Source organism: Colletotrichum spaethianum, assembly GCF_022836535.1.
Source record: "Colletotrichum spaethianum MAFF 239500 DNA, contig05, whole genome shotgun sequence".
Classification (NCBI taxonomy): Eukaryota; Fungi; Ascomycota; class Sordariomycetes; order Glomerellales; family Glomerellaceae; genus Colletotrichum; species Colletotrichum spaethianum.
The window spans coordinates 1,560,318-1,835,338 of record NW_026054775.1 but is presented as its reverse complement, the minus strand read 5'-3'; the positions used below and the strand labels follow the sequence as shown (position 1 = coordinate 1,835,338).

Here is a 275,021-nt window from a genome sequence, read left to right as displayed (position 1 = left end):
TTAGCCTAGGTTTTTAAGGGGAGATTATGCTTTATATATAAGTTACTTAAGCGTATAGAAGTATACTAGAGCTAGAAACTGCTCTAAGTAATCTTAAAGTATATTATATATATAAGTAATTCTTTTTTAGCCTAAGAGTATTACTACAAGTCGCTTTAGATAAGAAGTCTATGTTACACAATATTAACTTTGTAGATAAAAGATACTCTAATAACAAGAGTTATCTATAACTATTATATAATAGACCATTAAACAACAGAGGATCTTTTTAATAACCTTGGAAAAGTTAACTTTTATTATAACCTAGGTTTAATTATGTAATATCTAAGAAAAGATGTTTTGTATATAAGAAGAAGGGTTATTAGTCTATAAATTATTTAGATAAAGAACATAATTGTGTAAAAGATTAATACCTTTAGGTATATAGTATACTTAAATAAGAACTATAGAGAGATTTTACTTTATATCTTCTTGACTTTAAAAGAGAAAACCTAGTAGATAAATTATGTAATAAAGAGGGAGAATTTATAGGAGATAAAGAGATATTAGCTTTCTTAATGTCTTTTTTATTTTTCTATTATATAATAAGGAAAGATATCTTTTTATTATTAAAGATGTTAAAGGTTTATTAATTTTTGTTATATAATCCTTATATCTTATTATACTAAGAGGAACTATAAAATATAGGAGTAGTAAAGTTCTTTACTGTAAGGAAACCTTAAGTCCTTATATACTTATAAAAGAACTTTTATATAGTAATATCCTAGGAACCAGGATTAATAAATGTATAATTTAAAGTAAATAACTTAATTATATTAGTTAGTACTATAGAAATAGAGAATTAGCTTAGAAAGGTTATATATTATATCCTTAATACTTTTACTTTATTCCTGTTTTTATTATATAATATAGATAAGTTAAGTATATATTTTAATAATATTAATAATGTAATTATATAGTAAAATAAAAAACTTATCTTAGTTATATAGAAATAAGGTTACTTATTCTTTAACTTTAGTTATATAGAGGCTAGTATATTCTTTATAGAAGAATAACTTTAAAGGCTTTATAGATAATTTAAATATCTTTATATAAACCATCTTTATTACCTTTTAAAGAAGGCTAGGTATTATAATATTAATATTAATATTTTAGAAAAGGTCTAGAAGTTTTGTTATTATTATTAATTATATAACTTAATACTAAAAAGGTTTAAGTTTATACTTAAAGACAAAAGCTATTTTAATTATAAGATAGTTATAGATATTGTATAACTAAGAGATAAGAACGCCTTATATATTATTAATATAGAGATAAACTTCTAAGGAGCTACCTTCCTAAAGTCCTTATCTATATAAGATATATAGAATACATTTTATAAGTACTAGATTAGTATATATGTTAGTCTACTAGACTATATTATATATAACCTAGGTATAAACTTTGTATTAGTAGAATTTAAGAACTATGTTAATATTATAGGCATATTATGTAAAGAAATACTAGTAGAAGCTTACTAGGCAATAGGTAAGATAGAAAGAGCTTATGCTTTTCTAAGGCGTATATATAATATCTTGTATATTAAGCTTAGGTATAACATAGACAAGGAAATCATTCTCTAGATAGCTATAAAGGCATTAAACAACATAGTTAGTCTATATAGTATTATATTTATACTACTTATCTTTAGTATATATCTAAGGATTAATAAGGACTTACCTCTATTACTTAAAATTACTTAAAAGGCAAAAGTAATCCAGAAGGCAATAAAAATACTTTAAAGTATTTATATAAAAATAGAAATTAATTATGTAATTAATACTAGAAATAGCCTTAACCTCTAAAGTATATTATTACTACTAATCTAAAGTAAAGTTCTAGTATAGAGAGAAAACAAGGGATAGACTAGACTGTATAAAGTCTAGGCTATAAAAGGCTATATAGTAATAGTCAAGATAGTTAATAGTCTTACACAGTTTTATACAACACATATCAAACCATACTATTAAGATATAACATAGTTAGAGTTAAATATTATATAACTTATTCCTTAGAAATAGCTAAATAAGAGAGAAAGACTAAAGAAAGGCTAAAAAAGGGCTATATAATAATTACTATATACTAATTAAGTATTTCTATTTTAGAAAAAAAAAGACTATAAGGAGTTAATAGAAAAGTTATAGCTTAATAATATAATTATAATATTAGGTGTTTTATATAAAGAGTTAAACTAAATAAAGATAAATAACCTTATTAACTAGAGAGTTTTTACCTTTATACTATATAATTTAAAAGAGTATAATTACTTTTATATTTATAAGATATAAATAGTATAAGAGATTAAGAACTTATTATTTAAGTTATATAAGAAGTTAAGATTTATTATATAAAGGTATAAGGACTAAGAGAAAGAAGAACTCTTAACTTAGGTATCTATTATCTAATAAATAAACTAAAGGCTTATACTTATAATTAGACTTACTTTTATATAAGACTATAAATACAAAGAGGAACTTAGAGATATAACTTAGGTATATATACAGTTAAATAATTATCTAACTAGAACAATTATTACATAACTACCTAAGGAGTTAAAAGATAAATACTTTAAGAATATACTTCTTTATATCTTAAAACTACTATATAGCTTAGTAAAGTTAGGCTTATACTAGTATAAAACCTATTCTAAGTATTATAAGAAAGATCTAAAAATAATAAAGTTAATGTATAATTTATGTTTACTATATATAATAGAAGGACTAAATACCTTTAGGATTATAGCTATATAGATAAATAATATACTTAGCTTTACTATACTTGTTTTCTTTTAGAGAGAAGAAGAAGAGCTAAGAAGAAAAAGACTTTATGTAAAACTAAAGACTACTTTATTACTTAATAGTGAAATTAATTTTAATAAAAAAAAGATTTAATTATATAATAACTATATTACTTTTACTTAAAAAGGCTAAATAAAGTACCTAAAACTTGTTAATCCTAATATATATAATACATATTAGTAGTATGTTTCTTAAAGGGTAAGAGGAGTATACCTTATATCTATTTGTTAATTAGAGGCATTATATAACCTATTAACTACAGCTTAAACTAAGGAACCTAATAAAAAAGATATTAAAGCTTTAAATATATAACTTTAGTAGTAAATCAATAACCTTATACAAGGCCTTACATATATTCCTTTTAATCTCTATTGTGTAAAGATATATATTTTTATAGATAAATTATTTATAAATAACTTAGATTTATTGTTATAACTTGGATTTATTATTGTATTAGCTAAGAAAATAGCTTATATAACAACAAACTTCTAGATTAAAGGAAACATTATATACTAGAGTTTAACAAAGTGTAAGAGAGTTATATGAAGTGTGCTTGTAAGCAAGTTGTATAGGATGACTACAGGATTTAATAGTAGAATATCTTTTAGTATAATACTTACTAAGATCCTTTATATATTATAACTCTTAAGGATTTTAGTTATTATTTATTTAGACTTATAATCTCTATATAAGTGCCTTATATAACTAAGTATAATAAATAAAAAGAGGCTTATAGTTAATATTATAAGTCTATATAAGTTATATAAAAAAAAAAAGATCTTAGAAGTAAAATAGATTAATAAGAAAAATAACCCTATTAATACTTTTACTAAGAAATTACTAAATTTAGTATTTAGATAATTAATTATAATAAATATATTAAAGATTTAAATTAAGGTATATATTAAAAGATTAGAAGAAAACACTTAATAATTAATTTATATAACCTTACTATTATATATTACTAATTATCTAAAAATAAAATATAACTTTAAAAAGGTATTTAATATACTTAACTATTACTAATACTAATCTTAATATTAGATTATACTTTTATTATATTTATAATCTTCTTAAATTATTATATTATATGATTTATTTAATTATTATATAAGATTTTAAGGAAAAGAAGTTATATAATTACTTTTTATTAATAACTATAAGGCTAGCAAAAGTGCTAAGGAAATAACTACCCTTGTTAATATTCTTACTAAGCTTACTACTAAGCGTATAAGGCTTATAAGCATTAGTGATATTAAGAGCCTTATAGTTACTAAGGCTACTATTATTATTATTATTATTATTACCTAGGTTATTAGACAAATCAACATCTTGATTGCAGTAAGTGCAGTAAGCGCTATACAACTGCTAGACGCACTTAGCGTAGACGCTACCCTAAAAGGTGAAAATGTAGGTGTATTAGTAGAAGCGCAGAGAGTTAGTAGTTACGTATTTATTACTATAAGTAATAGCTATATAACTACAAAACTAAACTAAGACTATAAGGAAGTAGCCTTAGTAATAAATAATACTAGTAATAAACTACTAGATAAAAGTATTACTAGTAACATAGATCTTAATATTACATAATAATATATTAATAATAAAATACTTCTTATCCTATAGTTAAGGTTAATATATAAAGACAAGGTAAGAACAAAAGTAATGTATATTAATAGCTAAACCTAATAGAAGAGTGTAATTATTAGTATTACTAGTTAAAAGATAAAGCTAATAATTACTAGACATATTAATATATATATTAATATTACTAAAGATTAAATTACTAAGGGTAATAAAAGACATAATAAATTAATTATATAAAGTACTATTAATAAATTAGTAAAAAGAAATATATAAAAAGAAATCTTATATATAAGTAGTTATTATTAAAGTTAATTAAAAAAAAAAAAAGAAAATTATTATTAATTAATTATATAAGAAAGTAATATATATAAAAAGTAAAAAAGAAAAAAAAAAAGAAAAAGAAAAATAAATAAAAAGGGTTTTAAATAGTTAAAGTTATTATATAAAGAAAAGAAAGTATATTAATAATAGGAGTAGAAGTAAAGTTAATAAGAAAAAAAGGAACTTCACTAACATATAACTTATCTACTTAACTAGGTAAGAAGAAAATAGATAGTTACCTAGAGTTTTAATATTAGTGATTTATTATATAACACAAATAGCTTAACCTATAAGGTTATATAATAAGGTTATTAATATTATAATTAGTATAACCTAATTAGATACTATAAAGAGTTATATAGTTATAAAAGAAAAAGTTATAAGTATTAGAATAATAGCACTAGCTAGTTATATAACATACATAACTTAAGAACATACATTATAATAGAAAGCATAGACTGGATATTTGGCTCTTAGTTATCTATTAAGGGGATTAAAAGTATATTTATACTGAACTAACTTAGGGACATATAAGATTATATATCTTATATATAAAAGCCAAGTCTTATAGTTAAAAAGATAATCACAGAAAATATATCTTTAGTTCACCCTAACTTTAACCCAAGTATAATCATACAAACAGGTTCTCTTAGGAAGAAAGAATCTATTTAACAATAAAGATATTAGTTATTAAATTACTTTTTAAGTTAATTTAAATAAAAACTTTTATATAAAACTAAATAATATTTTATTTAATACTTAAGATTCTTAAGTAATAATATATTTAAATAACTTATTTAATTAAATTATTATTTAAAAAGAATATATTATTTTATTAAATTAAATAGCTTTAAGTATTAACTTATTTATTTAGCTAATAGAATAATAAAACTTATACCTTTATATAAAAATCCTAGACTTACTAGAAATCTAAAGTACTTTTGCTTTAAGAACCTTTTTAAGAATAGTATTATATAGAATTACTTTATCTTAGGTAACTTAAAAATTTACAGAAATTATCTAAAATAAGATAATAGGCCTTTTAGTTAAAAACCTAGATAATTATATAATAATTCTAATTAGCGTTTTATAAAAAGACTTATTAGTAATAAAGTATTATAAAAAAAGGCCTAGTGTTTATATAACCTTAGTAAGTTATTTTGTTATATTAACTAAAAATAATATATATTACTTTTTACTAAAGAACTTAAATAAAGTATATATTTATAGCTATTTATACTACTAGCCTCTACTTAAATATACTTATATAAAGAAAGCTTTTACTAGCTATTTACTTAGACTGGCCTTAATTACTAATAATAATATATAATAAATCTATAATTAAATTAATAACCCTTAGAATATAGACCTTTAAGCTAAACTTATTTAGAAAAGGTAGCTCTAAGTAATTCTTTTGTCTTAGAGAAAAGATCTTAAGAGATATAATAATAAGGTTAATAATAATAAAAATAATAATAATAGATTTAGTAATAATTTACTATTAAAGGTTATTATATATATTATTAACCTTATTTTACTTTAACTAAACCTAAATAAAGCTATTTAAAAAAAGGAAATTTATAGTATCTTTGTTACTTTATACTTTAGCCTATATATCCTTTTATGTAATACTATATTAAATAACTATAAAGCTATTTACCTAGTAAATAATGTATTTCTCTTAGAGCTAAGCATAGTCTAAGCAGTTAAGGAGAGTAATTAACAGGTTAACTTAGGTATTACTTTATATCTTATTTATGTAAAAGGTAAATATATAATTAAAAGGATTCTTAGAAGTTAAAATAGAGTAAACTAGGACTTTATGTTTAAGAATATAGTATATATAAAGAACTTTTATATAAATGTTATATTAGAAGCTTTATTTTATATAATAGGTATTTAGTACTTAAGGCTAGATTATACCCTTTAATACAAAGGGTATTTAAATAGCTTTATAGTTAAATAACTTATATAGAAAGTAAATATTACTTTTTTTAAATATAAGCCTCTTTTTAATTACTCTTCTTATACATAAATCCCAGTAAATAATATATCTATAGTTAATATTAATATAATAAGGCTACCTTACTATAATACTTCTATATAACCTTTATACTACAAAAAGAGTACTTACTTAGACCTTACTTAGCTCTAGTATCTACAAGGTAACCACCTAGGACCCTAAGCGCTTAAGTAATTAGTCTTAAATGTTTAGGGGGTAAAGATTAAGGCCTACAAGAGATTAAAATACTTTTATTACTAAATAGCCTATATAAAGAAAATAATCTTAAAATAAAGATTAAAATAAAGATTATTTTATTTATATTATAGAATTACTTAAGACCTCTTTAATTACTTTAAAGGGTATAATAAGAACTTATGGCTTATAGTAATTAAGGATAAATATATTAGTTAACTTTTTAGATTTCTAAGAGTATTAAAAACTTATAAGAGTATATTTAGAGTTCTATATATCTTTAAGTAATAAATAGTAAAATAATATAGCCTTATTTTATATAAAATAAGGTAAAATATAGACTATTTTGTTATAATAATTAATAGTAATATAGAGTTTTAATAATAAGTAGAAGAAGAAAAAATTAAGGTTAAGACTACTTTTCTATATATAAAGGAACTAAATAGTAAAGCTAAGAGGGCTAGCTAGAAAATAATAACTAGAGGTATTAAACTACTTTTTAGAATAGGCTTTTTATATAAACTATAGGTTAAAGTAGTAATAGCTAGTATATACCTTTATAATATTAGCCTTTTTTAGTATAATATTTAGCTTTACTTAATTAAAAAAAAAGAAAAATAATTTAAATAATATTTTTATTAGTAGTAACTTTAATAATATTAAGTAACTTTTAGCTAGGACTTATGTTTATAATAGGAATAGCTTTATATATATAGCTACTAAGTATACCTTATTTAAAGGGACTAAGAGAAAGATATAGGAAAATAATACTTTAAGGTGAAACTAAGGGGCTATATTAGTGTTACGACCTAAATCTAGTTAGTGACTAGTGTAGCCTAAAGTAAACCCTTGGAGTAACTAATAGGGCAGCTAGACATTTAAGTATATAGGCTAATAGTATAAACTAGGCTTGGAACGAAAAAACTAGGGAAGGTTATATGATAGATTAGTTAGATTACTAGTGATCTAATGTGATCCTTTAGCAAGGATCACTAACTAGTAAAACTAATCCCTTACCTAGGATTATAAGTAATAAGAATAATCTAAGAAAGAAGACTAAGATATAAGGATACTTATTTTAAGAAAATAGAAACCTTTTATAGTTCTTTAGTAATTAACTTTATAACTTACTTTCTTATAAATAACTTTTAGATTATTCTTTTATTATGAAGCTATATAGCTATTTATACCTAGATATACTTAACTAATTATTAGATACTAATAGACTAGTAAGATTATTAATAAGACTTACCTTACTGTTACTAAGTATTAACTTTAGTTACCTATTAGTAGAAAATACTATTATTAAATATCTAATTATAATACTTTGATTACTTCTATTTAGTAAGTTAACCTTAATACTTACTAAATAATAACGATGTCCTCTAAAGCCACCTTAACTTTATCTTCTAGTAGATCTAAAGGAAAGGCAGTTATACCCCTTAAACCTATAAGTTTAGACTAAGAAATAAAGAGCACTAAGTCCTTTAGTAACAAGGACAATAATACTAAAATGGCCAAATAACTCAAGAAAGCCTACAAAGACATCATAGATATATAATAGATATTTAATAATAACATAGTACTCCTTAACTAACTTTAAGCTAAAGTCTAGTAAACTAATAACCTCAAAGAAGAAGTTTACACTTTTTAAGCTACTACCAATATCATCTTAACCCTAGTAAATAAGCAGAAGAAACTTAAGCTTAACTCTTTTACCACTTATAACAAGACCCCTAGAACACTTAAGGGATTCTTAATACAGGTCAAGACCTACTAAACGTTTTATTTTAGTAACTTCTATATAGAAACAAAGAGAATTATCTATATAAGCACCTTCTTTAAAGGACAAGTCCTCTCTTAGTTTAAACCTTACCTAGAAGACTACTTAGATAATAAAACATTAAAGTACTATAACTTAAAGACCTAATAAATCTTTAGAAGCTTTATAGGATTTAAGTATACCTTAAAATCCTTATTCTAGGATCTAAATAAAAAGCAATAAGCTAAACAAGATTTATTAAACCTTAAGTAAACTAAGTTAATTACTAATTATACTATAAAATTCTAAAGAATCTATATATAACTTAACTACACTAATAACACTAAGATATTTATGTTTTACTAAGGACTTAAAGAAGACATAAAAGACAAGCTATTTAAGCTTAACTAACCTAATAACTTCCTATAATATATAGAAATTATAATTAAAATTAATACTAGGCTATATAAATAGTAAAAGAAAAAAGGAGAAATATGTTACCCTTAGCTAAATATTAGTAAAAAGTATATACTATAAGGACTTAAGAACTTATAACTTAACTTATACTAGTAAAACAACTAATAACATAATAAGCTAAGTACTTCTTATAAGTAATATAATAGATTTATAGATATTAGTACTATAACTAGAAAGCTTTATTAGAACTACTAAGACCTAAAGGACTTTAAATGTTATAACTATAAAAAGCTTAGCTATATAGCTAAAGACTATAAGTAGCTTAAATAACTTTAAAACTAACTTATACTTAAAGGTACTAAGAAAGCTAATATAGTAAGAAGAGAAGTTTCTTATAAATAAAAAAACTAGATTATTTATTTTAATAATAACTGCTTAGTTTATTAAGAACTAAAAGAGTAAGTTAGATAGTACTTATAATAGCCTAAACCTAGAACTATAGTAATCTCTTAATAAACCTAAAAAGGAGGTTACCTAAAATAAACTATAGTTTAATAATTAAAGTAATAAAATTAATAGCTAATTACTAAGCTTATCTAAGCTAAGAAAGCTATATAGAGCAAAGAAGATAACCTTTGTATACCTAATACTTTAAAAGTTATTAAGGAATAACTTTAATTATATATATAAGCTTAAGAGAATTTCTAGAAATAATAAGTACTTAAAGAGAACTTTAAGAATACTTTTAAGGAAAAAAGGAGTATTAAACCTAGAAAGCCTATTAAGATAGTAGCTATAAAATAAAAGTAATTATAATAACCTAGATTTTTTTTTCTAAGACTTAGGTTTAAAGAACTTATATCTTAAGAGTTAATTAAAGTACTTAGTAAAAAAATAAGCTCTAAAGAAGAATACAAGGAATTATGTAATAAGTTTAAACCTTTAAGTAAGCTTAAAAGAAAAGCTACTAAGTAACTTATAGATTTTAAAAGATTAAGCTAAACCTTTACATAATTAATATCTTATAAAGATATTAAAAAGAAAACTAAGATAATTATATTTATATTATTTTTAGAAAAAAAAGAATCCTTTAACGAATTAGATACTAGATAAGAAGTCTTTTATAAAAAAGAAGTATAGCTCTATAAAGCTAACTAAAGCCTAACTTATTATAACTTAGATAAACTAATAGCTATATAAGTAAGTGTTAACTTTAGTAATAACCTAATAGTTAAAAAGGCTTAGTTTACTAAAAAGGACTACTTTAAGTACTAATTATAGTATAAAAAGGATAAAGATAATTAAGAAGTCTGGTTCTATAGAACAGATAATACCAGAATCAACAGGAAACCAGTAGTATTTATCCTAGAAAAACCTATATTTAGAGACTATAAGTACTTTAACTAAAAACATACACATTATACTAAAGTATTCTAGGCTAATTATATCTATAATAAATACTAGTTTTACCTCTAGGACAAGGAACTTAACGACTTTTTTCCTTAATAAAGGAAACAGCAGCTGATTTCTATGATCTACCTTTAATATTAACTTAGTATATAGATAGTTAAGGAATTTAAAGTAAATTAGTTATATATATAACCTAGTCTGGAATACCTGGTGCTATACTATAATAAACTAATTAAACACTAGTCTAAATATATATATAATAAGTATATAATATATTATATAGATAAAGCTAAAGTATAAAGAACCTAGATTAAGGAGTAGATACCTCTTGAAGTAAAACCGGTAAATATAAAAAGAAAATCAAACTACTAATACTACTTAAAAAACTAGGGACACTAACTACACTAGGATAGTAAGTAGTAACACTAAAGAAGTCCTTATGTTTAGCTATAACAACAGACGCTTTACACCTTGTTCTAAGCGTCTATATTAAAGAATAACCTACTTAGGTTATAATTAATAATAGAGTATAAGTAAACCTAATATTACCTAGGTTAGTAAATCAATAAGGAATCTAATAGAGATTTAAGGATGAATCCTATACCCTATAAAACGTGGAAGGAGAAATAGTTAAGTATAGTAGAAGCACTATTAACAGAGAAACTATGTAACTCTCTATAGTTACCTATAACTATTAAGAACATCTGATCTTTAATATAATATAAATAAGAGATATAGATATTATTCTTAGAATCTTATAGTTATAATAATATAACCTAAGTATAGATTAGAGAATAAGTTAACTTTAATAAAGAGATTTAATTATAAGGTAGTATTATAGGCTGTAACCTCTAAGTGAATTAAAGCAATATAGATATGTTATATACGTTAGAAGAATTAAACCTATAAAGGATAAACAATTCAAACGATTCATTAATAATTAACAGGAAGAGAAACGTCTCTCCCTAATCCTAGAGTAATACTATAAGTATACTAAACTCTTTGCTAAGGAATTAAAAACTAGCTTACCTAAACATAGCTTATACAACTACGAGATCCTGCTTAAAGAAGAAGTATACCTAAAGTTCTATAAAATCTATGGACTAAATAAAATAGAACATAAAACACTTAATAAATACCTTAAAAAAAACCTATATAAAGGTTATATTTAACTATTAATATTTCCTATAAAATACCTTATCTTATTTGTACTAAAGAAAAATAGTAAACTATGACTTTGTATTAACTATTAATAACTTAATAATATTATTATTAGGAACTACTACCTACTACCCCTTATTTCAGAATTATAAGACTAGCTATACTACGTGAAATGGTTTATAGCTATTAACCTTAAAGAGGCTTATAACCTAATTAGGATAAAGAAAGGTAAGGAATAGAAAACTTGCTTTTGTACTAAGAAAAGTAACTTTAAATATCTAGTTATACCTTTTAGACTTACTAATACACCTATTACCTTCTAGATAATAATTAACTATATCCTAAGAGAATTTCTAGATGTATTTATTATTATCTACTTAAATAATATACTTATCTACTCTTATATTCCTAAGGAACACAAGAAGCATGTTTATACTATACTTTAATAACTATAAGAAGCTAAACTACTAGTTAAACCTAAAAAGAGTATATTTTATAGTTAATAAGTTAACTTCTTAGGATTTACTATTACACTAAGAGAAATCTAAATAAAAAATGGAAAAATTATAGCTATTAAGGACTAGCCTTAACCTTAGAATATTAAAAATATATAATCCTTTTTAAGATTTATTAACTTTTATTAATAATTCTTTAAAAGATATTCTAGTAAAATTAACCCCCTTATTAAGCTTATTAGAAAAAATATATTCTTTAAATAAACCAAAGAATAAAAAAAAGCCTTTAAAGAAGTTAAGTAATAAGTTTATTTTAAACTAGTTCTAATAATCTTAGACCTAAAAAAACCTTTTAAACTAAAAACTAATGCTTTAGACTATACTATTAGTAAACAACTTAGCTAATATAACAAAGAAAGAAAGCTATACTTTTATGCTTTCTTCTCTTAAAAGCTTAATAAAGCTAAGCTTAATTACTAAATCTATAATAAGGAACTTATAGTAATTATTAAAGCTTTCTAAGAATAGAAACCTTAGTTATTTAAAACTAGATATAAAGTTAAGGTCTATACTAACTATAAGAACTTTACTTATTTCACTACCTCTAAAGTCCTTAATAAACAATAGATTAAATAGTCTGAATTCTTGTTAGAATTTAACTTTAGAATTATTTATATTAAAGGATTTAAGAATAGAAGAGCTAATACCTTAAGCTAAAGACTAGACTATAAAACCTTAGTACTAAAAAAAACCTAAGTTATCTTTAAAAAGAATAAGAACAATAACCTTATCCTAGCACAAAAACTCATTATAATTAGTACCTATATTAATACTAGTACAACTAGCAGGATAACACCTAAATAGATTATAGAGATTTATAGTACTAAGGCCTATAAACACTAAGAAGTTACTAAGACATTTAAACAAATTTAATAACATTATAATATATAAGTTACTTAAATAAAAGTAGCTTTAGTAATTAAGGATTATAATATATATAAAAAAAGCAAAAATAATCTATATAAACTATATAGATAATTATAACTACTACTAATACTACTAGAAGCCTAGTACTTAATCTCTTTAGACTTTATTATTAAACTTCTTAAGTTAAAAAAACTACTTATAAAAACCTACTATAATAGTATATTAGTTATTATTAACTAACTTACGAAATACATATACTTTATCTTATACTTAGAGTTAAGTATAGTAAAAGACTTAGTGTACACGTTTTTAAAATATATTATTAGTAACTATAAATTACCTAAGGAAATTATATCTAATAAAGATAAACTATTGACGTCTAAATTTTAGAAATCCCTGATTTTACAACTAAGAGCTAATCACAAGCTATCAACTACTTTTTACCCACAAACTAATAAACAAACCAAACAAATTAACCAAATACTAAAACAATATCTATAATATTATATTAATTATAACTAAAACAATTAAGTACTACTACTACCAATAACTTAATTTACTTATAATAGTATTATAAAAGAAAATATACTAAACTTCTTATTTTACCTAAATTATAAATTTAAGCCTATAGTATATAAAGAACCTTGATAAGGACTATAAGCACTAAAGGCTATAGTAGATTATAACAAATTATAAGAAATCTAAAAAAATACTATTAAAGATCTTAAATTTATTAAAGTATAAATAAAGAAATATACTAATATATTAAAAGTTAAGGGACTAACCTTTAAAGAAGAAGATAATATATATCTTTTATAATATAATATTAAAATAAAATAACTAAGTAATAAATTAAACTATAAAAAACTTAGACTTTTTAAAATTATTTAAAAAATCTCAGATATTAACTTTAAACTTAACTTACTAGATATAATAAAGATCTACCTAGTCTTTTATATTGTTTTACTTAAACTAGTATTATAAGGATTAAATACTAATAACTGTATTATTATAGAAATAAATAAACTAGAGTTTAAAGTTAAATAAATTATTAATAAGTAAAAAGAAAATAGAGAAATATAATATTTTATTAAATAAAAAGGATATAGACATAAAGATAATTCATAAGAACTAGTTAAGAACCTTTAACATTACTAAGGGATAATCTAGTAATACTACAAGAAGGACTTAGAGGCCTTAAATTAGTAAACTCTAGACCAACTCTTAGTGAGCTCTAGTCCAGGATGTTGCCTGTACCCTAGGAGACAAGGTCACGTTTAACCTTAGCCTTTATCTCAGCTACCTCCTGATCCTTTGCCTTTAACTTATTTAGAGACTATATACCTTATTGAATTAATTTAGAACCATAATCTTTTAAGAAACGCTTTTGTTTTTATAGATAAGAAAAATAACTTAAAGCAGTAGCTAATTAAGTTTAAAGAATTTTTATCTTCTTTTTAGCTTTTTGCTTATCCTCTTTAATTTTCTGTTGTTTTATTAAATAATAGTTTACTATGGAATTAGCGTTAACCTTATGTATAATAAACTAAGGAACTTATAAGTAGTTGTGATATTATTCCTATTATACTAGGTGCGACTGGTATAAATGTACTTGCTACAACGTAATAACTCTTTAGCTATTTTATAGACCTTATTAGACTTAAAATAATAAGTGTAAGGTATTATATTAACTTTGTAGCACTTAACTACTTCAACAAGGAAATAACGTTTACAGGTTTTTTAAGAAATTTTAGAATCTGTTTTTTGTTTACTTATATAACTAGATATAGTGTTAGTATTATTAAAGGAAGTATAATTAATACTCCTTAACCTAGAAAAAGTAATATACTTATAATAGTCTTAAGGATAAGACCTTTAAAGGAAAGACCTAGTGTTATAACCTAAATCCGGTTAGTGACTAGTGTAGCTTGAAGTGAACCCTTAGAGCAACTAATAGGGCAGCTAGACATTCAAGTATATAGGCTAATAGTATAAACTAGGCTTAGAATAGAAGAACTAGGGAAGGTTATATAACAGATTAGTTAGATTACTAGTAATCTAATATAATCTTTTAGTAAAAATTATTAACTAGTAAAACTAATCTTTTACCTAGGATTATAAGTAGTAAGAATAATCTAAAAAAGAAGACTAAGATATAAAAATACTTATTTTAAGAAGATAAAAACCTTCTATAGCTCTTTAGTAATTAACTTTATAACTTACTCTCTTATAAGTGACTCTTAGATTATTCTTCTGTTATGAAGCTATATAGCTATCTATACCTAGATGTACTTAACTGATCACTAGACACTAATAGACTAGTAAGATTACTAATAAAACTTACCTTACTGTTACTAAGTATTAACCTTAGCTACCTATTAGCAGAAAACACTACTGTTAAATATTTAACTATAACAATTAGATACTTAGTAGGCTATATTTAAAATACTTATAACTTATACTAAATATAGATTTTTTTATTTTAATAAGTTATAATTATATAGAATATAATATTTAATAAGAGCTAATTTTATAAGAAAAATAATATAAAAATAGTAATCTTAGCTAAGAAAGTATAAGTAATTATAAATAATATATAATACTTAAGTATAACTTATAACCTAGAATTCTATGTTCTAGGTATTATAAAGGAGGCTAATATTACTTTAATTCTGTAAAAAGAATACCTTTTATAATAGCTTTTATTATTTACTTTTATACTAAGAATAGTGTTTTTAGATAAAAAAAAATAAAGTAACTATAAAATAAATTGTATTTAGTAAAGAAAGTAACTATTAACCCTTAAACCTTTACTTAAACCAGGAAATATCTTAGATTAAGAGATTAGAATAATAATAACTATTAAGGACTAAGCTATAGTAAATAAAAATATATTAGAATTTAAAAAAGTTAATTATTTAACTAAAGTAATTAAAAATAAGATTATTATTTATACTAATTTATTTTTAAATAAGAAGAGTAAGATAAAAAAAAAACTAATAATATATTTAGGATTAGTATCTATAAGCTATACTAACTAAAGGTAAGGATTAAGTACTAGTAATTAAAATAGCTTAAACTATAATACCTTAACTTAGTAAAGCTAATATTAATAAGGCCTATTACTAAAACTAGTAGTAATAAGCTAATCTAATAAAACAAAGAATATTAACTACTTTTTTATATTCTTATATTTAAAATAAAGCTAAAATATATTTTTTAATACTTTTTTACTAAAAAGATAGAAAGTATTAAATAAAAAGGCTACTAGACACTAAATAATCTATAGTTATATTTATATATTAATTATTTAAATAAAATATACTTAAAAAATACTAAAACTATATAATAAAAAAAAATAAAAGAGCTATTACTTTTATTAAAGAACTAAAAAAAGCTTTTAAACCTTCTTTAGCTATATTAAGACTTTTTTTTATAAATAATAATAACTAAGATTTAAAAGCTTAAGTAGATAAGTACTTAAAAGGTAATAAACTAAAGTAAAGTTACTTAGAAACTAATTTTCTTAAAGTAAATCTTTTTATGTAAAATAAACTAGAATAGTCTTTTTAACTATTATAAAGTATGAATTTATATAAAAGGTAATATATAAGAAAAGTATTCTTTTAAATAAATATATATAGTAATACTTATAATATAAACTTTTTATATTATAATAGCTATTATAATTAAATTTAACCTTAAAATATACTAATTTAATATAATTAATATGTTTCTAAATACTAAAAGAAAACTAAATAAACTACTTATTATATACTTCCTCTTAGACGGCTTTAAGATATTAAATAAAATTATTAAATTATAGTATATACTCTATAGTCTTAGAAACATACTTCTCTTTTAGTATAAAAGACTTTTAAGTACCTTATATTATCTTAGAATAAAGGCTATAAGTAAAGACTTATATCTCTTTTAAACCTTGAATAAGAAAATACTTTTTTTTTTATATTAATAATATCTTTATACTTTATTATAAGTCTTATATAAAAAATATAAAGAAAATTATAGAAAGAATCTAAATAATATATAAAGTAAAAGACTAAGGCTTAACTAAATAGTATCTAGGTATATAGATCTTATGTAACTAGCTAAAGCAAAAGATCTATTTAACCTATAACTAATATATTAAGTAAATTACTAAAAGATTTAACCTTATTAACTTAAAAGTATTAATTACCTTATTACTAATAGTTACACTTAAAAAAAATAACCTTTAAGTAACCCTAGTTAATATAAAGCGTTTCTAAGAGAAAGTTAGATTAATCCTTTATACTATAATAATAATTTAACTTAATATTATATTTATATATACTTTGCTTTTATAATTCCTAATAAACCTCTTATATATTTACTAATAAGTAATAAACTAAGTTATTAAATACTTATATTATACTTAGTATTTAGTAATATACTTTAATATCTTAAGAGATATATAGGTACTACTAATTATAAGTAATACTTTATTTATAAATAATAATAAAATATAAAGATTATTCTAAAGATATATTATTTTACTTTTTAAAGGTCTAATTTAATAAAAAGCTACTTAATAAAATACTATTATAATATTAATAACTAAAACTAAGCTTTTTAGCCTTAAGTATATTATAAAAAAAACTATTACTTTTAAGCGTTTTTTTTAAGACATATAACTTAAGCTTAGTAATATATAGAAAATTAATTATAACAATAATTAAATTATTTATTTTTTTATAAATAAAAGTAACTAAATTTTAATTTACTTATAGTATATTAATATTTAAAATATATAGCTTTAATAAGAATATAATAAATATTTATTTAATATTATATATATACTAATAAACAATATACTAATAAATAGTCTTACTAAGAACTTTATTAAAACAAAATTTAAGTACTTTAAAGTATTTTTTAACTTATAAAATATATAAATAAAGATTATATATACTAAAAAAAAGGTATTAGTAAAAGAAGAATACTTATAAGCTATTTAAAATTACTATTTATAGCTTATAAGCCTTTACTCTTAGTAAAAGCCTAAAAAAAAAGTTTTTTTAGTACTACTAACCTTTTAAAAGTACTATATACTAGTTTATAAAAAGCTAATATATAAGTATAGTTAATACAAGTATTAACTAACTAATAAGGCTATTAATTATAGCCTAAATAACGTTTACTTAACCCTTATTTATAATAATAATAGCTATACTAAAGGTAAGACTACTAGATAAAGCTAAATTAATTAGTATATTTTTATTAAGTAGTATTAGTACTATTTTACTATACTTCTATATATTATATTAAATATTTCCTTAAAAAAGGGTTTACTTAAATATAATATAGCTTTATAATATACTAATTACTTAACTAAAGATTTATAAAAATAATTAAAACTAAATAAATAAATATTATATATAAAAATATATACTTAGAGCTATATTATTATACTTTATAACTAAGAACTCTTAGGCTAAATAGTAAAACTTAGAACCTTTAATAATTATAATATAAAAGGTCTTATTAAGTATATAATGTTAATACTTAAGGGTCTAGCTACTACTTACTAGTATATACTAACCTAAAGAGTTATTATATAGTATACTCTAAATGTACTATAGATACTTAAAGTCTCTTTAAAGGACAGGCTCTAAGGTCCTAGCGTATACCTCCTTCTTCTCCTTATTCTTCTTCTTCTTCTTTACCTCTTCCCTTAACATAAACCTAAGAGTAGCTATCTCTGTTTAATAGAATTAGTAAGAAGTTTAAGTTAAATAAAGAGAGTATAATGTATTAGCTAACTATTAATTATAAAAGGCCTTTAGGACTATATTAAAGTAAGCTTAGGCACTAAAAAAAAGAAGTAACTTTAAATTATCTTTATTTTTACTTATAGTACCTATAAAGAGGTTAGCTAAAAGAAGAGGCTATAAGCTATCCTTTTTAGTATTAACCTTTTTACTACTATAACCTTTAGTAAAAAAAGTCTACTCTTATATATTAATACTACTTAAGATATAAAGGACTTAGATAAAGAATAAATATATAAGAAAAGAAAAGACTATAAGCTAGTTACTAAGGGGATTAAAGGAGCTACTACTTTTCCTATTACTCTTATATACTTTATTATACTTTTTAAGTTAAGCTATATATATTATAGTAATATAAGTATATATAGTAGTCTTTTTATTAGATTTTAAAGGTATTTATTTTTAAATATTAATATTATATAAAAAGCTTATAATATAAATAAATATATATATATATAATAAAAGATAATAGTATTTTAAATATATAGTTATTATTATTATAAATAAATAAATAAAAAAGGCTTTTTTATTAAATTAAAAAAAAGTAATATTATTAAAAAAAATAAGTATTTAACTTAATAATTAATTAGTTAATTAAAAGCTATTAATCTAATTAAATTATTTAAAAATAATAAGAAGAAAAAAAGTAGTTTTTTTATTATTAATAACTAAATATAGTATTATATAACTATTTCTTTTATATTTATTACTTTAAAAGTAAATATTTATATTTTTATTTATTTTTTTAAAATAATTCTTTTATATATAGCTATTATTAGATATATAATAGTTAAAATCTGTTAATTTACTTAGGGGGGTATATTATAATGCCCTTATGCGTATCGCATAGCCTTGTGAGATTTGCGCTAGGCCTGGATTAACTATTAGTCTGGTCCCTTTGTGTAGATCCACCACGCAGGATACGTATTTATTTGTTTTGGACAAGGCAATCCTGCATATAGAAATCTAAGCCGTTTTCCTTATGTCTTTTCTACCCTAAGTGGTGACTCTACGACAATATGAAAAGTCGATATGAGAAAGGGTCTTTGTTCATCTCTAACCTCCCTATCCCTCTTAGGAATAAGGAAGTCCTTATATAAGGATCTCTGGTGCTACATTAATTGTCGTAGGGTTCTCAGCCCTGGATCCAAGCTCTGAGTTGTCTGTGATTCCAGGGAAAGTCTGCTTGCCTCATGGTGCTGCCCTTAAACAAACTTCATAGTGGCTATGGCTCTAGGGCATCTGTGTTGGCTTCGTAATATGGACCATGAGTGCAGCCATCTTCTTTCAAAGTGACTCACACCTCAAGGTTTCAACAGCCTTGCTTGAAGGGTCAACAAACCCCTTCCTGGTATGCCAAGCACGACCCAGCGACAACTCTAGACATTCGCATCTTTTAGACTTTCTGTTTCCGTGGTGACTCATCTCCACTAATCTGTCTGATGCTTTCACTGGCTACCATTGAAGTCGAGCATGGGTCGGCAGTCTCCTTACGCAATTGAATACTTTATACTGCGTTGGTATATTGAGACCTAGCACAGGCCATATTTGCTATGTTATTGGGCTATGTGGGCTGTGATTTACTTTCCGTGCAGGGCAAATTGATAGGTACCTTGTGTTTGCGGTTTGAAGGCATCGTCCAAAATGAATGCCAATCAAAGCAAAAGTCAAGGATGGACAATCTAGGAATCGAAGCTATTAGCCCGTCCAGATCTCTCCAGATTATGAAGGTCTCTTCGGCTCGTCAAGGTCTCTTCTGTCTACACCTTGGGTGTCGGGTTGTTGATTCTCTGTTGGTGTTGGTCTCACAGGCGGAAATACTCGTACGAGTGGGTAGCGACGATCACGTCAAAGATGGTGATATTGCTGGTTGTTGTTATTGAGAAGTGAAAGGTGAAGCTGAAGGTGGCCGTCAAGAGGATATTGATGGGTGGGCAATCAGATCCTCAATATCTGATTGGCCGACGAAGAAGGTCACCTGACCTCTGCCATCCTTCAGCCACTTGAGGTTGGGGATATCCCAACAGTTGGCTTTGCTGTCCATGATGCTATATCGCTGGAGCTGATCTTCTGTTCTGACATTTCTTCTCTTTGCGGTCTGAATACATTGGTTTACTCGAATACCGTATAGGTTAGCCCCGACGCAGACGGTCGGTTATCTCTAGCGAGTTGAGAGCGCTCTGGCTCTGTGTTGGCTTATGATTCAAGCTAGAAGAAGGCCAGTAAAAAACACCTGTCCGGTCAGATACAAATGGCTGAATGCTGCCTTGTTGACTCATTCAAGAAAATATGTGATACCAGATTACTTTTCCCTGTCCCGTAAAACCATGTTGGACTTGTACTGTTAGTATCTTGAATAGAAAATATGAGGCTTGATAAGCCGTGACAGTTGCCAGCTACCGAAGCGGTATTTTTACAATAACCGACGAGCACCATTTTACAGAAAGTGGAAGCGTGCTCGCGTGTGCTCGGAGAGCGGCCGCCTCAGTCAGCTAAATCAGGACCGCCTGGCTATCCAGAGGCTGCAACATCACCTGCAGAGGAAGATCGTTGAAACCCATACCCAGACCAATCAATGGCCCATGGTCTACTCCGGCTGTCGAGAGGCGACTTGAACAAGACATTCAGGGCAAAAGAGTCCCCAAGCAAGGAACTCCCACCCGGGCCTTGCTTTGATCCTTGGTTTCCCCACAAACCAAGGCTGATTAAGCTTCACGCGATGCATCTGCACGGTCTTGGTCCATCCACTCCGAATGTGACCCAGGTCAAGGAGCACGTAGAGGAGTCTCTGAGTAAATGCGTCCATTCAACGTCGTTCCTCAACATGAGCACCCAACTGTGCAAGAAGCTGTGTAAGCTTCCGTGTTTCAGAGACGTGCACAATCCATCTCTCTAGCCAACCGAGCACCGTAGACTTCGATCATGACCGTGACTTTACCACAGCATTGGGCGGGCAAGCCACAACGTCAACGGCCCTCCCTAGCTTCCCCCAATCGTCACATCCGCCGTTAGAAGTCGAACCGTCTCAGACCCCGGCGCCAGTACCACTGCCAGCTCACCACAACCGCCGAGCACACGACCACCAGAACGCCATCGAGACGCGAGTGGTCCCTCCGCCCTCTCATCATCACGAAGCACCCCTTGCATGTTAGCACAGCCTCCGTTCGGCGCCTACCTAATCTCTCGTTTTCCAGAAATGCACGATGTCATAACCCCCATTCTCCCCTGTCACTCGAGCATCCGTCAAGCCAGACAAGGTCTCGGAGGGTGGAAGGGCAAGACAATTCCCGAACCAGGACCCTGCAGGGCCCGAACCAGCTCGAGAGGTAAACCCGGCGCAAAGAATCTAGGGGTCCTTCCCCAAGAGGCTAGCTTGCCGTCATCAACATCCTCCAATTGGCCAGCTCACCGCGCTTGCGACCCCTGTCCACCACGCTTCCATCGGCTGCCCTTGACGTCACCGACGACGGCGATCTTCGTCCGCCGATCGCCAACAAACAGGTTTGGCTAGCACAGCACCATCCCCGAATCATTCCCAAGCACCGTCGCCATCGAGGGGGATTTGGACTCTTTGGTTGCCAGGCCGGGAATGGGTGACACGGCGCAGAGGTTTGGGAGTGACGACCTTGGCATCATTGTGCATCAATGGCCATGCCAGCCTGCCAACAAACGACCGCTGGCAGGGTCTCGGCACGGGCGCCCGCCATGCGCCGTTCCTTGTGGTGCACTGGACAGGTCACAACAGCGACGCGAGGCATAATGTCATGGTTGGGAATGGGGAATGTCAGGCAGAGGAAATGAGATTCGGGTGCATGTGGACGGGCGAGATAGATATAACCTGTACCCGTCCCCGCCGAGAGTATTCTCTTCCGTCTTATCCAGCATCCCAAGGCTTCACCTCGTCAGAGTCCACGCAATCACCATCCACCATCACCGTTACCAAGGCCTCCAAATCAAGCCTTACCAAGGGAAAACCCTAGTCCATTTTACTACCTCCCTCGTTCTCACGTCACCAAACCACCTTCCCCACAAAATCAAAATGCCATTCTTCGGAGGCGGCCGCCGCGAACCCTCGCCCGAACCCGTCCGAGAACCGACCCCACCGCCCCCGGAACCCCGCCGCCACGGCCTCTTTGGCTCGCGCCGCGACCCCTCCCCGGAGCCCGTCCACCACCAGCCCGTCGCTGAGCCTACGCCCCGTAAACACAGCCTCTTCAGCTCCCGCCGCGACCCCTCTCCCTCCCCTACCACTCGCACGTCCGCAACCTCCCACTCTTCCCTGTCGTCTACGACTTACCACACCTCCCCCGACGGCCACCACAACGGCACCGGCGGCGGCGGCGTGTTCCGCCGCTCCACGGATGCGTCATCCGGCCGCCGCGGCATCCTGCACAAGTTTGGCGGCGCCGGCGGAGCCGTGGAGATGGACCCCAGCATCGTCCAGGCCCGCGAGCGCGTCATGGGCGCCGAGGCCGCCGAGAAGGAGGCCGACCGCGCCCTGCTCGCCGCCCGGGAGAGCGTTGCCGCCGCGCGAGCCGAGGTGCGTAGGCTCGAAGAGGAGGCCAGAGAGGAGGCGAGGCGGGCCAAGATCAAGCAGTACCATGCCCGCGAGGTCTCCAAGCGCGGCAAGGCTCTGGGCCGTACGTCTCATCCCAGCCACCCGTGGCACAACATTGTGAAGCTAACATTTCTCTAGGCCACGGCGACTAAACATCTACTACCGTCGTACACATCAGGCGGAAACGAAAACACATCTTGTCTTACAGAATTTCCTTTGTTACTCACGAGATCATGATCCACGTCATGGTTTACAGACAACGAGACGGGAGTTGGAATTGAGCGGGATTCCAATACCTTTTCACATGCGTGTATTACTATCTATCATTATGTGCATATCACCAGCGACGATGCTTTTTCGGGGAGTTTGAAATGAGAATGCTGTACTAGTAGTAAAAAAAAAAAAGAAATGGCTGGCCAAAATCTCCCATCACCCTCACTCACATCGATCGTGAATGTATCCTGCTAGTATAAACAGCCTGAACACGTGGCTGATCGCTCGACAATCTTTTGCATAAACATCCATATATTGCTTGTCTACCAGGCTGGAATGGTGGTTCAAGCATCTCGTTACCGACTTGATTCTTTCCTAGCGCGCGTTTCAGCATGCGACATGGTCTTCGCGATGATTTCCATCTGGAGCGCCCACGACGCAGGACACTAGGTATTGTTAGGCAGCAGCACGACCGAATGCAAAAGGCGGGAAAGGGCGGCGGTGAAACCAGGGCCCTGTTCCGACATGGACGTGGCTGATATGCTGACTACCATCTACGATGTCGAGTGATCACCCTGTTCCCCAGTTCGACTGCAACAGGCCATCGGCTGAGCTCCCAACGTCAGCAGCTGATCGGGGGTGTCCCCAGAAGCCCCTCGTAAAGCCTCAGCCTGGACACCCAGCAAACACCACTCATTTCATGCTCAATCCTCTGGCCCAGACTCGAGCGAACAAGAAGAATCCGCCGTCTGTTTCCTAATCGTGTCACTATTTCAGTTACCGTAAACCTGTCGCAGAGTCATGTCGAAAGCCTTGCCTGTCCCTCGAACCCGGCTGTCAAGGTGAAACCAGCGTGCTCAATTCAAAGCTCTCAAATCATCGAGCAAGTACCTTGGGATTTTGTGTGGACGATTGAGTTCATTAAACATCATCTAAAGACAACTTTTTCTGCTTGTAAGGGCCAATGAAGGATTCTGAAGACGGGCTGAATGCTTCAGCCATCCCCCATCTGAGAAATCTAGTAGCCAGAACACATGCGTGTGCCATCCACCTGCCAACTGCCAAGCACGCCGTTCCTCCGCGGCCATGCTGCCCGTCTGTATACGCGATTAAGACCAAAGCGACGAGAAGAAAAGAAGGGTGGCCCCCAACCCCATATGTGCATCGAGAAGCGAAACGGGTATTTACAATTTTGCTCAAATGTGGCCGGTGCCCAGAGGTATCGAGAAAGTCGTGTCGACCACAGGTCCGTAGAGTGGCCGACAAGGGAAAGAAAAAGGTCGCGTCTGCCCAAGGAGCTGGGCGGGCTGCAATAAAAAAGACATAGTCGGGTAATGCGAGGGGTGCAAATTCGAGGTTGAAAGGTCCAATCCGTGGGAACGCCGACGCCTTTCCGAGTGCAACACTGAAAATGGTATTCCGATCCCGTCCGCAACAAGGTCCGCCAGTTCGACCGTGGTCGTGAGAAAGTGATGAATGCCGAAAGCGCGAAGCGCATGCCTTCCTGTGCTACTTCGCTCACATGACGACGCACTGGGACTCTTCGCGGTCCTTCTTGACGCTGAGGGCGACGCGGGCAGCCTCGGTGAAGGCCTCGTTGACGCCACGGTTGCGCATGGCGGAGCACTCGAGGTAGCGGAGGGCGTTGATGCGACGTGCGACCTCAAGACCTTGCTCATAGTTGATCATGGGGCGCTTCTCGCGCTGCTGACCCTCGGTGCCCTCCTCCTCCTCGTTGTCGGCCTCGCGGAGATCGCACTTGAGGGCGACCAGGACGAGCTTGACGCCGGGGCAGTTGTCGGCGATCTCGCCAACCCATTTGCTCTCGACGTTCTCGAGGGAGTCCTTGCTGTCGACGCTGTAGCAGAGCATGATAAGGTCGGTATCGTCTGCGCCCAGTTAGTCAATGTGGCTTGACCCACCCATGTCGATGGTCCTACCGTAAGACAAGCTGCGGAGGCGGTCGAATTCCTCCTGGCCAGCGGTATCCCAGAGCGAAAGCTCGATGTGGACATTGTCAACGAAGATGTCTAGCCGGTTCGGCGTCAGCAGGCAGTTTGGCGAAAAGAGGGTTGCGAAAATCGCAACGGGCAACAATGCGCCATTCGCGGATATTGGGAATAGGATCGCGTACCGTGGACATAGTTCTCGAAGACGGTGGGCTCGTAAACAGTCGGGAAGTAGCTAGGTCGAGTCAGCAACGGGAGCGCAATCGAAAGGTTTGCAACCCCAGCCGCTGGTGGGCCAGGAAGAGAAGCCAAACTTACCCTCTGGTAAAGACGTTCAACAGCGATGTCTTGCCGCACGCGCCATCGCCGCTGGAGGAAGCAAATCAATCAGCCAGAGTCCACAGGTCGCACCCAAGCGACACACAAAGATTGGGGGGAGCAGGTCTCACAGAAGAACCAGCTTGCGCTGGACGGTCTTGGATCCTCCGCACAAAGGCATGGTAGGCAGTTCGTGGTTATCGGGTGAAGAATCGGGCTGCGAGAAGGTGGGTTTAGGGGGGAGATGAGGGTGAGTCGACGGGATACGACGAGGTTTGCTTGTTCGAGGAAAGCAAAAAAAAAAGTCGGCGGGCAGCAAGCCGAGATCGGTTGCAGGTTGTGGTTCGTCGGTCGATCAGCAAGGGGAAGTTGCCAAAGAGGTGATTGTTGTTTGCGGCTGGATCTGGATCTGGAACGGTGGTGTGCGACGACGACAAAAGGAGGCGTAACAAAGAGAGGCTGAAGGGCGCCTCAGGGAAGGACCTAAGAGGGTAGTAACTTGGATGGATGGCAACGCCAGAGGGAAGGTACGGCCGGTTTCCTTTGGGGGGGAGGCAGAGGAATGGCGGGGGGACAAAAGAAGTAAGGAAGGTACGCAGTTTGACAGTGCAACAGTGCCTTTTCTGGAGAGGAAGGGCCAGAACAAACCGGAGCGACGCTGGATGTGAAGCAAAAGTGAGGTAAAAGTGAGTAGTTGCAAGTTGCAGTTGCAGTGAAATGGGGGATTGAGAGATGCAGGAGCGGGAAATTGGGCTGGGGAATGATACGCTGCTCAATTGGCGGAGATGAAGTCAGAAGGGCCGCAGAAAAAGACCAAGAACGGACAGGGTCAAGCACTCTGTTGCTGGGGTCCGCCTGGGAGGAAATGCGAGGGAAGGGGCGCTGGGACCGAAAGTGGACTGGACTAGACTAGGCTGGACTGGACTGGGAGGGAAGGGGAGGGAAGGAAGGAGCCCACTGCAACAGCTGGATGGGGAACGACTGGAAGGGGCAAGCAGCCAGCCAGGAGGTGGGACACATGGAATTAGACACTGAACTACGGGGTACCTAGGTACGGGAGGTACGGGAGGCACATACCAGAGGAGGTACCTATTCGCACTCTTGTCTCTCTCCGTCTCCCAGCACACAACACAAGCGCCGACGGCGGCAGGGAAAAGGGACCAGGGGCAGCGTTGATTGAACCCACACTCCAGGGAAACAAACGAGGCCAGATGGGGACGAGACACTCAATTGATGAATGTCACTGGCACTGACTGAGCGCCTCCGCTCCTCGCAACTTTGACCACCTTACATAGGTACCGCACTGCGCTCTCTACCCACTTGCCTAGCCTCTCTCTCTCGCAGAGTCGCCCAATCCGAGGGCCCTCCTGACCCTGAGCTGAGCGCAGCACATCATCATCACGGTTCATCCAGCTGCACAAGGGGTAGAGTAGAGGATTCCCCGCCACACAACAGCACGCGCGCGGGCTCGCCTGCATGCACTATCGGATTGCAGACATCCGGCAGAGAAAAAAAAAAGAAACAGAAGGCATCATCATCACCTCCCATCCTATATCCATGTAGGAGAGAAATCTCTCACCCGCCAATCCCCCCTGCCGATAAGCCAATCATGACCCGCTTGAGCCTCAGGGCAAGGACCTCCAGGTCTTCTTCACTTTGAGCTTCTTGACTACTCGACTGAAGAAAGCGCCATCTCACCAATAGGGATTGGGCGTTTGTCCCCCCCCTCTCTCTCTGTCTCCCTTCCACAACAATGGCCACGACATGGCCGTAGTGCGGTGGCGCTCGAGGGATCCCCGAAGCCCCTCAGCCCGAGTCCGTGAAAGCCGCTCTGGTGCCTGTATGAGACATCCTGCAAGAGGGGCATCTGCATCTGTCCCTCCATCATGTACCGTCACACACAAGAACCCAAGCAGAGGTACCTGCAAAGCCCGCAGTAAGCCACCACTCAGCTGGGTACGGTCCTTCGGGGTCCGGCTGCGTTGGCGTTCGAATACTATGGGGATGGTTGCCTCGCTTCCGGCCTTTTCGCCCGGCTTGGTGCAACTTGTCAGATCGCAGACTCAGATTATCGTCGAAATCCCCCGACCTCTATGTCTAAACCTTACCAAAAAACACTCGGTCCAGCTCTCGCTCTCACCCACATATGCAACTCGAAATGTTTGCTCATGTCCTCGTTCTATTTTCGACCTCGTCTCATCTCAACACATCCGCCTAGAAATCCGACTTGCAGTCCTCCCCCGTTTTGCGTCCTTCAACAACCTCCTGCCAACCCTCCCTGTCGTTTAAACCGCTCAACTCCATAAAGGACTGCCTGTACGACTCATTCGCCGCCCCCGATATCGTCATTGCCCGTCTCCAAATACCAAGGAATATCCACCTCTGTCCTGTCAAAACAAACAAACTTCACTGCTTTAACTGAAAAACTCCGTTGTGAGCCCAGGGATCACCACCATCTAGAACAGGCATATCCCGGCCGCACTGCCGCCGCAAAGCGCCGAAGCTCGACGCGAAAGAAGCCCCGAGAGCGGCGATTCGGACAGACAGAGACCGCAACTTACTACGCAGCACATAGTTGTAGGCCCAGCCAGTCAGCCAGGCCGCCCAGGCCCACGCCATCCAACCTGGCCTGGCCCTCCGACCTCCACCGTTTGCGTCCGTTTCCTGCCATCCAGAGTGCGATGGGGATGCCGTTGACTTCATCGTTGGAAAGCATTCCAAAATCTCCTTCTGCACCACCCCCTCACCACCCCTCATTACCCCTCCTCACTCAGCCTCGTTCCGAGGACTAGTTCCAAGGACTCGTTTCGAGGAAGCCATTCGACCAAGAGCTTCCTCGCCAGTTAGGGCAGGTGTCATGGTCAGCCTCCCTGGAGACGCAACGCTGCGCATTGAACCGTGAGGCACAGCCGAGTGTTGCGACGCTCGTCGCCCTGCGCCAAGCGCCGTCTTGCCACTCTGTCTCACGATTGAATCCCCCATCTTTCCGCCAAGGTCTTACCCTCTTGCGACTGTGCTCAATGGATTCCCCTGACGAGCGCCGCTCGTTGCCTGGGATGGCCTGCCATTAGACTTCACAAACTGCGCAACAGAACATCCTCCTGCCATGATGTAATCAACGAGACTGGAATGCGGTCATTCTTTTGTCCCCCGGGGATCGGTCACTGTCATTCCACTGGGTATTCGATTCCTATGCTAATTCACCCACCATCTCTCTCTCTCTCTCTTTGTAAGGCGCATGTCGTCGACATTCTAGAAGCACGCTCGGTGACGTGCTGCTGGAAAAACACAGGTCCCCCGACTTGTTATGCGGAGGATCGTATCCCAAAAACCCCTCGTCGCCAGAGTCCTATTTCAGCCACCTTCCCGTCGGGCCATGCATAGGCGATCAGTTGGCCAGTGCTGCCAAGGCCCGTCCCCTCGTTCCCGGCGCCCGCTATTCTGCGTTCGAGCTAGACAAGTAGACCCCACACTCTGGTTCACATCTTCCGTTGTATGCTCCGCAAAAGCATCGTCTTTCTCTGGCCAAGTGGGTTGCAAGGTGATCCGCGCGTCAGCCAGCCTCTCAGTCGTCGTCCTTCTGTAAGCCTTGCCTGCCCCGCCCCATCCTCTCGCCCAAGCTCATGTTGCCGGCCTGGCGATGGAGACCGTTGACGAACTCTCTGTCGCCGTACTTGGACGACCGCTCTCGTGCTTGGTTGTCGGCTTCCCGCGCGGCCTTCTCTCGTTCCTCCAGCGCCGCCAAACGGCGTACTCGGTCGGTGTCCAGATCAGAAGCTGCAGCCTGCATAGCCGCCAGCTTCCGTGCCCTTTCCTCGTCTGCAGCCTGATCATCCGCCTCTTTACCACCGTTGGCACGGCCATCGGGTTGTCTGTCTCGGTCTTGCCGCCGATTGTCGTAGTTTCTGGGACCCCGAGACCTTGACGCGTCTCCGTTTCGATCGTCTCGCCTGTCGTTGCGTCGGGGTGACCTCTCTCGTCTTCTAATGGCGCGATCTTCGTCGGAAACCGACGCAGGCCGTTGTCGTTCGCGGTCCTCCCGGCGGTCGCGACGGTCTCGTCTGTCATAGTCGTCCTTGTCGCCAGAATCGCGTCTGCGTGGCGACCTCGATCTCGAAACCCGTCTGCGGCGGTGGCTATGTCTGTTCTCGGAGTCGCTGCGACGCCGCTGTCTCTCGTGGCGGTCTCCATCTTCAGGGTCGTCCCTCCGACGGCGCGGACTTCTGGACCTGGAGTATGACCGCCGCCTCTTCCGGTGCCTGTCTCTATCGTCGTCGCCGTCGCGATGTCTGTGATGATGCCTCCTCTTGTGCCTCTCTTCCTTGTCCTTGGACCTTGACTTTGACTTGTCATCCGCCATACCCATAGACGCCAGCAGTTGTCGACGCTTGATGGGGTCATTCATCATCGCCTCGTAGGCAGCTTGCTCTTGTCTCTTGATGGCGAGCAGGGGGTCTTCCCGGACCTTGGCTGCTGTGTCCCTTGCTGTGTTGGCCGTCTGCAATGCCATGAAACTCTCCTGGCCAGCCTGCTTCTCCAGGTTCTTGTGCTCCGTGCCTTTCAGCAGGTTGTCGATGCGGCGCTTGCCAAGGAGGTAGCTCTCACGCTCCTCCGTCGTGCCGGTCTGTCCATCGGTAGGGCCGCTGTAGAGAAACTCGACGCGATCGACTCGTTTGGTGTGCCCGGCGGCCTCAAGCTTCTTTTGGAGCTCTTCGCGCTCGCGCTCCTCCTTTAGCTCGTTGATTCTCTGCTGCGTCTTCTTGCGCTCATCGAGGGCCTTCCGTTCCTCCTCCCAGACCTTGGCCTGGTTCTTGATGAGGGAAGGGTGGAAACTCTTCTTCAGGTTGAGATCGCCACCCATGTTGCCGACTGTTCTCGCAGGGTGTCGTAATGTGGTTCGGCAGGCTTATGGGGATGCGCGACGTGGAAAAGCGTTGCTGATGGGTGTCGTTGATTGAAATTCGAGTTGTCGGTAGATGAAAGGCTGGTGCGGCTGGGTACGACTAGATGGTCGGGAACATGGAAAAGTTGCCTCCCGCCTGACTGGCCAGTGCGCAATCGGACGCGCTTGGTGGGTCCGCCAATCGATAAGCTCCCCCGCCTCCAACGTCCCACGCCCAGCTGCACCTGCCTGGCACTTCAATCGATTAGCCTTACAATTCAATTCCAACAACAAACCGAGCATCGTCAACTTCTCTCCCCTCGCGATCCTGCGTCAAGGATTCCTCCAGTCAACTCACAGCCGTAATCTAACTCCTCGTCTTGCGCCAACTCATCAGCATCTGCCAACATGTCTGACGACGAAGACTTCATGCAGGAGTCGGATGAGGAGCAGTGAGCTTTCCTCAACTGGGACCTCAGCGCCCCGTAACCATCGTGGGAATCGCCGGAGCTAACCACAGATTAGGTACGACTTCGAGTACGAGGAAGACGACGACGAGGATTCCGGAGATGTCGGCATCGAGAACAAATACTACAATGCGAAGCAGCTGAAAGTCACCGATCCCGAGGATGCCATTGTCGAATTTCTGGGCATACCACCATTAGAAGAGGAAAAGGGCGAATGGGGCTTCAAAGGACTGAAGCAAGCCATAAAACTTGAGTTCAAGCTGGGACAATATGAAAAGGTAAGGCCGGGACTTCGGAGCGAAATCTCTCAATAGACAGCAAATGCTGACCCTGAGACCAGGCGACAGAGCACTATGCCGAGCTACTGACGTATGTCAAGTCGGCCGTGACGAGGAACTACTCCGAAAAGTCGATCAACAACATGCTGGATTACATTGAAAAGGGGTCAGATGGGCCCAAGGCAGTGGCGTGTGTCGAGAAGTTCTACTCGCTCACGCTCGAGAGCTTCCAAAGCACGAACAACGAGAGGTTGTGGCTCAAGACGAACATCAAACTCGCCAAACTCCTGCTCGACCGAAAGGATTATAATACGGTCACCAAGAAGCTGCGGGATCTGCACAGAGCTTGTCAGAAAGAAGACGGCAGCGACGATCCCAGCAAGGGCACGTATTCTATGGAGATATATGCCCTCGAGATCCAGATGCACGCCGAGACCAAGAACAACAAGCAGCTCAAACGTCTCTACCAGCGTGCCCTGAAGGTCAGATCGGCTGTTCCTCATCCTAAAATCATGGGCATCATTCGTGAGTGCGGTGGCAAAATGCACATGAGCGAGGAGAACTGGGCCGAGGCGCAGACAGACTTCTTCGAGTCCTTCCGCAACTACGACGAGGCCGGTTCGCTCCAGCGCATCCAGGTGCTGAAGTACCTGCTTCTCACGACCATGCTGGTTAAGTCGACCATCAACCCCTTTGACTCGCAGGAGACGAAGCCATACAAGCAGGACCCCGGATTACTGCCATGACGGAACTAGTGGACGCCTACCAGCGCGACGACGTCCATGCCTACGAGAACGTCCTCCAAAAGAACCAAGACATCCTCGCCGACCCCTTCATCGCCGAGAACATTGACGAGGTGACGCGCAACATGCGCACCAAGGGCGTCGTCAAGCTCATTGCACCCTACACGCGAATGAAGCTCGCCTGGATCGCAAAGCAGCTTAAGATCTCGGAGCCCGAGGTCCAGGACATCCTTGGCTTCCTGATCGTCGACGGCAAGATCGACGGCAAAATTGACCAGCAGGCCGGCACACTCGAGATCCAGTCGGACGCGGATAGCGACCGCACCAAAGCGTTGTACGAGCTTACACAGTCCGTCTCGAGCCTCTACACGACTGTGTTCAAGGAGGGTGATGGCTTCCGGTCAACCGACTTCCCCACCGATGAGCAAACTATGGAGATGATGGGTGGCGGCATGACGCCCAGAAGCAGCGGCCCGCGGGGTCACCCGCGTGGACCCGGACGAAAAGGCAAGGGCGTGATGCCGTTGTGGACATGATGAGCATGAGCATGAGCACAAGTATGAGCATGGGCCGGTGTGTATGGGCAGATGGAGCGGATAGACTTGCTTGGTAAATGCTGGCTTCCATCTGTTTACTCGACACGGCAGGCGACGGAAATACACATGAGGCCCTTTTTGAGGTTAATCGCGGCAAAGCGCCGGTGAGAAAGAGAGCGTGAGAAAGCAGAATCAAGGATTTTAGAAGATACCAAAACACCGGCCCCCAAACAAACAAAATCATATTTCCCGCCATTGCATCCACGGATAGCCACAGCATCTGTGCCGGTCAGTGGACGAGGTGGGGGCGCCAATTCTCCTTTTCTTGAGCAGGGAAGGGGTTAGAAGCATCTTGCCGCTGCAACTTGCCTGATCCGTCAAGACTTTTCTGGACCTCGTGGAACCCCGGAAGTGGAGGGCATGAGAGAGAACCAAAAGAAGGGAGGCTGGGGCGGGAGAGAGAGTAAGGGATCATGGTTGACGACAGCCCGCGGGGACTTTTGAGAGATGGCTTCCGCAGCGGGTCGGCCTTGCAGGTTTGCGTTGCTCGCATAGAATAATCAAACGATTTTCTCGGGTCTCCATCCCTCCCTCTCCCTCCCTCCGTACAGCTGTGCAGACTTGTGTGTAGGGAACCACGACGAACAATACAAAGACACAAAGCCTCTGACACACTGGGTAACTCGAATAGTATGTGCTATATTTGCCCCCAGCACTCGACGATCCAGACGCAAGCCGAACAACCCCGCTCTTATTCTCTCTCTCTCATCTCGGTTCGAACGTCAAGGTCTTCCTCACCTGCTCTGATGCATACCGGAATACGACGTCCTCGTCTCCGCCAGGAGCATTGAAGGTCAGAGTAGGAAAAAGAGAGTTCCAACGCGCAGACAATAGAGCAGAGATTAAGTTTTGGCCCCCCCCGGCCGCCTCGCCGGCAGGGTCGCAGCCGATGAGCACAACGGCTAGGCGGGACGCGATGGCGGCTGTCCCAGCTCGCTCAGGCGGACTTGGCAGGTCGTGAAAAAAATTACCACCTCCTCAGTTTGATCTCTCACCGTCTAATACTGCAGCCGTCTTACCGTCCGGTCTTCGTTTCGTGTGAGCTGCGCCAGCGGACGGTGGGCGTCGCGAGCAAGCAACATCGGAGGAACAGACTCTGCACATCATCAGGCAGGGTAGTAAAGAGTGCCCGCGGCTCGCTCGCCCGCCGATGCAAACGCGGGATGGTGCCGATGGTTCCTGGCAGCGTAGCATCAAGACCCAGAACTTTACTCACCCTTGCCCTGGTCGTGCTGCCGGTCTGGAGAGTGGTGCCGACCGACTTTGTTGCGCCTCTTCCCCCCTTCCAACGTTAGCCGTCATTGTCCACCGCAGATCGTCTCGGCGGTGTCGTGAGGTCAACTCTGTTTCTTTTCCGCTGTTCACACAGGAGCTTAGCATGCAGGATACGTCTGGTCGAACCCCAGCCGGAGGTTTTGCTTTGGCACCTGTCACCTCGCACCGCATGACGTATGTCTTTGTTTTTGTCCAACCGTTGTTATCCAAAGACACCACCGCATTCTACTCTGGAAGCAGATGTTGGCCATGGCATGCCCATGAGGTAACTTCGCCTCCGTTATGACCTTCCCCGTGTAACCACTTCAGTTGCAGTGTCAAGGATGCGATCGGAGAGAGAGACTCGCTCGCCCACTCAAACGCCTGCACTGGAAGCGGAATGGGCGAACTTGTTTAGTACAATGCAGTGGTGGGCAGACTGCAGCAGGGGTGTGGGCACGTCGTCTGCTCTTCATGACCTAGTGGCCCCCCTCTCTCGGCCGATTGCAAGGCGAATGCAGACTCAACGCCGTGACGAGGTGAGCGGCGAGTCTGGCCTGGGGCGGTCGCGACGACGGCTCTGCATCGTGACGAAGTTTGGCAGCTCGATGATTGGACGATGTAGCCGAGTTGCACAGCACACGAAGCGAGAAGGACGAAGAAGAGGAGGAGCAGGAGGAGGCAAGCGGCCAGAGCCAGCTGCCCGCGGAACTAACGTGGTCCGTGGTCGGAGGCGAGTAAGTATTTGCTGCGATATGTTTGGACGAGCGGGTGTTTGTCTGCATGAAGGACGCTTGCATACAGCAATTTCGTGGTAGGATGGTTGGAACGAAAGAAGAACGCCACGCCGGTGGCTTTCTCCGTTGAGGGGGTTCTGCGGGTGGTTTTGTGTCACCCGCGAGGCGGTATACGACCAATCCCGACGACTGTCAACCTGATGATGGTTGTTTTAATAGTTTCTCTCATATTTGAAAAGGACGCCGGTCGCGTGGTGCCTTTGAAGACCTTGCAGCTTGTGAAACTACGCGGGTGTCCTTACTGACGTTGACTGAGACTTTCGCAGCTTGCGGCCAAGGTCCCGAAGGGTTTCCCGTGAGTAACTAGCATTTTATGCAGTGGCAACTGGGCCGTTCAACTTAGCAACTTCAAAGTACCGACAGCTGCGTGTTGTTGTTGGTATTGCGCTGGTGCTCGTAGGACTGAAGAGGCCCAACTCGTTGCTTTTCGCAGCCCCGGGCTTCGACGGCTGATCCACGCAGGCATAGCTGGCTCGCCTACGCAGGAGACAATGAGTAGGATACAAGGTTAGCGGCATCGTTTGGCCTCTAGATCCACACCGATGAGAATTCGGGGCTTGAAGTTCCTTCGTCGCGGTCTAGAAAAAGCGAGAGGCAAAAGTTGCGGACCCAAGGAGAGAGGCAGGCCAAACGATCATCCTCAATATGCGCGCACAGGGGTCAAGTGCGCCAAAGCATAAGGTGTCATACCGCCAAGATCCGTATTTAATTTGGAAGCCCTTTCATCAGGAGAGGGCAAAGGGATATTTCGTGCAGCCCAGCTGTGCACCTGCATGGTAGATGCTTCACAAGGTGAGAAGGAAGTGACGGTCTACGGTAGAGATGGGCCTGTCAGCTCCGGCCGAATCTGCCCTCTTCGTCCCTCCGTTACTCATAACTCAAGGTACTGGCAGGCTGTGCGTGCATCATGCAAGCAATGGAGAGGACTGGCAGCGCGGGTGAACCTCACGCGGATGTCTGAGCGGGATAACGGAAGGCCGCTGACGCAACGCTGTTGACGAGCTGATAACTTTAGAAATCCCATGTAGCTCATCGTACTTGATCTTTCCAGCCTCAGCAGAATCCATAAACTCGATCCTGATCTCTAAAGAGATAAGCGTCAGGGACTTTGGTATGCAAATACTTCTTTCAAGAGACACGATTGGTCTTCTCGGGCTGGCGGACTTGAAAATGCTCGGGTTCGCATGCTAGCCTTGTCCTTCACATGTCTTCCTTCCCCTTCATGCCAAGTTGGTATTACTTGGGCAATTGAGGATGGTGCACTTGTAGCTTGTAGGTGTAGGTAAACACTAGGATCCCGCCTTAGGACGGATCTGCGATAGCGTGGACGGGGTACCAGGGGCATAGGGCTTGGGGTTGGCCTCTCTCGACTTCTGAGCTCGACATGAACGCGGCCAACAGCAAACACCCTGTCCGCCCTCCGACGAGAGGCGTGACCATTGGTGTCTATTGTTTGAAGTGCAGTACAGACTTGTGCTTTTTGAAGTGCCAGCAGGCTACATGTTTCCGACTCGCGTTGTCGTTGGTTCTCGACCGGTTCATTTCCACCCAAGCATGCGACCGTCGACTACTCTATGGGTAAAACGGCGACTAGGTGCCTTCAGGGCGGGTGTGTCGCCTGGGGCGGTTGATGCCTTGTTCGCAGCTAAGCCTTGATCGCCGTCTCTCCCAGTTGTATGAGGTTTGTGATGGTTCAATGTTGGGCTGGACACTATTGCATCTCGTTCTTGCTCTTATCTGGTTTGGGATTGGTGTGCCTGACGCAGCTTGTATCACAAGCCTAATGAAGCCTCCTTTAAGTAACGAGACTGGCCAGACGAGATCCAGTGGGCATGTAGGGTCCTTCCCCCCATGCTCGATTTGTTACGTGGTTGTGTCGTGTGCCAAGAGTCTTAGTGCCATTTCTCCCTGACCCGTCCTGCAGAGCTCTTGTGCGGACAAGTAAGAAGGCCGTTCGAGATAATGAAGTGTCTGGATCGCCTCCGCGCTCGCTGGAATCGTCGTCTTGGTAGCCAGCTCATACCACGTTGGAGGTTGCCAAGCTTCCCAGGGCCGTCACAATCTCGATGAGAAATGACAGTTGCAGTTGATGCTGGTCTGACTCGACGAACAGCAACCAGTGGTTGTTCACGAACCCAGATTTTGTTCTAGCGTTAACCGTTGGGTAGCAGTCCAGGACGGACGGCGGGCGCAGATCCTGAGGCGTCTCCATGTTTTCACGGTACCGCAAAGACCGCATTTGCAAAATGCACAATGTCGAATTGGATTTCCCTTTGTAAAAACCCCCATGTTGCAGGTCTCACGGACAATCGTGCGCGGAACAGGCCGTCCAGCAACTCCACAGCCCCAGTTAGCCGCATGGAAGGAATATGACTTGAGACTCTTGGACTCACGCCGCTTGGGCTTGCCAGATTCTGACAAGGAAGTCCGCAAAACTGGTAAAGAGCGTCTGCCGAGTGGTTCTGTCGTACTGGATTTCAGTTATCCCGATGGGTCGCGGTTTTCAAACCCTTTGGCGCCCATCAGGTGTTGACTACGCCTTGGATATGCCTCTGATGGGGATAATTGATGTTTTTCGGGTCTGGCTTAAGTTGGACAGCCATTGAAATTATTGATGAGTTGGTCATTTATGCTGCTGGATTTTATTTTTATTCTTCTTTTGCGCTTGCGGCGCAAAACTTTCGACCCGTGCTGATATGAGGATACGGTGAAGATGGGTCCTGAGTGACAGAGTATCCGTAACTCTGCACTATCAACCGCCCATGGTGGCGTTTGGTTCGAGCGTCTTGGCCAAGAATGCAATATCAGATTCGCGATGGGGACCTCGATGGACCTCGATGGGCACTCCACCCGCGAGCAGGAACCGCCTTGACAATCTCGAGTGCGTTACAGACTTTAGCCTTGATTGACCTTCGTGTGGGTTGCTGTACAGCTCAGGCGACCCGTGAAACGCTTCGCATCGTACCCAGTCACGCACTTTTGTAGAGGCCAACCATGATGACCAGGTCGCGCGCCATTGGCCACGCCATGTTGGTACACTCCGCTGGCCATTCTGGGCTGATCGGGGCCGAAGCAAGTGTCGGACGCGAAGCACACCACGGCTCCTCTAATAAAGTGGTATCCGGTGGTACTCCGGTGAGCTAGGGTGTGACTCGCTGGGGTACACGTGTAGGCCAAGTAACGAAATACCCAAAATTGAGTGCTTAGATTGCATCGAACTCGACTTAGCTGTCGCCATTTTCGAAAATGGTTTTCCAGTCTGTACCTTGCCTATTGACCTCCGCCCCCTTGAGACAGACTCCATTGTCATGAATCTGGTATACAGTAGGATTTGCTGCTGGATGATGAAGTATAGTGATCGACGGTGGGAGACGTCGTCTTCAAGGTATGCACCGGCATGGAGCTGGTGGAGATGATTTTTCAGGGAGGAGGGAAAACTCGATCAAGGCCTATACTCCTGCGCCGATGCCTCGCGTCAAGGCCAATATTTCCTGTTTCTGGGCTGTCCTCATCGCCTTGTGTGCAGCCAGATTTTGCCGAAACGGCTGAGCTAGTGTTTGCGTTCAGGGACGCCGCCCAATTTCGCCAAACGGCAATTCATGTCGCCGATCTCCACCTCAACTTACATGGCCTTCTTCCACCGTAGCTGGGTCCGTGAGAAAAAACGTGGCGACGCACGCTTGCCCCTGGATGCTGGGAAGTACCGGGCTTGGCCATGTCCGGTTGCTCCCAAAGTGTGAAGTGTGAAGAGCTGCATGTTAGTAGCCTCCAAACGGACAGTTGTCAAGGTTGCAGCCAACGGCGGGAGCGTTGCATTGAGAAGCATTCCGTATACCGTCGAGCATCCTAGGACGCTAGTCCCTCCAGTCAGAGGTGAAAGCTAAGTGGTGGACGCGGCTGGCATATCAAAAAGTTGTCCGTGGAGAACATCAGTCCGTTGCAGCCGAAGTACGGCAGCGGCCGCCATCAGCCGGCCGCCAGTGACGGGTGTGTTCCCATGTCAAAGTGAGCGCGGCAGAGCGCGCCCGGCTAATTTTTTTTAGTGTAAACCGGTTCTCGTGAGAACGTTAGTCCAGCTAGGTTGAAGCAGAACGGCAGGCTAACGCGACCATTGGCGGCCCTAGGTTTGTTGGGGGACGACGCCGGACGCTGAGCGGTCAGAACATGGAGTCGAGGTGAGAGCCGGCCACTGGCGGTTCTCGGTAAGGACAGCAAGAAAAAAGAAGAAGAAAAAAGAAAGAAAGAAAGAAAGAAAAGGCCAGAGAGGATGGGGATTGTGCCTTCTCTGAGGCTACAAGCTCAGTGGAAATCGGTAGCCCACATTGACTTTGTCGTCGCCGTGGCTGTCCCGCTTCCTGCGTGTCTCTTCACCCTTGCCCACTTTTTATCACATTTTTGACGGACAAGAGGTTACAAGGGGCTGGCGAGAGAACAAGCGAAGGCCTAGGTAGTGATCTCTCCCGCGGAGACTGCTTCAGTACTTGTGGCGACAGGACATAGCCGCAACATCTACCCTGATGCGCTGTCAATGACCATGGTTGTCGTTTGACGGCTCCAACGATTGGTTTTCCGTCCGTGACTGAAGATGCTGCTTTGCTTAGAACCAGTGGCCTCGCAAAGTAATATCTGACGTTTTGTGGAGCAGAGATACATTTCCAGGACCAAGAGATGGAGATAGAGAACCAAACAAGTCGGAGATTGTGCTGGACACCGTAACCAGTAGTGCTGCAGGACAAGTTCGAGGATCACGATGAAAGGACGTGGATCAGCGCGACGGCTAGGTACAACATGGGCAACCAGTTACCCACAGCAGCACAGCGGGTGTGTGCGTGCGTACGCCCTGTACGTACCGTGAGAGTGGTGAATGCCATCGTATCTTGGGCAAGTACGGATAAGGTGCTCGGATGCCGAGGGGTACCACGGTTCTCAGGGTGGTCTTGTATGGCACTGGCACTGCGCCTTGAACGATGGACGGTGCATCGTGCTGATGCCAAAGGCTTGTGCCATCCCTGCGATTTCTCATCGACGACCACGGATGGCGGGCTGGCGGGCGTGAGCGGACGAGTAGCGAGCCCCTTCAACCTAGTCCCTTGCTAGTTTGAACGGTGAAATACAGGGCCCTCCCCCGGCTCGGTGTTTACCTAGAATGCCACCCTTGCATCACTGTCGAGGAGCTCGGCTCTCTTGTGTGTATTCGTTCTCCAACATGCTAGCTGGCGCCAGGCAAGTAATGCAACATGCTCGCTCGTACGAAGCCTTGTGCCGGGGGACTGCTTCACAGAGGCCGGGCGCTGGGAGGGATTGTATCGTTTATTCATCAGGTGGTTTGGGGGTTGCTGCATGCTGCGCATGGTTGTGGGTTCGCTCTCTGGTGTTCCTGATGGACAGGGGGGCTCCGAGGTGATAACGATGCGGTTGTCGGTCGAAAGGCCTCATGCTGAAGGGACCGAAGAGACAGAGAAGAGAGAAAGAGACCTGGAGCCTCGAGAGCCGATAGGCGTCTTCCGAGCTGGGCAGGGCATGTTCGCGAGTGGGAGAGGATGGATGATGGACGAAGCGGGAATCCCCTAGGTTGGTGGTCGGATGTCAGTGATACCTAACCGCGCTTTCCTCTTCAACGATTGATTGTTGCTCTTGCCCCCAAGTTCTGGATGTTTTGGCCTTTGTCGGTTCTTTCCTCGACTTATCCCTGTACCCAAGTACAAAGATAAAAAAATAGATAAAAACGGCGAGGAAGGGGCTGCTGTCTTTGCCTCTTGCCCTTTGGCAGACAGGTCCCGTCTGACGGTGTGTCTCCACAAATCGAATAAACCTGGGTAAGCCTCCGCCCACGACGGGAAAGGCTCCTGAGGTTTCAATTTTTGAACCACAACGACCCATTCTCACTCTGCCTTCGTTCATCCACCCATCGAGATTACAAACCGGCAGCAAGCCACTACGATGGCCTCGGGACACTTCCAAGGCGACGCAACACATTAGACCCATGTTCTTTGCGTATCACAGACGGATATGAGGAGGGGCCGCAGATATGGCAGCAGCCAAGCGCTCCGACAACATCCAGCATCCCCCCCTACGCGATATCACGATGTCTTTGTTGTAACTTGCCGCTGCATTCCGCCCGATGGAATCCCCCTGCCTTTCCCGCCGCTCATCTTGCCCCCTTGGCTTGACTGAGGGATTGTCGACGAGACGAGCATACGGGCCAATCGACGACTTGCAGGAAAGCATGATGCAGACCCGGCCACGCCAGACCGGGCCAGGCCCGACCCCGAACCAGGGTCATCAGGCTCATTCGTCTCATTCCTCGTTTCCATTTGACTCTCCCCGTCTTTTTTCTTCTTCTCCAGCACACTCGTCATGTCCACGAGGGTTTTGCTGCTCCACGATGTTCGTTTGATGCCCGCTCATGGGTCATCTGTTGTTTTCGCTGGCTGGGGCCGGCAAATGATCTGAGGGTACCTTGAAGAGAGACGGTGGATATGTCATCTCGTGGCTCGTGGCACGGACTGGATGCATCCCAGACCCGGACCCAAATCCAAACCCATCACCCCATCCCCTCCCCTCCTCACCATCCCGTCTCCGTCCGCTCCATCAGAAAGCCGACGCGCCTTGCTGCGCGCCGCTGTCACTGCTACCTAGTCTATGCCCTGGGCGTACCGTTGTCGGCATCATAGCCCCCAACGCCACGGACTGCCGTGCCATACTGCGATGGTGTTATATGCCAGACTATGCAGGCTTGGGTCAGGAACGCGACCAACCATCTGACTTGGACGGCTTCCCCATCATGCCCGTGATATTATGCACTGGCCATCCGTCACATTAACGGTACAACGGCCGTCGTCACTGGGCCCTTGCCCCCCTTTCTTTGCTTCTCTCTTTGTCTCTCTCTCCCCGTCTCTGTATCTCTGATGTCCATACCAGGCCTATCATCCCCTGCATCTCCCTGCCTTACATGAGATATACGTACCTGGTCTCAACTTGCCACGGACATGGACGGAGGCACGGTACCGGTACGGCACTTGACGTACTTTTTGTGGTGCAAGCGTGCTACTGGCCCACCCCCAGTCGATGCCGCTTCTCCTCATCTCGCTGTCGTTCTGATGTTACGGCTGCTTGAGCCCATCACTATTGCTCCATCTAATTATTCCCTGCACATGCGGCTGGTGGTGCTGTTGTCCTCAGCGTTGTGTCATGCTGGCTCCCATTGCCTGTTCTTGGTGCAACCATTCGTTATCCTAGAGCAACATCGGCTTCCTCGCATTTTGTCTGCCGTCCTCGTCAACCTATCTTACATGGGCAACATCTAGGTTGGCAGTCATAAGCGGCCCCTGTGTTTCCTCGACCAGCGCTTACTTACACCTCTTCCTCTCCCTCTTTTCCTCATAACTCGACCTGATCCCCTTCTTCTTCTTCTTCCTTATCATCATCATCTCTAAACTTGCCGCCCCGATTCCTTTCTACTCCTGCCGCTCGGTAGGCTGTACTTGGTTCGACCCCGTGTTCTCAGTGTCGGCCTACATCGGCCCATCCATCCACCCATCATTGTCAACGGCAGCATTGGCAGCGTCCTTGACCGCGATACTGGGCTCCTCTGCCCTACTGTACCTTGTCGCCCCGATCACTAGCTGCGGCACGGCACTGCACATTCACATCGCATCACATCAGGTCCATCCACATCATCCGTCATTCGTCCAAAACGGTTCAGCTCGGGTCGTCTAGCAGCCGTCTCGAAAGAGCGAAATCAGATCCAGCTGATCCAGGACACCCATTCGAACAGGATTCAGCACGGCTGAGAACACCGCCAGAGACGCCAATTTCCAGAACAAGCGAAGAGAAGGTGGCAGATCCGAAGGGAAGAGGCCATTGCAGCGGAATCCTGCCCGTCTGCCAGACACACCGCATCGGACCACCCTCGCGGCAGCGACCAAGGCCGGACCCCAGAGACGATCCAACAAATCGGCTGACTCTCGAGACTCCAACAGTCGGCACTAATCGAAAAGACTTGACGGCGCGGAAACTGCAGGAGGGAAGTGAATGGGCAGACGCACCCCGGAAAACCACTGGTCACATTTCTGTTCCTTTTTAGCCCTTGGAGGGCCGTCGAATTTCTGCACCATCGCGCCCCCCCTGCACTCTATCTGTTCATTCGCCGCCGGCAGCCAAGGTGCATACAGCAGCTAGGTGGGATATTAGTTGGGTTGCTTTGGCTGGCCTTACTTGACCCTCGACCTGTGAGAGAAAGAGAGACCCGTTTGTTTCTCTCCCCCCGTGTTGGACTGGAATCTGAGCGGCTTGTTGCTGAGGGCGGCCATCTTATTTGTTGCTCGTGTCTTTGTTACACATACGTACCCTGGCTCTGGATCGGGATTGAATTTGTTGGTGCATCGGACCGCACGCATCGCATCGTCCGGCCAGACTCGCCCAGGTTTTTTTTTTTATCTGGCTTCCTGCCATCCCTTTTCTCTCGCCGTCGAAACGATCGTCCCGTCACTGTTTCTTTTTCCCCCCCTGGTTATTCCTCTCCATTCACCTTGTTGCCTTGCTGCCAATCACTGCGCATCGGCCCAGCGCTGGAGACTCGGCATAAGACAAGTTGCATGAGTCGTCAGCAATAGCGCCAGCTTCGCGCATCCATCTTACCGCACTTTCACGCTGATTGCGGGCGAGAATTGAGACATCAACAGTGAGGCTTCGGACGCAGAGCCAAGCATACAGACAAGAAGCCAACGCAACGCAAGGGAAGAGCAGCTACGGCGTCAGTGAGGCCATGTTCCAGCCTCAACCAACGCCTTTTGCGTTTCACGCCTCCCCTCACTCGTACACCCACTCCAACACGCAGTCATACAACCAGTCCCATGGCCCTCGGTCTCAAGATCAATCCTCTCATGACCATGGAGGATACGGCATGGCTCTGGGAGGAGGCGGGCTTGGAGGGGCGATGATGGCAGGCGAAGACGGAGGGATGGACGTGAGGATGGGGATGATGGGCGATGGAGGAGGAGGAGGAGGAGGAGGAGAAGGCGCAGAGCACCACGGTGTCGGCGTCGGCGCGGACATGGGCGACTACAGCTTCTCACCGACGTCGCTGGGAGCCGGAGCAGCTGGAGCTATGCGCGCTCAAGCTCGATCTGGAGCTGTAGCTGGTGTGGGTTCGGCGACGAGCATGGCAATGGGCATGAGACCAGCAACAGGGCAAGGCCACGGCATGGGTGGCCCACTGTTGATGGGCGGTGATGGAAGTGGTGGTGGTGGTGGTGGTGGTGGAGGTGGCTTTCGACTAGGGATGGACGTCGACATGGACATGGGGCTGGGTCTGGGCTCCGGCGCGCTGCAGTCGCCGTTGCAGTCGCAACCGCGGTCACAGTCGCTATCTTTGGGCGGGGAAGCTGCAGGCCCCCCCAGCAGCAGGCCGCTGTCGCTGACAGCACAGGCACAAGCACAGGCACAGGCACAGGCGCAACAGGCACGGGTACAAGTCCAGCGACAGGTCCAGCACCGGCCACAGGGACATGCCCAACACCAACAGGCGCCTCCAACGGCAACGACAGCGGCAGCGGGAGCGGCTACAACACCAGGCCGCGGTCGCGGACCCGGGCTTGGCTCCGGTCCTCACCACCCTGGACCTGGACCTGGACATGGACTTGTATTTGGGCCTGGGTCTGGGTCTGGGTCTATGTCTGGACAGGGTCCTGCACCCGCACCTCATCCTCCTCCTCATCCTCCCCGTCGTCTTCCTCCTCCTCTCTCGTCCTCTGGCCCCGGTTGTACCACTACTACTCCTGCATCTCGCACAGCAGCAGCAGCGTATTCTGCGCCGCCGCCGCCGCAGCAGCAGCAAGAAGCGGTAGCACAACCAGGAGCAGAACGAGCCGGCGCCTTTCAACTCGTCGCTGGGAACGGCCTCTATTCTTCTTCCTCGTCCTCTTCTACTCCCCCTCCTCCCCATTCTTCTTCTTCCCCGTCGTCCGTTGTTGCTGTTTCCGCTGCCGCCTCTGGCACTCCCGTCCCCGCCGTCACAGCCCGCTTCCATCACAACCATAACCATAACCACAACCGCAACAGCCCCGGTGCATCCTCTTCCACCACGTCCTCCTCCCGCTCCCATTCCCACTCCAACTCGTCTTATTCCCACTCTTACTCCAACCACCACCACCACCTCCCCCCGTACCCCGGAGCTGCATCTTCTGCAACTGCGTCTCCTGCCTTTTACAACTCCAACAACAACACCAACAACAACGCCAGCATCGCCCACTCCGCGAGTACTCGTCTGTCCACCATGGAACCTGGCGACCCCTCCGACCTCGCCGCCCAGGAAGCTGCGGCGAGGGACTACCAACCACAGCTGGAGGTGAGTTTGCCGCCGCCCCGACCGCGCGCCGGGAAGCCTAAGCTCCGCGCGGAACGAAGCTCCTTGTGCTCGCTTCCCCCTTCGTCTTCAACCGTCCCCCCCGCCCTTCAGCTCTGCGCCACCTCTCAGACACCCCGATTCGCATTCCTCGCCCGCCTCTATTGTGGCCCTGAGCTGTCGCAAGCTTGGTTTGGAATGTATGCTGACATGAGTTGCGCCGCTTTTTTAGGGTCCATTGGTGGGCGACAAGATCACGAGCGACGCCATCACCGACGAGTATGCCAAGGCCGACGACGTTTACGTTGCGAAAACCATTGTGAGTCCTCCGCTGCCCATCTCTTCCCGGCAGCTTCCTCACGAGCCTATTCGTGGCTAACCCGCGCCCTCGTCTCCCCGCGGCAGAATCTCCCGCAGACCTACTCGCACTACCGACCCATCCAAGGCGACGGCAACTGCGGCTGGCGAGGTGAGTTTACCTTTCTAGATCCCGCTGTTTCGTGCGCCACCACCACCACCACCACCCACTACCCCGCATTCCCGCCCTTCGAGAAGTGGCATGGTCTCGGACCGATCAAGCACGCCGTTTTCCGTGGAATGTTGGCACTGCTCATTCCATGGGCAGCCAGCCTCGGATCACGGCAATGTCTCTCTTTGTGGCGCGTGGATTGCTGGCTAACATCTGGCCTTAGCAATTGGCTTTTCCTACTTCGAGCACCTCGTCAACAATGGCGACCAGCACCAGATACTCGGCGAGGCTGCGCGCATCCAGAGCCTGGACCAGTACCTTTTGCGTGTCGGCGGCTACGACCGGATGCTGTTCGAAGACATGGTGGAAGAGACAATCACTCTGCTGAAAGACCTGGCCCAGAACATTGTCAATCCTCAACTGGCTACGCACGTTTTGGTCCAGCGCTTCAACGACCAGGACGCCTCCAATGCCATCATCTATCATCTTCGTCTGCTGGCGAGCTCATGGCTGAAGGGCAACCCCGAGTCCTACGAGCCCTTCATCCCCGCCGAGACGGGTATTGCCGGCTACTGCGCAGAGCTCGAGCGTCCCAACAGAGAAATTGAGCATCTGGGCATCACGCTTCTTGTCCAGGTATTGCTGAAGCCCGTCAACTTCGTGCTGGAGATTGCCTATCTCGACCGGAGCCCCGGGAGCCAGGTCAATATCTACCGCTTCCCCGAGGAGGCCAACGGCCAAGATCCCGCCAGCTTGGGCCCCATCATTTACCTGCTATACCGACCCGATCACTACGATATCCTCTACAAGTCGCCCTTGAACCCTGCACCCTTGGACCTGCAGGTCAACCGGGCCACTTCGTTTTCTCACCGACACGAGATTGCGAGCGTAGCGCCGTCACTCCACAGCTATGCGAATCTCGACTACGGCCCATTGGCCATGCTTCCCGGCTTTGGCGGCCCGGCTTCCGGTCTGTCGTCGGGCTTGTCCTCACTAGGCTCTCCTACCGCAACCTCGCCTTTGCCGGACGCTTTTGACCCGCCGTCGCACTCTCCTTGGCTCGCCACGTCGTATTCCGATCACATGCAGCAGCAGCAACCTGTGTCAGCTCGCCGTCCGCAGCCCCAGACGGCACCTCAGCCCCAGCCACCAACGCCTGCTCCTGTGAAGGCGGCACAACCTGTCGACTATCAGCTGAGGTTTAGTCACCAGTGCTGGCATCTCAATAACACCAGCTCGGCGCAACCGTCGATTCTCTCTGCCCCGTCGGGGTTCCAGGAACCTAGTTTCACGACGGCCATGTTCAAGAACAGCCATTTCAACAAGGCTCATTACAACAATCCTCATTTCCACCCCGAAGAATGGACGCCTGACGATGACGGCCACCACGAGAGGGCTCCGAGCGCCAAGAAGAAGGGCAAGCTCAGGTCGGATCACTAGAGAATGATGGCCATGGGACAACAGCACCATCGGACAGTGACATAGTGGCGATTCGGTAGCAAAACGGGCTCCGTGGCATGGGTACCCTTTGGGCGGAAAGCTTGCAAACTGCAAACAATGCATTGGATCGCGGCCGTTTTCAAGGGTTGGGAAACCACCGTATACATTCCATGGGGCTCCGCAACCTTTTTCCTTTTTCTTGACGACTGCTTTTGAGGGACTGGGGGGTGGGTTTTGCATTCTTGGGTTTGGGGGGGAGGGAACCAAAACTGAACCGATAAGGCTTGTCGTTATATTTTTGACGTTAGTCGTTTGCGCAGAGGCAAAGGAATCATCATGACTTATGATGGAGAGGGGTTTTTCGTCTTTACGGCTTTCTTGGCAGGGAGGGCCCGTCCCTCGGGGTTGGTACTCATCATAGCATCGGCGTTTGACTCTGCTTGCACGAATTATGCATTAATCACTATTCTCTTGTTTGGCATTTCCCCCGTTGCCCTCTCCCGCACCGGGGATGTTCAACAAGACGGCATGTCAAGCGGTGGTGCTCGCCCACTCCCCCCCCCCCCCCCCCCCTTCCGTGCAGGTGAGGATCGGTGTTGGGATTCGCTTGGATGCAGGCGGGCTGGGAGCTGATTGCCTGCCGCGACAAGGCCCTACCAAGAACCCGGGCATCTCCGGCTACGTCCTCGACCGAGCGATTCTTCCCCCTCGCCCTCGCCCTCGCCCCGCTCCCCAGTCAAACAGTTGACGTTGTCGTCTTGGTTTCCATGTGCGCGTGCGTGCGTTGGCCATGTCAGGCCGTGGCGTGTAGCCTTATCTTGTCGTTGGTTGGAGGGGGGGGGGGGTTGAATAAACCATTCCACGTGCCGCAGTTCACTCTCCTACGCGGCTTCCACCCCCCCCCCCCCCCCCCCTCTCCCCAGGCTCCCGGGACGTCTTATCGCGAGAGCAATGGCGTGCTGCCTCCCGTGGCGCGCTGCCAAGAACCCGCAAGGCCAGCAGGGTCGAGATCGCCGTGTTGGGAGGCCTATCCCCGGGCCCCCCGCTCGGGGGGCGAGCAGACCCCGATGTGCCCGTCCCCCTACCACACCTCCCCCCCTTCTCGCCCCGTCTTGTCTTTGAGGGCGTTTGCCACTCTTACACCGAACGTCACACGTCTTCACTGATTGCGCTTGGGAGGAGGCGGATGCGGGGCGCGTTTGCGGTCTGGTAAAACACGGGGTATCATTATGCTTGCGATGTATGTGCGGGTTATATATACGCGTCCCGTCGTCGGGAATAGAGTGATAGCCCGCCCACATAAAACGGGCTGGGGCGAGTCTCGCGCCCCCTTGCGTCCTTCGGGAATAGTGACCAAACGTCCAGAGGACCGAGAATAAGTCGGCTTCTTCCATCCCGGGGTCGTTGGCCAAGCAGTCAGTATGCTGCACCTTCCCCGGCATTCACGCCGGGGAGGGGGCTACGTTCGAGACGTGCAGGGCAGCCTTGGACGTGGTGCTCGCCAGGCATCAACTGCCGTGAGGCTCACGTACCCGGGCCATTGCTTGTGTCGCAGGGGGCGCTTGGCGCGCACCCATGTCCGGCGGGCCTTGGGCGACAGGTCACCCGAGCCGGTGGTGAACCGTGGTCGGCGCAATGCCGACGCCCAGCCGACGCGCCAGCTCCTCGGCCCATCGCCGCGCGTACCGGTTCCTCCTCGCCCTGCCGTCGCCGGCGATGCTCCATTGCTTCCAGGAGTCTTCGCCGACCTCGGCCCTGACGCTGGTCGCCGTCTTGCCTTGGAGCCCGCATGGCACGAACCTCGCCCAGGGGTTCGACGCCTCGTCCCCGTCGACGACAACGTCCACGTTGAGCGCCGTGCCCAGTCCCGAGATGTGGCGGCGGAGGTGGACACCCATGGCGGCGATCTTGCGCTCCTGGCCTCCTGCCCGGTGCCTCGCGGCTTCGGCCCATACGCCGGGGTCTTCTTCTGAGAGGTATGTCTGGATGGAGGGTCCGTCGGCGAGGATGGCCTGCGTCGTCTCCTCGAGGAGTCTAGCGTAGGAACGGACTGTCAGGTGAGGGTAGTATGTGCTGTGCAGGTCCAATATGGGCCAGAGAACGACTTGGCCCGGTCCGTGATATGTCGTCAATCCTCCGCGGTCCGTCTCGATGACTTTGGGTGTGAACTGCCGCACTTGCAGCCCTGTGCCTCCCGCGTCGTTGTTCCTCTTATCGACTGGGTCTTCATCGACGGCCACATCCAATGGGTGTTGGAGTCGGCCCAGCTGTTCTGGCGTCAGAGACTTTTGCCGTCGGCCGAGGGTGTACGTCGGCGCGGGAGTGAACGAGACGACGAGCGGGGACGGAGCGCGGGGGGTGGGAGCGGATTTCCAGTCGAGGAACGCCTGGCGGAGGGAGGCTTGGAAGTCGGACGCCGAGGTATACGACGGGAATGTGCCCAAAGAGGCATCGAGGTGAATGTGTCGCAGCGCGCTCGGTTCAGCGTCGTCACCTTCGGGGAAGACAAGCTTGGAAATGGGCAGCGAGGAGCTCCATCGTGCCTGATGCTGGGCGTGTCCTGACGGCCTACCCGTTTGGCATGAGAGGCTTCGTATGGACGAGGTGCAGATGCGTTGGAGAGATCGAGGAGGCCCCATTGGCGTGCAGGTATTGGCGAGGGATTGGTTTGGATGAAATATTGCTGGGTCAACGGTAAGGCTGTCGGAGAGAGAGCTTGAACAGAGTTTGGCGGAACGAGCCGGCTGGAACTGTGGATTCCCCGACGTCGGCATCTTATCGATAAGTCTGGGTCGCTGACAGCGCACGAGCCAAGGCGGGACGAGGCCCAGGGTCACCAAGGCATCCTTCCGAAGCTTTTCCCCATCAACAGCCTCCGTCCCCCTCTGTTAACGGGCCTGAGGTCCGGCTCCGAAATGGGATCAAAGGGCCGGATAGCTGTCGAAACAGCTCCGGCGTGGATATCGGCCTTCCCGGATGACTTGTGGAGTGCACCGACGCTTCTTGAATGACGACTCAATTTTCCTCCACTAGTCAGACATCAAGTTCAAAGCGGACAGCCCACAAACACTAGCCGCCTGCCCAGAGACGGTGTGTCGTATCTGCTAAGGAGGTGGTGAGACATTGACGTTTACATTACTGACTCAGCTGGGTGTATCACTCGCTCTCAAGTTGATTACGCAGAAAGTGCTGGCCGACGCTTCAGTGTTGGGACAGCTGACCACCAGACGGGCTGCTCATCATGATGACATGTAGACAGCTCGACGCACCGGAGAGGGTGTGTCAATCAAGGCTCGTAGTGTGCCGAGCCGACGACGGCGTACCGCCAAGTGGGGGAGCCGTATGTGCCGAGTCGATCTGGCGCCGATGCTCAGGAGACGTCGAAGCCATCCATCGGGACAGCACGGCGGGGCCGATGTGTTTTATTTGTCACTCGTAGACGGACCCAAATCTGGTTTGCTGTCAACATGATGGCGGGAGGCAGTTGGAGTCGAGGCCGCGATGCGCCTGTCAAGCTGCAAGGGAGAAGTCAGAGTACCCGCAACATCCGAGAGGTGACGCGAGTAGCACGGGCTAAGCCTCAGTGTGCGAGCTGATTCGCGGTGGGTTGGATTGGGTTGGGTTGGGGGGTTGCTCATTGCACCGCATCTGAGCCACAGTAGTACACATCATCTTTGGCGGCAGGCCGCGCAAGGAGTGGGAGAGCACGAGAAAGCCGTCGGGGCATTGGTGTCGTCGAACGCTGTGGGAATGAGGCCGAAAGAGGAGAAGGCCCTCCCAGACGAGGATCGTCTCCAATGAGGGCGAGGGTCGCGCAAGCTGCCGCGAAGTCTTCATGGGGCTTTCAACGCTGGACACGCAGATGGTGCGGCAGGACAGACAAAGGCCCTGCGTCGACACCCGGGATAAGGAAAAACCCTCGACTCAGGGACGGATTCCGGTGTTTCGTCCCTAGGTCTGCCAGACGACAAGAGGTGGCCTCCTCCTCGGTACGGAGGTTGAGCAGCCCTCGGTACCAGCCGTCCGCTTTAGGACATGTGGCTGCGAGGTCTATCGGATGGAGGGTTGGCTTGTGCAGAATGGAGGTGAAGCAACAGACGAAGGGGGAACAGACCATGCCCATCCGAACCGCAACGAACCTTGCTACCTATCGAGGCCGAGGCCAACCTTGTTTCGACGAAGCTCCCGAGCGGAAGATCGCCAACCTTGTGGGAGCCCAGGAGGGGTTTAGTGCCGTGATAGTCACGAGCGAGAACGGTTGAAAGCGGCCAACAATGGGCCGGGCCAGCTGAGGGACTGAGTCGCGGGAGGTGGTGCGGACTGGTGGTTGGCCCGGCGTGGGAAGAAAAAGCGACGGGGGAAAGAAAAAGAAGGAAAAAAAAGACGACTCTAAACTACATAGTACCTACCTAGATGACGTCGTGGCAGGGTGGAGGCTGGGCCGAGGAAGGTCCCTGCGCTGGCAGTCGACAGCTTCCGTTTTGCGAGGTGCGCGACGAATCAGAGTGGCTCAGGAACCAGGCCGCTAGAGGGAGGGTCCGGTCTGTTGCCCAGCACACTGCGGGCTGGGCCTTGACGACCTTACGGTGTGCGACCGACTTGTGACTGTGCTGTTCTAGCCAACAGGGGTGCGCCGGTACAGTGCGCGATCCTACCAACATACCGCCATGTGGAGCCCGGCAGTGGCTCGGTGGTGTCGTCATGGCCCACGATGCGCTGTCCAACCAGGCGGGAAACAACCAACACCCCAGCTCCATCCATCCAGTGCCCACGAGCTAGGTAAGTCTGCTCGTCTCCAAAGACTCTGCGTGCGCTGGAGCTATCCTCAGTCAGGCCTCACTCGAGGCCGGGGTGCTTTCTTTCTCCCCCGCTAGTTTGGCCTCCCCCCCCCTGGCACACACGCAAACCCGGTTTGCATCATCTGATTGCTCGCCCGTCATCCAATTCTTTCTTCCCTCTCTTCTCATTTTTATCCTCACCCTCCAGACCACTCTCCGAGCGTCCTGCGCTTTCCGTCAGCCTTTCCATCCCGGCACATCTCCAAGCATCCTCTGCAGAACCAACCGGCCGGTCAGACGAATCAGTCCCGAGGACAAGGACATATCAAGCCCCGGGTTCCTCACCACGAGCTCACCCAACCGTCCATCCGCTCATCCATCCACCCACCCTGTACCCATATAATTGCCTAGCTATTGCTCGGCCGAGAACAAGGGTCAGAAGCAAACAGAAACAAACTCGGAAACATAAACCAGAGACACTTCCCCCCCTGGCCTGGCATAACTCCCCCATCCGACTGAAACACATCTGCGAACCTGGTGAGTTAACCCATTGCTTGTCACCATCGCCTCACACACATATCTTGACCCTATTGCCCGTCAGTGACGAGTGTAAATTACTCGGGTGCACGCTGTACGCCGTACGCCGCCTCGTTCCTCAGCTTCGTCGCAATTCCCTGCATTCCTGCGCAACCCCATCATCACCCAAGCTCCGCCGTCTTCTAAACAAACATTTGCTGAGTACAAATCCCTACAGGTTTCCCGTCCCGCCATTAGGTTCCCCCCAGCCATCTCGAGGAATCGCAAACACACCTCGCAAATCAAACATTGATACCCCCAAACAACCGGCAAAATGGTTAAACGTGAGTCGTCTTTCCTCCTCGTCCTCCTCCACCAGCGAGCGAAACATGATCCAGCTTTCCAGACTAACACCGGCATTCCAGACGCCCCCTTGGGTACCGCCGCCATCGTCTTCCTCTCGGGCTCCATCGTCCTCCTCCTCTTCGTCATCCTCTCGGCCGTCCGCGACTCGTCGCCTCTGAACAAGACTTACTTCCTCGAGGCCGACACCTCGGGCATCACCGGTGCCCGCGAGGGCCTCACGCGATGGACCTACTTCTACTACTGCAACGACCAGAACACTGAGTGCTGGGGCGCATGGCCCGCCCCGGCCTTTGGCTGGGCCTGGGGCCGCGACGCCGCCAACGTCCCCTCCGGCCTCGCCGGCAGCCACGGCGGCGGCACCACCAGCACCCAGTACTTTTACCTGTGGCGCTTCGGCTGGGTTATGTACCTGATTGCCCTCTTCTTCATGGCCATGGCCTGGTTCGCCAGCTTCCTCGCCTGCTGCGGCCGCCTCGGCGCCGCCGTCGCCGGCCTGGTCTCCGCCTCGGCCCTCTTCTTCCTGACCGTGGCCGCCGCCCTGATGACGTACGTTGCAGATCTCTCCCCTTCGAACATGCGTAGACTAACAAAATCACAGCGCAACCTTTGTCAAGGCGCGCAACGCATTCCTGTCCGCCGGCCGCGAGGCCCACATCGGCACCTACGCCTTCGGCTTCACCTGGGGCGCCTGGGCCGCCCTCCTCATCGCCACGGTCCTCTTCTGCATCGGCATCCGCGGCGACAAGGGCTACACCGGCGGCAGCCGCTTCGGCCGCAACCGCAGCGTCCGCAGCCGCCGGTCCCTCGACGTCAACAGCGGCCGCCGCGTCAAGGAGGACTATGCATAAAGCGGGGGCCACAACGACGCAACCGCACCCGGTCTGGGATTTTTTTTGGTTTTTTTTTTAAAAAATGGAGTTTTTAACTTGTCTTAATGCGGAGGAGGATATAATGTCGTGTCATGACCCCGAGCGGCGTGTGATGTATTTACGCTTGCGCTTTATCTATTCTCTGCATTTCCGCCGGCGTTGTTTCTAAAGCGTCGTCTTCAGCGGAGGGGGGGGTTTCCTCTTCCGAGGGACTTGGAAGATTGGAAACGATGGAGGGGTGGGAAACCGTTGCCACGGTCCTGGAGTTTTGCGCGTTTCGAGTACCCCGGCTTTGACATGTGCCACTCGTTAAGGAAGTCTACCTAGTTAATAGACTAATCTCACATAATTCACCACGCAATCTCGCCGATGACTTTTTGACACCTTTATGCAAGCGGGAGGCATGATGAGCGGGAGACAGCTCACGTCTGATTGCAGCTTCATATACGGGCTTTCTTTTCGTGTTGTGATTTTTTTTGTGTATTTGAGAAATGGGCCATGATCCGTCTCCGTCCAAGCCGACTATCTGAATAACTCCATCACCGACCCTCCCCCTTCCATCCCACGCACGCGCATCCGATTCGTCGCTTAAAGGCGTGGCGTTTCTTTCCCTTCAGAGTTCACAGGCGCGCGACAATGGAAGGGGCCGAAGCACGTCGTCGCCAGGTTCAATTAGCTTCTTTTTCTTTCTTGTAATCTCAGTTGCCTTTGAATCTTTTATCTTTCTTTCTTTCTGTCCCCCGTACTGATCCTGCTCCATGCTGATTTGTCGTCGTGTATGTTCCTATTCGTCATGAAACTCCCAGCCCACGCAGTACTCCTTCCGTCATGTTTCCCCCGTCGATCAGGATTCAATGAAAAAGTAACATGGAAACATTCGTGCCAAGTCCTTGAGGGAACGCCATCCGCGTCGTATGCTTGGACGGCCCTGACGGCCGCGAGTGTTGCCACTCGAGATACAGAAAAAGAAAACCATGGAAGAGAGGGAAAAACTCCTCCGTTAAGAACACTCCTTCCCATCCAAAGATGTTTGCTGACGATGCAACGTAGAAATACTTGTGAGGGTATGGGACAATTAAGGGAAAAAAAGGCGGCAGGAGCCAGAAAAAGAGGCCAACTGAGACCAGCTCGGTCAGCATGGGAATTTTTCTGAAATCATAATCCTCCCCACCAACCCGCATGGTTTTTGGCTTTTCTCGCAACGACTCTCACTGCAACGGACCGCCCGCCCCAACCAGAGGGCTCACGCTCGGGCTGACGCTGTCCAGCGGTGCGGCGTGGAGTGCCGGCCGTGATGCTGGGGCGACGAGACCCGACCGCTTGCGCTCCAGCACCGACTTGACCCACTCCGCAACTTCCTCATCGTCGGTGCCGGATGATAGCGAGAGTTTGCCAACGGTCTCTGCCACGGCTTCGGCCTCATCTCCCTCCTCAGCCTCCTCGGCGATCGTTTCGATTTTGGAGAAGGGTGCCATCCAGGGGTGTTGAAGCAGCGCGGCGTACGTCGGGCGGTCCTTGGGAATCTTGTTGAGACACTTGTGGACGAAATCGTGCGCCGTGCTGGAGTATCCCTCCTCGGGCAGACCTGGGGGTTCGCCCTCAACAATAGCCTGGAATCTTTGATCAGTTTACATCTTGGAGGGCAGGTTGATAGACTCACGCTCAGTTGGCTGAAAATCGTCGACGATACCTCTGGCGGGTAGGGGTACCGTCCCAAAGCACACTCAATGACCGTCAAGCCCAAGCTCCAGATGTCGCTCTGCACACTGTAGGTGCCATCGGCGCCAGCTGCCATTCCACCTCCCGATATTCTTTCAGGGGCCATGTAACTTTGGCAGCCAATGTTGGTCTTGGCGATACTTGCGACGAGGTTTCCGCTGACACCGAAATCGCAGATCTTGACCTGACCTCTGGAGTTGGCCAAGATGTTTGTGGGTTTGACATCTCTGTGGATGATGTTATGCTCGTCCTTCAAAGACTTGAGGCCCATCACTGTCGAGTAGGTAATCTTCCGTAGCACGCCCTCGGGGATACCGCCATCGTACAGCTTGTCAATAGAACCGCCGTCCATGTACTCAATGCACATGTAAACCGCGCCCTCTTGGAAGAAGGCTCCGTAGAAATCGATGATGTAGGGTGATATACACTCGTGCAAGATGACAAGCTCCTTCAGGATCGTTGTGAACTTGGCCTCCTCCAGCTCCAGTCGGATCTCCTTCATGGCCATCACTCTCCCTGACGTGCCCTCCGGCGCCGCCGACACTGGCGACGAGTCTGCGGACCCGTCGGCTTTCCTAATGGGTGAGGGGTCCGAATGCGCCGTGCCCAGGCTCGCGTGCTTGAACCCACCCAGCCCAGACCCGAAACGAGGTACTTTCGGCTTCGTGTGCTTGACTTTGTAGACGGTACCGTAGTTTCCCTTGCCCAGCTCGTCCATGACCTCGACCTCGTCCAGAGAAATAGTGAAGGCGGTGCCATTGGCAAAGTTGACACCAGTCTTGGTGATGGTCGCGGCGCCGTCAAACGTGATCCAGCCCTTCTCTGAATCAATGTACTTTTTGAAATCGTCCATCTTAGACCCCGTCGTTCCGTTGGGCGCGCCTCCGTTGTTGTCGGAGCCGTGGATATCGGAGAGTTTTGGCGTCGAAGACCCAGGTGAAGAACCGCTCATATCTGACAACTTCATCATAGGCCCACGCCTGGCGGCGAGCGATGGCTTCGTCTGGATGACGGGGGCAGAGCGGGGCATGCCACCGGCAGTCGGTCGGGACATGCCACCCGGTAGCTTAAGATTGCCCGGGATCCCTCCAGGCAAACCGCCGGGTGAGCCTTGGCGAGGCACCGGCGATACCGGCGAGCTCGCCATGGAGTTGGGCGACGGTTGTGACCCCGCAGGCTTGCCCATGCGCTGAGCGTGGAGCGCTCGCGCCCTCGCCATGACTTCGTTCATTGGGCCGCTGCCCATGCTCATCATGGAGGCGGTAGGAGGTGGCCGGCGAGCGTTGCTCAACAGGCCAAGAGGCGTCGAAGAAGGTGTCATATTTTGAGGATCGGAGACGGTTCGCAGTGAAGGTACGCGTTTGGGAAATTCTGGAGCGCTGTCGAGGGGCCCTTCGAGCGGGGTGCTGGCCTCGGAAGAGTCGGCGGAGCCAGGCGACGCGGGGCTGCTCAGTCCATCTCTATCGACTAAGCCATCAGGCGTGACTGGGAAAGAGTCGGGGGTGTTGAGATCCGTCATTGCGAAATACGGCGTGTCCTCGTGGCGGTGACGCAGTTCACGATGAAGGTAGAGGGCGGGGGAAGGAGTCGGGTGTGGTGAAGGGTGTCTCGAATGACCCTAAAGCGTGAGCGGCATGTGGTAGTTCCAAGACAGTAGTAGAACAGCGGGCGATAGTCGAGCACGCAGTAGATATCGAAATGTCGTCGAGTCCAGTCGCACAGAATCGGGGATTGGTAATGGCAACAGCCGATCGCTCAATGGTGAGCGGTGACTGAAGGATCGAAAACTCGGGGGTTGTCGTGAGGAGCTTGCCGCGGGGTCTAGGCACGGCGGTTTGGGTAGTGTGGCCTGCTGCGTAGTCGGGGGGTCGGGCTTGCGACCGGGGCGGTGGCAAGGGCAAACTCTAAGTCGGGGCGAAAATGGAACTGGGCGCGGGCGCGCTAGACCGGCCAGACCGAATTTTTGTTGGGGCTGTTTCTTTTGTCCCCTCTATTTCGATCGTCTGACAGTCTTTCGTGAGCTTTGGGAATCGTGCGGAATGAAGACGAAGAAGAGTTGAGAGAGATGGGATGTGTGGGAGAGGTGTAGGCGCAGGCGCGTCAAAAGAAAAGAGAGGCGAGGACGAGGTGAGGTGAGAGGGGAAGAAGAGGACGGTGATTCGACATGAGGTAAAAAAAGGTAAAGCGGGACAAGGTAGAGAAAGCGTCGCCGGGCAGATAATGTCCCTGCTGAGCTCTACTGGCTCTACTCAGGAGCTAAAAGAGGATGGCGGCGGCCGGGGCAGGAATTGGACGAGGGGGAGGGAAGATGGGTTCAAAATGGCAACGCAATTTTGGTGCAAACGTCACAAAAGGCAGGCAAGGTAAAAGAAGAGGTACCTTGGCCATGTTGGCCCATCTGGATCACGATGCCAGCAGGGGGAGGGGGAAGGTACTTGGAAGTAGCCGAGACGACTTGAAGAAAGTGGGCAACGCCTTCCACAATGGTCAATCCGACCAACCAGACACCACACACAAGCCGGACCAGACATCCGGGCAAGTACCTTGACGTACCTGCCCGGGCTATTGGAAGTGGGCAGGCGACGGAGCAGAGAGATGAAGGCACATAGTTTCCCTATCCTTCCACATGTATCTCCTTGGCGGGGATCCCGTAATGCACTCTGCCACTCTGATAGGTACACTTGCACTTGTTGCGAGGAAGATTCAGGGTTGCCGTTGCCTGCCGCAGCTGATCGGGCAGGGAAAGGAAAGTGGGATATGAATTGGGGGCAGGAAGGAGGAGGCAATGAAGAGAGGGTCGAGATGGAGAAATGAATGCTGCGACAGCAACAGAAACCGGGAAACAGAGATCACCAACGCAGGTAACAGAGACGAGGAAAAATGCGGCTCACTCACCAGTAGTGTGTATATGGGGCGGGTCTAGACCGCTACTGGCCGTTGAGTTGTCGGTTTCTGTGCTCGGCAGGATGAGGCAAAGGCGCGCGCGCGCGCGCGTGTGTGTGTGTGTGTGTGTGTGTGTGTGTGTGTGTGTGTGTGTGTGTGTGTGTGCGTGTGTGGTTGTCCGTGGGCGTGTTGAAGCACTTCAGATGGGACGGGGAGGGGCGGCGGGCGGCGAGCTAGCAGGGCATATATATCGAATCAACTCGGAAGGTCCCCTGAGGTCCCTGAGAAATCAGAGTTGCGCCTTGCAGGAAGGGCGGCAATGATGGAAAGATGCGGTACGTGTGGCCGGTTGAGAGAGACACTCGGGCGCCAATGTTTGGTTTTGGGATGGTTTAATCTGGGAAAGTCAAAGGGAAGATCGAGGCCGCCCTTGTACAGCACAGGTGATGATTCAATGATACCCAATTTGCACCTGGGCAGAGTACATGCCCAAAACACTAGCTCCTGGAACGTTGCCTGTTTGCTCACTAACACCAATACTCACTAGGAACTCCCCCTCAGCCTCTCAGTTCATCCACATTCGGGTATCAAGAACCGTTCCATGTTATTCTTTTTCGGTGGAACCTGACCGGCACTGACCCAACAATGGCAATTCAACATGTTTAATGATGAGGTCAAAGTCGGCACCGCCTTGGAAATCCTGCTTCGAGGCCAGGCACGAAGGTAATGTCAGGGAAGGAACCTCGGGCAGATACACCACGGAAGAAGCAAAAAATGGGGAGGATAAAAAAAACCGATATGTCAGGCCCGGTATCGTAAACGACCTGGAGGCATGTGCAACTCCCGCCGCCGTTGCACCGCCACCTGCATCACCGCCCAGTTTTGTCCCGAGTCTAAACGTCCAAGCTCATCCCGGCGAGCAAGGGTTTCGTCAGTCAGATATCAACATTGCGACAACTCGACAACCAAACGACGGTCAGCTTCATGGCCTTGCCCCCCTTAGCTGTGTCGTCTCCCCTGCGCCAGTCTTTGTCCAGTAAAGACGCGCGCAAGATTTGCTGGGCACAAGCGACGACGGACCCCGTATCAGGCTTCTTCAGTGATCACAGATCACGGCAGGGGGGGGCCGTTGGCAAGATTTTCCACAGGTTACGCATCGACGCGCATGCGCATACTCCCAAATGCTTCCCATGTGGGAAGTGAGCTGCACTGAGCTGCACCGAGCTACCCCTCCACGCTTCTCAAAATAGCAGACGAACCGCTCGAGGGTTTCCTTCCCCAGGAATGATGTAACGCAGGACCGGGTATCGTCCAGCTCCTGGGCGACGAGGCGACGATAGAGAGAGCAGAAAACCAAGCAACAACTATGACACCAGGCTTTTCCCTGCGTGTCTTGTCTTGGATGATGTGACGGAGAAGACTGGGCACACCGCAACAGACATTGCATATCCAAGGCCCTGCCTCTCCACAGTCGAGACATATCGCACGCGAAATATGGCGCCGGAGGATGCTTGCCTCTTGGAGGCAAGCCCAACGATTGGAGGAGACGACGGCGCCCATTGGGCAATTATTCATCTCTTCTCGCCGGGAAGAAGAGATGAAAGTGTCCCCCGCCCCTTGGGACCACCCCGTTGACGCTACGAGCTCTCTAGTGCGTAGAGTACCGTGCCGAAGTAGCCAGTCGTGCATGGCATACTCATCATGGTGGAAGCAACGTCGACCAGTAATCGGACACTCGAGACGTCGAAAGGGGCGACACTAGGCTCCATCAAGGAAAGCTCTGATGGAGGACACCAGGACGTCTCCCTCGTCCCCTCCTTCTCCAAACCGAGCAACCCTGTCACAGGTCCCAGTGCTTCCGCACGCTCGAATGCTGGGTGAGCTACCGGTAGGGGTGCTGGTAAGGAGTGATGACGTTGTTCAGCAGTTTAGCGAGTTGGAGAAGCGGGAGAGAGAGAGAAGAAAGAAAGGACCAAAAAAAAAAGTACTTGTGGCTTGACGGACAAGAGGCGCTAGATTTTTTTCTCTCGTGGGAACATCCACGGCCGCGCTAAGGTACCGGACGTCAGACAGACGCTAGGGGTGAACCCCACTGACGTTGTCCCTCCACCTCCATCGTCCCCAGGACGTTCCATCGATGGGTAGGCATGATTGCCTGCCCGCTAGCCTCGAGGGGGAAAAAATGCCAACGACCTCTGCTCACATCAGACGATATTCAAAGGAGGCACACCGATATTGGATTTGCATCATTGCTCATGCGCCAGAGATTGGAAGAAGCCGGCGCTGGTGAAGAAGCACGACAGTCAGTTGACTTTGCTGCTCGACGTAGTAGCCGTCACAGTCCTTATCTTATCGCCAATAACCACGACCCCGGACGTTTAGCTCCGCCTGTCTGACATCATCCCCAGCGGCCTGTTTGCCAGGTCCAATAACAGGCCGCACGGCGCCCTTTCCGCGCCTCTCGTCAGATTCGTCGTTGCTCTTTTGGCGACTCTGTGGCCGGTCGAGAGCAATTGCGCCATTGTAACTGTCGCGGGGTCTTGGCGTCCACCAATCCGGTGTTGGCCAAGCCAAATTGGCGAAAAGGACACAAATCGACCTTTTTTTTGTGCGGAATCGCCATGGCGCTCGCCCAGCAAGGGAAAATCCCATTCCTGATCTACAGCCCAGCGTCTCTCGCATTGTCTTTCTCCATCCCCCCCATTCTGCCCGCCACCCGGCTTCCTACCCGCGATCCATCGTCGCCTTGCGGCCCATGATACTATGTATATATGCAAACCCAAAGTCAAACAAACCAAAACCAAGGGTCTTCGGCGCCCGATCTTGTCGGCGACTCGTTTGCCATCCAGTCTTGGTACAGATCAAAGTGCTGCGTCCCGCCAGATCGTCCGTGGCGAAATGCCGTTGAAACAGAGTAATCCGATACGGGCATCCCGCCAGGGAACGCCCTGCGCTGCCGGGCGGAGTCCCTGCTGGCCTGCAACCGCACAAAAAACAAAAAGTCAATGGGAAATCCAGCGCGGTCCCTTCTCACGCGTCCCACAAAACCCATCTTTTTTTTCTGTTTCCTGGTTTTTTTTCTCCCATGCGCGTGTTGTCAATGTTATGGATTTCGTGGACAGAAAATGTCATTGGCGCACAATCTCGATAGCTCGGCCTCTGGCGTCATCAGCCACACACACACACACACGCACCCTTTTCGCCGCCCGGATTACACTCCGGCCGCCGCCGCCGCCGCGGATCGTCACCGATCTCGCCCTCCCTCCGTTCCCCACATCTGTCATCTTGTTTCACCCTGAGTCGAGTGACTCTCCCCTCCCCCACGCGCGCCGATCCCGTTGGCAAGGCTTACAGCATCGTGATTGAGGGCGGCCACAATTGCATGTTCTTTTCGAGCGCAGGTTGGGGGCGCGGGTTGATATCATGGAACCCCGTGCACCTTTTGCATATGCTTGTGATTCTCCCAGCGTCAATCGGTGCCGCCTCGGATATTCCAAGATAAGGAAATCGGGACATGAAGTAGATGACGGGCGTAACCACTTTTTCCCCCTCGTGATGCATCTCGCGCTCATTACGTCAGGTCTCATATTTCAACACGTGATACAATGTTATGACGACGGGTTGTGCTTGTGGTGGTGAGATATCACGAAGGATTCCGAGAATGCAAATCCGTTCACGGAACTCGGGTTGTTTCTAGTGCCGGGGTCAGTCAAGCCGGCCAACAGCTCTTTTAGACTAGGTAGAGACAGTCGTATCTATCAGGAGCATGGGACTGTGTTGGACATGGCAGATCATGGCACATTACTCTGTGGATGTTGCTGCTCATCTATAACCACATTTGGTGGGGTGAGCAACGGCTTGATGGCGGACAAGCAGGCTGACGGGCGACATTGCTCAAACGAGCAATGAGGTTCGGTGTAGAGTGCACGATACTGCATGTTGGCGAAGGGAACAGCGTGAATTGCCATTTGAGCTACTGCTCTCATGATCTACTCTCAGTGCCGTAGTGGTATCCAAGTAGCCTCACTTCGACGCGAATTATCTACAGAGCCATGTTGTTTGGTGCATTCCCATCCATACACTTGGACCGGACAACGTGACCCAGGAAATCTCATTGCTTCTGTAACTGCCGGGACATCTTAGATGAGATATGCCAATGGCGGCAAGCAAACATGACGACTGATCATCGTTATCTCAAATCGGAAGGTATGCCCTGGCAAGGGTCATAAAGGCGCACATCATGTTGGGGAGAGTGTATTGACGACTTTGAGGGGTATCTCTGGTGGCGAATTGGGGTATTTCAAAAAGCTGGGTGAAAAATGATGCGTGTCCGGAGGGGTCTTAATCCTCAGTGTATCCATCGCCTGCGTATTTACTCATTAATATGACCATCTAAGAGACGGGGAAGCTCCAGGGAGACTCACAACCTGACGAGGCGGCTCAGGCTCAGAACTCGGTTCAGCCCTGCCAGCGACGTTTGTGAAGTGCCGATAGCCTCGGCTGGCTTCTATCCCCCTTTTCGTCCTGCCGTCGTAATCCTGCAACTCAACGACCCGAAGCCGGTTTCTTGACACTGACCCAGTCATTGTCAACGACCTTGTCCGTGGGACGCGGATCCTCGTACTCGGGAAGCCAGCAGTCATCGTAGTTGTCATCGTCTGTGGTGTCGAGAAGGGTCGCATGCTGAGGACGAGGGCGAAGGTCACGGCGCGCCTTCTTGTGTTGCGCGGCAGCCGTGGTCGCGGTCTTCCCGGTGACAGAGGCCTTGCCAATGGTTTTGTCTGCGGCCTTGCTGGGCTTGGCAGCCTCGATGGCCTCGGGGTTCTTTACCTCCTCTACGAAGGGCATCTGCGTTATGCTGAGCTTCATCTTGAAAGTAAGTGCAGGCTGGTGAGTTTGTATAGCAATTATGGGTTGAGCAGGGTGTTGCAGAGCTGTTTCCTCTCTTGTGAGCTGTTTGTTCTTTTGAGCTTGTCCTCTCCAAGATGGGAAGGATGGTTTTCATTTTGAGACTAGAAGGATGATGTTTATCATCGTGGGCCGAGGGTCTGCGCTCCTGCCTCTACGTTGTTTCGTTATGGTGAATGATATCGTGGTGGTGACTGTTGTGGTGACTGACGATGCGGGCAGGGACACCCGGGTGGCCCTGAGAACAATCGCAGCTGTTCATCCAGCAGTGTAGTTATCACAGCCTGAGACCTGCCAAGGATTCCTGGAGCCGGTGTTCACGGGCCAGCTCGTTATTACTGAACAAGAGCGCAATGTGCTTTGAGGTTTCTCTTGAGTTCACCACCGACAGAGTAACAAGATGCCAGCCAAGGAAAAGGCACCGTCCATTTGGAGCCGTGAACGAACAAACACTCGTTTGCTGCATTAGGCGACTGAGAATATGGCCAAGGTCGGACCTCAGATTTCCTCAAAGAAGAACTTGGGAACTATGAAAGTGAGGCCTGGTATGGTGATCGGGTTCGATGCTGTGGTATGTGTTATGTGATGGCATTCGAAATCATCACAACATCTGCCAAGCAGAGAAGACTTCCTCTCTGAAACAATGATCCGTTGAAAGGCGTGGGAGATGGTGTACCTAGGCATGAAACTGGCATAGATGCCAGCCGTGCGATGGCTGGTCGAGAAGAAACGAGCATCTCGCACAGATGTCGAAGATCTGATAACGAGTCATCCCAAGTGAGGCCAAGTCGCCTCCGCATAGCCTCGCGTAATGCTGCTTGTGCTGAGAGCAGACTTGGCGAGGTGGAAGACCATCATTCCGGCAAGAGATGGCAATCTCGTCCTACATCTGACACGATTCCAGAGTGGACTATGAGCTGTGGTCAAAAAGCGGTAGCTGTAGTCGAAGAGTGGAAGGCATGTACCCTGATGGGATATCTGTGCGTATGTTCAGCGAAACTCAGAGTTACGGTGACAGCCATGGGCCAAGTTGCATGTGAGCAGCGGGGTAAGGGGACTGTCACAGCCTCACTTCGGATGCGCATTGCAACTTGGCAGACAGCAGGGCAAACGGAGCCGAAATTTGACTCCCTGAGTTCGCTGCGGACCGTGGCCAAGAAGCTTAAGTTGCTGGCAAGACCCTTGCGTCTCGGGAGCAGAACTGAGGGTGGTGGGCGATGTCGGAGCTTATTCTAGAAGACGCACAGCGCCACGCCCGAGACTTGGAAGAATAACCGCGGGGACAAGCAGGGTGAAGCAGGTAAGCTTTCGCCACGGTGCCTGGGCAGTGTGTCTGGTATCCCCCATTCGCTCATTCGAAAACGTACCGGGAGATATGAGCAGGCAGGATGGGCATCAGTTGGAATCATGAATTGGGCCCCGATGGATCATCGGTTAGCGGGGCTGCTAACAGGATTCGTGAGGAGTGTGTGTGTTTGCGCTCCGGGCGCTGCGATCCGACCAACTGACGTACGGCGTGCCTTGCGGGAGATGGTCTGATGGTGCGCGCGGATGCAATCGTGTGTGTGCGGTTGTCTCTCGGAGAAGAGTGGTTGGATGTGGCATCCCATATGGACGAGGTTGTATCAGACTATTAGTGTTGTTGCGCCGGTTAATGGCCGTGTGCACGGTGTACTTGCTTTTTGCAACGATATCAGACAACGGATGAATCAAGAAAAGATGGAGGCAGTGGAAAACCGGGAACGCAGACACAAACGGCAGGGTATCGACACGGCGCGTACAGGGAAAAGAAGCAAGGGCGGGCGGGAAACGGTGGAAGGACTGGAGGAACGGGCTTGTTTCTCCAGCTGGGAGTCTGGCGGCGGTGCAGGCCCAACGACGAGGGGCCACGTCCGTCATGGGCATCGACGTCAGGGTAATCTCATTTTGGGATGTCGGTCGTGTGCCAAGGCAATGGCAGCACACTGGCTGCGGCGACGGTGGTGCCAAGAGCCAGGCAGTCGGTCAGCCAGCGTTGCGCTTGCTGCGTTCGTGGCGCATTTTGTTGGACAGTCCGTTCCGTTGGCAGTGTTAGCAGCGTCGTATGCGACCTGTCGAGAATGAACGGTTTTGGTTGGGTTGGATGTGTTGCCACCAGCCAGCGGGAGGATGGAAGGCCGCAAGCGCAGCGTGGTTGCCGCCGAGAAACAAACATTCGAACCGTCGAAAATACCAACTTGGGTTTGATGGGCATGGGGAAATGGCAGTGCGACGAAATGGAAGGGGAGGAAAGCTTGAGAGTCTTGGGGGATTGGAGACGCGTCCAGGCTCGTCGAGGCAGTGGAGGTTCAAGGTACATCGTGGCAGGAGGGCGGAAACAGAGCAGGAATAGCCGGGTGTGCCTTGCATGTAGAGTTTTGGTGGTTGGGGAGGGATCCATGACATGCACTGGAGCCTCCCGGCATGAGTTGCTGAGACGTATCGCTCGGCGTCATCGTGCTCCGGTCCGCACGTCTGATAGGGCGCCAAGCGGGCTCCCTACAGGGTACACTGTACATAACCGGGGGGGGTTGTCCGTTGGGCTGTTCCACCCGCACTGCACGGGAGAGCAAGTGAAGACGGAGAGACGTGTGTGAGGTGTTCCACCAAACCGAGGTGTCAAGACCGCTGAAGCGTCAAGGTGGTGGGTGCTCGCGCGGCTGATACGGTTTCTTTCTCTAGTCGGGTCTGGTCTCGTCTCGAAATGCATACACTAGAAACGGGAGTCTGGTTCCTCCTCCTCCTCCTCCTCCTCCTCCTCCCCCCCCCCCCCCCCCCCCCCCCCCCCCCCCCCCCCCCTGCTCCGACGGTCCTGCTAGCCCACCGGTTCAGCACAGAGTAGGTAGCGTACACCGCAGGTGGTGCTCCCCCTCCCCAATGAAGCAAGACGGTGGTGGAACCGCTGTGAGTGGGTGGGTGGACTGTGTGCTAGGTATCTGTAAAGTGACGGAACCCGTCCCCAGCTGTGAGCTGTCGCTGGAGTGGCACACTGTGAGCCACCTTGATCCCTGGAGCGGCAACCCAGTGCGCGCCATCGCCATTTTGCGCCTTGATTGCCTTTTTGCCTTTTTTAGCTCTGGGCACTCGGCTTTTTTCTCGCCTCGTCCTTTATCAATCAATCCACCTCATATCATCGTGCCTTCCCTCCCGTGGCTGGCTTACTTTCTGCTCGGTCCCTCTGGTGTCGTCTTTACTTTACCTGGCTCCTTCCACTCAACACTGTCTTCACCATCATCGAATACTTTCTCCCTCCCATCTTTCCCGTCTGTTTCGATCCATTAACCATTCTTCTCCATACCTCGCCCGAACCACCCACGACGACCTTCCTCCAAATGTCTCTCTCTGCCAGAGAATGAGAGCTTTGTCGCACACTTCTGGAAAAGGCCGAACTCTACTTTGGAGGCCCGATTCCTACCACCGATAATCTCGTCATCACCGCGTCTTTGCCGTGAAACCACCCAATACCGTCTCCCAAGAGTACAATTGCGAACATAACCTCGCAATCGTCCTATCGCGACCCTTCCGAAACCCCAAACCTGCATCTTCTTGCCTGCTTGGGCTTCCTCTGGCGTCAACGCGCTGCGCCAAGCCCCTCCCGAGAACCTTCCATCAGCTTTGGCCGCCTTGCATCGCCGCCCTCAGCCCCAGCTACATCTATCTCTGTTATCCGTACAGTCTTCGTCCAACGTCTTCCGTCGTTGCGCACTCCTTTGGACTACGCCAGAACAAAACATCACCACCCACAAAATGGACCAGCAGTACTTGACGCCTCCGACGTCGTATCGTCTGGCCGATATGGCTCAAGGCGCCTACGACATGCCACTCATGGCCATGCAGAAGCCGCACGACTCTCACCCCTCCATGGGTAACCTGGTACTCCTTGTCTTCGAGGCTGTCCTTGAGGTTGTTTGTGTCAGCTTGCCCGGCTACATCGTCGCCCGCATGGGCCATTTCGACGCCGACAAGCAGAAGTTCTTGGCCAACCTCAACGTCATGCTCTTTACGCCATGCCTAAGTACGTCTCTGCCAGCCCCTCAAGAACGCAATGATCTTGCTAACGATTTTGCCCAGTCTTCACCAAGCTCGCCTCCCAGCTCAACGCCGACAAGCTCCTCGATCTCGCCGTTATCCCCATCATCTTCGTCATCCAGACCCTCGTCTCGTGGCTCGTCTCTGTTGGCGTCTCGCGCCTCTTTGGCTTTAACCGCCGCGCCTCCAACTTTGTTACGGCCATGGGAGTATTTGGCAACTCCAACTCGCTGCCCATTTCTTTGATCTTGTCTCTCTCACAGACAATCAAGGGGCTGCACTGGGACAAGATTCCCGGGGATAATGACGATGAGGTCGGTGCCCGTGGCATCCTGTACCTATTGATCTTCCAGCAGCTCGGTCAGCTGGTGCGTTGGAGTTGGGGCTACCACGTGCTGCTCGCTCCCAAGGACAAGTACCCCGAGTACCAGGACGAGCGCGTCGAGGAGGGACAGTACGTCAGTGACCGGGAGTCGGCCCCTCTGTTGAACGAGTACGACGACGGCACCGCCTCCTCCCGCAGATCATCTAGTGACGACCTGTCCAACTATGAACCCGCCGGTCGCACTCCTGTTGCTAGCAGATCCAGGGCTTCGCCCGCCGACACCGAAGACGAGGACGACGACTATCCCAAGAAGGCGAAGAAGGCCAATGGCCTCGCCCCCCTCAACGGCAACCATCCCGTTTTCGACGGAACTGGCGATGAGATATCGTCTTTCCCCCGCATTCGTAACACGGATGAACCCGACGTCCCCGAGGGTGTTAAGGGCTATCCTTCCCGCGTTAACAACGCCATTGCATCTGCTAAGCGCTCCACGTCCAACTTCTTCAAGGGCCAGTACGCACGCCTCCCGGTTCCCATCAAGAGGGTCCTCTCGGCACTGAGCCGCGTCGCCGGCAAGTTCTATAATTTCCTCTGGGAGTTCATGAACCCGCCTCTGTGGGCCATGCTTACCGCCGTGGTTGTTGCTTCCGTTCCGGCTCTGCAAAAGATCTTCTTCGAGGAGGGGTCGTTCGTCAAGAACAGTTTCACCGATGCCGTCCAATCAAGCGCTGGAGTCGCCGTTCCTCTGATTCTGGTTGTTCTCGGTGCCAACCTCGCTCGCAACACTCAGAAGAGCGAGAAGCAGCGCGACGCCGAGGAGGAACAAATCGGAACAAAGCTCCTCGTGGCTTCCCTCGTGTGCCGTATGCTTCTGCCGACTCTCATCATGACCCCTGTCCTGGCCATCTTCGCCAAGTATGTGCCAGTCAGCATTCTGGACGACCCCATCTTCGTCATCGTCTGCTTCCTGTTGACCGGTGCGCCGAGCGCCCTTCAACTGGCTCAAATCTGCCAGATCAACGAGGTCTATGAGAGCGTCATGTCAAGGATCCTGTTCCAGAGCTACGTCATATGGTATGTGACCCCCCTTCCTCACCTTTGCATTTGTACCGTCTGCTAACGCCAATCTTAGGATTCTCCCATCTACATTGATTCTTGTCATGTGCGCCCTGGAGGTCGTAGAGTGGGCTGCTTGAACGGCCAAAGCCTTTCTTTTGTTGCAGAGGACTCGTAGTATAGAGCGGAATAATGGTGCTGCTGATTTTCCGGGGGTTTGTCATGGCGTTCAGGTTATCCTCAAGGCACACGACGTGGCCAGGGGCAAAAGCAGAACATAGGTTGGCCCTTCGCCGTGTATTATCACACGACAAGCGAATCGGAGGTATTGGTTTTCAAGCATAGCGACGAAATTTACCATGGTCGATGCTACCACTTGGCGTCGTCGGTTTTGAGCAGTCGCTAGCGATTGTATGTATATCTGTACTAATAAGAACCTGGGCATGGGCTCTGGATCCAAAGTCCCAAAATTCGTGTGCTTTACAACGCATCTTGCCGTAATTCAATACCGATGACTTAGAAAGGGCCAAGACGAACAAATGAGTATGCTTCTTCCCCCGAATGAAATACTTGGGCTTTCCCGTCTACTTTGAGCTTTGAACCTTGGAAGTTTTTGGCCAGCTATTCGTGGCTTCCGTCGCATTCCGTCTCCCTAGGCTGACACGTGGAGACCAACGGCGTCGTTGCATGTTGACCCTTAACCGAGCCCCTTGACAGGGAAGCTTTCCCATCGTTTCGGTGAGAAGCTCCACTATCACGTGACCACACGTCAATCCAAGCCACGGCAGGAAAGAGGGTCGCGGTTTGCGACGCCTGCCACTTCCCTGTATCCCAGTCTCCAGTGTTCAGGCCAATTCGAAAACCCGAACCTGAACCTCAACCCAACATCATCACGTACGAAAATGGCGTCCAGATCAAGATCACCTTCGCGCGACCGCTATCGCTCCCGCACTCGGTCTCCGACGCCGCTGTCCGACCGGTCGCACTCGCCAGTCCGCCGTCGCTCATACGATTCGCGCTCCCCGTCGCGTTCCAGATCGCCCACCCCACGACGAAATGGCAGACACAGGAGCGAGAGTCGCAGCCGCAGCAGAGGGCGCACCGCTAGTCCCGCGGTCAGAAGCACCAAAGTAAGACGCCCTGTGGACGCGAGTTCTATTGCAGTCTCTTTTTTTTTTAATGTGTGAGAAGCTAACTGGATATCCTCCAACAGATAGTCGTCGAACGGCTGACCAAGAATATCAACGAAGACCACTTGGAGGAGATCTTTGGTCAATACGGACGTATCAAAGATCTCGACCTTCCCATTAACAGAACTCGTAAGCCGTCATTGTTATTTCTGCCTGGAGCCCCTTTCCGGCCAAACAAGCCCATTCAATCAGGCTGACACTCCTTCTCCAGATGGCACTAACCGCGGCACTGCCTACATCCTCTATGAAACCGAAGGCGATGCTGAGGAAGCCATTGCCCATATGCATGAGGCGCAGCTTGATGGCGCCGTGATCAACGTCTCAATTGTCCTCCCGCGACGCAAAATCTCCCCAGCACCTCCCCTGGCCCGTCGTGGCGGAGGGTTTGACCCCAGGGGTCCTCCCCCGGAGGTCGTGGCGGCAGAGGCTTAGGCGGACCTCACGGTGGCGGTGGAGGACCTGGCTCCTTCGGTCCAAACGGACCCCGGCGAGGTGCATCGCCTCCGCCTGCTCGGTTCGGCCCCCGTTCAGACACCTACCGGCCTCGTTCGGTGTCGCGTTCCCCGACACGATCCCTGGAGTTGCTCCGCCATCCAGAGGTGGTGGTAGCAGATACAGGAGCCGCTCGAGATCCTACTCCAGATCTGATTCGCCGCCCCAAGGCGTGGAGGCGGTGGCCGAAGCAATGACCGCAATCGCCGGAGAAGGAGCCCGAGTCGAGACAGCTACGATAGCTACGACAGCCGTCGATCCCGGTCTCCAAGCCGAACCCGCGAGCGCGGTGGCCGCGGAGGCGGCCGCGGATACCGATGAGCGAAACATTGAGCGTCACTTGGCAAACGATTAGGTTTCTGATATTTCAAGGCGTTTGGGCGGAACGAGGAAAAGTCGGCTGGGATACCCACCAGGCATACGGCGGCGGGCATGGGCACCTCAGTTGACCCGTAAGACCTGATCATGCCTATACGCATTCTCAACTAATAACGCATAGATGAATGCTTAAACTACCGCTTCTTGACATATGACCTCTCGCCCCCTCGACTCGTGACGCCAATCTGTAGAATCGAACCTGCCTCAATCTCTGGGCTTCGGCGTGCATCCTCGGCTCAGGGATTGTTTAATGATCAAACGAGCCCCAGCAGTGTCAAATGACCAGCAGCGTACCCGCTACTGGGTACCAGATTACGTGACGACTGGGCTTGCGACACATTGGGACATGACAACCTCGTTAGTCGAGCCCTCCTTAGCCCGCTCATTGGACTGCGTTACAACGAATAGGAGGGTTTGGCTCGTTTACCGGACAGTCGTGCTTCGGTGCTTGTTACCCACGCCGCAATCCTTCGGCATATGAAACCAACCCGATGAGCAAAATTCCTTGAATTCTTCCTGTCCGCTCCCGCGATACCTCCAAGTTGTCCCTGTGCCTCTAGCCGAGGATTTTACCAAGTCCCGAAGTCCAAGCCCATTCGAGAGAGATTAGGGCGGATCCTGCTTCGGCGACAGCGATAGAGTGAGACGCCGGGCGAATGAATGGATGATTTATCAGGTGAGCTTACACCGCACCCATCATCTACCCGGGCGCGCCTAACTATACCCCTTTCCCAGGTGGATGGTCAAACGGCTTGTGCTGATGACATATGCGGACATTTTTACTCGGGGTGCTTGCAGCTTTTCATAGTTTAGTAAGCTTCCAGGCTTGGTAATTGTCATTCTCTTGCCAAACGAATCGAAGCCGAGGCACCAGGCAGCAGGTGGCTATTTTGTCCTCCCTCTGACAAAGCCTTGTCATTGCTTACGTCTACAAGGAGGCAGCGACGGCGCTGCCTCCAATGCCATTGTCCCCGGTGTCACCATCATCCAAGGTACGGATATGCACAGTACCCGGAGGGGCGCCACAACTACACGACGACCGATGGAGTCTTCTCATCTTCGAGGTTACACGAATCCTCAAACAGCTTGGGTTCGGCCGCCCTGACAACTGATCTAAACGCGCAACCCCATTTGGCGTATACTATGACCTCCAAGATATGTCCATCGTCATGGGCAGCCACGGACCCAATCATGCTGATCAAGCTGACCCCAAGGCTGGGATGAGCGGCAACGGGCCCTGAGGGCCGATTCACTCACCCACGCAACACACCAGCAGCTCCGCACTCATCGCTGGCCAAGTTTAGCACAGTTGAATGGCCGACGCTCTCAGCAGAAGGGCGGCAACGGCAGCGCCAGAACCGGCAGCCGGGGACAAGATGACATAGTCTCGGCTGTTGGTTAACCCTTGCCCCATTTCCCATTGTTACATTGGGCTTCGACAAAAGGGCTGCATGAGTATGCAACAGGGGTTTTAAGGCCGGAGCGGCCGACAATGACCTCGAATGACCCTTGCGTTGCTCGCGTTCTGGAGGTGCGAAACTCCCGTTCTGACTCAAAAAACTTGCTTTGGAGAATCTTACGGCAGGTAGGCCTTTTGTTAACTAACCCACAGCTAGACGATGCTGGGCCAAAGTTTGGCTGCAGCACAGGAGGAACTCCGCCGGCTTGGTTCTTGGGGTCCGCCTCTTTACCCCAGTCGAATCCCCCACACTGTCCTTTTGGGAGATTTGAGCTGAGCTAGCCAGACAAAACGAGACCAAATGAACTCATCTCACCTTGATCGGCTGCCTTGTAATACTGGGGCTCGATACCCATCCAGGCCGAGCAAAAATGAAACGCCGCGACTGCGGAACGTTCTCGGCCAAACACCAGCATTCCACAAAGTTTGTGGAACGTCGTTGACGCTTGACAAAGCCTCGCAATCCTTCAGCCCTATGGACTTACACCCTCGTCCTGCCCCAACCTGCTGGGTGTAAAGCGTGGGATGTGGCATGCGGGTGTGGTCGAATCCGCCCCATCGGCTCTGCGCTAAACCGCAAATTGCACTCGCCATGCCCTTCGCATCGACTACTTGCTGACATCTTGGGTCCTCTTGGACCTCTTGCCTCCCCACTGATGCTCACTGGGTCTGGGTGTCAGCGTGGCCGCGTCTCATTTTGTCATCCCTCCTTTTTGAGGAGCACTTCTCCGGCTCGAGATTGGACAAGAAGCGTCGAGCCACACCATCCCGGACTCAGTCGTCCCTAGTCCGTTGTCTCTCTGTCTCCAAGCCTCCCAGTTGGGGGGGCCGTCCCGGAACCTCGCCCTACTTTGCAACGGCTTCTGCTCTTTCTCAAATTACGTGTCCCCATCAATCCATTCGGCCGGCCCCGACATGCTCGCGATCCGGATCTAAACATCGACAGGCATACTTGCTCACATGACGGACCATGCCGGCTGGACTCTTACCACCCTCCCATGGTAACCGGGTGAGAGCCAAGGCAGCAAACCTATTAGCATTGCTACCGCCAGCCTGCTTACGGCTGGCTTGTGGAGCAAACGCTCTTCAGTCCCCTCAAAGGCCGGTTGGGTCAGGACCGGGCACTCGGTTCGATTGGTTACACCACAGCGGCTTTCAACGAGGCATATTTCCTCCCCACGTCGGAGTCTGTCAACATCCCGCGCCCTTTCCATGGCTTGCAGGTGCCGTCAGACCTGACCCCGGCCTTTACACCGTTACTATCCATCTCGGGAGTAGGATGTCTTTCCCCTCCCCTACCATGTTTACCCATTCCTGGTGGCGGGGACACACTTCCTATCCGGGCTATTGGGAGTCCTCCCAGCCGTCTGGTTGGCTGTCCCCAGTTCCCGGGTGCCTGGCTGACGTGCTGTATGTGCCTTGACATACCTTTCCTGACGTGGTTTATGTACAGGGAGCAGAATGGGTGTCCCATATAGCAAAACCCCCCCGTTTGCGCGATTCTTGGCGAGGAGCCATTGTAGTTGTCGTGTCGTACAAGGCAGTACCCTTCGCGCTAAGCGCCATGTCAATCGCCGCTTGAAGTCTTGCGAGGGGCGAGGTAGAATGCAGTCGGTGGGCTTGGGGACATGTTGACAAAAGTCTCCGTTTCTGAGTGAGATTAGACACCCTGCCTGGAAGTGACCATCCATCTTGTGTGTGGGTATATGTGTGTGCGTGTGTGTGTGCGTGTCTAAATGGTGAGCCTCACGGACGATCTGTCGACGGAGTATATAGGAGTCCCGTCGTCTTCTATCCGTATGTCTCAGATGGCAGAACTATCACCATAGTCTTCAACCACTCGGAGTTACCATCACTGAGTAACTCATCTCTCAACCCCTTCATTCACCAGCATTGCCTTCGGACTTTGAACCACCTACATCGTCCATACCACCACGCCCCTTATAAAAAACGCCCAACTCGGAAGAGGACTAGAAGCCAAGATGCTGTCCCCCACATACGCGAGCCTCTGTAATAGGGACTACGTCCCAGCCTACGTTTCACACGACGAGGAACAGCACGAACTGAAATCGGAAGACCAAGAACACACTCCCCAAGACGACCCCTTACGTCCCATCGACGTCTTCTCACGCATCAACCTCCTCCCCTCGGCCCCGCCTACCCCGCCGCCCCGTCCGCGTCCCGGCCCGCTAGGGCCCCGCCCGGACGTCCCGACGCCGCCGCCAAGCCCGTGAATGGCTTCGGGTCGCTGAAGGGGGTCCTATATAATGTCTCCCGTATATGGTGACCGAGCTGGGACTGCGGATGATGCCCCCACCAGCACAACTGAGGACACCGTCCATGGCAACCACCCTGACCTTGTGGAGCTTCCCGTGACGCCGGTCAGAGACCCGGCTGACGGGCGCGGTTCTCCGATGGAGCAGCCGTCGAGGCCTCGGAACCCCGTTGATACGCCGAGCAAGGTCTGACATCGACTAGACCCCGGTCGGAATCAGGTCGACGAGAAACCTTTCTTCGGAAATGCGACTTGCACCTTTTACCTTTAGATTTCCTGTTTTTTCTCTCGCTGTTTTCCTTTCCATATATCCTCTGTACTCCTCACTATTTTAGAATCGTTTCCTTTGTTTCTTTGCTTCGGCACAAGACGCAGACGGGGCAAGACGGCACACGCACGCACGAATACGCAGGACATCATCACACTAGACTTGCATTTCTCAGCGAAGGGAAGGGTAGCATATTTCTTTTCTCGGGCGCGGCATGCATTGCGGGGGATAACGAGTTTCACGACCTCGGGGGATCATTCGTTTTCGACTTGTTATTGTCAAAGTAGATCTTGGTGCTCACGTAGAGAATACACATTCACGACCTATTGTGTTTGTTGCTTGAAACCAATGATATTCGTACAATACCGACGGTCCGGTGTCTATGAGGAACTAGAGAATTGCAAATGCTTCCTGGAATGATACCACAACTTACTGGAGTTTCTCATATTGCGAGGGACACTATCAAATCAGGAGTAGAGATGACCCCTGGAGTATGTTGAATCTTCAGGTTTGTTGTTATGTACAATACATCGTCACGTTCCTGGTACGTTCGATTGTTGGGCTAATTCTAATTGCATTCAAATCGGCCACGAAGTCCCATACTACCCACTGAATATACTCATCGTTACAAGAGTCTACAAGACACGCCCAAAGGCATGTGACACCATAGAAGGATCAGGCATTAGTTGAACAGGAAAAAAGCTTGCTGAGAGCTCTCCCGAAACTCACGTTTTACCATGTCAAAATGATTCTATGCTTCCCAACTAGCTCTTTACCCATGCGTCGTTTGCCAACTCTCGTCATTGAGCAGGTGCAGGCAGGCGCCCACTGACGTTGACGTTCTTGGGCCACGAGATGGAACTTTTCTTTGGTTTAGACTCTTTCCATATCTTTTCAAATACCGATCATCTCTTATCGTCATGTTCGTGGCGTTTGGGTTCCGTCTCCATCACCCGACGTTACCGGCGAGGCGCATCCGCAACAGCCTGACCTATTCGTTTACCTAACTTCGATGATTGAATCCCAGTAGTACAATCCTGTTCTTGAGTTGGACGGCTGTTACGGGGCGAATGTGCATCATTCAGTACCTCGAAAATCCAACGTATGAGCCGTCGCGGCCTGCCTTCCATGTCAACAAACGTTATCTGTTGATCGAGTCAAGTCAGCATGCAACCAACTTGAATTGCTATTCACCAAACGGTTGCTAGGGCGCTCTCTGGTTAGCATGACACGAATATCAAAACCCTCACTTCTTCCCATAAGGACCGGCAGCTCCCAAGATCCACGAAACGTCAATGAAAGGCTCATTGAACTCTACGACTCACGAGAGCTGGTAGCGTCTCTCTGAACCCCGTACTCATCCGTCAGGCCAAGGCTAATCGTCCCGAACATCATTGACGCAAGGAAATTCTTCAACCAACGCAAGACCGGCTGTACGTGGAAGAATCTCATTCATTTGGTCTTCACTATCATCCTTCACATCAGCAAACTGACCCTTATGCTATCACAGTCTAGCTAAGTTGTAGATGTGAGCACCATGAAATTATAGAGGCTGATCCAGATACCCATAGAGATCTGGCGTGCGGGCACCCTAAATACCAGCATCTTCCGGCATCAAGTAAACCTGGCATTTGGTTACCATCTGCTGGAAAGGCACCCATACGTTAAGCCTTTCTTACAAGGTACTCCGGGCCAGGACCCTGCGGCAGATTCACATGTAAGAAAACATCTTCACGCCTGAAGAGTTCTGAGAAACTCAACATGACTTTCCACGCCATGGCCCTTTGTACATGTAACTTTGACCTGTGCGGGGAAAGACTTATCCAGTGTCGTTGCAGGACATTCGTCGAGAGTCGTTTACATATTCTTTGAAGTAGTACCTACCCTTGCTGCCTACTTGGCACACCTGGTTTGCGAGAAAACGTCTGAATTATGTGGCTATAGGTTTACAGACCATCCAGATTGAGGAAACATGGTCCAGCGCAGTGAGAGAGGCTTCCCACCCAATCAGTCACTGCTTGCTGTGGGAATCTGCCGGAAAATGCCGAGGCTCATAGTATTATCGTATTCTGACTGAAATGATTGAGAAAAATCGTCATGAAAGCCCTTATTCTGGCGGGCTTGTTCGAGAGAGCTTGTGCCTAAGCACGTCAAGAGAGTCGTGGCCCTGGAGGGGATTTGACGGGCATTCACTTGGAGAGCGGTTTACAGCAGACAGCCATAATGGGAACCTATGCGGCAATTGAAATGTTCTCACATGAACCAGTCTTGAGGATTGAGACGACGAGAGATGCTCCAGCCAAATGTCCGGGGCTGAGTGAGTCGAACTCTGGTAGAATTGCCGGCCGGGGCGGTTCACGGGCCCCCGGGTTTTCACCCAGGCCCGACAGCCTTGAGTCCCGTGTCTAGGTTGCCACATTGCATGTAAGGGACGCTAATACAGAATGCATGGAAACAATTCAGTCGAAGATCCTGAGTATTGCTAAAAGTGCCTCTTGTGACAAAAGTACGCAAGAAGCTGAGAAATCTGTGCAAAACAACGTGGGCGCGGATAGTGGGTGGTGTTTCCCCAAAAGAGCTGCTGTTCGAGTTGCTGATTGAATACATGACTTTTTATCGGTGCCCTGCAGAATCGGCTTCCATTTTTCTCGCTGTTCATCCTCATGGACTTCATCGCTAGAGACGGATTTGATCACTGATCCTCACGATGGCCAAAGTCGGATGTCTTCATAGGGAGAGCATAAGCACCCCACTGGCGCTGGCGTATGGGTGCGGTTCATCAGCAGCGAGTGAAACACTCAATCATCAAACCCCTGCAAGGCCAGGCTGAGCAGGGCGAAACAGGGGCCAAGGGTTTGTCTTGAGAGGCGTATTCCACGTTCCACGGTGAACCGCTTATGCGATGGTCTCCCAACTAACTTTGCGTGGTGCAGCCTGCGGAGGTTGCTTGCCGAGCTCACAATCCCGTTGGCTATCGTGAATCCACTCATCCTGCACTGCAGCTCGTGTCGAGAGCAAACCAAGGAAAGCAACCTTGGCCGTGTTGCCCGGATGGACAGGAAACTCGTATTGCTTCCATGATATGCTTGGCCCACTGTCCGTTCATTTCATCCTTGTCTTTGGATCGTCAAACATTGCGGGAAGCATAAATCAGACTAAGTTAAGCTCCTCTCAAATTCAATTGAATCGGCGGTTCTTGGCGCGGTTGCGACCGAGACACTCTGAAATATGAACATAAGCTTCCGCGTGATATAAGAGCAACAGCCGTAAAACACAGTCTTCCACAACATGCCACTTCCACATGCCTCTTGTCAGATGCTGCCAAACCTACCAGAAGCAACATCTGTTCTACCTTATCAAGAGGGGCTGTCGTGCTGTCCAGCAGTACCGGCGAATAGGCAGTGTCTCCCACTCTGCACTCTTTCTTCTTTCGTGTCGTACCACTTTCCCATGCAGGGCCACATGGTCAATGTAACATCTATGTCTCTCTCGCCCCTGGGATGATCGGCTGGGCCCCATACTACCGGGTTCCACCCGCTATCTCAAGCAAAGATTCGATTCCGATCCCCCGTGCCGTCAGTAGGGCCTCTCAAGGGAGCAGGGCGGAAAGCAGGAGGGCCGTGCTTCTGTAGCGACTTTCGGCGGATTGTTGTCATCGCCAACGGCAAACAGATCTTGGTTGGTCTCCTTCTCGGACACCAGGTTTATCTCTGGCATGCCCACTCCCGACCATCCCAGGAATCCCACCTTTAAGTCAGAATATATAGACCACGGCTCGCCCAGACCACGTCCGAATGCAAGCACCATCACCAGCCGTCCAAGTTTTTGTGTCATGCTCATATCTTGTTGACGCACCGCATATTGGGTCTCGACCCCGAGCTGTCCCAGCTGGCAAGACACCAATCTCGTTGTCGCCCTAGAATCAGACACCTGGTGACCGCGGTGAATTTAACTCCTCTGGTGGCTTTCTGCCAAGCCGTTGTAACAGTGTAGCCCTACCCCAGTTTGATGCCGAAGATCCTCCCCAAGGCCCAACGCTACCTGCAGGACACAGGGTACCCGCTGTTGGTCGAGCAGCTGTGCAGCAGCCTCTTAAGCAGCTCTCCCTTCTCCGACGGGCTGGTCCTTCTTTCGAAGGTTACTTTTTTGCTGTGTTGTTGGTCGTTGCGATATCACCAGCCTCGTCTGCATTTCGTTCGTCTTTCTGATGCTAGTTTGTCGAACACGAGGCGAGAGAGCATTGTCGAGGCTGTGATTCTGCTGTACTTTCGGTTGCTCCTCACACTTTTGTGCATCCCAATTACACGCCACAAACCGCATGATGCGTTCAACGTTCCTTCCGGCAGGCTTGCTCGGCCTCCTGTTGTTGATAGGTTCCGTCGCCACTGAGCAAGATGACCTCGGAAGCGTTCTTCAGTCCAAGTCAAACCTGTCTACCTATTACAACTTAATTAAGGTGCGTCGTGGCGCAATGCTCCTCATCGCCATTCGCAGTCATCTTGTGATCCATTCTGTTTCTTGATCTTGCGTCATCTTGGTCGATTTGGCTTGACAATTAGGAATGACAAGCCTTAGATAGAGGCAACAAGCTTTTGCTAACTCTGACTAGAAATATCCTGAAGTCATCCTTAGACTTCCTAGCTACAACGGCGTCACGGTAAGTTGTCCCCAGCTTCTTTGATCCCAACACACATCTCCTGTACTAACATGATATCCAGATCGTTGCGCCGTCCAACGCGGCTTTCGAGAACATCCCCGGCACCCAACTAAACGGCATCTGGAACGAATCAGATCCCTCAATCGCCGTCCCCATCCTGGAATACCACATCCTGCAAGGCACGGTCTCAACCCGTGCTCTCGAGTTGGGCCCGCCGGTGTTGCGCTCCTCGCTGTTACAGAATCCAGCCTGGACCAACGTCACCGGCGGACAGAACGTCATGGTGAACAAGCAGCCCGGCAACGTGATCGTCTTCACCTCGGCGCAAGGCATCCGTACCACCCAGGTCGAAGGGGACATCAAGTTCGCCGGCGGCCTCATCCAGGTGGTCGACAATCTCCTTATCCCTCCCGTCAGACTGGAGAACACGACCGAATCCTTCAAGCTCCCCGCCTTCCTCGGCGCCTTATACACCGCCAAACTCTTACCTTTGGTGGCAGAGAAGAAGAATGTAACAATCTTCGCCCCTCGCAACGAGGCCTTCCAGCGTGTCGCCGGGTCACTCCAGGACATGGACGAAGACGAGGTCAGGAACTTCCTCAACTACCACGTGGTCAAGGGCCAGATCCTCGCGTCCTCGGACCTGAAGAACGGCACAAACCTTCCTACCCTGGCCAACCAGAGCCTCAACGTCATCCGCTCCGGCAACAACCTCTTCCTCAACTCGGCGCAGATCATCCAGCCGGATATTCTTCTCGCCAACGGTATCATGCACATCGTCGATAACGTCCTGAACCCGGACGTGGCGTCGGCCAAGCCGAATCCTACCGCCGTTAGCCAGGCGCCCGTCTACCCCGAGAGCTCGGCCTCGGGCCTGCCTTTCACCTCGGCGATTCCTTGCACCGTAAGCTGCCCCGTGACGACCACTGCTACTCCCACTGCTGCGGCGTCGACGAGGGCCTCGACAACGGCGGTCCGGACCACCACCAGCCCCGGTGCCGCGGTGCGGACAGGCGTGGCGGCGGGGGCGGCCCTGCTCGCGGGCTTGGCCGCGCTGGCTTGATTCAAAAAGGGGTGTTTTCACGGGTAGAAAGGCTGCGGTATCGCCGTAGAGCTTACAACCAAGCTGTAAATGAACAAAAATGGGAATCGACGTCGGATAGGCGAATGATGAGGCGGGTTACAGCCATGTAGATATCTTGATCCAATACTATTTATGGTCGTATTGGCCATGCCTTATGAGCTTTGTTCGCGCCGAGACTGACCTCGAAGCTTCTCGGGTATGTATAGTGTCATGCTACAAATAACAATACACGGCAGACTCGGGGATTTTTCTTTAATTTGACAAGTGTTTGTCATCGTTTTCTGTCTACCATATGCAGTTCCACCCCACAGCTCTCAGGCTGGGCTGTCCCAGAGCATACGGGCCTCGTGTGTGATAATAGGTCAACTCGAATGCTAGTTGGATTTCGTTAGCACATGAGGTCAATACCAAAGGATAGAGAGGCTGGGCTAATTGAGTTTCACGCCTTTGCCATGAGTGCATCTGCTCATTCATACACCAGACTAGAGACTTTGTCTCAGTTAGTCGGGTTATTCACGGTGATGAACATTAAAATATGAGTAGGTTTACTCACGGTTCTTTCACGAACTGTGAGTAAAGACAGGCTTATGATATCCCACTCGTGAATGTTAGGGGGATACTGAACCCATGGAGACCCGGCGGATCTGCTGCTCGGTCCTGATTTCATTGCTCCTCAGTTGCAGGTTGTGACTCGGAATGAATTCTGGGTAGAAAGACCGCTTGAGGAAATGTAGCATCAAGTATGTTTCAGAGGCCGCAGCTCTGCTCCATGATGAAAGGGCTGGAGAAGTATGGGACCTATTACCAATAGTGTTGTCAAAATAAACATGTCAGCTTAAGTAGATGGTCAATGAACTCATTATCACTTTATGTAAATGAAAGTTTGTAGAACCTCTACAGGTAATTCAATGTTTCACAACACAGCTATATTCTATTCATAACTATCTAAACACGAGGCCAAGCAACCACCGCGAGACACCACAAGCTTTCTTTAGGAGACCTTGAAAACGCTTTCTTTCACAGGGAGAAACTTCTACACGCTGATAGGCCATGGCATACCCAACAAAGGCACGTGATGTCAAAAACCGCCCAATGATTGTTGAAGTCTCAACCATAGTAGTAGAGTAGCTGTCGGAATACATACTCTGCCAGTTTCAGGAACTCTCATCTCCGCCCCCACCTATATCCCGACAAAGTCCTCGAGACATGAGTCTACTGCAACCTCGAGATGACTAGAATTTCTAGACTAATTGTCTGATGACACCGTGACTACTCAAAAGGCCCGGAGGAGGTCCCAAGTAACACCCCAACATCTTAAGCCCATCAACCAACATCACTCATTGCTGCTCAGGCCAAACCACGGCGTCGATCTAACAGCCACAAACAAATCTCCCATACTATCCCGCGTTGTCCAAACAGGAAACAACTCTTGAGACTCGCATCGACTGAGCCTTGACCGATCGGCCCAACTCCAAAACCTGGAATATTCGCCAACACCACACCCAAAGTCATCAACGCCGCAGACCTGCATCTCGCCTCCTCCCCAACCACCGGCCACCACCCACCAGCTGCCAACTAGCAACCGCAAAAGGGCAGTCAGTCGACACCGGGGACAATAAGCCTGATTTACCGGCGTGGCGAACAGGCATGCCCGGCTGCTCAGCTCGCCCGGGATCTTCTGATGTGCCCTCTAAGCCCATGCCGCCAGGCTCTGGCTCCCGCTACCTACCTGTCAGAATCGCTGAATTGTATGCAGAGTACCCTGCCTGCAGCGCCCTAAAGACACAAGAGTTCACGGATCGAAAGACTGCACCCAGGGCCTTTTCCAGGTAAAACGTTGCGGTCCAGGCACAGAATACATGCAGACACCTTTGGCTCAACCATCCATCCACAGGGAAAGGTGGCGCGTAGACACGTATTAGCCACACCACTCCTATCAGATACGAACCGCAGATACGGGTGACGGCACGTTGCCCATAATCTCTCGCTTTATTCACCCCAACTAAAACACACAGCTGGTTGGGCGCGATACCAACAAACGACGAGCTGCGAGGTCGGCTCGATTGGACGAGATGCCTCGGCGCACTAGGCCCAAAACCAATGCGAGACTTGCGCAGCTTGACGTGGTGGGCAGAGGGGAAGAGGCGTCCGGGAGGGTTGGGGTTTGTGTTGTTCCAGTGTGCCTCCCGAAATAACTGGCCATGCGCGCTGCACAGCTTACTGGCCGGGAAAAATATCGAAGCCAGCGTAGAACACGAGATGGAGGGGCAGCCCAAAGGCGGGGTCGTCGAGCTTGTGCAACGGCTAACTGGTCCGTCCTGCCACCACACCCACTGCGAGTACGGTACGGCCATGAACTTTTGCTATGTAAGACCGTCAAGCGTGAGGAATGGATGCAACGCCGACAGAAGCCTTTGAGCTGAGTGGGAGAGACAGAACGAGTGGGCTAGCACGCATAGTCTGTTAGTTCCGGCGGGGGTTATGGTGAAGCCTCGTAGGGGAAGCAGCAGGACCCAGCGACCTACACTTGTTTTTGTTACGCAGCGGAGGCTTCATGCTGTATCACAGTCAGCCCGGTCGACAACAATTTCTGCATTGCAACTAGAGCATTGAGAGGTACCGACTCCGCGGGCTGGGTTCAGCTGGGATCGCTGTTGCATGGGCAAATATTTTCCTTAGACTTTGCAAGGAAGATAGGCAGCCAAGAAGACCACTGCAGTCTGGACTCGTTGAGTCCCGCAAGCTGAAGGCCAGTGGGTCGGTGACGGTCCAAAGCGGGAAGAATAGAGTAGTATCCTTGGACCGCCCGACATGGCCTCATCCAGGCCTGCCATGATGCCGTGAAGCAGCAGCTCAATTCAACTGCTATCGAGAGGCTAACGCATGCACAATGCAGTGTAATCGGCCCTCTTGCCTGGAAGACGCAGACTGCACAGAGTTTGCAAGGACGGCAGCGTCCGAATCAGGACATGAGCTGACAAGTACGTTTGCATTGCAGATGCTCTCATGCGTGCTAATCGATGAGATGTGGTTGACTGAGCTACATTTGGGCCCCGCGCATCAACGAAAGCTAGGCTGACTTGTGCGTCTGGTTCAAAGGCTCAAGTGCCAAGTTGAGAACAACAAAGGCTACCAAGTCCCTGTCGGACGGCCCAAGTTGCTGGAGGCGCCTGTCAGCCCCGGATCGGAACAAAGGAAAGCATCCACTGCCTGGCCGGGAAGCTTCCGGAGTGTCGATCTGCCACGAAGGGTTCCATTCGGCCATCCTAGCGTGGGACTCTGTCGAGAAGCCTGAGCCCAGAACCCGCATTTGTAATGGATTGTCTGACGGCGGGGCCGGCAAAGGCGCCGTCGTCGCTGATGAACCACTTCGTTTGCTGCTCGCCACTCTGGCAGCGAGAACCATTTACGTTGCCGGTCTTCCAGACGAGCTTGAACTGCAGATCGCGTCCGAGCAGCCGGAACAGAGCACAGCCAAGCTTCACCGAGAGAAAACCGCGTGGGAAGGGCTTGTCGGGGGTTTTCTTCACCAAAGCGACTTGGCTAAGCATTGCACACCTCCTCGATGACGATTCGTGTGATATCGAATACGTCTGTTGGGGTCATCCTTGCCGTGGCAACAACTGCAGCAAGGGCTGCAGGAGCGTTGATGCTGCGATAGGGGAGCCCATCCGATGTTTCTGCAGCCCCAACACATTGGAGCTTACTCAAAGGATGGGCGCGTGCTTTCGCTTTGACCTTGGGAGAGCTTGCTTCAGCTGAGCGTTGTTTTCTCAGTCTCGTATCGCTTCCTCCTCCCGTTTGGGAGCCGTGTGCCAAGCGAGCGACAGGCGCGCGGTGGGCCTTTGGACGGCGGCCGGATCTGGATTCCCAGGTTCTTGTCGAGCCGAGCTTTGACGCCATCGTGATATGGCGGCCACGGGGTTTGACATGACGGTGGAAATTGCAGTAGGAAGCCATGAGACAGCCAAGACGGGTTGTGGCAGAGCGGTTCAATACTGTCGGGCGCTATTTGGGGTCTAGTCCTGAAGAGGCAGCGTACCTTATCGCGTCTGTTTTTTTCCGTCCGACCAGCGATTTGACCAGGGACAAGGGGGGTCGGCAAGAAGGGAAGAAAAGACAGACAGGGGTCTTCATGCAGGAACAAGGGCATCGTTGGGCAAAGTGGTGGCCGATGCATGTACGCCACCAAGGCTAGCCGACGCACCAGTGCAAGCGTGGTCCGGGCCAATCTCTTGCTGCTTTTCTGGTCCTCTTTTTGTTTTTTTTCTTCGTCATGGTCTGGCACCCAGAATCAGAGTACCTAGAGCTGCACATGGTAAGCTGGACCCAGAACCCGTCTGGGAAAGCAACGCGCAAACACAGCGGGACGGATAAGGTAGCGGGACAGACAGGGCCAAGGGAGGGCGGAGGGGCAGGGTAAGGGAGAGGCCAGCCGGTACTTGCAGTGGCACTTGGACTACCTAGGTATCATATCAACAAGGCTGTGGGCGAAGCGCGCTGCAAGGTGCCAATAGTGAAGTTTCGTCGTGGCCGTAGTCATGTTGCCGTATCTCTCCATCCAGGGCTTGGTTCTCGATTCCCCGGGCAGCTGAACGGGAAGCGCCGAGATGCAGAGAGAGAGTGTGTCGAGTACCTTAGGGGCATGTCGTTGGGTGGTAGTATTGGATAAACGGCGAGGCCAGACCGGACCCAACGGGACTGGGCTGCTTCAGGTTCGATGCAGAGCAGAGCGGGCACGACAGTGAAGGCGAGGCCGGTGATGAAGCTCGTACGGGTGGTGAGAGACGTTTGGTGGTGAAAGACAAACTGGTTCGGAGCCGTCCAAACTAAACAAACGCCGGATCCAAAGCCAGTGACAATGTGGGGGGGGGGGAGGAGCAGCTTGAACCGAGTGACCCTGCGCTTTGCACTGGGGACGCTGAATGGGACGGGACGCAGAGGAGAACAGGAGGAGTACAGGAGGAGAAGAGGAGGAGAGGAGGAGGAAAAGAGGAGGACAATGGGCAGGGAAGGGGAGACAATGACGGGGGTGGGGCGTACAGTGCGCGGAACCACCCTTCTCATTTCCACCTTTTGCCAGGCATGCATAGTGAGCAGCAAGATCATTAGGCGCCACGAGGTGCGCTAAAGAGAAGCGCCCGGCAGGCGACCGCCGCTAGATGTGCTCAGAGTCCAGCTTCGCATGCACTGGAAAGGGGCTGCCGAAATACCGTATGAGTTCCTGCCACTTTCCCAGAGTCATGCACCGTGTCCGGCATCACCGCTAGGAAGGTAAGGTACGCTGCAGAGAAAGAGCCACCACCACCAAAGGGAACTGGAACTGGAACTGGAACCAAAGGGCCTTGAAGCCGAATCTTGGCTGCTTTTTTTTTTGTCCCGCCTACACCCTCCTCCCCCGGCTGGCCACCCGCTCACGACGAGTCGAGTCGAGTCTTTCATGTGGGAAACAACCCAATCCAGCCAAGGTACTTGAGAAGGTGGCTGAAAGTACCCATCCTCGCACTTGACCCTTCCTGATCTTAGTTCGTCCAGGAGCGTCTTTTCCATCTGCCTGCATCCTCTGCGTTTACCTACCCGGTCTCGCCTCTCGTTCGAAGTCTGACTGTGCTTCTTTCTTCTCCTTCTCCTCCTCGCCTCGTCCGTCGTCGTGAGCAGTACAAATCGTTGTCTTGTCGCTCGTTTGACACTCTCCGACGGTTTTGCACTTCAACCCGAGTCCCTTGGCTTTGCGACAACAGACCGCCACCACCACCACGACACCACATTCGCTTCGTCTTCGTCTCAGTCCTCTGTCCACCTACACCCTTGAGGCAGGCCAGCATTTATTCCCACGAGAGACTTCCACTCCTCTCGCGGCTAGCTGCAAGGCACTCGATACCCTCTCTGCTTTTGCCTCTTCTCCTCTCCATTCCTGCAACGCACACAAAATGGATCAAGACCAGTACGGCCAGAGCTACTTCCCCCGCCCGGGAGCTGGAATGCCCTCAACAGCTACCACGGCCGCCGGCACTCCTCTGCGCCCCGGCACTCCCAACACAGAAAACAGCCGCAACCCCTTTGGCGATGGTGCCGAGTCCCAGGCTTCCCATCGAGGCCCCGTCACCACCAACCCATTCGGCACACCCGCCGTCTCCCGTCCTGCTTCGAGCTTCGGCTCATCCAGCGCCATTGGAACCCGCTTCGACGAGCGTTCCTCGCGTTACTTCCACTCGAGACGTATCCGCAAGGAGGACGTTGAGAAGCCCTGGTTGGACAAGGCCGACCCCAAGGAGAAATGGGTCACCATCATCCCCATCGTCGGCATCTTCATTGGTCTCGCCGTCTCGGGTTTCCTTGTCTGGGACGGTATCCGCAGTGTCGTCAAGCACAAGTACTGCCCTGTGCTCATAGAGGACTTCACCTCGGGCAGCCTCGACTCCAACGTCTGGACCAAGGAGGTGCAGGTTGGCGGCTTTGGGTACGTTGATTCACTCACATTCCTCCCCCGCACTACGCTAACCGCGCCTGCAGCAATGGTGAATTCCAGATGACCACCGCCGACGATGAGAACGTTTTTATCCAAGACGGCAACCTTGTCATTCGTCCCACTCTCACCGATTCGGCTCTCATTGAGAAGGACACGGAGATTGACCTGCTCAAGGATGGAACGTGCACTTCGGACCAGCCCTCGGCCTGCATTGCTGCCACCAACACCACTGCCGGTAACTCCTCCATTGTGCCCCCCACCAAGTCCGGCCGCATCAACACCAAGAAGGGCGCCACCCTTAAGTATGGGCGCGTCGAGGTTGTTGCCAAGCTGCCCAAGGGCGACTGGCTCTGGCCCGCCATCTGGATGATGCCCGTCCAGGACACGTACGGTGCCTGGCCTCTGTCTGGCGAGATTGACATTCTCGAGTCCCGCGGCAACAACTACACGTATGACCAGGGCGGCAACAACATTGCCTCGTCCGCTCTTCACTGGGGTCCCGACCAGGCCAACGACGCTTGGTGGAGAACCAACAACAAGCGCCAGGCCCTGCACACGACCTACTCGGAGGGCTTCAACACTTTTGGCCTCGAGTGGTCCCAGAAATACCTCTTCACCTACATCAACAGCCGTCTGCTCCAGGTTCTCTACACCAACTTTGACGAGCCCATGTGGCAGCGTGGTGACTTCCCCCAGACCAACTCCAACGGCTCCCGCCTGGAGGACGTCTGGAGTCAGACTGGCCGCCCCAACACGCCCTTTGACCAGCGCTTCTACCTCATCATCAACGTCGCCGTCGGAGGCACCAACGGCTGGTTCGAGGATGGCAAGTCTGGCAAGCCGTGGGTTGGAACCAGCCCCAACGCCAAGAAGGACTTTTGGCAGGCCCGCGACCAGTGGCTCCCCACGTGGACCTCGCCCGAGCTTACTGTCTCCAAGGTCTCCATGTGGCAGCAGTGCGACGGCGACGAGGAGCTGTAAAGGCACCGTGGCGCCATCTTTTTCCTTTATTTCTTCGCACAGTGACATATAGACGGGCAACATGCTATATTGGGATAGACGACGGGCGCGCGGTACGGTTTCACCACGGACGGCGATCACTTTGGAATACCAACACGGGATGTTACCCAGGTGCTTCGAGCACTTGTATTTGACGACAATGTCTTGGGTTATGATTGGGATACTGGGAGAATAATTCATCACCATCTATCTACCTTAATGAATTTAGAGAAATTTTACGCACACATGCAGTCTGCGACTCCTCTTCGTGGTTCTGTCTCCGTGACTCTATCTCCATAGCTCCTTGTGCAACTCACTCTACACAGATGACTGACGTGAGCCTCGATAAGCGTGCAGCAGCTAAAACAGACCGCATCGACGTGAGGTCCTGCAGCCCTGCATCCCTGCATCTCGACACTGAAGGCAGGCAAAAGGCCGATGCGGTCATCACCACCATGACGGACACGGACGGGCAGCTGTCAGACGGCATATCTTGTTTTGCCTGGGCCCTTTCAAGCCCGATGCAACAACACACTTGGCTTATCGTACGCAGCAACCCGGACACCTCGCTCGCCAGAGGAGAGAGGGCCTGGAATCAATAAACTCACGCAACCCTGCGGCGGCGGGGGGCCCGCGGCGACTGGGGCTGCACTGCACTGCACAAGCAAACGCACCCGCCGCACCGAGCTGCAGGCAGGCAGGCAGAGACGGCCAAGAAACAAGGGGCCGGGAGACTGGGCCCTGCTGATCCGGCTGGCCGTACGTAGCTGATCAAATCACATCACATTTCGAGCCACTGCTTGCCCCCTCCCCCCAAAAAAAACCAAGATTGATGTGCTGGCCTGCGATGCTATGCAATGCCACCTACTGTGCTCTGTACACTACGCTTGCTGAGCTGAGAGAGAGCGAGAGAGCGTTGTTTATCGCCGGGGCGAGGTCGGCGGTATTGCCACTTGACCCTCTTCCTGCCTGCGCTACCTTACAATGTCCTTTTTTTTCCTTTTTTTTTTCCTTGTTCGAGGTGGGAAATCCCCGCCCCTTCGTGTTCTATGTATGTATGCATGTTTCTGGCTCGGGCGCCCAAGGGGCTGACGATGGAAGACTTCCATCCAGAGGCGTGGATCTTTGGGCGTTACAGATACAGGGTGTGTGTCTCGGTGGTCTACAGAGTGCGGTGCAGAGCAATCGAGGGCCCCGGAATTGCTTCTTTCTGCGGTCTCGGGGAGCAGCGCAGCGCAGCACACGACGGGGGACTGGGGCAAGGCCAAACGACATTGCTCTGCCCCCCGCGCCTCATGTAGAGTTTCTTGAAGAAATACCCATGGAGGGATGACGGCGTCGCGACATGTGTCTCGTTCTCTATTGCAGTACTGAATCAGAGGGGTTTTGGATCAGCCTTTCGTCATGAGACGGGGGCTCAATAGCCTCCTCCTTCTCCTCCCTTTTGCATCGCGATGGGCGAGACGGAGGGGGACGGGGGGGGGTACTTAGACACGGGCGAGTCGGTTTCCAAACTGGAAAAACTGGGTAGGGCGGGTGGCACAAGGGCGGATGAACCATGTGGCGGAGAAATAGGTAGAGAGAGCCTCTCGAAACCACTCCTTGAGACTGTTGTCTGGCAGGCAGCGGTCTCTGGGGGCCCCTCCATGGCCGTCCGCGTATCATTGAACAATCGCACTTCGGGCCTGCGACCGAGACGGTAGCTTCAGGTCGAGGTTCGATGTCATCACCGTGGTGGGTGGGCCTTCCCCCCCCGTCGTCTCCCCCGTCCGTGGCTAGCGTCCGCAGTGTCTCCGATGAGAAACTGAAGCTAGCGAGTGGGAATCAGCATGGGAAACAAAGACATGCGCGCTGATTGCCCTTTGTAGGTATGTGGTTATGTGGTGATGCGAATCAGCGCCCCGATCCACACGGCACTCTCGCGAGTCACCAAGCAGGCGGCGGAGCGAAGGGGGGAGAAGGGCGTGCGGTAGCGGAGACTCTCGGGGGTTTAACTTTTTATTTTTATTTTTTGGTTCTCAATTAGGATATTCTTGTTTGGGGGTTTCACTCGCGGCGTGGATACGGACTCGTGAAAAAGGTTGTTTTAGCTCGTGGGTTCAGCGTGTTTCTCTGGATCCTCTGGCAAGGGTCCAACTCGGTGGACAGCCAGCCCCCCGTGGAACCCGAACAAAGACGCGAGGCCAGGGGGGGAGGATGGGGATACTGTGGGAGCGTAGAAAACGTGATGGGACTGTTGGACGCCGCGGGTTCCCAGTGCGGACCTCTACTCGCCCAAGTACACTATTTACCACCATGTGTTTTTTCTGGTTGGGCTTTCCCAGGATGATGCCTATGCCAACCTGGAAAGTGGGAACCTCTGGCCGGTGCGCGATGCTGCTTTGTGCCCGGCCGCTTGGGAAACAGGCGGGACAGCGACGGACGCCGAACTGGGATTGGGCCTGGACCAGCCCTCCTCCCAGGATGTCGATGGAGGGGCGTTTCGTTTCCCAGCGAGGCCGTACATGGAGGTTCCCGGTTCCTGCTATATTCTTTTTCCATGCCCGCGAAATTGCACATCTGCGAGTCTGCGAGCCGTTTGTTGGTTTGCTCGTCACTTGGGGGGAGGGGGGGCATTCTAGCCAAGCCCCAAAGGCGTCTCGGTACGTTGGCGGATCTTGATACCTGTGCGGCACGCAGGCATGCTTTCTTCTGCCGCATCTACGGCACACTGGCCTGCCATGGTATTTTTGGACAACGTCCGGTGTACATATCGATTTCGTCGCACAAGCCCCATACCAAATACGACGAGCTGTTTCCACGTCACAGACCCCTCGGTACGAGCCGTAACGCAGCGCTCGAGAATCCCACGTCGACGGTGCGGGCGGGGTTCGTTGCGGGCGGCTGGCATCTCTGCTCCGGCTCTCCGGGTGCGACTTGGAGTCGTATGAGCAGCATTTGCTGCCTGGCAGGCTGTTATCAAAGTTGTGAATGCGCCCTCGTTTGGACGCGTGGCATAGCTCTTCGTGGGATCTCCCACGGACCTTTTCGCCGCCGCCCGCATCCTCATCTCAGCCCGCCACAAGAGATTCGAACCCCCGTCTCGCCTGCGCGATATACCGGAGTGATTGCTATATCCAGGGAAGTTCCCCAGCCGGGCTCGCCATGGCAATCAGTGGACAAACGATGGAGAAACGCCGCCTTGACCTCAGCTCGGAAAAAAAAATGGGCTGATGGGTGGACTGTAGCTTCTCTGATTGTCCAAATCTTGGACGAGTCTTGACAAGGGACTGGCGTTTGCCTCCGGAGGATCCGCACGTACTACCGGTATGTAGGCACTGGTTCCTACCTCCCCCATGCCGGTGGGTCGGAAGATCCCCAGGGGCCCGAGGAATTTCGCCGATGAGCTAGCCAAGCTGCCATGTTGGCATGTTGGCAAGAGGGTGATGGCAGCTTGCCGACGAGAGAGGCAAGATTGTTGTGTCGTAAGGCGGCCGTCACCTACCAAAGGTGCCCGCCAAGGGCTCCGCCGAGCTGTCAGTCACGCTGGGCCATGTGGGTAGTGCCTGATTGTGCAAGCGGTGCGTGTCGAGCTGGCGTCCCAGGTGCCGGTCGATGACTCGGCAGAGAGGCGGCCAGGCGGGTTGAAGCAGCTCTGTCAGACACCGGTGCCATGCGTCGCCCACATGTAAGATTGCGATATCCTACGGACCGCCGCCGTATCTCGACAGGGGAGGGGCTCCAAATGTGAAGCCTAGAATCACATAATGAGAGGGGCTCAGGTGAGGGACTATCTAGTAAGCCCGTCAAAGCTTGTATGCCCGGCAGGATGGACCGCATTTCCCATTCTGGGAATGGGCAGCGTACCAGGCCACGAGTGACAATCATTCACCGGCGCGGGATGCGTTACTTGGGGATTAGTTCGAGCAACAGGTTGCTGGTTATCTTACGACGACCCGGAACGGCGGTTGAGTTGAAATGAGAAGAACGCCACGAGCGAGTCGCTTGAGATGCTCCCACGTTGCGAAACCCCATTACCAGGGTTGCGGCTGAGGGCTGGGTTCCTCATGGGACTACCCTGAATCAAACAGTCGCGTCGGTTGTGGAAAACGACGTTCCTTTCCCTATCGCTGCCCTTCTCCCGGAAGGGACTGTGCAAAGGCGACGGTCCAGCTAGACGGGACTGGCTGGAGAAGCCGCGTGGTGTTCCCCTGAGTTTGGAGCGCGCCAAAGCCTCCTGCCCCTTATCGTTGCCTGGGTGGAAATTGGAGATCCAGCCACGATATCTGACATCGCGACGATGCTGGCCGCTGATTGGGTGCGAAGCCGTCGAGGAAAGAAGAAAGTGAGTTGTGGATGCCGGTGCCACGAATCCTGGCAGAGGTCAAAAAAGCTTGTGTGTTCCGCGAGAAGAATGGGGGGGGCCTGGCTGGAAGACGAAGCCGGCCACTAGCAAAACACGACTGGAGTAAGCATGCTGTCGGCGGTGACGAGAGCGTGATCTGATGTACCCAAGCCAGTGCGGTTAGGAGTAGCAGAACCGTAGGCGATAGCTTGAGATAGTGGTCCTTGATAAGCTTATTTGCGTTGGAAGGTAAGGGGCCATGCTGATAATGGAGAGGACATCGTCCTCGCTTACGGCAGCAAACCCCTGTATCCATGTGGGATGCATGGTGAAGGCCTCGCTGGATTCTTGTAAAGTCCAAAGTCCCAAGTCGTCACGCCCAATGGATGACTGATTGGGAGCCTCACGGCCGTTGCGTTGTCGGCACGTCCCATCGCACCACCACCATCGCTGCCGGCCAGAATCTTGATTTCCGTGCCGTTCCTGCAAGAGATCCCAACGGCGAATGAGTTGACTGGCTGATCGGGCGTAAGAGTGAGTGAGAGTGTGTGTGGCTTTGAGGGCCGCGGATTGGTGGGCTTGCACCCTGTCCCGTCTGCAACCTTCTCTTGCTGCAAGTCCATGGTCGAATACGAAGAATTGGCGTGTTGGACAACACCCAAAAATAAGCACAGCCACCCCCCGGCTAATATGCATAACTCTTGCAGAAATGACATTTCCCAGCCATCATTTTTCGGGATGGGCTCGCTCGCATCGTGAGAACGGGACTGCCAGGTCGTTATCCTGCCCTTCTCCCCTCCACCGCAGTGGGATGATTCTTGCTCATTGACAGACCCTGTAACCGCCGCCGGAAGCCCTGATCATCACAACGGGGAGTGGTTGATTTAGGCCTGAATTCTGTCTTATTGTGCTCCACTGGGCCACTGTTGTCCACATCGAGCTTTGCGCAAGCCAATAACGACCGATCCATATGGTGGGGGGTATATGCGTCCGTTTGTCGACCATGGCTGTACGGCGACGACCATTGTGTTTGCAGTGGCTTTCGCCGGCCTGCTAGCCACATGCACCTCCGACATGTTTGAGCATCGGCAAACTCACTCCAAGCGGTGCAACGCCTTGTCAGGTTTGCCTCAGCCCACAGCTCTGGCCAGTGGGCAAGGGTGTTCCGATCTCTCAAATGTGACTTTGCCGAAAGCTCGACTTCTGCTGCACCACGGCCATCATTACGGCGTCTGGGGTTCCAGGGCATCGGTATCAGTTGCTGGTGTCTCTCTATCTCGGACCCATGACAGACACCAGAAACCTAGAATACGAACAATGACGGTAAGCATGGAGGCAGAACCAACCGACTTCTCTCTACTGAACTCTGCTTTCGGGACTGCGGCATTGTAACGTGTTCCAGACGTCAGAATGCGTCAACACGGCCAAGCCCAAGCAGATACGGGCCCGTATGAACGGGCAGGCGTTGCATCGCCAGTCCACCTCGTCTGAGAGGCAACAATGGACAAAGGGCGATGAAAGACTGAGCAGCCGATGAGACTTTTCGCCGTCCGGTGTCCTAGGCCCAAGTACCGCGCCGCCGTCTCATCTCCCCTTAGCAATAGCACCATGGCTCTGGCCGTCGCTGTCAGTTGCGCGCTGCGGAGTGGAGCTAGGTCTAGGCGTTCCAGAAGCCCAGACCGATTTTTTGGTGTTAGCGTCTTGGAATATTTCGCTTTCAATATTTCTTTTCTTTTGTCGTGTTATCCAGAAAAGGGACTTTTACCTGTGGCTCGTGCATGATGCATGGCAGCAACCATGGATGAACCCCTGTTTACGCCACTGACCGACGTTCTCGCCGCCGCTTTAACATGATCGTGGTCCGTCAATATTTGCGGGAAGCCCTGCGAGGAATCAGGTACAGTGTTTCCGCAGAGCGCGGCAACGATGTACGTCGTCGTTTGTGGTCTTTAGTCCTGGCGATCGAACAGCAGCGTTTCAGCAGTAATTGCTGCGCTGCCAGACGTCATCTACAGTTTACCGCCTTATTTACCCACCTTCTTTGTTGGCAAGGCCAAGACTTTGCCGAATCCGGGACTTCCATATCTTTGTTCCATGGCCGCAAGTCCCAGCAATCGGGATGGACGGGAGACGCGGTTTCATGACGATGGGGAGCAAGAATATCATGCGCCACCATCACGATGCCCCTCATCTAGAGCGCGCCTGACTTCATGTGGGCGGGTTTTTGCATTGTGCAGCCGCATTCTCGGGTCCAGCCCGACATTGCAGCTATTGATTTTTTAGTACCCGTTCTGTGGAGGATTTCTCAGCCAGCCTAGGATGTCAACAGGCGGCCTCGGTATGACTGAACGAGGCATCGTGCAACAGTTTGGCAACAGCCTGAGTTGCGCGAACCGATAGAGTGTTGAGCTAGTGGCGCAAGGAGATGAAAGCGGGCGACCCTATCCACGCTGCTGGATACTACCCTCATCTCAGCCCAAGGACCCAAGACAGTCTAGAAGCACGCTTGGCTGACGGCTGATATTGATATCATCTGCTACTGCAATTGGAGGCTGGCCGAAGGCTGGCCGAAGGCTGCCGTGAGCCGAAGCTATGTGTTTGATAACCACCTGTGACTTGAGTTGCCTGACAAGAACAATGTCGCACCCGAGACTGAGGAATGACTGCAACAGCTGCACTGGCAAACTGCTCATCTTGGCACAGGGTGAGCCGGTGTCCTTGTTGTGAGAGTGCTATGGTGAGCGGAGTCGCTGGAATTGGGGGCTGACTTCCAATAGTACTCGGTAAGTCGGCATCGCAAGTGCCACAAGCCAAGCTCGCTGGGTTTTGGTTGCGGGAAGGCCAACGTGGTCAAGCCCATACGGCAGTGGCTGCCGAAGAAGAAACGCGAGGCCGTAACCATGTACCTGTTTCTGCTGATACCGTGGCTCTGACGCGGGAGGGGAACCTCCGCAGTTCTATCAGCCGAGGAGGCATGAACCAGATATTAGGAATAGACCGTCGGCCATGTGCCAGGAGTGGCGGTCATCCATTCTTCTGTCCAAGTGCCATGGGTAGGTGTATGTTGAACATGACGCGATGGTACAAAATCTCAGTTGAGATGGATGTGGCATCGCGGTACCGGTGGCTTTGTGCGGTGGCCATTTACCTTTCAGTGATGGATGCAAGACGTTGAGCTCCAGTTATCGGCGCTTTGTTCAGTCAAAGGTTTGGAGGGTGAGAGTGGGCATCATAGAATTCCTTGGTCTCGTCAAACCCCTCAGTTGTAGTGCGTCAGCGAGTCAACGGTGGGAGAAACAGAGAGAGGCCGGTAGATGCCAAGAAGTTAGGATGCCGGCATGGACTCGATGCATGGCCCCCCGGAAGAGGAGTGGTGGGAGTTGGCACGGCTAGGACTCGAGTTGGACAAGTAGGCGATGTCGATCTCTGGTCGTCGGCATCGCGGACCCGGAAATGCGGCTCCAACGCGTCGTGTGTACGTAAGGTATGTAAGTAGGCCGCGAGAAGCAGTCAAAGAATCGAGGACCGGCCCAAAGAAAAAAGTATTTGGTTGCTTGGCAAGGCATGGTAAGAGAGCGGGATGATGGACCAAAACAACTTAGACGGGCTCATGGGTAAAAATGGGCAGAGCGCCACCACGGTAACCGCGGGGCCGCCGTTGCCCGCCGTCACAGCTTGGGTCCATTCGTTATCAAAGCCAAAGTGCCGTTGGAAATCGGAAGCCGAAGTGACGGGGAGGGCCAAGGTGAGTCGAGGTGAGGTGGATGGACGAGAAAGAAAGAGCCCAAACGTCGACACGGTCAGCCAACCAGCCAACAGCAGCAGCAAGAGCGGCAGCAACAGCAACACCTAGCGTGCCCGGTGTCCCCACTCTTTCCCATCCGATAAACGGCGCACAGACCAGGAAAAGGCACTGGCTCAGGCACAGGCGGGGCGCTAAAGTGAGTTGAGCGGAGCCCAAGAGACCGTCTCTTTCTATCCTTGTCGAGGACCAGTCCGGCTTGCCTTCCTCGACCCCTGACCCCAGCCGCACCCCCCCCGGGGACCTCCCACACCCTCTTTCTCAGCGGCCCTTTCCTTGTTCCTTGTCGTGCTTGTTGGTCCACAATATTTCTCAGTTGCACCTTCCCATTCAGCACACGTAGAGTGGTTCCTTGTCCCTTGGCAGCCACGATGTCCTTAGTTCTCAGTCCTGAAGCCCCTGGGTAAACGTCCAACGCCCACGCCCCCTTGTCTCCTTGTTCCTGTTACCATATCCGGGCATATTGGCTTTCGGGGGAGAGGGAAAAAAAAAAATATGGTTTCCCCCTCTCGCTGTTTCTCTCTCTTCCTCTTCCATTATTCCAAAGACTAAGCCCGTTGGAGTTGAGTTGCCAATTTCCACTGCAGTATTCTGTTCCCAGTCTCTAATGCGCATTATCCCATTAAACGCCGACCCGTCGCCCTCTTCTCATTTCCACCCCCAATAGCAGAACGTGAGGTTTTTGGGTTATGCCAGTATTGCGGCGCGCCTTTCTTTTCCAATCCCTCCTTTTGCCGCCCTCCGCCTCCGGGCATCCAGCCAAACCTCGGTGTCTCTCCACGTCCCTCACTTGTCTATCATTTTGGTCGCAATCCCAGTCCCAGTTCCAGCGTGGCCAAAGTCGACACTGAACACTCGGATACTACCCTATCAACACCAAACCTGGCATCATCTCCCTAAAGCTACTTGCGGATAAACACCTCGTAGACCAGGGCAGCGCCCCGGCCTCCAACTGTCTGTCATCGTCCAGTTCCCAGTTCCCAGTTCCCAGAATCTTGGTCCGTCTCGCCTCTTCGCGCAAAAGGTACCGTACCCGTCCGTCCGCTTACACCGGGACGATTCTTGCATATCCCCTCCCCATCCCGTTCCGCTGGCTCCTCGGCAACAGCGTGTGTAAAGACATCCGTCCGTACCGTGTGTCTGTATCCCACCCCCCTTGCTCTGCCCTCTCTGCCTCTAGCCCTCTAGCCCCGGCCTCTATCCGTACCTTGGCCAAAGCTCGCTCTCAGGTCTGGCCAAGTTCGAGTTGCCCAACCGACTACCCACTCACTCGCCCACCCACCATCACCCTGCGCTTCTCTCCTCCTGTCCACCGGCCCTTTTGCCTCCAAGACTGGTTCACTGCGCTATCCGCTGGCACCCCTAGTCGGACTGGCGAGGCTCATCAACGCTTTGCCCGATTGGTCTGGTCTTGTTTCTCGCCGCTCATCCTCCGACTGTCTCTCTCCCCTCAATATCCCCTTCATCCCTCCCTCGTCTTCGAACACGATCCCGCTTGTCTTCCCTTCGTTCATCCCTCGAGATCGTTCGCCAGACTAACCCCCAAGGCGCCCTCAGCAGAGACCCAGAGGTTTGCACTTGCTTGTGCCTCCTCTTAGGCTTGCCGCTTGCCTTCCGGTCCGCATGCTTCGACAAGACTTTAACTCGACTCGAACCCGACCAACCGCCGTCTTCGTCAATGGTACTTTGAACGTCTCCATACAATCGCTACACTGCACATCTGGCTCCACTTGGAAGCCTGTACACTCGCTATCATTGCAACTCCCTCGACTCTCAACTCAACTTGATCCCATCCAGCTTGGGGTTCAACGTTCTGTCACAAGCTTTGCTTTGTTCGATTCGTATTCGAACATCGCATCTCCACCGCATTGCTTTTGTGTGACTCCCAGAGGTACTGCTCCGTCATGCCGTGTCAACTCGACACGGAGTGAGCTTGTGACAGTAGCAATGCTAATGTGCCTCAAGTAGCCCGAATCGTACCGCACTTGGTCGACGACTCTCTGACGACTTGCAGAGTGGGTAGTCTTCTCTACTCTGCTCGCAAGCTTCTTTCCACTTTCAAGGAATCACCGCCGCCTCCATCCTCGACAAGATGGGCATTGGTGGCTACTTCAAGAGTGAGAAGGCTCAAGGGTCTGGCGATGCCAGTGCGCCTGAGTCCAGTCGCCCAACCACAGGCCCTGTGATGGAAAAGGGACACTCCGCCAGGGCGAGTACGAACGACATGGAGCTTCAACCGCCTACCCCTCGCTACAACTCCCGGCCTCAGTCCATCTCCGGCCGGTCTACGCATTCCAATGGCAGCTCCATGTTTCTTGACGACATCAAGCACGAGGTCATGGTCAACTACCTCTACCAACAGCAATGCTCTCACCTCTGGGTCAGTGACGGATCTGGCGAGATTGAGGGCGTGCTGTTGCGTAAGGCCAGAGGCCAATACATGGCTTGCCCGCCGCAACTTGGCAACTCGCCGTTTGCCCAGGCTTGCGCAGCTCTCAACGTCCAGTGCGCCATGACCGTCAATTCCCGTGTCATCAAGACGTTCCTCCAATGGTCTCCAGACGCCGTCGACGTTCCTTTGATGAACGGTCTTAGAGTCCAGATCCTGCCCACCATTGAGGATCTCCCTAGAGCGAGAAAGCACCAGTTCGCGGCTTTCATCGCTGCCGAGGGTCTCTTGGTTGTCTGGGACGACGACGCTTTGCACCTTGTTCAGAGAGCCAAGGCTATCGAGTCGGAACTGATGGAGCTCGTCTGGAAGGCTGGTGCTGATGACGAGGAGGGCGACGAGAAGAAGGGTCCCAACGTCGCCGATTATGAGATCGACGAGGAGAGCGGCGAGATCAAGCCCGAGAAGCGACCTGTCCACCTTCTCAACACCTACTTGGTGTCCATCACTCTCGTACTCGTTGTCATCTCCCTCGGCGCCGCTTGGAGGCAACTCGCCATTGAGGTTTCTGTCGACGGAGAATACCTGCGCCTGGCCCTCGTTGCTCTCTTTCCGCTTCAGATTTTCTTCACCCTCTTCTTCGCCCAGGTCATTGTCGGTTGTCTGGCCCAGATCTTCGGACCCATCCGCCAATTGACGATCAACTCCAAGTTCTACTCGGCACGGCCTCCCCCAAGGCTGCAGAGCTCGATCCTCCCCCACGTTACCGTCCAGTGCCCCGTGTACAAGGAGGGTCTCGCTGGTGTCATCGTACCTACAGTCAAGTCCATCAAGCAGGCCATGTCCACTTACGAACTTCAAGGTGGTTCCGCCAACATGTTCATGAATGACGACGGTCTCCAGCTGATCTCCGAAGAGGAGCGCCGCGCACGTATCGAGTTCTACGCCGACAACAGCATTGGTTGGGTCGCGCGTCCCAAGCATGGCGAGAATGGCTTCACCCGTAAGGGCAAGTTCAAGAAGGCGTCCAACATGAACTTTGGCTTGATGATCTCCTGCAAGGTCGAAGAGAAGCTCCAGGCCATCACTCGCCCTGTCGAATGGACTCAGCACGACGAAGCCCAGGCTTATGAGCATGCCCTCAAGGATGTTCTCGAGGAGGATGGCCGTGCCTGGGCTGACGGTAACATTCGTGTTGGCGACTACATTCTCATCATTGATTCCGACACTCAGGTTCCCGCCGACTGTTTCCTTGACGCTGTTTCCGAGATGGAGCAATCTCCCGACGTCGGAATCATGCAATTCTCCTCCGGTGTCATGCAGGTCGTCCACACGTACTTTGAGAACGGCATCACCTTCTTCACCAACCTTATCTACAGCGCCATTCGGTACACTGTCTCCAACGGCGATGTTGCTCCCTTTGTTGGCCACAACGCTATCCTCCGCTGGAGTGCTATCCAACAGGTCGGTTACTTCGATGAGGATGGCTACGAGAAGTTTTGGTCCGAGTCGCACGTGTCCGAGGACTTTGATATGTCGCTCCGTCTCCAGTGCAATGGCTACATCATTCGCTTAGCTGCCTGGGCCGGCGAAGGCTTCAAGGAGGGTGTGTCTCTTACCGTGTACGACGAGCTTGCGCGTTGGGAGAAGTACGCCTATGGTTGCAATGAGCTTCTCTTCCACCCCATCCGTACCTGGCTCTGGAGAGGTCCCTTCACCCCGCTGTTCCGCAAGTTCCTGTTCAGCAACATTCGCTTCACCTCCAAGATCACTGTCGTCTCGTACATTGGCACCTACTATGCCATCGGCGCCGCCTGGATCATGACATCGGTCAACTACTTCCTCATGGGTTGGTACAATGGATACCTCGACAAGTACTACGTCGACTCGTGGCAGGTCTGGTTCTCTATCATCATTGTCTTCAACGGCCTTGGTAATGTCGCGCTGGCCATCATGCGTTACCGTGTGGGCGAGAAGAGCTTGCTGATGGCCTTCTTCGAGAACATCAAGTGGACTTTCCTCCTTGCCATCTTCCTTGGTGGCCTTAGTCTGCACGTCAGCCAGGCTCTTCTGGCTCACATGTTCGAGATTGACATGTCCTGGGGTTCGACCTCGAAGGAAGCCGAATTTTCCAACTTCTTCATCGAGGTGCCCAAGGTTTTGAAGAAGGTAAGCTCTTTTAAACCACTTCCTCCCTTGATAGCACTGCCTCTCTGCTCCACATATCAGTGGTGCTTACTGATGTCGGCCCATTCCAACATCAAATTTGATTACCCCTGCCTTCTCCAAGTCATGCTAACGTTTCATTAATAGTTCAAATTCTCCATGCTCTTCTCGTGCATTTTCATCGCCGGCATGATCATCCTGGCCGTTGCCCCCTTCGTCCCCTACGATTGGCGCATTAGGGACTTCGTCGCCATCCTGCCCATGGCTACTGTCTCGGCCAGCCACTTGCTCCTGCCCATCGCACTCAACCCTGCGCTCATGACCTTCTCGTGGTAAACGGCATACCACAGGCGGATCTATTGCGTGTCACTTTCTTTCAGGGGCCCTACGAGGGCGCGATCAAACATTGTACAGTGGGCGTTTTTCGCATCGGTATAGACATGGGACGGAGTTGCGACAGAGGATATTTTGATACCTAAATCCCAGCTTGAGCACATCACAACGTTGGATGGAATGAGGCTCTTGATTGTTATGTTTTCTCTTCTTCTCATCTCTCTGAAGATATCTTGCAAAGCACCTTTGCGAACTTATACTTAAAGACTAATTCTTATGAACATGAGGTTGGTGGCCGGACACGGGACCAAAAGGGCAGGGCAACATGGGTTGGACCACGGGACAAAGGGCATGATGTAGATGACGGTCACCAAAGACGGACAAAGCCCGGACATTGGTATTTCATTCCAATAGCACAAAATTAGACAAAATGACATGTGTCATTGAAATTGCTGTTCATCTCCCGGCACTGACTACACGTCAACGTCAGCCAGTGCCTCAACTACTCACTCACCGCAGCCCTTCGGCTGTGTCCCATGGCCGAGCCACCTGCTGGTGGTCTGAAGCAAGGCAACGATCACCTCGCTAGAGCTTCTGAACCCCGTTTGAAGTCTCATCGGCGGACGAGCAATTCGGTCGAGGTAAAAAACTGCTTAGCCACTTTTGCTCAGTTTACTGCTGAAGTATTTTGTTCCTAGGCAACGAGCGTGCAGGTCACAAAGCACAGGTAACGGTTGAACGGGAAACGGCGGCGAGGCGGCCAGAATCGCCAGGCAGACGGAGCGGGCACGCGAGAGAACTGGAACCTGCCACATCGCAATACAATACCAAGCACAAGGACACAAGACCGGCGAGGAGACGCAAAACAAGGCGGGTACATGCAGGCGATTGGATCAAAAGTCGTTCCATCGTTCAGAATAGCTGTCTAGGGGGTGGTGGTTATCTTGTCATGTCCGCATGGCGACAATCTCATGGAAATAACCAAAACAAGGAAACAGAAAGATAATAATAAAATATAGAGTCCCGCCCCAAAATTCCCATCCTGTCTATATGCAGAACGCCGTTCTAATCCCGTTCTAAAACACGAGGTTATAGCCCTCTTCTCTACGGGCGTCTCTTCCTCGGTCGTTTCTGCTGGTGGCAACCCTTTTTTTGCTCTTCGGTAGGCAACCCACATCGGTATCTCTGTCTATCCCCCAAGATATCTGAAAAGCAAAATCCCAACTTTTTTCTTTCTTTCAGAGAGGTCGACCGAGGGCAGCCGGTCCACCTCCTTCTGCCTAACACAAAAAAAAAGACTAAGAAGAAGCGCTCATATTATCGTCAATCGTGACTCTGATTTACTCATCGTCATCCGTGTCGGCAGGGTGGGGGGTTCCCTTGGGGCTGTTGAGCCACTCAATGTGTCGGAGACGACGACGGACCTCCTGCTCCTTGAGCTCCTTCTTGGTCTTCTTCTTCTTCTTGCGGGCACGGAACTTCATCTCCGAGTTGTCCTCGGCGCCAGAGTTGACGGCGCTGTTGGCGACGCTGTTGGCAACGCTGGACACGGCTGTGGAGGCGATGGCGCTGCCGGGCGCGCTGCTGTCCTCAAACGAGCCGAGGTTGATGGCGGCGTTGCCGCGGAGGGCGACGCGGCCATCGTTGACGTGCCACTGCTCGGAGCACAGCGCGCCGACGAACTCCTCGTTATGGGAAATGAGGATGACACCACCCTTGAACTCGCGAATGGCGACGGCGAGACCGCCGAGGGAGTCACGGTCCAAGAAGTTAGTCGGCTCGTCGAGCACCAGCAAATGGGGGTTGTTCCACATGGCACCGGCGATGACAACCTTGACCTTCTGACCACCAGACAGCGAGCCAATCTCGTTGTGGTTGGCAATCTCGGGGTCGAGGCCGAGGTCCTCAAAGTGCTTGGAGATGACAGTGGGCTGGAGCTCACGGTAACCGAGACCCTCGCGAGACGCCTCGTGGTCGTCGAACTCCTGGATGAGCTTGGAGAAACCCCACTCAATCATGGTCTCGCGGGAGACCTGGGTGTTGTACTTGGGGAGGTAGCCACGCCATTTGCTGCGTCGGGTTAGTTTCTTCTTCTTCAATTGGAAGGACAGGGATGGTGCTTACACTTCGTATTGGAATGTCTTCTTGTACTTCTGACGACCGACAATGGTCTCAATCTGGCGAGGAGACTTGCCGTCCTTGAGGTCGATGAGCTTGTCCATCTGCTCGCGGTCCTTCTCGGAGAGCATACGGGTCTGCTTCATATGGACCTCGCGATCGTCACCGTTGGCGTAACGCCACTGGAGGTACTGGTTGGGCGTCTTCTCGAGATGCATCTCCACGTGCTCAAGAGCGTGCTGCTTGATGTAACCGATACGCAGGTTGGGGTGCTTCTCTACCTTACCGGTGCTGGGGATGACCTCACCAGTAAGAATCTTGATGAGGGTGGACTTGCCAGCACCGTTGGGGCCGATGATGGCCACTCTGGACGACAGAGTGAGCTGGCAGGTGACGTCGCTCAGAGAAGGCTTGGGAGCCTTGGGGTATTGGTAGGAAACGTTGGTCATGCGGATGATGGCACGGGTCAGAGACTTGACACCAGTCAAGATACCCGGAGGCGGGAACTTGAACTGGACCTGGGAGGCAGAGAGCGTGTAGTAGCTCTTGGCCTCGGGGCGGAGCTTGACGAAGTTGGCCAAGTTGCCCTTGTAGCACGCCAGCTTCTTGTTGGGCTCGTAGTGGTAGATGTCGGTGGTGACGTTGTCGAGGAAACCAGAGTCGTGGGAAACGATCAAGCTGGTAATCTCGGGGTGGGTCTTGAGGTAGGTCTCGAGCCAGGCAATGTTGGCAACATCCAAGTGGTTAGTAGGTTCGTCGAGCAACAAGACGTCGGCACCCTTGAGCATGGCACGAGCCAAGGCCAACTTCATCTTCCATCCACCAGACAGGGAGCCAACCTTGTGGGACTGGCGGCCGTCAGGGCCGTCGGTGAAACCGAACTCGACGAGAACCTCCACAACCTTCTCACGGCCACGGGCGGCGATCTCAGAGTCCTTCAGGACGAAGTCCAGAATGCTAATGTCAGCATCCTCGCCCTGGTTGTGCTCGACGTAGATGGTGCGGAGGACGTCCTGAGGAGGGAAGCCCTCCAGCTTGCCGTTGGCAATGCTGCGCATCAGCGTGGACTTGCCGGCACCGTTGCGACCGCAAAGACCGTAACGGTGACCCTTGAGCAGTCTCAGGGTAGTGTGGGACAGCAGCAGCATACCGCCGTAGGCCAAGGAGAAGTGGGCGTTGACGATCTCGGTCTCGCCGTCGTCCTCCTTCTCCGGAACACCGTACTTGCGTTCATCCTCCTCAACGTAGTGCTTCTGAACACCCTCGGCGACGGCAGTGTGGGCGCCGGGGTTCTTCAGCAGCGCCTGCAGGTAAGGAGCGATTCTGCCGGAGATGCGCTGAACAAAACGGTGGTTGACATCCTCGGCAACTTGCTCGGAGATGTAGGGACGGGCCAGCTTGAAACCATCGGCGTTTGCCAGGCCGCCGTTCTTCTTGATCTCGGCATCGAGAATCTTGCCAACGTCGTCGCCGGAGACACGCTCGATGACATCCTTGTCGTCGCCCATGGCCTTCTCGATGACGTCCAGCGCTCTCTTGGCCAGCTCGCGGACCTCGGGGAGGGAGGCGCGGTCGTAGACACCCTTAACACCAGGCTGCAGCTTGGGCAGGAAGGTTCTGGCCTCGATGGGGTCGTGGACCAGCTTTGTCAAGTTCTCGACGACAACAACTGTCTGACGAAGCACCTCCTGGGCGGTGGTGGGGGTGTTGAGGGAACGCTCCAGAAGGGGAGTCAGGAGAGCCAGGACGGGGGAGGTGACGATGGCAACAAAGGTGGTCATGGACAGGGCGTGGATGGCCTTGCGCAAGGTCTCGGTAGAGGGGTGGTGCATGGTCTCGATGAGGAGGGGAATGCGAGGAGCGACATCGTCGTTGGACAGGATACCAGTGAGGGCGGTCATGGTCTGGACGGCCTGCTTCTCGACCTCGGACTTGAGGTCGTGCATGCCGCCCTCGACGAGGGGAATGAGGCCAGCCAGCTTGGTTCCCATGGACTCGCGGAGGACGTCCTGCTCTTCGGCCTGCTCCTGGGTAGAGCCGACGGTCTGCTTGGCCTTTTCGGCGATCTTCTGGAGGAGGAGGAGCGCAGCGGCGGTTCCCTGCCACTTTCCAGTCTTCTTGGCGAGGTAGGTGTGGAGGACGGGGAGGAGGCCAACGACGAGAGCCTCAGGGCTCAGGTTGTTGAAGAGAGCGTCCAGCGCGTATTGGGCGGACTCGCGGACGACGGAGCCCTTGTCGGCGAGCGCATCGAGGGCGCAGGGAACCATGCCGCCATCCTGGAGCAGGAAGACGAGCTCACTCAGAGGCGACTTGGGAGGCAGACGCTCAAAGAGCGCGCCGAGCAGGTTCTGCGCAGACTCGCGCAGCTGGCCGGACTTCTTGTTGGCGGCGGCCTTCTTGATCTCGGCGAGGATTCCATATTGATGCAGACCAGCGTATCTGACCGTGTTGTTCAGGACTTCGCAGAGACCGTATGCGGCATCGACCGAGGCGGCGGAGGTGGTGGCTGTGAAGATCGAGTTCAGGAAGGCGGAAATATCCTCCTGGGATGGCGGGGGAGGGGCATCGCCCTTGGCCACGACGGTCATCGTCGCTTGCTGTTCTTGCTGCGATAAGGGCGGGGTTACAGGGTGAGGCATGGAAGCGGCGGCCAACACTCTGAAGAATGAGGGAGAGGGAGAGAGAGATAGGGAGAGAAGGAGGGAAAGGATAAGAAAGAAGGGACCTCGCTTCTGCTGTTTCGAAGGAGGGAGAGAAAAAATGCGCTCGTCTGTCCTCTCTCTTGGACTCCGAGTTGTGTGTGTGTAGGTCGTCAGCAACAAGAGTTTCCCCGTCGCAACACAATTTTTTTTAGATTGGGCATGTCCGGGCGCGAATTTTCCCCCTCCTCCCTCTTTGTCCCTGTTATCCACCAGCAGAATCGCATCCTTGGCCCATGTGAAATTTTTTTTACTGCGGTACGGAGTAAGGGACTTGTCCCAATCTTGCCCGTTCCCTATCGCGGGCCTCTGATTCGTCCGTGTTCCGGGCCATCTCCACCGTCGCCTCCAATCTCTGTAACGATACGTACCACGGGGCTCCGTACCTCATCTTTTCGCTCCGCTGCGAAGGGCTCTTGATGCCCGAATTACCAATCCGACGACTCTGTTCGTCTCCTCGCAGGTAACTCGGCAACAGGAGCTTCTGAAGGCCCGGAAAGGAAGGTTTCCTGCTTTCTGGACAGGCAGGATGTTTCCGGAGAATTGTTCCGGTCGCGGACGTTTTCTTGAAGCAGCGCGGCCTACTATGCGGTAGTGTCCCTCCGTCTCGGCGTAGACTGGAAATCATAGGTAGGCTGGTTGCACAGTCTCGTGGCCGCTGTTTCGTCTCGAACATAGATCACGTTTGTCCTTTTGGAAAGCAGATTGAGTAGCAACCGGACCTTCCAAGACTTGTTTCACAGTTCAAGAAGGGGTTGAAATAAGTCGAATAAAACAACCGGCTCAACCCCTCTCAACCACCAACAAGTGGCGTGCATTTTATCCGTCTCTGCGTTGCTATCCGCTACTTAGCATTTGCTGGTCTCCCCGTTCACTTTCCCGGGGGCTTTTGTCCTTGGTTTCCCCCGTCTTCTTACCCCCAATAACAGCAAAAGCGACATGACGGGAAGATTGAATAACAAGATGAGAAAGCACGCGGTATTTGGAAATGTTTTCGAGGGCCATGCCAAGCATGACATGGCATGGCATTCAACCCCAGCGGTTTTTGACAAAGTTTGGTGGTGGACTCAGCTGTGTCAGATCAGTCGTGCACCTGTTCTGGATGACGATAGCTGGCTCAAGTCGGTCAGAAATTGTGGCTTGTCATCTAGGTATCCGTTAGGCACACAAGCGCATGGCCACAGATGGAAAGTTCCCGCCGTAAATACGACCAGGTAGGTGACAGCGATTGTGGATGAACCCCGAGAGTTCCTTGAAACTACCTGGCCCGCGAGTTATACAAACTTGTTGTCCGCTGGACTCGACGTAAACAGTGGCAACATGACAGGCCAACGGCCCGTATCGATTCGGAAGATGCCCCAATGTGATGGCAGCTCTAGTCAACCTTGTCGTCGCCATATGGCCAAATGCTCACCACACAGAGTTGGGATATAAGAGCTGCCATGAAGTACCATACCGCGTCCGTCAGGGAAGTGGTCTATGTGACGCATGATGCCAACACGGGAGTAGAGTTCAGCGACGACGACCATCGGATGGAGACGAGCATCCGCGTGGACATTCTTCAGAGGCTTCAATGTCTGTTGGGATGAAGTTGGGATCAATCTGTGAGCCTTCAACCTACGCTATGTTGTTTCTCGCATCGGTACGGACTTTGCCGGTGTAATATCCAGCATGTGCTGTCCGTCATGAACATTTAGTTGAGACAGAGTGTCTCTTGCCCGGGCGAGAAGAGTAAGATGAGCGAGAGTAAGGACAGATTGCTTGCTTTTTCTCGCTGAGTCTCAGTCGGCAGTGTTGAGTTTCCGGTAATGATCGCAGAGGAATGCATCTTGGTGCATCAAGTTGATGGGACAGTGATGTGCGAACGCGAGGCGACAAGATGGATTTGATATGCGAGGGCTTACTCACGGTTACCTCAATGAATACGGCGAGTGGGGATGTCGGTATCGGATCTTAATGCTTGAGCACGGGACGGAACACGAGTAATAGAGAGACGGGAGATCTCCGGGTGAGTGGGAGGAACTGGCTGGACTGGATGGCAACGCGAGGGAAACAGTTGGGAATCCGGCATGCTTCCAGTTCAATTCCACCAGGTTCTGGCTGTTCGAGGGGACGCTAGGTCCGTGCTGCCGAGGTCCCGCACCAATCAGCGGGGTAGACTGCGTGTTCTCCCAGAAGGACGTCACTCAAGACCAGGGGGAGCGGTCCAAGCGTGGGGCGACCGTCTTCCTCCCCACTGCTGTTTCAACCCTGAAGCTCCCAGCTTCAGGCACGTCCACGGCCCCCCGAGTCCCTGGCAGCATGGCCGTCGACGCTAAATGGGACAAGCCGCAGGCGGAGCTGCGAGTCGAAACCTACGGGAACAGACCCAACACCCCGACCTGCGTCCTAATTCCTCACTTGTTTGGTCATTCTTTCTTCCATCTCAATTCGACTCCCGGAGCCATTCATCCTTCGGTACTACTCAACAAGACGCGCCGTATAGACCAGCAACACTCCAATTGCCACTCCACGCCGACGATATCCGGATCGGTTCACTCGATACGCTGTCTGGAGGCGCATTGAGCGATGGTCCGCTCGTCGAACTGTGCTGTCAGAACTAGTCGCTAGACCTCCTGGTGTGCTCGCTCGACACGGAGTTTACTTCTTCCATCGCACACTCGAAGCTTGTGTCTTCTCCGTAGCTCAGAGCTACCCTATATCCATCAACAACGATCCGCGAAGCATCATCTGCCCATCATGGACCCTAGCAAAGAGGGGCTCCTCAGCGACCAGTCCCGCCGCTCCTTCGACAGAGACTCTGAAGACGGCTCCGATATCGATGCCACTGACTACCTACCACGAAACGACCAGAAGGAGGAACCATCGTTCCCCAAACCCGCTTTCTTTTCCACCAGACCCGCTGGCTGCTTCGCGGCACTCAAGAAACTGTATAAAGGACGCTCACGACTATGTCTGTTCGTCACAGCTGTCGCCGTCGTCTTGTGGATCATCATCAGCGCCGGAGGAGCTGTCATGTACAAGAAGTTCAAGGGCGCCCCGCCCACTGGCCAGTCGCCGCCGTGGTACCCGGCCCCAAAGGGCGGCATATCCAAAAATTGGGCCGAGAGCTACAAGAAGGCGGGCGAGATGGTTTCCAAGATGACGTTGCCTGAGAAGGTCAACATCACCACCGGAACCGGCTGGATGATGGGTCTCGCAGTCGGCACGACTGGCCCCGCAGTTCACGTCGGTTTCCCCCAGCTTCAGTTGCAAGACGGTCCGCTGGGCATTCGATTTGCGGACAATGCTACTGCGTTCCCCGCCGGTGTCACTGTAGGCGCTACCTGGAACAAGGAATTGATGTATGAGCGAGGCAAGGCGCATGGGCTAGAGGCGCGGGGCAAGGGAATCAACGTGCTCCTAGGTCCCTGCGTCGGTCCTCTCGGCCGCTTGCCGGCTGGTGGTCGCAATTGGGAGGGCTTCGGCGCCGACCCGTACCTGCAAGGTATCGCTGCCGCCGAGACCATCAAGGGCATCCAAGAACAGGGCGTCATGGCGACTATCAAGCACTTTGTGGCAAACGAGCAAGAGCACTTCCGCCAGAGTTGGGAGTGGGGTCTCCCCAATGCCATCTCAAGCAACATCGATGACCGAGCCATGCACGAGCTGTACGCGTGGCCGTTCCTGGATGCCGTGAAGGCCGGCGTTGCGAGTGTCATGTGCTCCTACAACCAGGTCAACAACTCATATGCGTGCGACAACTCCAAGCTTCTCAACGGTATCCTGAAGGACGAGATGGGTTTCCAAGGGTTTGTCATGAGTGACTGGCTTGCGCAGCGTTCGGGCGTTGGCAGCGCGCTGGCTGGGCTGGACATGACGATGCCTGGCGACGGGCTGTTCTGGGCAAATGGAAAGTCTCTTTGGGGCCCTGAACTTACCAAGGCCGTCCTGAACGGATCCGTACCCGTGGACAGACTCGATGATATGGTCGTCCGCATCGTTGCTTCGTGGTACCAGTTGGGACAGGACGACAAGAAGCTGTTCCCGAACGAGCTTCCCAACTTTTCCTCGTGGACCGATGAAAAGATGGGAACGCTTGCTCCCGGCAGCAAGACCCCCCAGGAGGAGTTCGAGGTGAACAAGTACGTCAATGTGCAGGGCAACCACTCCGACATAGCACGCCGTGTTGCTGCTGAGGGCACAGTCCTGCTCAAGAATGAGAACGTGCTGCCCATCAGCAGAGACGGCTTCATTGACGCCAAGCGCAAGCGTCATGAAGGAAAGCTGAAGATTGGAATCTTTGGCGAGGATGCCGGCCCCGGCAACGGGCCCAACTACTGCAAGGATCGCGGCTGCAATCAAGGCACTCTGGGCTCCGGATGGGGAAGCGGCGCGGTTGAGTTTCCCTACCTTGTACCGCCAGTGGAAGCCCTGAAGAAGGGCTTCAAGTCTGAAAAGGTTCAACTGTCCGAGTTCCTCACCAATTCACTCCCGTTCAACAAGGACCCATCCATCTTGCACGACCAGGATGTCTGCATCGTTTTTGCCAACGCGGACTCGGGCGAAGGCTTCCTGTCCTGGGCCGGCAATGGCGGAGACAGAAACGACCTCAAGCTGCAAAAGGGTGGAGACGACCTCATTCTTCAAGTCGCCGACAACTGCGGCAAAGGCGACGGTAACTCGATGGGTGGCGATACTGTTGTGGTCATTCACTCCGTCGGGCCTGTCGAGATGGAGCGTTGGATCGAACACCCTGGCGTTAAGGCGGTCTTGTACGCGAACCTGCCTGGACAAGAGAGCGGGAACGCTCTCGCGGATGTCATCTTCGGCGACGTGAACCCCAGCGGCAAGCTGCCGTACACGATTCCCAAGTCCCTGAAGGACTTTGGACCAGGCGGGCAGATTCTGTACCTGCCCAACGGTGTTGTGCCTCAGCAGGACTTCTCCGAGGGGTTGTACATCGACTACCGCCACTTTGACAAGAAGGAGATTGAGCCCCGCTTCGAGTTTGGATTCGGCTTGTCGTACACGACATTCGGCTTCTCCAATGTTGTCGTCGAGGGTGTCAAGCCCAAGAGCGCACTTCCCGCTGCCCGCCCGTCGCCCGCCGCGGAGCCGCCAAAATTCAGCGACAAGATCCCCGACAAGAAGGAGGCACTGTTCCCTGAGGGATTCCGCAAGCTCGAGAAATACGTCTATCCATACCTGGACAACGTGGACGACATCTCGACGGAGCCGTACCCGTACCCGGAAGGCTACGACGTGAAGCAGCCCCTGTCGGAAGCCGGTGGCGAGGAGGGCGGTAACCCCGACCTGTGGGAGACGTACGTCACCGTCAAGACGGACGTGACCAACACCGGCGCCGTCGCTGGCAAGGTCGTCCCCCAGCTGTACCTGACCTACCCGAAGAACGTCCACGGTGTGGACTTCCCCGTCAAGGTGCTTCGCGGGTTCGACAAGTTCAACCTGGAGAAGGGCGAGAAGAAGACGGTTACGTTCAACCTGACGCGCCGCGACCTCAGTTATTGGGACGTTCACCACCAGAACTGGGTCATGGTTACCTCCGGGGAGTACTCGTTCCTCGTGGGCGAGAGCTCGAGGCAGTTGTCCAAGGTGGGTAGCTGGTAGTGTATTATTCTATTTTCGATGGTCTAATAAAGACCATTGACGTTCATGAGTGGGGAAACACGGTAAAATTTATGGGTCTTCTCGAATATTCACGTTAGGGGCCACGAGTAGAACTGGAGTTCATGCATTTTTGTGTGTATAAAGGCGAATAGAGCCGTTCGATTACGTTCCAAACTCGTCTGTGCTACTCCCTGCTCTTGCTTGATTAATCTACCCATCCCGCTTTGCTAGCCACTCCCAAAGCAATCGTCGTCCTTGATGCTCCGGATTTATCCTGGCCTAGGACCCTCCCTCTACAAGGTATCATGCTGCTCATCAGAGAGCGGGGCCCCAGGTCGATCTCGGACTTGGACGCGAGGTGGTGTTGATGGACTTGGGAGAGTGGGCGAGGAAGGCAATGGTGGTCGAGTGCTTCTGCGCGTTGATGAGCGTGACGATAAGGCCTGCTATGAGACTTGTGGCGGCGAGGATCTTCATCTTGGTCGATCGGTTACCGTGCTACCTTTTCTAAGCTGGATGGTCAGGAATCAAAGACTCTGGTGATTCTTTTCTCGATGTTTGCGTGGGTGGACTGAAAAGGCTAGGCTTTGTGCTGGTAGATGGATGGGAGACAGATGTCAAGGTTGGTGAAGTTAAGGGACTTGTAAGAAGGTGCGGCCCTGCTTTCACCCTCTCTTAATGCGAAAAAGTGAAATTTCCCTTTGTCGAACGCCGTCTGGAGTATTCACCTAGTGAGCAAATAGTGGGGGAATTGACTGGCGTATTAACGAGAAGTTTACCGTGCCCTGTAAGACTGACACTGGGAGAGGAACGCGCGCGTTGTAAAAGGTCTTTGTGTGTATCAATCCAGGGGAATCGAAAATCACAAGTCTATACCAAGGAGCATCACTATGAGGGCTCATGGAGGCCGTGGTCATTCTCTGGAGGATGGCATGCACAGACTTTGCCTACTACTCACACTTCCGGTTTTACGTCTATAAACTCAACGTTAATATGCATTCCATCCAGGATTAAAGTCTCTTAACCAGTTGGGCAGTGTTCCAGCAACCCTCATTTTGTTCTCGAGAACGAAGGCGCAACACGGGAAGGTGTGATACAGAGTGCTAGAATATCTCCGTAGATTTCATGTGGTCCCTGCTGCAGTGTTTTCAAGTTGTGATTTAGAAATACAAGGTAATCGGATTAGATTTTAACTTCGACATGTTCCTCAAGCTTGAAAGAACTGAATGCTGCGCCTGACTTGGAGACGGTTCTATCTAGGCTTCGAGACGAAAGGCTTGCGGTCTATTAAAGAGAAGAATTTCAGGTCGCAACGTCCCTCTCATATCGATAGAAACAGTCAAAACATTGCAAAGTCAATCGGACTGTGGCGTTGGAGGTGTCAGAGGATGGTGGTGGAGGAGAGCCCCAGAGACTTCAAGGAAGGGAGCTGTTATTGCCCAAGGGGATCAAGAAATTGGCACCAAGGTTTCCAAGAATTTTGTGCTACCCAAAAAGTAATCTCCCATGAACGTACGCTGGGCCTTTGTGTTTGTACAACCTTGAAAGCAAGAGTCATGGAGTTGGCTTCATTAGCCATCGTCGACGGATCGACGGATTGAAGATAGCACCCATGAGAAAGTTTGTTTGAAGCTAGCCCACTTCATCTGTACCTTATGAGTTCATGTTACATTTATATTGACGGAATGTATTAATGAAGCAACCCGCGTGCTCAACGGGAAGGCCATGTGGTCCATGATCGACTTGTTCCGAAAGCTGGCATATATCGTAGGCCGAAATCCCGTGTGTAACATCGCACAATTGACTGAGCTTATGGCTAAACAACCAACAATTTCATTTCAAAATGTTTTAGCTCAACTTTGTCACGCGATGGAAAGTTTGGCTCTAAGAAAAAGCACGCTGCTGTGTACCGTCAACCATTGTTTGCTGCACTTATCCTTTGTTGAGCACTTCCGGGTTCATTCCCGTCCTGCTCATCAGACTATTGCATTGTCCAAACTTGAAAGCTTCTTTGGGTGAGTTTTCTATTGAAATGCTCAACTAAGTTCCTCCCTTTGACTTCAAAAGCGCTTCCAGTACCCAGTGTAAGACATATCATGCTTCCTCGAGCCCACAATGGTCAGACTCCTTTCTCTTACGCCCCTCAAAGGCTTTGTACTTGCCCTCGGCGCCGCCAGGGTCACCGATGCCGGGTTTCTCAACGATGACTGCGGCTTCATCGATGACGGCCCTCAGTTTACCCTGCGCGGCGACGGCTCCATCACGACCTACTGCAATGACAAGATCTGCAGTACCGTAACGTTCACCGTGATCAACCTAAACGACTGCATCACCAATGTATCCGGCGACCTCCAACCCAAAGCTGAGGGAGAATAGTACAGTACCTTGTTCGAATGACTGTCCTTTTGCAGACACGTACGTGCTAACGAAAAGTTGCAGTGGAAACTTTTGGCAAAGCTGCCACGACTGCATGATTGAAGGCACCTACATCAAGTGCCAGTGCTCAAAGGAAGACGGGAGCTACAAGGAATCCTCCCTCAACGTCGGTAAGGACATGCACCTGCTGGCTTCATGGCAAGAACCGCAGGCTAACCATGCCGCTCAAGACGCCATCGTGTTCAACTGGAACGGCTACCTGGCTTGCCACAGCCAGGTATCGAACTGCTATCCTATGCTCTGGCAGTGTAAGCCCCAAAACTGGTGGCCCGAGGGGTGGCGCCCCACCATCGTTGACACCCCGTGCGACATCTGGCAGGCTGCCATGATGACGCCGGCAAAGTTGACCCTGCCGCCGGGGTTGACGCTGTCGACTGACCTGATGTCTGGACGAAGTGCGTGATCGGGGTTTGGCGACGGGCGGGAGACATCGCCGGAGATACGGCTGGTATTGCATGGTGGCGAAATGGAATTGGATGTGGGAAGGGAGGACATTGACAAGAAGTACACTGGAGGCGGACCAAGTGGGAGAACACGTACCTCGATGGGCCGATGTAACTTGAAGCAAGATTGCACATGATGTAGGAAATTGAATCCCGCAAAGGCTTTGCTCAAGATGCACGAGAAGAGGTTTGAGGCGGCTGATCACACCATCACTGTGAAGGGGGTGAAGGCACCGAGAGCCCGGGTAGCGTTACACACAAGTGTCGGGTGACGCAACAAGTGGTAGCACGAGCACGCGTACGCTGGGGGCCTGCGCCACATGGGGTGGACAGTTATGTCAGTGAGGGCATTCTGAGAGTACCGGCGTTCACTGTGAGTGGTCGGTGGAAACATCGGCGGGCTCGAAGATGTTTACTAATCCTCGGGTTAGGTCAGTGGAAGCCGCTCGGAGACTCGGCGACCGTGGGCTCTGAAATGCAGTCGATATCCGGCACGGCAGCTGCAGTCAGCACCGGTATTTGAGATCCAAGTCAGGTGAGCCACAACGTGACCAGCCACCTTATTGGGCAAGCAGTCACTTGTGCATCTCACCTTCGGTGTTTGGTGAGGCAGGCGGTCTTGGACGATGATGTGCTGTGCAGATGCCTATTCGTTTACACGGCTTACATAGCAGATTACAGCATGTCGAAGGCTGACATATCATCGGCTGCTGTGGGGAGTGACGATTTATTGCAGGACTGTTGCAGTTTGACGGTACATCGGGGTATGCCGGGTATCTCATGAAACGACGTTGCTTAACCGCTTGCACGCGGTCAATTTCCGATGTTCAACCCATGTGCGGCAAGACGAGACTCTCGGTAACGGCAGGCGCGGGATGAGGTGTGAGGTGTAGGTGGGGAGCATTTGTCACATCGCTCCGGCGGGGGTTACGGTGTAGCGGGCGGTGAAGAGACTCCCTCCTACAGAGCGGATTTGCAATCCAGTCAAGAGAATATGCTGGGACCGAGTCGGTGGATGCACTGCACCTGATGCAAGGAACTGTAGCGCAACCTTGCATCGAGCTTGCGGGATAGCCAGTCCAGGGAAGCAGGACATCGTGCAAGACGCATGCGCGGGCTCCCTCCATGAAAGATGAATCCCGAACAGGGAAGGGTGATTCCTCAATCCTTCGCGCGTGGCCGACGGATTGCCTCGGAACGGGATAGATGCGGGCGGAGCAGCCACATCGAGCAAGCCACAGTCACAGCCAATCAGGATTCCTCACTGCCGCAACCAGTGGAGCTCATTGGCCCCCAGTCCGGGCCTGAGCCTATTCAGTGGGGAGAGCCTGGCCCTGGACCGTGGCGCAGTCGTACATCCATCGTAGTCCGTGCTGTCAGATCCTATGTGACGTTTCCTCTTTCAATCACTGATTCCATCCACCTGCGCATCATCCCGCGCCCCAGTCTTTGTTAGTTGCCGCGCTTGTTTCCATTCTACTATTGCTGCATATCCTTTCACAGCGTAACACAGCAAACCAAACCGCTTTGTTTCGCGCTTAAGCACTCTTGCCAGTCTTGGTTGTTGACGGTCTCTCCGTCTTTTCCCCACCCTATGCATAACGCTTCTTCTATGAATGAGAGCTGCCCGGATCGCAGAGCACCCGCGAGTCTGCCTTGCCAAATATCGATCACGAGAGTTTTCTCCTTCAAATGGGCACATGGTCAAATCTCACGACCCTTGGCGCTTGTGATTGTGTAGCAGATGGGGCAAACAATGCTCTGCGTCATGATCTGATTTATGATCGGCCGGCCGCGTCTCCATGCGGCCGCAAGCCGTCAATCGATCTGTTCAGGTAGGGCTGGGTGTCATAGCTGCATCCAGCCTCGATTTCAGCAACATGGATATCACCTTCGTGAACATAAGTTCCCACCAGCATCATTGGTCAGCATCCCGGACGCTCGAGAACATATCGACGAAGAGCGCGGCCTTGGATTCTGTGTCAGGGTCTAGGCCCGAGTCACCCCGGTTCCTTCACAGGCCTCTCCAAGCGCCAAACAATTGCTCAGGAACATGACCGTGAAGACAAGCGTCTCCATCCTAGGAGACTGTGTTCTCCGGGCATCCAGATGTTAGACATCCTCGGTACGAGACATCCATGCTGAATCGAAAGGACTCACTCCTCTTCTAGAAGCGGGTGAGATGCGGGGCAGCTGATTTGCAACTCGACCAACCCGCGTGCACAGAAGCTTGGTCAATCTTCAGCCCTATGGAAGCATCCCCGCATCTGCGATTCAGATCAGAGTGCGTATTGTCTCGGATGGCACCACACCACGCGATCTTCACGCAGTCTGGAGCAGATAGACTCGGTATCACAAAGTGCGGCAAGGCCTCAATTAGTCATGCCTCGCCGGACGAACAACGCTGGGTTTGCAAGTGACGAGCTTAGTCGAGCCTGGCAGACTTTAGGCAGCAGTTCTGTCACTTGGAGGTTTCTCCACGGGCGCCACAAGTCCGCTCCGTGCCCCGGCACTCTTCCCGGTCCGCTCCGATGCGTGCAAGCCCAACTGCACACCAATAGGGCACAACACCGCTCGCCACTCCACCGTCACAATGGATGTTGCGTATGCTTACTTAATGCCTCGTTCTCGAAGGCGTTCTGCTTTAATCTTCAGTCGATAAGATGTTGTCGTTCAAGCCCAGTATACCTCTGTCGAAGTACCAAAGGAAGCTTCTGACACCTGGTCAGCAGCAGCGCCACTGTCTTTCTCGACTCAGTACATCCTTCGTGCCAAGCAAACAGCCCGCTAGACGCATCCTTGTCTGAAGATGCGCCGGGTTCACTCAGTCAATCAGACTGCCGGGATGGCTGGGTGGTGGACGGCCGTTGAGCCCATGCCACGGACACGCCCCCCCGCTAAAATCTGACGTTGCCTTTCTTGGGACCCGGCGACCGACCTGGCCTTCCCGCCGAACATCTCCACGAGCGGCCTATGGTCCGTCGTACGTCGTTTCTTACCCTTGATAGGGCTGCAGCGCAACCCTTGCGTGGCCTGTCACACCCCAGAAGCATGTATCGCCGGCAGCTTGGCCGCTCCGACAACTGGGTTTAGCCCATCGCGATCTCAATCGTCATCGGCCGGGGTAGCTTATGAGCTCGGGACAAAAATATGTTTTGCTCTGTCAGCAGTTTCATTCACCGGTGTCTGTCTCATTCGGGCCAATCACCGACTTCAACCTCGTTTTCCCGCCCATCAGTCCTCACCAAACGCCCTCACGCATCTGTAGCTTCCCGTGTAAAGAGTCACCGAACACCTAAGAATGTTCGATTTTGACCAAGTGTACTGCACAGCCGGTGCCTTGGGACAGATGAGGCTGGAGTCGGGATCATGGTGTCCACTCGTCGGCTGTTCCTGGTCCCAGCCCATGTCCCAGTCCGTCTTGTGGCTCGATAACACGGGTTTGGATGCCGCACCGCATGGCTCACTTCCCGATGCCCCCCCATCAGCCTCAGCCTCAGCTCTGGTCACAGACACCGTGATGTGGATTTCTGCTCGTTTAGAGATCAATCTACCCTACTGCCATTGTCAGAGTGATGCTCGGCATTGACATCTGTGGCTTGTGCCCTCTGGTCTACATCCTTCAACTGCAGCTGCTTCCGTCACTCTTGGCCGTCATCATCTTCTTCTTTTGGCCATTTAGATCATGCATCGACCGTGTCAAACGGTCCTCTCTTTCAATACCCGAAGTTACCGGATATCTTCCTTGGTAGTACTTCTCTCCAAGCCTTTCTGGCTTCTTCATCGGTTACCCACGGGCCCACAGATGCACATAATCGCATCACCGTCATACGCCTTCTCCGGACCCTCTGCTGCGGCGAACTTTTTGAAGACTCAAACGGCTATTTCGACTTGCCAACCGTCCACCGACGTCATTGTGCGGACGCGAACCTTCAGCTGGCTACCTCTAACGGATCATCTGCGAGTTTTAGAGCTCCCCTGAGGTGGATGGCAAGCGTGATGAGCTCCAAGTCCGACGTCGAGGGACAGGATATATCAACGAACGTGCCCGTTCTGAACACAGCTTCTTCAACCCTCAGATACAACAACCTCACTGAGCTCGAAGACCAACTCGACCGAGACGTCCAGTTCAACCTCGAAGACCTCCTTGCCACCTTCTCGTCATCGTCTCTTACTCAGACGTCCCATCCTTCCCGCACATCAACAACCACCATGTCTTCATCGCGTTCCGGCCGCTCGGGAGGTTCATCGAGCCACCACCGCAGCTGCAAGAGTAGCAAGAAGCCAAGGGCGGTTCAAGTTAGTCGCGGTCTCTTCTTTGTACTACATCCCTATGTCGCGATACCGGAGTACCTCCCTTTTACATTTGCATCTCCGGCACACTCACACCACCTTAACTCTCTTTTGGGATAGTCCACACTAACCCCACCACAGAGGTCGATCCAGCAACTAATTGAATCCCTCGAGACACACCGCGTCAACACCCTGACGGAGCTCTGCCGTATCGAGCGCGTAGCGGCGACCTGCGAGAATGAGGAAGACGCCCTGGCCTTCCAGGGCCCGATGACCTCCGCCTGGGACTACTACGTCAACAGCAACCAGTTCTTGACGGAGCTCCGCGGCCTGACGCGAAGCTACCCTCTCTGCAGCGATATCCTCTACGACGCTCACGTGCGCGTGCGCAATGACCCCAACTCGAACAAGAGCTGGAACCTGGCGTGGCTGTGCCTGATGAAGATCCAGGAAGAGTAAGCACTTCCACCTACAAGCTGTTTGTATACAGAAAGCTAACTACATGGCGTGGACAGTGACCTGGTGTCTGCGTACGCCGCCCTCGAGGCCACGAAGCCCGAAATGTGGGGTGGCCGCGAGCCCTCCGCGGAAGAAGCGGCCCAGCTCACCGCGTGCTTCGAGTACGAATGGAACAAGGCCGTCGACACTATGCTCCGGCACTGGTCCATCCCGCCGACCTGGTACTGATCGCGGCCGCAGCGCGGCGGGCGCCGCACTTGTTACCCGCAGACCCCGAAGGCGGCAGCGCCAGGGGTGACGACCATGACGATCATGAGACATGTAGGCATTTGAAGCGACATAGGTATCTGGAGTGAGCGTGTCTTGGGGCTTTTGTGAGCGAGAGGCGCTAGGAAATATTCATCTGGTAATGAAGCACTGGGATTAGCACGGGGGACAGTGTCGGCGTCGGCATCAGCATTTGGCAGCGTCCATCACACCGTCACACGACGATATTGGATTTCGGGGGCTTGGCTTTCTTCTTTTGTCGTATTATTTCCTACTTGACCTATCGTATAGGGCAGGTAGCCAAGGGCAAGGGCATCGTGGGGTGGGCTTCTGGCAAGCCCTGGAGTTTCCGTCACATAGCTAGGCAGCATCATGAGGAGTTTTTGTTTTTCAAACATCGCCACGATCGCACTCTTATCCTGAGATGTCAGTCCCTCACAATTCGACGATATCTTGTGCCCATACCGCTTCTTTGCATGCCGTGCAGTCACAAAGAAACGAAGAGAAGTCATGTCGCTGGCCTTTCGCGATCGAACACAAGGAACCGCACCGCGTTGTACAGTACTCCAATCATCGAATCTATCTCGATCACTATTCAAGATCTAGCCTCAGAGTAGCCTCTTAGATCTATAAGCTGTTCCTTCTGCCTCCTCTCATACCTTGAGGGAGGGGGGAAGTGTCGTGTGTGCCCCTCTATCAATGCAAAGTAATAATAATAATAATAATAATAACAACCGCTGTAACCGTTTCGCACTATACATTCCCGGCCCGTGGCAAACGCTATGATTACCCGACAATTTTTTTTCCCGACACGCATCTAGGAAACCCGTCGCTCTGCATCAGACGGAACGACGGGCGGCTACAGCCCCGGGGTCACAAGCCCCGTAGGCGTATATGGGTGGTTTATGGCTCGGTCTCGCCGTCGGTGCCGTCCTCCTCGCCGACCCAGTCGTCACTCTCGAGACCGCGGTTGCGGATGGCGAGGGACCCCAGCCAGCCAAGCAGAGCGATACCTCCGAAGATACCCCATGCCAGTGCTTCGCCTTTCGGATGGACGCGCGTGGACAGGGTGAATAGCGCTCCCGAGACGAAGGGTCCGAAACTGCGGCCTGCTGCCGAAAGAGTCTGGGCGATGCCGTTCAAGGTGCCCAAGGTCGCATGGTTCGGAGCGCAATTCGTAATCTAGAAACATATTGTTAGTAACGGTTCAAATTCACCAAAGCCGCCGGGACTTACCAGAAGCATCACACTAGAGAGACCGCCGACGGCGCAAATGTTCTTGATGATGAGGATGATTCCCAGCTCAATGTACAGCCAGGTAGACCCGGTGCCGACGCCAAACAGCGGTTCATCGTCCAGGTAGCCAATCCAGGGCATCATGGCCATGCTAAGGGCCAGTCCCAGCAACGCAATGCGGTACGTGCCCAGGTTGCCCAACCGCGTCTTCAGAGGCTGGAAGAGGAAACCCTGGAACACAATGGTGGCCACGCCGGCGAGACTCAAGCTGATGCCGATCTTGCTCGGTGGCAGGCCACGGCCCGTCGGCGGGTTGGCGTCGGCGAAGATGGGGTAGAGGCTGTTGTAGGAAATGTTGGACAGCTGGAAGACCAGGTACGTCAGCAACACCAGGATCGTGTTGCGGTTCAGGAGTTGGCGCCATGTCGAGAGGTCACTGGGAGACTTGGCGTCGTCGTCCGCCTCAGAGCCGCCCTCCGATCCCGGCTGGAGCAGCCCCTGTTCCTCGGCTGCTTCGTCTTCGTCGTCGTCCTCATCGTCGGACGTGCTCACTACCATTTGCGAACCGCGACGGGGCCAGCGGGTGGCCCAAGAGTTTCTTCTCGGCTCCGCCGGTCGCTGGGTCCAAGACCATGCCTTGCGGGCCCAGTCTGGAATCCAAGCGTTTTTGCCCGGCTCGAGGCTTTCCAGCGTCTCTTCGAACCAGATCCCGACGACCAGCACGCTGGTGAGCAGCAGCGCGGCGCTGAGAAGATTCGGTGCCAGGTACGGGTATCGTTTCCCTAGAGTGCCGACTAGCAAACCACCCAGCGCGGGGCCTGTAATGCCGCCCAGGGAGTAAATGACGGGAAGCCAGGTGAAGGCCCGGCTTTGGTTGGAGCGATCCGTCACCTCGCCCAGGACGGTCGGTACCACCGCGGCGTTGCCATTGAGCATGCCCATGGCCACGTGGACAGCGACAATCTGCCAGTAGGTCCTGCAGAAGCCGAAGCCGACGAAACAGCCCGCGAGCATAAAGGTGCCCAAGACCATAGTGGGCTTCCTGCCAACCATGTCGGAAAGATAGCCCCATAGCAAATTTGTTGACAATTGTGCCAGCGCGAATGCCGACGCCAGGATGCCCACGTAAAGACCAGTCTGAGAGTCTGGTATGTCGGAAAAGGACTCGACCATCTGAGGCAGATAGGGGCCAATCGAGTTGAGGGCCGTCTGCTCGCTCAGGGAGAGGAAGGCAAGCAGGGCGAGCTGCTTGACCGGCAGAGGGGTCTGGTGATGATCGCCATCGGACCCGTTTGAGCTGTCGTCAGAGTGTCGGAAGAGCTCGGCCGAGGACTGCTCGCGAGGCGTCTTGGGGGGCGGCGTCGGAAAGGTATGGTACCGATGAGTGGACTGGCGCCGCATCGTGACTCTCCGGCTGGATTCGATGTTTCCCAGGGTAGGGATCGGGGCGCCCGCGTGGAATGAGCCTGACGAGGCTGTGCGGGATGCGGAGACGCGGAGGGCGTTGTTGCGGGCCATGGTGAGCTCGGCGACGAGGGGTCCGTCGTCGTCGTCGTCGTCGTCGTCGTCGTCGTCTGAGGTTTGCTACAGAGGTTTGCTGCTCGGTGCAGCCGACGCAATTTGCAGCAGTAGCGGTGACGTCGTCGAGAAAGGCTCACGGGGGTCGGTGGTAAGTCGTCGGAGATCGGTTCGGTGGGAGATGCTCTTTCGGGTGTAGCTGCTGGGCCGGGCTACCCCGCTGCCAGGGTCTCACGGTGATGGAATGCAGAATCGTAGCCTCCAGCGCATGGTCTCGAGTGCTTTATCTGCGCAAGGAGGTAATGGGTGGTGGGAGGGGGTAAAATAAAAATAAGGCGATTGCGACACGGCCGAATCAAGAGTGCGTCCCTGGTCTTGGTTGTGCAGGAGAGTCGACAACCGGGTGTGTTGCGAAAGGGAGAGCTTGTGACGGGTGTGGTATGTATCCGTGGTTGGTGGCGGTGGTTGAAGAAGATTGTGGTGGAAGGATATCGGCGGGAATTAGCTTTGGCTGAATGCGACAGCTGCTGCGCAGAACCAAACAGAAAAAAAGGCCCCCCCCCCCCCCCCCCCCAGAAAGCAACAAGCGAGACGAGACAGGTCCAATGCAAATGAAGCACAGACGTGGGTGACCTCATTTTGCTGCGTGTTTTTCACCTCACCTCGCCGTTGGCTAAGGCATGGCTCGTGCGCTGGAACGAAATGGGGATGGCAGGACGGCAGGCGGGAAGTCTCGTGTTAAGCTTTCCGCCCTGACAGCTACACATGGCACTAACAGCCAGTCCAGTCGCGGACAGCCACACAGACAGCCGTCCCCATCGCCTCGTGCCTCAGCTTCTCTCCCTCCATCACGCGGCATCTGGTGACGTCCATCCGCTAAATAAGGAGCTTGTCATTGGCCAAGGCCATCTGATCTCTAATCTGGCACTGATCGCCCGAGATCTCCTCCAACCCCCCCCCCCCAACTTCCAACGGCCACTAACTTTGCTCTTCGCTCTCTTTGGACTCGCAAACTGCCCAGCCATCTCCAACGGTTTCTGTTTCTTTGTGGTACGCCGGATCATTTGACCATACAGACCGCCGAATTGTTTCAAGGGACTCTTCTTGTGATCACAAATTGCTGGCGCCGACGATGCCATTGCTAAAGCGTCATCTACCGTTGCAACGAGACATGTGACTCGGGATGTGAAAAATCTCCGGGGCTAGGCAAATGCAGGGTCTTGTCGTGTGCCTTGTGGACGAACAAAGATACGGTCGACGCCTTTCATTCTACGATACGAGATAGGAAAGTCAGGCCGATTACCCAGAGTCAGGTGTGGCTGCCGGAGGGTGCAGTGCGGTGCCAGCAAAGACGCCTCATATCTCGTGTTCTGACGGTTCTCGACGGAGCAATTCCACGTTACGAAGCTCGCTCGCAGAATGATCAGCAAGAAGAACAGCTTCCTAGACGACAGCAGCACATGGTGTTTCTGGATGACGTCCGTTTTGAAACGGGCCAGAGGACATGATCTACCATCAAGAACCAGCCCTTCGGATTGTATACTGAAGCGAAAGCCGTCTCACATGAGCAAATCAGGCGAAGGCACAGGTTGCCGGCACGTTTGGGTTTCCCAGTCTTACCTGTGATCCAGCATCCCGAAGTTCAGATCTGTATAACGCGACCGTCTCGGAGGGTTACAGCGCATGTTGACGGTTGGGCTGTGCCGAGCCTCCGTGAACACGGGCTCGGATGTTACGAAGACCACATGCTGGCCACCTGCGTCTCGGGCCGCGTTCGACCGGGACTTTGCGTGACTATAACAGAAGCCTGGGATTCATGCGGCCCCCACGGAAAGCAAGCCACAGTCGCGGCCAAGAGGAACGCGCTGTGTGGTCCACTTGCATCACGTCGATCCGCCGAGCAGTCGCAACCGGGGGCTTGCGCAACGAGCCGGATAGGAATGGCACGAGTCCGGAAACATGCACAATGATTCGGTAGTTTCTGAGAGAACGATGCAGATTGGATCAATGCCGGACTCCGTTATTGAGTGAAGTGCTCCTGTCCGGAGCCACCTCAGGCTACGCCTCTATAATGGACAGTGAAGGATGTGGTCAACGAAACGAAACGAAACTCTCCTCATGCATATGACGAATCACACTGACCGGACAAGGCTACCCCAAGGGCAGGGTTCACGACTCCGATGCCAAGGGTCGTGATGGGTTAGTACCTTGAGGTCTCGGGTTGTCTCGGTCGATGTTCAGCCGAAGACGATGACCCCCCTGCTACTGAACACACGTCTCCGGGCGAAGACCGGCGTCGACGCCGAAGTCACAGTGCGCCTAAGATTAGGCCGAAGTCGGCCAACACGTCCTCGAGTCGCACAAAGCCGTCGACGGGAAGGTGCTGAACGAGGCTCACACATGACGAGTTGGGAACATTGTTTATTTTGTTCATCAAGTTTCATTCTTTTTTTGTTGTGTCATTCGGCGTTATTCATAAAGATTATACATACACGCGCAGGAACTCGACCAGGGCCATCATGGCCATGGCCTGGCCGTACGGCATGCTCGTCCGCGGGATGTCCTTGTAATGCTGCAGGTCGTGGCCCATACCGGTGCCGAACGACGTGTTGAGCAGCTCGCCCTCGGGGCTGATGTTGTCCAGCACGGCCTTGACCGCCTTGACGGCGACGGCCTCGTACTCTTTGCCAATGTATCTCTTGCGCTGGGCCTTGAGGATGCCGTACGCGAAGCCAGCCGTGGCGCTCGCCTCGACGTAGGAGCCCTCCTCCTCGGGGACGTCTAGCAGCGTCCTCCACAGGCCGCTCTCGACCTGCAGCGGCACGAGGGCGGCGCACTGCGCCTCGAGGGTGTTGACGAGGTGTGATCGCAGCGAGTCGTCGCCCGCGAGGTTGAGGAGCTCGATGAACTCGGGGATGACAATGGTCAGCCAGCTGTTGCCGCGGGCCCAGCGTGCGCGGGCAAAGTTGTGGCCGCCCTCGTGGAAGGTCCAGCCGTGGAAGAAGAGGCCGGAGGGGGCGTCGAAGAGGTACTGCAGGTGGATGAGGAACTGCCTCTTGGCCTCCTCGACGTAGTGGGGGCGGTTAAGCACGAGGCCGATCTTGGCGAGGGGCAGCACGGTCATCATGAGGGTGTCGTCCCAGAGCTGCTGGTCGTTGACCTCGAGGTAGGTGATGTGCTGCATGCCGCCGTACTTTGTGCGCGGAAGGTCGTGGTAGGCCCACTCGGCCCAGCTGTCGATCCAGGGCAGGTAGGTCTCGTTACCCGTCTTCTCGTAGACGTAGGCGAGGGTGAGGAAGACAGCCATGGTGTTGATGTTCTTGCCCTTGTGGCCCTCTTCGAAGCGGTTCTTGAACCAGTCCTCAATGATCTTGAGGTCGGCCGGGTCGCCGTTGAGCTCGTAGTACTTCCAGATGCCGTACAGGCCGATGCCGTGGGTCCACTCCCAGTCCTCCCAGCCCTTGGTGTCAATGACGCGGCCGTTCTCGAGCGTCATCAAAAACTCGCCAGTCGTGTCGCTGATGTTGACCATGTCGTGGATCAGCTGCTTGACCTGCTTGTGGACGTCGGCCCGCTTGACGCCCGAGACCTCGGTGATTCCGGCAGGCATTCTGGCGGTGTTTTGTATGAAGACGATGGATCAAAGGTATAGTCGAGACCCGTTTGGTGTCTGCCATAGGGGTTAACTTCAGAGAGTCTAGTGTAGTTGTCGCCATGTCGTGTGCTTCCGCATTGGACCCAAGCAAACAGATTTGCATGGGGTTTATCACTTCAAGTCGGTTCACTACCGATGCTGAAACAGTAAGACTGACCTTTTTGTTTTCCACGTCCAGCAGCTAGCCAGATGCGATTCGACAGATCTCGGGAGAAAAGGGTGCAGGCCGGGGAAACGGGACGCAGTCAGAGAGGCTTCACTACACGATTGAGATGCTTTTTTGGGTGCAGAAACCTTTATTAAGGGGGAAAGATTATGCCTGGAGGGGAAAACGAGGGGTCAATGGATGGATGGGTAGGTAGTTGGAGGGGGAAATGGACTCGGAGTGATGGTGACCGAGGTCCCAAGACTCCCCAAGACGCGCTTTCCAGAGTGCGGTTTGGTATTGGGGATTTACAGACTTGGTAAACCCCACCTACGATGAGCACGAGGGCCGCAGAGAACCGCGAGAAAACGCGTCGGCTGGCCTTCGCTGCATTGGTTCCACTCCAACACTGCTAGGAACTCTGCAATGCAGCGAGTGCAGGAGTATCTCGATGCAACTGCTGAGAAGAGAGAGAGAGAGAGAGAGAAAGAGGAGTCTGGACATACGTGGTTGGCTGGAGTAAAGCAGACGGGCCCACTCAGGATACCACGTCGCCGGGGTACTCCGCTCGTAGCTCGGCTCCTCCTCCCCCGCGCCCCGGGCCAGTTACCCCGCGCCGGTGGAGTCTCTCCCCGATTTTTCGTTACTTACCTTACTTGCCAGCCCTTTTTCCCCCCTCGGGATTCCCTTTCTTCCCAACTCCTCACTGCCTATGACCTTGTCCACGCCGCAACTGGGCTTTTCCCCGACCTGAACATCGCATGCTGGGTCACCCATGTTTATCTTTCTCTTGCCCCCATTTTTCGCACGCGTACTGTGAGGTCGACGCCGGACCACGGTCGTTGCCGGTGCCCCGACTTTTTGCTTGAGCTGTGTGCGTGGGTGTTTTTGGGGCAGTCATCTCCGCACCTCTCCGCCTCCCCTTCCGTTCTTGATTTCCGGGGGAAAGAAACTGGAGCGTATACGGAGAAGGAGATTTGAGGGGAAACCAGCGGGCTTGTTCCCTTGTTCCCCAGTTTCGGCCTGCTTGTGGAGAGATTAAGGTTACTCCATGCTGAGCACCAGGCACCACACCCAGCGGGATGAGATTGAGCGAGATGAACGAAGCTGCTCAGACCAAAGCAAAGCCGGTCTCCCATGCCAGAAACGCGGGCGGAAACACCTCTGCTCATATAGAAAACTCCTCTCAAGACAGCCCAACCCAAGCATGCGTTGATTGCCCGGTACACTCAAGTTTCTCGCCATGATTGCATCGTATGCAGGCGCCATCACGCCGTGCATTAGACGCAATGCAATATGTGGCCGTACCCACGCCCTCGCAGTTCAAACAGAACCCCATGTCCGGATGATCTGTGCCATGACCACTCGCCATGACAATCCCGTAATCACAGCAGAACCCCCTGACGATGCAAATTGACGAGAGCGAAGAGAGCACGGAGGAGATGGAAAAAAAAAGCAGACTTCTCGGGAAGATGGAAGACACCAGCAGCCTGTTGAGCCGCGCCCAGCACAGCCAAGGACGCCACGTTACGCACTTACCAAAGCCCCCGTCGTCAAGCTTTTCCTTGGGTGTTGAGCCAAGTTTGGCTGTCGGTGGGCGGCCGACGGGGGGGTTGGAGTTCTCGAGCCGACGACATGCTTCTTCGAGCAAGTCGCCCGGTTGACCCTATCGGCAACCAATCCCATCCCTGTATAACCGCCGCAAACATAGAGGCAATCCTCGCATTCACGTCCTTCCATCCACCCCCCTTTCCTCTGTACCTTTTCCACCTCGTGGCCCATTCCTCGTGAGCGCCGTATGCCCAGAAATGCGGCGAACAACCAAGAAATGCGGCGGCCGGGAGAGCGCCCAAGTGCCACGCCAAGACGCTCACCGTCGACGCCTTAATATTACCATCATGTCCCCATCTTGGGCGAATATCGATCTTCTTGAAGTTTTGAGAGGGACTCTACAGCGCTTGAACGCTTAAACGAAGTATGTAGTGTTTGCTCACCTCAAGAGTGACAAAAGCGTCGTGTCAGTTGCTCCAGTGTAAAAACACCGACTAGGCTGCTAGTGTCGAGCCTTATCCCCGTTGCAGGAAACCACCAATCACTCGTCCCAACAGGGAGCCATAGGCTCACGCCGTTGTGACGGGTCGTCCTGGCCAGCCGTGCCAACCATGGAGGATGAACCAGAGACCCTCCCCGTCGGAGCCATGCACCCACACCCCATTCCCACTATTATCTTCGTAAAGCACCTGCTTCCGCCATCCGGCTTGTTTCCATGGTCCGTCCTCATTGCGTAGGTTGCCCCATGCCTTTCACCCGGTCATCGTAACGTTCCCCAAATCACAACCCTGACTCATGCCGCTCTAGCCATGGGCTCGTCCACCCAGTCGAGAGGCTCATCCAATCTAGAGCCAACCCGGTGAGCCACCATACCAACTCTCTCCATATATTGGGGGACAAACGCACGCGCGCGGAGTTTGACGACGAGATGGGCCGGGGCCGACAGTGTCGAGGGGGGTGTGCTAGAGCTGTCGACACACCTCGCCTCCCGCCATCTCGGTCGAATGATAACCCAAATTGCATCCACTCGTCCCGGCCTCCCTCGTCCATTCACGGTTTGGATTCAGCTGAAGTCCCGTCGCTCGAACCACTCAGCACCCGGGAAGTCGACTCCGTATCCCCAGGACCCGTGGGGAAGGTTTGCCTTCCTCTCGTCGTCCCTTTTCGCGGGGGACCGAACTCTGGGCCCCTCCCAACAGGAAATCTTGGGGTAGAAATGAGGAGAGAATGTGGGAGAGATTCCGGGGTTTGGCAAGCTGCCAGATGAACCCGCCGAAAGGGGAAAGGACCAGATCCCAAGCACTGGCTCGCCTTCCTAATACCTTACCACCACCCAACACCACCCTTCCCACTCCGCTTGAGACCTGCTCCTATATAGAACGAGGTAGCATCCCGTTCTCTTTTCTTTCTTCTCTTCAGGTTGCCCAGCTTCTTCCTTCTTCTTCAGAGGTTAGACAGACTCCGGACCCCAAAGCCCCATCAAGCCAGCTCTGAGGCCTTTGTTGCGTCTCTCCCATCCTACGGGCCTCAACTCCATCGCCAACACACACAGTCCCGTCTTATCGCAAGAAAACATGGCCTCCACCGAAGTCGCCGACCCGGAGCTCGTCCGTCCCACGACGGCGCCGGGCAAGAAGTCCTTCCAGGAAGTCGAGCGCTCCATCTCCCACGAGAAGGCCGACCACCAGCGCCTCGAGAATGTCGACAATGAACTGTCCAAATACGTCGGCGACGGCTCCGTCACCGTCTCCCGAGAACGCAGCGACCAGCTGCGCAAGATGATCGACCGCCGCGTCTTGGTCATCATGATCGGTACCTACTTCCTCCAGGCCATCGACAAGGGCACCATGTCCTTTGCCTCCATCATGGGTCTCCAGGAGGACACCCACCTCAAGGGCCAAGAGTTCTCCTGGCTGACGACCTGTATCTACATCGCCATCCTGGTCGTCGAGTACCCTCAGAACTACATCATCGCCCGCGTCCCCATCGCAAAGTACCTCAGCTTCTCCATCATCGCATGGGGCGCCGTGCTGGCGTGTCACGCAGCCTGCACCAACTTCACTGGTCTCGTTATCGTCCGTACCCTTCTTGGTATCTTTGAATCTGCTTGTCAACCTGCTTTCGTTATTCTCTCTTCGATGTGGTACCGTCGTGAGGAGCAGGCGTCTCGTGTTACCTACTGGTACATGATGAACGGCGCCCAGCAGGTCGTCGGTGGTCTCCTCGCCTACTGCTTCACTCACATCAATGGTGGCCCGCTCAAGTCCTGGCAGTGGCTGTTCCTGGCCTACGGTGTCATCTCCGTCATCTTCGGTGTCTTCGTCCTCTTCTGGATGCCCGACTCCCCCATGCGTGCCAAGTGCTACTCTGAGGAGGTCAAGCGCGAGATGGTTGAGCGTGTCCGTGACAACCAGACCGGCATCCAGAACAAAACCTTCAAGCGCGAGCAGGCAATCGAGGCCCTCAAGGATCCCCAGGTTTGGGGTTACTCCCTCATTGCCTTATGCACCACTCTGCCCACCTCTGGTCTTGGTGCCTTTGCCAACATCATTATCAAGAGCTTTGGTTTCAACACTCTCCAGGTCCAGCTGCTCGCCATGGTTCTCGGTTTCTACATCATCTTCGTCCTTCTCGGCTCCGTTTGGTTGGTCAAGAAGTTCAACCAGAACCTCTACGTTATGCTCGGCTTTTGTCTTCCGTAAGTGCAAACTATTCACGAATAGCCCTCATCAGATCACTAACAATCTCACCAGTTCTGTCGTTGGCACTATTCTCCTCATGACGGTCCCCAACAACACGTTCTCCCAGCGCGTTGGTCTGCTCATCTGCTACTACATCACCCTGTCCTTCTGGTCTGCCCAGACTCTCGCTCTATCTCTCATCTCCCGAAACATTGCCGGCCAAACCAAGAAGCAGTTCGCTGTCGCCATCAACTTCATCGTCTGGTCTGCTGGTAACGCCATCGGCCCTCAGGTCTTCCTCAAGTGGGACGGTCCCCGCTACTTCATCGCCTTCGCCACCCACTTGGGCTGCTACGCGCTGCTCATCATCATTATCATCGCCCTCCGCATCTACCTTTCCCGCGAGAACAAGAAGAGAGACGAGATGGTCGCTGCCGGTATCGCAGAGGCTTCTCCCGAGTACACTGCTCACTCCTTCGAGGACATGACCGACAAGGAGAACTTGTCTTTCCGCTATGTATTCTAGATGATGTGTCAAAGCTCTCGTGTAATATGTTGTTTGTAATGATCAATGACGAAGACTGGACAAAGTCAATATACCCATACTGAATGATCACTGCAAATTGCTGTGTGCTTAAATGATCTAGTGAAGACTTATGTATCTGCCGCATCATGTGAAACTGGTACCGATTCCAACATTAAATACCATCCCGACTGAGGTTAAACGGTGGTATGTGATGTGACCTTCGTAAATCGAAGAGGACTAGTATGCTATCATGCTAACGATGCGTTCAAGGACAAAATCCAGACATGGAAACAACTTGATCTCTAGCAAGGTCACTTTCGGTTCGTTCTACAACTGAACCGCTTACGCGGTTGTTTTTGTTTTACAAGTGGGCTGGTGAGTAAAGATTGAATCGTTTGACTTGGTCGAAAGAAACGGGAATAGTATATCAAATGGTCACTCTACGAGACATCTCATGTTCCAAGGACAGTGGAAGGCAAGAACGACATATGTTAGAATAAGCTCCCTTGGCGTTGGCTAACGCCAAAGGAAACATCCCTAGTGTTATTGGGGAAATACTGTTTAGTTGTTATGTACATTCTTCTTGACTTTGCTTGTCCTTCCTTGGCATATGCATATGGGTATGAGTTCCCCTCATCCGAGCCGCACACGCCCAAGCCACTACCCCGTCCCAAAGGGAGAAGCACCCCACGAAGGTTTATTTCTGGAGTGCCTTGGCAACTTCCAGGTACAAACCCTTGCTAATATCCTCCAAGATACCTGGCCCACGGGACGTCCAGCCTAACTCCTTCTTGGCCTTCTCGCCGGACGCCCTATTATCAACCGCCAGGAAGAGCGCAACGGTAGGCCAAAGCTGCGTCATTGCGTCCTCCAAGCTGATATTACGCAAAGGAACGCTGACGGCAGCGGCTATAGCTTGGGATAGCTGGAGTAATGTGACGTTGGTTGCCAAGCCGGCGTTGTATATCTCGCCTGCTCGTCCCTTTTCTGCGGCGAGAAGAAACAGCCTCGCGGCATCGTCGACATGCACGACGGTGGTTCGGTTGTTGCCGCCTTCAACATACGTGACATTGCCTGTCAACGCTGCGATGCCTAGAAACCGCGCCACACCGCTGCCGCCTCTGCCATAGACGTAGGGCGCCAGGCAAACTGACATGACTCGAACACCCCGGCTCGAGAGGCCCAAGGAATGCATCTCAGTCTTGATGCGGGTGTGGGTAGGGCTGAGCTCCGCTGGGGTTGCCTCCGTGGTCTCGGCGCCGGTTGGGTCAGCGGAGACGGAAAGTGTACCTAGGGTTAAAAATCCCCATGGGTACCCATTTGGGTTCTAACCCATTTGACCCAGGGGGATCCTTTTGGGGCCCATATGGGTTATGGGTTGAAATGGGTTGTGGGGTTTTTTCAAGATTATGCGTATGGGCTCTTGGGTTATACCCAAATGGGGATTTCTGTTTTCTGGATATGGGTATCATGGGTAGTTATCCGTCACGTAATAAGCAGAAAACACAGCAAATATTCTCAACCCATAAACCCATTCTTATCATATCATTTGGGTATGGGGATTTTTCATACCCATACCCCAAAAAAAATAATAGCCAAATACCCAATACCCAAAAAACCCATTTCATGGGTTGACCCATTCACCCAACCCATTCATCTGGGCCCCCATGGGCCCCCATGGGTTGGAGATTTTTAACCCTAAGTGTACCGGACGTCACGTCCAGTGGCTTGTTGGTGCCGGTGAGGTCGTCGGCGATAGCATCTACGGCAGCGGTGTCCGTGGGCCTGAAGGTCTCGTAGGGCTCGCCGCCGAAGATGTAGGCGGTGGCTAGGTGGAGTACCACATCTGCTTGTGCGCTTCGTGGCGGAGGGTTTCGAGGGAGCAAAGGTCGCCCCGGACAGGCACAGCGCCAAGGCTCCGCAGCTTGTCGTCGCTGGCTTCGGTTCAGGAAAGCGCCCGGATCTTGTAGCCGTCGGCGGTGGAGAATTCTGTGATTACGGAGCCGACGTAGCCATTTGCTCCTATCATGAAAATGCGCTTCGGCTGCGTTTGCGGCGTCATTGCTGTAGTGTCTTGAGAAAGTGTGTGATGACTGAATCCTAAGGTCTGCAGAGTGTTGGGGAATGATTTGTTATATTGATGTATTACGATGTGTATGGCATTATATTAAATCAAATAAAGCTGGTAAATCTATCTTCATAGATAAAAAGCCATCCTTTAATCACTACGACTTGCAATATCTTCGCTCACAGCACATGCTTTCACAACGTGCAATGGTTGCTGACCCACCCCGTGGAATTCGGTTGGGCGAATCACAATCTCCGGCAAAGCTAGATTGTTTTCCTCATCCGGTAAACAGTCCTACTATGTAAGAAGTATCCCGCTATTAATCATCCTCTAGCGCTTCTGAAGCATAATCGCTGAGGGTACCGTATTATGCAAAAATTAGAAAGTGGCATCAAGCGTCGATATTCGGTCTTTGCCTTGTTCCGACGGGTTTCGATATACTTACTCTATTATATGAGATTCATTGGCCTGATAGTTAACTCAAGTTTGTCCAATAGTCGAGATGTAAGTCGTCGCTCAATCGGCGGGATTAAAAACTCCATAGCGCTCTAACATAGCAGTCTTATTTTGACACCATTACATTTCTAGTTTGTGGCGCGCTCTCTCTTACTATGTCTTACAAACGACCTAACGGAAAACCATAAGGAAATTTCATGTCTGGAGCTTACTTCGATGGCATCGCTATTTCAGGACTGCGGGATGCGTTGCAAAACCATGTTTCATACAAGACAAATGATACTTTCGACGAAGCAGATTCTCAATTTCTCTTGGACTTTTCGGTAAGTTAGTATGTATCATGAATCAGTCTAGAAGATAATATAAAATATAGGTGGCTCTTGCAACTAAGTTTAAATGATGTAGTACAGAGTCAAAGTTGCGCTGCCAACAATCATAGCAGCATCAAAGAATGATTAATTACTGTAAATCTGGTAGATCGATTATGGGAATTCTACAGGCTAGATGACAGAAGATGGATACTCAATTACTAGAATATAGAGAACAGAGGGAAATGTCAAATTCGGCATTGTTGAAGAGATCACATCTTACTCGTGACACCCGGCTGGATTGCCTCCAACTTTTGCTTAAGTTCAACCCACACTCTGTCCTGTGCCTCCTTTCCTTCTTTACTTCTCACAAATGGCGACGGTTTCGCGACAGCGCAGTCAGAAACATAGTGGCCGTGAGACTCAGCGCCAGCAGATCCGGCATACACCAGGTTCCGGCTACCATACTCCGTTGTCCGGGCCAGCAAAAGCTTCATGAGCCACATACTCCACCTATCCTTTAGATCGCGGGCCAACTCAGAATGACAGAAGCCCGGGTTGACCGTGTTGACTGTGACAGGGTACTCAGAAGCAGGGTGCAGTTCGGCGAAGGTCCTCACACCAAGCACCTCCAGCAGCTTGGAAAGCGGGTAAAGCTTATCCACATTTTCCGATGACTTCGAGGCTACTTCATTAATGGTGTTGAAGATCTTGCCGTCGGGTGCGTTACGCTCTTCGAATGTCGTCCAGCCGTGCACCTCTGATGATGTGATTGTGAAAGTGGGTCGGACCTTGAACTTGGCTGCCGTCTCCTTCATCTTGGGCAAGACAAGGGCCATCAGAAGAAATGTGGAGACAACGTTGACGGTGATTGTGCCTTCGTCCTCTTCCATCTGCTTGAACTCGACATGAACAACACCCGCGTTGGCAATGAAGATGTCGACACGTTCCAGTCCTGTCCTCAAGCGAGAAGCGAATTTTTGCACGCTGGCATACTTGGACATGTCGAGCTCCCAGACCTCGATGATGTCTTTGGCGCAGTTGGTGGTGGCTTCAATGTCCTCTTTGGCCTCGCGCCCCTTGTCGAGGCTTCGAACGGCGAGGATCAGTTTGCTAGCGCCGAGACGGGTGAAGTGCCTTGCGGCCTCCTTGCCGAGGCCGACATTGCTGCCGGTGATGACAATGGTCTTGCCGGCATACGAGCCCGAAGGGTACGGCAGGGATTTGATAAGCTGGCTGTAAAGAAAGCTCATCGTTGCTTTCGGTTATGGGCAGAAGAAGTTGCGGTAGGATACGATAATTTAGGTTATTCGCTTTCAAGATAATTATACGAGAAACTGGAGGCTTTGCGATGGATTGTGTTGATTGACATGGTACGTGACACACCATGATGGTATATATACAATCGTCTCAGGGCAACGTCGTCCAAATGTATGACGAATCAGTCAGGGATGAGCTGCTACTGTGGGCATGCGGGCTACCGGTAGTCGGGTGTTTCGATGGGGCCCGCACTCCGGCCTGCCAAGACGCGAAGCTTAACTCCGCAAGGGTGCCAGACATACCTACCGGTAACTATCTGCTTTTGTAAGTTCCACCGCCGTGCAATAAGCGCGACGCTTGGCGCTTGTCGGCGGATTGAGCCGACTGAACGTCAGCAATCAATTGAACCCCACAACCATAAGTTGACTCCTGGGCAAGTATCGTAGCACCTGCAAGGCCGCTCGTTGAAGGAAGCGAAGATGCTTGGATGACTAAGCTTGAAGGCTAAGGAGAATCCGTTCGACAAGAGCTGCGGACTTGTGTTCGATGCGTAAGCCATAATTCCGGCTTTTCCCTTTCGGGAAGACGTTAACTCCGTACTTCAGAAACTAATTCTGCAGCCACCGTTCAATTAGTTCTTCGACACTACCGCCGCCAATGGTACTCAATCAGAGATGTTCACTACATACATTTAGTAGTACTATGTTTTAGTGCTATGACTTTTCAGTTTGTCCCTCTTCACTGGAGAGATGCATAAAGTTGATAAGGTTGGTCAGGAACCCAGCACGGTAAACGACCTACAGTGCAGTTTGGCATTTGTCAAGAAAGCACCAAGCCCAGTCGACTTCATCCCCATAATGGAACCACTTTGATAGGATTCTGCTCATAATGACGCTCACACAACAGGCAGGCTTGTCACGCCATCGGCCGTTTGTAGTTACCGGGCCGGAGCCCCGACAATGTCATTGGCCGGTCTAGAATGTCCCTACCGGATCGGCCCCCCACATTGACGCGACAAAAGAGCGATGCCCGGAGTTAACGGACTTGAGCGCTAAAAGAAGTGCACTGACTAATAAACCCAAACTCCATGCTTCTTCCCGCCCTCTTATATGAAATTGAGGTTATGGAACGGACAAAGCATATAGTCCGTTAATTGCCCGCAATTGCAATTCGATTCCTGTGCGGTGCAATACCGACAAAATATCCGGCCATGCACCGCTTGAGAGCTTGTTAGCTTCCTTCTATCTGACCATCTTGAGTCTCTTGTAAGGACTTACGCGGGCTTAACGATCGAAGACTTGGAAGAGGAATATATTGATTTCGGCGACTCGTGATTTGTGATGTCCAAAATCCGTACGGGTTTTACAGTTATCTCCCCATCCGCATAGTTGAGCAATCCAAGTCGCAAGTTCTCGACAGCAAAGCTTGGGCGAACCGATTGTCACTGATACGTAATATAGTTGAGATGCGAGTGAATGAATATTCTATATAGAGATGATGTTCCCAATCTTATTTTCGTGACATCTACATCCGTTCTCAAGAAGAAAAACACCAGGCGAAAACATCACGAGTCGATCAATAGCATCCTTGACACCCAAAACTCTTAACTCTTTACTTCGTGCCCAATATGTCTGCACCAGTTGTCCCCACCTCTCTTCAAGAGAGTCTCGACGCAACCAAGGTAGAATACGTTAATCTAGGAACCTCTGGCCTGAAAGTTTCTGTTCCCATTTTGGGGGGAATGTCGCTTGGATCCAGCGAATGGCAGAAGTGGGTACTCGATGAGAAGGAATCTTGTGAGATTCTCAAGGCTGCCTATGATCGCGGCATCAACACCTGGGACACCGCCAACATGTACTCCAACGGCTTGAGCGAGGAAGTCATTGGCAAGGCAATCAAGAAGTACAACATACCCCGCGAGAAACTCGTCCTCATGACCAAGTGCGCCATATACGTTGGTAAAGAGACGAGCATATTCGCTCCAATGTACACTCAGCAGTTTGGACAAAGCAAGGACTACGTCAACCAGGGCGGGCTCTCCCGCAAGGCCATTTTCAAGGCAGTTGACGACGCCTTGCTTCGCCTGGGGACCACCTACATCGATCTCTTCCAGATCCACCGCTTCGACCCCACCACCCCAATCGAGGAAACGATGAAGGCCCTCCACGACCTTGTCCTGGCTGGCAAGATTCTCTACATCGGCGCTAGCTCCATGTGGGCGACCCAGTTCGCTCAGATGCAGTTCGTCGCCGAGAAGAACGGTTGGACAAAGTTCGTTAGCATGCAGAACTTCTACAACCTAGTCTATCGCGAGGAAGAGCGGGAGATGAACCGCTTCTGCAGGGAGACGGGCGTTGGGCTCATTCCCTGGTCCCCGCTCGCCGGTGGAGCGCTAGCAAGACCGCTGGAGACTGAGAAGACCAGCACTCGCTCGCAAGTTAAGGGTCCAACGAATACTAGTCACACGGAAGCAGACGAGACCATCATTCGCAGGGTCGAAGAGGTGGCTGAAAAGAAGGGATGGAGCATGAGCAACGTTGCTCTTACCTGGATTAGGTCCAAGGGTGGGGTTCCAATCACGGGGTTCAACTCTGTTAAGAGAATTGACGAGGTCGGCGAGTTGCGTGGAAAGACGTTGACAGAAGATGAAGTGAAGTACCTCGAAGAGCCGTATGTTTCCAAGAACATCGTTGGACACTACTAGAGCCGTACTTTCGTAACGCTATTGAGTTTATGATATCATTAACTTTTTGAATTTCTCGTCTATGTGGAACAACAATATGACGGTGAGGTAGAAACCACAGGTTGCACGCAACTCCAAAACCGATAACCAGAGTTTCAACTTCCATCTTTGCAGTCGAACGGTTGCTGCTTTAGCCTGACCTGTCCTAGACGCTGAGCTAGTCGGAATCGACTTGTTGACATGGGCACAAACATGACGGAGGGGTCAAGTGGTGGGTGCGACCGAGATAGCCGAAAGCGGCGCTGGGGCAAAGGTGGAGCTTCTCCCCGCTCCGGCGCCGGCAGTATTCAGCGCGGAAAACGTCTTCATTGGCAGAGGTGCTCGTCCCCCTTAATTGCTTATCGTCGGTCGCTCGATGCCGGACATGTTGACCGGCGTTCAAACGACCAGCAGAGATGCAAATCGAGTCTGATCGGCACCGTAGTGTAGTAAGTCTGACCGTCGTAGAGGGACTCTGTCATTGGGAGGCTCTCATGGGAATCACACTTGGTCTTTCGCGGATGGCATTTGTGTAAGACTGCAAACATTACCCAAGCTCAAAACTCACCACTTCCATGCGTTTTCCGGGATTCGGTAACTTCCATAAAGTAAACATTAAGTAATGATTAATCGGGAATGAAAGCTACTTAAGTTGGACAACTGCTTTAGCACAATACAAAAAACCACGATCTAACAATCCTAACCCATACCTTACTCCACTCGCGGCCTCAATTGAACAACAAACCGTTGGTTGTACGCAATACCCCCGACGACGACAAAGTCACCTTCCTCCCTCATCTCAAAATCGAACCGTCGAACAACCTCTGGGAGCAACTTATACATCTCCATGATTGCAACGTCCTTACCAAGGCAAACCCGAGGACCAACGCCAAAAACAAAAGCAGAAGCATCCATCTCGCTAATGAGTTCCTTCGAGCTCCCCTCGTCCTCCAGCCACCTCTCCGGGCGGTACGCCTCTGGGTCCGGAGCATACATGTGAGGATCCCGCTGGGAGACGTAGGCGTTGCTTGTGATCTCCGCACCGGCCGGAACCCAGGTCCCGTCCACTATTTTACCATCCGGAGACGGCGTGACTCGTCCGAACAAGTTGGTTGCGGGCGGATTTAGTCTTAGAGACTCTTTTATACATGCCACAAAGTAGGGCAAGTGTGCCCTCGTCTCTTCAAATTGGATGGGTGTGCTTAGTGCCTGCGACTTGGAAGCAACTGCCAGTTCAGCACGCACGCGGCGAAACACGGATGGATGCGTCAGAAGGAAACGGAGGGTGCTGCCGAGCGCGGTCCCAGTGGTGTCGGCGCCTGCTTGAATGAGTAAAGTGATGTGAGCCCGCTTTTGCATCGCGTTCAATGGTTTTCCATCCATTCGTGCCTCAAGACACCTATGAGCGAGATCAGTATGGCAGGACGACACAACAGATCTGTCACACGCGCGGTTTGATATGACTCACAGCTGTAGGAAGTCCGGTTTTTCCTGCGAAAAGTTCTCTTGCGATATGCGCTCCTCGCGAGCAGAGACTTCCCTGTCCGCCTGCCTCATCAAGTAGCCCATGCCGTTGTCGTCGGTTGTTCCCGGCAGGAAGTATTGACCCCATGAGCTCTTCAAGATTACGTCCCTAAAGAATCGGAAACGACCAGAGAAGCCGAAAAAGACGAGCCCTTCGCGCCAGCTCTTGAGCATATTACGCTCGTCACGGCTGTTGTCGACAAAACCCCAAGGGTTGGTGAAAGATACTAGGGTCATGATGTCGGCTGCGAATTCTCTAAGATACGGTCAACAATATCAGACTATATGTTCAGGAAATACTTCACGCTGGTAGGCTACTCACGCCAGCTTGTCGGAGAGAATGACTGGTTGGTTCTTCTCGGCGAATTCAGTCATTCTTCGAACAAAAAGCTGAATGTGGTCATCGATGCGAGGTTCCCAATTGTTCTTCAATCCACCAATTGACCACTAAGAAGTCAACTGTCAGCCAATGACGCGGCTACGAGGGTTTGAACAAAGAACAAAAAAAAAACGCAGCGGGAGGCTACCGATGGACCACCTAGGGCCTTTCTCAGAGACTTGTGTACGCTTCCATCAATAGTCGAGAAAAGGTGCGGTGGACCAAGCGCGCCGGACCCGTAGAGAGGGGCTTTAGTGTTGCACTTTGAATCCCAGTAAATGTCTCTGATTGCCTTGGACTGGGGGAACAGTAAAAGTGACGGTGCTATACGGATCGGCTTGTCATCTTCATAGCGGGAGTAGTGTCAGTAATTTCGACAAACTGGCGCTTACTAGTAATCACAATGGCAACAACTCACATCCATATTGCTTAGCCAGATAAAGCATCCAGTGTGGTTCAAGCCCGACGACAGATATGACGGCAGAGCAAAGTGAGAACGAAGCAGCATACCACGGGCCGTGGAACCTGGACAGAGGATGTAGATACAAGTTGTAGAAGACCCGAAAAATAAGTGCAGAGACTGCCACAATGGATAGAAACGCCCCAGCCGAGGCCAAAGATAGCGCTGGCACATTGAGCAGCACCATGGTACTGAAGCTTCTACAACAAATGATCAAAAATGGAATGACTTTAAATGCCTGTCTTCAGAGAGCGAAGAGGGAGATGTATATAATGGCCAACATTTGCAGATCTTCTTGATCTTCTCATGCCATGGTGTTGGCATGTCTTAAAACACATAGGTTTCACAACGCAAGCACCTCATTGGGGGTCTGTCACCGGGCCCCGTATGCAGCAGGTGTCTATTCCTACTCTGACTGCTGATTGCTACTCACTGTACAATATGCCCCTCATCTGTATGGCCTATTGGCTACCAGAGATCAGCCCTTGGATGCTGCTTTGAGTAGGACGGCCAAGCATGGTGCTGATTTTGAACAATGCTGCATATACGATGCAACCCTGCAGCGGTTACTCCCGTAGCATACATCTATTGGACACTTTTGACGTGCCGAGCCGGGCTAAGGACTCATCGTTTAAGCAGAATTTGCCGGGTATCATATCTGGGCGAGAAAGTTCAAGACGCACATGCATACTTAGGCAGCTTTGACGGTGCTGTGTTCATGTGTAAAGGAAAACCTACATGAGACCGCTGATCGAGATGCAGCGCGTAAGCTATCCTTCAGATGTTCACCCATCTTCATTTTACTGCATGAGCCCATGCCAGCGTGGAAAACAGCAGGTTGATCAAATTATGCTTAGTATTCCGCGGGCAACTGCAGACAGTTTGATTAGTCAAGCCATTTCCGACGCCGGAGATCCACCCCGAATCGTCTTATCTCGCCTTGGGGGCGCCGACCCCGCAGCCGATCGTATGCGGGCTCTTAAGGTTCCGTATTCACATCAACTTTGGCATTTGGCAAACGCTCACTTTGACAAGTCATTTCACGTCTACAATCTAAGACCACCGCCAAAATGTACACCGTCAACGTGGGCGACCGGCTGGATAGCCTGGACACGCCTTCAATGGTCGTGGATCTCGATCTCATGGAGGCAAATATCAAGAAGCTTTTCGACAGCCTACTACCCACGGGCGCGAACATCCGCCCCCACCTAAAGACAACAAAGAGCGCAGTTCTTGCTGGCAAGCTCGCCGCCGCCGGTGCCAAGGGTTGCTGCGTAGCCAAAGTATCAGAAGCAGAAGCCATCACAGCGGCGGGCTTCGACGACATCCTCATCACCTGCGAAATCATCGGCGCCCCCAAAGTGAAGCGTCTTGTTGAACTCTTTAAGAAAAACAAGAAGATTAGAACCGTCGTTGACAGCGAGTTCGGAGCGACGGCAATCAACAATGCGTTGGAAGAGGCCGGTGTCGAGGAGCCGATCCTCACGCTGATTGATCTGGATGTTGGATTGCATCGGACCGGCGTGGCCGCAGGCGAGCCTGCTCTGGCTCTGGCGAGGCACATCGGAAACCTCAAGCATCTCCGTCTAATCGGCGTGCAAGGATACGAGGGTCATCTACAGCACCTCCACAGCCGAGAAGATCGAAAGAAGCAGTGTCTTGAGTCTATGAAGACGCTCACGGAGACCGCAGAGGCTCTCCGCAAAGCAGGCTTCGGCATTGAGGTCGTCACAACGGGCGGCACGGGTACCGCCGAGTTCTGCGCCACTGTTCCGGGAGTCACGGAGCTGCAGCCGGGGTCGTTTATCTTCATGGACACGGACTACCGCAACGCGGTCGGCTCATTCTACTCCAACAGCCTGACTTTGCTGGCTACCGTTATTAGCAAGCAGGGCGAACGACAGGTGACGATTGACACGGGGCTCAAGTCTCTGACGACGGATAGCGGACTGGCTGAGTGTAAGGACAGTCGCTATAAGCACGCCAACCTGGGAGACGAGCATGGTTCGCTCAGCTGGGATGAGGGAACCCCCTCGTTGGCTGTGGGGGATAGAGTCGAAATGGTTCCGAGTCACATTGACCCGACGATCAATTTGCACGACTGGTATTATGCCCATAGGAATGGCGTTATCCAAGAAATTTGGTCGGTTGACTCCAGAGGAAAGGTCCAATGATTAAAGCCAGCTTCATGCCTCAAAAAGCGAACTGGAACATACAAATATCTATGGTAAAACAAATGAACACGCTTTTGGCATATATATAAAGAAGACAAGTCACATATAATTGACTGAATGAAACAAGCTATGTGTGTCTTTGCTTTTGAGAAGGCAGCTGTATTTAGGCCAAGAAGTATCAATAAAAGCTTTTAGTACAAATAAGGCCTGGTTTTCCAGACTTTCGAAAGAATTGACCTATGATTCTCGTCCACCCCCATCCTCTCGCCTTCCACCTTGGTTATACGGTGAAAATCGGTTGCCACTCTACTTTCAGACTGTGATATGTTGGTGTTTCCTTTCGTATAATGCAGAACATGTGAGCTCTGGAAGTGTTCCGCAGGCGTAACTTAGCGCAGGCGGTATCATCAGGGAACAGCAGTTAGCAAGGCGGCATGGTTTCGAGTCACCGTTTGAACAGGGTTTTGCTGCCTGGAAGAAGCGCCAAAAGCACATGAGTCTGCTGCTCCTACACAGATATGCGTGTACAATCACGAGTATGAAGTTATACATGCTGGCCCTCAGACACCCTCAGGTGCGTACTCTCTCAAGGCCTTGGCCATGGGCCCAAGGTCCGCCGCCTCGAGCATGTTCTCAGACGTCTTCCATCCGAGGGCCCACGGCAGCCGGTCCTCCCCAAAGCTCGCATTAATCCAGTTCTTCCTCGCCTTGCCGTCCTGTACACTCCCCCCGAACGCCGTCAGCACCCCGCTCGTCTGACCAAATGTAGCCGCAACCCGCGCCGCATCCAGCTCGAACGCCGGATTTGCTCTCCTCGCGTCCTCTAACCTCGCGACGAAACGATCTCAAATGCTCTGGTTGAACCGTAGATTATCCCCCTGCGCGAGGTCGCCCTTATTTAGGCTACCGTTGTGGTCGAGCGGTTTCCGAGCAAGGTCGTCGAGGTGGAACGTCCCGTTGACGCCCGTAGTGGCGTATTCTAGCGCAGCGGGTACGGGTGCTGCGGCCACGGTCCGCGAAAAGTTGAAGGCCAGCATCTGTGTGACGGGGCGCTCTCGCCCGTGAAGAAGGCGCCGGAGCGAACGATGGGCCGTGGTTGGCGAGGATGTTGACGGCTGGACATGGCGAGCGGCGGTCGGTGGGGCCCGGGGGGAAGTACGGATGTTCTGGATCTTCTAGCTGAGTGATACTTTTGGTGCCCGCTAGGATAGCAGAGTATACGCAGGCGCTGAGTTTGAGGTGCATCGTGGCGTGTTTTTGTTGCGTGGTGGGAGGTAATATCAGCTGGATTGGGATTGCAAATCCGATTAAGGGGTAAGTGGCTGCCGGGTCTGAAGCATGAGTGGTTAGTGACGGCTAGATGAACACAATATCGAGGCGGCCGGTGGCCCCACCATGAGATAGTACTCTATTAAGCTATCGGCTGTTCACATTCGAAAATGAAGCAATAAGGCAAGACATTATTCACCACCGGTTGTACCATATTTTGAGAGAACTTCCGCAGAAAAAGGGGTTTCAGCCACACTGACTGCGCCGTCTAAGGGGCATTTCTGATGTCAGAAGCAAGAATGGAAACTTCGCTGTTGGAACTATGGTTGCAACCAACCGAAAAGTATCTAAGAGAAACGCAAAACATCGCATTCTGGAGTTGGGATTATTGTTGATTTACGTCCATGTGACGTGTTGCCATTATACTCAAGCCTGGTCCTGACCAGGATTAGGTGCGGTGGTAGTATAAAGCCAGCACGTGGTGGTCTTTAGTTGAGACTAGGTTAACAGCATCAAATAGTACCGCACAGTGCCTTTCACCTGAGTAGGTGATGAGAGAGCAGTGTCACATGGGATAGAGCCGCTGCAGGTTTGCACTCGATATTCCAAGACAATAACGACACCAGCATGCACTAGCTGAAGGCAATTTCAGACTCCAACTTGCAAACTACTGCACTCTGGCGTGTAAACCGAAGTCATTGTTGATCCATAACCCAAAAAGTGTAGAACTAATAGCGTGAAGTATATTATAAAAGTACTACATCGAGCCAGTCTTAGGCACGATCGTAGCATAGAGGTTAAACATGGCATCTGTCTCAGGTCTTATGTCAGTCTCCAGAAAACAGGGTACAAGTGTCGGGGGCTTATGATATGAAGTAAGGTGGATGAAATCCATCGAAAGGGACTTCGTTTATCTCTAGCCGCCTCCACCCTTCTCTCCATCGGCTACAACAGCGTAAAGCGTTAAAGCCTAGGACCTGAAAGGCCAAACACGTTCAGTGGCACGCCAATTCGAATATGACGGTGGGTTACTTTGCTCTGTGCAGGTACAGACAATTAAGAAGCAAAGCCTAATATGCATCCGCGTAAACGCGCTTTTCCCACGGTTGTTGGATTGTCGAGTTCTCCACGACATGCAAGCAACATCAGCTGCAAGTTAGACTACCTTCATGTATAGGGTGGTAAGCTAGAAACTTCCTGTCTCCAGCCAGGTAAGGACCTATTCATGTCTGGCCCTTTTGGAAACGTGCCTTGTCACAAAACTGAACTGTTAAGCTCATGCAAGCAAAGTCTTGTCCCCATCCCATAACAAGAGCCTCCTCCTCCCTTAGATGCTGCAGCCAAGAGATCCCTAGGGTGGTCCGACCCGCTCGCTCGCTTGCCAGATCGGGCCAAGACCTCGCGTGATCTGCCAGCGCCGCAAGTCGACAAGGTACTGGAACTAGTACCCAGATGGGGTTACACGATTAATGAGACCTGTCAACCTCGGTCCGCATTCCCCCGACTCTGGGCATTACCCTGGGGGCATGGGTTCCAAGTTTTCCACTGAGCAACCCCATCCAATCTTGATCACGGAAATGAGCCGAGTTCCAGGTCATGCACCATTGCTTGTTTACTTTGAACATTTGTTTGTATTATCGGTATCAGTGAGGGTTAGGTAGATAGGTATCGAGCTAGTCACCAATTGTGACGACTTTGATTTCCCCCACACGCCATGCAGCATTCCACATTTCGCATTACAGTTCAAGTGATGCCCAAAACGGACTCAACTTCAGATGTGCCACCAGGCTGTTCACCCGGTCTGACGGGTAATATACTATAGATAAGGATGGAAAAGACAACTGAGAGACGTCGGCTTAGACGTTGGAAGCGCGACGCTCGACATTGTCGACGGTAACCTTGTCCAAGACGCCGTTACGGGCAACCTGGGAGGCAAAGGTTTCATGAGGCTTCCACTTGGCCGAGGTACGAGGAACAGTTTCCTCCATCATCTTGTCAACCTGCTCCAGGGACAGGCCCTTGGTCTCGGGGACCAGGAAGAAGGTGTAGACGAATGCGCAGGTGCACAGACCGCCCCAGACGAAGAAGACGGACGACTTGAGGTTGCCGCGGTGCTCACCAACCATGTAAGGAGTGATGACAGCAATGATGGTGTTCCACAGCCAGTTAGAGGCGGTGGAGAGGGCAACACCACGGGAGCGCATGGGCAGGGGGAAGATCTCTCCAATAAGAACCCAGGCACCAGGACCCCAAGTGGAAGCGAAAAAGAAGATGAAGATGGCGATGAAGGCGATCTGGGCGTTGACAGCAGAAATGTTGTCGGCGATGCTCTTGGTAGCATCGGCAGGATCGGGGTGAGTGTGGTTGAAACCAACAGTGACACCGATGATGGCGACGAGGAACTGGCAGATCAACATGCCACCGGCACCATAGAGGAGAATCGTGCGGCGACCAAATCTCTCGACTGTCCAGAAGGACAGAGGGGTAGAGCAGACGTTGACGAGGGTGAAAATAAGGGAGATCAGGAAGGTGTTGTCAATGGCACCGGTGGACTGGAGGAAGGGGGTCGAGTAGTAGAAGATGAAGTTGACACCGGTCCACTGCTGCATCATCTGGAGAGAAGTACCAAGGATGGTCTTGCGCAAGTTGGAGTTGGCCTTGAAGACAGATCCCTTGAAGCAGTTGGCCCAGGTGCCGAACCAGGTGGTGTTGGGGACGAGCTGGCGCTCATACTCCTCGTTGGCGACGATCTCGGCAAGCTCGACCTGGATGTACTCGGAGTTCTCAGGCTGGCCACGAAGTTTCGAGAGAGAGCGAGCGGCATCGGCAATTCTGCCCTTCTTGACGAAGTATCTAGGGGAGTCGGGGAAGAGCATCAGACCGCCGCCAAGGATGAGAGCCCAGGGGAACTGGATGGCGATGGGAATGCGGTAGGAGCCAGTGTCCGGACGGTCCTGGGTGGCGTAGACGATGCAGGCAGCCAGGAGCAGACCAATGGTAATGCAGAACTGGTAGCCAGAGACGAGAGCACCACGAACCTTCTTGGGAGACTACAATTCATTTGTTAGCAACCATGTTTGCCAGGGTCTTTCAGCCCAGCTTGTGGGGAGGATACTCACGATCTCAGACATGTACAAGATGACGACGGCTGACTCGAAACCCACACCAATACCGGCGATGAGACGACCAGCAACGATGGGGCCCAGAGCAGAGCTGGGGCTGGTGACCATCTGGATTATCACACCGATCATGTAAATGAGGCAGCCGAGAATGACAGTCCACTTGCGGCCCATCATGTCGGCCAAGTCACCAGCGATGAGGGCGCCGAAGAAGGTACCGCAGGACAGAATAGAGACGATGAGAGATTGGTGGGAATCGCTGACTGCGTCGGCGGCTGTGCCCTCAACGGCCTCAATGAAGATTTTGGAACCCAAGACACCGTTGATGTAACCGGAGTCATAACCGAAGAAGATACCTCCGAAGGAGGCAAAGGCGCAGATCAGGTAGGCCTTCCAGGTGACGGGAGCCTCGATCGCGTTGACATCGTCGGTAACGGCGAGTCCCTGGACGCCCTGGACGGGGTCGCGCGTAACGCCGGTCTCTTTCTCCATTGTGGAGGGCTGCTGCTGTTGTTACCGCCTCGTAGTGCTTTGCGGGTATTCGAAGAGAAGAATTTGGAACGGACGAGGGGAAGCTTGTCGGGGGAGTGGATTGGCGAGGAAGCTCGTGAGGAAGAGAGGGGAGACAACACGAGGGTGAGGGCGAGACGAGGACCTTTTATCAGTCTTCGTGTCACTTGGAGCAGGCGGGAGGGTAAAGCAAGGTTGGGGTGGTCCAGTCAATTTGCGTCTGTGTCAGTTCGTCCGTCCGGCGTGTGACGGTGGTACCGGCCATAGCTACAGTAGGTAGGCACGGGTTGGAGGTACCGGCGGGGGGTAGCCGAAGTCTGGAATGGAGATGGGACGTCAGGCGGCAGGCATCCGTGGCAGCAGGAGAGCAAGGCCAGGCCAGGCCAGGCCGAAGCAACGGGTCGAATGCTCTCGAGTCTGCCGCCGTCCTCGAGTTTGTCTGTGGGGTGGAACTGTACGGGGTAGACTGAGGTGAGGTGTGTGGTGTGTGGTGCTTCATCTCCCCATTCCGAGGGTCTGCAGGTCACAGTTCCCTCGAGCACGAGCTCCCATTGGGTTAGCCCCGTTGGTTAGCCGTCCCCATATTGGAGCTCTTGCTAGCTCATGCTTAATAGGGCCGATAACTCTTGGGCAGACGTGGAGGCCGAGGAGGGGGGCAGGGGAGGGGTTCCTTCCTTAGAGGGTAGGGGGCTTCCCGACGAGTTGGGAAGGGGCCGCGGGGCGGGCAGGCCACGGGGAAGGTGGGAGGTGGGAGGTGGGAGAGTGGGAGGGCAAGGGAACTTGGCTTTGGAAGGGACTGTCTAGGCGCGCTAAGGCAGGAGAGGGTAGGTACCTCCCATGCCGTATCTCCTTCCGGATGTCTCACAAGGGTACTTTCTTCCTCTTCACTCGCCGGAGGACAGGCAGACAGGCAGGCAGTGGAAGGAGGCATTGCGATGGTTGGATTTTACTCACGCAACCTGGAGGGACAATGGTTCGAGTTGGGTGGCTGCTTTCTTCCATTCCCTTATTTGGCAATCACGAATACGGTCAGGAACGTTTGGGGGAAACGCGGGGATTGAGCAGAGCAGCTCATTGACTTTGGGCCCCGGAAGGTACGTCCGACGGGAGCCGATTGTTAAGGTAATTAGGCGGGCGGGAAGGAACGACCTCGGACCTGGGAATGTACTTGTGCCATTACAACAGCGCGAAAGGGACATGAATCCCCGACGAGGCAAACCATAAAATGGCAGAACCAGGGAAAGGCATGGTTGTCACCCCGAGTCCGCGTTCATCCCCTCTGTGGTTGAGCGCACTACCAGATCACCAGCCCATTCCAAACAAATCTGGACTGAACACGGCCTGGACTGGCCTGGCCTGCGATTGCAACAGAGATGGGGAAGAAAAGGCAAGAGAAGGGAAAAAGGGAAAGGAGAGAGAAAAAAAAGGCACTAACAAGACGACAAGTTTAGCGGCCGATTGATTCGTCAGTGTTATGCCATAGGGGGCGTCAATCACTAGAAGCGCTAAAACATTTGGAAACCCTCCCACGCAAACTACGCCAGTAAACCAGACGGACGTGGTTTTAGGGCACCCCTGGGGAACTAACAAACTGGGGACTCCAGTCCGTCGCGTTTGCCCCCCGGGGACGCCCCCTTTTTTTTTTTCTCTGGGCTTGCCGGACTTGGAGAACGCAGCCACCGCGCGCAGGTCACGGGTTCGCTCGCAAAGCAGATGAAGAAAAAAAAGCTGGGGAAAATTGGCCGTTGTCTCGCCGTCGCGTGGCGTTTTGCGGGGCGGGTCCTTGGTCACCTTTTCTGCTGGTGAATCGGCGCTAGACTCGATTCTGGGCCCTTGCCCGCTCTCGGCCGGCTTTGCTATGGCACGGGACACGACACGGTTTTCCCCCCCCATTCTTTTCTGGTGCGTGTGCCTGTCGTGTCGCGCGGTGGTGTCCGTTTTTTTTTCTCCTTTCCCTCTCACCAGAATTCTCGCGTTGGACAAGGCGACTGGCTGATCTGGGTCCGGTCTCGACCTCGGCTTAGAATTCGGGTTCGACAAAGATGGTCAGAGATTCCCAGACTGGATCACCCGACGAGATGAACGATGGGTCCTTTGGATTGTAGTGTATTCGTTGGGTCTCAGCACGACTGGCCCAGCGTCTTCGATATGGGAGCGCTGGTGGCGCATTGTCTGTATGCTCTTTTCGCCTCCAGTCGGCTGGAATAGCCATTGACGAACTCGCGCGCAACAGAAAGGCCGACCTCTTGGTTTCCGAAAACGATGCCTTGGCAGGCAGATTGAACCGCCCAAAAGTCTAAACGCGGAGAGTGCTTTGTATCGGGCCGGTCGTGCTGGAGGTCATTTGATGATCCTGACAGCCTGTCATGGCACAGCACCGCATCGCATCGGCAACAGGCGCAGCAAATAGACGAAGCGCGCGCCGCCGCCATGGTTCGACGGGCGTGTCATGTCACTGTCACTGTCAACGCAACCCCCGTCCAACTCAGCCCATCCGCCATCTCAGCACACCTTCACTGGCGGGGGAGGGAACCAGCTGTCCGCCAAGACTGAACGTGCCGAGCTTGGCTCCGAGCTCATGCAGAATGCGCTGCATACCAAGGCGGCTTTCCTCTCCAGACTCTCCAGAGTCCAGGAATGTCTTGCGACAAGGCACTAATTTCTAAGCCGCAGGGAAGGGAACGGAAGGGGAGCGTGAGCATGGGCAGGCCACGCAAGGCAGAGACACATACTGAGAACACACACATACACACACGAGCGAGAGAGCATGCAGCAATCAAAATGAAGGGAGACTGGGTGATGACACGCGCCCGTTTCTGGTCAAGCGCCCGGTTTGGACCGTCGCCAGGACTCATCGCCCACTTCCGCCGTGTCTAACCCTCGTGTTATCCACCGTCACCGTGGCCATGCGTCGGTCACGATCGCCTCAAGGGCCAATTTCAGAATTTTCAACAACAAATTTCCAGAATTTTCACCAATCTTGTTCCTAATCATCCCGATGCCTGCCCTTTGGGGGCCCGATGATGTGGAGTCCCAACTTCCCCGAGGGGTATTCTTTACCCGGCACGCACAGCATAAGGATTTTGTGGGCATGGATTAAAAGTACGGAGTAAGCGTGACGGGGCCTGCTTTCCCATGGATTCCATAAAAACCCCATTGAAGCAAAAATAAAAACCAAAAAGTGCCCCGTGGAGCGCGGAGGAGACTGGAGCGATGCTGGAGAAGGGGAACAAATCATGGATTCGATGGGGCTCACCATGGGGAAAGCGCCATAGAAGCGCCGAGAGGACAGGCCCCAACCAGGACAGACTTGGCCCAGTCCAGTCTCCGAGGGGAGGTGAGGTGCGGCGCCGCCTGGCTCTCTTCCCCGGCCATTTTTGCGTGCCGCTCATTGGCCTCGACGCCTCCCTTTCCCTCCCTTGCTAGTGGCTTCCTCCCCGATCCGCTCGCACGCCCCCCAATCCAAAACACCCCACCCCCCTGCCCCTGTCTCTTACCCCGGCTCCTGTTAAGTCACTTGCTCTCTTGGTAAGGAATTGGCAATGTCTTGCCTTGACTTGCTCGCAGCCTTCCACGTCGTCGTCCAGTGACTGAGTCCAAGTCAATCCAGTCAGCGGAGCAATCGGCCTGCCTCCGACATCTGGCGCCTCTGCGACAAATCCCGTGGCGCTGGGAACTAGACGACTCATATGCATTGCCGACAGTTGAACACCGGCTGCGGCTGGACAGAGACAGCACTTGCACTGCACGATGTCTTTGGAGGATGTTCTATCTGACCGAGACACAGACACGCCACAGGTAGGTAGGAGAGATAGGTAGAGCGGCGGTTCAGTGCCTGCTGAGCAAGTGCTCCCTCCCGTCCTCCGACAAGACAAACAACAGGCCGTTCTTTTCGAGCACATGTCTCTCAGCCGACGGCTTCCGTCGTGTTGCTCGTTTGTGTGTTTGTAATGGACACACGTCCGTCGGTATGGATTTGGATCCCTACCTCGACCCATGATCCGGGGTGGGGGGGGGCATGGCGGTTGACGCTCACTACACGAGCCGGTCACCAAGACGAGCCAGCGGTGGCTTCCCGCATGCTGCAGCCTCTATTTTCCCCGTCTCCCTTGCCCATCCGTCACTGTCACCGCCACCGCCGCCGCCGCCGCCGCCGCCGTCACAATCCCCCGACATTCGCTTGTCTTTTCTTGGCTTGACTATTCATCTTCAGCCTCCAACGCCCTCCATAGTACAAACCACTCGCTTACGACCCAAAGGCGAAGCTATTCGGGCCATTCAACCTTGCCCAAAACTGCCAGAGCTGTCAGTTCGCTGAGCTTAGCCACCACCCGGACCGCATGCGATGGATGCAACCCCCATTTCATCCCATCCATCCCGTCTCATCCCGCACTTTCTGCTATCTCCTTCCCCAAACTCTCCCCATCCTGTCCAGCTTTTCCCCAAATTCCCCATCATCTCCTCCAATTCCCCGGCCTCGGCGCCCTAATGGGACAATCCTCGGTCGTACTCGATGCGCTAACTGCCTCCAGATCCCTCTAGACGCATCGTTCTGGTGTCCAAATTGACCGAGTTCCTGTCCGTTGTGGACCCGGCTCACATGCATCTCCAGGCGCCGTCTCTGCAACGCTCCCACCGCCGCCTGGAGATAAATCGGGGGTCTCCAAGCCACAACCCAACATCTCCAGCTTTCTGATACCGGTATCCAATCATGGCCGACCATAACTCAGATCCGCGCTTGCTCGTCTGATCCCGGGGACTTTCGGGGCTCTGCGCTCTGGTCTCAGGCCGCACCATCCGCACCAAGAACCAGGTCGCCCCGTATCACCTGTCCGCCTGACTCAGTATGCGCTGCTGTTAACGGGTCCCAACGAGGCCCGTAAGTTCGTAACATAGAAGCGCCCAGTCTTCAGACCTCCAGCGGAATCTCCCCCGGCGCCTGTCGCCTGTGGGGTTGCCTTCCGAGCCATCCTGGTCGGGCCTCCGTACCAGGTGCTTACTCTTACCTGTCAAGGCCGTGATATCGGCCCGTCTTTGATGACGGCCCCATTCAACCATGCCCCAAATCACAACTGCGGCCTGCGAACACTGGTGCTTCGCCTTGCTTTTGCCCGCTTCATCGCTCCATCGCCCTCGGCTTTCGGCCGAGTTTGGGACTGGTGTCGATTTCCCCAAGGTTCGCCTACCGCCCTCGTGCTTCTCTCCAGTGCTCCTCTTTGTTCTTCCCCATGGGCAGCTGGTAAAACCACCGCGTTTTCGCCGGCCGCCTGATCTCTGACGCATCGTCTCGTTTCGAGTCTCGCCAACTTTGCCAACAAGCGAGCAAACTGTCAAACCGGTAACCCGACAGGCTGTCACCGCACAGCCGTTCACTCCACGGGGTCTCCGGACACGGACGCAATGTACTTCTCCGCTCGGATGGATTTTCTTTGCAACATCTTCCAGACTTGCTCTCCACTGCGGAGAGGCCATTATTAAACACCCCTGCCATCCCTGTGGGCCACTTCAAGAAAGAAAGAAAATTCCAGACCCGACCGCTTCGCTGAAGACAGTGGACCTCTCACGAAATTCATCACATGGTGGTGTCTCGTCTCGGCCCAGACGTTGGCTTCGTCTACGGTCTCTCTCTCTCTGGGACAGCGGACACAACACGAAGTGCATAACGTCAGCGTATCAATCCCACCGACCAGGCCACCCCCAGGCCATCCCGAGCCCACGCGACACGTGCGCCGCAGGGCCCTGTGTGGCGACGCCGCCCCGTATTGTGGTGTTGGCCGATTTTTCTGGCGCGGTGCACGATCGCTTTCTCTTCTCCCATTACGAACAACCATCATCGCCAGTGCCAAAGCTAACCATTGATAGGCGGTAATGTTAGCTGGAACCACACCACCGGATTCTAGCGCTGTAGTCAGGTGAAGCTTGGTTAGGTCCGAGCCCGACCCTTGTCCGGCCATGCCGCCGACGAGCCTCGGAAGTCGTCGTCACTCATTTGTCACCAACCCGCTCACTAACCGAAGCGGTGGCTAACAACCGATCCAAATGGACTGATCTCGACTCGACGGCCGGCCCCGGACTCACTTCTCGGAAAACCCAACTATTTGGTTCGAATGCGGAGGTGATTTTCCAAAGTCGCCTCTTGCACATCCCGACCGTTGACTGTCTGATGCGCAACCATCCGCGCTCCCTGCTTGCGGGGTCGAGGTTCTCTGTCTAGATGACTCGCTTAATCATTGAGACACTGCAGATCTGGAGAAGCCGCCACCAAATCGCCGCAACGCACCAACGTGCCAAGACGAGTCGCCCGGTTCGGCAGGGGAGCAGAGCAAACAAGCTACCCGAGGGATCAAACCAATCCGGACCAATGTTGCCTTGTCATCTGCCAACTGGAAACGAAGGATCAGCCACCCGACTCTCCTCCCATCATTGAATGGCCGTGCTTCTGGCCGTCATTATTCTTGCAACCAATGTGCCAAGCGCGAATCAATCGATATTTGTGGGTTGCACAGACCTTTGGTGCTCCTGAGTTTGACTACGGGATACCAATGTCAAGCGGTGTCCAGCACAACGCCCAACCACCCGATCAAAGAGATTGGTCGCGCGCAAGTGTGCGCACCAGTGATGAAGCTTCAAACAAATACTTAACAAATACTTGGGTTAACACGACCGCTCTTTGTCTGGTCGCCGGCTAGCGACGCGCTTCTCTAATAGTTGTCTAGCAGAACGCGGGGTTGTCGTTAGTCTCCAGGGCAACTTCTCCTTGAATCTCGAGAGCGACAGGAATGGTCCGTTTCTGTAGAGATCTTCGCTCTTCGCTCTTGGCACATCAACATACGATGGGTCAGCGATCTAGTTTTTAAGTTCCTTAAACGCAACCATCTTGGGTATCTAGTGTGTTCCAGATCAGTACCGGATTCCATTGGTGACTCGTCACAGTTGATGTAGACGATTTCGAACCTGGGCGGGTTCTGAATTGGCCCAGTTACAGTTTGAGTAGCGACATTTCTGCTCTGGGCATAAGTCTTGCCTAGTTGGTCTGGTCTCTTATGCCGGTCCTCATGGGATAAAAGTGGCGAAGTGGGTATGCGAGCCTTGGCCGCGAGTAAGGAACGCTGTATTCTACTCTCAGGGTAGACGGTCACGTTAAAATGCTACAACAAGAGACTTGGAAATGCTGAAACGTCACGAGTAGCTGTTCAGTATTGTTTGACAAGAACAGGTAAATCGACATCTGAGCCACGGTTACACATTGGTATAATTCGGTGTCCTCGGCGCTTTATGACAAAGGAATTGGAACCCCTGTTGCTAACATGAGGATGACTTGGCTGTAAATAGTTCTATAAATCAACTTGAGACGCAGCACGGCCTCTTTCCAAACAGCACACTCAGCCTCGTGATCTCGGGATGAACGTTTGCAAGGCTTTGTTCAAGCAAAACACAAGGCTGAGTCGCTGTGGAATTTGTTAATGTTGTGATACATGAACGCTTGTGGCACGTGGGGAGCTTATTCGGACGACTTACTAGGGCCTCTGACGAATTCATGCATCACAATAAATGCAAGGGTACAGGGGTTCGAGACGGAGCAATTAGGGGGCTCTACAGAAATAGTATTGCCGTACAATCTAATCTGGTCGCAGCGTCACCAGCAAAGAGGTGTTTACCACCTGACCCGAATCAATCCCCCTTTGAGAGGTAGTTGCGCAAAGCGCACGCAGTACAGCGGCCGCAGGGCCGCCGTCGACCGCGCCGACGTGAGAGGAGGCAGTATGGTTTGCGTGAGAGTTTATTGTATGGATACCGGGACTGTCAGAACGATTGGATTCAGGGACGGGGGATGGCGGTGGAGAATGTGGTCCGGGATGAACCCTTGACCACTTTTCCCCCACGTCAGCTGCCAGCGCGGGCGAATCTGCTCGGAGATTTACTCGCGGGTACAGCATTTGATCGCCAAGAGTTGGGGAGCATCGTAAGAAACTTGGGTTTGCGAGATGTCTTCTTGGGTACGTCATGTCGTATATTGTCATGAGCTGGTTGTTTCGAAGATGTGGGGGGTTTTGGTGACGGACTTTGGGAACTCTCGCCGGTCCATCGGGCGGTAGCATCCTCCGCTCAGAGTAGTATTATTGCCAGCCAGTTCCCCTCTTCGGTTGGCACTATTGGGGGTTTTCATAGAGTTTGGTAGTTTTAATGATACGACAACAAGATTTCTTGTGTAGTTTACCATTCGATGGTTGACGGAGACGGACACAGTTGAGTGCATACTCAGCGACATTGTCACGTCTGGTCGTTCATGTTGTCTACGGCGCACAACCTAGCGTGAGGTTTCTCCAAGAGCGAAGAAGTCGACAAAACATATTTCGAGGTTCAGAGAGCTCGGTTTGCTGACCAGCACCCCTCCCGAGGTCTCGAATTCCCGAGTTCTCAAAGGAACAATCGGTACGCATAGGAGAAGGACGAGTGTTTATTGAGCTTTCGCAAACTTGAGTCTCGTGGAAAGTGGCCGGCTCCGTCGCGGCATCGTCTTTATATTGTTAGCGAAAGCCGGCACTGCCGGTTGTGGCGTTTGTCTAGTGGCTTATGGGGGCGCCGAGGCGGAGGTCCGCGTGGGGTGTATAACGCGGTGCCGCCTCCGTCAAAGCACCGGTTCTCTGCTGGGGCGTTAAGAATGTTGATGAGGTTTGTCCAACCTTGAACGTTTAACTATGTGACATGTTCATATCTTGTTTGCCATTCATCAACATGTGGTTGACTTCCCGACTCCACATCGTCACACTCTGTCTGGCGTAGTCTGCCGAAAAGGTAGGATTCCTACTGGAGGGCCAACGCTTACATGTTATTGATGAGGAGCAAGCGGCGCTAAAAAGAAACAACGTCCACAGCAGTCTCAACACTCGTACTGAAACTGAATACGGATGTCCGTGTGGCTCACTTCCGAAGTGGTACAGCACGCCTTGGAACTTAGAGCACATGTCATGAGCTTTGGTGCAATCATGTCTTTGGCGGGAACCAAGATATCTTTCATGAAGAGTAGACCACGATGGTGCTTAGCAATACTAGAGACAGCATCACGCCTAGTCCGAGCGATGCTGCATAAGAAGCCCCGGAGCTGACGGACGACTCGGTGGACTCAGTGGATAACCCGGCGGGCCTGACGGCGGCGGCGGCTTCTGTGCCGAGTCTGAACCCGCCTGTTCGCTGCTGAAACATGCCGTCTGGGTCAACGGAAGCCCGAACCGTCTGAGCGAACTGCTTCTTTTCGGGCCTCAGCCTCCCCCAGTAGTCCTGTCGAAAGTACCCATCGTTCATGAACAGCGGTCTGTAGGCGTCCGGGAGCGTGCCGTCCTTCACGAACCCATCCACCCTGGACTTCATCCCGGAATACAGGTTGACCATCGTCTGGTCGATCTTGGCGTCGTCGAGTTGGAAGAGATAAGAGTAGTCGAACTCAAACATGATCCTGTCGACGCTGTCGTCCAAGTCCAGCAGGTCCCCGCCCTTTTCCCTGGCGATTCGGGCCAGCGATTTAGGGATCGGCTGGAAGGCCATCGAGGCAATCACCCCGGCCACCCCGGAACTCGCTGCCGATGTGTTATGCCAGTGGTCATAGTATGAGCGCATCACCTTGGGCCCCGCAGCCGCGGGCGGTAGCGGCGTCGTCTCCGTGGAGATGGTGTAGACGCTGCCCTTCAGGACGAACAAATCGTTGGCCTTGAGGAAATCCGCGTACGACCTCGCCTTGCAAGTGTTGAGGGTCGGCCCGGCCTTGAGGAACCCGTCAAAGATACCGTTTGGAGGTTGCGGCCCGTCGTAGAAGAGGAAGAGGACCCAGAGGTTGACGTTGTTGGAGAGGGTCAGCTCTGAGGTCGCAATGATAGCCGCTTTCGGATCGTTGTAGTTCTCGGTGAAGTCTCGAATGGCCTCGAGAAGCTCGTCCGTCTTGTCGCTGCTGTCGAAGATCAGGTTGCCACCCCATATCTGCAGCTCCTGTCAGTGATTGCGCCGTCACACCGAATGATTGGAGGCATTCATGGTGCAGAAAACGCTTACCTGACCCATGGTGTATGCTTGCAGGACATATTTGGTCACGATACCGAATGCGTTCCCGCCTCCTTTTATCGCAACGAGCAGGTCCGGATTCGAGGTGTTGGACGCGGTTACGATCGATCCGTTGGCGAGCACCATTTCAGCCGAGACTATGTTGTTCGACGCCCAGCCGTACTGAGTGCTCAGAAAGCTGAGTCCTCCTAGATGGCATCACAAAAGTCAGTGCTGATCTGGCTCGGGTTCTTGCTGGGAAGCACCTCCAACCAAATAACCTCCCACGCCCACATTTCCAATGCGGCCGCCCACAACGGTGACTCCCGTCCCGTCCAGAGCGTTGTGGACGTCTTCCCATTTGTTTCCCGGCCCGACACTGACAGTGTTGCTCGCCTTGTCGTACTTTACTTCGTTTAACCCCTTGGTCGAAATCAAGGGACCATCCTGGACGCTGGAAAAGTAGTTGTTTGGGTTGTGGCCGCCCGACTTTATCGCAAACTGCTCGCTGTTGTTTTGCAACGCCTTGACTATCGAGGAGACCTCTTTCGCACTCGTCGGGACGAGTATGCAACCGGGCTTGAGGTTGCCGCAAGCAGTTGACCTGCTCCTCGTTCATAATATTTGAGAGACTGGGGAAAGGGTCGTCCTTACCAGTAGTTCTGTTGTTCCTGCGTGTAATCTATGTCAAGACCCTGGTGGTGTTGTATCTTTGTAGATGCAACGATCTGTTTACAGGTATCTGATTCAGCCAGGGCGCAAGCAACGAGGTTTAGCAACACGCATCCTGAAAGAATCGGGAGAGTGAATATGGGCATGTTAGGTAATAATATGGAGGCAAATCTCTTCATAAACGAGGGTGAGTAAATTGCTAGATGGCGAAGCTGCTAAGCTGGGGTACAGCCACAGGCTTTGAGCTACGTTTAAATAGAATTAGTGCATGACTAAAAAATCCCCCGAAGTCAAGGAAGGAAATACGTCACGGTTAGGCCCCATAGACAGGTGCTTGTCAGAAGCATCTGATCCATCCGACAAGTTCCTTGGGCCTCCTTCTGGTGACACCTTCCATTGACACCTTCGCTTCGAATGGCAGCTGCGACGGGGAGACCGTCCGGAAACGGGAAAATCATCCGGAAACTTACGAGCTTCAACTTCGTAATTGGGACGAAGGGAACCCCTAAATTTTCGCATACTCGGCATTGAACGTTCGCATGTTCGTTTCTTTCGGGAGTTAAAACAGTTGGCACAACGAACTGGGAAACGGTTTGAGGGACGAACCCTGCAAAGTGGTTTCGTCGCCCCCAACCGAGGCCTACAAACCCATAAAAACTCTCTAAGCGAAGTTTAGAATCTTTGACCCATAGTCATCGTCTTCGATCTTACTTCAACCTCAGGTTGTATGACCTTACGTCGGCGGAGGGACCGGATCACGGTCTATTGGTGGCGCCTGTGCTACGTGGCTGTGAAGGCCGCATATGAAGCGACTGGTCTCGATGTACATACATACAGATAGTTCCACGACGTCGCCTATCGGCGACAGTTGGTATTAGGAAATCGGTTGTAGGGCGCCGCTAGGGTGCGCTTGTGAGAATTGTCGTCCACGCAGCGCTATGACAACTAATCGATTCTCGAGCACTTATCTCTCTTCATACCTCCACGTCCAAAAACTGCCGTTTGCGGACTGCAGCATGAGTTTGTAGTCCACTGAGGTGTAGCTGATTTTCCAACTCTTCAATGTAGACTCTTGAACATTGGCAAACGAATACGAGGGTTTGGTTCATGTGATGCTTGCGGGAACATGCTTGGTAGTGGGGTCTCTAGGTAGCTGTCCTCTCAGCGGTGCCAGTGACATCGCACATGCTCGATTCATCGGCGTCAAGCGGGGCATTACGGCGTTACGGTGGTTGCCTCCATAGTCGGTGGAGAGATGTCGGTTTCGTAGGATGAAAGAAGCCATTCCGAGCTTGGTGTTCCAATGCGAAGAAAAGACAACGTGCACCAACCAAGGTCCTCCTATTTCATCTTCTAATCAGACTTTGGTCAGATTTACCATACAGACCACTTAAAACTCGCATTTGATCTACTTCTATCCCTTGCTCTTCTTGTTTCATTAATAGGCAGGCGTTGACCCCGTACCATCATTGGACAAATTGGCTCAGCGAACCTAGTTGCGAACTACTAGGATGCAAGTGCTTCACATGGCTTCTCCACCTCTTCCGCCTGCGATACTCAAGAGGGTACCTCGGCTACAAGCCGACGCCGAGCTTTCTGGTGAAGCACAGGAGAGGAATGAACAGAACTGGACGAAGCTGAAGGGCAGCACGCACCGTGTATTTCTCCAATCAACTTGTCTCACCTGCTGTGGAACCTTGTCTTCGGCGTGATCAACGGTATATATCCAACTCCTGTCACTTTCTGCCAAACTTTTCTCCTCGTTGTGACTTGGGCTACATACAGAAACGAAAGACGGCAGGTTCAAGAAAGTACGAGCAAGCGCTGTCGGCTCGTAGATGTTAATTTGCCCCAGCAACGTGTTGTCCCATGCAGCTTTTTCGTATTTGCAGTTTCGCTTCTCAACGGCGTTTGGCGCACCAGAGGGGCTGTGCATTATCGTAACAGAGCACTGAAAATCACCAACGCTCTATGCCTTTTTTCTCTTCACAGTCTCCCGAAAGACCGCTGCTTTTATTATGTCAGTATGCTTTCAACTTTGTGCAGGGCCTAGCTTGTGTTAATCGCATTGAGGCATTCTGCTTGAATGAGTCGGACATGTCATCTAGCCAGAGCGTGTCTTTGTATTTCACGTGCAATACGTCCACCGGAGGCGACGCCGGGCTTGCTTTTTACTTACCCATCAACTAGACTAGGAGATGCAATGGTTTTGTCGGAGAGCGCGGAGACCCACGGTCCTCGGAAGACTCTGAGTCTGCAAATATTTGACCTCTAACAGGGCGCCTGCCTTTTTGGGATTGAAGAGTCCTGCTTCGTCGATAGTTCAGTGGCGAAACTGCAGTCAGCGCCTGGAACCAGGAGTTTTATCAGGTAATCATCCTTGGAAACGGTAAGGTCCTAAGCCAGATACCATTTGACCAAAATTTGCGGAACCAGCCAAGTCTACCCGAGTAACAATATCTCTAAATGCTGAGAAATATTGACTTATAATAACGGGTCTGGATCCGTTTACATACTATCTTAGCATTTTTGATGTGCGGTGGTTTTGTTTCTTTGATGGAAATAGTGTATAATTAGGACTTTTATGGTCTGTATGTTATCTAGGTTGCTCTTTGATATGCCGCTTGGTCATCTGCTTTTAATGAACTGATTGCCGGGATTCCTTTCTATCACTAAGCCCTATGTCTCTTCAACTCTGCCTTTCGAGCTAACTGATGTGGACTCATCTCTTACTTCGACTCGACTCTTTGGTGTATTTGAGGACTCTAGGTCCATTGTGCTTGAATTAGTCAGATCGTTGAGGTCAACGTCATTGAACTCCCCCACCAAGTGCGCCATTGACTCTTCCTCATATGAAATGACGCGTGGTTGCTTAGGATCGCCTGATTTCGTTGATGAAGCCTGGGGCGAAGAACGGGAACTCTTGGCCAACGTTGAGGGGATTTGAGTCACTTGGAGGAACTTTGGGAATACAGCCCTCCAGAGCTGGCGTGTGCTTGGCATGCAGGCCACAAAAATCCCTACGCAGAGCTCAATGTGAGACCAGAGAGAAGTCTGAAACTGATTGGCTTTCAAATGGATCTGGTCAGAAAGTTGATAGACAAATACACAGATGGAAGCTAACCTGTTACATTGTAAGATGTTGAAAATACCAACAGGCCTTTCATACGATAAGCGCTAACTGCTGTAAGGCTGCTTGGAGTTAGTGACAAGAAACATGGGTTCAGATACAGTTTTACTCACAATATCCCGACGCCGAACATAAGCATTACGCCTAACTTCTTCTTCCGCTCTAATCTTAGATCATAGACTTGCGACATCGGTGTTATAAGCATCCAAACGTCCAGCGCGACGTTGATGGCACCATGACATATACCAAAAGCATTTATGTCTAAGCACATGCCTTCCGTCTCTTTCGCCCATCCGACCCAGAAATAGCTTAGAGGCCGACATATGGTAAGCGTGCCGGCAATAAAAGAAATCCAAAGCAAAATGTTGAAAAGCTGTGTATACCATAAGACCGCCCTGAACTTTCTATCCGGGAAAATTCGTAGATAAAGAAAGAGAATTGAAGCCTTGATGAAGGCTAGAGAGGTCATATAAGACAAACTAAAAACAAAAACAATCTTATTTTGGTTAGCCAACGTGCCATTCATATCAAGGATCTTAATTACCACAAGGTTTTTCGTGATCTGTTCAGGAGTGAGTGTCCATATGTCTCTTCCTACGCCGGCCTTTTCGGCTACAGAGACTGTTAGTCTCTGTATGAGCCAAACTCTAGTTACTGAAGACTTACCAAGATAGCTCGCCGGCATGAAGCCTGCAAGAACAGCCTGTAAGACGGTCAGATATCGTTTGTCCGGTTAACCGTTTAGTTGTGGGGGACGCGTCATACATATGCAGCCACGATAGTTGTGTCGTCCCATCCCCAAGCTGAAAGCTTCATAGACTTGTTTGTGACCCGTATGATGATGAACAAAGTTGGGATTACGAAGAGTAGCGCTCGGGAGATTTGCAAGGTTTGATCGTGTTGGAGTACGGGCACTCCACAGCCGGCTGAAGTTTGATTTTTGGCAACTATAGGAAGCAATCAGCCTCGTTTCAATGGTTAAATCCGATCAAGTTAGTCGAGTACTCACCTAGCGCTTCCTTGACTGTACAGTTTGCCATGACGCATGTTTCCACGTAGCTGATGAATGCTTCATCTTGGCACATGCAAGTTTGGTTCGTAATGGCACAATCGGAATGGCTGATTTCTTGGATAATACATGTGATCTATATGTGTAAGCCGGCGTCGTACATCTGTCCTCCGGCATTTAATTACATACAGCACAGGTTGGGATACCTTCAAACGACAGACTAGCCGCAGCAACGACGCTTCCTAGCCCGAGAAAACAAGCGAGCAGGGCGAAGCATCGAGCGGCGACCATCTTGTACAAGTGACTGATATGGTGATCTGGGACCCCTTCGTGCCCGGACAGGCCCGTTTGAAATTTGTCGTTGGGTTGTTTTCCCGCAAAGGCTGCGCAAGACATGCAAACGTTGAAGCAGAATTATTAAGAGTAGTCATCTTCAATTATAAGGTTGACATGCTGGGGGTAATATTACCAAGGACACCCCAGTGAGAGGCATCTGATCAAGGGCAGCACCTACGCACTGACGGTTGTCATCCCGCCTTGCTCAAAGTAAAACCAGTGGAGACCCTAAATGCCCACAACGTGGCTGCACCCCCTCGTGGCAAGTCTGTGCGCGGCATCGGTTACAGCAGTCCTTAGTAGATATCGGTGCGCCAATGGCTTGTCTCGCGGCAGTTGGGTCGGTCATATTAAAGATTTTCTTCTTCGTACGGGAGGTGATGTGAATGTTCCCGGGTAGATAGGCGCGGCAGCTTCTCGTCAAGTCACATTGATTGGTCCCTGGCATAAACGCTCAGACCACCGGAAGCCGTGGCACGGGCGCTGACACCTAGATTGGATGACGGCACCGAGCAAGCTGCTGCTCGGGTAAGTCATGCTGGCATCCGAGGATCAAAGCTTTGACACACTAGTTGGCACCAAGTCATATTGGCGTGACGAGCGTGAACTCTTAGAGGACGACATAGTGTCTGGCTGAGGGGACAATACAGGGGCAGCAGGAGGTTTGTGTCAATGCTGACAACGCCTGCGCGCTCCGGATTGGGCGTTGAAGCTTTGGAGATGCACGATCTGCATTTTCGTGGGTCGAGGTCAGAAATCCTGGTCACCCTTTCACTCAGCTCACCTCGGACATCACCCCGAGGAGGTGCAAGGAGCAGCCATGACAAGGCCAAAGACCGGTTCAGGGTATCGCGCTTCAATCGTCAAGTTTACTGCAGCTTGCTAGTTTGGCTAAAGCACTGCTCCGCTTCCATGAGCATTGCACATAAATATCAGAACTCACATCAAGGGAGCCAGCCGGCCGTTTAGACAACGACCCATCCGGAACATGCCATGCGCCATGTTCGGGACTGATCAGAGAGGCAACGCGTTCCTCTTGCCAGCATTCGGTCCTTCCCAGTCAGCGCTAAGAGGGTTGGCATCAATGCCGTGAAGAGAGGAGTGATTCGGCCGCCGCTGAGACTTACGGCCGAAAAAATCATCTTGTTCTCGGATCCGAAAGACCCTGGAGGTGCTCCCAAAATCTCTGGGCAAGCTGAGCCCCACTCGTCGTAAAGCAAGACACACATACAGCCGAGCCAAAGGTTCGACGCATTGGCGAAACCATCGATTCACTGAGCGCGACACCGTTCCCAATACCACTTGATATTCAAGCGGTGCAAGGTCTCTGGATTTTGTATCTCGAATTTGTAGCGTGGATGCTCGGTGGCTTTGCAACCCGAGGAACGGGTTTGTTTTCAAGTTGTAGTACCCAATTTCTGCATTCTAGTCGTCGACATCTCCGTCAACCCGATTGTGGATAGGATGGTTGGAAATAGACTAATGGATTTGGTCTATTTGTTGACTAAGCAACGCTCGCTAGGCAGCTCCTCCCGAAACATATTTTTTTCTTTTGTCCTGACCACGAACGAAAGCCAAAGGGGGGAAATTCGGATGGGCACACCGCCTCAAGATACATCCACCCAACAGATACCAAACATACTTTCGAAGTGGTAAGACTTGCCTTGCACTTTAGTTACCTAAAATTTTGTTGTTGTTATCGAATTTACGCTTACCTATCAACTCCCCTTTACGAGGAACGTTGAAGGCAAGGAGAGTGTTTGTATATCTATTGACCATGAAGACCTCGAGCCCAAGAATGCATTCTGGTTCACCAAAGATAGTTCTACTACTGATTGTTGTCTAAGAATAGCCACTGACGTGTCACAAATCTGAACGACCAGAGCCCACTACTACCATAACAGTAATCCCACCTCATTTCTTTTTCTTACACGGCATCTGAAGCAAAAGCAACGCTCAGGGGAAAAGAAAGGCTAGATACCGTTGAGTTTGACATGTCATCAATGGTGCTCCATGTTGGGAATCTGGACTTTGTAAAGAAGCTTTTGACTAAACAGGTCCTAGAGTGAACCTAAGGAGTCGCAAGCAAGACGAAAGCAAGGTACAGACTAAGATTCAACAAACAGATTCGCTATCACATTATTAATGCAAGTGTTTGACACCTCAGCTTCGCTCACCCAGTAAATTCATATCTAGATAATTGGAGGGTTTGGGAACATTGGGAAGGTGGGGCTCGATGCAGAGCCATTTTTGAAGAGGTTGGCAACGTCATGCATGCCACGTCGAAAGGCTAGACACATCTGACGATGGCTTGCTGAAAAGAAAAATAACTGGGCCAGCGGCTCTGTCTCCTCGAGATCACTCCCATGCTTTGATCCAGCTCGTATCCAATATGCTGTTTGCCAAGGACCAAGGCGGCTCAGCCTGCGGACACATGCATCGAATCGATCAAGCATTGTTGACATGCAAACAATCCGAGTTTTATCTTATCTCTGCCCGTATGCGTCTAGTTGATATTGTTCTGGTAGGAGTGATGGAAACGTAAGGGCCTTCCTCAGCGTACATGTAGTTAATTATCAGATACCATAGTGTACTCCGATGCCTAGCATCGCCACCTGCACGCACTACCTTACCTAAGGCGCCTCAACTGCCTAGGAGCTCACAAACCCCAACTGACCCACTGCAGGCGGCCTTCTTCCGTTGGAAAAGAAAGTCTGAACCGCAAGCTAATCCCGCCCTCGTACCATTTGCACACCATCCAGCATGCTCGAAACCAGGTCGTCTTCAATGTTTACAAGCAGCCTCGCAGTATGATTCTTCTAACCAATCACACCTTCTCGCTGGGCTGACTCCTTTCAGTGCGATTATTGTTGGGTCAAGAAACTCAAAGTTTGCAAACCACCAACTACGATGGCGACGTAGCCGAATGGCTTCGGGAATAACGACTAATGTCCTGGGCAGTGCCCCAAATAAAAGCTGAGGTGCGATGTCTGCATTCGGAACTCAAAGTCATATCACTACAGTTGGAGATTTCAGCGATCGCCTCTCACCCGCGCGTGAGCTTTCTAGTGTTGGTGCTCTGTCGAAGTCCCACTCTCTGACATCAGTTGACGTAATTACCTTACGAGCGTTGAGAACCGTCTGGTTCGGGTAGAAAGTCTCTTCGCAGAATTTCTTCCGATATGCGACATCGATGAAATTCTTGCTGCCAGGGCCATGAAGAACAAGAAAGGAGTGAGCCCGGAACCTGTTGCACCTCAAGCTTCGACAGCAAATGGGACTCTCAGTGCCATCTCTGAGGCCGTACCAGGCAAGTCGGATGGATTTTGCTGGCAGGAATATATTGAAGTACTCGCAGATGGAATGGCAGCACTCTCCGTGGAACCTAGAGGTGCAGGATACGTGGGTATCATCCCCTCCAACCATCGCACGTCAATCTTGGGGCTCACATTCATCCAGGTTCGACAGCAGGCGTGTTCTTTTTACAGTCGCTTCTACCCTTGACTGGCCATTCGAAGCCACTTGTTGAAGAACGCCCCAGGACGGAGCAACCTTTCTCCGCAACGTAATATTCCTCGCAATTTTCAGAGCTGGTCGCCTCTAGGCAGGTCATAGATCAGCTGGTCAATAGCTAGTTCTCGATAGACCATCGGGCATACCCGTTTGTCCATGAACCAACTTGCAGGGCCCAGTTCCATGAGGTGATCCCACGCCCGCAATGGCGTTCGTGGCAAATGCTACCCCACACCATCTTGGCTTCAGGGTCGCGGTGTCTTGATAGCCCATACAGCGAGCTGGACGATTATCTGTATCATCGAAGACCCGGCTTCCGCCACCTTGAACGACGCAGCAGTCATCGCCAAGAGCGTCATCAGCAATTTCTACAAGGCACTGCCCAAGTACTCTTACTACACGGGCTGTTCCCAGGGAGGCCGCTAAGGCTTCCAGCTGGCACAACACTATCCCCATGCGTACGACGGCATTGCTGCCAGCGCCCCGGCGATCAACTGGAATCAATTTGTTATGCAGGGGATGTGGGGCATGTTCGTCATGGACCAGCTCGGCGAGTACCCTCCCGCATGCGAGATCAATGCCATCACAAGCGCGGCGTTGAAGACGTGCGATGGAGCCGATGGTATTGAGGATGGCGGGGTAGCCGACACTGACAGCTGTCTGTTTGATTCTGCGACTGTGCCTGGAAGCACTGTCAACTGCACTGCGCTTGGGTCGGAACGCAAGGTCTCAGCTGCCGCAGCTGGGATAGTCCGCAGAGTTGTGAGTGGCCCTCGCTGAAAGTCATAGAAGAGACCACCATGGCTGACTTTCATCATGCAGTGGGATGGAGCGAGACGAGCCAGCAACACGACGATTTGGTTTGGCGCCTCCAATGAGGCAATCTTGACCGGCTCAATCACGGATGTGGCCGTCGTCCCGACTACCTGCGCGGCCAACGGCACCCGTACTGGTGGCTCATTTTAAATCGCAGACGACTGGCTCAAGGTCTTCCTCCTCAAGAACTCGAGCGCCACGGCGGCGAACATGACCCATGCCGATGACTTTTCCCGCTTCTTCCTGGCTCCTAGCGTTAACCACTGCTTCGGTGGCAACGGAGCGTATCCTGCTAGCACATTCGATGCCATGCGCGAGTGGGTCGAGAACGGCATGGCGCCTGACACGCTGATGGCCTCGACTGTATGGTTTACACCGGCTTTTTAAGAGACCTCTTTGCTCGTGTCCGAAGAAGCAGGTCTATGATGGCGTTGGTAAAAGGACTGTGGTTGAAGGCTTCTCTTGCCTCTAAGCTAAACATGAACTTCGAGAGTTTTGAAGCTTCTTCGGTTCTGGCAATCTTAACTTCGGGCTACATAAGACTACCATAAAATTTACTTCTATTATAAAATTCGAAAACTATATTGGGCTGATAAAATTCAATATTCGTGTGCCCTCAAAGCGAGGTTACGTCCCGCCAAACAAGGTCATGTAAGCAAACTCAGCCGACATGATTAAATCTGTGAGAAAAAATAATTCACAGCCTTAATCTGAAGGTGAAAAGAACACCAAAACAAAACTGTTACTGATTTCCCATATCCCTATCCCTATCGTCTTCTTCCAACATGAACGATGATTTTACCTCGAGCTCTGCCCTCTCGGAGCTTTTTGTAAGCGCTAGGTACATCATCAAACGAAAATGTCGAGTCAATGACAGCTCTCGCCTTGCCATCCGCCATCCACCCACCAATCCGACCAAAGAATTCACTATCATTCTTCTGTCGAACAAAATAAAACCCTCTGCATCCCATAATCGCCGGGCGCAATTGCCTGCTAAGATTCGAAAAGATGCCACAAAGCGACAGGTCTGCGCCGACGCCGACCAAGACGAACGTTCCCCCAGCCTTCAGGTAGTGGTGGCTCTGGTCATAGAGCTCCGTGGTGCTGCCCACATTGTCGATAACAAGATCAAATATGGTACCTCGCGCCTTCAAATTTGCCACGACATCTTCATTCTTGTAATCAACTAATTCATCGGCGCCGAGCTGTTTGCAAAGCTCAACGTTTGTAGTGGAGCACGACGTGACGACCTCCGCGCCCAAGGCTTTGGCAATCTGGATGCCCCAGGTCCCCGTCCCGCCGCTGCCACCGTTGATAAAGACCTTCGCGCTGGGCTTGAGGTTGTCGGGCATGAGGGACTGGTATGCCGTCGTAGCTGCAGTGCCCACTGCCGCTGCGTGGTCCGGGTCGACCCCCTCTGGTAGAGGCGTGACGTTGGCCATCGGGATAACAGTGTACTGACCGAGAACGCCCCTCTGGTTGATCATGGCATAGCCGCCGAAAACGAGCTGTCCCTCTTTGAAAGATGTATTCGACGGGTGTGTGCCGACGACGCGGCCACAAAAGTCCATCCCTGGGGTCGCAGGGCGGGATATCAGCAGGCGGCCGATAAGAGGTGTTACGGGGACCTTGTAGTCGGCTGGGTTGAGCGATGCGCTGATGACTTCGATGAGTAGCTCGTCTTGGCGAAGGGAGGAGATGCTTGGCACAGGCGCATCCTTGTTGAGGGTGAGGCAGTCTTCGAGGTTGCCGTTGACGGCAGAATACTGCCAGGTCTCCATTGTTTCGGGCATTGTCGCAATGGTCTTGCTCCAAAATCTTCAGGGCGGGAATTATAAAGTTACAGAGATAGATGTAGGCGTTGATGAAGTTTATCTACTGCTGTGCGCAAGGGCAACTTTCTTTACCGTGGTGGTTTAGTTTCGGGCTCGGACAACTCCGCAGTGCGGGGCTGCTTTGCGGAGCGGAGTTTAATGTTCGGGCGGTGGCCCACAAAAGTCTCCGGGGTCGCGCCGGCTCCGATCAATCGATTAGCCCCCTCTCGGTTTAAGCTGATGCATCGCTAGATTTAACAGAGCGGAGGCTGTATCAGTCGAACGTTTGGCCTGCCAAAATCTTAAGCCCAGACCTGATGCAAAGGGGAAATCTTGACGAACGCCACTAGATGAAGCTGGAATGTTTATTGCCGATTCCCGAAGCCACAGTTGAGACGTGTTGCTCTTGGGCCGGAACTTGTCTCAAGTCCATAAAAATGTGAGGCTCACACTGGAATATTGGAATGCACAAGTGTACCAGCCCTCGTTAGCCCTTGAAACCCAAATTGACCGTTCTCGGTGGCAACCAGACATATGAGGACGCGTACTTCAGAAGCTTAGTGGCAGCTCCTACTTACCATTTGAAAAAAACATCTCTTCTCTCTATATCCCATGACTTCCTTGGAAAACTCCTCTTGAACAGTACATTTCCAGCTTCGTATCTCCAATAGCATACACTGTTTCGTCTCCAATCACAATGCGGTCATCCACTGGATTTAGTTTGTTCTTTCAGTGGGGTTTGATCTCCCTTGCCATTGCTCTCACAGCAGCTCCGGTAGCCCCATACCAGTACCTGGGCTGAATCAATTATCAACCTATCGGTGGTGGCAATCCGGCGACATGTCAACAGAGATGTCAAGCACAAAATCGAAACTACGCGGCTCTCATCGGCACCGTCTGCTACCGTGCCTTGACTGTAAACCAAGCACCATGCAGAAACACCGCCTCGGATGATGGTAATTGTCCCGTTCCTTTCTCGGCCAATCCAGCCTCGCCGTGCGGCAACAGCGGCGGTTCATTCTACACGGTGTATGGCAATCTGCCACCAGATGCATCGTGCTCGCCATCCACCAGTACTACCTCATCCCTGTTCACTTCATCATCATCTTCGACGCTTTCTTCGCCTTCATTAATATCTTCTTCAACATTTTCGTCCTCATCTTCACATTCGTTCTCATTGGCATCTTCATCATTATCCTCATCAATGTCGTCGTCAACATCTTCGTCCACATCTTCGTACTTGTTGACGTCTTCATCCTCGTCGTCCCCTCCCTCCTTGTCTGAACCTTTATCAACATCGTTTCCCAGTCCTGCTGGACCAGTCAAAACGTCAAGCAGCTCTTCTGTGGGCTCATCCTCCACATCCTTCCTCAACATCTCCACTAGCTTGACAAGTGTCTCTTTAGCAGGGAGTGGCACTTCTGGGATATCTGGATCGACAACCCGACAGTCTGGCAGTACATCAACAACCATAACTTCAGTATCTGCGGGTTCTAGCAGTAGCACCAGTTCCAACCTTGGTCCGCCAGCAAGCTCAACCCTTTCGCTTGTCTCCACCTTAACTGGCCATGTTCACATCGAAACTCCACTGATATTCACTATTATTCCACTAGCGACAACTCCTACGCCGAGTGCTGGTTGAAGAGGGTCTGGTATTTGCACTAGTTTACCCTTGTTATTAGGCTTGGAAATACCCATGCCATGGATAATACCTACGGGTACCTACTGATTTGGGTTGGGTTATGGGGTACCCCCAGAATGTGGGTAAATGGGTTTGCTAGGTATGTGGGTAGATATATAATTGGGTATGAGTTGAATCTCTACCTATACTCATGGGTTATGGATAGAATCCTGCTATCACAGTTGCAGTATATCGTAATAATTGATGTAATAATCTTGTACGAAATTTGGTTTCAACTCGGACTGAAGTGCTATAGAAGTTTACTCAATTATAGAATAACACAAGAGCTATACGACTTAAGAACGTGTTCTATAATATCTCTGTAATTTAATTACGTATTTTGTTTTTGCTAATTTCTCAAAACTGTGAGTACTATAAACCTCTAGAGTTTCTTTACAGTGTCTATGATTCTTAAGCTTGTAGAGAAAGATAGCATTAGTAGACACGTAGCTGTTATGCGACAGACAGCGTTTTACAGCAACTTAGATGTAGCATATAGCAACGCAATTGCCTGCGGCGTTCCCAAGGTAGAGCAACTCCACCAGACACTCAATGCACTTGAGGCTGGTCCTCTTCCTGAAGACCTTACAGCTGCTCTCACAGCTGTGTCCTCTAAAGTAGAAGGCGCTGAGCCTTCCTATTTATTACATTGAGACTACTTTCAATTCAATGATAAGCAATTCAAGCACGAATTGAATCTTGGGCTATCTGAATAAATTTTACACTATCTTGACGTAAAGGTTTTCCGTACTAAGTGAACCCTGAAAACACATGTAAGTATGATGCCCACAGCCGCTCGAAGTGTGCGTTTCTCTCCTAGCGGTAAGCACTTCCAACTCGACCAACAGCATTTCCCCACAGCCGGTTCAACCAGAAGGTAAGGCTGTATAATCAACTGATGAGGTCAAAAATCCCGTGAATGCCGTGCTGACAATTTCAGTGCCGGGATACCGATCCTGGCGCCAGTTCAGGAAATGATGCGCCAGAGCGTGGCGCCCTGTGCCGAAAACTAAGTTTTCTTCGGAAGCAATCGGTGGCACCCGGTCCCGAACTGGCAGTGCTGGTGCCGTAAGCCGCGTCTAAACCCGGCATCAACTTTCGAAAACACCGGGCTTAAAACTGCTGACCAACTGGGTGCGCTGGTGCCTGGGCTGACGCCCGATGGGATTTAGTCTGGATCGTCGCCCGTTAACTCGTGTTAATACACCGACGGTTCGTAAGATTGGGGGAGGTACTAACACACTAGGCTCCGTTCAAGCCTTCGATGTCACGTCACGGCCCCTCAAGGTCATGCTTTGTCCAACATTTAAGAGGCCATGACTTCACAGCTAAGGTTCAATAACCTGAACGGTCGACTTTCAACAGTAAGCGACAAAACCATTCATCATGGTCAATTTCAACTTCATTACGCTTGCAAGCCTTTACACCTCAGCTGCGATTAAAGATGCGGTCAAAAGAGAGGTCTCCTCCGATGGATGTAAAAAGGAACTACCCGCCAATCGATCGGCTGGCCACGAGTACCTGATACCCTACAAGGACGATCAGGGCCACGACCGAGACTATTTGCTCTTCATCCCGCCAAAATACTCCAAAACGACCCCTAATCCGATAATCTTCTCATACCACGGCGGAACTAAAACTCCCGAGGAACAACGGGATCTGGACCGCCTAGAAACGCCTTATTTCAACAAGGACCATATAGTTGTGTATCTTCGTGGTTACGAGGTAAGAACCTTTGAACACAAGATCGTGGACAACAGTGATTGACCAGACTAGGGACGATGGGAGGGCGTGCCAAATATTACAAAGCGAAATGATGTCCTCTACACCAACACGGTGCTTGACGATCTTGAGTCGGCCTACTGCATCGATAAGAATCGCGTATTCATGACCGGTAAGTCCAATGGAGGCGGTTTTACCAACTTTGCTGCATGCAACAAACAACTGTCGACCCGTTTTGCTGCTTTCGCCCCTGTGTCTGGGTCATACTACATCGAAACTGTAACGGACTGCGACCCAAAGACCGTGAAAATTCCCTGCGATGCTGGCAGGACAAACATCCCAATGATCGAGTTTCACGGCGGCATTGACGGCACTATTCCATACAACGGCAGCGACAGCCGACGAGGAGCGTGCTTGCCTGACATCTACCACTGGATCACGGAGTGGGCGGTCCGTGACGGTCTTGGGGAGGAGGCGGCTAAGTGCAACATCACTTCAAGGGCACAGATATATCAATGGGGTTCAGGAGATCAGAAAGGATTGGTGTCTCATGTGTATGAGAAGGATGTCGACCACAGCTGGCCTTACACTGGAGTCAATGACGACAACAAGGCCCACGGGGATGGTCCGGCGTCATACAACGCCTCATCGTACATCATGGATTTCTTCTCGAAGCACCCTCTCAATTGAGGAAAGGTTTAGGGTGATTTCGATTTCATGAGTACATATTTTGAATAAATATTTTATGATGATGAAGCTACCACAGTCTCCATCATATACATTCGCGACTGAGCATCAACTACCACCATCACCGCCTCCGCCTCCGCCTCCACCACCATCACCACCACACCCGCCGTCCCCTCCTCCACTTCCTCCATCTCCTCCGCCTCCTCCATCACCGCTGCCACCAAAATCCCAAGAGCCCCCGTCGAATGGTATGTCAAGCCCCTCAAACACGTAATACCTTCCTCTAGTTCCTACTCTTCTCTCCTTCACAGGGTTCATTCCACCTAGAGTCCATTGGACTTTGGCTCTCGCCGGATGTCCCGGCGGAACAACAGCAGCGTCTGGGAAGTAATCCTCCATGTCACACTGGTGCAAAGAGTGCTTCTTGTCATACCAGCACCCGTTCCTCTTCTTCCACTCTATATCAGTCTCTCCCAAAGTCCTCCTCGCTGCTTCAGCCGAAGCTATCGGCTCATAGTCTATTAGTCTCCCTGCCGAGGTGAAACTCCAAACCCAGTAGCTGGCTGGGTAGAGGCGATGCGTGTGCCAGAGGAAATCCACCGCCAGGTTTGGAGGCATGAACTCACGGTTCCTCTGTTCCGACACGATAGCACCAGGTGCTGGGAGCACATCCATATCGAGCTTCCATATGTCCTTGTAAGGTGCCTTTTTCATCGTCGGGGGTATTCCATGGAGCTTGATGAATCGTTCGTAATCCCCCAAGGATGTCGTCAGGTGTTTTCGCGACGCAAAATCTGGGTCCGAGTCGCGTGTCTTGAGGACAGCCTTCCAAAAGGCGACTTGACGGTTGAAAACCTCTGCAAGATCCTCCACGCCTTCCCATGGCCTCAACTCACACCGGTGTCCGAGTTGACTATGTTGCGAGGATTTAATACATGCCAACTTGCATTCTCGTCTCCTCATACACGTGTAATTCCCCAATAGACATATTGTTGGACCTTGAGGTCGGCACAGTCTTCCGTAGAAAACTATCTCTTTCTGAAAAATGCTTTCCGCATCAGAACTCTCTGTCGGTGTGTCTTTCTTGGAAAACAGGGACGACAGCCGGGATTTCCGCTTGTTCTCCCAAGGTGGCGATGGCCACAGCTGAAATGGAAGCCCTGGGCATGCTGGCTTCCTGTGCCAACGATTCCATTCTTTCTCACTTTTACTATCGGACCATTTTCCAGACTCATAGAGTCGCACCAGTTTTGTGACCGGAAATTGGTGGTGGTTTAGGCCGTAGGATATGTGATCGTTGTCCCAGAGATGCCGATGGAAATGGAAGGGAGATAGTAGGTGGCAGTACCAGATCATTGCAACGTCCCTGGATTCCGTGTTAATCTACTTCATTGGCCCATCAAATATGTCTGGAAGAGACACACCAGGGCGGTGGATAGTCGTAAGCTGAAACCCCTTTCAGATGCAGGAATCGTATGTAATTGATATAACGCCATTCTGAGTAGACAAGGGCTTCTGGTAGAATTTGGCTTTCTGTATCCGTCTGGAAGTGAGGGATAAGCTTCAGAAATATCTCAATGAGTTCGAAGTGTTTCTATCTTTGAGTTAGCATCCAGTCTCCTGTCGACACGTCAATGCTACTCTATTACTCACTAGGGACACGGTCTCGAGCGGAATTTTGGCCTTATCCTTTGGCCAAGGATCTTCAAAAACAGTGATCGGGGTCATCTTCAATCAGAAGAAGAAACTGAACCTGGGACCGTCTCGGAGGCGTGTACACGCGATGTCTTTAATGTTGGACAGATACGAGCCTTTGAGTCAACGAATGACCGCCAAGTCGTTAAATAGCGGCGCAAGTTCCGCGACTCCGCGCTGATGTGCCCTGCGGACGTCGCACGTTAATCCCGCATTCAGCTGATCGCTTGCACTGCAACTCACATGGAAGAACCGGTTTAGCGTGTCAAACCCTGGTCACTAGCGCCCGATTGAGGCTGTTCAGTGTCATTCATGTCCCTGATTGAGCTTGGTGTGCTTCTGTAGACATAGCACAAGGCAGATTCGCTCGCCCTGTTTTTCCATCTCTATTGCCCGATTTCTTGGAACAACACCGGGCAGCTTTTTTGCTCTTTAAGTTTCGGTGTGCACGGCAATTGGGTCTAGCTTCATGATCATCACTGCACCAAACATTGCACGCAGGCACTGTATGACTTGATTTTCATGGTCATCTATCTCCAAGGCCTAGAGTACTTGACAGCTCAGAATTTCATGTTGTCTGACCAAGCTGAGAACAAACCCCGCCCTGTAGAGTGCTTAAAACTCTTACCGGCCATCCGACGCACCCACCCGCAGAGATCCGTAGGGAACAATATTCACAACGCCAACCAACCCATTTTCTGTTTTAGGAATCATGTCAACAGAAAGGGTTTCTCCAGGCCCAAAGGGTGTGGCACCCAAATTCTTGATGTCCCTCAGAAAGCTACGGAGATAGTTCCACATCGTCCTAGGAACTATCGCAAGAATATGATTGTCTCCTTTCGCAAGGTAGGTCGTGACATGGGCAACAGGATTAGTCGGGTCCAGGGAATGCACGCAAGCACGGTTTACCTCCAAAGTGAATGAACTCAGAGTCGGGGGGACTGAATGTAGGCACTGACCGATGCATTCGTTTCGACGGACGGGGCGGGTGTCCAGGTGAAGTTGGTGGAAGTAGTAGCCAATACCATACGTGTTAGTGGCTGCTGGAACTTCAGTTCAAGATACGAGGCCATCAAGATGGTGAGTGGTATTTCGCTTGACTGCTACCACTGCTGCATCGTACATGTCTTCGGAGGCTTCCCAATGCTCCAGAATGAGATCCCAAGATGCAAGTTCGAATGCAGACGCCACATTTTTTGAATAGCAGACCCTACTGCCCGTTGATAATGTAAGAGTTGTAGGATCTGCGGACACAGCGGCATGGGCAACGATCTGCTGGTCAATCGTGTGTTAGCCTCAAATATTGCCAGGGAGCTCCGTAAAGTGAATATCAGGTGTGGCAACGTCTTCAAGGCAAGAATCGGCAAAGCCGATGAGCTTGGTCTGGTTGCTAGCAAGTGATAGAGGGATATTCGTTGTCGAGACTTCTGTCTTGTAGTGCAACACTAGCTCTTTAGCTCTCCTCCGGGCATCAAAGCAGTAAGGAACTCCTGAACAATGCACAACAAGCTCTCCAATGGCGGACGCAGCATTGTTGAAAACGTAGGCGTAGCTGATGGTGTCGGAGGAGTCCTCGCGCCAGGTATTATGCCATGTTCCATTGGTCTTGACGCCAACTCTTGTTTTGAGGCCGAGTGATTCGAGCTTCTCGGCGATGTCACCCTCTGCGACCTGGTAAACAGAGCTCATGTTAATAAGTTTCTGCAAGTTGTTGTCAAAAGACAAGTTGACATTCGACGCTTGGTTCTCGGTCGGATGCTTCCAAGGAGAGCCGTCAGCAATTATGATGGGCAGCCCAGCTTCCACAAACTCGTTGAGCTCAAGAAGACCCAAGGAGGCAAGGTTCTATGATCTAAGTACTACAAGCGCTTGGTATCTGGCATCTTCAACCGCGAGTCAGTCGTCGCCTACATATGCTTGCAGGAGGGCAAATTAATCAGGAGAGATGTGGTTGTGGGACCAGCCTGGGCTACGTTAGTAATTGCAACATGACTTGTACGAAATGTTCTAAGATACCTCCCAAGAACAGATCATCATATGCATACATTGTACCTGTCGGAATAGCTCGCGCGCTGCTGGAGGCACACGATAATAGGGGTTGACCGTCACTGTATTTGTTGCCGATGATGTTCTAAGTCCTAGATATCTGGCAGATCTGGCCCTTATATAGGCTGGATTCTGCTGACTAATGTACAGGTGGCATTACCGCTTGGATGCGTACGAATGCGTGCGAATCTCTATTCCAACAGTACCCATATTAGGACATCACTGCCGGGTATTCCGATATCCAGCGAATCCTGGTACGTATAAGCACCCCTGCCCTGCTGTGTGTGCCCATCAGGTTGCTCGTGTGACCCTCCTTCGTGGTAGACTGCCGCCATCACCCACCGCAAGACTGACACGATATTGACCTTTCCCCACGATATTCGATGCGGGGAAACGCAACTTATGGAATTCTCCGAGAGCTACCCTATCATTCCCCCGGCATCCACTCCCCCGGAACCGTTCGTTGCTACTTGTCGATATACTCGAGTCACCATCTCGCTTTATATGTTCCTCAACGAGAATTCACAAAAGGTTTTCCCGAAGAGGCCATCCGGAAATACAGCAAAATAGAGCCAGTCTGTTCGTTCCACATTGTAGGACACACCTCTAATCACCAGAGACATACCCGCTCCTCCAGGTTAGCTGCCACACTCTCAATGCACGATCCCCACCCCAAACCGGTCGTAAAAGTCTGCCACGTAGTCAGGATCCGCTTTTGCAGGACTGAGTACCACCCGAGCTCCTCTATGTTCCAATTTCTCTTTAAGATTCACATCCATGTCGTCCTCATAAACTTCAACAATAACTCCTTGCAAGTTTGGCAGTCTCTGTTCCCTCTCTTCGATAAAGCCATCGAACAAGGCTCCGAGACATTTCTTCAGCCGATCGGACGAATCCCTGTGACGATCTCCTACTGGTTCGGTCTGAAAATGGAACTTCTCAATGGATGGCGGCAGTAAATCAAGAGCTCGCGGCGCCGCCATCTCGTCCAACGGGCAAATATCCGGGGCACTTTCAATTTCATAGTCCTCATCGGCCTTCTCGAATTCTGGTCCCAGCAAGGTGAGACCGTCAATATGAAGGGACTTGAGTCGTTTGAAGCCCTTCATATCGGTGAGTGTGCGGCCGGCGGTACCGTAATGAACCATCATCCACACGGAGAGCTCCTCTAGGGTTTCGCCGGCGCATTCCATGATGGTGTTCATCATGGCGCCAGCGTCAAGGTTGTGGCCACACCCGTGCCATTTCGTCTCGTATGCAAAGTGCAAGCACTTCAGGTTCGGCAGACGTAAAAGCAATTCGCGCATGTCTTTTAGCCCGAAGGTGCACCCCACGAGCTCCAACTTCTCAAGGCGTGGACTGTAATCTGGGTATTCGGGGTCGAATGGCTTTCCAGTATATCCATCATCGAGTGCGATGCAGCCGCCTATGTAAGCCTCGCGTAAGGATTTGATAGCCAGGAAAGGCGCGTTGATCGTCATCGCGTTCCTGCATTCATACCCAGTCCCCGTAAACGGTTTGTAAATTTCCAGCTTGGAAAGACTAGCTTCTGCAATCGTCGGATCGTTCGCACGCCGCACAAGAGCATCCAAGACGGGCCAGATGATCTTCCTATTGGAACGTGGTGTCTCTTCACCATAGCGAAGGTGTCCTGAAATTCTCCCGGGGAGCTGGTCCCGATGTTGTGGCAGCGCAAGCTCACGCACATTGGGGAGAAGCGTCAGCAGCAACACCTCCGCATGCCCAGACGTGTCGTCAAGCATCCCCGAAAGCCAAGCCTCAGAATCTACACTAGCTTCCATGACATAAGGTGAGTCATTCAGAAGATGCCGGAGTTGGCTGATGACAGCTTCATGTGTGATACGCGGAAACTTCGGCTGGCATTGACGCGCCGGGTCTTCGTAGTCCTCATCAATGATATCATCAGGGTAATTCGTCATCCCCACATTACCCTTCAGGTCGGCCGTTTGGATGTATCGAGGAATCACTGGGTTGCGGGTGATTTCTTGAATGAGTTCGGTAGCACCCTGAAGTTCAACGCCAGTCTCCTGCGTGATAGGGTCCCAATGCCCCTGGCAGTTCCGCCTCGGCCTCCTGTCGCCTGGTGAGCAGTGGCTGCTAAAGATACCTGGGACCTTAGCCTACCCCCTTCGCACTTCCCGGCTGTATTTTGAGTAAGAGAAGTGTTTGTATCTCTTTCTAAGGCGGTTGTGCTCGCCGAGATAGATCTTGCTTGCATTGTGCAAGGAGGTACATGTGAGCGCGACATTCTCGACGGACTCGGGGATTGTCTCTTTGATGATGCATTGAATCAGCTCGAGCGGGAGTCCTAACAATGCCATTTTTCTTGGTTACAGAGTGAAGTTCAACAAGCTGGCATCGATGTTCCGAAATAATTGCTCCAGCCAAGTCCATATGGATCGTGAACATGTTTTGTAGTTGAGAGTGAATGTCAGTGCGGCGGTGACGTCCTGGGCTACTTACGTAAACATCTTCCTGGCAACAAACACTAACACACCCGAGTCTGTGAGCTGACGAAGTCCTGTACCAACTCGACCTGCTCGCCCTGCTCGCGCCCCTCATACCACATTAAGGCGGCGGGTGATCGGGCCGCACCTGAGCGACATGGTGGCAGACGGATCTGGACACGGTCCACCACATCTTTCGCCATGTATTTTCCAACAACCAACTGTCTACTCGCTGTTCCAGCATTCTCGACGAAATCCTTCTGACTGGCTATTTTACTGGCTCAGAAAACGGCCATTTAGACTCTTTGCTGATATATTTTCAAACACGGGCTGCCGAACCAACAGATGACTTTTTCACTCTTTTGGATTGGCCCGAAGGGGGCAACTTGGGATTGTACATGGCTCAGCATCTTAGGAACCGTTTGTAACTACTAGTTAGGTATGCGAAATGGTAGGCCCAATCAGATTGAAGAGGATATGACCGCCGTTGGGCACATCGTTTTCGTCCGCCCTTAGAAGCAGCAGCTCGAGCTTCTATTCGACACCGGCCTGGAGATGTCGGGCTGCGAGGCGCTCTCGTGCTTCCTCAAGCGAAACGTCAACAAACCACCTGCCGCGCATGTTAGCCCCAGCTTGCGATGTTACGTAGCGAGCACGTCGGCAACTGACTTATCATCAACCAGACCGGCAATATCGCTCCAGAGCTTGCTAATGTGGGTGACAACCCGTTAAACAAGCATTCTGAATCATCATTCAGGTGATTATTCAATTGCCCCCTGTGGTGTAGATGTTACCCATTTGCTGACTTGAAAAGTGAGTTGAAACAGATTGCAGACCTTGATATCAAACGTGGTTGGATAACGGGTTTCGGTGACAGCTACAGGGATCCTGATACTGAGATGGGTCGATGATGGGACGGATGGAAAGGGCCCCTTGGAAACATCAAAGCTCCAGGGCAGGTGGTTAACTTTTGAGTTGCACACATTGAGCAACAGTATAAAATCGCAAAAACTAGTGGTTGTGAAATTTTCGAGATCAGTCTTCGCCGATATCAACGGTGCTGCTGGGTGAGAGCAACGCGTCGTCAAGGGCTCGCATGGTCTGATGTTGTGGCACTGCGAATTGTCAAGGAGAATCTCAAACAACTCCAGTAACATAAATCGTAAGGTCTCGGCCCATCTTTCCAGGAAACACAAACCTATATTGACACCATGAACAGCACTGAAACGCATAAATCCCACATGGCAGAATATGGCGCCATCGTAAGCCAGCCGTCTGAGACGGCCTAGGCTTCGCCCAAGAATAAAAAAGAAACGCAAATGTCGTTGATTTCCCGACAATACTCTCCGTGGCTCCCGCAAACATTTCTGCAAACCACCACGGGGTCCCTTTACATCAGAAACCATAATCACAATGAGCAACAGGACCGGTTCAAACGGCAGCTTGGGCAACTCTAGTAACCCTCGCTCAGGACAGTCCCCCTTCCCGCCGTCCAATGCACTTATCCGACAAACAACGCAAGGCTCTCAGCAAAACCAGCCTCCACAAAGCCAACCATACACAAGTTCATACAGCAACAACTTCAATCGTGACACCGCCAGATACAGCACCGGCAGGACCGAACAAAGCTCCCGATACAGCCAAGACAGCATAGAGCCCCCCGACCCACCACGATCGCCTCCGCTCCGGCGGCAAGAAAGGGAGACTGGGACCAGAAAGAACTGGGAGGAAAGCATATATGGGCTATATGGGGACATCAAGACGCCCAGAGAGCCACCACCGCCACCTCGGCAAGAGCAGCAACGGCCCCGCTACCAACAACCAGAAGATGATGAGGGAAACGACTCGTTTGACGAGGAAGCCTCACGGCACCCCGATCCGCAACCGGAGCCGCAACGGCCCCGCTACAGCCGGCCCCGGCAGAGTTTCAGACCAGAGCGACCGGAACGGCGACGTCAAGCGCCTAGCCAAGACCAGCAGCAAAGCGAGCAGCCGGAGCAACAAAATACCAATGGCAACTATCGGCGTGTGCACGTCAATATTGATATTGGTGGTGATGGAGGACGCTCGTGGTCGTGGGGCACCGATGGGCGTAGAGGACCCAATGTTAATTTCGGGACCCCGTTTACGGATACAGGTTTCCCGTTTGGCGGTCGGAACAACGGCGGCAGACTGCCTGTAAATTTGCCGTTCGGTGGTGGGCTTCCGATCAATCTCCCTTTTGGCCTATAGCAGAGCAAAGCCAGGTTAGTTCTTCATGTATCTAGAGCTTGGGCTTCCGAGTGGTATAAACCAATGTTCTCAAATTTTCCTTTGCGGACCCCATTCTGTAGCAAAAACAAGATTTTGCCACCTTTTATATGTTTGTTCTCGGCAGGCATACCTCATAATGACGTCTTTGCAAGCCCGAGAACTTGCCTCACCAGGGTGGGTTGGATTATGATTCAAGACAGGAGGGTTGCCAAAGTGTGCTATGAGTAATACCGTCGTCAATCTTGCTGGATCTTTCTTTGAAGCAATGACGAGGAAGTGGGATTCATTCCAGCTCATTAACATCACGCAGCCTGTCGAAAATCCTCTTTGCTACCCGTCTCGATGTTCTTGCGTCAACCTTCGAACTTGTGGATGTCTTAGACATTTCGGCAAGCATGCTTGCGAAAGAATTCGAATTGCAACGTCTAGATTAAGAGAAGCTCGAATCCCGACAACAGAGAGCCCAAGTCTACGACGACTGCCTTTTCCGAGACCTCATCTTTGTCGAAAGAGGCTTGAGCGGTGCAACAGCCTCCTAGCTCAAGGGTAACAACAACTTACTGGAAGGCATGCGCTTCCAAGACTTATGCTTGGGCTCCCGCGCGCTGTGATGATATCCTTCTCGACTCTCACGCTCGCAACTACACGCCAGGTAAAGAACCCCATCTCGTCGTCTTACGGTCAGGACTCGGAATTTCGAAGTGTTCTTTGCCTGGGCGGTACCATCCAGAAAGCTGGCGTGCGTGTCGATGCATGGCCGCTGCATCTGGTATTCACAATCTGCTCGAAAGGGATCTCGACGACGTCGTGTCTGGCTTCGCCAAGTCAAAAACCTCGTCCAAGTTTGACCATCAGTATTGAGCTATGTTCGGTCAGCGTCGTGCAACTCTTCTTAATACGGGTTGAGGCATTCAAAGATAACTAGGGTGTCATCTCTGTCTCTTCTGGACTGCCTCATACTTAGAGGCCACATCTACGCGAAAATAATCGATTCTTCATTTGAGAAGAACAGGCATTCGCGGTAAAACCCACGACGGCACTTACATGACCAGTCAAAAAAAGAAAAAAATTTGATGAGGCCGACCGGCGCAAATTCATCTCGTACACCCTATTTCCCATCAAAGATATTCTTGAGGCTCACTGACCATCCCGAAGGTGCAGTCATTGACAAGACAACCGTACTCGGCTCGAGATCGCTCACCTTTGCTGGACTACACGGCTAGCCGAAGGGGGAAAATGCTCCTTCTCCTCCCCCTCCTCTAAACGCAGCCATCGCAATGAGCAAGCCAGGCAAGAAATCTGCGCGAGCGTTTGTCCGAGACGAGAAACGCCGTTTCGTCGGAAGGTGGGCCGTCGCAAATGAGTCGGCTTCTAGAGAACCGGGGCGCTGAGGGCACTTGCAACCCCTCTCTATATCCCTCTACTTTCGACCGGGCCCGGCCGGCGCGAATCAGTTCCAATGAACCGTCGACAGCTATCTTATCTCACTTCTCACCAGTGCTTCATGCTCTTATGCTTTCCATGGCTGCCCAAGATGGCGCATTCGCGCAGGGGGCCTGGACATCGTGGGAAAAGGCATCGAATGTAAGCTCTTGCGGTCGGAGAAAAAGGTCCGCGATCTCTATAGGTTGCTGAGGGCGGCACCAACGTGCTGGCGGGTCTACAGGCGGTTGATCCTGTCCATCACGACAGTTCACACCGACAAACCGTGGGATGGACCGTAGGATTTGAAGGCACAGGCTCCCAAAACCCACAACCAGCGTTGTGGGATAAGGAACGTCTACGGCTCCATTATCCGAGCAGGCAACGGCACACGGGGCATATTCGCAGGAGAACCGCCCACCTTGTATAGTGTCTCTTGAGCCTATCAGGCCGTGGGCGGACCAAAAGCCCCGAAGGCACAAACCCTGAGATTTCCCCTCCTAGGCATGGGTCCGACTCCGTCTGGGCGGTTGGAAGAAAAAGGCACGGGAATTATGGGCTGTGTGCTCCGAAAGCGAGCGTAGGGCTGACAGCTAGTGGTTATAGCGCGCCGGGGCATTTGGTCCGGTATCGAGACGTGGTGCCTTTCGTCGTCCCAAGTTCCATGGTCAAAGCTGTGATTACCGAACACCTGGAGACAGGACGGAACACGGGGCATCAGAACACCAAGGAATCAGATGATATTCTGGGTCGGACTATTTGTCGCAGGAAAAATATCCCTCAAGGTATGTATGATTGCTGACTGTTTCCAGTTGGAATGATCTGGCTACTCGGGGGCATCCGTAACGTGAGCGTCGCTGCACCTCCTAGATCAACGGCAAAGGGGGCATCACCGAATGGAGATTTTCGTTGATTCGGATAACTAACTGAGCTACATGTATAGTGAGAGAAGACATGTTCATTTCATTCATTCGTTCATTCATTCATTGGTTTTATACGGTGTAGTCTCAGTTTTAGTAGAGAATTCGAGAGACAACACCGGCCTCCTGAGGCCCTTCGAACGAGCTGTGAGCTAGATTGGAACGTAAAGTCCGAGTAAAACAGGCGGAAGTCACACGATACGGTTTGTACAAAAATCCTAGATTTGTGATATCTTGGCTAAATTAGAGATACCCATCTTTCTCAGTCTACGTCTTCCCTAAACTCGTAGTTCTTAAGAAGCAAACAAAATCAGAAGCTCATTTGCCCGGAGCATTCTACACGTTGCCATTCGGACATTGTGCTCCTAGAGATTTGTCGATGGAACGCACCAAAGGCCAATGCTTGCAAAGACGATCAATGAGAAATGAGGAAAGAGATAACAAACAAGAGAAATGGGAGGATCGGTAAAATTGGCATGTGCATTTTCGGGAGAGTCAAGCACGAATGTAGTAAGTCAACCGAGACTTCAGGTCAGCAGCGCTTCTCTGACCTTCTCTACCTCGATAGGCGACTTGATGTTATTCACTGTTTCGTACCCAATCTGTGCCTCGACGCGAAACCATCAGATGAAACCAACCACATTGTCAATGGCAATTGCTGCAAGACTCCAGCGTCTTCTCTTGTCATTAGAGAGTGACTCATATTTGCCAAAGTCGACGACTATCACAACTTGAACCAGTTGACAACTAAACAGATTGACTCAACCTCACCGCCACCGCCGCTATGCCCTCGCCCCAAGATGTGCACAGTCCACATTGTCAGAAGCCACGACTGCAACATCATCGAAACAGCATAGCGCCCGTCCTGCATCTCCATGCCGTCCTGCCACCAGGGAGGTCGTAACCATATCACAACTCACCTCTTCCCAAGCTGCTGCGGTTTCCGTATGACGCAAGTCGGTCCCTATGACACATTCGCCCCTAGTGAGGCCTCTTCCACCTCAACAGCTACGTGCATGGCGGCGCGGGCAGCCCATCGACTCGTCACGTATAGTAGAGAAGAAGTTGTGGGATCCTCAAGTCCACCCGCTGTCAGAAATACAAAAGCTCCATATGAAAGATAAGGGAACAGCTGGTATCCAGGCCCAGAATGTTCTACAAGGGTCTAGAACAGGAACGCTTAGGGGCGGTTGGGCGACGTTGCCTCGTCGGAATTCAGGCTGTGATCCAGGGCCTCGAAGTTATTTTGAGTCAATGTCAAAACGTGGATCTTGAGATTAGTCCGCCACTGCCGCCGTGACGTGGCTGATGAGTCCGTAATGTGGTTCCGTGGTGCCGTGGTGCTGGCGTTGATATCGCTGTTCACACTGAGGAGTGTTCCGACGTCATCATGCATGAGATGTAGAGAATACAAGTGAAGTAGAGGTTACGGGGGGAGTGGTTGTGACTTGATATCGGAGCTGAGGAAGGTTTGCATGGCTCCCCTTGCCTAGAACACGCTCGATATAGGAGTTCGTGAGCAAGTCGCACTCGGGGCCAAAAACCATCTGACAGCTAGACCAGTCGGCCTAGCTAGCGCATGGGTGTGGCAACCCATTCGACACTTAGCGCAGTAAGTTGGAGTCTGAGAGAGGATCGATCGGTGCAGGTTACACTTGCTCGGCTTGGGCCACTCGCCATCGGTTTCCCGCGGGGTCCTCTATAACATTGGACGAGAGCAGGAGAGGCCTGCAACGGCGTTCCATATCGTTGGTCGGTCGTCGAAACAAACTCATTACCCCTCCCCTGCGACAGGCATGAATTCTGCTTTGCCTGTGACAGCTGAATTGCTATGTGGAATGGCGGCTTCGCATTTCGGGGCATCATCAACCCCGCGCATGGTTCGACTCGAAGCCTGTGCCCCACATGATCTCCAACGTCCTGGAATCTTCGCGAAACTTCACTGCGGCCCAGCACAACCTACGGCTTTACACGAAACGACAACCATTGAGCAAACCTGCAACTTGGTCAGGGTTGGCGTCGTTAGTTAGAGTCACGAGAACAACATGTCGTCAATCATCCTGACCCGGCCGCATCGCCACTGACCGACGCTGGTGGAGCCGATTGCACCCACTTGGGAATAGTCTGAATGCCCTCAAACCGTCAGTCCGCGGGAACCAACACAACCCTGCGTAACAGCGGTAGGGAGAGGATGGATTCGTAAATGCAACATGGGGCCGGTCAAATTTTTGCTGCGGCAAATCATCGCCAACTCTGCTGTCTTTCCTCCAATACGGAAATGATCGTCGCCCACTGCAGCCACAAGCCATGCTGTGTACACTACACCGTAGTGTACAGCCATGTCTGGCCGATCCTACAGGGTCCCTGTTGTGCACGGCAAAAATAGCAGTCAATCGGAAGCATGTCGACTTCCCCAAGCCATTCGGCGCTCGTAACAAGCCGTTGCACCGGAGCCAGCTCCGACCCACGAGCCATCGAGGCCTGACACATGGAGAAGCCAAGACGCAATACGACTTCCCGCTGGGCGAGGACACCGTTGATGAAGGGGTTGCCGTAGAGTCGAGACGCTCCCGATCGGGCATCACTGGTTGGGGTTCGGGATGGCGATTGCCGGTTTATCGTCACACTGTCGCGGCCCGACAAGCAAGCTGGCCCGGACGTTGGCACAGGCGAATGGGCGTCGCTGTCAAGGGTGAGTGGACATGGCACCCACATCCTGTAGGCGGGGTTCGCCGTGAGAAAGTGTCTCCAGTTGCCAACTGTGATAGCTGCACACACGCAGATTATGGTTGTACATAGCAGACCCTGAAAACGAGGATGGTATTTGCGGTGGGAAAGGTTTTTGCACGACTCGAGCCGAACGCCAACTCCCCACTGACACGGTCGGTCTGGGTTCGGCCGGAATCTGAGAAAGGTCTACACGGAGCCACCTGGGATGATAAAAACTCAATCTAGTTGGGCGCCGATAGTGGATGATCTGAAGCGTCGCCGTGAGATTCGGGCACCCACTGTGATGACGTGAGTAGGTTGTAACAAAATGCGGGCGAAAGAGTTTCTCCAGGGCCATGAACCAGGCCAAGTCGGATCGAGCTGACGGGGGGAATGCTGGGGGACAGTTGGTCTGTTTCGTCTGACGGTTACGGCTGCGAGCATGCAGTCACCCCGTCCTGCCTGCCTGCCGCTCCGCTCTGATGGTCAGTGGTTGCATTTCGTCCAACGTGGTACCCAACTCCAATGTCGAATCTCTATCCGCTCTTTTGGGACCACCGGAGCCCCTCCGGCCTTGTTGACTGGACATGATTCGCCATCCGTTTTAGGACCCAAGCCCATCGAACATCATGATGCGCTAGGCTGCTGTTCCCCTCCCTGCAGGGGGGCTAAGACATGTCGAATCTTTGTCGTCGGCAGCGTCCGTTATCCGCCACACGAGACGGTCGCTGCTTCGATTTCCCGTCAGCCCCAAAGACGTAATGGAACTCAGTAATTGACGGCGCGGAGGAGAAGCAAAAGCGTCACGAATGCAACCGAGGTGGCTCGTGGAGCCCCAAGTGGTTCCGCACGTTCGGCAAAAGCGACTGCCTCGGGAACTCAAGGGAGTCGTCGGTCTGTTTTTCTAGGTGCTGCAAAGCCAATGGCGCAAGTCTTTCGGTCACCGGCACATGATTCACCAGGAAGTCAGATCCCCGTGGCATAGCGTGGATGAAGGCTTCTGCCAGCCTGCCTAGGCAGTACGATCCTGGACACAGGGTCGTGCTTAGGGGATCGCCAGGCTTTGACGGGGTTCAAGTCTGAACCGGCCTATTGCGGCTGCATGGCTGCAGTGACCACTGTGCGCCAGCTCCCTCAGATGCAGTAAGTAGGCAATCAGCCTCAGATTGGTGGGGGCCGAACGAGCGTAATTCGCCGCTCTGGGCGGTTTAGCCTCTCCCTTTGGCGGGAGGCCAAGAGGGCATTCCCGTTCAGGGTCTCGCTTTGGCATGGTAGGCCCGGACACGGCCCTTTCGCTTTTCTCGAAGCCGCCAGAAGCTTGTGTACCCTGTGGTCTGTTGCCGCCGCCTCGTTTGATGTTGGTGAGTCTCTGCTTGCGTTCGCGGTGAGGGGCACATGGCAGGGTTCCTGCCTTTGCAGACAAAGCCGACATACCCCAGTCTCGGGTTGGTCAGGGGAGCCTTTAGAGCACAACGTTGGCTTCTTGCGAGCGGCGCCATGGTGAAGCTGACGGAATAGTGGGCGCCGTGCAATTGAGGCGACATGTGGTCCGACAGCCATGGGAAATGTATCCTCATCGGAATTTTGGCCTTTTCTCTGATCGGAAAGGCCTCGTGGCAACGGCACCGTTTTCTGTAAAACCCCATTCACCCTAGTCCAAACTGTCTATGACGTGGTTTGAGCGACCGTACGACTTGCGCCAGCGGCAGGGACCCCCGGGTGACAACCAGAAACCCGCACACGAGCGGCCCGGCTGCCAATTTGTCGGCCCCAATGCGATGCCCCTAGGTATCGTGTCCTCCGAAGATCCGCCACGGTCGTGCTGCGGGTAACGATAGTGTGGCCAGGGCGAACGGTCCAGACCTCGACGCGCGCCTCGACGGCCATGCACCTCTTGGAAGGTTCCTCGGAGACCGCATATCATGCGCGGCCCGTCGCCTCAATGGGTCAAAATAGGAAGCACGCTGAATCGGCGAAGAAAATGGTGCTTGATTCGGTCAGACAGAACGACCCCGCCGAATCGTTGGTCAATAGACAAGCCTTCGCAACAGCATGATGAATGGAAGGAGTATTCCAAGACATGACAAGGAAAGGTTTGGTAAGTAAGGACGGCATGGATAGTCGAGGATGGATGGGAATAAGGAAGGGTCAGGTAAAGTATGTACGATGCAGGATGGGGATAGGATAAGACGGGAGGAGGGTACGTGTACGCTGCTGCAGACGGATGTACCTTCTACCTCTCTCGAGTCTGTTCAGCTGCCTCATTGTAGACTTGGATTGGGTCATCCTGTTTCCTTTCCGGTCCTTCGTCTCTTACTTTCTGTCTCTGAACTTACCTGCCATGTCCTTGCCGGACTGGTCCCAGCGGAAGGAGGGGCAAGGATTTCGTTGGACCGGGTACTTGGTTGTTTGGGAAAGGAAGGGCTGAAGAGAAAGAGAGACTTTAGTTCAGCGTTGCGCCCGTGTCTCCCCTTCTGCCAACGCTTACCGTTGTGGGTTCCGTTCATAAGAAACCGAGAGAGAAAGACCTGAGTGTGTGTGTGTGTGTGTGTTTGTGTGTGATTGAGAAGGAGAGAGAGAAGAGGAAAAGCGGGTCCCGTCCGGTAGTACCTTACTGCTGCGGATACCACCCAGTGCTCCATGCGGCCCCACCAACGCTGCCTTGCCGCTCGGGCCTATCACAGGGGTGACAAGGAGCTTTTGCTCCGGCAAGGCCTAGGAAACCCGGCAAGCCCAGCATGGCTCCGGATGCTGGCTTGGAGGCATGTCCCCATTCGACTATTTTTTCGCCCGCGCTCTCTCTCTCTTCACTCGCCCGCGGCTTCTCTGCAAAGGGACATTTGGGTGTGGCTTTGCAACCCTTCCCTTCCACCGTTTCTCATGTACCTTACCTGACCCGGACATGGGTCCGACCTGGGGATACAGATGGGGAAGAAGGGTGCCACGCCCGGAAGACGTAGGTGTACAGAGTACATTTTCGCCTTGAAGGGAGGGGATTGACTGTGAAAAAAAAAGAATGGGATATGGGACGCACCAAAATATCTCCCCAGACAGACAAATCAAATTTGTCGAGCATGATTAGACTCTGCTTCGCCTTTTGTCGCGCCTTTTCCGCTCCATTCCGCCGCCGCGTTGTTGCCCTGGCCCTTTCTCACTCATCGGTTGTCCCATTTACCTTTCTGTCCTCTTCCCCCTTCTCTCCTCCATCACAAGTCAAACTCCCGCCCCTCGTCGCCTTTCTTCCCGTTCCCCCCTAAACCTTTCCTTCCCGTCGAGCCCGCCGCCGCCGTTCAGAGTCGCCCCCCGCCCCGTACAGCGACCCTGTCCGCACCAACCAACCAAAAGAGAACCACCGATACCCTCGTCCGCAACCTTCTGTCGTCGTTAAAAACGCTCCGGCCTAGCAAGGGGTCCCTGTGGAGCCCCCGTGTGGCAATTTCCCCAGAATTCTGTCTCGCCATTGGATGAGAGGCTCACAGGTCGGGGGCAGCAGCCACAGCTGCTGTTTATATCAGCCACACCTGGGCCGCCGGTTTGACACCCAAGTCTAACAAGCCCGGTGGTTCCTCCGCCTCTTGTCCGTTCTCTCCGTTGTTTCGATCCGGAAGAAACATTTCCATGTTGCCCTCTTCTAGACATTCTTCCTCATCATCACTCTTCACACGCTGTCCGAGCGGATCAAAATCCCTTGCATTCGGCTTTCATGTGTATTGAGCACAAAACTGTCTGCCCAGTCTGTCGAAGACTATACCTCGTCTATGTCGCATTCTGTCACGCATACCATCCTCCCCTATTGGATTGTCCGCAGGGTCTTGTAGTCCAGCCAATGCAGATGCTCGACGGTCGATGTCCAAGCCCGGTCTGTCCAAACAGCCGTATTGGGGGCTGTGCGGTCATCTAGACGGATGCTGCTATGGCAAAAGAAAAGATTGACTGTAGGTACCCAGAGATAGATCGGTAAATACTACAAAAAAAGTTGTTTCGACTGACTCCCATTATAGCTTTTGGCCGTTATTGTCAACTTCCACCACCTGGTCGATGCCTTCGTACTGCGGAATGTCCAGATTGTACTTTTCAGCAATGCCCGGCGATACGAATCTGCTCCCAAGGTCAGCCAACAAATTTTTCTCATTGTACCTTGAGGGATCGTCTGGAATCCCGGTCCCTACCTTCCGCCGATGAAGTGGCGTCCTTTAAAATGCTTCACCAACGGCTTGGGTGCCGTCAGGCTGACGAGTACTGCAGGTTGGAAAGAGCTGCCAGGGCCAGACGAAGGCGGGCCGGCCTCGATGTTCCACGACGAAGGGGCGTCAACCGAAGTTACCGGCAAACTGGTTTCTTCAAGCGCCTTGATCACCGCGGGGAATGGCTCCCGAACTTCGCCAGAGAAACTGAATCCTGAGACCACGATGTTAGGCGCCAGAACCATGGGATCGGCGGTGGTGGAGGCAAACCAAAAATGGCGTCCACGACATGATCCGTCGACTTGAGAGCCGCCGAGAAGTCGTCAACGAATGGGACGTTCAAATCCACCAGCTGCTGCGCCAGTCGCTAAGGAGAAAAAGATCAGCGCGGGATTCCAATCATGACAGACCCCAAGAACAAAAGGGGCACAATTTAACGGCATCAACCGATGCGCGCGAACCGAAACGCTCCCCGCTTTCTTTTCTCGGGAGCAGAACCATAGACTTGTGCGCTTGCATAGCGTGGCGTGGGAGGAAAACAAAAAGCATCAACAATTTTGCGTGACGCGGGGGAAACTCGAAGACGAGGAGTCGCTGATAGACATGGTATGTAATTGCAAGCACTCCCCATGTATCATTGCGCCGAGCAAATCGATCAAGATAGATAAAGCAAATGAAACCCCACTCACTTGGTACAAATCATTCTTGCTTCTCTTGGGGTAATAGATAGTTGGCTTATAGCCGTAGTGACGAAGATGCCGGGCGGCAACCAATCCGTCCCCCCCTGTAGCCGGGTAAGCTTCATGGCCTGGCTTTCGGGAGGGGCCAAGGCTTACCGTTGTTGCCAGGTCCGCAAGCAATCAAAACGTTCACGCCTCGGCTAGGCGGATGGACACGGTAGACTGCATCAGGTGTCAATCGCTATCTTTGATGGTGCCCTTGCTAATCTCAGAAATACCAGCTTGAGAAACGGACAGCCCGGCAAGCTCCATCAGCTGGTCAAGGGAAAAGGCACCGGTGCTCATCAGGTCCTTATCCAGGGCCGCAGCCGCCTTTGCGCCAAGCGTCTATGGTGAACCGTTAGTATTGGTGCCCTCCTCGGGTCCCCATCGACACTCACTCTCAGGGCCATGTCGACAAAATTTGTCCGTGGTGATTTCCTTCGATTTGGTTTGTGATTGGCAGGTGACGTTGAGGTGATGAATTGAGGTACGCCGTTCAGGCTAGGAAGAGGGTGGGTGAAGACGGAAGGGACGTGCGACGGGCTGACATCACTCCGCATCGGAGTTTGCAGGTGGACAAGTACCGGTCAGCGACGAACCACGCAACGGGACGGCAGGAACGGTCGCCGGGCTCGGCTGTCACCGAGAAAGTGTCCACACAGTCCATACAGTACAAATATCGAACGTTATACCAAATAAATTCACTGTGCCATCAAGGTTGCTTGTTCCACCCCTGCTCTCCAACATTGCAGTCAGGTGACTACGTGTACCATGTTAGTCTTCAACCTCACATTCGAATCTTCGCGAACGGATTATGACATAAAAGTTTTAGAACGAAAGCTGTCGCGTTGAACTGAGGAAAACTCACACACGCCGCATCTGCGATAGCCATCTGCAGACATATTGCCCACATCCTCTTCCCGGGTCGACAGTCGACTCATCTTTTCAGACATGTGTAAACAACACACGTGACCCCGAACCGCCAAGAACGTAAACTTTGCCGTGCTTCTCACACATGCCTAGCTAACCCCTAGTCTCTTGAGAACAATGTCTATGATCTGTGTCACGTTACCAATCAGGCGGGACTGTTGGCTTATCCCTGTATGAGTGGTACGGAGTGGGCAGTGCCCCCCACAACGTCGTCTACGGTAAACAGCTCACAGCGACTGAATAACAGCTTAATTCCATTTTTCCATCCTCAATATAGTGCTTGAAAAAGGTGATAACAATGGCTGTACACTGAAGGATTTAAAGAAGTTCAAGGGTGTGTTAATTTCTGCCCCGGAGTTACAGCTGACGTCGGCTTATATTTCTCGGCCTCAGATTTTGTTGATGAGGGACAAGGGGGGGTTCCAAAGGGGTGTGGCTGGGTCTTTTGCTTAACTGCTGACGCGCACGAACGGCTCTTGTGAGTGGTAACGCAGTCCTCATTTCAGCCATCAAGCCTGGCTACGACGCCGTTGGAGACCCTCGGGGGGACTGCTTTGATGATAGTGCAAGGATGATGCTCAACAAGATAGTTGACTGGACGCACTGCACCCTGTTCGGACGGTCAGAGGAATGGAAGACATGCAGAAGCAAACGGAGCACCAGGGATAATCGTCCGGCTTAGGTGGCTTGCGCCCAAGTCCAGGATACTTAGCTGACATCAACGTAAGTACCGTATGTATTCGCGGCACCCGTCTTCTTTTCATGATGAGCACCACTTAATGTTGGAATACAGCTAGGTATGCTAACGATAGCTAACCATAGAGTGTAGCAGTATACCAAGTGGCAAATTTTGTTAGAAGAATTGTATGAACACATGGTACCCGTTCAGAAAGACAATGCTGTGGTTTTAAGATAGTATCGTTGAAGTCGTCCAAAAAGGTATAAAGGTGCAGGTCATCTGGGACACCCATGTAATTAAACTGTAGTAACTTTGTGAAAAGGCTACATCTCCCACAGACTCATCTTAGTACTGGTTCTTCTTAGTTTCAAAAATACTTACCTAGAGTGCCTGTCAAGAGCATCCATAAAGGTCGTGTCCTACAGCTTAGAAATAGTGGAACCGTCGAGTCTAGGTTGCCTCAAACAACAGACAAGGATAAATACATTGTTCACCAATCCTGAGTACTCAGGTTCAACGATTTTGTCTTTAAGAAACCCTATCTTACTGTTTCTGAGTAACATTCTTCAACGTTATCTAACCTACCATGCTCTCCCCTGCTCTCCGGATCGCCCAATCTTGCGGCGGTTGACCCGACCGCACCTGAGTGACGTGGTGGCGTTGTTCACCCTTGTCATCTCGACATCCGGATCGGGAAAGATAGCATCTTAGCTGTCTTGAACCCGGCAGTATTATCTATTGTCACCCTCAAGGGTGTCTATAGGTTCAAGTATAAGTGCCAAGCAAGATGCACTTACCAGCTCATCGGCAAATTTGGTTCGCAGTATCTCCGTAGCAGTTCGTGCTAGCCACAAAGTCCTTGCTAAGTCCTGTACCTGCTGCTGTATTTGAACAGACAAGACGTATGCTATTAGACATGTGCGTGCCCTTGCCTATGCCAATTTGACGACACTGGGCATCACTTTGCTTCTCCCATACCTCCAGAAAGCCCCCCCTTTCTTCGAAGACCTTAGATCGTGCATGGGATTATAGGGGAACCAAAGTATTTGGCACTGCGAAGGTAGAGTTTGGACAGTAAACCGCTGTTTCGAGAAGTCCAGGGCCGCTGAGTTCAGGACAAGGCATGTCGACAAACTTGGCCCATGCTCCCCAAAGACGTAAGCTTTCCCTTGAGACCCAAGCCATGTCTTTCGATGCCGCAGCTACCACAACAAATCATTCAGTATCACGGCCCATTCATAAACAGCGGCTTCTATTAGTGTTTGCGAGGGTCATATGGCTTGGCATATGAGGAGGTGGACGCCAAGTCTCAACTGGGGCCAGAAACATAGGATCGAAGGTTATTCAGCGATAACAAGGAACACATATCCGAATTGAAGTCTTTCGCAGCATTGGTCTCTCAAAGACCCTGCCCAGCAGTAACTGGAGGGGTAATCACAGGGAGACGACGAATAACCTATCACTTACGCAAGCTGCCAGCACAACAACTTAGAGTTCGGATTGAAGTCAACACGCTTGGATAATTTGATATGGGCATCACAGGTGACCCGAATGATTCATATATAAAACACAGGTACCGATTAGCTCCTTCTAAATGGGTTGCAAGGTCATCTTCAATAAAAAAAATAAGAAAAACCACCTTGGGGCGGCTCTTGCCGTCACGATGTTCTAATCACTAGGACGAACCAAATTCTTCATCCAATCCAAACTGACCTAACGGGGCCATCAGAATACTTGCGAGTATATTGTGTTGTCTGGTGCGAATATGGCATATCTTACAGTAGCTGAATAATGGCAAGAGTCAGGATAGTTGGTGGAGGGTGTCTAAAAGCCTTTCATGCGCTTTGTGCACCTCCTATATCTTGATTAGACGAAGAGTATTACAGATAGGGTCAAATTTCTATGAGTGATAGCCTGTAAGGTCTCAAGCTCGTGATATCTTATCGGTCTCTAAAGAAACGGATAGAAAGCGACAATGAGCCTTTGAGATAGGCTTTGTTGTTGAGGACAAGCTGAAGACTGCTTGGTTATTCAAGAGATAATCGCGAAGTCTTCACTCGGTTGTTTTGATCAGAATAAGCTGAGACATGATACATCGAATAAAATAGTGCGAGACTAAGTCGACGGCAAAGCAAAATGAAAAACCTCTAGCATTTTCCGGGCGACAGAGATCGAGACTTTTTCAAGCGGAAGTCCGCGAAAGAAAAGCCTGTCGCATCAATTGAAAATTTTCAACTCCTCAATCGTGTAATGATGTCCCTTCGAGTCCTTGAAATCTACGTCTCTAACCGGGTAGCCCCCGGCATCAAGAAGCGCCTCAATCATCCCGCTCTTCCCGCCCCACGTGGTCTCGGCAAAGGCACGTATCATATCGGTGCCATTCAGCAACGTGCTCGAGGTCCAGAGCTTCCCGTCATGGGCCCAGCGCTTCTCAACCCAGTTGACGAAAGGCACCTTCTCCTTCATCGCCCCAATTATGGGACGGGGACCGGTGGCTGTCTTGCCCGTGAGGATGCCTGCTTCCATGGGGGGGATCATGCCGCCGCAGATGGTGAGGAAGGCACTGCATTCGTCCCAGACCTTGCGGATGAAGGCAATCTCGGCTTCGCTAGTCTTATATTCGAAGCCATGGGCACCCATCAGGGCGATGTCAAGAGGCGGGCAGGACTCGAACGAGTCCTGCATATTCTGTTAATACAATTGTCTCGATAATAGTCTGGAACCCACTGCTTAAGCCACTTACAGTAGGCTGGATGTGGGCAGCGCTCTTCATTCTGACTGGCTTCCCGTCCTCGGTGACCCAGTGGAGCTCGACGTCGATCGCGTCTTTCCACATCTCCCGGGGCAAGTTTAACATCTCACAAGCACTCTTGTCTACCAAGGCGAAAAACTCGAAAGGTGCGACGTCAATCATCTCTGTGACGCTGTGAGTTGTTAGTATTCTACGAGAAGAGAAGGATAGGAATGGTCGATCACAAACCCCTTGGTCAGAATGACGCCGGCATGGATCTTGCGGTTTGGTTCGCTGAGGTTGAAAGACATGGCTATGGGAATGTTGCCAAAAGTCGAAATGGTGTAATTAGATAGGTGTAAGCTACTGGAGAATGGAATGCGATTGACTGAGGACAGACCTATTTATGGGCATCTGGGAAACGGTACTTTTGACTCTGGGCAACAACAGTACTACAACACTGATGCCAATAAAAGCCAGAGGTAAGGTCCGCTGCTAGTTCTAGCCCGCCTATGCAGTAGTGTACCAAGACAGTACCACAGGAGTTAGATCCGAGTGGGCCCGGAAGTTACCTAGAGCCCCGGCGTCGGCATGCGCCCGCGCAAGTTTGACCGGCTGAGACAGAGAGATGATCCGAGCTCAGAACGTACCCGACACCTAAACTCATTTGGGATGTTGAGTGGAGTCTTTCTAGAGGCAGCGGTTGCCGGCAGTGGTCGGAACTTACACGGGCTCGGCGTTGAAAGCGGCGTCCGTCTGTCTGAAGAAATCGGCACAAGCACAACCCGCAAACCGCACGTACTCTGAGCTTTTCGTACTTGAATATGAAAAGTAAACCAAAGTAGCATGAATTATAGAGCTGACTGTCCAGTGTAGAGCCCATGTGACTGGTCTCAGTATGCCCGCTTCTTTACCACAATGACACGCACCGAGATAAGCTGGTCGCCGATGGATACATGGGTGCCGGACCTCGAGTGAAACTTTAACCACTTACCCTCTCAGTTATTCCTCGTAACAGGGCAAACCGCCTTCCATTGGAAAACCCCCGCGCGGCAGGCTCTGGTTCCTTCAACCCCGCGGTGGAATCAAAACTCCCCAGAGACTCCCTTGTCTCCCACTGACCTAAACCCTCGCCATCCTTCACGTCCATCCTTCCCTTCGACGCATCGGCGGCCTTCTGCTTCCGGTGCTCCGTGAAAGCGATAGCGGTGCAAGCCATTAGAAGCAAAAGAGCGACAACGATGGCAACGGCCACGGTCGCAGAATTGTACGCTGACGAGCCCACAGGTTTGGGCTGTGTCGCCTCTTGCGATGAAGGGGCAGTCTGACAACGATCGATTGGCATTGGCAGAGGTTAAATGAGGAATGGCGAGAACATACGCTTGGGGCTGCCGGGTGCTCGGAGCGGGTGTTATGACCTGTATACATGGCGCAGGACTGGGAGGCAGCGTTGAGGCAAGTTGCCGTAGGTAGGGTTACTAAAGATAGTGGGAAACTTCAGGGAACATCTCTACTGTCAAGAATTAGGCGATGTGAAGTCATTCATGCACAACCACGAGATTTGAAAAGGCGATCAAAGGAGACGGAACTCCCTTTAAAACCTTTACATGACCATAAGCGGTCCGGGCCTGGCGTAAGCAGCCTCCATATAATTTGCATACATTACAGAACATCGTATCATCATGCATTGCGGTGCATGGGGCTCTGCGCGATATCTAACTGGGAAATATTTCAAGACGCCACAGTTGCTAGAGCAAACCAGTGCTTACGATTCAACGAGAACAACCACCCGTCGGCCGCCGTTCATCGCTTGAATGATCACGGAGTAAGAAGCCGCCACGTCTATTGGCTGGGCCGCAGGGGTCAAGCCGGGGCCCGAAATCGAATCATGCTTGCTAGACCCGGCACCAGCCTGCTCTTAGCGTCGTGGAGTATCCCGATAACCTGGGACTTTCACTCAGTAAAGGGAAAAAGTATTGTGCGTCAGAGAAAAGGGTGCCACCGCGCTGAAGTGGGTTGCATGGTGGACGCACTGAGCTAATCAGGTCAAACCAGCTGGCGGAACATCTCACTGCATTGTAGAGCCAAGCATGCGGCTAACGAGGCATAGGCTGACATGGACGGCTGATCTTGACTTTCCCGCCCTTTACTTCACGTTGGCCATAGCGGTGCCTACAGTCGTAGCCAGGCCTCGTGCGGAGGTGCTGCAACTCAACGTTTCGTCGTTGCAACCCCGGCGGCGTTTCCGAACAGGAACAAAGTGGCGTGGGAGCGAATGTGAGAAACAAAGCAACAAAGTATTTCCACCACTAACAACGACGGACGCACAGCGGTGCTCTCATCCCACTACGAGCTTCGCCGCTGTGGTTTGTTCCCAACGAACCCATTGAGGCTCTCGACAGCGGCCAGGCTGGCTGGGCAGCCTCACTGCAGCGGCCTGGTCAGACTGCACTTGGAGCGGCATGCCTACAACGCCCGCAACGAAACGATGGCGGTGAGGACAGTCGGACATGCCGAGGAGGACACATCGCGCAAAGACCAGAAGAGAAAACAGTTTTTGCATGGGAAAAGTGCTACTGCATGGTTTACTAGAACGAAAACGAGGCAAACGTCAGCCAAACACGCCGTCCCAAACCGCCAAATCAAGGCCAGCTGCAGTCCACTTACACACACACTTACACCGAGACCCGCCGAGGCACCCGTCACCAGGCCGGCATGGCCCGTGCGCCCTGGTATTCCCCTCGTACCTTACCCGCCCCGTTCCTGAGTTAGCGGGGGGCCGTAAACAACGTGGGAGCAAGACATTTCGAAAGCGTCCCCGCCTCGGAGCTCCAAACCTCCCAAAAACAAAAGCTCGTCATCACACACCCCCCTTAGACCGACAAAAACACAAACATCACCGCCGCCGCGCGCGCGCATCTTTCCCACGCCACGAAACTCTCCCCAACGACGTCAACGAAGCGCAATCCCCGAAACCATCTCCTCATCCGACAGGCGGTCTACTACCCATTCCCCTGCGATCGGCCCGCCCACTGCCAGACTCCCAAAGTAAACAAAGGGAGGGAAAACTAAGAAACGAAAACAAATCACCCGCCCCGCCCCCAAAATCACCACACACACCGCGACAATGGCCCACAACGCCTCCACCTACGCAGACTGCGTCACCTCCCTCCGCTCCTCGCTCAACTTCCTCGAGTCCTCCGTCGCGGCCCTCGACGCCGGCGTCTCGGACCTCCCGCGGTTGTCCTCCGTCCTCCGCCCGACGCGGCACTTTGAGCTGATCCCGCAGCCGACGCTCGCCGCCGCCGAGGCCTCGCTCCGCGACGAGATCGGCCCGCAGATCGCGCTGCTCCTCGACCGCGCCGAGGCGCAGATCGCCCGCCGCGAGAGGCGCATCGAGACGCTCCAGGCGCGGTGCGAGCTGCTGCAGGGCCGGCTGGCGCAGCCCGAGGGCGATGAAGGTTACGGTGCGAGGAAGGGCCACGGGAAGGGCGTCCCCGCGGGGAAGAAGAAGGCGCTGGGCGGGGAGAGCGCGCTGCGGGCGAGGGCCGTGAGGCAGCGGAGGGAGGGGCTGGAGTACAGCGTCGAGCGCCTCGAGCTGGAGGTTCTGACGAAGGAGAGGGAGCTGAGGAAGAGGCTAGACAAGGCGTGAGCGACGACGTGGGTCAGCGCTAGCAATGGAGTGAGGGGTTGTGGCGAGACGGAACTGCTGGCGTCAAGACTTTGCTTGGGCTGGGGGAAGAGGATGAGCCGGAGAAAGATGTTATGATACCCAATAAAGAGACGGCGAGGACGTTGCCTCGGTGAATGAGCACGATTAAGCTTGTTGAGGGTGAGCACATGTACTAGGCGGCTTTGAGGAGCCATTCTAACTGTGGACGGCAAGAACCGCGGAGTATACGACCGCATTGCCCGAGAAGGCCGAGCGAGGCTACATCTCGGGCAGAAATTTGCTCACAACGAAGTTATCTTAGTGAGAAGGGAAAAGATTCAAGTGTCAGCCATCCCGTTCTCAAAAGATTGAATGTCAATCAGCAGGAGAACCTCTATACGGCCTACAGCATCGTCAAGACATGGATTCCAAGGACGTTCATTCCTGGGCTTCGGCATCTAGACATGAGGCCCTCCGCGACCCCTCACACATTCATATTCACAATGTCAACACCAATCTTGAACATGTGCAATGCCATTTGTAAAACAGCAAGGGAACACCAATATGCATGGGTATCCCACCTGCGAACTACCGTAGCTATCCGAATAACCAATCCGTTGCTCGTGAAACCCGTCCCAGAAATATAGAATAAAAGCAAAAGAGTAGAAAAACACGCACAGACCCTTTGCTCGAGCGGCAATGGCAACAAACACTGGCAATAATAGGGACACGGCCTGCACGCGGGGGTGGGCGGGTAGAAGTAAGAACAACAGGTAGAAGAAAGAGGCCGTTTTGGCGGATATACGTGGTGCCGCCCGTGGCTCGAAAAGGCGGCGATCGGTTTTTATCCCGGACAAGAGACCCCGGTTAATGTACTCCAACAAGCAGTGAGCGCGAAACCATTCCCATGTCCCCATATGGTCATTTTTGTGCTCCCATCTCCAACGGCGAAATGAAATTCATGAGCTCATCATAACAGGATCAGGTAATTGCTTGGCGCGATACCCGTCTCGCCTGTCTCCTTGCGTGCTTGCCACCACCGCCCACTCACGTCGCTGACCTCCAGGATCTCGTGCTTGGAGAAGGAGATCTCGTTTGCATCGTCGGGGTTGGCCTCGTAGCTGTAGATGGCCTTCGCGCGGTAGGGGTATTCGGTGGGCGGCACCACCTCCTGGTCCTGGCCAGGAGGCTTCGCAGCAGGCGGAGCGGCGTTGAAGGTCGGCGCCACGCCCGAATTACGTGTCTGGGTGGTGGAGATGCCCTGGACGGGAGACGGGTTCTCGAAACCGTTGAGCTGCGCCGAGGTGTACATCTGCGGGGGCTGCACCGAGGTTGAGGTTTCGGGCCGGCCGCCGCCGTACATCATCTGTCGGCTGTGCGACTCCTTCTGGAGAGCGAAGGAGTCGAGATAGGCGCGCGGCTTTGCTGACGGGGCGGAGCCGAAGTAGAAGATCCAGACAATCTGCGGCAGTCAGTATTTGGGAGCTGCATCAGGATCACGGGAAGAAAAAAACCTACGGTAACCATGGCCATCAGGATGAAGCCAGCACCAGCAGCCTGGCGGGCGCCATTGGCCGAATAAATGAGAGAGTGGATGGTCAGTGAGTTCAGGGACAGGGCGGCACCCAAGTATCCTGTGAGAGCGACGTGGTAGGTCTGCGCCGTGTCGGAGGCAACAACAACGAAGACGCCGGCGATGACGAAGAACATGTAGACGACGGTCCACCATGCGAAAGGCGGAAACGAGCCAGAGTTATTTGTGACCTGCGTCGTCGCGATGATGGAACTGATGAAAGCGATGATCCACGCAAGCTAGAGAACTGTTAGAATCAGGCAGGCTCGAGGGGCTGCCAAGCTGTGCAGGCATTGACATACCATGGAGATGGAGACTGTAGCCAGGGCAAAGGGATCACCGATGATGTTCCCCAGATTAATGCCCTTCCTCCCGTACTGAACCCTTGATTGTTCCATTTTGCGCAATGATGGTGAATGAAGAGAACCGTAGGATGGCATAGAGAAAGTTGTTCGGGTTTGTTGGGTAGAATTAGTTGCCTGGGGGCAAGTTGTCGAAAATCGGCCTCTACTGAAGTCTGGTTCGCGAAAATGGGCCGAGCGACCTCGAAACGTCGTCAGAAGCCGGGCAATCGAAGCAAATTATTCGGCAGAGAGGACGGCGGAGCGGTGCGAGATCCAACGGTGGATACGTAATTCGGATGCCGCGAGGTGGTTGTCGTGGCTGGAATGCAATTCCTCAGGGGACTGGGGAAAAAAGAGTGACTGGTGGTTGGGCCGTCGGCAAAAGTAGAGTAGAGGGTGCCTGGGGATGTTGTGATGGCTATGCCGATTCAGCGCGCGCAATGTAGCGTGCGGGTGTGCAGTGTGCTGATGCGGTTTGGTTCGTAGGGGCTGGGTAAACGGCAGCGAAGGAAGGCTGAATGGAATGATGGCGAGGATTGAGTTCGGGGGATCTCGAAAGCGAGTCAATCGTTTCAGAGGGTTGTCCAGCAAGGTAGCCTCTTTTCTAGGGAAAGAAAAAAGAGTAATTGGGAGTCGGAATCGTGGTGATGAAGCGAAATCGAGGACGGCAGCGGATTGACTGTCGATAGGGTGAGGTAGAAAGGGAGAAAGGTCCAGAGAGTCGAAGGAGTGAGGAACCGGAAGAAGAAAAGACGGAGTGTGGGAAGGAAAACAACAATCGAAGACGACGACGAATCGATGTCGAGTCGAAGGATAGGAGGAGCGAGGTGCGTTGTTGGAAGACGGACGACGGGCGAAAGACGGACAGCGGTGTTGTAGGGGCAGCCAAAAAAGGCCAAGGAAGGCTGTCGGGAGAGGAGAGAGAACGGGGCGGGCGTTGGTCGTCGGTTGACGGCGTGAAATGAAGGGCAACGACTAGCAAGAACCCAAAAAGGAAGCGGGCGGCGTGGGAAAACGAGGCAGAAAACCGCGCCGGGCCACAAGAGGAGGAGGACCAGGCCAAACTCGCCGTGGGCGCAGCAGACGACGAGGATAAAGAGGCGTAGTGTGGCGTCGATATCGTGCTCTGGCGTGGTTTCTAGCTCTGGTTCTCTGGGTCACTCTCACTGTTTTCTTCGCCGGCTCGCTCTCGAAATGGGCCAAGCTCGTGGGACTGGTGGGAGCGAGAGGCTTTTTGGTGCCTGGGTTTGGTATACCTTAGAACCGTCTCTTGGGGTGGAGGACGTAGTAGTCAGGGACCTCGACTAGTGAGTGGACTGGGCCGGGTTTGTGTCGTCGTGCGTCGTGGCACCCCCCTCCAATCGCGTGTTGATGTGCAAATGCCAATCCGCCCCTATTATTATTTCTTGCAGCGGTTGCCAGTCGGGAGCCGTCGCGCCCCGGGCAAAGGTGGGCTATCGACTTCGTTTGGCCGTGGGCTTGCTTGTGCCAGGTGCCGCTCCTACGAATGTCGAGTGCCGGTGCCTGGGGTGTGTGTGTACTGTGCGTGTGTCGTCGTCCCTCAACGTAGCTGGAGCCGAGTCCTGCAATCCTGTCCTTTTCCTGTCTATTTGTCTGTCTGTCTCTGCGACAGCGGGCGACAACTGGAAAAGCCGGTTTGTCGGAGAATGGGGGATTGAAAGGGATGGGAGGAATGGTCAGTGGGGTGGGGAGAATGGAATTAAAAGAGGACAGCACAAGAGACACTGCCACCTGGGACTGGAACTGTGACTGGAGGGCCTGCCGATGAGATGCAAGGGCCACCCACCAGTGGTGCGGGAGCAGCAGCAGCAGCAGGTTCACAGGCTGCGCTGGGGTCCTCGGGGAGAGAGAGGATCTGTCTGTTTGGGACAATCTGGGAGAGACCGGTGCTGCGTAATTGCAGGTGTGGGCAGCAGCGAGAGGTTGAGAGGGATCCAGACTCAGTGAGACGCACAACGTGGACGGTGGACCGAGGAACACAGACCCGGAACCTAGGCACAGCTGGACGCGGGAAACGAGACGAGGGGGATGCCCAGAGAAGGACAATGGGGGACGGGGTGTGGTGTGGACAGAGGGGCCAAGCGTAGAAAGGAAAAAATGCAGCGGGAAGAAAAAGGGAAAAAAGGACGACAAAAGGGACAATGGAGACTGGATGGGTGGGCGGGCTGGCGTGTCTCACCGCGCTAATACTACCATGTAGCTGGATGGATTGGACCAGATATCGCTGCTTGGGCCGTCTGACGGGCAATATAATCCAGAACATGCTGCTCCCCCTCCTCTCCGCCAAATGACAAAAAGCACTGGCAGGTGGTCCCAATGCCAATGATCCCGACCAGGCAGCGCTGTATTGAAGCAGGCACGTCTGTCCCTGCCCTGTCGGCGATGCAGAGGCTGCAGATGGACGCAGAGGTTTGCACACCCACGTAGACGATCAGAACCAACCGAACCGCGGCAATGGCAATGCGGAGAAGCTCCTTCCCATACAACCTGCCTATTTTCCCTCCGATTGCATGACACAGTTTGTGTACTCCTCTCTGCACCGTGTGCGCGTGCTGGCTGCCCTCTGGTGGGTCTTGCCGGTACGTGCCCTCTGGGTCCCCATTTCAGTCCTGCAGGAGCAGCATCAGCAGGAGCACAGGGCAAGAGTGGAGAGCACCACGCAGGGCAGGGGACTATGGAGGGCGATACTTACCCAGTTCGAGCCATCTGATAGTCCGGTACCTGCCAATCCTCCTCTGGTAGGGGGATCTCCCGCCAAAGCCCCCGGTCTCCTCTATCACCTCCCCCAGAAACCGTTGGTCCCGGCCCTGGTATGTTCCTCTTCCCCCTAGGGCCGGAAATCGAGGCTAGAGTGGTTTGAGATTTTTTGACTTTTTCAGGTTGCCCCTCCTGGAGCTCCTCCTCAAGTTCCTACAAGGCTTCCCGCCAACAGGATTGGACGATGGACCTCCCGCCAAGGCTTGTGATTGGCCGGATATTCATCTGCCCCTGACATCTATCCCCACCCACGCACTCTCTCTCGCACTGCACCTCGACGCGCTTCACTTCGTTTGCTTGGTTCACTTCAGCCCTGATGGTCTGGTCCACGTCCTCGACCTCCGCCTTGCCTTACCTGAGCCGAGACCCGGCCGTGTGTCGACAGCAGAGTCGAGGGGATGTAGATCCCGTCGTTGATTCTATAGGTACTACGCGTACTGATGGCAGCGTGGACCCGGCGGCTCTGGCTGTGATCGCCCTTGGATCATCCGCGTATCCAGGTACCAATCTCGCTCCATGCGTAGCCTGGCCCTGACACGCATACGGGGAAGAGACCAAGTCCCAGTTGGGTTGGCAACATAGCGGATCCCAGGGAATTTGAATCAGGAGCAGTCTCGGGTCCTTCGGGTGCATGAACACCACCAGCGTTCGAACGGCGTATGGTGTGTATGTGTGCATGTGTGTGTGTGTGTGTACCGCGGCCCCACGGTCGATGAACGAACTGCCCGCACTCGTTTTACATCCTGTCCTCATCCCTCCCGCGCTGTACCTGCAGCAGCCGCTACGAAAGCCCGGTCCGGTGGATGGGGCGTCGAGGCCACCAACACGCAGCGCCGAGAGATCCGGGCGACCACCGGCCGAACGGCGTGTAATTTCGCGGTTGACAGGGCCTGGCGTTCCAAATTTGGATCCCGTCGCTCTCCGCCTCTGCTGGGACGGCTCGTCGTCTACGAGCATCGAAAAGGTCAACCACCAACGCCACAGGCCAACAGTCCAGGTCCAGTGGCGTTGGTCGACACGGTGATGCTTCCCGTGCCATAATCGCTTCCGGCCGTTTGGATTAGCAGCCGACGATCATCACTGATCTTCGGACTCACCCCCCTCAGACATGATAAGGACGAACGCATTGCCGTCAATAAGGTGTTGGGATGAAAGAAAGTCCAAAGGGGGGAGGGTGGTTTGGGCGGCGAGTCATCCATCTTCCAGTGACGTGCGCTGGGCTGTGCATCCGCAGTGGGAGCAACGGCTATCCTGGGGGCCGAGGGAGCTTGTAATCAACCTTTATTCCATCACCTGCCGCCGTATGCTGTCTCACGAGGGCTCTGAAGAAGAAGAGAAGAAGGAAAAAAGCGTTTCGACAAGCACTCTAGCTGGACCCGGACGGTAACGAAGACGACGGCGGCTCACGAGGCGACGAAGAAGATTGTTTGGAGTCACTAGAAACAAAGAAAGGCCACGTGCCCGGCACTGGATCGATTAGAGACATGGCGGACAAGCTTGTGGCAGGCGAGCTGATCCGGTTTCTGTGGTTTCAGATGTCTGGAACCCACAAAGAATGAGCGCCAACGGCGGCGCCGTCTCTCTTTCTAGCCTGAAAGGTTGCTGTAGAAAAAAGGCACTTGTCCTTTGGAGCGTCTACGGACGACAGGCGCCGTGGATGACCGAGGGGATCTTGTGTCGTTGGAGGCTCGGGGCCTCGCGAGGCATGGGGGCAGGCATCGCAGATCCTTCAGGGCATGACACGGCGGGACGGAAAATGCTGCCCATTGACATGTCGGGCCTGTGCGAGTGCGGATGTCAAGCCAGGAGCATGCAGATGCAGAACGACGGTTGGAGTCAAAACCCAGGCTCATCGAAAAGGCACAAAGGTCACCAGCTCGCCCCGTGGCTACAGCATCATTCTGATGCAGGGGGTTTGCTGATCAACACCCGCCTACAGCTCCTTCTTTGTGTGCTGTTTCATCGCCAGCGCGCTTTCGCGCAAGCGCGGACGGAGATCAACGTGCGCTGTCCCGATGCAGTAGGTCTCTGGGCAATGGGGGGGGGGGGGGTCCAGAGTCCAGCAGGAGACACCTGTCCATGACCAGCGCAGCGCCAAACCACCCGACGCCCGACATCCAGCTCTCGGACGACCTATCTGCTGGCCCCTCGGGGCGTAGCTGCCACCGACCCGAATGGCTGTCCGTCCGTCCATTTCTCAACCGGTCTCGTCGCCTTCTCAGTGACGACTTGACACTGACAGACAGACGGACAGACAGCTGCAGATGCGGATGCAACCTCATGATACCGCGCTGTGGTCAATGCTGTCGTGATCGACTGGATCAGACTCCACCGAGTGCGATCCAAACACTTTTGGCACATCCACTGGTCTGGGCTTGAGTTCTTGGATCTACGACGACATCATCAATGACAGCCCCGGCGCCCATGGCTTCTGTCCTTTCCGGGGTCCAGAGTACTCGCGGAGACGGCGGTGGCCGTCCACGAGAACGGCAGAGACTAGCAGAAGGTCGCAAGCACTCCAAGATGAGAGAGACTAGATAAGAGGAACAAGAACATGAACATAAAACGGAATCTTAGACGTGCAACCATATCGACAGGAATGGCAGCTTCCCCAGCAGCGATGCTGGAATAAGCTCACTCCCGCACGCGCTCGTCGCAGACACACTGTGCGTCTTAGCAATTTTCCCACCGCCGTCCCCCTTCCCCCCCCCCCCATCCTCCAGTCGACACCCCTGATAGCGTCCCGCAGCCCCCTGCATGCTGTCGACGAACAAGTCCGAGCGGAAGAGCGCTGCTGCTCCTGCTGTGGAGCGCGACCGCAGGGCGACCATCGCTTCCGTGGCATGCAGGTTCCAATGGATGAGTGCCCACAGGTTTTGACAGGACAGGAAAGTCGACGGCGAGCACGAGATCCTCCCACTCGCGTGCAGCCAAGGGCGCCCCAGTGGCTTTCCTCTGCCCCCAGAGGTGTGGCTTGACACGCCAGCCCCGGCTAGTGGAGGGAAGGGGAGAGAGGGAGAGGCCTGAATCAAGGACATGTCTAGTGATCCGACGGTCTGGACGCGGGGTATGGAACCGGTTTCTCAACGACGTGCCATGCTGGGATAGCCGTCTTCCCGGCCAGCTGTTTGTAGGAGGCCTACGAGGACACACAACTGATGATATGTCCGCGAGGTGACGCGGTAGCCCGGTCCTCCAATCGTCCAGTGGCCCCTTTGTATCTCGTCGTCCAGCTTGGGGGGTGGGCGCGCGCGCACGCGAGACTCCTCGGTCAGCATTCCAGTACTGGGCTCTGGGCCGTCCAGGCCGACACATGGACGCAACCCAAACCGTCCTTGGGTTGCGATGGGTGAGGCAAACCGGCCAGTCTTGCTGCTGCCCTTGGTGCCATCGCCAGCTGGGCTGTCGTCCGTGCCCTTGCGACCACGGACGAAAAACGCCTCCCCTGGGCGACTGCAGTCGACGATGGCACCACATCCAAGGAGCCAAGCTTTCTCGGCTGGGCAGATCAGCCTTCTTCCGATTCCTGCATTTTGATGTCACTCTCCGCGCTCGGTCCCCGCCCCCCGGCACGTCCAGGCCTGGTCATCGTCTCTTGTTTGGCCGTGTTGGGGCGGGTATTCATGCCTTCTCGAGAAATAGCAGCTGATGTCCTCTCTCATATTGGCGGCTACATGACACTGCCCACAAGCCAAATTGCTAGCAAAGTTCAAGTCTTGTCCACTACATGCTGGTTCATCCGCAAGTCTCCCTCCCTCAGCTCGCAGGGCAGTTGAGCCAAAGCCTATCGAGGGAGCCCGCCCCCAGTCCCGTAACTGGGACAAACCTGCTTCTGAAACGCGGAGAGGCAAATCCCGTACGGCTGCCCAAGCCGCCTCATCATCTTGCATCCCCCTACCATCTCATCACATCTGCATCATTGCTGTTCTGATCCGATCAAGCGCAAACTCTGAGGAAACTTTTTCGTCCTGCGTCCTCGTTCGGGCGGCGGCCGACCTCAGGACTTTCGGGGTCGTCCGCCCACATGCCTCGGGGGGATAGGCAATAGGCAATCTGAGCCTTTTCCACGTCACTGCCGGAACTCTCGCTGAGCCAAGTAGTGTGCAACTAATGGAGCCTTTCGTCTTGTCGTCAAGTATTTGGGACGAAAAGCGAGCCTTCTCCGAACAGCCGTGCTAGGGTGGGTATCCCTGGCTCTTTTGACAGTTGCTGATGATACCATCGTTGCCACCTGTCCCACTGCTGCCTCGTTCGTCCCTGGTCGCCGGGGTCTTCACCCGGCAAGGCCGTCGTTTGTTTCATGGACGCAGGCAAGTGGCCTAAATGACCCGATAGTTATTCAGTGTTGGCCGGCTTCGAGGCTATAATGTCCGTGTTATGCGTATGCAAGGCCCCGTCGCGAAGAAACCGCCGGCAAGCTAGAGTGAGTGCTGATCCAGATCGGGTCGTCGCGGCTTGAATGTGGAATCGCGTCCGGGGTATCAAATAGCAGCCGCCTCCTCCTTCTCTCGCTCGGCTCTCCGCACACGGCGCTCAACCCGCTCCACACGGCCCTCAACTTCGGCGACAAACTCGGACGCGCCTAGGACGCCGTATTGATACCAGCTCTTGAGGACTTCCTCGCTCCGAGCGCGGAGTTCGGCCATTTCAGCCTCCTGGGCGATCTGGGTCGCCTCGATACCTCGCATTTTGGGCACGAGAGAGGCCAGAGCCGCGCTCTGTGAGGGTTCGGGGATCGGGCAGTCGTTCACAGATGTCAATGATGAAGCTGTGGCCGGGAAGGAAGCTGCTGATGCGAGAACAGTTGCTTGGACTGCTTCCGGGGCGAGCTGGGTAGGTGGTTCGGAGGGCGGGGGAGGTTGGAAGAGAGTTGGATGGGAGTTGTCTGCGATGCGGTTAATGGCCTGCGCATGTCAAGCATCGAGCCCAGTTTCTCGCAACACTTACATATCTTCATCAGCTCGCCGTAAACGCGAATACGGGACAGCAGGTGGTTGAAGCGGCGTTCGAGGTCTTCCAGCGTTTCGACAGCCGATTCTGTTTGGGAGGAAGGCGACGCGGCGGCCGGGCCGTACAAAAGGTGCTCGATGCGTAGCAGTCGTGATTCGAGGAGTGAAACCGTCGAAAGGGTCGTTGTGTCGAGGGAGTTGTCCATGGCGACTGGAGAACCGCTCGTGACGTCGCGTGTTGAAGGCGTGATGAAGCGTGGTGTGAATGTACGATGTCTTCGCGTATTCTACACAATTTCGCGTGCAGTCGGCACTTGTGGCTCTATCGCAGTTAGACAGTCGAGAAATGTCGCAATTGAGAGCTCGGGATGCGGTGAGTGTGTGGAAACGGTCGTCAATTCCCTGAGGTCGATCGACGTGCTTCCCGGGTGTTTAGCGCGTATATGGTTAGGCTGGGAGCTCCTAGTGGCTGAAGCTTCCAACAATCGACGACCCCTATGGTATCCAATTGCCAGGTGCTGCGTGGCTCGTGACGGACCCCCAAACGAGTACCGCCCCTGAGCATTACCTAAGACACATGGGCGATAAGACAAGGCCCCTTCTCCCCCCTCCGTGCCAAGCTGAGCCTGAAATTGCCTGTCGGGATGTCTCTCTTTTAGCCCGTTTGTCTTACATACTTTCTCTCCCCAAATCCACTTGATTGCTTATTTAACTCTAAAGAGATTTCTCCATGGGAAGAGAACGTGAGAAGCACAATTTTGGGAAACTGATATGACCTGCGGTACCTTGCAGCACCGACGGGAGAGTTTCCAGTAGTCCACGTGTCCCAGTGCCTGCGCCATGCCCAGGTTGACCAAGTGTCGGCCGGGGACGCTAGGCCTGCTAGCTGCTTCCCAGCTCACTGGTGGCACTCGTTGTCAGCGCCTAGGCATCTGTCTGCTGCGCAGGTGGGCTGACGAACATTGGGAATGTGTCCTCGTGGCCAGCCCATCTGGTCGTGGTCTGGGCAATACGTAAGAAGATGAAGGGACTGTCGTCGAATTCCAGTCGGGGAGCTCCGGTTTTTTTTCTTTCTTTACCTAAAGCCAAGGCGCCCTTGTAACAGAATCAACGACATTGGACAGACAGACCAGGCAATTCTCCGAGGACACGCACAATATCCTCGTCCCTCCAAAACTCCACGGCCCAATTACCCCCCCGTCCTCTAACCAGGCCCTGCTACAACTCCGGCAAGCTGGCCAATCCATAATTAATACCCTGAACCTTCCCGCCTGCTCAGCGGGAACCTTGAGTCCCCCAAGGAACCGGTATATTTCCTTCCTCTTCGATCATACTAAACACCTAACCCACGCCCGTCGTCAATCGCTCGTCGTGTGACCTGCATTGCGCGTGTGGCCTGCGACCTGCGACTTGCGACCGAGACGTTGTCGATACTTTTGCTCGTGCCGACTCGCCTCCTCCGTCGTGACTCGTTCGCTCGCCCACACCACCATCTGGCGATCGACAAACAAAGACACCGGTATTACCGGTAGCCACCCGATACTTTGCCTTTCTCCGCGTTCCACCTTCCGTCCAGTGCGCTTCAGCCCGGGCGACCCCATTCTGCGCTGGTCTCACGCCCGCTCGTGCGTACGTCGAATTACTCGGTTACTGCACCCCGACGGACCTGCGAGGTTTGTCCCGGTAGAGTGGCCACCTTCTTCTGCGATTTCGAGAGATTCGCCCAAAATCACGTCACAACTGCCTCGCGCTTCCTCCGCCGGCCACTTGTCCACCAACACGCCTACTCCGCCTGGGTGTGGATTCCGATTCAAACACCAAGCTCAAAGCAGTTGCAGCCGCAGCCGCACTTGCACCCGCAGCGCCAAACGCCGGGAAGCCGAGAAAGACCGTCGTTCCTCTGGGCCTAACAGTATTCCTCCGTCAAACACCAAAACTTTGCTCACGTTGCGATTCTGCTCGATTATCACAAGCGAACTTCTCTCATCGACCCTTGCGCCTGTTTACCGTGTCGCTTAACTGCGCTTGTGGACACTTCATTCTAATTTCCCGGTCCGGTTTCTTCTGCCGCTCTTTTTTCGACCCTCTTATCTGGCCTCCGCTTTTGCGACTGCGACTGCGATAACCGCACACGAGCGACGACAACGACCTTTTGACGACGAGACCCGACCAACCGACTAACGACGATCGATTGCTACCACTTGGAGCGGAATACTATGCCGAATTACTCAAGCATTACTGATGGGAACGCAAACTCGATTGCGTCTGGAAGCTCCGGCGAAATGTCACGGTACACCGAGCCCCCAATGCCTCCCCGCAAACATATGGAGCAAGACGATACTTGAGACAGAGAGAGAGAGAGAGAGAGAGAGAGAGAGAGAGAGAGAGAGAGCTTGGCTAACGTGTGACGTATAACGACCAGACAACGCCGAAAAAACGGAAAGGAAGGGCGAGGTCAGGCCTCGATGACGAGCAGTGTGATCAACCTGCTCAACACCAGTACGTCGATTCAGAGAACCCCACGATGCTGCGCACGAGTGTCGGCGTGGACCAAGTGACTAACCAATGGTGGCTACAGTCGTCGGCGCTGGAACGTTGGCAATGCCCTCAGTGGTATCACACATGGGCTGCATGCTTGGTGTTCTGATGATTGTCTGGTCCGGCATCACGGCTGCCTTCGGCCTATACCTGCAGTCACGTTGCGCGCGCTACCTCGATCGAGGGACCTCGTCCTTCTTCGCCATCTCCAAAATCACGTACCCAAACGCGGCCATCATCTTCGACACTGCAATTGCGATCAAGTGCTTCGGTGTCGGCGTATCTTACATGATTATCATTGGCGACCTGATGCCCAAGGTCTTCATCGGCCTTTTCAGTGGTGCAGTGGCTACTTACCCTTATCTGGGCGAGCGCAACTTCTGGATCACTGCCTTCATGCTAGTCATCATTCCCCTGAGCTTCCTTAAGAAGCTGGACTCGCTCAAGTACACCAGCATCGTCGCCCTAGTCTCTATTGGGTATCTTGTCATCCTGGTCATTTACCACTTCGCTACCGATCGTCTCAAGGACATGAGCGAAATCAGGGTTATCGAGCCGGAGAGTACCATCGCGTTCCTCAGCACGTTGCCAGTGGTGGTCTTTGCATACACATGCCATCAGAACGTAAGTCGTTCCCTTCGCCTCGTTCTGTTTATGTACTAATATCAGGCTAGATGTTTGCCATCTTGAACGAGATTAAAGATAACTCTCCTGGTAGTGTCATGGGCGTTGTAGGCTCAAGCATTGGCGGCGCCGCGTCCATTTACATCGTCGTTGCTATTACTGGTTACCTTACTTTCGGCAACAAGGTTGTGGGCAACATTGTCATGATGTGTAAGTGGATCATAGCATCGTACTGAGCTTTGCTGACCTCATTCAGACTCTGCGACCGCCGCTTCGTACATCGGCCAGTTGGCCATTGTCGTGCTCGTCACCTTCTCCGTCCCGTTGCAGGTCCACCCTTGCCGCGCATCAGTCGATGCGATTCTCAAGTGGCGCCCCAATCGCACCCCAAGCGGCAACGCCCGCGCCAGTTCTCCAGGCGGTAACCCACTTCTGCCATCGTCGGCTTCTGTCCGCTCCGACCACGGATCGAGCTCCTCTATGGGCGAGACCCGATTCGCCATTCTTACCTCCATCATTCTCATTCTTTCTTATGTCACCGCACTTTCCGTCCATAGCCTCGAGAGAGTTCTGGCCTACGTGGGAAGCACTGGGTCGACCAGCATCAGCTTCATACTGCCGGGTCTTTTCTATTATAAGATTAGCGACCCCGATAGCATGCACCAGCAACGTCTCCACAAGGAGGACGACGACGCCGACCTGCTCTCGGACGAAGAGGATGCGGACCCCATGGTCACCAGCATCGCCAGTCTCGGCAGCGTCGCCAGCGTTGTTACCAACCCACGCCAATGGAACCGCAAGTGGCGATGGGACCTTGAACACATTGAACAGGACGTCCTGCGCAAGATGGCCTTGGCTCTCGCCATATATGGCGTGTGCGTCATGGTAGTTTGCCTTTTTATGAACATTGTGTTCCACGCGTCTCACTGAGCACGATTCTTTCACCCTACACGGAGAGAAAGAGTTTTAGAGAAAGAGTCTTTTTCGAACACCGTGATGCAGAAATATTTACTAAACGGCCGCTGGATAGATACATGGCGACGTTAAAAGATCCCACGGGAAGCGTTGCGCATTTTCGGAGTTGCATGGTTTGCCTTTGTTCTGTTTCTTCTGTTTCTGGGGGCTTTGGTCTTTTCTTTTGTATGATCCCCTACCAGCGCGGTGGCTGCATGTCTAGGGCGTTGACCAAGATCCTTGGTACTGCATTCTCTTTTTTTTTTTTTAATTCTCTTGGTCCAAAGATAATCTCCTAAGATGAAGCAGATCTGTTGGGATGTAACTGCGGCCTTGGTAACCTTAAAGAATAGCTCGAAATGGAGCCAACATTTTTGGTTTCTTATAGTGCTTTTTGTAGTATACAGTCCATGTGACATGCCCTCTAGCAGATCAACTGGACATATGATCGTCCTGCATCTACAGATTTGGCCCCCCATCTTTGGCCATTCGGCTCGATCTTACATGCGGATCTTCCAATGGTGCGCACGAGTTCCCCACTAATAGTACATATGTTCGCCTCTGGCGTTTCTTCCTGTCTCTATTGGCACAGGTTCCCCAAGGGATAAGTCGTCTGCCGCTTCCCTGATGACGCCACTTGTGATTTGGAGTTATGTTGTGAAATGTAGCCCAGCCGTTGGCGCACGGCAGCCCCTTGACCGATCGCGGTGACTTCCGTTTCGTTCAATTATGCGTTGGTTGCACGAGGGGTCTTGAGGGACTTTGCTGCGGTTTCCGTGTTGGCGGTCCCATTTGGCCTGTATTTCGGCTCGAGGATACCGACCTGCGCGAGAGCATGTTAGTGACGCGTTCAACACCAGGTCCAACTCTCCATCCCGATCCTCTTTAGGGCTTAATTGTCCACGCAGCAGCGATCCGTGATCCCTGACCGTCCCCCATCTCACGGTTATGCCGGATGCATCGTAGGAAAGCGGAAGAAAGGATATCTCGTACCATTGACAGCAGCCTCCACACGGTCTCCGTCGGCTGCGCGCCGACTCCGATCCAGTATCGTGCGCGAAGGGAGTCGAGGCGGATGTCCTTGTGCGGCTTGGTCGTAGCGTCGTAGGGGTCTTGCTTAGGGACGGGGTCGTAGGTGCCAATAACCTCAATGGGCTTGCTGTTGCGAGCAGTTCTACGAGTCGGGGGCTTGCGCGTTAGCTTTGTACTTGAGATGGTCTCTATTCTTCGTCGTTTGCCAATCTCCGGGCCCTGCGAGGCGTCGGTGATGGTGACATTGTGTGCAGTGGTGATTGAAGGGCTATGGAACCGGTTCGGAAGGATTGGGGCGTACCTGGCTTGCGAGACGACAATGTTGTAGAAGGGCTGGTTGACGCGCCCGAAGCGGGCAAGGCGTATGCGGACGACCATGTTTAAGTCGTGGGCGAAGGGAGGTTCGTCGACGAGGTGGTTCGGGGTGTGTAGCGATATTTGGAGCTACTGCAGCTTCGGCGTGGTGAGGCCTTCCGGTGGTTTGCCCAGGCCCAGGCCCGTGGGAATTTTTGGCCGGCGGGGGAGTTGTTCCGCCGCCGACTCACAGTCCGGGTTCTCGGACTCGCGCTAACTCCACTCCCAACTCTATTTGGTGCGTTCGATATCGATGTCAGTATACCTAGGTAACAGTGCATGCAGACAGTCACGTGGACAGCCAAATAGGTGAAAACGAAGGGTCCAGGTTCCTGGAGGTGATGAAAAACGCCGAAGGCGGGGATGTTCCTGGAAAAGAGGGGTGGGATTTCTAGGTAACCTTATGGCGAAAGGCCCCGCTCAGTGTTCCTCATCGCCATGAGTTGCCTTAGTTTCCCCCTTCTTCGCATCAGTCGCATAAGGCGGTGGCGCATCCATTATTGGACGACTACGCTCCTGGATCCTTAGCTATGGCCGATAATCAACAACACCAACAACAAAAACAACGCCAGCCATCAACCGAACCAGCTACAGAATCATTGGCCCAGGCCGAGACCCAGCAGGTTGCGCTACTAGGGGATCCAACTGCGCAGGTTTCGGTGGGCGGCCACCTTCCGGACACATCACAAGCATCTAGACACTCGAGCATTCGGGACTATCGCCGCGAGAATGGCCGCAGTTACCACCGTCTCAGTGACGGCAAGTACGTCCTGCCCAACGACGAACTGGAACAGGAACGCCTTGACATTGTCAACCATCTTTGGATGTTGACCTTTGACGGCAGGCTCTGTCTTTGTCCTAAAAACGACGGTGCCAAACGGGTCCTTGACATTGGCACTGGCACTGGCATCTGGGCCATGGACTATGCTGATGAGTATCCCGAAGCGGAGGTCATTGGCGTGGACTTAAGCCCCATCCAACCCACATATGTGCCGGTGAATTGCATCTTTGAGGTTGATGATCTTGAAAAGGAGTGGATGTGGACGGAGCCCTTTGACTTTATATTTGCGAGAAACATGGTAGGCAGCTTCTCCGACTGGGAGGGCGTCGTCTCCCAGGCCTTTGCGAACTTGGAGCCCGGCGGGTATTTTGAGCTCCATGATAGCATCTACCCCATGCTCTGCGATGACGGGACTCTGACGGAGGACTCGCCGCTGATGAAGTGGACCCGCCTCATTACTGAGGCTTGTGATAAGATTGGGCGTTCTGCGACGATCGCCACCCAGTTCCCTCGCCTTCTAGAGGAGGCCGGGTTCGAGGACATCAATGTCACCAATATCAAGTTCCCTGTGTCGCCGTGGCCCAAAGACCCCAAGCTGAGGCTGATGGGCGAGTGGACGCAGGCCTCGCTGTTCCCTGGCATCGAGGGCATGTCTCTCGCGCTCTTCACGCGCGTGCTGGGCTGGAGCCCGCTGGAGACCATGGTTTTCTGCGCGCAAGTCAGAGACCAGGTGAAGAGCACCAAGTTCCACGGATACTGGAGGGGGATCGCCGTTTACGGACGCAAACCGTTCTACGAGGACGACTACGACCGGAACTTGGGCTCGACTGGAGTGTTCTCGACGCAGGACGGCAAATTTGTCGTTTTATAACCCCATTTCGGATCAGTGGCTGGCTCGTATATTAAAGCGTGCACACTCGGGATAGACGGGGGAATATATTGCGGTGTGCTTGTTCAATTCTCTTGCGGCTTTCGCACGTCTCTTGGTATTAGCGATGATGATTTGGTTCCAAGGTTTCTGGCCATAGAAATCAGCGCAACTCCTCGCCTCGCTGTGGTTACCCATCACTGAATATGGGAGTTCGTGCACAGATCATGGGTGTGAGGCACTCGTCGTGTGCGCGGAGAACTCGACCGCCCTACCTGCATATCGGCCAGCAACGGGACATCGGTGATGTTAATGCCACACATTTTCGCTCAAGCTCGCACAGAGCAAAGACCCGCAAAACAGTGATCGGATTCTGCAGGTGGTGGGTACTCTAGAGCTTGAGGGTACTTTACGCCAACGGTGAAGGCCCTAAAGCGAGAGCCCAGCCTAGGGACCATGCAAGATCAACGAAGCTATGGACAGCGATGAAGCCGCTGCGTTATGTATGAAAGATACATAATATGCAGGGGCCGTAAGACTTGAAATTTATCAATTTTGGTCCCTCTACCCCTTTTGCCTTATTCGGCTTTGCTTATGACCTTGCCCGATACACAACATGGTTGCATACATGGATCATCAAAATGTTCAACTGGCAGAGTCAGCCTAGACCAATCTCATCCGTATACATATCCAGTTCTCTATTCCCTGCCCTATTGCAATAATGTGGCGACCAGAGTAGTCTGAGTCCCAGTGCTATCCGTTCATGGACTTTCTCAGATTTGCTGCCTTCTCAGGATAGACGAGGCTGCTCCACAATTCTGTCGCGTGAATTCCCCCATCAATGAGAATATCAACCCCATTAACGTAGCCGCACCGAACAACAAACTCAATCGCCTGAGCGACCTCATCTGTCGTAGATGCTCTTTTCAAAGGATGAACCTTCAGCGCAGCAGTAATCATATCGCCCACCACATTCACCGACTTCTCTGCCGTTAACATGTTGGTCTCCGTCATCCCGGGACTAACGCAATTGACTCTTACACCTTTGCTAGCATACTCTCTCGACGCCGCTGCCGCCTGAGCCCGTAGAAAGTTCGCCTTCTTCGCAACATAGTATGCAACTCTGCATTCTCCTTTAATGATATGATCAAGCTCCTTGTTTGGCGACAGGAGGGATGAGAGCGGGGCCGTAGCGAGGTGCGTCTCCAGCTCTGGGGACATAGGTGGGCACAAGTGTTGCGCTATGCTCCCGGTACAAACAAGTGAAGAACCTTCAGGCATGTCGACTTCCTTCCCAAACGCATCAATCACGTTCGCAGTGCCCAGAATGTCCACCGCAAGAATCATCTCGACGGATCCCACTACCGCGCTGACGCCAGACGTCAGTACGACAGCTTCGATGGAGCCCAGAGACGCGGCCGCCTTCGCGACAGCTGACACGGAGTCGTAAGAAGAGACGTCGACCTGTTGCGTGACAACCTCGAGGCCCTCCTTCTTGAGGGATTCGGCCCCGGCGTCAAGGGTAGAGGAGGAGCGACTTGCAAACAGAATTCGTCGGCCGGGTCCGAGGCGGTGCGCTGCGGCAAGGCCAATGCCGCCGCCGCCAATGATGACAAGAACTGGGAGCGGGCCTGATGCCATAGTTGCAAGGTGGGCTGCTGTTGACAGAAAAGTCTGAGAAAGGAAGTTAGAAGTCAACTATTGGTACCACAGGAACGAAGGGCTTTGAAGCAAAAGACCTCGACTATTTGTATGCACATTAAGTAGCTCATATGATATTGTTTTCAGGTCAACAGAATTATAAATATCTGATGCAAAACATGAAAGACTATTAATGAGTTTCCGGCGGAACAGGCATATCCGGAACGCAATTTATTTAATGGGCCAGCCACCGGTGGATGGCATCTCGATTGCTGCGACTCCCAGCTTTACTCTTTTAACTGCAATACAATCTTCACTGAATGCTGTGGCGTAATTACACGATATGTTGTAGTCCAGTATTTAAGTTCATTTACGAACCATAAAAGAAACTCCAGGGGCATGGACTCGCTATGTCCCCCTCGGACTACCCGGGTAATATTTGGTGTTGCCTTCAAAGTTGCGAAGTTAAGCTGTAATCGCCGCCTCCGTCGGACATTGTGTGCACCTCCGGAGACTTGCTGTATTGTCAGACGACTGTGTTGCCAACTCTACTATGTGCATTCCCCCAAGGCTTAAAAGGCTCGGTATCGTCTCACCATGATAGACCACGTTAAAACAACAGTCTCCGGATTACGCATATTACATCATGAGCCATCATTTTGTACCCGCAGCTAGTCCTCACCTGAGGCTAGGATGGATAGGCAGGCTGAACCTCCCTCTTACAAACAAACCTTATTACATGGCAGCTCACTAATATACATAAACGAACAGGCTTAGGATCCATGGGGTTGGGCATGGCTAGCAACCTACAAAAGCACCTTTCAGAGACGGGCGCGCCGAATCTCAACTTCTACAACCGCACCAAGTCCAGAGGTGCAGCGTTAGAAACTTTGGGTGGTGTTTCTCACAGCCTTGATGAGCTTGCTGCAAAATCCGACATCATATTCATGTCTCTAAGCGATGGCAATGCGGTTGAAACAGTTTTGAATACATTGTTGGAATCAAATGATTCAACCAGTCATTTTGAGAAAAAGGTCATCGTGGATACATCAAGCATTCATCCTGAAACTTCGGCTGAAGCAAGGTTGAGATTGAGGGAAAAGGGTGCGGAGTACGTCGCTGCCCCGGTCATTGGTGCCAGCCCCTTAGCCGCAAAAGGACAGCTGCTTTGGATATTAGCCGGGGCGGAGACTGCTATCGACATAGTCAACCCGTACCTTGTTGGAGTGATGGGTAGAGGAGTCTTACGACTCGGGGACGATGTGCGGCTTGCAAGCAGTCTGAAAGCTGTTGCGTAAGTGACTGAACCTACCCTCTTTGTTGAGAAAAGACACTAAGACTTGATCGACAGAAACTCTCTTGGAATCAGTATGATAGAAGTAATCGCCGAAGCTCACGTGTTTGCGGAGAAGGCTGGCTTAAGAATTGCCGACGTCGAGAATTTGCTCCAACAGCAGATCGGACCAGCAGGGCTCCAAATTTCGCAGCGCCTGACCACCGGAGCTTACATGCCTCCACGAGGCGAAAGACCTTGGGCGGATGTCGGTCTCGCGGTTCTAGGCGGGCAAGAAGTTCAGGCTACCGCAACGGATCTTGGAGTGCAGCTTGATATTTCTTCACTCGTTATGAAGAACCTGGGAATGGCCAAAGCGTACGGCGATTCAGTGGGACGGCAGCTTGACGTCTCTGCGCTTTATGGTGCCGTGAGGATGAAATGTGGGCTTCCCTTTGAGACAGAGTATGTGAAGCAAAGGGACGGTTCTTGCTAAAGGAAGTGGTGGGATTGTGCGACTTAGTACCCAGATACTTGTGTGCGCGGCCAGCAAAGAAAAAAAAACTAGCAACATCAGTTTAGTTGTGCTGTTGTTCAGTTGAGGTTCGTCGTTAGTGCCGCGACAATATACAAGCTCTCAGGATTGCTGTAAGGATTAGTACGTCGCAATTTGTTACACCTTTGTTCTTGAACGATTGAATTCTAGTTGTCGTAGGATATTGGCTGCCTTAATACATAGCACTGACATCATCTGCCCCCATTTGGTTGCTTCCGAGTACCACTGCATTGGGGATTCGCTGGGCGTCGGGACGACACGGCCACATCTTCTAGCAGCGATAGGGCTTCCCCGTTTTTTGTTTGTTTTCCCAACAGCGAAGTACTTCGCAGATGGTTAGGGAGGACATTAAACAGTATACGAGACGAGGTTCGGCGACAAAGCCACTGGGAGAAACTACCGGCTTGTAAACGCCATCTGCCAACGGGTTCTAACGATAGCTCTGTGCAACGATGGGACGATGCGCCAAGCCTTGAGAACACGGACGGCTCCCGCTGAGCTGTCAGGAGTTCCGCCACCGGAACCTTTGAACCAGCTTGGCGGTGCCCACTGAAAAGGCGCTGTCGGGTGTCAAGCTCGGATTGGCAAATGACCAGCCCAAACCAAGCTTGTAGCCTGGTTAGTGGCTGCCAATTTTACTAGGTAAGGGCCCGTTGCCACTGATCGGCCCTTAGCTAAAAGGCACTAGGGCGAATTAAAGCTTCGTTGCCGACTGACTGCAGCCTTAGGTAGTGTAGTCACAGTCTGGAGAGAAAAGAAAAGGTAAAAAAAGATTTTAAAAAATAAAAAAAAGGGCTTGAGGGACCGACAAGCCGACTCCATTACGTTACCACATTGGATCCCTGAGAGCGGAAACCAGGGCTGCATGGGAGCGGTTCTTCAATGCAAGGTACCGCGCGAGATGAAGCGAGTTACTTAATTTAGCCTGTCACTCAGAGTCCAAACAACGTTGGCCCTGGTTATTCCATCTCGTATAATGCTGTAGATAGTGGTGGTCGCGCAATGGCAGCCTCCTGATTGGACATAGAAGAGTTTGCGTGCTGAAGCCCTCGGGTGTCGACGTGGTCGTGTTGAATGATTGAAAGCTTCTTAACTAGAAAGTGTTTGGCCTATCACAACTAAACGTGGAACTTTGTTCGTGGCATCGAGCCGTATCCACGGCAATCCCGGCCGACGGCCTTTCTTTTTACGAGATTCTGTGGAGGTTCTTCGCTTCCTTCGCGTGCGCCCGAGGCAGGGAGAGCGATCGACGTCACGGCTGGCAGAAAAGAAACCAGAACAACGAGATGGTGATTCAAGCTTAACAGCAATCTAACATTCCCTGAATAGCGGTTTGCCATACGAGATGGGGCGGTGGGGTGACACTAAGGAGTGGAGGGGAGGGGGGAGAGAGGCATACCGGCCCTGACTCGTGAGGAGTATAGACAGGGATTCTTTGCGGATGGTCCGTTTATAAAGGTTGCGGGTGAAGCTCAATTTCCCGCTTCCTGTTCGTTCAACTCCTTTCAGATTCATCAATTTTGGACGTTCGTTCTAGTCACTCGCTCAGACACTGTGTTTATCTTAATACCAACAAAAAACCCCAACAGAAAGAAACCACCAAAAAAAAAAAAACCACTTCATACTTAATTTTTTTTCCAACCAATCGACAACATGTTCTCCAAGACCACCGTCGCTATTACCAGCCTTTTGGCTCTCGCCCAGGCCGTCAAGGTCACCAAGCCTGCCAAGGGTGACGACTGGGACATCTCCGCCACCAACGAGATCACCTGGGAGACTGTTTCCAGCGACCCCAAGAGCTTCGAGATCGTCATCGTCAACCAGTCCGGCTACCCCGGAGTCTCCGAGACCATCGCCAAGGTCAACGCTGCCGATGGCAAGTACGAGCTGAAGGACCCCAAGGTCGCCGCCGGCGACGGCTACCGTATCAACCTCGTCTCCACCGACCCCCAGAACTCTGGCATTCTGGCTCAGTCCGAGCAGTTCACCCTCACCGGTGGTAAGTAAACCTCGGCAACTATGGCCCCAGGGCTGTCAAAGTACGTTTTTGCTGATATTGACGTTTTTCTCCAGACTCCGACGACACCTCTTCTTCTGCCTCTGCTTCCGCTACCGCCTCGGCCAGCGCCTCCGGCTCTGCCTCTGCATCTGCCTCTGCCACCGGTTCGTCTTCCGGCTCTGCCACCGTCACGCAGACCGCTTCTGGTCTGACCACCGTGACTGGCTCTGCCACCTCCACGGCTTCTGGCACCGCTGCCTCTAACGCCTCTGGCTCAGGTACCGCTTCTGGCACCGCCACTGGCACCGCCACTGGCACCGCTGCCTCCGGTACTTCCACCACCGCCCCCAACAGCGCCTCTGCTATCAAGTCCACCTTTGCCATCTTCGGCTCCGTCGCCGTTGCCGCCTACATGCTCTTCTAAGCAAGATGCGCACCGCACGATCTTGTTTTCCTAGAGATGTTTTGACCGAAATGATACCAACCGGCTACGAGACTTGACGTAGCGACAACTAGCGAAGCGCATCGGGGCTGGGAACGGAGGATTATACCACTAAAAAAAACGGATGGGATTATGTCTGGCGTCGCTTTCGCACGATTTGAATTACGTTTATAGACTAATATTGAAAGCTTTGCTACTGGACTCCCTCCACCTACATGGCGCCTTCGAAAACGCATCGTGTGTGAGGTGGCGGACAAAACACCCACCCGCAGCCGACGGGTTGGGCAGGTTTCGGCGAACACTACCCCGTCGCCGCTGGGATTTGACCCCAAGTTTTCGTGTGATTCCGGCCGCAACCTGAGCGCGGAGATGAGCAGTCCCATGCCGTTGGTCCCGAGTCGCAAAAAGTCTTTGGGGGTTTCTCCACCCCTAAAGTGAGCTCGTAATTATGGATACGAAATGGGCGCACCCAATTCGAAGCTTTTATGCGGCACAACCCTGTCGTTCCCCTGATCGCCCGCCTCGACGTGCAGGTTTGGCGTTTGTTGATAACCCAATCGGGATTGATGACAGGGTTCATGCTGGGATGGGTCCTTACTATTGCTGGCAGCGTCTTGAAAATTAGAAATGAGTGGCGTCACTGTCGGGTGCGGAAAGCACGGCTGTAGATCGTGATAACGCGAACTGATATGGGTTGTCAACATCCATTGGGCTGGAGCAGCAGCAATGGCGCGATCCACGTTGGAAAAGTAAGACCTTCGCGATGGAGGTGAGTAATCGCCCTCGTCTGCTGAGTGTCAGCTCGCAATGGACTTTCAGCAGGAAACCAGGTCACGACTTTGACAGTCTGGACCAAGCCATGATGTATAATCACCGGCAGTTTGAGAGACAGCAACGTTCAATCCATCCAGTAGCGGACACGTAGATACGCTGACTCACTTGTCCAACTCTGCCATGGTAAACAACTAAGCCGACGTGCATGTGTAGAAGCATCCACGGACTTTAGATTCTGCTAACGACGTGATCTATCGCGCGGCGTGCTGGCTTGAAGGCTGTTGTGCATTACCCAGCTGAAGACTGCCTGGTCAGTATGAAGTAATTAAAAAGCACCTGGGCGTGGCATTCGGGAGACAATCCTGCCGACTCCATTTGAAATGCATCCTCGACCCGCAGCTTTTATTTTCACTCAATTAACTAGATTCTGAGACACGCTGGTTTCTGCCATAGTATATTTACTCTACAGTCTTACTACTCTGGTACGCTCAGAACTACTACAAATTGTTTTAGGTCCTCACTTCAAACCCTTCCAGAGCTCCCTTGGAAATGTACTCGGAGACCATTTTTTTGAAGTCGAGTATGCCCGAACCCCAAGGCACCTGTCGCAACCGGGCAGCCTGCTCCTCGGGAGTTTGCTTACGTAACACACCGGCGCCTTCTCCGGTAAACCAACCTGGAGTACAAGTACTCAAAGCAGTGAACCATAGGCCTCTCTTTTGCACTTCATCAGTGTAGCGATATTCGGCTTCTTTGGAAGGCTCAATGGACAGCAGATTGCTAGCCCCTCCAGCTTCTCTGTGGGCCATAGCGATTGCGTTGGCTACAAATCTGGCCGCAACGTCAAAAGACGAAGTCAGGTTATACGAGACACCGCCACCTGAAGCACCACTGAAGAATGCGTTGGGAAATCCGTTCGAGCAAGTGCCGTAGAAGGTTCCGTATTCCGGAGACGCCCATTTTTGTGAGGAAGCAACCCCGTTCCGCCCGATTATGGGAGCATTCAGCTGGCCTGATGGGGACGGGGTTTTAGCAACAGTTGTAAAGCCCGTAGCTAACACCAGGGCGTCCAAGTCATACTGAGTCCCATTCGCAACAACACCGGATGCAGTGAAACTCTCAACTCCTTTGCCATCTGTATCGACAAGGGTGACGTTTGGCAAGTTGAAGGCGTCCAAGTATTCGTCGTGGAAAGCCGGTCTCTTGCACCACCCAGCATACCATGGTTGCAGCTTCTTAGCAGTAGTTTCATCCTTAACCACAGCAGCTATATGAGCACGCAGGCGCTCTCCTCGCGCCACATCCATCTTGTACATGGAATCGATGTGCTCCTCTATGGTGTTCGGGGTGACGAGCTTCGAAGGGCTACCTATGAAGCCGGCAACCGTGTGGGAGTCGGATGCTGTCCATCCATCGTTGATTAGATTGTTTGGAACCGGATCATTTGTGATAAAGTGATTGAAGTTGTCCTGCCTTTCATATTGCCAGCCCTGTTTGTACGCTACCCTCTTCCACTCCTTAGGTGTCGTCTGGCGCTGGTTTCGTGGGCCAACGTAGCTAGGGGTGCGCTGGAAAACGTAAAGATGGTCTGCCCATTTGGCAAGTTCTGGTACGATCTGGATGGCGGTGGCACCCGTGCCGATGATGCCGACCTTCTTGCCTCGAAGGTTAATCATGTCGGGTTGAGCCTGGCTGCCACCAGTGTACTGCCAATCCCATCGGGCAGAATGGAAGACCTTCTTCGTGTCCATGAGCTCCTGGAAGCCAGTCAGCTTTGGGACATGTGGCACGTTAAGTCCACTAGCAGCTGAGACGAAGAATTGCGTCTCGATTTGGAAATGAACAGCTTGGTTGCCCGGACCTCGATCTTGAGTCATCTTGATGATCCAGCGGCGTTTCGCGTCGTCCCAATGTTGATGAGCGACCTGGGTACAGAATTGCCCACGGAGCTGGTAATGAGAGGCAATCCGCTCACACTGCCCACGAATCTCGGCGCCGTACGAGTACTTGTTCTTCGGCATGTAACCTGTTTCCTCGAGTAGGGGCATGTAAACATACCCCTCAATGTCACACATGAGTCCGGGGTATCGATTCCAGTACCAAGTTCCGCCAAAACCACCAGCCGTGTCGACAAGGACAATGTCCTCTGCCTTGAAGCCAGCATCAATGAGGCGCACTGCGTATAGTAGACCTGCATGCCCGGCGCCGATAATGGTGAATTTCATCGATGATCCGTCTTTCAGATGGGTGCCGTTGGCAAGGACATCGTCGTATTTTACCCAAGGATCTCGTCCCAGCTTGTCCCCAATTGTAGGGTCGCGGAAATCGATGTACTGGTCCATGCCTTCGGGACGAAGCCGCTTTTGGCGTTCATTGTCGTAAATCTTCCGTAACTCTGCCGTAGACATGATGTTGGTGCTGGCGTTGTTCTTGAAGACACGCTGGAAACAGGAAACGAAATTCTAGACAAAGTTTAGTCAACTGAGACTTTGAGACTGTACTGTGGTCAAGTGGCAGAATATGTTCAAAGACCAGGATTGGATGATTGTATATATAATTATTGTACTGTACTATGCACAGCTAGACCTATTTATCTACCCTCACCGCATTTTGAGACGTTTGTCAAAAACTACTACCTTTGCAAATGTCGGATCCTCGGGGCTTTTCGCTGTGCGGTTGTCATTGAAACCCGGCCACTTTCGATGGAGCTTTCCCAATAGGGCCGTGCCGACCGAATGTTCGGGCTTTGTCTTCACCTTCAGTACCCGGCGTCGTCGGCATTCCAGTACACTTCAGGCCCGGCCGTGCCTCCGCCCCCCACTAAGCCTTACACGACCACTGTATTAACCCTTTCCATGACTCAAGCAGATACAAAAGCCACGTCGCGCTTGTTGCACGGCCAGTCTTGGCTTCAATTGCAAGATCCCTAGCGCCTGGATATGAGGTGATATTTGCCTTTTGTGGCCGTGTCCTATCCGCAATCCATTTAGTCCAGTGTTTAGTGTTTTCTTTTTTTTTAATGTGTCTTGCCATTAAATTCCTTTGTTGCTGGTGATGTTTCTTGAGTACAAGTTGAACTTTTGATACGTGAGAAATCAACCGGGAGTTGTCGTTTTATCTGACTAACTTCCAACGCCATTCCTATCAACGCGCGACTGTACACACTGGCTGACGACCACTATCGACAAGAAACTGGGACAAAGGCTGTAGAAGATGAACAAATGTTTCTGTTTTTATAGAAGAAGTTATTATTATAACTGTCGGAATAGCTCGCGCGCTGCTGGAGGCACACGATAATAGGGGTTGACCGTCACTGTGTTTGTTGCCGATGATCTTCTAAGTCCTAGATATCTGGCAGATCTGGCCCTTATATAGGCTGGATTCTGCTGACTAATGTACAGGTGGCATTACCGCTTGGATGCGTACGAATGCGTGCGAATCTCTATTCCAACAATAACAAACTATTCGGTCTACTTGGTTTTGGGGCTCTGGAGCTAACTTTGCGAACTGTTCAGGAGAACATAGGTTACATTTGCATAAGTATATGAACGATACAATGCCTTTGCGGACCAAAAAAATTAAAATAAAAAGGGCTCGCGCCTTGTTGATTTTATGTATCTGTTAAATAGGATTGTGTTAGCTTGAAGTTTCGCGGGTTACCGCACCCTGCCTTAACATCCATAGTGATACCTGCAGCCTGCTCGGCTAGTGCAAGAGTTTCAACCTGCATACAGTACCATGTCATATGTCTAAGAACGCTATACAGAGTACCAACAAAGCACCTATATTCTAAAAATCAGTATCTCAGCATACATATTATCTCGTAAAAATATATATTACAGAAATTTTAGTACCTTAGAAAACGGTTTTCAGTACGCGCTACAAGTATCTAATTTTACTACTTTGTTTCGTTGATGGTTGGTTCTATCAATTAGTAGGCGCTCCTAAGCTAACATTACAGTAGGCTTCAGGGTAAGCGGTGCACTAGAACGGGTTTCGGACTTTTGACATTGCACTGTATGTGCCTAGATAACGACCGAAAGCAGAAAGCGTTCACGACCCTCAATCCATGAAAAGCTTTCACTTTGAAGTCTGTATTTACAACTTTGCTCATCGCCCGCGAGGTAGGAACAAGACGCTTGTCTACGCTTTAGTCGGAGTGGTGGGTCTAGTCTTCGATGTTCTGATCATCGTCCTAATTACCGATGCGTATCATCTATCAGCCGTGAGTAGCACAGGCACATAAGCGCGCATATATAGAGCCATGGTCTATCCAGTGATCAAGTTTTACAATGGCTACTTCCTTGGAATTGTTGACCTCGTTATAAGACGGTCGTACCGACCATCGTTGGCAGTGTGCAAAAGGGGCATGGCGATTATATTGACACCAAGTACACTCCTCAGGCCGATGTGTGACCGCACCCATAGCACCTAGCTTGGACTTTCACTCCATAGCGCCAGTCTTAGTACAAAGAGAACTACAGCTAGTCATAAGCCAACATTGGCGTTAATTTGAGTCGTCTGGGAGAAACCAAGAGTTTCAAAGCTGAGTGACAGGGAGGAATAAACGTCTGGGAGAAAGTGACATTGTGATAGAATGAATTTTATATTGCTGTAATCCGGTAAAGGTTTCCAACTTGGAACTGGCAATGGCATCACTGTCGCACGAATGAGCTTGGTAAGTGATCAAACCACAAACCGACGGACATGGCTAGTTTAACAGCAACAACGATTCTTTGCAGCAACTCGGGCAAAAAGTAAATCTTTCATGGTCCAATGCGCCGATGTTGTCATAATCAGGATGAACTGATAAAAACAGGTCATATCAACCAATGAGCATCACAAAACTTCTTTCTCCATCGTTTCTGATTACATGATCGTGTAAATAAGCCAGCAAAATAGCAAACAGCCCATGGCCGAATGCTTCGTACTTTGCAAAATTGATCAAGTTGAAAATAGATGTTTCAGTACTAAGTGCGTTTTTTCAAACAATTGCGTCGTAACTTACATCTAAGAATATTGTAGGAAATGGTCATAACTCAGACCAAAACAGCGATAACTTCTTCAGCACCCCGAATACCAGATAGAACAGCACCTTCCATATAACCTTTCCAAATTAATGAAGTCTCTGTTCCAATAAAGTGAACATTGCCAAAAGGCTCGCGAATGGCCTTTCCTGCATCATTTGTCATTACCCCTCGCGCCATGACAGGACTCGGGGCACCCATTGTCCACTCGTCTTTGGTCCACTCTTTCTCGATGATGTTGATCGGATCAGGCAAGTTATCAACAACGGTGCTGAACATAGCGTTGAACTGGCCCAATACTTCTTTCTGTCGTTCTTCTTTGGTTGATAGTTTGGACCATCGTCTGCCGGGTTCACCGACGTGGAAGCAGGTGATGCTGTATTGCCCGTCTTCTGGGACGCACGTATCTCGACTGAAGACAATCGGCCCGTCCGCGGTCATGGTAGAACCTGAGAGACCAGCATTGCGCCACCATGGCTCCTTGTAAACCAAAACAGTCTTTGAGTAGTAGCCGAGCCTGGACTCGCTCAAGACTTTCTTGGTATGTGGTAGGTCTGGGAGGAAACTGATCGAAGGATAGAGTGTGGATGGAACAGATAGAATGACTTTCTTGCACTTGAAAATCTGTCCTGATTCAGTCTCAACTGTGCATCTCGAGTCCGATTGACTGATTATTTTGACGGGCGATGAAAGCTTCACTGAACCGGGGATGAGGCCCTCTGCTAGCCTAATTGAGAAGGTCTGGTTACCTATGAATATTTGTAAGAGAGGTTCAGAGATATTTGTTATGAAGATTGAGTCTTGGGAACTTGCCTTGTCTATTTCTAAGGTATTGAGCACCGTTCTCCTGATCGGAGGAGATGTTTTCGATTCCAGTTCCACTTTTGATGTAGTTGATGAGAAAGAGGGCACTCATTTCATGGCTCTCGACTCCTAGAAGAGAGCGCGAGAGCATATTGACTAGCATATTGGCGAGTTCACCGCCAACTTCTTTCTCTATCAGCTCTTGGCAGTTGAGTGAGTCTAGCCTGACGGCATCCGGTCCAGACCAGGGCTCATCAAGATAAGAACGTTCAACTATGTTTGCCAGTTTGACGAAGGCTTTTTGAACCTGAGCTTGCTGTTCGGAGCTCAACTAGAATTATTTTAGACATTGAACCTCAAATCAGGCTTCGCTTGCCATTATAGTCGTTTCTTGGTGTGACTTACCGGAAATGTCATACTTCCGTAGGGGTATGAGACGGTTTCTTTAGTGCCATTTTGAAACAAGTTCAGCCCAGTCACCCACTGTTCCACAAACTCGAAGCCAAACTTCTTTCCTAAGCGATACATCTCCGCTTGGTTGGTGTCGTTGATCCAGGCCGCCCCAACATCTACCACACCGCCTTGAGACGACGCAGGTACTGTGAGTGTTTTGCCCCCGACACGATCCATGGCTTCCAATACAACGTAGGACAGGCCATATTTGTGCAATTCGGTCGCCGCTCGTAGGCCACTGAGACCTGCACCGACAATGACGACATCGACAGATTGTGTTGTTGTGGAAGACATTGTGTATCAATGAAATGTTGGATGGATAGTTATTTAGGATCTAAAAGCTCAGGTAACGATGTGCAAGTCTACAGTCTTTATATGTTCTCTCATGTTGGCGATTTGAATATCTTTCTACATCACTAGGCTCACGTAGTGTCCAACCGTGCACTCAGACTTTAGACCCCAAAACCCGAGGAACTGTCGTCTGAAGCATGTATCTGCTATAGCCTTGGCATGACTCGGCATCCGGGCGGTGGCCGAAGTGCCTCCGCCACAGTCTCCACAATGTGTGCAGTCACATGGCGGGGGATGATAGATACACCAAACACTAATGCATTCAGTGATTCAAAGTCTCACCAGTCAATGAGCTGCTCCTATAGCTTCAATTGATTGATCATAGTCTAGCTTTGGTAATACTATATGCATGGCTTTTTCTCCAAAGCTTTTATTTACAATTGGCAGTGCTTCGGTTTTATGACCGTGACTGCAGGCGTAATATAGGTATTGGTAGTTTTATTTGTATCATTTGACACTTATTGATATTTCCATCGACCGCCAGTCTAAGCAGATCTAGGTGCTAAAATCTTGCAGCGGTGACAACTGCTTGTTCAAGAGGCACCCAGGGCTCTTCGTGTGGCCCATGCAGAATCAATGACCGATCACGTTGCGATGCCCCGAAAAAGATCAGGCGTCCGCGGGTTCCGGTGCTCAGCCTCACGAATACTGTCGCCTTTCGGACTCATTCAACTTTCAGTCTCCGAAACACTAATCACTTGGGAATTTTGATTGCCTTGCTGCAAGCCCCTCAGTGTACGAGAACTTCTCGTGTGCTTAGACGTCTGTATAAACCTTTTCTGGTAATTATATTTTGTCGGATCTTAGATGATGCAGGACTTACAAGTCGAAGCATTGCTTAAAATACGTAATGGCCAAGCCCGAGATAGATGCCGCGGCTGCGGGAGGGTAGCATATCAGCCCAAAATTTAGCCTAACACTGTTCGCTGCGGCTGATCATCTCGCCGCAGGTTTAGATACCTCGGCAGGTCGTCATGCTGAAAGGACACGGCTTCATAATGTTTCTTCCGTTCATGAGTAACCACGCATGTCGACTGTAGGTAGCTATTGTAGTGAATGATGGGGATGGGCCGTACAGCACGAATTATCTATACCGTCTTAGAAGCCCGAGTTTCCCCTGCGTGCCGATATGTATCTTTGAGGCGCACTTTGTTTAGTGGAGTAGCCGTGTTAGTCGGAAAGTACTCCACCTTTGAACTTTCTTCCTTTCAATGGTTTGTCCTGTACACTGAACTCTGATTCAATACATCAGTAGGTCTCAAATACACCCCTACTCAAGCTGCGCAGCCTATTACACTATGACACAGAATGATATAAGAGCAGCTATTGCCGTAATCAGATAATCTCCAAACCAAGCTAATTTGTCCAATGCTAAGACAAATACTCACAAGCCGCCAATACCACTGGTCCTCCATTTGTGAGCGCCTCTGTCGCTACCGACCTGTTCGGAGTAACTTTGATTAGTTTCAAGAGCTCTAAACCCATTTTCAGGGTTGTTCGCTGTTAAATTTATCCAATATCGCCCTTGCCTGAACTTACGGAAGATCTAAACAACCAATGATTATACACTGATCAGTATCATCAACATCATTGAATAGACCCCCAGCTTAGTTCCACTGCTGAACGGTCAAAACGGTGGCCCAACGCTACATCGTATCCAAATATTATCTTCCCAGCTAAAAGCCGAAGATTGGGGAGCTGCCTAGTTCCAGAGCAGCCTCGAAGGTCTAGCTAGAGCATATGCAGAAGAAGTGGTCCGCTATTACTATTGCCACAGCGCGGACGTGCGAGACGGCGGTATCCTAGATTGGGGTCGTGAGACGCAGGTCAGGGGCGCTGTTGTCATTTATGCCTATGAGTCTTGGGTTTATGCTAAATTCCACGGTGTTTTGTTACACTACCTTAATGTGGGGCAGATATGAAGTTTTGACTTGGGAACCAAAATGGAATAGTCGCAGTAGGCTTGGTCTCACCAAAGAACAAGAGCTCAAAATCCAACCACCAGCCCCTTTGCTGAAATTGTGCGCAGATCGTTGGTAAACTAGATGTCTCATGATTTGGTCATTAGATCCAGAGATCCTTGATTTAGGTCGACGCCCAAGTCATCTAGTGCTTCTCCAACTCAAAGGGACACTCTTCGTTGAGTGCAGGTGACGAAAAGTCTGACCTGGTCTTAGTATATGTTCTGTGCCATCTTTGATGCTAGTGCAATGCTAGCGCATATATTAGTCACCCGGAAGTCTTCATGCTAGGAATCAGTCAACCAACTGGCCACTTGATATTAACTTGTTTTTGAGCTAAGGTTCTAGTCGTGCACCTTCTGGGAATTTATGCTTTTCTTCTGCGATTTGCAGGTCATTCTGAGATGGAATGGGTGTGGTCCGTTGCTCGGCGTAAGAGACTTACACCATCTGGTATAGAGCTCATGGCAACTAGTGCCCTAGTCATGTAAATACAGTGGCCTGTAGTCCGATGAAAGACCCAATATTTAGAACCAATCCGCTTCTACAGAACAACCCTGATTCCGTCTTACTTCAAGTAACTGAGATGAGCCATTGTGTTTCGATCACTTCATAGTCCATTACGGAGCCATTCGCAGTAGTCAAACTCCGTTCAAATACCTCACTTTCAACCATGTCCGTCGACGTGAAAGCACTCAGAAATGCCCAAGCTAGTGGTCTTACTGTTGGAGTCATCCCCAAAGGTGTCAATAAACCTCTGAGACTGGAGATCGACGACCTTCTTCAGGATGTCGAACTCGCGAACCTCTATTTTCTCGCTCTCGAGGCCTTCATGAGCAAGAAGATCTTTGAAAGTCCTTTTTCCTACTACGAGATCTGCGGTATTCATGGTCAACCGTGGCGTGCATGGGATGGTGTCACATCCGCAGAATTTGGTTCGACTCGCGGCAACACCGATCCACAGAGTGGCTACTGCTCGCACGGTTCTGTTGTCTTTCCAACATGGCACCGTGTTTATGTTGCCCAGTTTGAGGTATGTCTCTTTAACTGGATACCCTGACGAATCGATAAGCTTGCATTGACGAACATGTAGCAAGCATTATACTTGCAAGCTGCTGAGATAGCCCCAAAACTTAGAGCTCAAGCTGCTCTCGATCGGTTCAGAATTCCATACTTTGACCCTTTTCTTCCTCGCCAAAAGCTTGTTTCAGGAGACATCTACACATATGGGCTACCCATAATCTTCACGCTTCCACGGGTTCAAGTCCGCCGACCAGACAATCCGTCTCAATGGGTATCGATGACAAATCCACTTTATCAGTTCAACTTCCCGGCGGACAGCAAAGGCGGCTTTGACTGGTCGATGTATGATCAAGTTCCTGCTGCCAGAGATCACACTATTCGGGGTCTCAACGCCGCCACCCAGTCGGCTAATCACAGCTACGTAATGCGGGCTTTTGATAATGTGTACAACCCTGTAAGCGGTCTTAGTAGCCAAGCACCTCAAGGCATCTGGCACGTCATGTTTGAGAGGCAGACTTGGCTTCAGATGTCGAACCATTGGGACCCCAGGACACGAGACCCCGCATCGGTCGTCTACAATGCCAACTCTCTTGAGGGTTTTCACGACAACATTCACAACCAGCTGGCTACCGGTCCTCGGGACTCGAGTGGCCACATGGGCAGTCCTGCTTTTGCCGGGTGAGTTGGCTCTTTCTCCCACTCACTACCATGTCCTGGAATATTCTGACTATCTGTAGCTTTGACCCAAGCTTTTGGCTTCATCACTGGTAAGCACCATAGCGGCAGTGTCATGCATTTCGACTGGCTTTCAGACTAACCGATTTCAGCAACATTGATCGCCTCCTGGCCATCTGGCAGGGCATACATTCTCAAGATCCAGAATCGGTTGCTTGGTGGACATCTCTTGAGGTTCCTGAAGGCAACTTCGTCGAACCTGGGCGTCTCGCTGAAACTCCTCAAACCCCACTTGTCCCCTTCCGCAAAAGTTTTACTGCTGATTCTAAGCCTATCTGGTGGACTTCAAACGACTGCCGCAACCATTTGGAGCTTGGATATGACTATCCACAAACCGCTGCTGCCCGAAAATCTGGAGATGTGGTTAGGTCTTTGACAGCTTGGGCTAACAGCCAACTTGGATGGCTGGCTCCCAAGAGCCCAACGCCAGCTGACGAAGGTGCTCGTGCGCAGCTTAAACGTCAGATTAAACAGCCAATGCCTTTCTTCCCGTCTAGAGTGCTGATAGATGGAACGGCTCCATTGAGAAACGGCCAAGCCTTCATTGGGTCCATGGCTGCGCCAATGACTACGATACTCTCGGCAAACAATAAACCCATCTCTGCGTCTCGGCGCTTAGTGACTCGAGCCAAAACAGCGATTAAGGAGATTTCTCCCGGAAGAAGAAAGATAGTAAATAAAGGGATAACAACAAGATCTGGCGTGACGGTAGATGAGCCATCGGAATCCAGACTCACCCCACAACAGCTGTCCCAGCTGGTGCTCTCAACTGCACTTCCTGCCACACATGTGGACTTCAATCGCTGCTACGGACATCTCGGGGATCTCATTTCGCATCACAAAATGACACATTGGAACGTTACTTTCAGAGTTGACAAGTAAGTGTCCACTATTCTCAGTTATTTCATTTACCAGCCACTCGCTGTAGGGCAACATCGTCCTGTGATCGTCGCCCCTATTTCTGCCGTCCATGTTCCATGTTCTTATTTCAACAGTGGTTCTGTGTTTGTTCTGTTTAGAATGTACCAAAACATGCACAAAATGGTTTTTGATACGTTTTTCTTCTGATACCGCGAACAGGTTCTCGCTAGACGGCTCTTTCATGATTTACTTCTTCTTAGGAGACTTTAGTCCCGACATCGAAAATTGGATCGTCGACCCTCATCTTGCCGGTTCCAGCGGAATATTTGCCAGCTCTAGAGCCGCCATTGATTCCAGAGCTTGTGCAAACTGCGCAAAGCAACAAGCCTATGGAATCAAGTACATGGACACTGTAGCGCTGACTCCCGCACTCTTGACATACTGGGATAACCAGGAGGAACATTACGGCTGTCGTATCGGTGACTTGAGCGCAGATTATGTCTTGCCGTTCCTCGTACGAAATCTTCATTGGCGTGTTGTGAACGTAAGAAAGCCCTCAAAAGCTCTGACTTTTTTGGTGTGAAAAACTAACGATTGGCCCGTAGGTCCACGGCGAACAAGTTCCTTGCCAGACTATCCCGTCACTAAAGGTCATGGTCTATTCTGAGACAGTCACTTTACCTCATGATATCGCAGACAAGCCGCAGTTTGAAGGCCAGATTGTTCATTATGAGGTAACCAATGGAAGGCCCGGCGGAATCAGTACTGGCGAAGATATGTAGCACGGAGCCTGGCGAAGTATAGAAGAATGTCAGTTGTGCTTAGCCAGTTGATTTAGTTGCTCTCCTAGTTACCAAAACACACGATGAGCCTTCCTAAGTATCTCCACTTCTTGAAGAGGCTGTACTGCTTTGCCTTCTCCTACTAAACAATCGCATTGGACCACTGGTTTGTGGCCGCTTGGTGGTTGATAAGATGGCGCCCTCTTTCAGAGAATTGGGGTTGACGTGAGATCGCGGAAAGATACCGAACTTCCCCTTACTGTTAGTTCCCGACCAGCACCAATGGTCTTGATACAACCCTGTTTGTATTAGCCTAGGGACGTCCGCCATTGAGTTGATGCAGGAACACTTACATCCAACGTTTTTGATAGTTTCTCCCTTTCCAAATGTCAACCACCCCGTTCTAGGACTATCTGGAGGATCCCATTTCCACCTTGTTGTCAATGAGACGGCACTGGTTGCTTGATACGATATTTCACTCTGCTTTGGGCCCTCGATCTCCACATACTTTGACGGGAAGGGGCCTTGCACACCATCATGCCAGCCAATACACCATTTACCTCCCCATTTCTCTGGGAACTCGACGCCAACGATCTTGGCTCCAACAAAGAACTTCAACACATCCGTGTTGCCATCTGGCCCCGCCAGGCTCTCACCCCAACGTTGCACATGGCTCTTCAATGCCGTAGCAACGGGAAACTGAGCGAAGGCGTTGAAATCAGGAAAAGGGTTCGGTGCTGGAGGCGATGGAAAGTGAATGTCGTAGTCCTCGATCTGATAATGATCTTTCTCCATTTGGCCGTATAGCACTGTGACGCCAGGCACTTCTGGAAGAGGTTGAGGGTGGCGTGCTAAATGCTTGAGGAGCTGATCGGCACTCTGGAAGACCGTCGCATCGCCCTCATGGACTGTATGACCAGCATGAGTACAAAAGAGGCATGCATAGCGAATTTCCGATGTTGTTCTGGCAGGAATGTGTGATTTTATCAGGAATCGCATCCGATAAAGTAGACCGAACTTCAGGAAATTCGCACGCGCTACCCTGGGGTCAAAACGTGACACAAAGTATCATGATGGAAAGATTAGTCACTCACAGTCACCTTCTTTATCCATTGTAAGTTCTTGGTAAATGTGATAATATTCGCAATTCAAGCATCGCCCAATAGCAAGTGGCTCTCCCTGGTCTTCTATCAGCGTCAACAAATCAAGTAAAGATGCCGCGCCGAACCACGGTATCTTAGGCGAAATGCCGCTCACATATGCCATCGTCTGTTTGAGGCCGCTCCAATAACTCCCTCGGCGAAATGACTGCGCGCCTTCGCAAAACCCTTTGAGTTGATGAAAAGAGCTCTTTGGGCCAATGGAACAATCCTCCTCTTTTGTGTGGGTTGACAGGGGCCTGAGGTGCTGAGTGCTAGTTTCTGAGACAGCCTGCTCGTTGGCTAGCATGAGGCCATCACTAAACTGACCCGGAGGTGGAAAGCCGATTGCAACGGCCGGCTCGAACCGGATCGCTGCTAGAGAAGATGTTCGCATCTCGCTCATCGGCATTTTTGGCGATGGTCCGCCAGAAGACTGTGTTGGCGAATCCGAGTATACTGATGTTCGATTGGCAGTCGAGGTACTAGTGAAATCAAACACAGAGCTTTGCGGAGTGATACTGTCCTCGAATCCAAGTCTGCTAAAACGGGCAATGGTAGTGGTGTCGCTTAGTATGTGATTTGTAACTGCCGAGTTTTCGGGTATGCTTCCCTGCACAAGCCGACGGGGCCTTGGAGCTGAAGTCTGTTCCTCTACCCAGTCGGATGTCCATGGGTGTGATGGCTCTTGTAATATATCAAGTTTAAGATGATCTGTATCCTCTCCGAGAACGTCTGGGGACGATGGTCGATGTTGGTCCCTCTCCCTGCCAGGTCCCATGGCTACTATCACTGACACATCTTGATTGTTGGACGGCAACACGCGCGAAGATCTAGGTTCGGAGCCAGCTGACCTGGCGACGGAAGATGTCCGGCGTAGTGTCGCTCCGTCTGAGGATCCATGTGAGCTTCTAGTTCCAGTTCGCTTGGGGTGCCGGGCCGCAACGGGAAATAGAGAGAGGCTACCGTTCCGCGAGGGCGGTGCTGATCCGTGCTGAGAGCTAAGTTTCGGAGACTGTGTTGGCAATGGAGGTAATGGAGGCAATGGCGGAAACGTGTGGACTGGGGTTGTCGGAGTCTTGACTTCGATCTTCATTCTTTTGATCGAGTCCAAAACGTCAAGGGCGAATGACCTCGTTGCGGCTTGTATCTCGGCGAACTTGGATGGGTCGAAAGTATCCAGTTCTATGAAATCCTCAAAGTCATACAACAGTTCTTCAAGCACCCGTCGTTTTTCCGCGATACCGTCTTTAACCATTAGTGATACTATGAGCCCACTATTGCTCGGATGAAGCTTACCGTTGTCTGCAACAACTTCTTTAAATGTATCACCATGCTTCTCTACCTGGCTGTCCCAGAGCGGCTGCAACCGTTTCAGTGCGCGCTCACCCTCTTTTGTGATGGCAGTCGCAAATTTCAGCATCTCCTTGGCCTGCTCTGGGGCCTCGTCCTGTGCTTCTTCAGCATTCGTAGTGGCTTCCTTACCCCTGTCCACCACCTCTCGAAATGGCGATATGATGAGCTCTTCAACATCGACGGCCATGGCAAAAAAGGATGTGGGTGTGTTGTTGGGTGATTCAGTCAAGGTGGGGGTTTGCAGGCGGCTTTGTGGCCTTGTACGTCAGGAGAGGGTAGGATCGACCTTGACACAACGTGGCGATGGGGTTCCACGAAAGGAAGGGTCTTTTCAAGGAGATTGGTACCAGACTGATGGAATACTAAGCCGCGTCTCGCCAATAAGAGCAGAATATGTACGTATGATTATTCCTATTAGAGGTTCAGACTGGACAAGGCAGCAGAGTGAGGGCCAACAACTTTGGCCGAAGAAACGTCGTCAGCCAGCCGATCCAGCACGTGGTGGACTCGCCAAGAAGCTGAAGACAGGTTCCCTCATGCACATGGAAATGGCGCTATTGGCTCGGTGGGCTCAAACAGGCAACATTCAACCCCAGCCGTCTGACTTCACGGGGAACCAGCAGCGGAAAGGCAGCCTTATTTGAGATCGTGTCCGATTCGATAGGTTTGCATGCATCCCCGGGCTACGCGGTTTCATGAAGAATAATCTTCTGCATGGAGCGATGGCGTTGAGGGTAATGAATCTAGCCTAGCGAGCACCAGGGAACAAGGGTTCATGCCAGGGCCATGTCAACTCACCTGAAGTTGGGGAAATTTGCATCGGCTGTGCCGCAGAGGTACAGAATCAGACTGATGGTTGGAAACATTCCTCAACAAGCTTTGGGCATGATTTAGTCTTTGTCCTCTCATGACCCGGTGGGTTGGACTGGCATGAACGCTCCTGATGGATCTAGTATAAAGCTTGATATCTAAATTCTTGCCTACTACGCCTCAAGATGCGGGTATGCCCGTGTCAGTATATACTTGCGAAGTTTAAAAAAGGACTGATACTGTTAAGATGGGTCCAGAACCCCGCTCTCCAAGCACGTTATTCCATGACGACCGGCCGGCGGACAAAGTTTACGGGACCGAAATTGACGACCGCCGGCTCTGTTGCTGAGTCCGGCCGGATCTGAAAGGCCGTTTGGCAAAAATTGCTCGACGCGAAAACCGACGCCCACTTCCGAACAAATTCTGGGCAAGCGTAGTGAGCCTCGCGGAGCAGGTTAGTCTCCAAGGCTCCAGTGAGTACAGGCACTGCTACGTCTCCACTTGGAGTTTTGGGCTTTGGTCAACTAGAAAGTTGCTTGAATCTGTTCTAGACCCAGCAGTCATCGCCAGACGGTCTGGAAAGTCGAAATATGTAAGTGCTAAATAGTTTGACCGGTTGATCTTAGGTTTGCACATGCCAATAAGTTACCCTGTCGAGGGATTGCTCTATATTTGTTCGATAATGCACGAGCCCATTGCGTATGTTGTTTCGGCCGCGACCGATTTGAATAATGCGCTGCTGACCCGATATAGCAAACCCTCGGGTAGCCTGACGGCATTTTGCAGAAATAGGGTTACATTTTCAACTCTGCTCCCAGCTGAAGAAGTAACAAGCAGCCTGGAAGATATCGGCCGAGCGGATTTACGATGGCAATACGAGACAGCCCACTTAATCCTCCTCGTCATTGGAGAACCCCTATCTGCCAGCTTAGATTTTTGTTTTCGGATAGCCGAGAGACAATAGATCCTTGCCGGATGGCGTGCGGCTTGGTGCATATTCGACAGGTTCAATCAATTCAGTGGAGCAGAAATTCCATCTTGTTACAGAATGGGTCCGGCGTCGGAGGTCATCCGTCTGCTCGGTTATCTAAATGCTGCTTTGCGTTGTATCTTCCGTTCGATGCATGCTCACCGCTGTGTCGCTCAGCACATCCGATAACCTCCGTATCAATAAGGATGGCAGAGTGCAAAGAATTACGAAGAAATTGAGCGAGCTTGTTGGAAGCTGATGAACGGAAACGTCTAATAACGGACAATTGTCGTCTTGCCGTGAAACCTGACTCAGAATCTGCGGAGCCGGAGGATCCCAGCTTCATCCAGAAACTGAGAAAGCGTTCCGAGAGGCCCAGCTTTCCGACGTCCGGAGGCAAGCATCGGCTTTTCGCCGACTCGGCCCCTGACGGTAACGGATATCGGTGTCATATCAGTGGCCCACATCCGTTCGCTGCGGAAAACAGTTTCATTTCTTCTTTGATCAAACACTCTTTTATGCAGCCTAAGGAAACTCCAAGATTTAACAAATCATGAACAACGACAAAAGTATGCAAGAGCCTGAAGACTCTTCCCGAAGGACATCATCGGATCGGCGTCGGGACGACATCGAAGAGTACGCGGATATTATTCCCGCCAGATCAAAAAGCCGCCACAGAGGTTGGTTTGGAACCCTCGCCTAAGCAGAGATAATATGTAACTCACCGTATCGTAGACAGTACCGACCAACCAGACCTGAAGAAGTTGCCCTCGGGAGTCCTGAATTTTCAAGACGACCCTGTATCGCGGCATCAATCTAATGTAGAGGTTCCTTATGAAATCTACAACCGCTTTTCCAAACGTCGCAAGCATACCATTGTCGCTATTATCTCATGGTGTGGTTTACTGTCGCCGATTTCCAGCACTGCAGTGTTGTCTGCATTGCCTGAAGTCGCCGCGGAGTACAAGACGACTGGAGATATAATCAGTCTTAGCAATGCGTTATATCTTGTCTTCATGGCTATCAGCCCATGCTTTTGGGGGCCTTTGAGCCAAGTGTACGGTCGGAAGTGGGTAAGTCATTCCCAAACACATCTCTCAACATATTGTCATTCATTCTTGAGCAATAAAACCACACCATCCCTTGTTCGGCTATCGGGCGTGATGTGAGAGAGCTAAACGAAATTTTCAGACTTGTACAGTAACAGCATCGTTATTTCTTGGGTGCTCTATTGGCACTGCTCTAAGCCCAAATGTTGCCACGTTTTTCGTGTTTCGGATGCTCACCGCGTTTGCGGGAACCTCATTTCTCGTAGCCGGCCCCGCTGTCATTGGCGACTTGTATCACCCAACGACGCGCGCCACTGCTATGGGGTGGTTCTTGTCTGGCACTCTGATTGGACCGACCATAGGCCCAGTTCTTGGTGGCATCATTGTGACTTATACTTCATGGCGCGCTATCTTTTGGCTTCAGACTGCCCTCGCCGGTGTCGGTGTAGGAGGCGCCTTGTTCTTCATGCCAGAGACTCTCCAGGAACTCAAGAGCGCAGATCTCAAGGGGCTACCGATGAGCAAGAGGGTCGGCGTGCTTTGGGGGATGACCAATCCGATCAGAGTTGTCCGACTGTTTCGATTCCCGAATCTTATCCTGGTAGCAATTGCTAGCGGCTCACTCGTGTGGAATATGTACGGCATGCTTACTCCGATTCGATACGTTCTCAACCCACGATTTTCTCTCACCTCACCCGCACAATCCGGTCTCTTTTACCTTGCCCCAGGGTGTGGTTACCTCGCTGGTACGCTTGTCGGTGGGCGGTATGCAGATTACACAGTACGACGCTGGATAGCAGAACGGCATGGGCGACGGATTTCCGAAGACCGTCTTCGCTCGTGCTTACCTTTCCTCGGTGCAGCTCTACCTGGCTGCATGCTCATCTACGGTTGGACCGTTCAACAGCGCGTCGGTGGCGTCGCCGTGCCCGTCGTTTTCATGTTCCTTGGAGGGGTATCGCAGTTGTTCTGCTTTCCAAGCCTCAACACCTACTGCTTGGATGTAATTCAAGGCCGTAGTGCGGAAGTGATAGCAGGCAACTTCATGGTGAGATATCTTTTCGGCGCCGCCGGATCGGCTGTAGTGCTTCCAGCCATCAAAAAGATTGGTGTAGGTTGGTTCAGTACTATTTCAGCAGCTTTCTTGGTTATCGGAGCTTTGAGCGTCTGGGCTGTGGCACTATGGGGTAGAAGCTGGCGAAAGCGAATTGATGAGAAAACAAATTCTTCAGAGTAGCTTAGTCCTCAGGGCTATAGTAAACTACCCACATGAGTCTTTCAACATACGTTCAAAAGTGCCTTTGTAGTGGTTAGATTACTGCAATATATGCGTGGTATCTCAAGCTTCTGTGCGTGATAATCCTTCTACTTTATTTGAAGTTCTCTAACCTTGTTCCCCTTACGGAATTCCGAAAGATGGGTCAACAACTACGAAACCGTGCGATCCAGCTTCTCACCGGACTAATTCCACAAATAAGTTGACGAAGTAGCACTCTTCAGATGGATGGAGAATTGTGGAGTCGATCTCGACTTAGCCCACCATTATTTTTTGAAGGCATTATCCCCCGACCTAAAAGACAACAGTGTCCTAAAAAGTTCCTTCACGACAGAAGGTGGTCGTCTTGTACTGATCGGCGCAGCATTTAGTGTACTCCTGCTGCTCAGATGGCTCACGCTGGCACTCGTATCCGCCTATCACTCATTAGCGGGGTCTACTGTCACTTTTGAAAAGATCCCTTACTCCATTGTTTGAGATCAGGGCAGCAGTCGATTGAAGCAGTCCCGCTGAGATCGCACGAGCAAAGCAGTGCTTGCGAGGCACCAATAAGCGGGCTGCGGTTGATCGTTAGCAAAGAGATAATATCAGATGTAGGCAAAGTTCTTACAGAGCAGCAAGGAAGAACTTAGTCAACTGCATTTTGATTCAAGATAACAGTAATAGGTGGGTGTGATGTGAAGAGAGAGGACAGCAATCACAAAAGGAGGAGGCAGTCTCTATACTTATACAAATCCTTCCCTTTCTCTTAAGTAAGGGTCGATGTCTCAATCATAGTGAGGCATTGCCCTTACGGATGTTTAAGACAAGGTTCGGGAGATGCGGAACCAGAGGCAGTACAGTCCTTCTTCATTAGGAAGCAATGGCCGTATATAGATTAAAAGGCCCCACACCAAGATGGGTTTCAATACCCAATCAGCCATGATCGCAACGTCGCTTGGAGGTTCCGACAATTGTTGCTGGTCCGAAACTTAGTTACCCCAGCTTGAGCGGTACCACATTTAACGCCCTAAAAGCTTGTTTCAAGGAACCTTTGAGAGACAAAAACCACATGATCAAACCATAAGTTGATCGTTGCGGCTAAATCCATTCGCTTAAACCGATCGTGCCATCGACACTAAAGCGAGTCATGATTAATAATGCCTACTTTCAAAGAAATTCTATCATCTGATGAATGGATTTTATTGACCGAGCCGTTATGCTACGTCAGGGGTTTTTATGACAAGGTTCCGCTATAGATTGTTTGTTACTACTTCCAACCATTGTTCACCGACTATCACGGCCTGCCACAGAAGAAATAAACCTTGCTCCCTAGTAAAGACCATGCCCCCTATCAATATCCATCCTCTTTGTTTCCGATTAATAGAGCCCTCTGAGTTGTATAGTACTGCATTGGGTCAAGCCATTCTTGTCAACGCTAGAGAACGTCCAGCGAGAGTGACATCAGTGGCCTGCTTGAAGCTATCCATATTGAATACAAAACGGACGTCAACACTCGATCCCAAAGAGCCAACGTCCTGCCAAGTGATGCAAGTGGGCGTACCCATATCAGCTGGAGCACTCTTATCTTGAAAGACTGCTATGAACTGATGCTGCGTCTTGGTCGCTACATTGCTCGGATACAGGCGGAAGTCAAGATTCTGCAGCTCGATGCCGGCAGCAGCAGCAAATTCAGCACGCAGATCGACTTCACCTTCCTTCAAACTCGACACAACCAAGCCTGGACCGTCGCTGGAGATGTTGAATGTGGCAGTACCCGCCGGCCCATCAAAGGTGCCAGCATATTGCGCAGCCATTTCAGCAGCGGCAAGCTTCTGCAGTTGCACGATGGCTAGTGACACGATATCCGCATAAACGTTCAGATCTGGACCGCGGGGAGCTTCTGTATCGTGAGCTAGGATGGCAAAGCCCGCATTGAAGTCTGGAGCCAGACCAAAGTAGCTCGCATAGTGTCCGACCGAGCCAGTTTTGGTGAAGACGTCGACAATGGTGTTATTAACCTGTTGACCGGCGTGGTAGATCTCCCAGGGGCGACCGACGGCATTGCGCAGGTTGGATGTGTCAGCGACAGGGTGGAGCCAACGGCGGGTAGTGGCCGGTGAGATGAGACGAGAGCTGAGCATGGCGTGGCCAGCGCGTGCAAGATCAAATGTGGTGGAGAGCATGGAAAGCGCACTTTCATATTTAGCGTTAGTTTTGAGCTTTGCATAGAACGCGGGATATAGTTGCTTACCCTCTCTCGCCGGCTGCAGAGACGTTTAAATTTTGAGCGAAGATCTGAAAGTTCTCTGTCGCTGCTAGAAAGCCGCTGTTGGTCATGTTGAGCGGCTCGAAAACCCCAGTTGACAAGAGTTTTTCGAACGTCTGAGTCGCATTTCTGCCGTCACTCTGTGCTTCTAGTGCCAGTGCCAGGAGTTGAGAAGCAGCGTTGGAGATGACGGGTGTTGTGTCAGGCAGGAATATGGGTGGTTGATCGCTAAACTTCTTTACGAAATCCGCACGATTGCAAGGTTGATTCATAATACATGCGTAAGCTAGCCACAATGGTTAACAAATGCGAACGGTGTTATCAATGTTGGTTCCGAAAGTACTGACAGTCTCGAGCGAGCCCGGATATTTGACCAGCTAGCGCGCCGATAGTGATCTCGTCCCAGTTCACAGACAGACTGGTCGGAGACAAGTTTTTGAGTTCCGGCAAAAACTTGGTAATCGATGCACCCCAGTACTCATCCCCGACTTCCACCAGCCACAAATAGACAGTAAATAGCTGAGTGAGAGTGCCCAACGGAAAGACCGTATTTGTATCGACTATCGAGTTATTTGGCGCCTTAGGAGCTGCGTAGTGATACTCAAAGAAGACAGGATCTTCCATTGCGTCCTCAGAGCCAGAGAATAAGACCACTGAGAAGGATGTAGTGTTAGCTGTGATCTCGCCGAAGTCTCCAGAGCCACCTGATGCAATAAGTTGATCAAAGAGCGATGTGAAGTCAGCCGTGAATGATTTGATGGCCTCAGCTTCTGTGTTGATCGTTGGCGCAGGATAATAGGCTTTCAGCAATGGACATGGCTGATATGCTGGGGTTGCTGCCACACCAGTGAATGTCAAAGACAAAAAGACCGCCGCTGAGGTGACGTGGATGAAGTGGCGCATACTTGTATGGAGTTCGAATTTGAGTGGCAGGTAAGATAATAAGGCTTGAAGTTGAGATGTTGGCATATTGAAATGCTAAGATAGTAGACACCATAGCGGTAAAGTTATGGTCTGCATTGTATCCTTAAGTTAAATACTGGTAACGATTTGAAGTCGCTGCCTGTCGATGTACTAGTGCTCGAAAATACACGGATACGGAGACCGAATCCCACCTCCAGCCACAATGGATACAGGTATTTCAGGCAATACCACTTCGAAACCCCGGCGGAAATAAATTTACAGGATTCCTTGACCCGTTCATCATCTCGTATCCGTCCGACGGATTCAGATTCTCTGAGTTGCGCTCCATTAGCGATTCAGAAACTCCAGTGTTTAACTGGCAGCTGCTCAGTTGCCGACTCCGTGTCCGGATCCACCACTATGTTGTAGGTGATATGACATGCATACTGTCCAATTCTGTTTGAAGGATCACGCTAGAAATGCACCCCGCCACCATCTCCGTTCCCTATCACGGGGTCCCAGCTCCTAAACGGAATGAACGAGTCAGGCAAGAGCGACATAGCGTCCATAGCATACTCGGAACCCGAGTTTATCGTGCCAGTACTAGTCACGATGTAGTTGGGATACGCGACACTTCCATCCATCGGCACAGCGGCTTGTGAAAACACTGACGGGGCCACTGAATAATCCAGGCTTTGATTATGGTTTGAAAAATCAGAGGTGGGTGTTCCCACAGTTGTAAATCCCGCCGTGGTTGTTGGCATTGTTACATGTAAGCTTTGAGGCGACAGATCTTGCTGCTGACTAGCAGACTGCTTCTGTTGCTGCAGATAGAATTTTTCAACGCGTTTGGCGCGGATAGCAAAGTGATAGAAGCTATCGCGATCACCTCGGTCGTCAAGATTAGGCGAGCTTGCTGACTCGAGTCTGAGGACGACCTGCCGAATAGTGTGGCCAACATCTGAGAACTGACGAAGATGCTCCGCCATGAAGCCTATCCTAGGGTCCGCAGCTAGGAGGTCGAGCCGCGCAGCTAGGGTGAAGCCACAATGAAGCATCACCCAAACAATATTTGGAAAGAAGACCTCCTGTCCAGGGGGTGTATGAAGGAGCACGCTAACCAGAGATTTCGCGGATACAATGCTTTCCGACAAGCCTGCTATTAGACGTTGCATTGAGGGATTTTGGGGGTTGTTCAGTCCGAAGGGGGCCTCGGGTAGAGATAGTTGGTTCAAGCAGAGCTGGATCGTATGCAGCTGGGGAACCAGAAGTGCTATGGGAGACTGGTGAGCGCAGGTTGTAGTGTGACATTCGTGCTACTTACGGCAATCACTTAGGGGAAAGCCTAAGGTGTTTTTGAAGATGACAACCTTTTCCTTAGCTTCCGAGACAGATGCTTGTATTTGCATAGGATCCAAGGTTGACTCGTTCTTAACGACATCGTCAATATCTTCGGAGAGTCGTTGCAAACGGATAATAAATGGCAAGTACTGGTCAGTGGGATACTCTGCTACTTCAGCAAGTCGATTCGCTGTTTCGGTAATGAAAGTAGACAGAGTAACAATACGAAGCTTCTGTAGCACTATGCTTGTACTTCAATACCATACTGGTCAGTTATACAGGTTCATAACTGCGAAGCGATAAAATAGTAAGTTCTCACCATGATGACAGATAGTATGTCCCAAGAAAAGTTCTTAGTTCGTCCAATGATTCGACGCAACCTTGTGATGTAGTAATGCCCTCCACATTCCAACGTCGAGGGTTTTTTGGCCTATCTAGACGCAAGTCGGAGACGATACTAATTGCCAAATGAAGATGCTGCGAGTACCTCTTCGGTCTGGGCTGGAAGTGGGCCCTAACAACAAGGTCAGTCTCTTTAGCGAAGGCGAAAATGGAGTCTTGTTACCAGGCAAGGTGGACGAGTAGACCCTGGAGAACATCCAAGCAGGTAAAGTTTCCTGACACCAGACGTTTTGCTACAAGCTCGTTAAACATCTGGCCAAGCGCTCTTTGGAGCCGGACATCGTCGTGTGACGCTGCGGCAAGGAGTGCAAGGCACAATGCTGGCCTTGTCTGTCTCAAACTGCTCACATTATCTGACTCTGCGATGATGATGAATGGAAAGTGAGGCGTCAGCTTCGTACGAAATCTGTCAAGAAGCTCCTGGCCCTTATCGAGAGACAATTGGCCAATTTCGAACGGATCATGAAAGCCGCTGCCAAGGCCGGGCAAACTAGGCAATGGCTTTCGGTTGCCTACGGTACCAGAAGAAGAAGCAGGCTGTGGCGGCGTCCGGCTTTGCTCGGATGCAAGACTCTCGGAAGCTGAAGGACTTTCAGTCGTGCTTGGAGCCGGGCGCTCCGGGATTTGAAGCTGGCTGTTGGGTCTTTCTCGGAAGTCAGTCCCGGCGCAGATCACGCGGTGTTTGGCGATCTGAGACTACCTTGAACGTGGGCCTGGTGGCCTCCGGCCGCGGGCGGTGGCATAGGTGCACTCCTTGCCCAGACGGAGGCATCTGTCGCAGACGCCCGAATCCTGGGTACGATCGCACTTGATCTTGGCATGAGCGCATGTGCGACAAGTCTTCAAAAGCGGGGTTGGGCTGCGTTGGCGAGATTCCATGACGTGGCTTTGCGGCACGAGGCGTGAAAGAAGGGGGCGCGATGGGCTTAGGCGATCCGAATCGGCTCTGTGCGGTTGGTCAAACGGGGGAGGACGAACGGAGTCGCCACGGACACGGAATGAAAGAAAACTCTGGCGTACGGACACGGAATTTGAGACTCTGAGAAGTAGGACATTAAGCTATTCCGAGCGAGATTGCGGATGGGGCGGGCTCTAGACCGTGCCGCCGCCGACGCAGCCAAGTGTCTAATGTCCGATGCAATAGCGCAGGGGTGTGCCACCGTGGCTTGAATATCAGAGGACACTAAACGATGCGTAAATCCTCTCATGCGAAAAGGTACATACTGTCAGGATTGGCTGTCTCCAGCAGTGACACGCCACACATGCAGCAAAACAAATCGTGATGTAAGTTGTAGCTGAACTTTCAATCAGTCTTATATAGGGCGCATCATCACCGCTTGTCTCATTTATTGGGGCTCTGCCAGACTTAACTTGAGCAACATGACCTACACAATTCTTATTGTCAATTGAAGAGATCGGGCGAGATTTTACTTAAAACAATGGGACTTCTGCGAAAAACAAATGCAATTTTGTAAAACACTCTAAGAGGCCTGTCTTGTATGTGGCAGCTGCGTCTCTTCTGATCGGATTATGAGGCTCATTTCAAGTCTGTAGAATGGAGGTTGATTTTTTGTTTTTACAATAACTATAATAAACTTTTAAGGAAACCATTTCCTGTTGGTTATCATTTTTGCTTGAAACGCCGAGGCCGATCTGAATCTCGTATCTCAATTTATTCCACGACCCCAAAGCAAGCTCCAGCGTAACCGTCCAGAAGCCAATGCATTCAGTAATGCGGAGTGACCACACTCGACTAGATATCATGCAACCCATGGAGTATGCAAATAATGCCGTCATTTATTAGAAGTGCTCTTTGCTGATACCTTGTGGCGAGGACGTGCTGGATCCGTATTTAGAAAGCCCACCTAAGTCGGCCATTTCCTACTTAAGAACTGAGTATAATTAGAGCTATGTGGGATCTGGACAGTACAGATATCGTTTACTCGTACATAAGCCATGTCTTTGACCCTCAAAGTGTTCACATTTCATTTTGAAAAGTAACAAATAAGGTCATCTCTCAAGTTCCAACGAGAGTACCTTTGCCAGAGTGATTAGCAAACTACGATAGCATGTTCTGTTACACTACAAGATCTAACAGAAGTCAGGTAATGGAAACCATTATTAAGAGATCTATCTGTTTCTGTGCTGGACTTATTCTTGATATCAGAAACAGCTGCTGGCTGCTGCTACTCATAGAATTATTAGTACAGCTTTTCCGAGACAATTACTTCGTCTTTGAAGCCTTTCGACGGTCAATCCCCGAGAAAACCTTTGAGCATGTACAACCTCCCTAGACTATTCGATTTCGGGACACTGTCTCCCCCCATCCGTGGGGGTCATCATCGGCCTAAGCGTTTTCTTCCATGGGGGTCACAAAGGTCTCCACCACGATGACGGTGGACATGCTAGCAGGACGATGGGATCAGGTTTGTGGGTCATCATAGCCCATGGGTCTGCCATGCTTCATAATCTCGTCATTCCTTCCGCCATTACCAACGGACAGGTTCGAACATGATACGGTTGCGGTTACATGACCGCAACTGCAGGCCTCGATGCTCTCGTGACTTACGGTCCACCACCTGAAGTCGACAGCAAAGACCAATAGGCTTATGTGTTATACACATAGTCGCTTCTCGCTACAGTTGAATAGGTCCGATATTCCCCGCGTTTGGGGTTGTAAGAAACAGAGATACGCGTGATCCTCTAGCGTCATGAATGACACAACTCAAAGCTACTTCGCTGGGTTGTAAACTTCATGACTATTTCCGTCGTTTTCCCCGAACTCCCCGCATGACCGAGTCAGTCACCAACAAGGGCTAATCCCGGGGCCCCGGACAACTCCCGAGCTCCTCGAGGCCGTCTCCGGGCACTTCTCTGCCTGAGCTCAACAAAGAGCGACCTCACCACCCAAGTCACCGCGTATCTGACGAATTGGATATCATCCGGACGGAGCCGCACCACTTTTCCGTGGAGTTATTACACCGGGGTCCGTGAGGAGAAAAAGGAATCTACCTCGGTGGGGGGCCTTGGCTCGATACGAACGAGTCTTGTCGGCATGCCGGCAAGACACATCAAGTAGATGAGGTAAAAGAAGACAATACGCTCGGACTGATACCCACTAGCTCAAAAACTCTCAGCCAAGAATACAACAAATTCTTCCCTCTATGACTGACCCCCACCGACGACCCTAAGTTCACTGTCAGGGAGCAGTGGAGTCTGTGAACCACGCCCGTGGGTCATTCGTGGGGTAAAGCGTTTACTGCTTGCCTGACCAGAAAGCTCGCTCTTCAGATCGATCTCCTAGCGGCCTAGGTCCTCAGATAACGTTGACGTCTTCATATCACGAATGACGCCTGGGATAATCTTACCATACCATTCCACAACTTCAACCTATCAACAAGTTGCGAAACTCATGTGACATAATGGTCGTGAGCGGCACAGAGGTCGCGAGGAACAACACCAAAGACTCATGCTGGGTCGTGGTTCACGGTCAGGTATGGGATGTAACAGGTACCCTCGGCCTCACTTTTTGGTCTGAGCAGTCCAAATCTGACTCTTTGCAGACTTCCTGGACGAGCACCCCGGCGGCGCAAAGCTCATCATCAAATGCGCCGGCCGTGACGCAACGGAGGACTATGACACCATCCACAACCCGGATCTCATCACAGAAACACTCTCTCCTGACCACTGTCTCGGGCCAGTAGACCCCTTCACTCTCCCGACGGTCCAAGAATCCTCGTCAGCAGAGCCCGAAAAGCCCAAGCAGGCATACCCGCATCTCGGCGCCCTCATCAACGTCGATGACTTCGAGAAAGTAGCGGAAAGGTATCTCCCGCCCATGGGCTGGGCGTACTACTCCTCCGGCGCCGAAGACGAGCGGAGCCTGCATGACTCCCGTCGCATCTTCCGCAAACTCGCCCTTCGGCCGCGGATACTACGAAACGTTGACTCCATCTCCACGGCTACCACCATCCTCGGCCTCCTCTCTTCGCTGCCGTTCTACATCTCGCCGACGGGACAGGCGAAGTACGCCCACCCAGAAGCCGAGAAGTTACTCTCGAGGGCGGCAGGGAAGGAGCGAATTCTGTACTGCATGCCGACCAAGCCGAGCGCTTCGATAGAGTCCATTTTTGGGGCTAGGTTGGGCGAGACGCAGCCTTTGTTTTTCCAGCTCTATGTCGATCGGAACAGGGAAAAGGCGCAAGCTACGATTCGCAAAGCTGAACGATTAGGCGCGAAGGCGATATTCGTGACTGTCGACTCGCCCGTCATTGGGAAGCGTGAGCGCGACGAGAGACTGATCGGTGGGGACGAGCCATTTTCGGAGCCCAGCGGCGTGGCTAAGACGACTGCATCGGGTTTACTGAATGCTGGCTTAACGTGGGATGATCTGGCATGGATTAAAGAGACGACTTCGCTACCTATCGTGATCAAGGGCATACAATCGGTAGAAGATGCGCTCATTGCCTACGAACACTGCGTAGACGGTGTCGTGCTGTCGAATCACGGGGGAAGGTCTCAGGACACGGCCCAGGCGCCCATGCTGACACTTCTCGAGATCAGAAGATACGCGCCGCATCTGCTTGCCCCGGAGACGAAGACTAAGTTCCAGATTTTCGTCGATGGTGGAATAAGACGCGGGACGGATATCATCAAGGCTCTAGCGCTCGGCGCCACAGCTGTGGGCATCGGAAGACCGTTCTTGTACTCCATGACGGCAGGGTATGGAGAGGCTGGTGTGACGCGGTTGGTGCAGATATTGAGATATGAGTTGGAGACGAACATGGCGCTCGCTGGGGCGCAGAGCATAGAGGGTATTGTGCCTGAAATGGTCAATAGTGAGCGAGCGGAGAAGGAGGTTACATGCAGAGTCAAGTTGTAGGCTTATAAAGCGAAGGATTTCTTGAGCACACAAAAAACTGAATAGACATCACCTCAACCTTTTGTTCCATTGTGAATTTGGAAACGGCTCGCTGTTTTATTGCATGCGAGGTTTCACAACTGGCAGACCACCTTGGAAATTTGGTATGGCAGCAAAATGCGAACAGCCCCCCTTTCCTCCCCTTCTACACTTTAGCATTGAAAAGTACTTAGGTAGTGGACTTGAATAAACCGAAATGCAAAACGAAATGAAGAAATTAAGTTAGACATTTCGTTGAGCATCATCTTGCAGAGAACCTCATAAAAATCCTCAACATGTGTAGGAAAAATGACTTTCAACTTGTTGATCCGCGGGAGATGTACGCAATGGCAAAACCCTAAGCATGTTTCCGATGATATTAATTTACGGGTGCAATACACCAATATACTTAGATCAAGTACCTGAACCCTCCCGCTACCTGCGCCTGCGTCGGGCCGTGCTTGCCGATATCCTCGCCCCGGTTCAACTTGGCGTTCATCCTCCTCAACCAGATCCGCGTTCCCGTCGCAAACGCAATCGCGAGCCCCGTCGCCGCGAGATTCACGATGAACGCCGTGATGTATCTCGGTGCACCGTAGTACAGGTAGCTGCCCCAGATATTCGGCGTATTACACATGGCGTTGATCAGCGCGATCGCCGACGCCCTCTTGACCGACGGCTGCGACAGGCTCCCCGTGATCCACGACAGCACCACAACGGCGGCGGCGTAGAAAGAGCCCGGCAGGAGCATCATTGCGACGTAGCGCGCGGCGATGTTGATGGTGGAGACGGCGATCACATTGGCGACGAGGGTGACGCAGAGGGGGATGACGATGTGTAGGTAGCGTTCTTGTTTGCGGTCTGAATGGAAGCCGTTGAAGAGCATTGTGAAGACACAGAGGACGAAAGGGGGCGCGGTGAGGGCGTAGGTCATGGTGCGGGAGAAGCCGAGGCCGCCGACTACGGAGGGGAAAAAGTTTGCCACAGCGCCGACGATGTAGGTCTAATAGTCAAGTTAGAGGTTGATACTTCCTGTTGATTCTGGGTGGTAGAAAAGGAGTGCTATTTACGGAGTAGAGAATTCCCATCAGCATCCACGTCTTGGAATCCGTGACGGCCATCATAAAGCCCTTGAACGCGGTGACCTCGCTCGAGTCGTCTTCTTGGCCCTGGTCCACAGCGAAGTTGTACTGCACCCACTCGCACTCCAACTGCGTGAGGGTAGGAATCTTTTTATTCGAGTTGGGTAGGATGTATGCAAAGGGGATGGCAAGCCCGACGGTGATGACACCCTCGACCAGGAAAAGCTGTACAGTTCGTCAGCCAGCTCATTGAAACTTTCCAGGGCGAGAACACACATACCCATCGCCAACCCTCAAGGCCACTGACGCCGTCCAGATTCAGGATGCCAATCGCGAACAGCCCACCAAAGGCATTACCCAGCTGCGAACCAGAGTAGAGGATTGCCGTGCGCAGGGCAAACTGCTTCCGGTTATAAAACAGCGACAGGAAGTACAGCGCGCCAGGGAAGAAGATGGCCTCAACGAAGCCCAGGAAGAAGCGCGCCATCAAAAGGCCCTCGTAGTTGTGCACCACCGCCATCAGGGAGGAAATGATACCCCAAGCGGCCATGCCTGCGCAGATGTACACCCCAGGCCACTTGATCTTGCCGACGATCATGTTTGAAGGAACTTGCATAAGAACTGGTAATCTGGTAAGCGATGGTAACGAGCCGTGGAAAATCAAATAATAGGGAGTTGGACTTACTGTAACCGACAAAGAGAATGCTGACGGTGGTTTGATACTGGACTTCGCTGAGATTTAAGTCCGTGGTGATATTGGCCAGCTTCGCGCTTGCTATATTTTGACGGTCAAGGTAGTTGACTTCGTTCATGCCAAATCAGTGCTCCGATACCTGGTTTGGATATTCAGATATCAATGACTTACGGACGTACATGATGACCATGATGGGCATAATCACCAGATCCATCTTTAATGTTGCCCTCTTCCCAATCCTTTCATACTCATCCCGGCCAAGAGCCGCCAGACTGGTGGGCATCATAAGGGTACCATCATGGCTGCTCAGCTTATCGGCATTGATGTCCTCAACCTGGTCCGAAGACCGATCAGTCTTGTCCACATCCATAGTGGTTTCGTAGGCAGCGATGGAGTGGAAAGCCGGATTTCTTGAATCGTGCTGGGTGTGGGAAGAACGATTAAGCAAGAGGTGGAAAGGGATTTGCATACAGCCAAGTGTTCTGTTGCAAAGACGAGGGAAATGCTTTACTTAATCTCTTTCCCTGGACCAGCTGACCACGGATCGCGTCTCCATACTTTCGGGGCACTTCGCGCTCCTTACATGTCCTCCCTAATATCCATGCCGAAGCAACGTGGAGAAGTATTCAAACGCGGGGAAGAGCCCCATGGGGTAGACACAGCTCCCAAAGTCTCTCTATGCCATGTGCCACCATAGACAAATGTCTCCCTGTCCCCCACCTACTGTATCCATACACAAGGCTGGGCGCCAAACCTGGAGAAACCGGGAATCCTCCACAACATCGACGCGTGCGGGACTAGGTGGGGGTCAGAAGTTGGGGAAGAAGGCTAGTCATTCCGGGTTGGCGGTGCTTGCAGCTCATAGTTAGGAGGGCGCCTTCCGTGCGACAAAACCTCCATGGTATCTAGTTAACCTCCAGGTTGATTCAAGACATAAATAATCCCGCTCACTGCCGAAACCATCGTCATGGGTGACAACGGGAACCCGGAGATTCTGCGCGAGCAGTTGACTTTGAAGGCAACTTTCTCGCGCTCCTCTGGTCTGATGTCTGACCCCCACCTCAGCGTGATGCCCAATCGCTGACCGCCTAGATCTACGTTCATTGTTCCGGTCTCGGCAAGCGTTGAGGTTGTACGAGGGTTTCCGCATGGTTTGTTCATTGTTTGTGTCTGTCGGACTGGAATCTGAGTGAGAACATCAAAAACAGCCATGTAATGGTCATTGGCTGCACCATTTCAGTTGATCTACCAGTGGATTAACGCGAGGACAGGAACATGCTGTGTTCAGAGGAAAGCATATAAATGATGTCTTGTTTTGCTCGGCCGCAGTATGAGCTTCTCGTTCAGTTCTCTACGCACATGGGAGTTTTCCAACTATATTGTTTTATATCCGCACTCGGTTCGGGACCATATGGAAGAAAACCTAGGACTCTTGGTTTGCTTAGGTAGCATTGCTTACTGATATCGTTAATCAAGATTGGCATACATCTGGAAGCATTGTACATCGGTCATTGGTTGACATAGTCGCCTATTCCTTTCGGAGAGGGTAGTACATACGTGCTGTTCCTGACTCGGCGCGGTATCGCAGGGGTGAGGTAACCTTCGTGTGCTGGGGGATGATGTGTGGTTACAATTAATTATCAGCGCGATACGTATTGAATACATGTTATGAAAGACAAGAACGGTAATTGTGGAAATGCTGGCAAAAATGGATAAAGATTTACCAATAATGTGCAATCTTTGGAGAAAAACGGCAAAAGATGAGGTCCATCCAGGATTCGAACCTGGGCCTACGGAAGTTCCAAGATCAGAATCCGACGTCCTAACCAACTAGACTAATAGACCGTGGCTAACCGAGGCTGTTAAAGCTGGTTGCTGTGGAGAGATCGTGAGGAGACTCACAATCCTTTGGTGTGGATCCGAGCACATTGTTTTGAGAATACGCTCCGAAGCGTAGGCCGCGGCGGCGAAACAGCACTGGAAAAGCTACGGTGCTGGGCTGTGTGCGATGCAGCCAAAATCTCCGCTGGCTGCAAGCTCTGGTGAGGAAAGTGCTCCGTATGTCGATGGAGTTTCTGCTACGCTAGCGGGGTAGCCGAAAATATTTTGTGCAGCGTCAAAAGAAGATGTGTGACTTTGCAAGTTTTAGAGGAACCGCCACTCAACGGTATGTCTGAAATTGCGCTGATGCTACTGCATGGGACGTCACTCGGAGCTCGATGATGAGATAAAACAAGGAGAGCAGTAGGCGGGTCTCTTCTCCGTATGGCTTGAGGCTAGACATTGTCTTAGAGCCAGCCCTTGAGTGTTTACGTAAAAGTCCTCAGACGGCCGGGTAAAAAAAAGAAGAGAGGCCAGGTACGACAGAACATGTAGTCTGGCGTCAATGTTGGCTGCTTTCCAGCATCGCCAAATAGCATGCCCGGAAGAGTCAACAAAGGATTGGCGAGGGAGAAAATGTTTCGGTCCCGACTTCATCCTGCTGGCATCGCATCGTCTGAGCTAGCAACGCACAGATGCTCTCACTCACCTGCTTTGCACTTGAGCGATGCAGGGTCTGGCGCCAGCCCATGTTTGTCGCTCTTGTTCCCAGAGTTTTGGATAAGTTTGCGCTCAGATGGACCCATGGGCCTCCGTTTCAAAACGCGTTCAATGGAAAACAAACTTTGTTTCGTCGGATGTCAAGATCGGACACCGCCAAGAACCACGCTGTAATCCCGTCAGAACTTTGACGTCTTATATTCACTTTGTCCGTCCTCACGGACAGCAGCACCGCCTGAGCCCATCACAATAGATGATGTGCTGCAGGCACCTGCCGCCTTGCGCTGGCTTTCTCTTGAGGACCATCCTCGTAGCACGGTCCAATGTTGTCCAGTCAGCATGTCGTGGAAGACAATGACGATGCTGAGGAGGATTCCGGTGCAGGTCCCTTGACAATCGGCTCAAGGGTCGGAAGACGGGGGCGGGGCTCCGCGGATCGCTTCGCATCAAGTAAATGACAGGGACTTTTTGAGTACAGTGATTGCCCATGGAAAAAGCCGTATGTTAACTGCATGGCTGTGTTTCCACTCTCATTGTACATAGTATGCCAGGTGGAGAGCGGCAAGACGAGGTTGAGGGGAGATAGAGTGTTTTGTCGTGGCCGTGGATCAACAAGTACGCGAGGGGGCTGTCGCAGCTCCGGAGTTAATCAATGTAGCCCAAGCCTTTGCCGCAGGACATGATAGGTGCGTTGCGGTTGCGCGCAGTTTGTAGGTAGCAGTGCAGTCACGAGCCGAGAGGGACGCAGCGGCAATTTGCATCGTGCATACGGGCCGAGTTCGATGAATGTGGCCGTTGGGGGGCATGATGGATCCGAGACGTTTTACGAGACGCAATAACAAGAGCCAAGAACGCCTAAAAACACGACCAGTGCCTTAGCTTGACACCCGTGGCTCATCGATGCTGTGATGGATGGGAGCGCATTGCTTGGGTGGGCGCGGTCTCGGCTTCGAGAGAAAAAGAGGGAATGAGTGAGACCAGCGACGGTGCAGAGGCTGAATAACGCCGGTGCGGCGGCGCATCGCTCACGGGTGACCCACCGAAAAAACGTTAGAGGCGGTTGTCTGAGTTCATCGCAACGTCTCATATTGTGCTCAGCGGCGTGCGACAAGTTTGAGTTTTCTTCTTTCGCCTCCTTCTCGTCTAACGGACTCAGAAGGCCTGTTTGAAGAGTTGCCGAGGCGCACACGTCGGGCGGTACCCGGAACTAGGACGGAGGGACGATACCATCCCCATTGTGTCTCTTAGGACGAGGTGAGCTTGCTCAAGGCCCTAATTTGGCCAGATGGCGGAGACGATGCGCTGGTAGCAAGTCACAGAGCGACACTTGTACGCTAGGAATCGCGCAATGTACGTGGCAGACAGAAGAGCAGTTGCGGTATCCTCACGTACCATTTGGTCGTTTGCTGCTGTTGGCGGCTGTGCTGGCCGTGGTTCGCGGCAGGCCGGCCTCACTGCTAGCCTAGACGGTTCAGCTGAGGCAGCTTTGGGACGAATCGATTTGCTCACAGCTTCCCACGAGAAGAGCGCAAGCGCCGGACTGCCTCGGTAGTGCGCGACGTTGCTTTCCACGACGGGCAACAAAGCAGCAGGACGCGACGTCCACAGGGTGCTGCTGAATGCGCGCAGGGCGGGTGGGATGCGCAGGTTCTGCCGACACTGGTGAGGACGTTGTGGTACAATTGAGGAGTCACGATGGCCTTGCTGCGACAGAGGCCTGTCGACAGGCCTTGCAACGTGAGGGGAATGCGACTCACGAGCGGTGCGAGAGGCGAGGGAAGGGATAGGGAGCCGCGAGCTCGGACCAGAGGTTGCCCTGATGGCAAAGACGTCGAGAGTCGGGCAGCGAGAACCCAGTCGATGCGAACCACATGGAGGGGTTCAAATCAATGCTGACCCGTTGAAAATCAATGATCTCCGACGTGATCTCCTTCGGTTCAGGTCCATCGAGGCTGGTGGAGCTGACGGTGGAGGTCGTCGGGTTTCATCCGAGGATTGATCAGCCCCCAAGTTACAGCGTCCGCACACCAACGTGGGAGTTCGGACGATGATGTGAGAGCGGAAAAGACGGAAAGTATCACGACACATGAGACGACCGTCGTCGTGCTGTGCAGTGCTCATCCGGGTCCTGTTGCTGGGCCGAAGGCACGGCGATGCAGCGTCGGACCTTGATCCTGTCGATGGCCATGTCGCGATGCGATGCCCGTTGGGTGCGATGCGTAGCGCAAAGATGCAGGCAGGTGGAACGCCAAATTGGCTGTTGGCTCTCGGGCGATAACAGAGGAAAGAATCGGCACTAGAAGACGGTTCTCCGCAAGTGATCTGAACGGGGAAGAGGGATGAAAGATGATGACATTTCCCAAATAACGAGCCCAGCTGCGACGCTGTGCCGGTGTGCAACCTGGACTGGGCTGCACAGACCGACGTACGATCGTTCTGGGAAGGAAGGAGGCAATCCTAAGATTTGACAGTCGACTTTGGGAAGGAGCCCGGGGAAGGAAGCTGGGATTTGCTGGCGAGCCTCGAGTCGCGGCTTCCTCACTGCTCAACCAGTCCCCTCCTCTCTCCTTCCAAATCCCAAAATGCCGCACTGACGGTAACGTTCTCACTCACTCGGGTCATGGTTGCCAACCAACGGCTGCAGGCACTCAGGCACCCCCGGCCACTCAGCGCGCATGCGGGCTGACCGTCCAAGGCTTAGCGTCAGGAACGAAGTGGTGCCAATGCAGGACCAGGCTGGCAAAATGCCAGGGGTCTCATTCACTAGCTTTCCCACCTTAGCCAATCATCGACGACTCGGGGAAATTATGCAATTCAACCCTTTATGAAACCCACCCACACTGCTGCATCAGGAATGGAGGGCGCTCGCAGTTTTCCTCGCGTGCCACCCATTCCTGTCGCACAATCTCATTGATCCAAGTGCAGATACCAGATCCGTGCCGGACTCATCTCTCCCAGCCATGTCCAGGTGACGAGGTGCAAATTGTGCCATTTCACCTATCGATAATGTCGCCGCCGCCTTGCAAGAACACAGAAATCGATTCGCTCGCCGAGCCCACCTTTGGGTCACAATGCCTTTCTGCGTCATTTCACCCGTTACCGGACAATGGAGGGAAATTTGACCGTTGATGTCTCGCGAGTCGTCGCAGCACAAATCCATGTTTCCGTCTTGGCTCGGCCGAGCTCTCTTTCCAAATCGCTAGAAGGGGGGGTTCAGATTGCTTCAAACAAGAAGAAGAGAAGAATGGCACTATTCATGGCGCGCCGCTTGTCACCATGGCTCGATTGTTCTTCTTTTTCTGTCTTCTGCTTCTATTGCTGGTGCACTGAGGGTCGTGCTCAGCCTGCTTTGGAACCGCTGGCCTTCCCAAGTTCTAAGAAAAGCGCTGTCACGGCTTCAGGCGAACAGCGAACAACCTTCGAAGAGACGCCATGTCGATCTTGTTCGTTGCCGGCGTGACAAGGCTTGTTTGCACAACTGCCAATGGGCTATTCATAAAGCTAAGGCAGAGTAACGTGGTGAGAGGCGAGCGAACGCAATGCTGTGCTTTTGCGCCTTAATTTCCCACAAAGATCAAGCCCCCTGACCGCATTGAAGTCTACGGTACGTACACAGCCACACGACTTGGCGTTGGAACTAAGTACTCTGTACCTTGAAGATGTGTTGCGAGGTCTGATTCGAGCTGGCGACCGCAACGTCTGCATGGCTGGCTAGGTCCAGGAAGAAAACTTCGACACGGGTACCTTGCATCTACCTCGTGGTACACCCAACGGCCGAGTGTGAGCATGGTTCCAGGTCCCAAAGCCTTCCTTCATTGGTCCTCCCTGCCGCTGCCCATGTCGAACCAGCGGACTGCAGATGGAGTGCCTCTGTCGTCTCCTTCTCTTTCGTGTCACTATCCCGTCCCTCTTGGTCTTTGGCTCCTTCCCCGGGACCATCTGGAGAGGATGAGAGTCAGGGACAAGGAGGGTAGGTAGGGCCGAGCACCTCCATCTTTCCCTCCTCTGTTGCCTTCCAGTTCCGTCTCACGGACCACAGACCACAGCTAACGTCGTCTGGGTCCTCTTTCCTGCTCCTCTCGGATCGGGCTTGGCTTTCGCTTTGGGTATGCCCCTTCCTTGTTGGCGCCTCCATCGTCGTGGTTGTGGTCGACTCTCTTTCTAGCCCGTCGTTGTCCTCCCTCCTCCTCATCCTACCCCCCCGGTCCCGGGCATCTTGTCGTCGCTCATTTCAGACGCTGGTTCGCAGTTGCCCTTACCCGCCTTGTCTCCGCCGTCTCTCCCCACATCCAAAACCCACGTCTTTTCCTACGTCTCGTCTGTCCGCGTCCCCTCCCCAGCAACTCTCTTATTCAAACCACTCCCCCCCAAAATACCCATAGCCCACAGACTTCGTTGGCAAAGTCTTCCTCCTTCGCGCACAGTCGTTGAAACAAACATCACCAAAACCTGAACTGCTCGCCGAGCAAGTATTCGGACTCACGCTCATTCCTATTTCCATCCGCGATTAGACGCCGTCTCGTCGCAAACCACGCTTACAACAACTGTAACCGCACCCCCACCCGAGCCATCTCGCTCAGACGCTCCAGCAAACACTCATAGTCTCTCGCGCCAACGTTTATATATATCACCTTGCCAAACTGTCCCACCTTGAAGAGGATCACTCACCAGCCGGACTTACACCACACGATCTTTGAAAGACCCGATCACCAAACATATACTTCGCACATCAGTTGGGAGGAAACAGATCTGATCACCCCTTCATAACACATCCCATCGGTATATTTTCATCAGTCGATACCTCAAAAGGCATCGACAGCACATCATACATTTCAGCTCGAACAATTCTGTCAACATCATCCATATCAAACATGAAGGTCACCGCGATTCTCGCCGCCCTCCTGCCCGTCTTGGCACTGGCCCAGAGCTCGACCGACGGCAGCACAACCACCATCACTTCTACTGCTACCCAGACCAAGACCGTCACCCTGGAGCGCGCTCACACCACCACCATGACCTACGGCAGCGGTAACAGTACCGCGACGTTCAAGCCTACCGGCTCAGGCGGCGCTGCGACCGCTGCTGCCACTACCGCTGCGACCACGACGAAGCCCAACGCTGGTGCTGCCCTCAACGCGGGCAACCTCGCCTTCGCCGGTGTTGCTGGCATGATCGTCGCCGTCCTGTTGTAAAGTCGTATTGCTTGATGGCGCTCGAAGGAGAGAAAGAGACGTGAGGCAACGGGAGGCCTCACAAGGTGTTGTAACGTGGTTGGAGGGATGTTATCAACCGACTCTTGCTGCTACACCGAGCTCTTCGATGCGACATCTCTTCAACCTTTTCTTTTGTCTCCGCCTCCGACACTGGTTCGACGCCACATGGCTACCCTTGTGAGCGCAGCCCGATTTTACGACCTGGACGACCGTAAAGATCGGATACCACTTCAGTTGACGGCACCACCAATACCCTATTCCTCTTCGACAACCCCATGCGCGACGCTTGCATCGCCAGCCTGCAGGAAAGGAACCCAAGTCGCTTGTCACTAGGGACGTTTGACAGCGACCAACCTTTGTACGCTTTGCTTCAAGCCGACACCACATATCTGCGGTTTCTCATTTGAGGGTCGCAGATGGTTGTCACTTCAACTTTTTAATGATTCGATTCTTCCCCAGCAACACAATGGTTGCATGCAACGCGAAATCAGCCTACGCTCCTCAAGTTGTTGGCCTCGTCTATATCCGATGCATCTCTAAGCCCGCTTGTCATCCGAACTCGCGGGATGACGCGTTGCTTTTGGGATATGATGAAGCCGTTCTATGACGGGAAGCCACTGTGCTTGCCATCGGCAACGACTTCGAGAGGTCCGGCAATGACGTTGCAGGTGTGCCTGCCGACTGGAATCGCTCTTACGAGATCTTTCACCACGTCTCCCCCCAGGGCAGATGCCTGGTAGAAACGATCAGGACGGATGATTTAGGGATTTACCGGAGTTTTCGTGTTGGAACAAAAGTTTCACATTCTCTTCGAGTTGTTGATACCCCTATTGTTGTATGTTTGCCGGCGAGGGAGAAGGACATCAAGAACGGTGGCTCTGATAATGTCCTTATCTGGGACAGCGTCAGTTTCAGTTCGCTCATGGTGTCCGATGCTTCGATCGGTTGGAGGATACGATGTATTTTGCTTTGATATTCGGATCAACGAGCTTTTTTCTGTATGAATGTTGGCTTTGTCCACGACGACTTTGCCATGCGAGGAGGGCTTGGAGGCCATTGGGAGGAGTTTTAAGGACATGAGACGGGGAGTTTACCAGTTTAGCTGAATGGAAGTCGTTGACGCGAGCTTAATGCTCTGCTCTGCACAACCTTTCTCCATTATCGCTTGCAAAGTGACAGTGACCACGTGGAATCAAGGACCGCTCAGAACACCCATGTACCATTGTCAATACCCGTCTCTTGATTGGAAAGAACCGGGAGGTGAAAGAGACAACGGTCCCCCGAATCCGTTGGGGCGGAAAGCCCCGGCGCCGTTGGGCGAGATTCTGATAGGCTTCCTTAATCAGCATTGCCGCTGTCAGATGGTTCCCCGACGCTGATTGGCCGAAAGAGACTCATTGGGCCCCCGGTATGCCGATTCAATCCGGGGACCGGGGCCCAGCAGCTGCAGGGCCTGATTTCCAATGGTCATATTTTCTCGGACCTTTCTGCCCCATCACAGCTTCTTGCATCCAACTCCTCGACAAGCTATACCAGCATCGCCGGTCCCTGCACCTACGAAAAATTCGGTGGAGGACAGCCACAGACAACAGTTTAAACACGATGGCATCACCCATGGCGCCCCTCGCGCGCGTCCAGGCACCCCTCCGACGGGTCCTCGCGTCTTCGGCTCGCTCCCGAGCCTTCGCCACCGTCCCTCCCACGCTCGGCACAACATCCGAGACGTCATCACAGCCCCCGAAATCCGTCGCGCGCCGGCCGACGTACTTCAAGGATAAGACGGTCGCCTCGCTGGACGACTTCATCAGCGGCGGCGCCGCAAAGGACGCCCTCACGGACGCCGAGGCCTACGAGATCCGGACCGTCGAGGTCACCGGCCCGACGGGCAAGAAGAAGACCATTACTCGCCTGCCCGAGTGGCTCAAGACGCCCATCCCCGCCGGAAATGAGAACTACAAGGCCATCAAGAAGGACCTGCGCGGCCTAGGCCTGCACACGGTGTGCGAGGAAGCCAAGTGCCCCAACATTTCCGAGTGCTGGGGCGGCTCGTCCAAGAGCGCGGCGACGGCGACCATCATGCTCATGGGCGACACCTGCACGAGAGGATGCCGGTTCTGCAGCGTCAAGACGAACCGCGCGCCGGCGCCGCTGGACCCGCACGAGCCGGAGCACACGGCCGAGGCGCTGGCGCGGTGGGGTTTGGGTTATGTCGTGCTGACGTCCGTCGACCGCGACGACCTCGCGGACGGCGGCGCGCGGCACTTCGCCGAGACCATCAGCAAGATCAAGGCGAAGAAGCCGAGTCTGCTGGTCGAGGCGCTGACGGGCGATTTCATGGGCGACCTGGACATGGTCAAGATCGTGGCGGAGAGCGGACTGGATGTCTACGCGCACAACGTCGAGACGGTGGAGGCGCTGACGCCGTACGTGAGGGATCGCAGGGCGACGTTCAAGCAGAGCATCAAGGTCCTGGCGCACGTCAAGAAGGTCAAGCCAGAGATGATAACCAAGACGAGTCTGATGCTTGGTTTGGGCGAGCAGGAGGCGGAGATTATGGATGCACTGAGGCGTGAGTTTTACCCCCACGACGCCCCGTGAAATGTCCCGATGATAGAGGAGGATGCTGACGGTGATTTCACAGAACTGCGCGAGGCCAACGTCGACGTCGTCACGTTCGGACAGTACATGCGCCCGACGAAGCGCCACCTCCAGGTCGAGAAGTATGTCACCCCCGACGAGTTTGAGATGTGGAAGCAGCGCGCGCTGGACATGGGATTCCTGTACTGCGCCAGTGGGCCGCTCGTGCGCAGCAGTTACAAGGCCGGCGAGGCGTTTATCGAGAACGTCCTGCGCAAGAGGGCGGGCGAGAAGGCCGCCATGGCGGGGAGCAAGCAGCTGGGCCAGACTGTCGCGCTGGAGGAGGGGTTCAAGACCTTGTAGACGGGGGGCCCGTGTATTAGGTATGAGGGTGTGTAAGATTCCGAGGAAAGGGAGATAGTGGGCGAGGGTAGAAAACAAGGAAAGCAGAAGGGGTATAGATGGCATGATTGGCGTTATTTTTTTTTTGGGAAGGTCGGGACTTTCATTCATCATAGGCATCGCCATCTTCCCCCGCGGCTACACGATATCTCTCTGGGTGTATTTCCAGTCATACGCCCCTGGGCATACACTCCAAGTGGCGTTCAACAACGGCCACTTAAGAGAACAAACTTAATCACGCGGTTCCCCGTCTCTGCGCGGTGCAGAATCTGATTTGAAAGGGGTGTCTCCCGTACCTGTCAATCGCGACCTGGTGCGTGAAACCTTGTCTGAGCCAAGGCGTTGGCATCAGGATCGGAGCAGGGACCAGGAAAAAAGTTATCTTTTGAGGTTGAGCCAATTTCCCCGCGTGCCAGGAGCGCGTTACTTGCCAACCATGCTGGAACCGAGGCTCGGCGGCCAGCAGATGTTGTGTGTTATTAACGCGTCGAATGGCAAAGTGGCGCCCAGACACCCCAATAGCCAAAGGGGTTGCCGACTCTCCCCCGGTCTCTCCGGGAGGGAATCACGATTCGCTCTGCCCAAAGCGTGCTTCGGAATGAGGGCCTACGTGGCCGAATGTCTCCCACCCTTGGCCTTCCCAGCTGAATGCTGGATGACCTTGTCGATGCATGAGCTTTGAGCTGAGTCTGGAGTTGCGTCGCCAGAGTTTTAGAGCGATGCAACCCTCTGGTCGAGACGGTCAGGGGTGGACTCCTATTAATTAAGGTGACTGACATTTGGCCCGCCCGGGCCGGCGCCGCGAGCGGGGGATTAGTTCTTGGTTTCCCCTGCGGAGAGCTTGTTTGTTTCCTGTTATTTAGACTTAACTCTACCACTGCTCGCCGACGGCGTTCGTCCCTTGGTTTTCCACGTCAATATGAAAAAAGGCCAATGATAAAGTTATGACCCAGACAACAAGGAGAAACCCGATCCAGGAACGTCAACAACTACTCTCAATACGCCACGCGACGCGGAATTCAACAGTCTTCACTGGCTCCCTCCAGACTAAGACAAGCCTGCCCCTACGAAATCCCACCTTTTCCCCAAAGCTCGATTCCCATCCGAGAAGTGATAGCTTCCCTCGGCGCCGAATTCCCTGCACTGCATGTCGTCTGCAAGGCTTGCTGCGCGCCCGAGGCGTTCTCATTTCCCCCTCGCTCATCATCTCCCCAAGCCCAGCCTATCCCATCTCAGACTAGTACACCCTATTCTTGTACCCTGCCCATCCGTCATGGGGCCGCATCTCTCTGCTCGAGGTTATCGCGTACCTGAATGGCCAAGGCGGCCAGCCACAAACCTCGAGGTGTCGTATTTTGGCGGAAGCTAGTGCTGTTGCTTCTCGCCAGGCCTGCTCGCCAAACAGCAGCTTCTGCGCCTCGTCGGGCTCAGGCCTATGCAGTATGGCTAGCACATGGTCATCAAAGTCGATGATGGGTTGACGTGGTGCCAAGTACGGGGAGGAGGATTGCCTACAACCCGGGCTCGGCGTCATTGTCTACACGTCTGACTGCTTCATTTCGTCCCGCATGACATCGCATCAACCCGCATCGTATTGTTTTCGCCTGCGTGACGAGGGGCAAATTGACCGAAGCACGACGCGGGGAATGACGGAGGGAGCGTAGGTATACCGATGCCATGATGAGCGTTAGGCTGGTGAGGCGTTGGATTAGAGGAAACGAGACACACTTCTGCCCATTCCCATGCCAACTCCACCCCATCCCTTATTTTCCGCTGCTGTCCGTCATGTTCCCTCACACCGGCCTAATTGTGTTGTAGTCTAAAAGAGCCAAAAGGCGCCCCCCGCCCCTGTTGCCGCATCTGCTCTGTTTCCCCATCTCTGGTGTTCGACTTGGGACAGTACGTCTGGACAAAGTTGAGTGATCGTCTCGGTCTCAAGGTTCATCACACCATGGTCCAATGTGTATAGTTTTCTAGGATATCGTACCTGTCCTATCTTCGTTTTAGGTTCTTGTCAGAATCGTGCCACTCTTTTTTCTTTTCGTTCCAGCTCCTCCGTCGTTCGCTTCCAACCTTTTGGTCCTTCACCTCACCGGCTCTATTGCCTAAAGAGGGCTCATCCACACTCGCTCTACAGTTGCTTCTCGAGTCTTGACTCGTCCACTCACTCTAACCAGTCACTCATTATCTATAATCGTCATCTCACCCATTGTTTAATTCCGTATTCATCGATAGTACTTACCATAACCAACCGTCAGTATGCGCGTCACAACTGCGTTCTGGCTCGCGGTGGCCAGTCTCGCTAGAGCCGCATACTGGATGGAAGATGTCCAGCACCAGGGCATCTCGGCATACCACCCGGACCCCAACTACAAAGTCTTCCGCAATGTCAAGGAGTTTGGTGCCATGGGTGATGGTGTCACGGATGACACTGCCGCCATTAACCTCGCCATCTCATCAGGGCAGCGATGCGGACCGGGGACATGCAAAGGCGAGACTACTTCGCCGGCAACCGTCTACTTCCCCCCTGGGTGAGCATATACAGGTTCCCAGGAGGCAGCGGCGACTAACACGATATCCAGAACCTACCTCATCTCGGGCTCCATCATTGACTTCTTCTACACCCAAATCATTGGCGACCCAACCGACCGCCCCGTGATCAAGGCCGCCGCAAACTTTCCCACCAACACAACCCTCGGCCTTCTTGATGGAAACCAAGTAGGTTCTAACTAGATGCGATGACGCCAAGTTTTATCTTGAATCATAGACTGACTATCAAACTCGTCTAGTACGGTGCAAACGGTCTCTCATGGGGTGCCACCAACGTCTTCTTCAGACAGGTGCGCAACCTCATCTTCGACACCACCGCCATCCCGGCCTCGGCGGCTGCTCTTGCAATCCACTGGCCGTCGTCTCAAGCCACTGCCATTACAAACTGCGCTTTCCACCTCGCTGAGGGCGCAGACAGCAAGCACGTTGGTATCTTCATCGAAGAGGGCTCCGGAGGTCTCATGAACGATCTCGACTTTTACGGAGGACAGTACGGTGCCAACTTTGGCAACCAGCAGTACACCCTTCGCGGAGCTCGCAAGTCAACCTGCTCTAGTCATGAGTTGGTCTTGTGCTAACGTTGCGATTCCAGGTTTCTTCAACGCCCAGGTGGCCATCAACCAGCTCTGGGACTGGGGCTGGACGTACAAGAGCATCTACGTCGAGAACTGCGGTACCGGCATCCGCATGCAGGACAACGGCACTTCTTCCATCACTCTTATCGACGCGGAGTTCGTCAACGTCGAGACTGCGATCCGCAGCAGCCGCGACCCGGGCGTCTCGGCATCCTCCACAGCCGGCACACTCGTGATGGAGAATGTCGCCTTTTCCGGAGTCGACAACATCCTCCTTGGCCCCAGCAACAACACCATCATCCCCGGCTCCTCGGGAACCGTCTTCAGCCAGGGCTTCGCCATGGGTCACATCTACACGCCCACTGGCCCGACGGACTACACCGGCGCCGACGCTTCCTACTTCCCAGTCTACCCCGCCCTCCTCGGCGCCACCTCGACCAACGGCACCAAGTACTACGAGCGCTCCAAGCCGCACTACGAGAACATCCCCGCGAGCTGCTTCATCTCTGCCCGTTCCTTCGGCGCAAAGGGCGACGGGAACACGGACGACACAGTGGCGCTGAACAACCTCTTCAACTACGTGACCGCCAACCCGTCCGCCAATCTTGTCGCCTTCGTCGACGCCGGAACGTACTACGTCTCAGACACCGTCTTCATTCCTCCTGGAGCGCGAATCGTTGGTGAGGCCCTCGCTTCGATCATCATGGGCGGCGGCGCCAAGTTCCAGGACATCACGAATCCCCACCCGGTTGTCAAGGTCGCCATCCCGGGCCAGTGCGGCACGATCGAATGGTCCGACATGATTGTCTCCACGCGCGGTGCGGCGCCCGGCGCCAAGGTCATCGAGTACAACCTCAACACACTCGGCGAGCCGTCGGGCATGTGGGATGTACACATCCGCGTGGGTGGCTTCGCCGGCACGCAGCTGCAGCTCGAGCAGTGCCCCACGACGCCCAACGCCACCGTCACCGCGGACACGCTCGACAAGAACTGCATCGCCGCGTGGATGAGCATGCACATCACCAAGCCCAGCTCCAACCTGCTCATGGAGAACTGCTGGCTCTGGATCGCCGACCACGACCTCGAGGACCCCAACTACAAGCAGGTGACCATCTACGCCGGCCGCGGCCTGCTCATCGAGTCCACCAACGGCAAGATCTGGCTCTCGGCGTCCGGCAGCGAGCACCACACGCTCTACCAGTACCAGCTCTTCAAGACGCGCGACATCTACATGGGCCAAATCCAGTCCGAGACGCCGTACTACCAGCCGAACCCCGTCGCCTCGATCCCCTTCCCCCGCGTCCAGGGCTACCACGACCCGGACTTCGTGGCGGACTGCCAGGGCCACGACCCGAGCGCGCCGCCGTGCGAGATGGCGTGGGGCCTGCGCGTCATCGGCAGCCGCAACGTCGTCGCCTTCGGCGCGGGGCACTACTCCTTCTTCAACAACTACAGCACCGCGTGCTGCCAGATCGGGGCCGGTGCCCGGTGCCAGCAGAGGATCGTGGACATCCGCGACGGGCCGGGCAACTGCACGGCCACGGACAACGTCGAGGTGTACAACCTCCAGATTGTGGGCACCACTGCGATGGTCACGAGGGACGGGACGGATGTCGCGTTTTACAAAGACAACATTGCCGGCTTCACGGCCGGCATTGCTCTGTACCAGCATTAAGCTTCCCCTTTTTCTTGGCTGTATCATTAGTTAGTATAATTAAAACGTTTCTTCTGTCAACGAATGCTCCCGTCGGTGCTGTGTCGCCCCTAAAGTTGATCGTGAGCAGTTCGAGGTGAAAGGTCTACGGCCAGTATCGCCAGACTGTGAGTGGGGATTTGATATGACAGGACCAGGTGTACTCGAAAAGTGAAAGCTTATTGTTGAAGCATGTTTTGTCGTTCGTGGCGGTACTCATGGTTTCATGCGCTTACTTCGATGCTACATCTGCTCAAGTCGCCATCATCTTGATGCTGACTTACTTTTGAGTTCAAGTATGGATACTACCAGGATGACGTCGGTGTGAAGGGCGGCCCCTGACTATGCTTAGGTGTCCGTGAGGAAATACCAAGACTCGAAATCATACACCAGCTCGGCTAACAGCTTCTCGACCATTATTCCTACTGCTTTGATGTAATTCTTCTCAACGCGAATGATCCGGATTCGTGCATTGCCAATCGGAACGGGTAACTTCAGCATGCGAACCAGTCATGTATTGAGATGTCTGTCTCCTTCGGCCTCTCCGAAAGGGGACACCAAGTGTCAGATCAACGGCAGCACTTCGAACCCCATTTTCATGAATCAAAACTTTTCCATTATGGGTATCATTTTTCTACTAGGATGCTGGCCCAACAGCGCCCCTATTCACCAGGTCGTATCAGACCTCAACCCACAACCTCCTCAGGCTCGTGAGCGCCACCCAGATGGCCTCATCCGTCCGAATGGTGCGGCTTCCCTGTCCAGGCAACACATTCACCCAGTGATCGAACAGCTCCCTCGTCTTTGCGGGAGTCATCTCCATACCCTCGAGCTCCTTGTCGTTCAACGCCGCGAACTCAATGCCTCTGGGCCACCAAACACGATAAGCAGGTGCTTGAAATCCATGGGCGCCGCGCTAGGGAAGGCCTCAGAGAGCGTGCGCCCACGCTCCGACGTGCCGATGCTCACGTCGTAGCCGCCTTCGTACTTGCACTCCGTGAACACCGCCGACAGTGAGTCGGCGCGCCGCACCTGGTAGCCCCAGTAGTAACCGCCCTCTTCCCTCGGCGCTGACGGATCGCACGCCTCCGCCTTGTCGGTGTTGTAATCCGGGTAGGACAGCGTCACACGCGTATTGGGAGGGACCTCGTCCTCAATCAGGACGGGGTTCTTCAATCCAACGTCAATCATGGTACCCTGGGGCGTTCCCTTTCCAGCGACACCCTCGCGGTATGGCAGCCAGTCGGTCGGGTTCGGGTGGTGAGGCATCTCGAGCGCGGGCAGCTGGTTGGCGAGGCGCAGGTTCGCGTGGAGCGGGAAGAGCATCTTGCGCATAAAGGGCGGGACCTCGAGGTAGCCAAGAAGGTGCTCGAGGAAGTGACAGCCGTCGACGTCGCCGGTGTAGCTCTTCGTGTCGACGTTCTTGGGGCGGGACTCGACCGGGCTGTCGTCAAAGAGTACAATCTCGTCGATAGAGAAGACTGCGAGGGCCCGGGCAATGCGCCCGGCGACGGCAGTGCGGCGCTCGGCGGTTATGGCACTGGATGAGTGTGAATGAGATTTCAGTATGCATGGATCGTCCATGGAGGAACGTACTCTGTGAGAATACTGCTGGGAATTGCAACCGAGACTGTCCAAGCGCGGCCGCCCTCGTAAGGTTGGAATCTGGATGACAACCTCGTTGTGTCGACATAGTTGTCGTCGTCGGTCTTTCTCCTCTACTTTGCGTAAGCATGGTGTCAAGGCGTATTAGGGGAGACCAAACCTTTGCTCTTTGATCGTAGGCCATTTTGAAGGTAATTGAACACAACAGGGGTTTCAATCTTGGGATGGTGATGTACTGTAGAAGCTTTCGGATTCACTGTTAGCGGTGTCCCAAAAAGTTTCTGAGCGGTGTTCCACTCTCTGCGGATCCTGGGGTAGATCTGGCAGAAATGCGGAGGCATGTCACGCCGCCTTCCGTTTCGGGTACCCGCCACCTTTCCGCTGGGTCCAGGCCGTGCGGGAGCTACCCGTCAGCTACCTACCTCTTGCGCCGTACCTCGCATGTGTTCATTCCAACTTCCCTTCAACTTCACGACACTGCGCCCACGAACGTCCCTGGTCGCTTCGCAGTTTTCGAAACAATGAGTCTCATTAACATTCAGTCTGCCGGCCAATGGCAAGGCATCCTTAGCAGCACCAATGTCGTCATTGCCGACTGTAAGTCCATCTGTCTAACCCCTCCCGCGCGCATCCGATGAGCCGCTGACAAACAACGTTTCCCAGTCTACGCCGACTGGTGCGGCCCCTGCAAGATGATCGCTCCGCACTTCGAACGCCTCGCGAAGGAGTACTCCAAGCCGAACAAGGTCGCCTTCTGCAAGATCAACGTCGACAACCAATCCGGCATCGCCCGCACCCATGGCGTCAGCGCCATGCCTACCTTCATCGTCTTCCACGGCGGCCAGGCTGTCGAGACCATCAAGGGCGCGAACCCGCCTGCCCTGACGCAGGCCATCCAGAATGCCCTTAAGCTCCCCGACAAGAGCGGCCGCTCCGCTGCTACCTTTACCACCCCCGGCCGGACCCTCGGCGGCGACAAACCCGCCCGCGCGAGCCTACAGCGTCCTGTACAGTGGCAGCTCCGCAGCATTCTGAGCAATATCATCACCTTCATCGGGTTGTATCTCGTCTCTCTGTTCTCGGTGCGTTGGTTCATGGGCGATACGGCGAATGGCAAGAAGAACCGCTTGCTGACGGACTGGTAGATTGATCCCCACAAGGCGGCCGAGATGTCGCAGTTCAACCGAGTGAACCCACCCCCACCAGTGGTTAAGTCCGCCAAGGGCGCTGGTCCTGGGACAAGGCAGGCCCCGAAGGGTCCGGCGTTCAAGACCCTCGCAGACTTGGGAGGCGACGAATAGTGTATCATTTCTGTTGACAGGCGCAAGGCGTTTTTGGCATGATTGGGTTAATACTCGTGGCTTGTTGAGGCGAACAAGTAGCAATTTATCGACGATGACGGTTTCAGTCTTGTTGTTTTTCACAATGAGAAGCGCATTCTCACCTGATTGAGTCCATTCAGGATTGGTTTCGAAGTAAATCATCATCCGGCAAATAAAGAACCCGTTTCCGCGATATTTAATTTCACCTTGGCCAACCGTCACGAAAGCTTGTCTAGAATAGCTGCATCCCCTGCTCATTGACCCGTCTTCCATTCAGATCGTCCGGCCATCTGATCGTATGACGTTAACCGTTTACTCGCTCGTGTACAAATGACCCCACGTCCCGTCCCCTGAACATCACACGGCCACTGAAGAGGCAAAGGGCATATGCACCACTCTATTGGCCGAAGTGTAGAGTCGCCTGCAACAATAGGCGCATAGCTGGGACGAACCTGGTCACCCAAATGGGCTAGGCTCATTGTCAAATGCATCAAACCTCCTAAGGCAGGATATTGCCAGAAGTCAGGATGCCAGCAAAATAAAAAACAACGAGGATAATCCAATCAGTCACTATACCGTGAAAGCCAGCGGTTGGACATTCAGCGCCTTTAAATCAATGAACCACAAGGCATCGCGAGCCAGACCCCAGGGCTTCTTGGAAATCGCTTCCCGTCCTGTTCGATGCCAGGCCAACGATGTCAGTCAATTAGTGCACGACGTTACCAGACTGTAAGAGCTACAGTATCACATAACACAACCACCCTGTTAACGAGCCACCCCCACATCCGAGCCACCATCGGCACCACCATCACTACCACTATCACCACTTATTTCACTCCCTCTTCCACCCACCCAGATGCAACTTTCGGCTTCACTAGATAATTCAGATGCGCTGGATTCATCTAGACTATCTGTATCGCCGATATCCGTATTTTGCGCCCGCTGGATATAGGCTATTATCGCAAAGGTGCTATTAGGAGATGTTAGGACCTTTTTCTTCTTACCCTTGTACCAGTTATCTAGACAAGCCTATAGATCCCTGGCTTGTTGCTCTGCAATTGCTAGTCTAGATGCCTACTCATTATATCCCTTTTGCAGCTTTCTAGATAGGTAACAGATAATATAAGTATCTAGGGCATCCTTGCCCAACTAGTTAAATAAATGTAACTAATGCCACAAATCAGCAGAGTAACAAGGGGTTAACCATAAGATAACAAATACTACCTCATCCCATTACTAGCTACTGCTTTACTAGCTAGCTAGCTAGCTAGATAATGCTTTTAATACTAGGGAGTTAAATAGAAGGCACCATATAAATACTAGCCATAACCTAGCCTATTTCCAGCTAGACTTTATATTCTAGGTTATTATTACTGCTTTATGCACATTAAAATAATAGTCTAAAAATACCTTTTTACCAGCAACAGTTAAGTCACTTATCCAATCACCTAGACTTCCAACCCCTTTCCAATATACCTACTTTAATAGGCCAAAGACTAACATATCTAAAGGCTAGAGGACAACAAAAGAATACAGCAATAAAAACAGCAAATAAATATAATACTAGAAGCATTACCACATAAAGTGTAACAGCACAACTCCCCTAGCCTAATAGTTATACGTCACAAGGGCATATAAGCAGTGTTGACAGCAGGGCTTGCACGCGTACAAGCACTAACGGATCTTTTGGGTTAATTAGGTCAATTGGTTAGGCCGTAGAGTTAAAGGGTCCTTGCGACTGACGTCACTGTCAGCGTCTGTTACATAAAGTCTATTGTTATATAGCTATAATAGCTGTCTAGAATTAATAGCCTAGCCTTATCTAGCTAGCTAGGTATAGTCCCTAGAATAAAAACCTTCTTCAGCCACTTAAAGGCAATCTAGTTATTTGTCCAGCTATTATCTAATACTATAAAGACTAAGAATTAAGAAGTAAAATTCTTATAATTCTTATATATAAATCTCTTTATAACTCTATAACTAAAAGTCTTATAAATATATAGTTATTTTTTCTAGATTCTTCTTGAAAAATAACCTATAAAAGTATATATTACTATATATAACTATACTAATATAAACTACTATAAACTAATATAGTCTACTATATATAAACGTATATACTTCTATACATTATATATACTAGTGCTTATGCTTATCTATAGGTATATATAGGTATATATATATATATATAAGAAACACTAAGAATTAAGAAGTAAAATTCTTATAATTCTTATATATAAATCTCTTTATAACTTTATAACTAAAAGTCCTATAAATATATAGTTATTTTTTTTAGATTCTTCTTAAAAAATAACCTATAAAAGTATATATTACTATATATAACTATACTAATACAAACTACTATAAACTAATATAGTCTACTGTATATAAACGTATATACTTCTAAGCATTATATATATTAGCGCTTATACTTATTTATAGGTATATATAGGTATATATATATATATATAAGAAACTATAAGTACCTCTTAGCGCTTAGATATATACTTAGATATATACTTAGATACTATATATATCTAAGGGACTTTCTATATAACTAAGAGATATTCTCTCTACTTAGATAGTTTTATAAGAATAATGAAGTATAATAATACCTTAACAGTTAATATATATATATACCTTTTCTATCTACCTTTAGTCTTCTCTACTTTTCCTTATGACTATTTATGAATAACCCCTTGTTATTCTTACTAGTTATAAGCCTAGCTCAGTAGAGAAGGTAACTCTTATACCTTTTATCTTCTTTTATACTTATACCTCTATTTTATATAACAAAAATTCAACCTTGCCAGGGGACGTACCACATTAGCTAAGGGAATTTTAAGGAATACAGCTCTAAGGCAGCTACACCTTACACCTAGCAGTCTATATTCAGCAGAATAGAGGGACCGGCTTACTAGGCAAGCACTATACCTATCGCTATATTTTACGCCACTACAGCTCTAGGCCAATCACAATTCAATCCTACCCTACTAGTTAAAGGTTATTTCTAGTCTATATCCAATAAAGACTATATACCTTAAGCTAAAATTAAACCTAAGAGCTCTAATTAAGTTACTAATTTAATTAGTTAATCTAGAGGATGGCTAAACCACTAGACTAACTACTCTACTGTTTAGTAAAAGCTTCTTTAATTAAAGGCCTATATATATCTTTAACCTAAGGTAACCACATAACACTATACTATTAATAACAACATTATAACAACCTAACTACTTTTAAGGCCTATTTTTTAAAACAAATTTAATAATACTATTAAAATACTAATATCTCTCTCTAATTAGCTAAAATTAACTAAAATCCTTATATTTTAATCAAATTTAAACTAAACTAACACTATAAAAAAAATCTATATATTATACCTTTTTAGTAGCCTTAACTATAATGTTTAAGTAACTAGATTTAAGGCTTTACTTATTAGTAAAGATATTAACTCTAGTCTTATAACTTCTTTAATTATACCTTTTTAATAAAAAAGTAATATAAAAGTATTAGCTTTTATAAAGCTATTTTATAAAAATTCCCCTTTAAGGGTTATAAAAGACTTTATAATAGGATATAAAGCTTAGAAGAAACTAAAGGATCTAAATAAACTTATTAGTTTTATTAATAAATATTTTATTTATAAAGAGTTTTTTAATATCTTCTTAGAATCCTTTAAATCTATAAAAGAATACCTTAATAAAGTAAAAGAGCTTATAGATAACTTATCTTCTAAAGATATAGCTTTATTAAAATAAGTTATTATAGCTTAGGTATTAAATAGTTTAAATAATAGTTATAAAGGTTTTATAACTAATATAACTTAAGCCCTTAAAAAGGATATAAATTCCTATACTATAAAGTCCTTTTTTATAAATTTTATAAATAAAATAAAAAGAAAAGGTTTTTTTATAGTATTATATACTACTTTTACTTTTAAAAAAAGAATTAAAAAGCCTTAGAAAAAGATAAAGGGTATTTATTATATATACTATAAGTTAAAAAACTATATAGTTAAAGACTATAACTTTCTATATCCTATTAAGGCCTTTAAAGGCTAGAAAAATAAGGATAATACTAAGAAAAAAGTTTTAAGGTAATAAAGGATTAATATAAAAAGAAATAAGCTTTATAAGGCCTAAAAGGCCTTAATAGCTAAAAAAGCTATAATAAAAAAAGAAGATTTAAAAGAATTAGATAAATTAGATATAGAAAATATATATATTATAGTTATAAATA

At 51.3% G+C, this 275,021-nt stretch overlaps 64 protein-coding genes and 1 non-coding gene across 65 annotated transcripts; 34 read left to right on the top strand and 31 right to left on the bottom strand.

The window, feature by feature from the left end:
* Nucleotides 1-22,923: 22,923 nt before the first annotated feature.
* ColSpa_03018 (uncharacterized protein) lies at nt 22,924-23,594 on the top strand (the record flags this gene model as incomplete). The annotated part of the gene is made up of 2 exons (XM_049269230.1): nt 22,924-23,524; nt 23,581-23,594. 2 exons carry the CDS (start codon nt 22,924-22,926, stop codon nt 23,592-23,594), a joined length of 615 nt encoding a protein of 204 aa, XP_049125187.1.
* Nucleotides 23,595-25,173: 1,579 nt separating this feature from the next.
* On the bottom strand, nt 25,174-26,103 carry ColSpa_03017 (GTP-binding protein RHO3; the record flags this gene model as incomplete). The annotated part of the gene is made up of 5 exons (XM_049269229.1): nt 25,174-25,544; nt 25,578-25,685; nt 25,790-25,839; nt 25,923-25,973; nt 26,054-26,103. 5 exons carry the CDS (start codon nt 26,101-26,103, stop codon nt 25,174-25,176), a joined length of 630 nt encoding a protein of 209 aa, XP_049125186.1.
* Nucleotides 26,104-29,487: 3,384 nt separating this feature from the next.
* On the bottom strand, nt 29,488-30,783 carry ColSpa_03016 (pre-mRNA-splicing factor CWC25; the record flags this gene model as incomplete). The annotated part of the gene is made up of 1 exon (XM_049269228.1): nt 29,488-30,783. The coding sequence occupies one exon, from the start codon at nt 30,781-30,783 to the stop codon at nt 29,488-29,490; it is 1,296 nt and encodes a 431-aa protein (XP_049125185.1).
* A 429-nt stretch (nt 30,784-31,212) lies between these two features.
* ColSpa_03015 (COP9 signalosome complex subunit 2) lies at nt 31,213-32,828 on the top strand (the record flags this gene model as incomplete). The annotated part of the gene is made up of 4 exons (XM_049269227.1): nt 31,213-31,256; nt 31,330-31,549; nt 31,612-32,167; nt 32,254-32,828. 4 exons carry the CDS (start codon nt 31,213-31,215, stop codon nt 32,826-32,828), a joined length of 1,395 nt encoding a protein of 464 aa, XP_049125184.1.
* Nucleotides 32,829-36,956: 4,128 nt separating this feature from the next.
* On the bottom strand, nt 36,957-37,151 carry ColSpa_03014 (uncharacterized protein; the record flags this gene model as incomplete). The annotated part of the gene is made up of 1 exon (XM_049269226.1): nt 36,957-37,151. The coding sequence occupies one exon, from the start codon at nt 37,149-37,151 to the stop codon at nt 36,957-36,959; it is 195 nt and encodes a 64-aa protein (XP_049125183.1).
* Nucleotides 37,152-43,706: 6,555 nt separating this feature from the next.
* Nucleotides 43,707-44,787, top strand: ColSpa_03013 (uncharacterized protein; the record flags this gene model as incomplete). The annotated part of the gene is made up of 2 exons (XM_049269225.1): nt 43,707-44,296; nt 44,388-44,787. The coding sequence occupies 2 exons, from the start codon at nt 43,707-43,709 to the stop codon at nt 44,785-44,787; spliced, it is 990 nt and encodes a 329-aa protein (XP_049125182.1).
* Nucleotides 44,788-45,215: 428 nt separating this feature from the next.
* ColSpa_03012 (ubiquitin-activating enzyme E1 1) lies at nt 45,216-47,193 on the top strand (the record flags this gene model as incomplete). Its single annotated transcript, XM_049269224.1, has 4 exons — nt 45,216-45,287; nt 45,517-45,603; nt 45,702-45,753; nt 45,977-47,193. The coding sequence occupies 4 exons, from the start codon at nt 45,216-45,218 to the stop codon at nt 47,191-47,193; spliced, it is 1,428 nt and encodes a 475-aa protein (XP_049125181.1).
* Nucleotides 47,194-51,606: 4,413 nt separating this feature from the next.
* On the top strand, nt 51,607-51,972 carry ColSpa_03011 (uncharacterized protein; the record flags this gene model as incomplete). Its single annotated transcript, XM_049269223.1, has 2 exons — nt 51,607-51,779; nt 51,813-51,972. The coding sequence occupies 2 exons, from the start codon at nt 51,607-51,609 to the stop codon at nt 51,970-51,972; spliced, it is 333 nt and encodes a 110-aa protein (XP_049125180.1).
* Nucleotides 51,973-52,821: 849 nt separating this feature from the next.
* On the top strand, nt 52,822-53,701 carry ColSpa_03010 (protein SUR7; the record flags this gene model as incomplete). The annotated part of the gene is made up of 3 exons (XM_049269222.1): nt 52,822-52,831; nt 52,913-53,399; nt 53,452-53,701. 3 exons carry the CDS (start codon nt 52,822-52,824, stop codon nt 53,699-53,701), a joined length of 747 nt encoding a protein of 248 aa, XP_049125179.1.
* Nucleotides 53,702-54,930: 1,229 nt separating this feature from the next.
* ColSpa_03009 (protein kinase wis1) lies at nt 54,931-56,960 on the bottom strand (the record flags this gene model as incomplete). The annotated part of the gene is made up of 2 exons (XM_049269221.1): nt 54,931-55,332; nt 55,383-56,960. The coding sequence occupies 2 exons, from the start codon at nt 56,958-56,960 to the stop codon at nt 54,931-54,933; spliced, it is 1,980 nt and encodes a 659-aa protein (XP_049125178.1).
* A 5,909-nt stretch (nt 56,961-62,869) lies between these two features.
* Nucleotides 62,870-63,193, bottom strand: ColSpa_03008 (uncharacterized protein; the record flags this gene model as incomplete). The annotated part of the gene is made up of 1 exon (XM_049269220.1): nt 62,870-63,193. The coding sequence occupies one exon, from the start codon at nt 63,191-63,193 to the stop codon at nt 62,870-62,872; it is 324 nt and encodes a 107-aa protein (XP_049125177.1).
* A 3,804-nt stretch (nt 63,194-66,997) lies between these two features.
* On the top strand, nt 66,998-68,800 carry ColSpa_03007 (putative transporter; the record flags this gene model as incomplete). The annotated part of the gene is made up of 3 exons (XM_049269219.1): nt 66,998-67,265; nt 67,322-68,678; nt 68,737-68,800. The coding sequence occupies 3 exons, from the start codon at nt 66,998-67,000 to the stop codon at nt 68,798-68,800; spliced, it is 1,689 nt and encodes a 562-aa protein (XP_049125176.1).
* A 762-nt stretch (nt 68,801-69,562) lies between these two features.
* Nucleotides 69,563-70,282, top strand: ColSpa_03006 (RNA-dependent RNA polymerase 1; the record flags this gene model as incomplete). Its single annotated transcript, XM_049269218.1, has 3 exons — nt 69,563-69,790; nt 69,874-69,979; nt 70,062-70,282. 3 exons carry the CDS (start codon nt 69,563-69,565, stop codon nt 70,280-70,282), a joined length of 555 nt encoding a protein of 184 aa, XP_049125175.1.
* Nucleotides 70,283-74,161: 3,879 nt separating this feature from the next.
* Nucleotides 74,162-74,413, top strand: ColSpa_03005 (uncharacterized protein; the record flags this gene model as incomplete). Its single annotated transcript, XM_049269217.1, has 1 exon — nt 74,162-74,413. The coding sequence occupies one exon, from the start codon at nt 74,162-74,164 to the stop codon at nt 74,411-74,413; it is 252 nt and encodes an 83-aa protein (XP_049125174.1).
* A 33-nt stretch (nt 74,414-74,446) lies between these two features.
* Nucleotides 74,447-74,647, top strand: ColSpa_03004 (uncharacterized protein; the record flags this gene model as incomplete). The annotated part of the gene is made up of 1 exon (XM_049269216.1): nt 74,447-74,647. One exon carries the CDS (start codon nt 74,447-74,449, stop codon nt 74,645-74,647), a length of 201 nt encoding a protein of 66 aa, XP_049125173.1.
* A 4,396-nt stretch (nt 74,648-79,043) lies between these two features.
* Nucleotides 79,044-80,442, top strand: ColSpa_03003 (fasciclin-like arabinogalactan protein; the record flags this gene model as incomplete). Its single annotated transcript, XM_049269215.1, has 3 exons — nt 79,044-79,178; nt 79,332-79,379; nt 79,441-80,442. The coding sequence occupies 3 exons, from the start codon at nt 79,044-79,046 to the stop codon at nt 80,440-80,442; spliced, it is 1,185 nt and encodes a 394-aa protein (XP_049125172.1).
* Nucleotides 80,443-86,393: 5,951 nt separating this feature from the next.
* ColSpa_03002 (beta-1,3-glucan-binding protein) lies at nt 86,394-87,913 on the top strand (the record flags this gene model as incomplete). The annotated part of the gene is made up of 2 exons (XM_049269214.1): nt 86,394-86,923; nt 86,977-87,913. 2 exons carry the CDS (start codon nt 86,394-86,396, stop codon nt 87,911-87,913), a joined length of 1,467 nt encoding a protein of 488 aa, XP_049125171.1.
* Nucleotides 87,914-98,149: 10,236 nt separating this feature from the next.
* ColSpa_03001 (uncharacterized protein) lies at nt 98,150-100,948 on the top strand (the record flags this gene model as incomplete). The annotated part of the gene is made up of 2 exons (XM_049269213.1): nt 98,150-100,615; nt 100,760-100,948. 2 exons carry the CDS (start codon nt 98,150-98,152, stop codon nt 100,946-100,948), a joined length of 2,655 nt encoding a protein of 884 aa, XP_049125170.1.
* A 1,337-nt stretch (nt 100,949-102,285) lies between these two features.
* ColSpa_02999 ([NU+] prion formation protein 1) lies at nt 102,286-105,651 on the bottom strand (the record flags this gene model as incomplete). Its single annotated transcript, XM_049269212.1, has 2 exons — nt 102,286-103,015; nt 103,070-105,651. The coding sequence occupies 2 exons, from the start codon at nt 105,649-105,651 to the stop codon at nt 102,286-102,288; spliced, it is 3,312 nt and encodes a 1,103-aa protein (XP_049125169.1).
* On the top strand, nt 102,347-105,678 carry ColSpa_03000 (uncharacterized protein; the record flags this gene model as incomplete). The annotated part of the gene is given in 3 exon segments (XM_049269211.1): nt 102,347-102,438; nt 102,453-103,024; nt 103,052-105,678. 3 exon segments carry the CDS (start codon nt 102,347-102,349, stop codon nt 105,676-105,678), a joined length of 3,291 nt encoding a protein of 1,096 aa, XP_049125168.1.
* A 2,823-nt stretch (nt 105,679-108,501) lies between these two features.
* Nucleotides 108,502-111,372, top strand: ColSpa_02998 (putative beta-glucosidase F; the record flags this gene model as incomplete). Its single annotated transcript, XM_049269210.1, has 1 exon — nt 108,502-111,372. The coding sequence occupies one exon, from the start codon at nt 108,502-108,504 to the stop codon at nt 111,370-111,372; it is 2,871 nt and encodes a 956-aa protein (XP_049125167.1).
* Nucleotides 111,373-113,487: 2,115 nt separating this feature from the next.
* On the top strand, nt 113,488-114,211 carry ColSpa_02997 (uncharacterized protein; the record flags this gene model as incomplete). Its single annotated transcript, XM_049269209.1, has 2 exons — nt 113,488-113,747; nt 113,812-114,211. 2 exons carry the CDS (start codon nt 113,488-113,490, stop codon nt 114,209-114,211), a joined length of 660 nt encoding a protein of 219 aa, XP_049125166.1.
* A 4,039-nt stretch (nt 114,212-118,250) lies between these two features.
* Nucleotides 118,251-119,231, top strand: ColSpa_02996 (uncharacterized protein; the record flags this gene model as incomplete). Its single annotated transcript, XM_049269208.1, has 3 exons — nt 118,251-118,550; nt 118,686-118,999; nt 119,060-119,231. 3 exons carry the CDS (start codon nt 118,251-118,253, stop codon nt 119,229-119,231), a joined length of 786 nt encoding a protein of 261 aa, XP_049125165.1.
* A 942-nt stretch (nt 119,232-120,173) lies between these two features.
* ColSpa_02995 (uncharacterized protein) lies at nt 120,174-122,024 on the bottom strand (the record flags this gene model as incomplete). Its single annotated transcript, XM_049269207.1, has 2 exons — nt 120,174-120,452; nt 120,507-122,024. The coding sequence occupies 2 exons, from the start codon at nt 122,022-122,024 to the stop codon at nt 120,174-120,176; spliced, it is 1,797 nt and encodes a 598-aa protein (XP_049125164.1).
* Nucleotides 122,025-124,506: 2,482 nt separating this feature from the next.
* Nucleotides 124,507-125,634, bottom strand: ColSpa_02994 (unsaturated rhamnogalacturonyl hydrolase YteR; the record flags this gene model as incomplete). Its single annotated transcript, XM_049269206.1, has 1 exon — nt 124,507-125,634. One exon carries the CDS (start codon nt 125,632-125,634, stop codon nt 124,507-124,509), a length of 1,128 nt encoding a protein of 375 aa, XP_049125163.1.
* Nucleotides 125,635-128,949: 3,315 nt separating this feature from the next.
* On the top strand, nt 128,950-130,582 carry ColSpa_02993 (putative transporter; the record flags this gene model as incomplete). Its single annotated transcript, XM_049269205.1, has 2 exons — nt 128,950-130,073; nt 130,129-130,582. 2 exons carry the CDS (start codon nt 128,950-128,952, stop codon nt 130,580-130,582), a joined length of 1,578 nt encoding a protein of 525 aa, XP_049125162.1.
* Nucleotides 130,583-131,279: 697 nt separating this feature from the next.
* On the bottom strand, nt 131,280-131,738 carry ColSpa_02992 (uncharacterized protein; the record flags this gene model as incomplete). Its single annotated transcript, XM_049269204.1, has 1 exon — nt 131,280-131,738. The coding sequence occupies one exon, from the start codon at nt 131,736-131,738 to the stop codon at nt 131,280-131,282; it is 459 nt and encodes a 152-aa protein (XP_049125161.1).
* Nucleotides 131,739-133,686: 1,948 nt separating this feature from the next.
* On the bottom strand, nt 133,687-134,667 carry ColSpa_02991 (short chain dehydrogenase citE; the record flags this gene model as incomplete). The annotated part of the gene is made up of 1 exon (XM_049269203.1): nt 133,687-134,667. One exon carries the CDS (start codon nt 134,665-134,667, stop codon nt 133,687-133,689), a length of 981 nt encoding a protein of 326 aa, XP_049125160.1.
* Nucleotides 134,668-136,301: 1,634 nt separating this feature from the next.
* Nucleotides 136,302-137,378, top strand: ColSpa_02990 (aldo-keto reductase dtxS3; the record flags this gene model as incomplete). Its single annotated transcript, XM_049269202.1, has 1 exon — nt 136,302-137,378. The coding sequence occupies one exon, from the start codon at nt 136,302-136,304 to the stop codon at nt 137,376-137,378; it is 1,077 nt and encodes a 358-aa protein (XP_049125159.1).
* A 729-nt stretch (nt 137,379-138,107) lies between these two features.
* Nucleotides 138,108-138,965, bottom strand: ColSpa_02989 (pisatin demethylase; the record flags this gene model as incomplete). Its single annotated transcript, XM_049269201.1, has 2 exons — nt 138,108-138,795; nt 138,865-138,965. The coding sequence occupies 2 exons, from the start codon at nt 138,963-138,965 to the stop codon at nt 138,108-138,110; spliced, it is 789 nt and encodes a 262-aa protein (XP_049125158.1).
* Nucleotides 138,966-140,829: 1,864 nt separating this feature from the next.
* ColSpa_02988 (D-threonine aldolase) lies at nt 140,830-141,933 on the top strand (the record flags this gene model as incomplete). The annotated part of the gene is made up of 1 exon (XM_049269200.1): nt 140,830-141,933. The coding sequence occupies one exon, from the start codon at nt 140,830-140,832 to the stop codon at nt 141,931-141,933; it is 1,104 nt and encodes a 367-aa protein (XP_049125157.1).
* Nucleotides 141,934-142,493: 560 nt separating this feature from the next.
* Nucleotides 142,494-142,970, bottom strand: ColSpa_02987 (uncharacterized protein; the record flags this gene model as incomplete). Its single annotated transcript, XM_049269199.1, has 2 exons — nt 142,494-142,761; nt 142,798-142,970. The coding sequence occupies 2 exons, from the start codon at nt 142,968-142,970 to the stop codon at nt 142,494-142,496; spliced, it is 441 nt and encodes a 146-aa protein (XP_049125156.1).
* Nucleotides 142,971-145,058: 2,088 nt separating this feature from the next.
* On the bottom strand, nt 145,059-146,813 carry ColSpa_02986 (major facilitator-type transporter ecdD; the record flags this gene model as incomplete). Its single annotated transcript, XM_049269198.1, has 2 exons — nt 145,059-146,252; nt 146,322-146,813. The coding sequence occupies 2 exons, from the start codon at nt 146,811-146,813 to the stop codon at nt 145,059-145,061; spliced, it is 1,686 nt and encodes a 561-aa protein (XP_049125155.1).
* A 9,033-nt stretch (nt 146,814-155,846) lies between these two features.
* ColSpa_02985 (putative family 31 glucosidase ORF2) lies at nt 155,847-157,010 on the bottom strand (the record flags this gene model as incomplete). Its single annotated transcript, XM_049269197.1, has 2 exons — nt 155,847-156,803; nt 156,876-157,010. The coding sequence occupies 2 exons, from the start codon at nt 157,008-157,010 to the stop codon at nt 155,847-155,849; spliced, it is 1,092 nt and encodes a 363-aa protein (XP_049125154.1).
* An 81-nt stretch (nt 157,011-157,091) lies between these two features.
* On the bottom strand, nt 157,092-157,681 carry ColSpa_02984 (putative FAD-linked oxidoreductase; the record flags this gene model as incomplete). The annotated part of the gene is made up of 2 exons (XM_049269196.1): nt 157,092-157,467; nt 157,518-157,681. The coding sequence occupies 2 exons, from the start codon at nt 157,679-157,681 to the stop codon at nt 157,092-157,094; spliced, it is 540 nt and encodes a 179-aa protein (XP_049125153.1).
* An 8,379-nt stretch (nt 157,682-166,060) lies between these two features.
* ColSpa_02983 (putative feruloyl esterase) lies at nt 166,061-166,726 on the top strand (the record flags this gene model as incomplete). Its single annotated transcript, XM_049269195.1, has 3 exons — nt 166,061-166,285; nt 166,346-166,475; nt 166,497-166,726. 3 exons carry the CDS (start codon nt 166,061-166,063, stop codon nt 166,724-166,726), a joined length of 585 nt encoding a protein of 194 aa, XP_049125152.1.
* Nucleotides 166,727-167,106: 380 nt separating this feature from the next.
* Nucleotides 167,107-168,120, bottom strand: ColSpa_02982 (zinc-type alcohol dehydrogenase-like protein; the record flags this gene model as incomplete). Its single annotated transcript, XM_049269194.1, has 1 exon — nt 167,107-168,120. One exon carries the CDS (start codon nt 168,118-168,120, stop codon nt 167,107-167,109), a length of 1,014 nt encoding a protein of 337 aa, XP_049125151.1.
* A 3,100-nt stretch (nt 168,121-171,220) lies between these two features.
* Nucleotides 171,221-172,246, top strand: ColSpa_02981 (bifunctional acetylxylan esterase/xylanase XynS20E; the record flags this gene model as incomplete). Its single annotated transcript, XM_049269193.1, has 2 exons — nt 171,221-171,559; nt 171,611-172,246. The coding sequence occupies 2 exons, from the start codon at nt 171,221-171,223 to the stop codon at nt 172,244-172,246; spliced, it is 975 nt and encodes a 324-aa protein (XP_049125150.1).
* Nucleotides 172,247-172,351: 105 nt separating this feature from the next.
* On the bottom strand, nt 172,352-172,957 carry ColSpa_02980 (uncharacterized protein; the record flags this gene model as incomplete). Its single annotated transcript, XM_049269192.1, has 1 exon — nt 172,352-172,957. The coding sequence occupies one exon, from the start codon at nt 172,955-172,957 to the stop codon at nt 172,352-172,354; it is 606 nt and encodes a 201-aa protein (XP_049125149.1).
* A 2,277-nt stretch (nt 172,958-175,234) lies between these two features.
* ColSpa_02979 (uncharacterized protein) lies at nt 175,235-175,627 on the bottom strand (the record flags this gene model as incomplete). The annotated part of the gene is made up of 1 exon (XM_049269191.1): nt 175,235-175,627. The coding sequence occupies one exon, from the start codon at nt 175,625-175,627 to the stop codon at nt 175,235-175,237; it is 393 nt and encodes a 130-aa protein (XP_049125148.1).
* Nucleotides 175,628-176,637: 1,010 nt separating this feature from the next.
* ColSpa_02978 (uncharacterized protein) lies at nt 176,638-178,326 on the bottom strand (the record flags this gene model as incomplete). The annotated part of the gene is made up of 2 exons (XM_049269190.1): nt 176,638-178,078; nt 178,130-178,326. 2 exons carry the CDS (start codon nt 178,324-178,326, stop codon nt 176,638-176,640), a joined length of 1,638 nt encoding a protein of 545 aa, XP_049125147.1.
* A 1,864-nt stretch (nt 178,327-180,190) lies between these two features.
* Nucleotides 180,191-180,634, top strand: ColSpa_02977 (uncharacterized protein; the record flags this gene model as incomplete). Its single annotated transcript, XM_049269189.1, has 1 exon — nt 180,191-180,634. One exon carries the CDS (start codon nt 180,191-180,193, stop codon nt 180,632-180,634), a length of 444 nt encoding a protein of 147 aa, XP_049125146.1.
* A 9,117-nt stretch (nt 180,635-189,751) lies between these two features.
* On the bottom strand, nt 189,752-191,072 carry ColSpa_02976 (NAD(P)H-hydrate epimerase; the record flags this gene model as incomplete). The annotated part of the gene is made up of 7 exons (XM_049269188.1): nt 189,752-189,854; nt 189,926-190,154; nt 190,211-190,307; nt 190,630-190,748; nt 190,777-190,842; nt 190,899-191,007; nt 191,061-191,072. 7 exons carry the CDS (start codon nt 191,070-191,072, stop codon nt 189,752-189,754), a joined length of 735 nt encoding a protein of 244 aa, XP_049125145.1.
* A 3,416-nt stretch (nt 191,073-194,488) lies between these two features.
* Nucleotides 194,489-195,313, bottom strand: ColSpa_02975 (uncharacterized protein; the record flags this gene model as incomplete). Its single annotated transcript, XM_049269187.1, has 3 exons — nt 194,489-194,959; nt 195,015-195,195; nt 195,252-195,313. The coding sequence occupies 3 exons, from the start codon at nt 195,311-195,313 to the stop codon at nt 194,489-194,491; spliced, it is 714 nt and encodes a 237-aa protein (XP_049125144.1).
* A 2,816-nt stretch (nt 195,314-198,129) lies between these two features.
* Nucleotides 198,130-198,654, top strand: ColSpa_02974 (DASH complex subunit SPC19; the record flags this gene model as incomplete). The annotated part of the gene is made up of 1 exon (XM_049269186.1): nt 198,130-198,654. The coding sequence occupies one exon, from the start codon at nt 198,130-198,132 to the stop codon at nt 198,652-198,654; it is 525 nt and encodes a 174-aa protein (XP_049125143.1).
* A 970-nt stretch (nt 198,655-199,624) lies between these two features.
* On the bottom strand, nt 199,625-200,625 carry ColSpa_02973 (high osmolarity signaling protein SHO1; the record flags this gene model as incomplete). The annotated part of the gene is made up of 3 exons (XM_049269185.1): nt 199,625-200,116; nt 200,173-200,466; nt 200,530-200,625. The coding sequence occupies 3 exons, from the start codon at nt 200,623-200,625 to the stop codon at nt 199,625-199,627; spliced, it is 882 nt and encodes a 293-aa protein (XP_049125142.1).
* A 7,205-nt stretch (nt 200,626-207,830) lies between these two features.
* On the bottom strand, nt 207,831-208,504 carry ColSpa_02972 (uncharacterized protein; the record flags this gene model as incomplete). Its single annotated transcript, XM_049269184.1, has 2 exons — nt 207,831-208,234; nt 208,297-208,504. 2 exons carry the CDS (start codon nt 208,502-208,504, stop codon nt 207,831-207,833), a joined length of 612 nt encoding a protein of 203 aa, XP_049125141.1.
* A 2,728-nt stretch (nt 208,505-211,232) lies between these two features.
* ColSpa_02971 (vacuolar aminopeptidase 1) lies at nt 211,233-212,390 on the top strand (the record flags this gene model as incomplete). Its single annotated transcript, XM_049269183.1, has 3 exons — nt 211,233-211,460; nt 211,511-211,670; nt 211,717-212,390. 3 exons carry the CDS (start codon nt 211,233-211,235, stop codon nt 212,388-212,390), a joined length of 1,062 nt encoding a protein of 353 aa, XP_049125140.1.
* Nucleotides 212,391-213,299: 909 nt separating this feature from the next.
* Nucleotides 213,300-213,824, bottom strand: ColSpa_02970 (ribosomal protein S6 kinase beta; the record flags this gene model as incomplete). Its single annotated transcript, XM_049269182.1, has 2 exons — nt 213,300-213,714; nt 213,748-213,824. 2 exons carry the CDS (start codon nt 213,822-213,824, stop codon nt 213,300-213,302), a joined length of 492 nt encoding a protein of 163 aa, XP_049125139.1.
* Nucleotides 213,825-214,330: 506 nt separating this feature from the next.
* Nucleotides 214,331-215,452, top strand: ColSpa_02969 (putative methyltransferase tdiE; the record flags this gene model as incomplete). Its single annotated transcript, XM_049269181.1, has 1 exon — nt 214,331-215,452. One exon carries the CDS (start codon nt 214,331-214,333, stop codon nt 215,450-215,452), a length of 1,122 nt encoding a protein of 373 aa, XP_049125138.1.
* A 750-nt stretch (nt 215,453-216,202) lies between these two features.
* ColSpa_02968 (putative oxidoreductase YxbG) lies at nt 216,203-217,090 on the bottom strand (the record flags this gene model as incomplete). The annotated part of the gene is made up of 1 exon (XM_049269180.1): nt 216,203-217,090. One exon carries the CDS (start codon nt 217,088-217,090, stop codon nt 216,203-216,205), a length of 888 nt encoding a protein of 295 aa, XP_049125137.1.
* Nucleotides 217,091-220,572: 3,482 nt separating this feature from the next.
* On the top strand, nt 220,573-221,342 carry ColSpa_02967 (UPF0641 membrane protein; the record flags this gene model as incomplete). The annotated part of the gene is made up of 2 exons (XM_049269179.1): nt 220,573-220,918; nt 220,993-221,342. 2 exons carry the CDS (start codon nt 220,573-220,575, stop codon nt 221,340-221,342), a joined length of 696 nt encoding a protein of 231 aa, XP_049125136.1.
* Nucleotides 221,343-222,643: 1,301 nt separating this feature from the next.
* On the bottom strand, nt 222,644-224,542 carry ColSpa_02966 (FAD-binding monooxygenase ausC; the record flags this gene model as incomplete). Its single annotated transcript, XM_049269178.1, has 1 exon — nt 222,644-224,542. The coding sequence occupies one exon, from the start codon at nt 224,540-224,542 to the stop codon at nt 222,644-222,646; it is 1,899 nt and encodes a 632-aa protein (XP_049125135.1).
* A 2,631-nt stretch (nt 224,543-227,173) lies between these two features.
* Nucleotides 227,174-228,712, bottom strand: ColSpa_02965 (amine oxidase [flavin-containing] A; the record flags this gene model as incomplete). The annotated part of the gene is made up of 3 exons (XM_049269177.1): nt 227,174-227,910; nt 228,002-228,296; nt 228,371-228,712. The coding sequence occupies 3 exons, from the start codon at nt 228,710-228,712 to the stop codon at nt 227,174-227,176; spliced, it is 1,374 nt and encodes a 457-aa protein (XP_049125134.1).
* A 2,691-nt stretch (nt 228,713-231,403) lies between these two features.
* On the top strand, nt 231,404-232,435 carry ColSpa_02964 (tyrosinase; the record flags this gene model as incomplete). The annotated part of the gene is made up of 2 exons (XM_049269176.1): nt 231,404-231,763; nt 232,052-232,435. 2 exons carry the CDS (start codon nt 231,404-231,406, stop codon nt 232,433-232,435), a joined length of 744 nt encoding a protein of 247 aa, XP_049125133.1.
* An 896-nt stretch (nt 232,436-233,331) lies between these two features.
* Nucleotides 233,332-234,131, top strand: ColSpa_02963 (tyrosinase; the record flags this gene model as incomplete). The annotated part of the gene is made up of 3 exons (XM_049269175.1): nt 233,332-233,366; nt 233,569-233,893; nt 233,955-234,131. The coding sequence occupies 3 exons, from the start codon at nt 233,332-233,334 to the stop codon at nt 234,129-234,131; spliced, it is 537 nt and encodes a 178-aa protein (XP_049125132.1).
* Nucleotides 234,132-242,128: 7,997 nt separating this feature from the next.
* On the bottom strand, nt 242,129-243,050 carry ColSpa_02962 (beta-lactamase-like protein sdnR; the record flags this gene model as incomplete). The annotated part of the gene is made up of 2 exons (XM_049269174.1): nt 242,129-242,906; nt 242,965-243,050. The coding sequence occupies 2 exons, from the start codon at nt 243,048-243,050 to the stop codon at nt 242,129-242,131; spliced, it is 864 nt and encodes a 287-aa protein (XP_049125131.1).
* Nucleotides 243,051-249,047: 5,997 nt separating this feature from the next.
* On the top strand, nt 249,048-250,507 carry ColSpa_02961 (cytochrome b2, mitochondrial; the record flags this gene model as incomplete). The annotated part of the gene is made up of 2 exons (XM_049269173.1): nt 249,048-249,114; nt 249,189-250,507. The coding sequence occupies 2 exons, from the start codon at nt 249,048-249,050 to the stop codon at nt 250,505-250,507; spliced, it is 1,386 nt and encodes a 461-aa protein (XP_049125130.1).
* A 427-nt stretch (nt 250,508-250,934) lies between these two features.
* ColSpa_02960 (putative transporter) lies at nt 250,935-252,671 on the bottom strand (the record flags this gene model as incomplete). Its single annotated transcript, XM_049269172.1, has 5 exons — nt 250,935-251,528; nt 251,596-251,832; nt 251,888-252,228; nt 252,293-252,382; nt 252,473-252,671. 5 exons carry the CDS (start codon nt 252,669-252,671, stop codon nt 250,935-250,937), a joined length of 1,461 nt encoding a protein of 486 aa, XP_049125129.1.
* A 1,393-nt stretch (nt 252,672-254,064) lies between these two features.
* ColSpa_tRNA_076 lies at nt 254,065-254,146 on the bottom strand. Its single transcript is given in 2 exon segments — nt 254,065-254,099; nt 254,109-254,146. It is a non-coding gene; the product is annotated as a tRNA-Gln (tRNA).
* Nucleotides 254,147-259,713: 5,567 nt separating this feature from the next.
* ColSpa_02959 (uncharacterized protein) lies at nt 259,714-260,034 on the top strand (the record flags this gene model as incomplete). The annotated part of the gene is made up of 1 exon (XM_049269171.1): nt 259,714-260,034. One exon carries the CDS (start codon nt 259,714-259,716, stop codon nt 260,032-260,034), a length of 321 nt encoding a protein of 106 aa, XP_049125128.1.
* Nucleotides 260,035-261,657: 1,623 nt separating this feature from the next.
* ColSpa_02958 (lipoyl synthase, mitochondrial) lies at nt 261,658-262,995 on the top strand (the record flags this gene model as incomplete). Its single annotated transcript, XM_049269170.1, has 2 exons — nt 261,658-262,624; nt 262,697-262,995. 2 exons carry the CDS (start codon nt 261,658-261,660, stop codon nt 262,993-262,995), a joined length of 1,266 nt encoding a protein of 421 aa, XP_049125127.1.
* A 2,298-nt stretch (nt 262,996-265,293) lies between these two features.
* ColSpa_02957 (glucan 1,3-beta-glucosidase) lies at nt 265,294-267,834 on the top strand (the record flags this gene model as incomplete). The annotated part of the gene is made up of 4 exons (XM_049269169.1): nt 265,294-265,565; nt 265,617-265,752; nt 265,824-266,139; nt 266,177-267,834. 4 exons carry the CDS (start codon nt 265,294-265,296, stop codon nt 267,832-267,834), a joined length of 2,382 nt encoding a protein of 793 aa, XP_049125126.1.
* A 697-nt stretch (nt 267,835-268,531) lies between these two features.
* Nucleotides 268,532-269,641, bottom strand: ColSpa_02956 (putative methyltransferase; the record flags this gene model as incomplete). The annotated part of the gene is given in 4 exon segments (XM_049269168.1): nt 268,532-268,718; nt 268,733-269,392; nt 269,449-269,570; nt 269,618-269,641. The coding sequence occupies 4 exon segments, from the start codon at nt 269,639-269,641 to the stop codon at nt 268,532-268,534; spliced, it is 993 nt and encodes a 330-aa protein (XP_049125125.1).
* A 337-nt stretch (nt 269,642-269,978) lies between these two features.
* On the top strand, nt 269,979-270,602 carry ColSpa_02955 (thioredoxin; the record flags this gene model as incomplete). Its single annotated transcript, XM_049269167.1, has 2 exons — nt 269,979-270,054; nt 270,121-270,602. The coding sequence occupies 2 exons, from the start codon at nt 269,979-269,981 to the stop codon at nt 270,600-270,602; spliced, it is 558 nt and encodes a 185-aa protein (XP_049125124.1).
* Nucleotides 270,603-275,021: the final 4,419 nt, after the last annotated feature.